This window comes from Drosophila elegans, unplaced genomic scaffold (genome assembly GCF_018152505.1).
Source record: "Drosophila elegans isolate 14027-0461.03 unplaced genomic scaffold, ASM1815250v1 contig_397, whole genome shotgun sequence".
Lineage (NCBI taxonomy): Eukaryota > Metazoa > Arthropoda > Insecta > Diptera > Drosophilidae > Drosophila > Drosophila elegans.
In genome coordinates this window covers 2,368,234-2,575,272 of record NW_024545782.1, presented here as the reverse complement: position 1 = coordinate 2,575,272, position 207,039 = coordinate 2,368,234, and the positions used below count along the sequence as shown (strand labels likewise).

The following is a 207,039-nucleotide window of genomic DNA, read 5'->3' as shown; positions in this document are numbered from 1 at the left end:
ACAAGTCTTCGCGCATTGTTAAATTTGTGAACAATCTTCAAAGTAGTACTTTGTTCGTGTTCCAGAATGTAAAAGTCGTATTCGACCCATTAAAGAAAACGGTTAATTAAGATTAAACCAACATAACTAACACATCTCAGAAACAATATGTTGCGTTAATAATCAACATTTCTTTCAACTCGCATTTGATTTAAATAAATAATGCATACATTTTCAGGGTAAAAACATTAAATTTACATTTTCGTTATACCGTTTAAACCAAAAATTAATGTTTTTAAATACTACAGAGTAGTACGGAACGGGTATTTCATCCGGCTTGATTAGTCTAATAAAATAGGTCAGTTGGAATGTTTTAAAAACCATTCTCAAAAAATATTTAAAAACTTAATTGAAATCCACATCTGCACAGTAGCCACAGAGGCAGATACGAGCACTTAGCTGCCGGAACTTCCGCTGTACTGCAGGCCACTTCCGCTTTAATAAAGTTTGTTGTTATGGCCAGCCGTATAGCGCACACAAACTCCTTTTGCAGTATGCTTTTCTCACTTAAAAAAATTTGGTGTTTGGTCGCAAGTTGCTTTCCTATCGGAATTAAATGCAAAAGTGAATCGGTAATTGGCTTTCTCTTTTTCACGCAATACATTTAACTTTCACCCAATTTAAAAAAAAAATCATCCTTATTATGTGTGAGCATCAGCATTATAATATACAAATTGAGTGGTAAAGAATTAAAGTAAACTTTTTTCTTTTTTGTTTAATCAAAATCTGTATTTTTAAGTAATATAATAAAAGTTAGTGCATAATCACTGTTTTTTGATAAAAAATAGTAAATGTCACTATTTCAAATCATTGAATCATCCTAACGATTTAGAACCACACATAAAAATAGTATACATAAATATGCCGCATAGTTATTTGTTATTTAATTATGCGCAAAAGTAAATTCAAACCATTTGTATTTGATTCAAATATGCCAAAATAGTTAAGAATATTGAATTTAAATATGCCTCGTAGTAAATCATAGTAACTTTTTTCATAATTGATTTGAACATTTCAAACTTCAATTCTATAAGAATCAATATTTATTTCAAATTTAGTTCATATTCACAATAAACAAAAGCCTATAATTATTTTCAACATTTTTGTGTTCAATCTAAATAGTAATATATATATATTAGTTTTAATATTGACCGTATTTCAAATAAATATGACATATTGTTAATTATTTTTTTTTATTTGGTCATAAGCTTGAACATATAAAAATACAACAAAAGAATACATTATTATTATATTAAATTATTTTTAACCTTACATAGTTCCCTTCAGAACTCGATAGCTGTATCCTTTATTTTGCATTGGCAGCTTTTTCTATTAAACAAATTTATAAACAGTCAACAAAAAATTACTTAACTAAAATGACTTTTGACCGCAACACCGCTTGTGCCTATTCTCGGAATAGCATCATGGATGTCCCCCGCTGATAAAACTAATTATTATTAATTAAATAAAATAATAAATTATTGAAAAGATTATACTTACGACATTGTTCATCATTAGGTTCCAACCTTGTCGTTTTTAGACCGCTCAACGTTATAACTAAAGCCTACAATAGCGTCAAGCAGCAATAAAAACCAAGGTCAACAGCGTGGAATACCCGCAGAACAGGATCAGCAGCAGAGAGGCCGCAGAATGTCTGCCCGAAATGCGAGTCGGATAGCAAACTACAATGAAGGAGGCTTCAACCAGCACTTTTGGTATTTCAACTGGTCAGGGAGACAATACCCGCTTACCATCCCAGCGGGCAAGTAACTTTCAGCGGCCGTCCCAGCGCAATAATAAAAATAATAATAACAATAATGGCAAAAGTGGACAAGGTGGCAGAAAAGCTCAAACTGCTCCCGAAATTAAACCATCCACAACGGTAACAGCTCAAAAGCTCCTAAGGATGAAACCCTTTGTATGAGAAATGGATGTGCAAGCAAACCCGTCAAGAAAACATAAGGCCAGAATTTTGAGGATCAAAAGATGACATGAAGCCTCCCTTTTCCAATTTTCCAGCACGCGATGACGGAATTTTTAGTTGCCTACCAATTGTATCAAGGAAATTACATCCTCAATATACCTGAGCTCCAGAGAATGATGGATTCACAGTAGCAATTAGTGCTAGTGAGTATAATATTCCACAGCCAATATATGACTACATCTGGGGAATTGGTGCTAATACTACTAAATTAATGTTGCCAGAAATGCCTGAAATGACAGAACATGATCAGACTCTCAGGTCCGGAAGTTTTGGACGAATCACTGCCGAAAACCATAACGCATACGAATGTTATGTTAGTTCTTTCATAACTTCTGAATATATACGGAAAATGCCAGTAGCCACGAGCACTCAACATGTCGTAGGGGGTCCGCTGCCCCCTGGTTAGCATCCACCAAATTGTGTTCCGAACGTGTGCAAACTACATCCCGATGCGGTTCGCAAGTTACTAGAATGTGACTACGAGAATAGTGATTCATCCACTGGCCTAGTCTGTCGTTATGAACCAGACTTCGGCTGTACTTGGGAAGCTTGACAAACTTAAGATCGTCAAAGCTGAACTTAAAGCTCGTAAAAATGGTGCCGCGTTTTTATTTAATGAGTCGACTGATGGTAATATTGATTCAATATTATTGAATGAGCCAGTAACGCTATATTCTCCATTTGCCTTTTCAGCGGCAGCTTCTAATTGTACAAACTACATGGTTTACAAGCGTAGGAGAAGTGAATATAAAATTAAAACGAAATAAAAAGATAAGAATAAACACAAAAGAAACGAAAAAACCTAGAAAAATTCCTACTCACCTTTTCATCACAACTCTAATCCACTCTCACATAAAACACTTCTATTATTTTAAAACAAGTCCGCGTCGCTCGACCGTAAACCTTAAAGTGATATTCCTCGCGACCACACGCCCTGTGTGAATATTCACATGTGTATGTGTGTGCAAAAGAATGGACAAATGTTAAAAAAAAGAGCACAACAAAATTTGGATTGCATTCAAAGGATGCCAGCTATGAATACATATTCGTATATCTTAATATTGTAAATACTTACGCATTGTAATAAAAATAGGAATTTGTTATCATTACAAACAAATTTTTTATTTTTAAGCTAGAAAACAAATGTTTTTAGTGTCAACTTTTAATATTTCCCATATTCATAATAAATATGTGTATTTTTCTAATAAATTGCTTAAATGTTTAAATCAAATAAGAAATAACATTCGTTAAACTATGTTAATTAGTAACTACTTTTCATTGTAAGAACTACGTTGCCAAACTTAATCTTAATTCCTCTTTGCACATTTTTTTATTCTTTAACAGTTTTTAACATTATTCATATTTAAAACAAATGGCTTGATGTTTTTGATAAACTTCTAAAAATTAAAATAAACTTTTTACTAGGCTAGAACTCAGATTGACGAACAGTTACGCCCGCGTAATAAGTTTATTCTTTCTAGTGTGATCGAAGTTTTGGTCTTACGGTCTTACTGTCAGTCTGCTGGGCTTGTTGACAAACGGGCTTACGGGGAAGCCCTGTGTACATAAATGTGCATTAGGCTAGTACGATTGAATGCGCCAATGGAATCCGACTATAAGATTATTATAGCTTATTTAGTGTAGGTGTTTTGATTATAACGGTTTAACAGCATATGTAGCGCAAATTGGTCACTGATTACCCGCTGAATTAATATATGTTCTCGACTTTTCGACCATCTCATTTAGGCGTTGTTTAATAGCCATAAACCAGATTATGTTTTTGCATTCTAATAATTCTCGTTCTCATTCGGTCATTTCGTTTACTTTCGGGTTTTATACCACTGAAAAATATGTGAGAAAACACACTCACTCATACCTGTCTAGCTTATCATTAAATTACTTTAACTTATTTTGAGTTCGAATGCAGGTTTTCGACATACATGCAGTCGTCTATTAAATATATTTTTTAGTAATTAATCGAAGATTTTTTTTCAACAATAAATATTTCCTTGGATTAATTACTAGATTCAACATTACTTTAAGAAATCTGTTTGTTTTTTTTTAATTTCGAAGGATCCCGTTTCGTTTAAGACTTTAAATACAGTTAAAAACTACCTTAGTATGTGAACAATTTTTAAGATCAATAAATTTATAAGTTTTCTCAGAAAAATATTCTGAAAACTATTTTCTTTCGGCCTTCTAACTGTATATAACCCCGTAAACATCAATCATTTGCAGTGAAGTCAGGGTAAGAATCGGAAAGGAGCAAACATAATGTATTTAAATGCAAGCCATGCCAAAACACACAAGGAATTTTTCGCAGCGGCTTTTTGTTTTGTTTTAATGCGTAGTCAACTTATCCTCAAAACTCAGTAGCTAACCTTTTTACTTTTATTATTATTCATATTTAGGGCACTAGAAACATAAGATAACATAAGATCCTCAACCGATCATATTTAACTCTACATTTAATTTCGGTATAGAAGACATTGCGCTTTTTGCCATCATGGGCTCCCTGAAAATCGCATTTATAATTAGTTTTACTTTATGCAAGTACAGGAACAGGAGCTATTTAATCTTTCTATAGCACCAGCCTGGCAAGAACTGCCCCAGCGGCAACACACCAAATGAAATCCTAAACCAAAAACTAAAAAATATGGTCTTCCCAGTTTAGAGCGCCTGCGTGGTGAGAAAAGCTGCCGAATGCCAGCGATAAACAGCCGGCGAAACGCGCGCCAATGTCAGAACAACAGGAAAATTGCAATAACAACCACAACGACAACAACTTCGCCTCTAGTTCAAGTTCAATGCAACAACAACAGCCAGCAGCACGTGACGCAAATGTATAAAACCTGCCACAACAATAAAGAGTGCTAACAGAGCTGTTAACTTGGCCAACAGCAGCTGCCGACTGCCGTTCATTCGGACGGTTTCGGTAGCCCGCTTTCAGGGGAACGAGCCGGAGACGTCAGAATGTCGCGGCATCTCAAACGAATCGGACGCGAAATGCAGAAATCGACGGAAAACTCGGACCCTCTGATCAGAGTGCTTTTTGGATAATATTTCATGCGCTTTCGTACTAAGTAATCGGAATAACCGCACGCGAATGTGTGAGTTCGTCTTGCCGAATGCTCGAACGCGACTGGAACGTGATTTCTGAAATATTGATGATCTGTCAGTGTATATGAATAATCTTTGATTTGAACTGCATCGATATGTCAGAACATAAATTTTTAAATGTTGAATTTGTTCGAAAAAAGTTGTACGAATAACGCTATTGAAAAAAGCATTTGTTTAAAAATTTAATATTCTGAAATCGTTTTCCTCTTAAACGTTATTCTAACAATTAACTCTGTTCGACTTAATTTTTTTGACAGGTCATAAGATACATTTTTTTTAGAGTTTTGACAATTCATATGAGGTGATTTATTAAAGCAAATTTATGAAATCGAAGAAATACCTGTTCAGGTGTAAAAAAATACCCAATTGCTTTGTCCTGAAATCTTCAGAAAGTTTTGATTAGATGTTCGTCAGCTTGCAAAAATGTGCCCCCTCACTAACAGAAAGCACAATTTAAAATTTCATTATTATTTCTATAATAAAAATATGAGGTATACATTTTCACAGCCGAATAGGCTTTTTGGGCAGTGTTTCAAATGATTTCAGAAATTAATGTTTTGTTTGTGATATTTATAGAACTGAAAAAGTTCGTTGAGAAAATAATTTAGGATACGCAAAATAATTATTAACTAATCGGTTTTGAAAAACGAAGGCCATTTTTACAACAAGTGAAATTCGCAAAAAGTCGCGGTACAACAAGTGCAACGCATCAGAGCATTGAGAACAACAATAATATTTTTAAACAAACCAAGCATTTTGTTACTTAAACTTGACGGCACCCAATAAAATGTAATATTTATCTACAGCATTACATTCAACTTATTCAAAACCAAAACGTAGTGTAACTGTGTTTGTAAAATAGTGTTTAAAATGTACGAATCCAATTGCTCAACAAAAACAACGCAAGGCAGAATACCCTGAATAAGGCGACAACTTTATTGCCGGTCCATTTTCAAGGGATAGAAGTTACTAATCTATCGGATAATAAGCACGAGACAAAAGGAGGGGTTATTTAAGTTCTGGAAAAACTAATATTTCCTAAAGGTAAGCATGTTTTAAGTTTAAGAATATATATTTTATCTTTAAATCTCTCAAAAGAGAATGAAGACTTCAAGATAATCAACACAAATTTGACTCTTCGCACGTGGAAGACAAAAATGGATAGCTTTTTCCCTTATTTCGAAGAGAACAAATAAATATGATGACAGCTTGTCGCAGGTGTGCCTGAGTCCATTTGATTCGGATTGCGTCTTTGTTTTTCGTGTTTATTTGTGATTTTGATTTGCGTGTTCGTGTCTCGATTAACAAATGGCAGATTTGTGTTTGTCCATGTCCTTGCCTATTTTGCCATCACCACCAGACCACAGCCTGCAATCAGATAGACAGCGGTTCATTAAGATTCCTTTTGAAAAATGTGTTGACACGTGCTTTGTGAATGTGCACATACATGTTACCTAAGACTTACTTCGGGTTTCCTTGCGGAAACATTAAATTTGGGTTTAATGTATTACCCAAGAACAACATTTTAATGCATCATGTTACGTATTGATAAAGAGTAAACCTATAAATTAGTTGTAATGCAGTTAAATATTACTATTTTCTTTTTATTGTTTTGCTCAAGCTCAAGTATCAATTTTATGGTGGCAAGTCTGAAGCTTTGTTCCACGAATACTTGCTTACTGAAGCCCCAATAAAGCTGGGAAATGGATTTTACATGTTGACTGTCTTCAAATTTATGGTCTTACACTCGACTGCAACTTAATTGCCTATCTGAGAATTACGACTTGATCTGCTTCATTTTGATTTGTTTTATACTTCAGCTATTCTATAAAAGTTCTATCGATTTTCTAAAACATGTTTCAAGCCTATGGCAGCCGACTTATATCAAATTAATACAGTTTGAGTATTCCCGATTTAGCAGAAATATACTAAAATTCGGTCACCTGTTCCATATAAATTAAAGTTGCTGAAATTTCAGCAGTTCAGCCTAGTACTCCACTTTTCGTCAGTCTCTTTTTTCACCCCGTTGCTCAAAACATACCAGAAAATTTGCAAAGCGTTGCCAGATTTCTCTGGGTGAACGGGTCAGGCCCCGGCGTAAAGAATAAAAAATTTAATCTTTTGAGGTTAAAAAATGGACGGTAAAACCCAAAAACTCAACAAAATGTACTTCATAATACAATGTTGACGACAAAATGTTCCCGATCCATTTATATGCCACTTTTGTTGAACGCGGTCCAAAAAATAGTTGAAAACATTAAACAGATTGTAATTCATAATTTTACATTGTTAAATAGTACGTACTTCAATGATAATGCTTAAATATAGTTGCAACAAGCCCAGCTGACTGACAGTAAGACCGTTAGGCCTAGAACTCAGATCGACGAAAACCGGTCACACTAGAATGAATAAAGTTCTTACGCTGGTGTAACTGTTTGTCGATCTGGCTTTCAGTGGCTGCTGAAAATGTTCAGTATGTTTCTGCCGTATTTTCAGCAAAATTACAGATTCAGACGTTTCGGAAATTTCCAGTCTGAATTGCTGAAAATTCAGCAGAAATATTTTACAAATTTTCAGCAGCCACTGGTTGCTGAACTGCTAAAATTTTAGCAAGTTCAACTTGTGCACATCGATGTTCACTTGGCAAACATCAATTATTTTCACTTTTCTGGAGAAACTCGAAGGAGGGTGAGTTTGTAACTTAAATTTTGTTTTATGTATGTAAGTATTAAGTGTTTATATGTACTTCTGCTTTAGAACATAACTGGTGGTGTTCGCTGCAGACGAGAGAGAAAGGTAGGAGAAAGTATCTGTAAGGGTTAAGTCTTTCAGAGCAGACTCAATTATCAGCCTTAGGCAGAACCTTGAAAGTCGGAATGCTTTGAGGATTGTGATTCTCTATTACCTTATAAGGTAAGTTCCATTAACAGTTTTAATAATAATTGACCAATAATGATTTTGTTTTAGATGAGTCCACAAAACATGGCAGAATTTAAGTCTACTGCAAAGCAAAGCAGTGGCCAAGTTACAATCGATCGCAGGAGCTGCCTGAAGTCGGTTACAGTCAACAAACTTGTTTTTCTAAACAAAAACCTTTTCTTGAATAATTTCAAATAAAGGTTAGGACTGAAAAACCCATTTATTAATTTTAAAAACATCGATTAATATGTTCTCAAATACATCTATGCAAGCAAACATCGATGTTTTTCCAGCTTTACAATTCAGAGATTCAGTCCTTTCGGGAAAGATATTTATTCGTTTCGGGTGCCGTTTATCGTTTGTATTATTGTGTTTGAGTAAGACGTTGTTAAGCTGAGAAACAAAAATGTGTGCAAGATAATTTTGGTGACGCTAAAATTTTGTTTCCGGTAGTACCATGTGAATCCCGATTGTGCAAGTATATGTAACTGTTATAAGCAGGGTAGCTCGGCTTTTAAAAGATTAAACATCATCGTCTGACTTAGACATGAACGAAATCGCCAACAACCACCCAGAACTGGCAAAAACCAAATGAAGCGCAAATGACAAACATTGTCATGTCGACTATAAAGGTAAGGGAATCCCTCCCACTCCCATGTTCTGCGGGTCCGTTTCCATCGCACTTTCTGCTGGCGACAGGCTATTCGAATATCCACAGGAGCATCAAATTAATTTTGGGATGTACACCTTTGTACGGTACATTAAAGCATTAATTAGAACTTGGAATTTTGGAATGCAAACATAATTAATTTGATTATTTCAAATGAATTTTTGAAAGACTAATCTATTAACTTTTTGCTACATAATTTGCAAACCTAAATCACCTTGGGAAAATAAGTTGGTACTTTCATTAAACTTGCCTTGCTATCTAGTCTGAAATGAAATTAATTTGGGGTGTATCTATACAAATGGACATTTCAGCAAAGCCTTGATTCTCATGATTTTGAAATATGACGTTGGTGCAATATTTTTACACCATTCAAAACTAAAAATACACGAGGATTTTGAATAAATAAAATAAAAGGCAAACAAAATTTAATATAAAGAACACATTTTCACATCATCGTTGCGCTTGAGATAGCGTTCATTTTTGTTTATCGTTTGATGCGAGATAATTTGTTTTAAATTTAGAAAATGTATTTTTATTCCCGAACGTTTTCTTTTATTGGCAATTTTCTAAAATAATAAAAAAAAGTTAACGATTGAACGTAAAGTTCTTGTGACATGGCTTATGAGTTATGGCTGCCTGCTTACGAATTTTTATTAGCTTTTTTTTACGACTTTCGGCGGTGATCCAAACTAAAATTCCCAGCTGACTTTCTACACCTTTATTTTGGCGAGTAAGGCTTCCTATTTTACAGCATGTTTTTGCCTCTTGTGGTGAAAAATGAAAAAAAAAAACCATAAATCAATTTCTTTGATTTTATTACATTTTAAGGTGCGGTTGTACATTTCAATTGTACACTTTCCGCACTCCTGGGAATTTCTCTCAGATAGACACATATCACAACATTTTTAAATTGTGAACTGGGCATAGTATGTATCTCACATCAGAACATTACCCCTCCACAGCTAAATCCTAATTTAATTGATTTTCGGAATCAACTGTTCTGCACCCATGTATGTCCTGATCCAGACACTAAGCCCCGACAAGTCCTGAATATGACTGACAAACTAAAAGTATTGTATATATCATTTGCGGATTAAGCACCTGCCATTTATCATATTTTGCAGGATGAGGCTATTTTTTCCTAGGCTTTTTAGACCCAAACTAACTTGTTCGTTGTATTTGAGTGCCTTTAATGTGGTACGATTTAAGAGTTCCATGTTCCAGGCTTTGTTATTTGCCTTGAGCTTACTAATGGGCGGGTCCTTTTTTATGGAGCTTTACCCTATCCGTTATAAACGTTTTCTTTCATTGGATATTCCTGTGTTTTAATGTGTAAAAGTTGAGAAGTTAGGCCAAAAATCAAGCTCATAATGTGGCACTAATTTTAAAAGAGTATTTTACTTTTCTTATGTCAAGGGCCTTAAAGTGTCCCATAACTGTCGGGTAGCCCTGTCTGCTTTAAGAAAAATTACTTAATTTTATTTATTAGTGCTCACATTGCGAGTATTGTTGCTCATTTTAAGCAAAAAACAATCTTCCTATGGCAGGTATTAACATTATTCGTCCGGTGTTTAAGACCATGTTTCTTAAATGGAAAAAAGGTTTTATATGATATTTTTGTGTATCTCTTGCTGGTCAAGAATAAATGTCAATATACATACATTATCACAGTATATACATTTTATTGTCCTTCACTGCGTTGTTCATGTCGAAATTTATAATGACATTAGGAATTCGGCGCTGAGTCGGTGTGATTTTAAGCCAACTGTCCCGAAAACTGTGGGAGATTTCTGTAATACCGTAGATGTTAAAAGTTGTTTTAAGTTTTCAGGTCAAACAATTATATCAAAAATGGGTAAAGTAATCAAAATCCTTACATTGCCACACTATTTTAGTAAATTGGATTGAATAAATTGAAACGAACCTTTAGTATATTATTGAGTTCTATAAGTATTAAGAAATATTATTACTTGTTTGTATGCATATTCATCTGTGACACTGAATTTTCTATACGATTTTTCAAAAACAAATTTTACGGTGCGGATTCTATCTCATCTCAAAAAAATTTAACATCGGAAAGGTTTCTGAAAATATTTAAACAACATAATTTTATTTTTCTTATCGTTTTTAACTAAATATTAACAAACGAGCGAAGCAGTATCAAAATCTATGTGGAGCTATTTTTTTGGATCTGAGCCTCTCCGAATTCCTATTCAATTTTCTCGGAAACGACGGGAGGTTAAGTGATTGGTGATTGGCTGGCAACCGGGTTTGTGTCAGGTTGCACTTTTGATTTTAAAATTTGCCTTAAACCAATTAAGTCTGCCCTTTTGGGCCGAAACGGCATGTAGGGAATGTAATTCATATAACAAAATCGATTGGCGAAAATGAAAGCCAGTAACGTGCTGACCAAATAATTATTTTTCTATTAATTATTTAGTCAGCAGGGTATCGGAGTCAACTTTAATTCAGGGTCAGGTTGTGCGCTTTGACCTTCGGCGTGAAAAGCGTAAAAATAAACAAGCTCACAGCCATTTGGAATTTCAACTTAGCCAGGAGACACCAGGAGACGTCACTCTTCCCTCAAGTTGGTCCCCGACGGTTGGTGGCAACGTCACGCAATCCTGTGGCTTCCACAATGTAATTTGCGCAATGCATTCATTAAGCATTTTGCTCCTGCTTGTGTTTTGCGCAATTTTAAACTCATTTGCATGGAATTTCGACTCCTTCCACGCTGCTGAGGATAATTAGCTTCTCAACTCTTAATGCAGGCAAAATGCGAGGGCGAATTTCTACATCTAGCGCAACACAAATTTATGCTAACGAACTGGAACAACAGTCAAGCTACGAAACCGCAATCTCATTTGCACACAAAGAAAAAACAAAACTCCGGTACATCTATGGTTACTATTAAAGGGTCAGATCGTCAGAAAGCGACAGTAAAGATGAGCGGGTGTTTTTTATACCCTTGCAGAGGGTATTATAATTTCAGACAGAAGTTTATAAGTCGGAACAAGCCGGATCGGACGACTAAAGCATATAGCTTCCATAGGAACAATCGGAAAACTAAATTTAAAAAAATTATAACTTTGCTGTTTTTTAATTTTTTTTAGTTCTTCGCCATTTAGTAATGATTAAATATTTCAGAATTACGATTTAAATTTCATCAAAATCGGTCGACTATAACATAACATAAAGCTCCCATAGGAACAATAAAAATAATTAAAAAATAATTTAAATAAATTTAACTTTATTATTTTGTAGTTTTTTTTTTTTTTAGAAATTTGACTAATTAATAATTTGACAGTTCATAATTACGCTTTAAATTTTATTAAAATCGGAAAAAGATTTCATATAGCTGCCATAGGAACTATGAAATAATTGAGCTGGAAATCATCATAACTTCAATGTTTTATAACATATACGCAAGTCAATCATAATTTTAATGTTTTCAAGAATATTTAGTTTTTGCAAAAGCTGCAAGGGTATATGAACTTCGGTTTGCCGAAGTTTGCTTCCTTTCTTATTTTTTTTTTGTTTTTTGTTGGCAGCGACGGGCGAGTGGGGAGCCATGCCAAATAAGCTGGGCTGTAAACCACAACAAACGTCAAAACAATTTCCGCCTGCACAACTGGAAGACATTGTGACGCAGTTCGTATACTGTACAAATTTGGCAGTGGCGGAAGGGAAAAGACTTTCCAAGCTGAGTGGTAAATAAGTTGTTGGCGTCTAGAGTTGTCTATGGTGAGCCAAAAGAACAATTTGTTCGCAGTGCTTAGCTTTGAAAGCTATAGTCTGTTATGAGGTTCTTCTAGATAATTAGCGGGTGCTGCTAGGAAGAAAACTCTGTGGATCCATTCAGAATTTAATAAAAAACGTATACCATTACTGAAGTTTATGGGGCTGGTGGCAAATTAACTTGTTGATAAATTAATCAAGTATCAAATTGTCATTTCTCTCCATGTACAAAAAACCTTTTGTTTTAAAAAAAACTTTGAAGCTAAATATCAACAATACAAACAAGAAAAAACTTCTTCAAAATTCAAATTACATTCAATTAATTTAAAAATAATAAATAATTTTGTCTAAAAATGTACGACTCCTACCATGTCCTCAGATTGCCGTGAGAAACTTTTTGCGATCTGTGGGCGCGGCAAATTTACACATCTACACTTCGAATCCCAAATCTCTAGCTTATATATTTCCCGAGATCTCCACGAAGGTCCTTCTACCTCTTTACCCCTTTACTAAATTAAAACCAATCTAAAAATTAAACCAAAATAGCACACAAAATAATACACATATTAATATTTTGTCAAATAATCAATAATACATACGATTATCCTAAAACACAAATGTTTGCATAATTCGTTTAAATTAGTTTGACATAACAATTTTAAATGAGCAAAATCATAACGTTGACATTTGGATTGACATTTATTTCAAAACACATCGACATCCAGTAGGACAATAAATCAATGAGTAGCACTCACTCTTTATCTATATTCTGCTCTTCATTTATATGCTTCTATTTCATTTGGCAACCCGACACAATAAATCCATGACTAACCTAGAAAACGATTGGACAGCAAATTAAGCGGTTTGAAATTGAACGGGGACAAAAAGCACTACGAGTTTGGGGAAAACAAAAAGCCCATTTTGTCAAGAGAGCAATGTTTTGTGAGTGGGCGGAAAAACAAGCAAAAAGATTTACCTGTACGATGGTGACATTGTTTTGGATTTTCTGTCAGGGTGCAATTGTTTCGATGATTTTATGATGATTTTATTCAAGGTAGTTTTCAATTCATCAAAACAAAAACAAACAAATAACCACAAACCAATAAAATTGTTCATTAGCCGATGTAGAGCTATACAATAAAATTATTCTTCTATGGAAAAAAGAACTACAAAAACGAGAATAAACAATATATTTTTCTTTAGCGAAAAATAAATTTTCAGAAATAGTTGAGTATTTTATTATTAAACATAATTATGCAAAGTTATTGGTTTTATAATACTTCTTTCTACATTTTCCGTACATCAAACAATCGTTAAATCACTTTTTAATTTCGGAATTTTTTTCTTCAGTCGGAATTCAGGGAATATGGGATTTGAACTAATTTTTTTTTCTCGTACCTATAACAACCAACCGTTTTGTATTTAAAAGCGAAGCACTTTATTTTTGATTTTGTGCATGTGTGTAAGTCAGAGCTGACCGTTTTTAATAAAACTATTTTATCCCTTAATGGAAAATAAAATTGTAAAGGGAACGCTGTAGGAATGAACTAAAACTAGTAAAAAGAGGTATTGTTATAAAATGATGGATTGCTTAGTGATTAACTAACATTTGTCTCGGAAACTAAACCGTTTTTACATGAACTGTTGGGTATGAAAAATTTCTCAATAAGATAAGAGAATTAAATTAATACCACGAAAGTTCAAAAATAGAACTTATCTGGTTTAAAAACAAGGCTTACAGTTTTAAACTCTTTGGTATAGTATTGTATTAATACTTATACTGTATGTAGTGTATTTTCAAGACACACCAATTCAGTTTTTTTTTGGTGTACAATAGCCAATTATGGCTCTGCGTTGAATGGTAAGGCGCTGATAACTTCACGCCTTAAATGGCAACGTAATAGCCCCAGTTAATAAATCAACTGAATCGGTAAAAAGATATATTTTTCTAATATCATTAATATGTCTAATTTGATGTATTCCGTCCAAGTCTGAGCATAAAATGTGAGTAGCTCAATAGGAAAGTATAATGGATATCTGCAGCACTTCGTCTTTCTCCACTTCCTAAGTGGGGCTAATGCCTGGCTATTATTTTGAACGCTCTTATGCACGCTCATAAACTGTTAGACGGCAAAGCAAACATAAAATAATTCATCACCGTGGACCACATAAACTCGGCAAGGAAATCACATTTTTCGTTTGTGTGCCTGCATTTCGATGGCGTAAATTAAATTTAACGTGCGCCAGCGATGGCACCCACTAAGTGATGGAGGGTGCTGAGGCAAAATCAATTTTCGGCTTCAAGTTTTACCTGCACTTTCAGCGAATTTCCAAGAAGATGGCGCCTAACTGATAAACTTACGAGCTCCCAACCCCAAGGTATATAGGCGGAAAAGCTAACAGGAGCTGGATAAAGGATCTTTGCCGCAAGGACAAATTATTACGAACGCCAGACAGCAGGCACATACACAATTTGACATTTGAAAGATACGACGGGCTGTCTTGGGGGTAATATCACCACTTTGGCAGAAGCAGCCACCCAAGAACGGGCATATTATGGTAATAGATTTTTGGGATGGGTGTGGACTTTTTGATACGCTTTCTGAGTCAAAATAGACCATGTCACAAAGATCATTTATCCAAAGCAGTTTAAATATGGTGACGTCTCCTCGAAAATAAAATTTTCAGTCTTCGGCAAACTTATGTTACATGAGTTCTATAGTTATTTCTATAGTTGTTTCAGTAACTCTTATGAAAACCTCCAAGCAATCCGACTTCCGGGCACACACTTCAAAATACTTTGAGTGTAATGCCGTTCTTGAATTTCAAATGAGTAAGCCACAAGTTGCGGAAATTTCCGGAAAGTTTCGTGTTTTGGGTCGGGGCAATCCCCTATTAATTGAATCAAATGCCAAAACTTAGCTTATCTAAGCTATGCACAGGCATCGTGTGAAAAACTTGTCAAATGCCGTCGACGTGACGATGTGACGTTGTTTTTCGGCAACTGCCAAAGGGTGAAGAGGTTGACTCGTTGCAAGTGCGACTGAGTGGTGTTTCTAAATGTATTCATTACATCGTTGTCTACGCGAACGTGTGATTTCATTGTGCTAAAAAAATGATTAGTCTAATTGTCGGCCTGCTGGTAATTTGATTAGTGGAACTTACAAGAAAGGCGAATGTATTCCAAGCTATGCAAACGTCTTTATTACATTCCGTCTTTATGTCTTTCGTCGCGACGAGTTTTGCACATGTTGCGTATTGTTTTTTTCTTCAATTAGATGCGGACAAAGTCTTATGGCCAACAGCGTTCTGAAGGCGCTCAAAATAATGAACGCCCAAGAGCAGTTTCAGTATTGGTCTTGTTTTTTCGAGTGCTTGATTAATTTCAGGCAAAAGTTTTCCACTCACCGCTCACCCCAGCAGTCTAGCCTTAATAATCATAATGTAATATTTATGTGGCTGCCTGCCGACCGACCAACCGACCAACGGACCGACACTTGAGGATGATGAATGTCCTGAGCATATTTTCAAGGTCCGCCAAGGCCATTGTTTCAATTCCTATCTTTAGTTGTGGTCTTGCCTAATTAATGAGCTCTAGGCTTCCCACAGCGCTCACTTTCAACGGGCCATTCTTGGTAAATCACAACACTCTTGAGCGTGTCTATCTTATTTGCTCGTGATGGTAACACACAAGTGTCGATGCCATGGAGAATTGGCCGGAAAGCCTGCCCTTTAGGTTGCTCGTGACATTAAGACTCATTTGGAATCGAGTCAGGCAGTGTTGTGGGAATAATTCCCCATAAAAAGAAAAGAGCCTCTTATACTTTAATACTTCCGAGTGGAATCGCTTTCAAACGTTTTATTATAGCTGGCATTGATTTATAATTTAAATATGGCATACCGTTGGGGAAATTGAATTAAAGTCGAGTCCAAACTACAAACTGATTTAGCAACGATTTCACCTTTTTGTAAATTATGTGGCTGTAACTCATGAAAAGTCCAAGTTTGTTTTATAATAACTTTTTGTCAAAAGGATTATGTGACGTACATGAATATTTGAATTAAAGTCGAGTCCAAACTCAAACTGATTTATGTTGCTGTAACTCATGAAAAGTCCGAATTTGTTATTAATAACTTTTTGTCAAAATGATTATGTGAAGTACATGTCAAGTTCAAAAGGAGTATGACAAAAGACTACCACAAAATGTGTTCATTTTTGACAATAAAACATAAAAGGCAACACAAAATTAGAAAGGAGACTTGTTCATAGCCAGCGAGAATGTTATTTTTAACTTGGGTATACATTTGGCTTACACAAGTCGTTCAATATTCAACTTTTGATATATCTTTTTTGGTATTTCATACCTGAACTTTACACGTGCTTAACAGTTGATTAATATTAGAATGGTTTAAATAATTTAAGCGGAATTGATTTTTATATTTTAAGCGTTGGCTCATTCGGCCCTCTGCCCCAACTCAGCTATTCAACTTCGAAACAAATGTTCCCAGAAATCAAAAAGGTTGCCTGTGGTTGGTTAAACTGGATTCAAGCGACACCCCGTACATTTTTGATAATCTAAAAGTTTACAACTAAAATCAAGGCAAGGAAATAAAAATTTGAATTTAAACCTTCTACAATCTGAGCACGCATGTTGCTGGCCCCATTGTTTGCGTTAAAAATAGGTACCAAAAGGTTTTGTGGTTTTGGAGTGTTGCCATTTGCATTTCAGCTCAAACAGAGTAACATCGACAAGGCTTTTTTTTGGCATTTAGTTTTCTTATTTTGTTTTTTTGTTGACCACTAAAGCGCAATGAGCTCGTTCTAAAAACCCACGGATTTGACCTTTTTAACGCATTTTAAAGTGTCCTTGAGTTCATTTTTTCACTGTAAAATCCGAGGGCTTAGACCTTCGCGCATATCGCTGTCATTTCCGGCCTTCGCTTTCCAATTTTCTCATGATTGTCTCACACCCACACCCACACCCACGCCTGCATGTGTTAGCCTCGAAATTGCCCACAGCCAAAAATTGCTTCAGTCTGAATCGAAATTTTCCAGCGGGTACTTTTCGGTTGGGAAGTTGGTGCTGAAAATGCTGAAAATGCCGCTAGCAGGCGGCGAAAACTTTGCATAATCTTCGACCACTCCGGCAGAATTCTCTACCTCCGATCCCCAGTACTTTGCGGCGTCTGTCATAAATTATTCGATGTCGGTGCGAACGCTGCTGGTGGGCGGGAAAGAAGGAGCCAATAATTGCAAATTTAAAGAAAATTGTCGCGAAAAGACGTTTACCAATTGACGTTTAAGCTGTTTCTCCTTCTGCAATCCGAGCCACATTAATTTCCGAGGCCCCCCATAAATATGCAACTGGAGCAGCCGGAGCCTGAGCCGGATCTCTTCGTACAGCACTGTTGTTGCACAAATTGGTTGGGTTGCCCCTCGCGATGCTGCCATTTGAGCCGATGGTTGCGAAGTTGTCTGCTAAATTGGCTTCCAATAACGTGGTCCACGCCAAAGTGTTGCTTCCCCCCGCCTTTCTCTACGTTCGAACGCGTTCTATGTAGCCCTGTAGACAAACAATAGTTCCCCTTGCATATTTTTGGCAAACAATGGCGCGGCGAGCCAAAGGACAAAAGGTGAGGTGACCAAGGTCGCGGTGTACACATCGACGGCAGCCAGAGCGTGACACCAAATCGTGAAAACGCATTTTTCCTGCACCACCTTGCAGCTGGTGTCGCCTAACGTATTGTTGGCCTCGGAAACTGCGGGTGAGGCTTTCACCGACGTTGCCCTGGCTGCAAACCAAATCAGAAACGGAAATGCATGTATGTTCATTGCTCAGCATAAAATTTTAGCGTTAAATTTATACCTCGTCTATACAGTAGCGGAGAAAGAAATTCGGACACCTAGGTATGCATACTTTGAACGTAATTATGTTAAAAGGTGTAATTGGCTTGGATCTTTTTTCGTGTTGTCTGTTAAGTATAAGTACTAAATAACCATCTTGTTTCCTGAGCTTTTATAAAATTGCGAAAAATACATAAGTTGATAAAGGTGCTATCGGAAAATGTAAGCCTCCGTGATACTAGCGCTAAAAATGGCTTTTCAAAATTTTTTGAAACTTGCTTTAAAAATAAAAAAAATTATTTTTGTTCTAGTTCTTAGTTTTTTGGAATTGAAAAAGGGTTGTTTTAGTTAGCAAATACATTAATTTAATTCGTTTTAATTTAATTTTTATACCCTTCCAGAGGGTATTATAATTTCAGTCAGAAGTTTGCAACGCAGTGAAAGAGACGTTTCCGACCCTATAAAATATATATATTCTTGATCAGCATCACTAGTAGAGTCGATCTAGCCATGTCCGTCTGTCTGTCTGTCCGTCTGTCCGTCCGTTTATATGCAAACTAGTCTCTCAGTTTTAAAGCTATCTGCATGAAACTTTCCCAAAAGTTGTCTTTCTATTGCAGGTAGTATATAAGTCGGAACGAGCCGGATCGGACGACTATAGCATATAGCTCCCATAGGAACAATCGGAAAAATAAATGAAAAAAAATTATAACTTTGCTGTTTTTTAATTTTTTGTTTAGCCCTTCGACATTTAGTAATGGTAAAATATTTCCGATTTACGGTTTAAATTTCATCAAAATCGGACGACTATAGCATATAGCTCCCATAGGAACAATCGGAAAAATAAATGAAAAAAAATTATAACTTTGCTGTTTTTTGATTTTTTGTTTAGTTCTTCGAGATATAGTAATGGTTAAATATTTCAGAATTATGTTTTAAATTTTATCAAAATCGGACGTCTATATCATATAGCTCCCATAGAACTAATAAAAATATATAAAATAACTATTAAATAATTGAGCTGCAAATCATCACAGCTTCACTGTTTTTCAGCATATACTCAAGTAAATCATAATTTAAATGTTTTCAAAAGTATTTAATTCATGCAATTGCTGCAAGGGTATATGAACTTCGGCTTGCCGAAGTTTGCTTTTTTTCTTGTTATTAATTATTTTAATTTTCTTGAAACAATAAACACAATTTAAGCAAATTCACGAAACGAACATTTTTCGACTGTCCGGATTTATTTGTCCGCTACTGTAGACGATATATATAATAATTAAAAAGAAATTTTAAAGCTGTAAAGTTCCATACATTTTCTGAGTTGCAATCTATTTAAAGCTAAACGTTAGAACCAAAAAAAAACTTTCCTAAAAACGTTTTCAAATTTCTTCTGAAACTAACACATATTTGTATTTATTGTTTTGAAAAAAGTTTAAATTAACAAAAAATATTTGTTGATTCAAAAAAATTAAAATTTTTGGGATTTGAAATGCGGATTTGAGTTATTCTTATCTATCGCATGTTTATGTCATGTTGCTCCGAAAAATGAATGACAAGTTATTGACGTGTGTTTTGGTCATATCTGGACTCAAACATTTTTTAAATCAGACGGTTAGTTTAGAAGTTATTACTCTGCCGCAAAACAATATATGATTATGTTGAGAGGGCTAGTAGTTTAGGTATATATTTCAATAACACACTTTCGTGGAGTGACCAAATCAATATAAAAACCGATCGAGCATATGGAGAGTTACACCCAGAAAAATAGTAGACTTATTTTTAGGCTGTGCATTACTTAAAAAAATCAATATGGACTAAAATTTCAGCTTTATGTACCGCATTACCTAAAACTCTTAAAATGTGGACGTTTTTTCCCTCTTTTTAATGTTAAGCTTGGATAATTTTTTTAGGCCAATATCCTTTTTAAAAGAAGTCCATTTTACCTAAAAATTTCTGGCTGTTTTCAAAACCATTTTTAGTGAAACATTTCGAAAAAATATTGGTGGTAAACAATACAATATATGAATTAGTTGCTTATTGTTATATAGTTAATAATATAATGAATTATTTTAATTTTAATTTCGCATAAATGTTGTACTTAAGGGTGTACGCTTGAAGTGGACGAAATGTCGATAGAGAAAACCAATTGATGGGAAATTTAATGCTATTGGTGAAATGCCATCAGTTACAGAAAGAACGCGCATTTCGTAAAGTTTCAGTGAAAGTGCAAGTGAAAAATTAAAATAACATAGTTTTAACATAAATGCATTTAATTGCGCAATGCTGGTTTCTAAATCTTAAGAAAATAGTTTATAAAAACGTATTTAAATGCGCAAGATGATATGTATGTATGTGTGCATGTATGTAACCGGTGAGGCATGCAGTTCAAATTGCGCAGTAAATTTAGTTCGTGGAAATAAGTAAAAGGAATTTCATTTAACTGTAGATATGGAAAATATTTTAAAAGAATGGCGGCGCGAGAAGCTTAAAGGTTGTTTTGAATGTACGATTAAAATGAATAAACAAAAGTTTTAACCAATTAAATTATAATATTTACAATAGAACATGGTATTGATGAGAAGTCCTTTTAATTATTGTGGGGGAAACACCTCAAAGAAAAAGTTCCCAAACAACTTTTGGTAGAGCGTGTGAGTTTTGAAGTCTTATTTATAAAAACTAAGTTAAGCCGAAACTATTTTAATTTGCTGTATTTAGTAATTAATAATTAGGATACTTAAAAAAAAAAAGAAAACAATAAAAAAATATAAAAATATAAAAATAAAACAAATTCAAATGTAAGCTTATGCCCTTAAATATAAGTCCTGATAATGGGGCTAAGGTCAAAACATTTGGTAAATTTTTACCTAAATTTATGGTCATCTTTGATCGATTTTTTAGGTCGTAACCTGGGACCTGGGAGTCTTCTCAGATTTATAGGTCGCCAATAACCTAAGATTCAGGTCAATATGTTATCCTAAATTTAAAAGTCTTGCGAAGCCTCTATTTTTTCGGAAACTTTAAGCTGTCAATAACCCAAAATTAAAGCATATTTTCTTTAACTTTAGGTCATATCTGGCCTGAATTGTTAAGGTCATGGATTTTTAGACTTTAGACCATAAATGGTCTAAGCGCACTTTTTATGTCATGTTTTATAAGCGCATTTTTGTGCAATCAACACAAATCCTTGTTCGGTTTACCGAAAATTTTATGATTTTTTAAATATGTATAGGAATATTGGAAAGACCTCCTATCCGTTTCGCTCTGTGCTAATAGTGTTTGTTGTTTTCGTGGCTCGTACATATGTATCTACAAATGTCTGGCATAGGAACAAGAGCTGACGCAGTGAAAGGCATTTTTCACTTCATTTTGTCGGCACACTCAATTACCACTTAATGTCCTTACTTGAGCACAATTTACGCAAACATAAGGATGCGGATTGGGAGGGACCCCCGAATTTCTACTGCACTCCGTGGCTGACTGCTTCCGGCAGCGCGCTTCCAACTGAATGCAACATGAATTCACATGCTGCATTTGGGGCTACTGCTGCTCGCCCTACAAAAACCGAAAAATAATTTGTTTGTTTTGCAATTTGTTCGCTGTATGAGCACGTTGTAGTGGTTTTCTTCTGATTCGTTTTCTGGCTGCAAATTAAACAATTTTTCATACCCTTGCAGAGGGCATACTAATTTTAGTTAGTTTGCAACGCAGTGAAGTAGATTCTCCGACCCTATAAGGTATATATATATTCATGATCAGAATCACCAGGAGAGCTTATCTTAACATGTCCGTCTAAAACTTCATAGGGTCGGAGATGTCTCCTTCACTGCGTTGCAAACTTCTGACTGATATTATATTACTCTCTGCAAGGGTATTAGAACACTAATTTATTAACTTTTAATTTTTTCGCCGTGGTAAACCGTTTTCTGGAAATGCCCATATACTTTATAGGATCGCGTTTCCCTTTTACCTGATACATATTTTTTTAACGATTACATTGTACTCTATTGCTCTCGGACAACCGGTTATAAAAATGTTGGTATACAAAATGTTAAGTTTTATTTTCTAAATCAGTGATCAACCATCTCAAACCACACTTTTCTGCCTATAAGTTAACTTATATGGTGTTTTAATATAATAGATAAATCCGGTGTTTCTCCTTTTCCTTCCGATAATTATTTCTGATTATACCCGTTACTCGCAGAAAAGAGTGTCCATCTCCACAAAAGTCTGTCATGTCACTCGGTAAAATGTTAGAAGTTAGTTATAGGTCTGGGTATGTGTATTTCAGTCGCATCTATCGGTAGACTTTTTTCAAATCGAGTTATTATTAGCAAAATGTCACAGTTCGACAAATGGCGCAACCTAAAATACAATTGTTTCGTTGGGGCATATCTGTTTTGAAATTAATTATGGTAGCATGTATCTTGTAGTCGGGACTCTCGATTTTGGGGTTCGTTCTTGTTTTCTATTTCATTTTTAGCATACATCACCTTTAGTAATATTTAAATTAAATTAATAAAATATCCTAACAAAATGTAGTGTTAATATGATTACCCTTTTCGTAATAATGGCTTGGTTTAAAGTATTGCGAAGCCATTGTTAGCTGTTATTTGCTAAGGTCTTTGGCTTATACAACCCTTCATGCGATAGAACTAAGTCGAAAGGAAGCCTTCATTGCACTTGCTGCTGGTTTTTAATTAAATCACTATCAGGATAATCAAATGCCAGCTTACATTTGTCTCAGGCTTAGAGCTCGTAGCGGCTGCAAGCACCAAGTCCAACTCAAAGCTACTTGGCTCATTAAAGCGCCAAACAATTTCCGTATTTCCGTTTCGGAAGCACTCTTCGGTGCGACAAAGTATTCTAACTTTCACATTTCCCCTGTTTTTCTGCTATTATTTTCTAGAAAAACGTTTAAAATGAAGCACTGGTGAATATAGGATTTGGTAGTGTGGGCTCGCCCACTTTTATCAGCCTTGCAGAGGGTATTATAGTTTTAGTGAGAAGATTGCATCGCATCGAAGGAGATATTTCCGATCCTCTTAAGTATTTGAATCACTTATATATATATATATATATATATATATATATATATATATATATATAATGGATGTATATGTATTATTATCAACTTTGGGTAATGAAAATTTAAGATAATAAACAAGATATATATTTATACCCTTGCAGATGGTATAATAATTTCAGTAGGAAGTTTGCAACGCAGTGAAGGAGACATCTCCGACCCTATAAAGTACATATATTCTTGATCAGCATCACTAGGAGAGTCGAACTAGCCATGTCCGTCTGTCCGTCCGTCTGTCCGTTTCTACGCAAATTCTCAGTTTTTAAACTATCTGCATTAAACTTTCGCAAAACTTGTCTTTCTATTGCAGGCAGTATATAAGTCGGAACGAGCCGGATCGGACGACTATATCATAAAGCTCCCATAGGAAAAATCGAAAAAATAAATTTAAAAAAATTATACCTTTGCTGTTTTTTAATTTTTTGTTTAGTTCTTCGACAAAGAGTAATGGTTAAACATTCAGAATGCCGGTTTAAATTTCATCAAAATTGGACGACTATATCATAGAGCACCCATAGAAACAATAAAAAAATATAAACAATTTTTTTTTAAATGTAACTTTTCTATTTTGTAATTTTCTTTAACAATTCTTTTTGACTTATTAACAATTTGACAGTTCAGAATTACGCTTTTAATTTTATTGAAATCGGAAAACGATATCATATAGTTGCCATAGGATCTATCGAATAATTAAGCTGCAAATCATCATAGCTTCAATGTTTTTAAACATATACGCAAGGAAATCATAATTTTAATGTGTTCAAGAATAATTAGTTTTGCATTAGCTGCAAGGGTATATGAACTTCGGCTTACCGAAGTTTGCTTCCGTTCTTGTGTTTTTATTTTTGCAGACCAATTAATATAAACTTTATAACATTTTCGATCGAAAATCTCTTTAAATGTGTTTTTCATTACGTTTCCATATACGTTGAATTTTTTTTAAATCCGTCAACTAAATGAGATAAACCTTTAGACCATAAAAAATCGCAACAAAATTTATATCTTTAAATTGAGCTGAAGGAGAAATAATGCTCTCCAACAAATAGGCAGTCACTTTGGTGTTTTTATTGCCTTGCCACATCCCAATCCCAAAAGTTGCTATTTGAAATGGCAACGGTTGTCATTTCATAAGTTTTATTGTAAAAGCTATGAATGTTTATTTTCCACGCATGATTTATCTTAAACATGGCGACGTTACGATTGAGCAGCGTTAATTACTTGTCAGTCATTGACATAGTGGTTTGCAGCGAGTGTGTATTAATTAGAGCACGTACGCAAACTCAAAGAGCAATAGTCAAAGCTTTAAGCAGAGGAGGAAATGGTGAAGGCAATGATATTGCCAACTGCACTCGCGTAATTAGCAACAAAACGTAGTGCATATTTAAAATAGCAGCCGACAGAGACTTTGATGTAAATATATATTATTGGGGAGAGCAGTGTTTGCGTGCGTGGCAAATGGGAAATCATAATTTCTTTTTTAAGCGAGTGTTCATGCCTGCATTGGCAGACAAATGTTTTTATTATGCTCATTATTAAAGGCGGCTTAATTAAAATGCCCACTCAAACTTACATAGGAAGAAATACCCCTGGACTTGTGTAGGTGACACAAGCAAATGTCACGCATTGCGATACGATTTGCAGACGGGTCGGGCCAAGTTTAATTGCTGAAAGATACGAGACGTGACTCTGTAGTTAATGAATTAAAGCTTTCCGCCCCTAGTGACACTAGATTCTTGATTATATCTGAGACAGGACATTACATTTGCCGAGAATATGTTTGTATACACTTGCAGTTACATTAAAAACTAATAATTGTTAAGTATTCCTGGAAATTTTTCATTTTTTAGGATCTCGGTAAATGACTTATACACTGAGCGAGTAGAGAGCACAGAACCAAAGTGATTTTGCAGCTGTTGGAAGGATGTATTAATTTCGTTGAGTTAGATCCGATGATGCAATATGTGTTAGTAATTTCTAAGTCAAGCATGTTCCATTGAAAATGTCCAGACATGTTAAGCATAGAGAATCAAATTTCCATGGATGATTATACATTTAAAACTATTTTTCTTTAAATTTATCAACAATTAAAGTAACGATAGCTTGCGTAAAATATTTCTTCTTTTGGAACTTAGCTAAACACACAAAGACATATGTATGATTGACTGTCTTTTTTAAGTCTGCCATGATTTTAAAAATCCTTTTCCCAACTTGTTTTACTTTTTACATTTCTTAATGGTAAAAATATTAAATTGATTAGTGGTTATCAAAATTGACTATACAATTAATTTGTTATGTGCGATTGATCTAATGGGAGGTACATACATATATGATATAGTCGTCCGGTTTTAATGTAACTTATTCTGAAAGCCATTACTACATTTGAAAAAATATGAACATAGAGTTACAATTTTTTTTTTAATAAAATCCATTTAAATCAAATAAGAACTTTTAATAAATCTAATATTTTCGACATCAATTAAAATTTTTAATATTAAATCATGTAATTTAATATGCATTGTATTTAAAAATATAATTTAATTTTTAGTTTCAATATTTAATATACAATTTTTAATTCAAAAGCCAGATATTTCTTTTTATTATTCCATTTTTTACCACTGCATCAAACTTTCAAAAAAGTTGTCTTCCTGTTGCTGGTAGTCGGACGACTTCTGCAATGCAACTGTAATTGCAATGTCAACGCTAATTAATACAAAAATATAATTTAAACATATCCACTCTTTTTTATTTGTAGTCATTTTAAAACTCAAATATTTCAAATCCATATCTGATCTAATCAAAGACATATTTTCCCCACTGGCTGGAATTTAATGGTTGTTTTTGATTCCTGATAAGTTGAAGACTTAACCCAAAAGAGTGGACGAATTGTCCCATGAAATTTGACCTTATAACTTTCCAGTGCATTAATATTTCTAAGAGACATTAGACAGGTTTCACTATTTCTGACGAATTAACATACCTCGTACACGAACTTTGTCCTTGCAGCTGCACCCAATACTAGCGACCTCACATGCGAGAAATGATGATGATGAAGCCGACGTCGAGGGTCTGGCAACAGGAATCGGAAGTAGAGCAACGAAAACAACATAAACAACTTAAACAACGCTGCCGAACTGACAGAGCAAACATATTAGTGGCTTACGCCGTTAACAGTGATAATAACGATGGCAACCACGGGGAGGCGCATAATCAAAACAACGACAGCCAAAACAGCTCTATGAATTTGAGCACATCCGCCTTCCGACGGAGAAAACCACAACAGAAACCCCGGGATGCCTCCACTGGACCGCACTTCTCCGCCTCCCAGGGGACAATGGCGCTCGTTCTCCTTTCAATTTCTGCCCTGACATCGTCCGCCAATGTCTCCAGCACTACAACCCATCTGTCCATCAACGGCAGCGGCAACGGCACCGATTACATACTGCTCCTTGGAGACTCCACCACTCCCCTGGCTCCTGCCCAAACTACCGGGCTCTCCGGGGTCGGAAGTGGGGGCGACATCGAGGACGAGGAGGATGCGGAAAAGGCCAGCGAATACATCTTCGACCGCACCGATGTGCGCATTGTATTTATCACCCTTTACACGTTGGTGTTTTGCTGCTGTTTCTTTGGTGAGTAACAGGAAGATAGTTCAAAGAATGTTAAGCGCTTACTTATCACTTTAAGTGGTAGTATTTTATCAGGCGTCCAATGTTTTAATAAATTTTAGCTTGACTCATTTATTTTTATTAAATGAAAACTATTTTTTCGATAACATTGCAATTGTTTTCAATCCGAAAAAAAATGAGAAAAAATTAATTTACTTATTAATTTTTTATTGATCCCGCCAAATGCGTTACCATTTTTTTTTGCACCAAGGGACGCGATTGCTTCAGACTTATTTATTCACTTTGATTCCAAATATGCAAAACTTACTTTCGACTACGAAATTGATCAACCTTCAGAACTTTGGTGGCTTGGAAATGGATCTTTTGCAAGCTGAATTCGTTTTTCCCTGTTGGTTTTTGAAATATAATTCTTCTTCCTGGCATTCTGCGTATTGGTGAATATTACACGGTTTTTGAGAGCCGACATTCCACCTCCAACTCGGAGCTTGGGAAGTATGAAAACGGTCCAAATTCGTGGTTTATGTATATTACTCTATGCGCTAAGGAGTGTGAGCGACCTACGATTCCACCAGTAGCACTGTAGCTATTATCTTCCAAATGCCACTATGGGTTAATTTTCTTTCGAATGATTGTACCTACTTATAATATTTATATCTTTTAATATTTGTTTAATTGAAGTCGGTAGGGAACACAGAGAAATTTAATCAAATATATTGCAGTTAATCGGAGAATATTCGTACTCAATTTACTCAGTTTGAGTACACAAGTGATTTTTTCAAGAATTTGGTTCTCAAAATGAGAGTCGGCCAAAATCAATCGGTTAAAAATGTATCTTTTTCTTTTACTTTTATTGTTTTTTTTACATATGTATAGAAATTTAATTTGAAAACGAGCGTCGGTTTTCTTTGTCCACTTGTAGAGCTATACTGGATTGTTTATAAACATAATAATTCATAATTAATTGTTATATTATTATTTTACGTGTTAAATTAAATCATTTTACCTCCGAATTGTAAGCCTTAACCACTCGCCCACGCACATTCCAACTTGGCAGTGAGCAAAAGACGTACAACTATTTTATTTGAAAAGGCGAATTCGTTTTTGAAGCAAAATATTTGTGGTAATTTTTAGAAATGATTAACAGCTACAACTACATATCCTCAAGTTGATAATTCAAATTCTCAATCTCTGAACGACAGAATTTTCTCTTTGTGGAATGTAGCCCATTTTCACTTAGAGGTTCTCGTTTTTTCTCACCACCTTCGCAACTTTCGCATAAATAAAGTGATTCTTGCAACTATGGCTGACGAATTTTTCATTGGATAACTTATCCTCGGTTCTGCCTGTGCCAATTGGTTGACACTACTCTGTTTGGATTGCAGGTATAAAAGTTGAATTGTTCACAAGCTTCTTGAAAACCTGAAAGAATTTCGAGGACTTTTGGTAACACTTCAATAAAGAGTACAGATATATTGCTCTTACTACAAAAACTTATATCCCATCACTTGCGTTAAAATAAATCTATTAAATTGCTATAAAAAAAAACAGCAGAATGTTTGTGCTAGACAACTTCGAAGGCTCGTTAGCACAGACTTCGTTTTTAAATGTTCTTTCTGAAAGGTAACTTTACTTCATTCGATAGGAATAAACCAACTTTGGGAAATAAAAACGTTTTGAAATGTTTTACCCTACATTTACTGCAGCTCACAGCTTACATTTTTTCATTGAATGTGCTTAAGTTACCAGTTGTCACATTCATTTTTCAGACCTGAGCTCGAAATTGTGTTTGATTGTGCTGCAAACCGAAACACGTATAAAAGCATTGAAAAGTGCCTTCCGCCGGACATTTTTGGTGACTTATAGAAAGCTTCAATTTTTCTTGTCAACCCTTGCGGTTCAATTCGCTGCCGTCAATTGCTCAATATTCTCGTTCGGTAAATGCTGATTTTGTTGTTCAGTCGGCAAATCCTCGTTTGTAAACTTTTTGAAACTTACTTTTTTCAACTCTGCTTAGCTATTCCGTGTCGGTGAAAGATTCTTTATAAATTTAAATCGGAACAGTGCAACGGATGAGTACTCCGGTCGGATTACCTTTATTGTTCCATTGAGTTGTTACACGACAGGAAAAAAATGGTGTAGTATAAACTTACTATAGAAAGTAATAAAACCTCTTTATATGTTTTGTTATTTTTAAGTAACTCCTCTTTTTATGGTTGTCTTACCGTTTTCGTGGTCAAAGCAATTAAAGAGTTACCTAGTTAATTTACCAGTATCCATGGATTGGGGTTTTTAAATTTGTTTTGTAGATTTTGATAAAATTTAAATCGTACACTCATAGAAAAAATCAAGAATTTCGATGTCAATTCAAGAACGAACGATGTCAAAAGTAGGGTAAATTCGAATTTTTTTGATTCAAGAACGAAAGACTATATTCAAGAACGAATTATTCAATCCCGAATTTCTACATTTAAGAACGAACGTCATCAGTCCAATTACTCAAAAGTGCTTGAAGATAGTGCGAAAGATATTGGTTTGAGAACGAAAAATTCTTTATTCAAGTATTAAAGTGTCTTAGTTTAAACTGTGCAAGTGAACAAATTAAGTATAAAAAACGTTCGTTTAAGCATGAACAGTTCTTAATTTAAGTACAAATAGTTTTAATTTAAGTCAGAAAAATTCGTAGTTAAAGAATGATACTCTTATATTCAAGAACGAAGTATTTTTCATGTAAGAAACAAATATTCTTATTTGGAGAGTAAACCATTCTTCTTTTAAGAACCAAACCCTCTTTAATAAAGAATGAATATTTTTAATTTAAGAACAAATCATGTTTTATTCAAGAAATAAATATTTATTTGAAGAATAAACAATTCTTTTCTTAAGTATTAAACGTTTTTAACTTAAGAATATATGTAATTTCATAATGAAAAGTATTTGAGTATCTGATTCACTTCTTAATATTTTAAAGTACAACTTTTGTATTGTATATTTTGACATATATAAGAACAATTTGTCTTAAGAAGCTTATACATATTTAATACGAACAAGAGTTTTATTATTATTTACAGGATATAAATGCAAAGGAGCAGTATCGAATTCACTTAACTTTCTAATACAATATTCTTTAGTTGAGCCAATTACGTATGCGCGAAAATGTTTATCAATGTTTGTAATTTTAGTTGGTTGGCATATAGAAATTAATTTTAAATAACTCAAAATCACTTAATATTACACCTAAGTAGTAATTGATTTTGTACCGAGTTCCTTTAAAAATTAATATATCATACAAATGGAATTCGTTGCAGTCCGAAAACTTTTCAAATTATTAAATTGTTGTTGATGGCTTCCTCAACTATTGCGCTGATCAGCCAGATTCTATCCACCTGAACAAGATTCCTTTTATTAATTAACGTTTTTCCATGCTCCTTCGCCTCTATAATCGAACGAATGCTCTGCAACAAAAATAAATTGTTCACTTTATATATAAAAAATTTAAAAAAAAAATTATAATTTATAAAAAATAATTACCTTGTGGAGCACAAAAGTGGTCTCGTTTTCGTTTTGGCCTGCGCTGACCTTGGTAATTTTCTAAATAAAATATTGCGTTAAAAACTACTCTAAAAAATGTCTATTATTAAACTTACATTTTTTTCTCTCCAAATTGTAAGCTTCCGCTTGAATAGCATACGCAGTCCCAATTGGAGAACTGCTTCCTTTAGCTCCTCCTCTGTCACACTTTCTAATAGTGACAAAGTCACTCCAGCTTCTGTATGAAATTAATATAAAAACAATTAAAATGATTTTTCTAAGAAGCAAATACCAATACACGAACTAAAAAAACAGCAACAAGCAGCAAACGTACATATGCATGTACATGTGTGCACGCGAATTTACTCCTTTTTTTACTAAGAAAAAAAAAAGCAACTGTACCGCACTGAGTTCTGAGTTCTGCCCTTGTAAAAAATTCCGTCAGCCTTTTTATTTATTTTTTATAAACTCTGATTTAACACCAATTCTTATATTTACTAGTTTTTATTGGAAAAAGTCGCGATAACTGGCACAAGAATGTTTTGCATTGTTATGTGTGCGTGCGAACGTTTTACCGTTGCTTTTTTCTTTCCATTTTACTTTGTCTTTTTCGGAATCAGGAAAGAGGCACATAAACACATTAACAAAAATGTAATTCGCGCGAAATTTAATTTTATTAACGACTACTCCGTTTTGTTATATTAAAGTATTAGTTTGTTTTACTTTAATTCGTAAGTTAACTTAATTCACGCGAATTTTAATTTTATTGACGACATCGCTTCTCTTTTATGTTACCACATTTGCTAATAGTTTACTGTTTCACATTAATGCACAATTACTTACCCTGCAGGTACGGCAGCACACCCTGCATTCCCATTTCTTCCAACGCGTCCTCTAGCTTTTTGGGCGATTCTCTTTCCATTTTTTTACGCTGCGACTCGGATCTCTTACTTGCGCACTTCTCGTTTTAAAGTAAGGCAGCTTTTCGATCGACTAGCCGAAAAGAAGATATCGATCGATACACATCGATATACACAAATGTGCTCGAATGTACAAAATTAACGTATAATCGTATGACTGCTAGTGAAAAAATGCTTAATTTATAGATTTAAATGCTTTTTTTATAATTCTGTTATTATTTATAGATATTATAATCAGAATTAAAGCTATAAAATATATTTTCTCTGTGTGTTAAAAAAAAAAAATTGTAAATACTATTATCAAGTATGACCCGTACTTATTCTGTACACGTTCGTCCTAAAAATTTTAAGAATTATTCGGCCGATTTTCAAGAACGTTCGTGCTAAAATTATTCGTTCTACTTTTTTCTGGGTGTACTTCTGAAATATTGAATGGAAAAGGATCGGTCGATGGCGTAAGCTATAATGGCTATAATTAAATGCGCTCAAGACAACATTAACGTAACTCAACCCATATACGTTGGCGCCAATGAAATCGAAACATTATCAATACTGTTGCAGGAAAAATTGAAAAATGTGGTCCAGGTCTCAGGAATACGAAAAATACACTACACATCTTGTAATAACTAATTTATATTTATGTAGGCCTTGCAGCACTCTAAATAAAACAAGAAAGAAAGCAAACTTCGGCAAGCCGAAGTTCATATACCCTTGCAGCTATTGCAAGAATTAAACATTTTTAAAAACATTAAAATTATGATTTACTTGCGTATAGGTTTAAAAACATTGAAGCTATGATGATTTGCAGCTCAATTATATATATATATATTTTTATTATTTCTATGGGAGCTATATGATATAGTCGTCCGATGTTGATGAAATTTAAACCGTAATTCTGAAATATTTAATCATTACTATATGTCGAAGAATTAAAAAAAAAATTAAAAAACAGTAAAGTTATAATTTTTTTTATTTATTTTTCCAATTGTATATATTTTATACGCTTTGCTGAGAGTATTATAATTTCAGTCAGAAGTTTGCAACGCAGTGAAGGAGACATCTCCGACCCTATAAAGTATATATATTCTTGATCAGCATCACTAGGCGAGTCGATCTAGCCATGTCCGTCTGTCCGTCTGTCCGTCCGTTTCTACGCAAACTAGTCTCTCAGTTTTAAAGCTATCTGCATGAAACTTTCCCAAAAGTTGATCTTCAACTTTTGATTAAAGGTTTTTTTGATAAAGTGTATATTATAGGATTTATAGAAAATAAAAACAACAAATAATGGTTTTTATTGATATTTTCCCAGAAATCGGTCTTGTCGCAAACTTTGACTTTTTTTTCGTATATAGGACCCCAAAATACACGGATCCTGAACATTTGAAACTGGTCTTGCGTGTTAAACACTGACTATCATTTAAGCCAAGTCGATCTTTTCTCAATTCTTACCAACTTTTTATGTGCAATAGTGACCTCATTCATTCGCCCCACGTGGCTCATTAAAATAAAATCATTTTATTGAAAACTCTTATCAAGGCATTAGTTATTTGTTTCTGCAATGCTTAATTGCAGACACCCATAAATATGTAATGACCTTTAACCTCGCGTCCTATCAAGCCCTGACGCTTACAATCAATTATGTCGTTCTATCGGTCGACTGTGGGTGTTGACCAATCTCTGGCGTCGTCAGTTGTAGGCTTTATTACCCGCAGTGACAACGGCATCCACAATAAAAGAGAGGAACATGTGTATTCGCCATTCCAAATGACGACAAATGGCCGCCCATTAGGCACAGGCAGGGGCGTGGTCGAGCTTTGTGCAGACAATTGCAAATTGTAAGCAACTTATTTTGTTTCACACGCGACCGGAATGTGAGGGGAAATATAAGGAGTTGGGTGAAATGTCGCACACTTCCCACACTCGCCCACCCAATTTACATGGTGCAGTGACATTTAAGGGCTCTGTACGGCTGCTGTTTGAATATTTGTTTCTTGCTGTCACTGGAACAAGTTGGTTTATTGCCATTTTAGCTGTTTTGCGCCAGCGGAAAGTGCAGATGCATGTACACACAAAAAAAACTGTGTAAAATCAACTATTTAATTGTTAAAACATAGGAAAAAAGTTAATTACACAAAAAAATAGTTGCTTTACTATTAAACAGTGGGACCATAAAAATTATACATAGAGTATCACTAACAGAGCAGCGATAAAGCATGTTAATAGTTTGTGAGTCGACCCATTTTTTTTGGAGGTGTCTCTGAAACGGTAGGCGGGAGGAAATGTTGATTATTTTATAAATTGCTGAAAATGAAAAACAATGTAGTTTTTATTGTTGCCGTGGGCGAGATTCGAACCTAGGACTTCCGCTTTCAATTACGTAAGGTATGTCCAAAAAAATGACTGTTTCATGACACAGCGTACACAATTAAAATATATGCCCCAACTTTCCGTGGATGTTTACCACGATTTCAGAAATCATTCTATCAGTTAATCAAATACAAACAAGAAAGCAAGCAAACTTCGGCAAGCCGAAGTTCATATACATATTCATATTCATATTTCAAAAACTAAAGACTCTTGAAAACGTTAAAATTATGATTTCACTTGCGTGAATGTTTAAAAAAATTGAAGCTATAATGATTTGCAGCTTAATTATTCGATAGTTCCTATGGCAGCTTTACGATTTTTCCTATGGGAGCTATATGCTATAGTCGTCAGATTTTGATGAAATTTAAACCATAATTCTGAAATATTTAACCATTACTATATCTCAAAGAACTAAAAAAAAATTAAAAAACACCAAAGTTATAATTTTTTTAAATTTATTTTTATGATTGTTCCTATGGGAGCTATATGCTATAGTCGTCCGATTTTGATGAAATTCAAACCATAATTTTGGTATGCTATAGTCATCAGATCCGGTTCGATCCGACTTATATACTACCTGCAATAGAAAGACAACTTTTGGGAAAGTTTCTTGCAGATAGCTTTAAAACCGAGAGACTAGTTTGCGTAGAAACGGACGGACAGACGGAGAGACGGACTTGGCTAGATTGACTCTCCTAGTGATGCTGATCAAGAATATATATACTTTATAGGGTCGGAGATGTCTCCTTCACTGCGTTGCAAACTTCTGACTGAAATCTCGTCTTGGGATTCCAACTTGCGTTGCTCAGATTTCTGGCCAAGCGCTGACGAACGAGCTAGCAAGCTGTGGCGATTGCCAGTTTTTATTTTTTAACAATTTTAAATGTAACTTTACTATAAAATTGGCACGGAGAAACAATAACAAAATACATAAGGAATATGAAAATATTTTTCTTTCTATTAATAGTAACGTTACTGTTAAATACGTCAGAAAAGCAACAACAAAATATTTAAATTGTCACATAGTCATGTAACAATTATTTAATGTTATTTATACGATTGATATATTATTGTTGTGTACACCCTTGGCCAAGAAATGAAAAACAAAATGCATAAATATTTTCCTATGTTAATTTTATTTGTACAACTTGTTCGTGTGTACGCACTTGGACTGAAAACCAACTACAAATACATGAAAACAAATATAATATTAAAGTAACTATTTTACTAAGTTGGCTTAACATATCAAATTTTTTTGTGTGTATTCCCAACCAACTGCTGTAAAACTAGAAACCGTTCACTGTTCAATTTGGTAGTAGTTTTTGTGAAACATTTAATAGGAACACAATGAATAACCTTTAATTTAATTAAATATAATTTTGTAATGTCAGTATCTACTGTTTTATTAATAGACTCCGGGTATCCGTTTAAAGCATAACATTTTTTATATTGTACAAAAACAAAGATTGCAAAAATGTACACCTCACAATCTACAACTTCCTCTGTTTGATTTTCAACTAAACAGTCATAAACAAAAGAAAAAAAGGTCATAAGGAGTAAACTTATTTTTTATATACAAGTTTTTCATACTTAAAAAGCCAAGCACGCAAATTACAATTTTTTGTTGTAAACTCCAGTCTTTGCGTTTTACTGCAGGAAAACAGCGTTTTTTTTATTTGTAAACAAGAAAGAAAAGTAACTTAGTATCCTTAATTATAGGACCGACAACCTCGGCAACGAAATTTTGTATAATTCTAAACGTTTATTTAGTCGAAAGAGGCTAAGTTGGTAAAGATTTAATCATATGTAAGCCATCTGTTACTTACCCAAAAGGTGTATTGACAATTTTGACAAGAGATTGCGCTTGGAATTGGAGCAATTGAAGTCCCTTTTTTTCCTCCTGCTTTTCACAGCAAAGTAAGTAAGTAGTCAAGTACCCAAATATATCAAAAGCCCAAATACTGAGACTGATTTTTCTACCTTTAAAAGAACTTGGAGGGTTTTGAGCGCATAGGCGTTTTATAGTTGTTTTAGTCGATTGGTAGTCAAGAGTCATTTTGAGAACTAAACAATATCATTTTATTAGTTACTAAGCAAATTATAAGAGTGACCCAACATATTAAATTCCATACAAAAATTGAGGATGTTAATGCATTTTATCCTTATAGTGTCGCAACGAGTTGCTACCTTTTTTTTTGTGAGCAACTTCTTCAATAAAATAAAAGAAAAAGTTTTTGCCAACATATTAATAGTTGAGCCGACTACAGCTTCTCTTGCAAATCCTGATGCAGTCCTTTTTTCTTTGTATCGAATTTCAGAGCACGCCTTGAAGTGTTGCACGTTTTCGGTATTTTTTGGCTGCGCTTTCTTGTTGTTTTTTGTTCTCCCATTTCCTGTCGCTCTGACCGGTGTAATTAAAAAAGTTTTTCTCGACATTTGTTTGCCATGTGAGACCGAAAAAAATGTTTCATTTTGGTGTACTCTACTGCAAAAATTTTAAAGTGAAATACGAATTACAGACCGTGCTATGCCTAATTGAATTTTGTAGTACATATGGGACTTTTCATTATATATACATTAATATATATATATACAGGCTTAAAACAGTAAATGTTCTAGTATTTTATCCTTTAAAGCCGATACACGCGTGAGCGTTCGTTTATATTCTTTCAATAAGCTTCTTCATTTACATATAAAATGACAAAATATATGGATTATTATTGGCCAAAATTTCTACAAAAAGGAATGCAAAATTAACTGAGATTTGAAGAAGTGTGTGCGTGTGGAGAAACTTATTCTGCACGAATAATTTGAATAAAGCTCGAAATTATTAGCAAAACAAGAAAGAAAGCAAACTTCGGCAAGCCGAAGTTCATATACCCTTGCAGCTATTGCATGAATTAAATACTTTTGAAAATATTTAAATTATGATTTACTTGAGTATATGCTGAAAAACATTGAAACTATGATGATTTGCAGCTCAATTATAAGATAGTTATTTTATATATTTTTATTATTTCTATGGGAGCTATATGATATAGACGTCCGATTTTGATAAAATTTAAACCATAATTCTGAAATAATTAAACATTGCTATATGTCGAAGAACTAAACAAAAAATTAAAAAACAGAAAAGTTATAATTTTTTTTCATTTATTTTTCCGATTGTTCCTATGGGAGCTATATGCTATAGTCGTCCGATTTTGATGAAAATTAAAACATAATTCTGAAATACTTAACCATTACTATATCTCGAAGAACTAAACAAAAAATTAAAAAACAGCAAAATTATAATTTTTTTTCATTTATTTTTCCGATTGTTCCTATGGGAGCTATATGCTATAGTCGTCCGATTTTGATGAAATTTAAACCGTAAATCGGAAATATTTAACCATTACTAAATGTCGAAGAACTAAACAAAAAATTAAAAAACAGCAAAGTTATAATTTTTTTCATTTATTTTTCCGATTGTTCCTATGGGAGCTATATGCTATAGTCGTCCGATCCGGCTCGTTCCGACTTATATACTACCTGCAATAGAAAGACAACTTTTGGGAAAGTTTCATGCAGATAGCTTTAAAACTGAGAGACTAGTTTGCATATAAACGGACGGACAGACGGACAGACGGACAGACGGACAGACGGACAGACGGACAGACGGACATGGCTAGATCGACTCGCCTAGTGATGCTGATCAAGAATATATATACTTTATAGGGTCGGAGATGTCTCCTTCACTGCGTTGCAAACTTCTGACTGAAATTATAATACCCTCTGCAAGGGTATAATTACACTTTATTTGGGTGAATTTTATTATGCAATCGAGGCCAAACTTCTGAGTCAGTTAAGCTTTAAAGTGTTACTATTTACTGTTAAACCCTTGAAGAGACTATAATTCACGGCGGAGGTTTGGTGATGACCACACCCACTACCATCGATATAGTTTTGCAGCTAGAATTGTCTACTTCATCGAGTCGATCTAGTCTGTATAAGCGAAGAGATCTCTAAAGCTATAAAAGCTACAGATTTGTGATTTGACATGCAGATTTTAGTAATTCTTACGCAGGTGCTCAGAACATTTGTAATCGGATGGTGGATGAGCTCTGTGGATATCGGCGTGCCACATTTTTCAAAGATCCCAACTGTTTTTTATGGGTAGTCTAGACTTGGGAATGAGAGTGATATTTTGATGAAGTTTTACCAAAAAGCTTTATTTATATTGCAGGTATTACATAAGTTTAAGGTAGCCGGATCGGCCAACTATATCATAAAGCTTCCATAGAAATAAACATTGAATAAAAACAAATTAAATTAATAATAATTTAAAAAATAATAAAAATAAAAAACTTCGAAGTTTTTCAATTTATGTTAACATACTTAAACAAGATTTAAAGTTGGATTACTATCCCAGAATTTCGGTTTTATTTTTAAAAAAATAATATCAAGTATAAACAGCAATATCAAAGAGCTGCCTTAGCAACGATCATTGTAATTAAGGATATACACTCAGAAAAAAAATATTTTAAATATCAAAACATCAATATATTTATGTAATATATAAATATAATATGTTTGTTATAACTGCAATTGTATATCAAGTTCAGCTAGCTAAAGTTTGATTTCTGCCTTGTTTTTTATATCTCTCAAAATATATCACCTGCTTATAATGGTATTTTTCTTCAACATTTTCAGGCAACCTGCTTGTTATTTTGGTGGTCACATTATCGAGACGACTGCGCTCAATCACCAACTTTTTTTTGGCAAACTTGGCGTTTGCGGACTTCTGTGTGGGTCTCTTCTGTGTGATGCAGAACCTGTCCATCTATCTCATAGAGAGGTGAGTGAAAATTGAGGTAAAACAAGGTTTCTTCTTATTTAATTGTCATGCTCGATTGGAGCTAAACAATGCCAAAAAAGATACAGAATATCTCGCCCACTCTTTTATAAAGTTTTTTCTGGTATTCAGTTCTTGGTTTCTGTTCTTTTAAATATTAAATAAATACATTTTAAATAAAGAAAATCAATAGGAATAACTTGAAATTAATTAATATATATAAATATTTTTCTAAAAATGCATTTATTGAAAAATTGTGTCGCAGTAAACTCATAGAAATATTTTTCTTCTTTTTATAAAATCGCGCTGAAGCTATTAAAATTTTATAACTTTTTTACCCTTCCAGAGGGTATTATAATTTCAGTCAGAAGTTTGCAACGCAGTGAAGGAGACACTATAAAGTATATATATTCTTGATAAGCATCACTAGGCGAGTCGATCTAGCCATGTCCGCCTGTCCGTCCGTCTGTCCGTCTGCCGGTCCGTTTCTACGCAAACTAATCTCTCAGTTTTAAAGCTATCTGCATGAAACTTTCCCAAAAGTTGCATGTAGTATATAAGTCGGAACGAGCCGGATCGGACGACTATAGCATAGAGCTCCCATAGGAACAATCGAAAAAATAAATAAAAAAAATTCTTACTTTGCTGTTTCTTAATTTTTTTTTTAGTTCTTTGATATATAGTAGGGTTTAAATATTTCAGAATTACGGTTTAAATTTCATCAAAATCGGACGACTATAGCATAAAGCTCCCATAGGAACAATCGAAAAAGTTCTTCGTATAGTAATGGTTAAATATTTTAGAATTACGATTTAAATTTCATTAAAATCGAACAAATATATCATATAGCTTCCATACAAATAATAAAAATATAAAAATAACTATCTAATAATTGAGCTGCAAATAATCATAGCTTCAATGTTTTTCAAAATATACGCAAGTAAATCATATTTTTAGCTGCAAGGGTATATGAACTTCGGCTTACCGAAGTTTGCTTTCTTTCTTGTTTTTCTAAAATCTAGCGTGATTTTTAAAGTGTACGTGTAATTTTATTCGTTGACACACTTCCTAAATTCCAGGGAAAATCGCACTTAATTTGTTAGTGAATTAAGTCAAATATAACAAGAAAGAAAGCAAACTTCGGCAAGCCGAAGTTCATATACCCTTGCAGCTATTTCATGAATTAAATACTTTTGAAATATTTAAATTATGATTTACTTGAGTATATGCTGAAAAACATTGAAACTATGATGATTTGCAGCTCAATTATTAGATAGTTATTTTATATATTTTTATTATTTCTATGGGAGCTATATGATATAGACGTCCGATTTTGATAAAATTTAAACCATAATTCTGAAATAAATAAATAAAATGTTGAAGAACTAAACAAAAAATTAAAAAACAGAAAAGTTATAATTTTTTTTCATTTATTTTTCCGATTGTTCCTATGGGAGCTATATGATATAGTCGACCGATTTTGATGAAATTTAAAACGTAACTCTGAAATATTTAACCATTACTATATCTCGAAGAACTAAACAAAAAATTAAAAAGAAGCAAAGTTATAATTTTTTTTCATTTATTTTTCCGATTGTTCCTATGGGAGCTATATGCTATAGTCGTCCGATTTTTATGAAATTTAAACCGTAAATCGGAAATATTTTACCATAACTAAATGTCGAAGAACTAAACAAAAAATTAAAAAACAGCAAAGTTATAATTTTTTTTCATTTATTTTTCCGATTGTTCCTATGGGAGCTATATGCTATAGTCGTCCGATCCGGCTCGTTCCGACTTATATACTACCTGCAATAGAAAGACAACTTTTGAAAAAGTTTCATGCAGATAGCTTTAAAACTGAGAGACTAGTTTGCATATAAACGGACGGACAGACGGACAGACTGACAGACGGACAGACGGACGGACAGACGGACAGACGGACATGGCTAGATCGACTCTACTAGTGATGCTGATCAAGAATATATATACTTTATAGGGTCGGAGATGTCTCCTTCACTGCGTTGCAAACTTCTGACTGAAATTATAATACCCTCTGCAAGGGTATAAAAATAGAATTATTTTCTCAACTGAAAGAAGAATCGCGCTGCGTGCATTTTTGTATTATATATGTATGTATATATGTATCATATGTATGTATAAATTTAAAAAAAAAACTCCGAGAAAATAGACCAAATCATCCGGATTTTTTTTTCTAAAATTGGGGACATGTCTTGCTAATTTATAACATTAAACATCTTTAGGTATTATCACAGTTTAAAATACTCAGTCCATGGCATCTTGCATTGCGCTTATGGCTTGAAAATAAAAAGTTGTTCCTGTCTGACACAGCTTAAAAATACTAGATACATCGAAAAGAATGCAACACAAAATTATTCACTTTCAACCGTTAAGCATTTACATCAGCCGTTATAAACTGGAATATAAAACTCCATGTCACTTTCTCGAGAACCTTTTCCTTGAATCCCCGTCTTCAACTGAGCACGCCCAGTCTAATCATGTATATTTTCATTGCGATTCTTAGCTTTCATAGGAACAAAAAAAAAAGTACAAAACACAATCGGGAGGAAAACACAAAATTAATGCTTTAAATGTCGAACAATAAAATTTTAACATTTTCCAGATTTCAACAAAAAAAAAAAAAATATATTAAGCGATTTATTTATTGCTGTTTTAACAATAATTTGGTTAAAAAAGTATGTTGTTACAGAAAAGAAACTCATACGAATACAAGAAAAAACAAGAAGGAACGATATAGTTTAATGTCCCGATTATAAGATACCAGTGTTTTTTTAGACGCAATTTATGGTGGCGGATTAAGGGCCAAAAAAACGGTTACTCTCGTGCTTTTTTATTATTGCGGATAATGTTGTGACATTTCTTTTTTGTACACGTTGTATATTGTCATTTTAAGTACCTTAAGTACCTTTTTCCCGTGAGAAGTTGGTTTTAATGCAAAAAGTTTTTAAGCTTAAGCGTGTCGAATTGAAGCATATGAGTAAAAATCTACCAACCTAAAACTAAGAGGTCAAATTTTCGTGGCTTTTTTGGCTTTTTGGGTTCACAACAAAAAAAAATTCATTTGGGCCGGTTTTGAGAATTTTAAAGTTTTTCGGAAGTTAGAGGTGCTCAAAAAGTTCACTTTTATCATTTTATGTTTAAAAATTGCACTTATCATTATTTTTATTTAACAACTTCTTCAGCAATTACTGCTTAGATATGTGTCGTTGTTATAAAAAAATTATAATTTAAAAAAAAAAAAAATAAAAAATAATCTTTTTTCTTTTAAACACTTTTTTTTCGAATTGCTTTTCTGAGAGTGTGTTCTTATTAATCAAAATATTATTCTAATTTTAATTCTAATATTTAATAAAGCAAGTATTAGAAAATTAAAATACAGATAGTTCAAATTTAAATCAAAATATTTCACATTTGTTTAAATTAAACGACAAAATGTGTTTAAAAAATTCAATCGACAAAGTCCACCACAGATAAAAGTTTGGCTTTCCGGTGCATTTGGACTATCTGGTTTAAAAAGGACTCCCTACATTTTTTGGATCATTTTTACATTTTTTTATTTATCTCCACTTCTGCTTAATCAATTTCTGGCAAAAATGGCTTAATTAACTTCTTTAACAAGAAAGCCTTGGTTCGATTCATTAAAATTTAAAAAAATTGATCAATATTGGTCATTATAAAATGCACTCAACTCAATTTTGCCGCTTTATCTATGCCTAGAATACCTTATTATCGGCCTCACTTTAACGAGTGAACGGCACAATAACAAAATACTATGATCCGCTGCTAGCTTTGCACAAATACGATTTACTTAAGTAATTTTAGCAGAAAAGATAATAAAAAAGAAGAAAAATGCTTTGCGGCTCATAAAATACTAAAGACACATTAATGAAGCATTAGTTTCGCGGGTGTGTCATAAAATTTTATGTGGCGGGTCCTAAATTTGGCTCCGACACTTAGAAGGAAAACTGAGACTCCTTAAGTGGCAAAACTTTCTCCCATAAATAATTATTAATTCTACATCGTTTCTTCTTAAAGCTGGGTGTTTGGCGAGTTTCTGTGTCGCATGTACCAGTTTGTACACTCGCTGAGCTATACGGCATCGATTTTCATCTTGGTTGTCATCTGCATGGAGCGTTATTTCGCCATCGTGCATCCCATAACCTGCAAACAGATCTTAACTGCGGCCCGTCTAAGGGTAAGTTAACAATAATTTGTTAAATCAAGGTTTTTGAAAATTCAACGACAAGAAAGAACTTGGCTGAAGTTCCTTCCTAATAAAATATAAACTTTTATATGTGTGGTCTTTAAAACAGTTCCTCATATTTACCAAGTTATTACGGCGTTTGTTTTTTTATCCGTCCGTTTTTTTTTAATGTTCTCTAGTTTATTGATCTAAATAATTTTGAATTCAATGTCCTATTTATTTGATAACGGTATAACATTTTTGATACTATAAACAGGCTTATAAATTTAAATCGACAAAATCCTCCAGAGATCAAAACTTGGTTTTCATGTGCAGAATTTCTTGAATGGTCTAAGGTTTTTCAAAGAGTTCATAATGGTTTTACCACAAAAAAATACCTATTTATTTTTTATCTCTAATTGTGACGATTAAACCAATTTTGGTTATCGATTTGCATTTTGTATTTCGCGGAAAGAAAATTCCGTATAAAATCAATTTTTATGCGTTTATTTTTTAGGAATTATTTTATGGTGATATTTACTCTTAAACAAAATTGTACCGTACAACTTGTTTTGAGTGTCATTTTCTGAATAGGGGCGTCATACTGTTCCGAATAATCAAAGATTTTGTCGATTTGAATTTATAAGCCATTGTTATTTATTTAAATTTATAAAAATTTACTATTGATCTGGTATGCCTTCAACGGACAGAATTTGTGTTGTATTTGTGAGACATTTTTACAACTTTGATACCTTAATTTAAATATAATTTGCAAGCTAATGATACTAATTAAACCGATCCCAAAAAGGTATGCAAATTGGGCGACAATTAAGCCTCGAAAGGCTTAATAAGCCGTGGGCATAACATTGCGCCTGCAAAAACTTTTTCGGACTTAGGGAACTAACCCATCGTGATTGGCTGGAACCACATGCCCCAGTAGCCCGATTTCGGAGTGCCCCGCACACTGTTTGACCAAATATTCGTTTTAGTAATGACGATTGTCCTAATTAAACTACAAGGAACGTAAAGACAACAAAATGGGACATCCATTAGCATGCAAATTTTGTGTGTTCATCCTCAATTCAACAAATTGTTTGCGTGTTTGCCAGCAGAGCAGACAAAACAAAACGTCAATGCGTGTTTCTTGCAGATGGTTATTGTCACCGTTTGGATTACCTCGGCAGTCTACTCAACTCCCAAGTTTGTTTTTAGCAAGACCATTAAAAACATTCACACGCAGGACGGTCAGGAGGAGGAAATTTGTGTGCTGGACCGCGAGATGTTTAATTCGAAATTGTTGGACATGATTAACTTTGTGCTTCTCTACGTTATGCCGCTATTGGTGATGACGGTAAGTAAATCGAATTCAAAAATTTAAATTTCCTTTACTTATGCTAATGTTTGTAATACAACAATGCGACCCAAAGAAAATAGGCTGTTTAGCCGCCATCAAATTTGTACCGTTTAAATTGGGAAAAACTCTTTTACTTCAAATAAATCAAGCCATCTTCTGTTTATATATCAACATACATTTTTTTATTAACTTACGTAGGCTTACGATTTTTAATCGTCAAAATCATCAAGAGATTAAATTAAATCAAGTTTCCGGCGAATTGTTAAGATTTATAGTTGATTGCATGTATGTGTTTCTAGTAAGTACGAAACTTTTGCTGATTTATGTTTTAAGTTTTTATATTAAATATACGGCTCTGTTCTTGTTTTCACTTCCGAAAGATTCACACGGATTCCAATTTCCCAGACCTGGCCAAGTTTTAAATTCCGAAGGATTCACATGGAATCTAAATTCCCCCTGAATCAAAATGACAAGAATAGATTGGATTTCAAAAATAAAACTGTCATGTTTTAATTTATTTCTGTTTTTTGTTTGCCATTCGATATAGATATTTCCAAGAAATAAGCTTACATTGTGTCAAGAAATAGAATAATCATTTCAATTGTTTTTGAGGAGAAAGCTAACATATTTTGTACTGAAGAAAGCTTGACTTTGTCCAGAAATGCTCGAACAAGATTTTCGAGACATCGAAGCGAGAATGCAACCTGTCCTAGGAGATCGCGTGAATAATGAACCTAACGACGAACACATTTTGCGTTGCAGGTGCTATACAGCAAAATCGCCATTGCATTGTGGCGCAGTTCGAGGGGCCTCGCGCCGCATGTGGTGCAGCATCAGCAGCCGCAGCAGGCATCTTGCCAGGACAGCGGCATGGGCATGCACAACAGCATGTACCACCACCAGCACCACCACCACCACCAGCACCACCAGCTCCCAACCGCCGCATCGGCAGGATCTGGACCTCTGGCCGGAGTGGGAATGGGTGGCGCCGGCTCGTCACTCGCTTCCGGCGGCAGCAGCACCACGTCCTTGTCCCGAAAACAGAGCAGCAAATATGAGAAGCGCGGCGTCAGCATCACGGAGAGTCAGGTGAGTTCCCACGAAGAGAATGCCTTCCAAAAAATACTCAGCAATTATGGCAGGTTCAATCAGTAAGGAAAATTCCCGCATGTAAAAGCATAGCCATTTTAACATGTATGGTGGTAGAGAAAGTGGGTTCAAAGGCTCACGGTCATTAGCCCCGAAAAATCAATTTCGAACAAAAAATTATAGTCGGCTAGTTTCCGCTTGAAATCAAAATTCAAAGTAGGTATGTTTTGCTATAAAAATGGAATAGACTTACCCACATCTAGGTCATCTATGAACCGCGGCTATACAAAATTCACAATCTCAGCAACAATTCTTTGAGAACATTTTGGTGACTGAAAGGAGCGAAGATATGCTTTTAAATGGCTATTGTTGCCGTTAATCTGATTAAGTTTATTTTTCTAAATTAACTTCTATATACACTCGAAGAAAATATCCAGTACTTCGGCGCCAAATCAAGTACAAACGGTGTCAAAAAAATATTTTTCAAGTACGAATTATTCAATCCCGAAATTCAGAACTTGAGAACGAATGTTATCGGTCCAAGTACCCAAAAATGCTAGATTAAAGTAAGAAAGACCTTGGTTAGAGTACGATTCTTTATTCTTTATTGCATGCTTTATGCAAGTATGAAAGTTTCTTAATTTAAGTTGTGCAAGTGAACAACTTAAGTACACAGAAATGAATATTGTTCTTAATCTGGGAACAATTTTTTGTAAGCACATACAAATTTTTTTTTTCTCTGTCTCTTAGAAAAGCAAACCCATTAGGGATTCGAATCGAGGTCTTTGGATTCGCCGACGCATTAGCCGGTTGCGCCACACTGACATCATAGCCCGTATAAGAATTCAAAGGAATATGTTTGCAATCAAATAGCTTTTATTAGCTATACTTTTGAGGTCAACTAGATAACAAATTTAAATAAAAGCAGAATGTTACCAAAAAAACACATAAAAATCAAAAAAAAATATAAATTGATTAATTTGTCAAAGATTTGAACCCGGGATCTAAATAGGTTACCCAGTGTTTGGTGTTCTTTTTAAAAACGGAATTTATAATTTCAGTCAGATGTTTGCAAAATTATACAAATTTTAAAATTGATTTTAATAACCGAAAAAAAAATTTTAACTTAGACCATATTTAAATTAATTGAAATGGTAAGTAGTTGTATTGTTCTGACGATTGTGAATTTTATACGTCTTTCAAAACTAAGAACAAAAGTGGTTTTGGGAGAAAAAATTTAAAGATAGTTTTCATTGAAATTTATTGAAAAGCCTACGTGATTCGCGTGGCTACAACACGCAATTTTGAAATTCGTTTACTAGAGACCATGACCAACTGAAATAAATTGCAAAGCAACGAGAATTTTTTAGCGTTTTTTGAGGGTATTGCTGTCACATTGGTGACCGACATCCACTAACTTATTAGAAACAAAGTGGCCGGGCTGACAAAGCTCTCAGTCGGGAAAGTTTTTTCCCATGGATTTTAGTCTCGCAGTTTCGCTGGGCCAAGTTGCCCGGTCCTCCGAGCAGGTGCCAATTGCCATTAAGGCTATCGCTGACCTCGCCACAAAACTCAGATACTGGTGTGACAGATGGTGGAGTGAAGAAATAAACCACCTACAAAACTGCAAGTGAGTTGCAAAAGTTGTGGCAGAAATGCTTTTCCCGTTATTGGCGGCCGGACAGCAGGTACAATTGGTCAGCTTCACCACGGTTTTTTTTCTTATTTTCGAGTTTGACAGGAGCTTTAACTAGCAACTGTCACCCAGCGGTAAGCTTGATTGTTTTTAATCAGCATCAGACATGAACTAGGAATAACGACAAATAATCGAAATTTGAAACATAAATATATTTTGTTTTTGTTTTAATTGGATGTGTCGGCTTACCCCATAAATGCTAAATAGCCACAGTTTGAAAACTAAAAATTTTAAGTTTTAAACTGTAGTCAAGTTTTAACTTCCATCCATCTGTCAAGTATCACCATTAGTGAGCTTTCTTTAATGCGTTTCTAAAAAAGGTCGTCAAAAAAAGTATGCAAGTTTTTTGGCTGACCGCATATTCATGAGAAGAACACTATGATAAACTTTATTTATAACTTTTTTTTTCGCTATCTTTTAACTTATGTCCTTTCTCGCCCTTGACCCACAGATAACAGTGTAACTATCTTTCCGTTGAACTATTTTCTCTCTCTACATTTCGTTTTATCAATAATACTGTTTGCTCCCAACTCTCTTCTAACCCTTCCAATTTTAACAACCACACACAACAACACCACAAATTAGCTTGATAATTGCAAGGTAGGTTATAATCGAATATCAAATCGATTAGATAATGCTCTGCCCGGCTGCTGAGCCCACAAAGCTAATGCCCTTACACCTGTTAATCTGCACAGGTGTCCCTGGAGGCCGATCGTCCCATTGTTAGCGCCTGCCGCAAGACGAGCTTCTACCACCACTCCCACGCCCATCACCAGCGGTCGGGCACAGCCGCGGGGGGCGGTGGGGTCGGCGGGGGCGGGGCCGGAGCCACCCACATGTCCCACTCGTCCAGCAACGTCCTTCGGGCCCGGCGCGGCGTCGTCCGTATGCTAATAATATTCGTGCTGACATTCGCCCTCTGCAATCTGCCGTATCACGCCCGCAAAATGTGGCAGTACTGGTAAGTAGCCGTCCCACCAACACACACAGAACAAAAAACAAGTGTTAAATCAACCAAATCAAGCCTATACAAAATGGGTATTTGAAAAAAAGATTGATCTTCAAGTCTAGGCATTGTTATACCAAATAAGGATTTTTAAGAGGAACTCTTTAGACCTTAAATCGACATTCAAATGAAAACAAAATAAAATGAACTGCAAAAGCGGAACTTGAATTCACGTCCCAAGGTCCTTTTAAATAAAATAGGTAATCTACAATTCAAAATAACACTCATTAGCCAAAACAATTTTTGAAAATGTTTCTACTATAGTTAGAAAACTTTTCAAGAGGACCAAAATATATGACCCTAGTTTTTGCGTCATTGCATCTGGGGAAAAAGTGCGACTGAGTTGCGTATGTACATAGCTGACATCGTGTTTTTTTTTCAATATTTACTTGTTATTTGCCTATCATCTCTAAGAAAAACTAACAGCTAGCAAACGTAGGCTGGAGAATATAGATTTTAATTTAGTCATGTGTAGAAGACCAATTCATAACCCTTTTAAAGTGTTCAAACTCTTCAAGGCAGCCCTTGGAAGTACACATGGCGTACTGCATACATTTCGGGTAAAGAAATGTTTTAAGTAATTTCATAAATCATATTTATTAGCTATACTGTTGCTTTTCTAGCATTGAAAGTTTTCTTTACAAAATCAAAATAAACAACCGCCATTTTGCCTTATGCAGACGCACATTCTTGCGTAAACTGTAATTCTCTTCAAACGTGTGTAACGATGCTTTAAAACAAAAAAAAAAACAAATAAACAAAAATTACCATTATACTATTTTAGTTTTTGTAAATGGTAAAGTATTAATTTTAATATGTTTATATAACATATTATTTCTTTTCTGTGTGCCCAGTCCCAATCTCGTCCACCACTTTCATCAGTCCATGGGACGCCAACAATATTTGATGGCATAGTGCACTGGGAATTGACGGCCATTTGCATATTCGGCCGATAGGCGGGAAATTAACATCTGCGAGTGGACAGATAAGTCCGAGATGGCTTCCTGATGAAATCAAGACTGGCAAACAATTAAGTAATCAATTGGAATCCCCAACCTGCTTCGGGTCGAGGGTTGCCAATGGGCTAAATCGATTTAAAAACACTTTCTCTTTCCGATCCAATTTCGTTCTAAAGACGGATAATCCGCTTTCTTTGCCACTTTCAATGCGGACACCAACAAAAGTCCGACTTAACTTGCCCTTTGGCTGGCAGTTCCGCTTCCGGTGTGGCAATTTCAATTGGGCGGTTCGCTTTACTAGAACTGAATTGGGGCGTTTTGGCTTTCTAGGTTGGGGTAATTCGTGGGCGGTGAAAACTAGCTGGGCGTTGAAAACGTTGTTTGCAGTCGAGCAAAGAGCTAAATCGACGAGGAGTTAATTGGCGAAAGGGTTAAGATAAAAACTTGCTACACACTTTCGAGGATGGCTGCCCACGTAGTGACTGTCCCGAAGGAGAACTATATATATTACCAAAGATTATTCAATACAACCTAAAAAAATTGTATGTTTTGTTTAAACTTTAAAGCTTGTTAATGAAGAAGAGAGAGGAACGCACACAATACAAACTAAAATAAGATTCGTGCGCATATGCGGTCGTGCGTTTCCAACTTTTTCGTCAATTATAAATTTCTGATTCGCATCCGCGTCAGCGTTTCAGAGTCGCTAACAGAACACAACAAAGGGGAACGATAAAATGTTCCCAAAGAAGACAATCGGACTATAGCTGGCGCTATCTTCCGAACTGCATTGACAACACCCCAAGGAAAGAGCAGGAGATTATGCAGAGCAGCGGCAGACCACACACGAACTATAAAAACCGCTCTGGGCACATACACATTGACAAGTTTCCCCGTGCAAATTAGCCACACAAATTAAGTGCGAGCATTTCATAGTATGTGAACTCTCCGCTACTCTTCATTGCAAATAACTTCTAAAACAATGGTAGGATTTTGGTTCTACTGATAGATTTGGCCGATATATAAAGCCTAACAACTAAGGCCTTACATGTCATAGAGTGTTTTCTCGATTTGTGGGCGCAGCTGCGTTGTCAAACTCTAAATCACTAGCTTTTAATGGTTTCCAAGATCTTGACGGTCATACGGACGGACCGACAGAAATAGCTTGATTAACTCGGCTATTGATCCTCCTATCTGTGTTTTTAACGAATGCAATATACCCTTTTGCTCTTCGAGTAACGGGTATAAAGAACATTTAAGAAATCCGTCCGTGGTTGTAAAAGTTATGGCGTTCTTAAAGCGAAAAAACAAATTGAAAAAAGTTACAGTTTGGTTGAGTTCATAAGAAAAATGTTTTTTAATTTCAGTCAGAAGTTTGCAACGTAGTGAAGGAGACATTTGCGACCCTATAAAGTACATATATTCTTGATCAGCATCACTAGGAGAGTCGATCTATCCATGTCCGTCTGTCCGTTCGTCCCTTTCTACGCAAACAAGGTCTCAGTTAAAGCAATCTGCATGTTTACGAATAGGAACTTGTCTGTTTTGATTGTACACTGATAAAAATGTTTCAAACCTAGGGACTATAGAGATTCGAAGTATTTAATTTTTTCTTCAAGGCTGTTTTGATTGCTTACCGAATGGCGAATGACTTTTCTGCTGTAAAAAGTCAGTTACTTATTTGTTCAGGGAGCCTTCAGAATTTTATAATGTAAAAAATGTATCCTTAACCTGTTGCATTACTTCCAAAATCTTTACGTGCCTAACGCCCAATGTTCTAGAACTACTTAACTCATTGTAGGATCTATAAAAGGTTTTAATATTTTGTTAACACTAAACGTAAATTCGCCCCTTTCCCAGCATCGCTACCAATTGAAAATTCATTCATTAGGCGATTGCCGATATTTTTAATCTTAATCTTTATTTTTTGTCCGAATTTAAATGGAAGCGTCCTTCACTTTAGTCTGCAAAGAGTTTGGCCACCGGGTCCTGACGAGGTTCTAGGCTATGTGCTTAGATACTGCGCAAAGACCCTGTGCAGACCACTACACAAATTGATTTCCCTATTCCTAGAAATTATTTGTAAGGGATCTTTTGTAATTCCCCTTTATAAAAAGAGAAATAAATCAAATGCAAGCAATTATATATGTATGTCCAAGTTGTCTGCTACCCCCTAGCTTTTTGGAACTAATCATTCGATTAAAAAGGCTTCAGAATCAAACCGTGAATAACTCTCTTCTTGTACGGAAGGTATACATATTTTGGTTTCCTCTTCTAATTTGAATTTTAAGTTTTCTGAGAGGTTGGATACAACGAGTCCGCTTTCAAAGCTCTGTCTCTGAAATGACCCAATCTACTTCAGGCGTTCAGGCTTCAAGGAAGCCACCATGGCCACGATCTTCCTCTAGTCTTGACAAAGTCGCGTGCACTCAGGTAAGAGTGTTGATGACTTGTCGTCCTTCTGGACCCAAAAATGAAAAATTACTTCCATGGCGAATAAAGCCAGAGGAGTGCTTGGATTTAGAAAAAGGTGGGAAAACGAATTCGATGATTCCTATGTCACAAAGACTATTCAATTAATCAGTTTAGAGTCCCCAAAATGATGTGGAGAGTCCCGAGTTACAATTCTCAGTGCCAAATAGAATTGCTAGGAACTATGTTTCTCTTATTTTGGGTAGGAGCTATCTTGATTTCTTCAGTAATTAGTGGTTAAACATATTTTCTTGTTATAAAAAAAACGTTATAGGTATTTTATTTAAATTTGAGTTTCTTAAATATAAAAACCATTTGTTTGTAGTTGTTCTGGCTTGGCAACAGATTTCTCACCTATCAAAAAATGTTTAACTCATTTTTTTTAAACTTGATAAAAAATATGTGAATAATATTTATTTATGTAAAAAGTTTTTCTCATACAAAAGTTGAAAAAGCCGCTCAAACAAGGCGGCGGACCGCAAGTCATCGCAAGTGCTGCCGTGCGCATCTTAGTGCACTACAGAGTCTTTGGCGCAACTACATATATAAGGTAATCTCAACGCAAGTGCTGCTCTCGTTCTCGGCAGAGCTGAGGAGGTCACCTTGTATATACTGTGTTTATACGACGGCCATTTCATGAAATCATTTCCTGAAATGGGTATATTCTTGTGTGTATAAAAACCATTTCATGTATTCGCTTACACACTAAATTGTATTATGAAATCAGACCAAATGTATGAAATGGGGAGGCGCAGCCAACTTAACTTAAATAAGGTGACAACGACGTACGTAAAAGTAAACAACTAAAATTAAATTCTTTTCCCCCTTTTAAAGTCGTTTATTCTTTTTGTGTTTACTCGGTTTTAAAGCTAATTAGTTTTCGTGCTCGCTTTGGCCATGGTTAACAAGACTAACAATCAGCTAAAATAATAATACCAGCAGAGGTTCCAAACATGTTAATTAAGGTGGGACTCTGCCAATATCTGGAATCTCTGCTAATATTGTTTCATGCATTCGTCTGTATCGCATAAAGAGGGGCTATTTTGATAGATGAACTATTTAAGAATTCAATAATGTCTTAGCATAAACGAAGAAATATACAGACAGTTGGGGTGCTTTTAGTGTTGGCAATGCAGTCCAATAGATGGCACCACACAAACCCTGATTGTTGAGTGGGGGAACGTTAAATTTTTTGTCTTGAAAATTTGATGTTGTTCTAGATCTAAAAATTCATTTTATGAGTGTAACAAATTTTAAAACAGTACAATATTTTAGGGCAGCCAATTCTTCAAATAAATGAAAACTGAAATTTCAGGCAAGTAAACAACTCTTGCCGCCCAGACAAGCTACACAAAAATCTAAATTATGGCACCGTAGGGGAAGTGGGACTGCGGGTTGAATTGCATTCTCTTTGTATCTGGCAAGAAATCATACTATATATTTGCCCGCTACAAATTTTACATTTGTGCAAATTTAGTGTTTCAACTGCGGTAGCAAAGAGACATGCGTTTCAGCTATTTTTTCCGGAGACCGGGGTACAATTCGAATAGATTTTGGTGGCGTCGGCCAAAAGTGAAGTCTAGCAAATCAGCAGCAAAGTACTTAAATACACTTGGTAACACGATTTCAGCTTTGAAAATATTCGGTGTTGAGAGTGTGTTCTCACCCACATACATATGTATGTTACATCATATACCTGAAATCTGCCTGAATTATATTCATATTTTCACATTAACATTAACATTAAAACATTTTTATAACATTTTTGTTTGTTTATTTTACTTTAAAACTATTATTACACTACAAACAATTAAAACGATGCTCCCTAATTTAATTTATTAACAAATCCTACTAATATTCCCGGTTTTTATTCAGAATTATTGTGTTAAAAGCAAACTTCGGCAAGTCGAATTAATATAATTAATTAATATAATTAAAAGCGTATTTCTGAACTGTCATATTATTAATTAATCAAGAAGAATTAAAAAAAAAAATTACAAAGGAACAATTGGAAAAATGAATAAAAAAATTATAACTTTGCTGTTTTTTAATTTTATTTAGTTCCCCGACATATAGTAATATTTTAATATTTTAAAATTTCGGTTTTAATTTCATCAAAATCGGAAGACTATAACATAAAGCTCCCATAGAAACATAAAAAAAAAATAAATAAATGTTACTTTTTTATTTTGTAATATTTTTGTTTAATTATTTTTGACTTATTAATAATTTGATAGTCCAGAATTACGCTTTTAATTTTATTAAAATCGGAAAACAATATCATATAGCTGCCATAGGAACTATCGAATAATTGAGCTGCAAATCATCATAGCCTCAATGTTTTTAAAACATATACGCAAGTAAATCATAATTTAAATGCTTTCAAGGATATTTAATTTTTGCAATAGCTGCAAGGGAATATAAACTTCGGCTTGCCTTTCTTATTTGTATATTGTTTTCATGAAAGCTGAATTTAATTTAAAACGTAATTCTAAAATATTATTATTTGTCGAGGAACTAAACAAAATTAAAAAAACAGCAAAGTTATAATTTTTTTTTTCCGCTTGTTCGTATGGGAGCTACATGCTATAGGCGTCCGATCCGGCTCGTTCCGACTTATATACTACCTGTAATAGAAAGACAACTTTTAAGAAAGTTTCATGCAGATAGCTTTAAAACTGAGGGACTAGTTTGCGTAGAAACGTAGGGACAGAGGGGCGGACAGACGGACGGACGGACATGGCTAGATCCATGCTGATCAAGAATATATATCCTTTATAGCGTCGGAAATGTCTCCTTCACTGCGTTGCAAACTTCTGACTAAAATTGTAATACCCTGAGCAAGGTTATAAAATCGCAACGACGCAGCCCAAGTGTAAATAGTGTCTCAATGGTGATTTAAGACACTATTTGCGTTTGATGGACGACAAACATGCTGAGCCATTACCAAAAAAAAAAAACAGTTTTCTCTCGTCTGACCAGAGTATTGATGATTTCAAACTTCAATATCGCGACCACGTACTTTCGCGTCAAGCGGTTTAGTTTCCTGGGACTACTCCCATTTTGGTTATGAATTATGAATCGACGTCGACCATCACAGATCGACGGTGATTATTTTTGATGATGCAAGCGGCTTGATCACGACCTCGATTCTCTTCCTTCGTCTCATAGTGTATAGCATTGAAAACCATAGTGGGACTACATCCAACTACTTTTTCAATCTCTTTATAAGTTTTTCCATAATTTCTAGGGCCTGCAAGCAGATTTTGATTTCGACGGAAACGGTTTAAAGTTTCCCACTAAAAATAAAATAAATAATAATTGTGTTACGGAATATAGTTAATATAAGTATAAAGGATACTTCCTGATTGTGTCTTAGTCTTTTAAATTTGAATTGCATTTTTATTTTCGTGGTGTCCTTCCTTCAAATAGTAATATTTCAACTAATAGCCTATTTTGTGTCAATACGCAGAAAACCATTCTATTATGAATTTCTGCAGCTCATACTCTAGATTTCTTTCGATTGATTAATGTGGACGACTGGAAGGGTATTTATTGAATGATTATATGATAATATCGTTTCCATAAGATATACCCAAGCTGTTATTGCTACTCAAGGCGAATACTTCCAAGTAATTGCCACGCGTTTGCATTTCCTTCCAAATGTAACGAATAAGCTCAACAAGGTTCGGTGTCATGGTGAGCCACGTTTTCATTATTAGCTCTCAACTGACAGCAGTTGGCAAATGCGGCTCATTAGTCGACTCAGAACTGACAAGCGACCACGCAGAGTTGCCCTTAATTTTGAGCCCCCGAATCGGATTGGCATTGCAGTTTTTCCGGGAGCTGGTGCAAACCGTTGGCAAATGGCCACTTTAGGACTCCAGCAGCAGCAAAAATAAAGCGAAGGCCATCCGAGTGGACCAAACTGTTGGCCAACTCTTCTAGTGAACTGAGCCAACTGGAAGTGCAAGCCGAATTTTCAACGAGCAGCAACTGCAGGACAGTTGACAGTTGGTGCAAAGGGGGAAACGAGAAAAACACCTCTCTTCCTGCTTTAAATATTGTTTTGCATGAAAAGTTTCGGTCAAAGTTTATGTTGCATACTTGCAGGCGGCGAAAAACTTTGCCCTGGCCGAAATCCCCGCTCCATTAAGCAAGTTTTTGAGAGCCTTTTGCTCCCAGACGGCTAGGAAACAATACTACGCACAGCAGCTTAATCACCCGGGAATATTGAAGTGGACAAAAGTCAGCACCTTTTTCGGTACACTCACCTGCGATTACACACAAAAAATACTGGGTGCCACGAATGTCACAACCCGCAGCGCACGTTTCTTTTTTAATTCATTCCAAACTTTTATTAATGTAAAATCTTAGTAGTCTGGGCCCGTTTAATACATTTATAGATTTTTTTAAATAGTTAAGGGTCTTATGAGTATAGAAACAATTCAGAAACACATTCTACACATTGCACACATGTCCAGTAAACCGAGTGTTTGCCAACATTTAATAAAATAAGGTTCCGTTTTAAATTTACATGTATCCTATTTTATGCAATATTAATAAAAAATTACATAATCTGTTAAAATTAAGATAAAGACTTTGCTGATTGAACTGTTGGTAAAACCCTCGGCATCGATCAACATAACTAGTTCGAATTATAATATAGCTTAGCTTATTACTTATTTCTTAAAAATCAAATTTAATTTTAAGGAATTAGGAACTTTTCCCTAATTGAGTTTCCTCGGAAAATAAAGTTATTCCTTTAAAAATTAAGGTATATTAACTACCGATTTCGCTGATTTGGCGCGATTTTGCTTTAGTCTTTATCACTGTTTAAAGTATGGATTTAGCTGGAAGTCAAACAGTTTTATGATCAACCTTTCTAGTGTCTAGATTGCACAATTGTTATACCCGTTACTCGTAGAGTAAAAGGGCATATTGTAGTCCTTGAAAAGTATATAAATGTGTTTGTGTTTCCAACTCTATAAGTATATATAATCTTGATCAGCATCAAAGGCCGAGTAGGCACTAGTTTACCCCCTCATAAGTTCCTTTAAAGAGAAAGAAATGCCAGAACATTTTTAAAATCATAATATTAATTAATAAAGCGGTGTAAGAAAAGCCTTCAGCCGTTAAACGTATTGCATCAACGTCAAAGAGTAAACATAAGTAATACACAAAAATTCCAAAGACTATACTAGCTTAAAAAAATAAATCGATAAGTTTCCTTAGAGTTTCTTCTTCTGGTGGACTTTAATCACAAGATCGTAACAAGAAGTACACTCTAAAGTTTTGGTAGTTTTTTTGTTGTATCTTTTTTTATAATGAAAATAATGTTTTTTTTTTTTTTGGTTTTTATCTCTTGATTTTGTTCACCAAGGTCATATTTTAGTAGTAATATTATGTTTTCGCTCTTGAATATAGCTGGTTGTACTGATAAACTTACATTTTAAATTGTTTTTTTTTTAATCCTTGGTAAATCCCAATGCAAAGACATCCGTTTGGAGTGTTGAAACGGCCGAATACGAAACTTTTTATAAGTTAAAATAAGAAAAAAGTGGTTTTATTCAAAGACATTTTTTTTTTTCTGTGTGCCAGCTGGATATGGGCTATTGAATTAAAAGAGTAGCAGTACTTGGAAGACATTGAATTTAAGTGGATTCTAATTAAATATATATCACACTTTGCGAACCTTTAATCCTTCAACAGTTAATGGCGTACTTTTGGTCATGAATTCTTTAGGGATAGAACAAACTTGGAGCACCGAAAAGTTTTTCTACATGAATATAGTGGGAGTGGGAGTGGGAGAATTGAATTGGAATTACAAAATACTTTGGCCAGCCAAGTTTTACATCCGAGAATTGGAATCTGCTTTGGGACAGGCCACAGAACTCAGTGCAGTGTTTGTCCAACAGATGCTCATTTGCATACACGCTAAAACACACATTGTGCTGAGCATTAGGTATACGTATAAAGGCAGATAGTTATTTTCATGTATATGCATTTGCAGGTCACGTTCGTATCGCGGTGATTCCAATTTTAATGCGCTACTAACGCCGCTCACCTTTCTGGTCACGTACTTCAATTCGGGCGTAAATCCCCTTCTCTACGCCTTCCTCAGCCGCAATTTTCGGAAGGGCATGAAGGAGCTGCTGCTCTGCTCCTGGAAGAAGGGCAAGGGCAAGTCGTCCTCCAACTCCTCAATGCACCACAAGCGCAAGGCGCTGCAGGTAAGTGCAGTCCCCCCCCCCGCCCCCGGGGACATCATCTGGCCAAAGCCGCGAAAACAGCCCGCGTAAACAGGCCCCTTGCCTTCCAGACCCACTCGCTGCCCACGGACACCACGCACATCGGCAACGAGCAGCTATGATGGCCCGGCGGCTGGAGGAGGCCCCTCATGCTCTTCGGGCGGCGCTCCTAGGACCCAGCCCCAAGCACAGCCCATCGAAGGATGCACCCACTGGTGGGTCGTTAGGCGCTAGCTAGCTATTGTTTTCGATTGATTGTGATTGCGGAACGCCTTTTGCTCTGGTCGAATCGGCATCGAAGCGGAAGTATCTCCAGTCGGTGACAAGTTTTATTGATAGAGTAAGCCAATTTTTAAGCGAAAACAAAATAAAACCAATTTGCATGCTTGCTTCCTGGGGAGCATGGACGTCAACTTCTTAGTGTATATATATATGACGAAGTGTGAACCACTATGAACAAATAAAGAGAACAGCAAACATCATTACTGCGTGCAAATATTTACTGTTTCAGCATTCTTGCCTTTTGGCAACTCCGTTTTTCAGCTCTGTAGCTCAAACTCGCAGTATTTAAACAGCAAAAATCAATGGCTTGCGGGGCTTAAATTGCAATTTGACTGCCACCGAGTGCGTTTGCAATTTATTTGCTATCTCTTCATAGACCCGACTTGCCATATCTGATGACAAGGGCTCTATGGTCAGTCGGAAAACACGGTTCGTTGCGGCTGCCAAAAACAAAAAATATGACACACACAGAGGACGCCTGCATTAAATTTGGTCGAATTTTTGCTAAGCGCAGCATTTTATACCCCACTTGGGTTGTCAGACTCGTAAGTCAACTGAGGAAACGCTGCAGTAAATTCACGAGAGAAAACTCAATTACCAGGACGGTCTGACGTTGGCGCAAATTAAAAACCAAAAATCTTCACCAAATCTCTTGAAGCTCGTTGGTTGTTTTCGCCCTTTGTTGTTCTTCCCTACGCTTCCTTTTATCCATCGACCCTCTTTACACAAGCCTTTGTGATGCAAAGAGTGTTCCATAAACTGTGTCAAATAATATCTGGAAAAGGCCCTCAAAGAGGATGAGACCCGCCGTCGAGTGGGTCGTTTGAGTAGAAGGCTGCAGGTTTGCAATCCACGTTACATTTTTTTAATTAAGGGGCGTTTCCGGCTCTCCGCTTCAAAATAATACATTTAAGGGGGAGAAGCGTGGCATTTTTAAATTGTAGCGTAAAAATACCGTTTCTTGACACATGATACATATCTGCAAGCCTATATCTATGGTATAAATATCGACAGAAACAAACAAAAAAAACCAGAATGTAAAAAAAAATTAAAAAACAAACAAAACAAGCAAAAATTAGTTAATTAATGCGTAATGTAATATAATGTTTACTGATCCATCAGTGATCTGTGATTATATAGTTCTGCTGAATACGCCCATTGAAGTAGTATCAATTTTTTTAACATTAAAAAAACATCGTTTTTTACAAAATTATTAAAATTTTTATGGTTTTTCCATTACTAACAAACATGCCAGGAAAGAGCTTCTAAGGTAAGTTTTAAGACTACAACACAAATTTTTGAATTTTTTCGTATTGGCTAGCCTAAGGGCAACGAACAGCATATACACGTTTAGTTCATGTGTTGAGAAAAACATCGAAACGTACATTTTTGTGAACATCGATGTTTCTCCAGCTTTAGTTTTCGACCCAATAAAGTGTAAGCAACCCTTATGAAGATAAATAGACGAGTTGATCTAGTCATCATCATCATGCCCAAGCTGTCAATAATAATCGTCCCAACGAAAATTTATTTATTTTTTAATTATTTAAAATGATTTGTGATTACGTCTTATGAATGCATTACTTAATGTTTTGTGAATGTATTTTTTTTAGAATAAGAAGATACAAGGGAAATCTACAGCAAAACCGAGCAAAATCGGCGGGTGATTTTGTTAGTTAATTGATCAAAGAATTTAACTTGAAAGATATCACTCCATTTTCAAAAGGTTTACAAAGGTAAATCTAAAGCAACGTACCCCATTGCAAAAAAAATCATGATTTTTTAAAGTTTTTGTCAATATTTTATAAATTAGTAAGAAATCCAGGTATATTACATTTTTTACTTGACATTATAGTCCATTTCAATGACTTAGCGTGAATTTCGATCAGCTATGTATTCAACTCTTTTCAATGCTTTTTTTATTCAATTTTAATGAAATTTTATCTTTATAAATGTGCCAAAATAAATCGATTAAAAAGTTTTTTTTGAGATGTTGGAACAAAATAGTTTTATGTATATAAAATTTATTATTTTATTAAGTTTCTTAAAAATAAAGAAAATGGCCTTTTGGCCAAAACTCGGGCCCACTGGACCAATGTGCAATGGTGAAAAATATAAAACAAAAATTATAGCATTGCTGTTTTTAAATATATATTGTAATAGATTAATACTTCAGAATTACGGATTAAGTTTTACTAAAATCTGCTGACTATGGCAACTATCATAAGAAATTTGATAAACTTGGTTGTGTTCAAAGAAATACTACATTGGTGCGACTATAAAGATCTAATAAATCTCGGTGTGCTGAACACGTCCTCATAACCCTTAGTTTAAAACAAGAAAGAAAGCAAACTTCGGCAAGCCGAAGTTCATATACCCTTGCAGCTATCGCAAGAATTAAATATTTTTGAAAACATTAAAATTATGATTTACTTGCGTATATGTTTAAAAACATTGAAGCTATGACGATTTGCAGCTTAATTATTTGATTGTTCTTTTATATATTTTTATTATTTGTATGGGAGCTATATGATATAGCCGTCCGATTTTGATGAAATTTAAACCATAATTCTGAAATATTTAACCATTGCTATATGTCGAAGAACTAAACAAAAAATTAAAAAACAGCAAAGTTATAATTTTTTTTCAATTATTTTTCCGATTGTTCCTATGGGAGCTATATGCTATAGTCGTCCGATTTTGATGAAATTTAAACCATAATTCTGAAATATTTAACCATTGCTATATGTCGAAGAACTAAACAAAAAATTAAAAAACTTATTATAAGTTTGTTGTTTTTTAAATTTTTGTTTAAATTTAAATAACGGCCGAACTGAATTTTACTGCCTGAACCCATGATACCATACCCAAAACAGTCGACAGAAATTTTACATTTGAAAAAGAATGCAAACAAATTAAAAAACCTAGAAGTGCTTTGTTTGGTGGTGCCTAAAAGTAGGCTGTACCAGTTTTGTGAAATGCCAACAATATTCATGTAAATGTTAAAGCTCTTTTGGGCGCCATCAAATAATGAAATATTAGGTCTTTTGATGTGCTTGCATTTTTTTCAAATTTAACATTTTCAAAAACTGTCAACTGTTTTGAATATGAGGGTCCTTAGCCAAATAGTTGCACTATAGCTAAATGATCATAATTTTAGGCAGTAAAATTCTGTTCAGCCGTCATTTAGAATCAAAGTACCCGTAAAATCGTCCTTCCTGGCTCTTTGAGATAATTTTTCTTGAAAACTAAGGGGGAAGGAGAAACTCCAATGATGAGGTCGTGTTTAGCACACCTACACTTATAAGAACTATATAGTCTCACCAATGTATTTTTTAGGGTGTTGCACAGTGCTACTAGTGTTGTTATATATACATAAATTTTAACGTTAAGAATACTAACTCAATCATATTTATTATTTTTCCCCCATTTACTCTTGCAGAGGGTATTATTATTTCGGTCAGTCAGTTTGCTACGCAGTGAATGAGACATTTCCAAACCGAAAAAAAATGATCAGCATCACTAGGAGATTCGATCTAAAGTATATACGGTCACGATAAGACATGTTAGACCGCAGGTGTTGGACTATGTCAGTGTGCATCGATTGTATCTGTCGGTAGACATAATCATTTTCGAAACATTTATATTATTTTAAAAATCGAGATAATATTTTAGAAGTTATATGCCTCTGCTCGGCCGCTGCTCTGCCGGTAATCGCTGCAGCAGAAGGACAGAACATGAAATAACATTCTAATGTTGGCTATACGGAGTGACAGATGGCGTCACTTAAACTTTGATTGTTTTGTAGATGAAATACTTAGTTTGAAGTTGGTTGGCTGAGTAACGCGTATCTAATAGTCGGGAAAATCGCCTGTAGGATGCTCTCTAGTTTTTTCATAAGCCAATGTCGAATTTCTCCTGTAGATAAGCAAATTTAAAGTAAGCGGTTATGAAAAAAACGCCTTACATCCCGAAATAAAATTATTTAACTTTAGAAAACAATTTCTTAAAAATCCTTTTTTAAATAAACTTTTCCTAGATTTAGAAAATGTTTTCAATATTTTAGAAATATTTTATATTATAATAGCGTTGAGCACAAAAAATTTGAAACATCAGGTACATCTTCGGAAATATTGACCAATTACTTTACCGCGTACGCACTGCTAGTCAATGTCAATGCCATCAATTTAAATGCTCATAATAATTAAAGTCCTTTTTAAAAAACGCAAAAACACATTAGTCAAGCTAGACAGACAGATTAAAAGTCGTTTTAAACTACCACATAAGCTACTGGGAACTTTTTATCGAACTCGGAGCATAATTGATCGGAATCCGACCGACCCACCAGAAACAGATGCCGAGTAATTTATGCAATGCCTTTTTAATTAAAACGCCAGGCAGCTTAACTCATTGACACTAAACTTGCTATTCGAATATGTCAGCATAGTGGAGTGGAGTGGAGTGCAGTGGAGGGTTGGGTCTGGTAATTCATAATTTTCCTGGGCCAGTGGAAATTAATTTGCTTTGTTTTAGCCATTGACACAAGCTTGGAGCTGAAGCTGAAGCGTGGGACGGATTACGAGTAGTTGGGGTGAAAAATTGCGCCAGTCACCGAAGTCAAGTGCAACAAGGCCCCGGGCGACGAGGACAACAAGAAGGAGGATCTGGGGTGAACATGTGCTTGGGTGCGCCTGTGGGCGGCATGTCCACTAATCCGATTAGTTGAGCAAAAATAACATTTTGACCAGGGGACGGTGAAAAGCGTGTACAAATTTACCTAACGGCTTATGGCAATTAGTCGAACGAGTTACGGGATGAAACTTTTATTCGGCTTTGTGCGAGTTTCCGTTGCGTGGGTGATTAGACAAGCGACTATGGTCGAAGCTAAGCTATTTTTATTCGGCCCGCTCATAGTTCGGGTTTCAATCTTGCACAAACAAAACTTTGCCCATATCCCGGCCATTTAGGGAAGTTTACACTCAGCCACGACCAGCGGTCCTGTTGAAAGTTAAGTGCCAAGTTTCCTCAACAAGTGGATTGAATTTGACAGAACAACTTGGGATTCGGTTTGGACAAGTGCCGACAGCAGAGCCAACTTCGGCCCGCCTCACACACAGTGTGTGCTCTTGAAATTAATTTGAATGAAATATATTGAGTGTAATGCGAAAGACAAATAAAACTCACACAAACTTTTCATTTCACTCTTGGCCAAGAGTGATTGCATCTTGGCCGGCAGGCTGGACCGAGAACAAAGTAAATTCGTTTTACCTGATGGATCCGATGGATCTGCCGGCTGTCCGGTTCTGTTTGCCTGGTAAGGGGTTTTTTTTTATTTCGATTTCTTTATTTTTGTAGGAGTGAAGTCCACACGGGGGTCTCCAGCCAACCGCCTGCTCTGCAGTCAAGCCGATGTGCCACCTATTCTGAAGAGTGAACAGGCTCTCAGGAAATCGACCAGAAATCAGAGGCTGCCTCGGCCACTCTGCGTGCATTTGCATACGCAAGTCCCCAACTGAATATCTAAGTACCCGGCCCCCAAATGACAGACAGTTATCTCGATTGCAACAGCCTTTGAAGTTTTGCTGATATTTAAGTGCAGGCACTGCATCCTGGCATAGACACACAGACATACAGACCTACAGACATACAGACATGGCCGAGGAAAAACAAATTTCACTCTGCAAATTTTAAATTCGACTTATAAAGTGCTTAAGTTATTACGCTGGCCAGCGGAGCAGAGCAGATTGTTTAGCATTTCCGCTTCCGTGTGCACAGCTGGGGCACTGGGCATTTCGACTGGACTCGGTTTGCATTTTTTATGAGCTCTGCAATTCTGTTTGGGTACGATTCCCGGACTTAATGTTTGGCCAAATGAGCAGACAACGACTAAACAAACTCTCGGTCCTCCAATCTGGGCAGCGAAACCCTTTTCCAGCTATTGTTTTAGGACGCAGCAAACGGGATTTGATTGGGAAATTTGTTGATTTTTAATTTGACCCAAAAGCGACCTTTGCTTAATAAATTAGTTCAAAGGACTCACAGCCGACCAGGGCTCCATGCCCCCTCGGCAGATGGCAGTTCTCGAACACTCTTGCGTTGTGTGAAAGTCCTCCGATCATTATGTAAAGTAAGCTCATTTAAAGAGAAAAGCTTATGGCTCGCAAAAATTACGCATACGCCGCATAAATCATTCACCGTAAGCCGGCACCGGAACGGAGGACGAGAATCCGGACCCGTCCGGCGCTGAAACACAAAATGCGTGGCTGGCCGCCTTAATTGCGGCCTATTTATATGGCCGTTTGGCCATATACGTGATTAACTTGCTTTTAATGCAATTAAAATGCACGGCAGAGCGCAGCCAAACTCAACTTAAGCCAGGTGAGTGCCAATTCGTAGCCCCAAAGGGTTCCCCATGCAAATGAATTCAACAAAATGCGTTTCGGCTTACGTAATTGGTGCTTATATTATCATTACAATATCTTTTGGTTTATACACGAAAGTTGGCCACAAGCCTCCAGGTTCTTACTCTTACTGAAGCTTTAGTTGCGGGACTAAAGCACTAAGCTATAGACTCCTTTGATTTGGGATTGTTAGCAGATGGTTTCTTTGCCCTACTCTAAGCATACGTGTTCATTGTTAGGGTTACAAAAACTAGACTAATCTTAACTAATCTTAGGATTCATTGTTATCAGGCCTAATTTCTATTTACACTCCCCCTCCCAACGCTTAAGCTACAAATGCATCTTTGGTCCTCGCCCTCGGAGCTTACAAAGTGACGATCTTGATTGTTTACTATAAGGGGTGTTTTTGTAAGTGTAGTTTCCTCTCTGTGACGGCGCTAAGATTGACTTTTTTCCATCGCTAATTCAAGTGTCATGCCACAAGGCTGTGTCGAGCTCCACAGGCTTCCTCCTCTGAAGCACACATCGCTACAGGTAGACAAAGTGTCCAAGTCCCTTGGCCGGGTTGTTGTTGACCGCCTCCGCCGCGAGCTTGACCTTGGGGGCCTTGCCGTTGGGGTCCTTCGCCTCGACCTCCGCCACGGGCACCAGTCTGCCGTAGACGCCGGCGGCGGCGAAGCGGGCGTTCATGTGGATGTCCAGGAGCTTCTTGTCCTTGCCCAGCGAGGAGAACGAGTGCGAGGCGGTGCGGATCTCGCGGATGTTGTACACGGGGCTGTAGGCGCGAGCGGGGGAGACGGACACGTTGACCAGCGACCGGCGCAGGGTGCACTCCGTGGAGGTGTCCGAGGAGCCGGAGCTGCTGGCCCACTCGTCCTCGTCCTCGGCGCCCTCGCTGCTGCTCCGGCTGCTGCAGCTGCGCAGATCCTCGGGCAGTGAGACATCCGACTCCAGGGAGAGTTCCAGCAGACTGCCGGCATCCTCCGCCTCCGCCTGCCTCGTGGTCATGGCCTCATTCATGCTGGCCAGCAGCTGGCGCCGGCGGGCGTAGTGGGGCGTCCGGCGCACCAGGAAGTGGCACTCCTCGCCCCGCTTCACCCGTTCGGCCTGGGTGCGCAGCGGCAGGTCGTCCGGGTGCAGCTTGCGCTGGCACTCCTGGCCGGGACACACCTCGTAGAGTGAGAAGGCCTCGACGGGATCGGGGGAGCCGTAGCAGCCGAGCAGCAGGTGGAGCAGCTCGTCGCTGGTGGTCTCCTCGCTGATGACCAGCGACTTGTACTGGGAGCTGGGCTGCAGCGCCGCCGTGTGGACGCGGATCAGGCCGCCCGGCCTCAGCTGCAGGCAGAAGCGGGACTCGCCTTTGGGGTGGCAGGCCTGCAGGATGGCCGGCCGGGTGTCCTCGTCCAGCACCAGGACGGTCTTCACGCCAGCCCGGCGCACAGCTACCTCCATGGAGAGGTAGAAGAGCCTCGGGTCGCGGTGTCGCATCTTGAGGCTGTTTTCAAATGTAAATGAAAGTTTAAATTAGAGCCGCATCGAAACACGTATGTGGATGCTATTCGCTTACCGTCTGAGCAGCTGGGCAATCACCTCCTTGCTGGTGGTGTCCCACTGAATCCCAAGCGTCTTGTACTCGATGTCGATCTTCAGGCAGTTGGTGTACACCTTGATTGTGGTCTGCGGGCGAGAAAGTTTGCATGAGTTCGGGCTCTCGAGGAGCGAAGGGCGTGGGGGACTCACCTGCGGCATTTGCTCGTTGAGGCTGGAGTAACTGGAGGCCCGGGAGGGCGTCCTCTGCAGGTCCGAGGGCGGCTCCGGACTGCCGCACATGGAGCTGGCGCACGAGGAGGCGTGGCTGGAGGAGCGGAGGGACACCGAGTCGGAGCGGTTCCGCAGCGGCGAGATCTGCACGTGCTTCAGCATCTGTGAAGTGGAGGAGGGAAAACCGAATGCGGGTAAGTCGTGTGGTTTACAGAGGCCCCAACTTCTGTCCCATTCATTATGAATGCTTCCCGGAACCCTCCACGAGCACTTGCTACTCCAAATGAAGCTGCCACATCCGTTCTGTTTGGCAAACGGGTACACAGAGAATAAATTATATAGTACTTCGATGGTTTCAGTGATTACTTCCCATTTCAACTTATAGAATGAGTCCCGGACTCTAAGAAATGTTAATGGATAACTACAAATGCCTTTCCCTTGTGCTCTGTGTAGTTTTAAATGTGGGCTTCCCCGTCCTGTAAGTACTTCCCCGATGAATGCAGCCACTTTCAGCCGCCGGCGCAAATTGAAGCATGTAAATGAAGGGGAAGATATTGAGGAGAAGGGTCCTCAGCCGAAGCATCTCTCGAAGCGAACAACAAGGGGGAGCAGTGGGGTGCGGGGATGATGTATTGAAATTAATAAAGGGTTCGCAGTGTCGCAGCCCCCATCGCTGCGGTTTCCAGTCTCCAGTCTTCAGTGTTCATGGCGGTGACAATGAGCCGTGAATGGGAGAAGTAGGGCGTGCATCGGGGAAATTGCCGCCTAACGTTTGATTGAAGGCCGTACCTAGCCGTACCCCACTAAACATCCACGATTTCCCCCATGTCCAGATGTCCCTATCCAACCAGGCATCGCAATTCATTGGGGGCGTGCCGCACAGTGAGTTGATGCAACCGGAAGTTGGTGGGATCTAGGCAGCTCTACATCCGGTTTTGCAACCCGCATAGAGCTCTCTCCATTTGAATGGTATTCATATGTAGACCTACAGTGGCTCACAGCTCATTTGATGCCGAGGTCATTTCATAGTTTAAGTGCTGTATCTTGGAAACTAAAGCTAAGAAAATGTGGGTCCTAAGTTTAAACAACAAATGGGGTAAGTTCTTTTTGAGAATAAACTACATAATTCCTTTTTTTTTGAGGTCTGAAGCGGGGTCTTTGCATCTTAATTTGTATTATACAAGAGTAAGATAACTTTAAATGTATTTAAGAAGTAGAGAAGCGAAATCAGTCACTTATCACAAGGAACTTATGCTCTAAAAGTCTTCGTTGCGCTTCACATTACAAATTCACGTTATCATGGAGATATAGGTGACATTCGTTTTCGAAAAGGTTGGAGATTTCATAGAACTCAGAGATACCTCTATAATTGTTTGGTTCCCTTTTTACGAAAAGTTTTAGCAAGTGTTTGCTTATTTGTTAGGAGCTAATGGTTGAATATAATACTTAATCAAAAAAGATTTAGCCTCAAAAGCGGAGTTCTATATTTAGATTAAATCAAATTTATTTTGGGCTTCTAACTTGCATTGCTGTAGTCAAATATATATTACAATACAATATAGAGTATATAAGTGAGTATAGCTAGTCCGTATATTTTTCTCTATCGCTTATGTGGGCGTCTCGTTTTTATTGCTGAGCAAGCTTGTGGCAAAGATGTTCTTCCAGCTCAATCACTTGGATTGGTCTGGAGCCAAGCAGCATTTAATTAAAATGTATAAAGTTCGGGAATATGGCTGCGATGATTTCGAGCTCCCACACTATTCATTATAACCGGAATCCAAATGGCAGTCTCTGGAGCAATTGAACCGCAGCGAACCAGCATTAAATTTCCACGGTCGCTGGAGCGATGCAGGCTGCGTCAGTTGTGACTGTGAATCGCGACTGAGAGTTGTGACTGTCGGGGAACAGTGACGAGGGGAGAACAGTGACGGGGGGCGAGTGACGAGGGGCGAGTGGCGAGGGGCGAGGGGCGAGTGGAGAGGGGACCACTCAAGTGCGGCAGACTGCTGTTCCCGCAATTAGCGGCTAATGTTGCATAGTTTCCCGCCAAAATGGCACTCGGGTCACTGCGAAATTGAACCATCATCTATGTTATATCGCAAATACTTGGAAAATCCCAAACTGAGAAACTAAATTTGATAAGAGTAATTTGTAATCATGATGAATTTATATTGCTTCTTGGGTCTTTTTATAACGGATCTTGTTTCAGCGATAACTCGAAAGGCGGGCAGAGTAATAAACGAATTTGGGGTCACCGGAGAACACTTCAGTACCTCCCCATTGCAAAGCAACTAAATTAATTCCCACTCGAAGGAACCAAAGACAAATCGAATCAAGTTTTAAGCCAAGGATGGGAAAAATGACAGAAGGAAGCCAAGAAAATATATTTAATGTGAAATTGAATGAGAGTTTCGCATAAAATTGTATAGCCCTCTGGGCTGCGCGCATAAGTTGAAAGTAAAAGATGCGAGGAAAATTGGTTGCCCGGCGGGAAAGCAAAAAATGTTAATGGGATCTCGTGTGAGGTGACAAAGGCAGGAGGAGCAGCTATTTGCCATTTGAGTGGATGTTAGTGTAGGATTTACAGCCTTGACCTCTCATTGAGTTGCTTAGCCCTAGTTTTGACAGAGACACTATGCCCCAAACTTTTCCAATTATGCCATCGATGCCGGCGGCCCTTAAAGTGCTGGAAAAGTCGCATAAATTCCGCAGGGCAATACAACGTGGCCAGAGACACTGACAGAGCGAAACGGGGCAGTAAGTAAGTGGCAGTCAGACATTACAGAACTTACAACTGCTGGCAAGCAACAAAAGAGGCAATAAAAAGCATCTGCAGACGGGAGTCGGATACTGAAAGATGCTCAGAACTTGCGAGGAATGTTTTAATTTCAACTTCTCGGCGAGGAAATCGTAAGCGTTTCCCTCCAAGGAGATGACAGCATCACTCACGGTTGAGTCGAGCTCTATGGTTTCTGCGCGAAGAATTGTTTTCAAGTACTAACAGATTCGTTTATAACAAGTTTTGCCTGCAACTAAAAAAGGGGGCGACACGACTCATACACCATGCTAGAAATAACACTTCTCCTTTAACGTGCGATGGCTCACGCATTCATATCTAACTGCCGCCCCCAGTATGGCACGAAACACTAAGGCTTTTCAGTTTCAAGAGTCATAAAACTGCACCCTGACATTCAACAGAAATACATGTCCTTGAACTTGTTGCTGAAAAGCGCAAACTTTTTAGTTACCGATACATATCAGCGACCTTATCGGCACGGAAGAGGGGCTGTGTCCTTTATCATTTTCACACATTCGGAAGGCAAAACAAACAAAAAAGGATTATTGATTGAACTACCCCAGCTGCGAATGGAGCCAGAAAATACTTTCATGGCCAGCCGACTAGAAAAAGGGACCCAAAACACAGTTCGGCGACTAAAGAATTTTTCCCCCCAAGAACAAGGAAGATACTTTAAGTGCGAAAAGGCACGCTCAGGGGTTTTCCGAATAACTGGGCTGACGTGTCTGATAAGATTTGAATGCCCTCTTACGTGGGCTTTATAAATCAAAGACAGGAGCCAGGAGGTGGGATGGATGGGGTCCTGACAAACGGCAACAACCTCAAAGCATTTGCCAAATGTTGCCATCATCATTTCCGACGCCTTCGTTGTCCTCTCCTTTCTCCTGGCGGAGACAACAAATTTGAAGAAGATGAAAAATTACTGATGAACAACGCAGAGGCAACGGGGCAGAAAATGTTTGGCTGCAACACATGAGTCAATGTGTGTAAACACACATGTTTTCCCTCAACATTTTGATTAAGCATCGTATTTTTAAATGTTAATTACGGCATGAGAAATATTTTCCAGCCTTAGTACCTCGTTTAAGTCGTGCTAACCATTTCCGTTGGTGAGTTTATGCAAATTTATAAGCTCAGGCTCATTTGCAAATAAATATGTTGAAAACGAAATCAAGCCAGTGAATAAATGTGACAGCTCATGTAAATTGGTTGGACTCTGACTGAAAAATGACAGAAAACAATATTTAAATAACCTTGCTACACACTCTTAAAAATAATAGACTTCGACTTCAATTTGGGCAGATTTTAGACTAAGAAAAAAAGCTGTTTCAAGAACAGTTTGCCCATGAATATAGAAAGTCATTTATGGCGGAAGTGGCAAAAGATCCAATTTAATATTTATCAAAGGTTGAAAACGAAGGTAGTTTATTTTGAGTGTAGTTTTGAATCACATGTCGCATTTACATATACCATGTGTGCTTACTTGCATATTTAATGCACTTGCCACACGACGGGAAATTTGATTGAAGAGGCCACTGCATTCGCTGTTAAAGCTCATTGGCGTTTTTTCTTCAATTTAATTGATGAGATTGACGTGCAAAAGTCAATTAAGCTAACCGTTTTAATGGCGAGTGGCTTACTGAGAAAGACCCTTGTGATTGGACCCTTTTTGGATACATTGTTTGGGCCTATTTGCCTCGATACCCACCGAAGCGTTGCCATCTATTTTCAACTCTCTGGCTTCTTGCCGCTTTTATTTTTTCATTTACTTAGCTTATTCTTAGTTGAGTGATTTTCGGTGTTTCGCTTTACGGTTAATTTATGCGCAGCCTCTTTGGATTTTTTATTAGCGACTTTGCTTATATTTTAAGCTTTCCAAGCGAGTGTGGGCTAATAGCTTTATGGGAAACCGCTAAGTACAAAAGTTAAATGCTGAAACTGGGAAATTCTGGCTAAGTTATTGATATAGTTTTTCGTAGCCCAGCTTGCGGTTCAAACTTTAAATTGCGTCAGTTAAAATAACAAACGAAACGAAACACCCGCAAAACCTCCACCAGCCGTGAAAATTAATACAAACAACAAGGAACAAAAAACGTGTGGTCTAATTTCGTAGTGCCGTCATAAAATAAAAGCCCCACTAAATGTTCGGAAAAAATTAGTTTCTGTCTCACTAACATTTATTGTGCAGTACTTAGTACCCTGATCCTCCTCCTTAACAATTTTTGTTGCCTTCTGCTGTTTTTGTAAGCCGCTTAGCCGCCCAGTTTATCATGCCATTAAAAAGTGTTGCACAGTAGTAAAAGGAGCTGGGGCCGCGGAAGCGTCCAAAGTCAAACAACAGCATCGAAATTAAATTTCGCTCTATCAACTTTTTGCCTCAACGCCCGGCAGGGGGTTAATTCAGAAGCGATTCTTTTAAGCTGTTAATTGGGGAACTGCTGGGTTCGGTTTTGTTCCGCTGATGCCGCAGAGTCTTTTGTTTCCGTTTGAGCATAAAAGCCTTTAAAGCGCATTACATTAAGCGTGGCGCTGCTCATTAAAATGTTAGCCGCGAAATTAAGACCTGGCTCGGACTTCAACAGATGCTAAATGTGGAAAAATGGAAAGCAAAATGCAGAGTGCAGAATGCAAAATACAGAATGCTGCCAACTACTGGATGGGGCTCTAACACCAAGGCTGCCGCTCAAAATAGAGTCAAAAGGGCAAAAAGTGCAGCAGTCGAGCTCGAAGCGAAATTAAGAGTAGCGCGTTCAACAAAGAGCAATTGTGGCTGCAAGTTATCGCAACGGAGCGAATTTAACATCTTTCACAGCTTCTCCCGCAGTGAAAGTGGAGCTCTACACTACTACAAATTATTTATATCTGCTTTTGACGTTTTTATTAGCTCAGTTTGTAGAAAAACAAAAAAAATAAAAATAAAACATAAAACAAAAAAAAGGAAAAAGGAAAAAGCAAAAAAAAACTTAACTAGTTAGATAAAAGCAGTAAGTTTAAGATGCAGATTTTATCATAGACGTGTAATATTTAGAAATAACTTCCTTTCATTTCGAGCTTTTTTCTGAATGAAAAATCTTGTTTATTATGTATTATTCCTCACGGGTTTTGTGCCATTTGTTTTATTACTATCCGTATTTTCCAGCATCAACATTCGCTGCTGGGGGCTAACGTTTTTAGCTTATTTAAGCAGCGCCCTTTCGAGAACACAGGTTACTTTACCACCCGTCCAGTTATTATGCAAAACAAGAGCGGGCAGATTAACATGCCAGCTAGCCCCTCCGTAAGCGTACTGGGAAATTATTTTTTGGGAACTATGTAAGCATAAAGTGAGAGGTGAACGCAGTGCCCAGCGGGGAAAGCATTTGTTCAAGGACCCAGGGATGCGTAGATGTTGTCGCCATGTCAAAACGGCACACGGAAGCCTGCACATGCAACAACGGATGCGGATGCGGATGCCGGAGTGCGAGTGCGAGTGCGGATGCTGATGCGGATGCGGATGCGAGTGGAAGGGAAAACGGCGGCTACACATGTCGGCAATGACAGCAGAGATAATTTCCAATTATTTAGAGCATACTTTTGGGCAACCAATTTTCCATTACCCCTTTCCAGTAATGGTGTTTGAAATGTGTGGTGTGGTCAACTAACAGCAATGACACGATGCTGTCGCTGTGGATGCAACATTTGCTGCGTTTTTGTCACCTCATCATTTGCATACATTGCTGCATTTCGAATGGAATTTATTCCCAGGTCGATAATATATGTATTCTCCGCTTTACTAAGTCTGAATTTCAATATTTGTGACATTTAATGCTCCCAATTTTAATTAAATGCCTATGATGATGATGGTTAATGATATTTATATTAAAAGTTATTATTAAAATGCTTCAAGTGGTACAAACTCTGTGGAGCGAACTCTACTACCAATCTTTGTTTTTCAGCTTAGCCTCTGAATTAATACGATAAATGCAGCTCATTGTTTGCTAGACAAACTTCGTTAGTAATGCCTTTGTAAATCATTTTAGAACAAAGCCGAAAGGCAACTTGTACAATGCACGAATTACCATTTCAGCACAGCAATTTTCCTCATAGGATAGGTGAGCCCACACACAGGCATCCTTTTGCTCATAAATTGCACATTTTAAAAGTGTCGTAAATTTTGCGTAGGTGAGAGAATCCACTACGAAATTGAATCGAATGCAGTGGAGCATTGGCATGCACACCCACCCTCAGAATTTTGTAGAGTTTTCCTTTGCTCATGCCAAAGTTACACATTCTGTGTTTATGCGATGACAATTTCTAGCAATCATTTCATGAAATGGGGGAATGACACTTCCTGTAGTTACTTACACACGAAAGTTTATGCGTAAAATGTTGATGCGCAACCAACTTAACTCTCTATAATTGGGGTGGCAACGCCAGACGCAAAAGCCCACAATTAAAGCCAAATATAAATTAAATTCTTCTTGGCTTTAATTCACTTATTGTTTTTGACTCCACTCAGCGGCATAGCTAATCAGTTTTCATGTTCGCTTTGGCGATGGTCAAAATAGTAACAATCAGCCAAAATAATAACATTGCCAGAGGTGCCAGACATGTAAATTAAGTTGGGACATTATGAGACACGTCTGGGGTCTCTGATAATGTTATTTCCATTCTTCTGTATCGCACAAGCAGTGGCAATCTTGATTTCACGTATTCAAAAATTCATGAAATTCATCGCATAAACATAGTAACAGATGCCCAGCACACACGTGTAAGGAGGCACGCCCAATTCGCCATTGCATACTTTAGAGCGAAAAGTTTTCGGTCTGTCATAAATTCAACTGGCACTCCTGCAGCATATGCATTGGAGGTGGTCGTAAGGCCAAAGAGTTAGGACTCCACTAATAATTGCACAGGATTTATGTTTAATTTTCCGTAAGTTATGCCCCTTCGAACATAATAAATTATAATACGAGCCATTACCGATAATGGTTGCGTATTTATTTTCCTGTTCTCCAAAAATTTGTCTTTGCTGTGACTAACTCCTTGCTATCTAATATTCCTCTGTCACTATGAAGTCTTTGCTGAGTGTATAAGTGGTGCGTTAAGATAAACCAGCGACTTGTTGGAGTGCATCCTAGACACATCGAACAGGAAGTGGAATCGTTTGGCATAACTTCCCAGTCATTAGCAGCGGCAATTTGGGGACAGAACAGAAGCGGACACTTCCGCTGGATGCTGGCAACCTGTTGGCTGCGGGGAAACGTGTTCCGAGCGAAGGAATGGCCTGCCCCATGCATTCTTTGCGATATGATTTATAGCTGCTGCGATGGTTTTGCATCGACCCATGCTGAAAACTGGTTCGAAATGCATTCGGCATCCGGTAGCTGGCAAAGAAAAACAGAAAATTCCAACGTTATGCTAAACTATGCTGGATATGTTTGAATTGTTGCCTTGCTACCTATATTTACTCGTTTTACTCGTGTGTGGAGTGAGCTTGGAGGAGGCAGATTCTGATTTGATTGTACATTTGGCACAGCAATCAGGGGCGGGATAATTGGACTCCTCGGAGCTGGCACTTCTGCAGCAGACATCCCTTGTTGTCGCTCATCCTTTGCCTTTCTACCGAATGTGGCAATCCCTCAAATTGACGTGGCTCTCTGCACGTGCCATCAATTGGTGGATGCCACACCCACACCCACACCCCCACCCACACGACCACTTCTTCCACACTAAGGAACGAGTATCACCAAAATAAAGTAAGCACACTGCCTTAATGGCCTTAAATTTTGGTTAGACTACCTGCCTTTTAAAAGTCAAAGAAAATATAAAATCCAAACATTTATATGTGGTTCCACGAGCCAGAGCCAAGTTGGTTAATAAGGTTTTTCAGCCAAGTCTCGCCACACGCTCCAATGAAGACAAACTAAGGTTCTGTCTGGTGTGTGTAGGGAAATGGAGACTTGCATTAATTTTCCCCGGCTTCCTACTCAAGGTTTTTGGTAGGTGTGGAGCGTGTGGAAAACAGGAAATGTACGCATTAATAGTGGCAAGTGCAGTCGGAAATTCAATTAGATGGCAGTAAGAACATACAGTTAACTGTAAGCCTTTCCTCCAGGGAACTGCAACGTAGGCTCTTAGAAAAGTAAATAATATAAATGTCTCTCCTAACTTGCAACCTCAATTTGGGTTTCGGGTTGAACTGCAATTCCCACACATTTGCCACTTTACTGTGCACATCCTTTCGAATTACCTGACAAAAATGTGAGGCATTTCATTTCATTCTGTTCCTTTAACAAGTGGTCCGAAAAAATTCGTATAATATAAAATACTTCAAATGCGCTTGTCCTCTCCGTCTCACTGTCACTTCGCTCCGCTTCCTTTGTTTCTGGCCATTGGCATCGGGCACTATTTGCTGTCAAATTATTTGCTCAGGAATTTAAGACTATTAAATGGAGAGCAACGCTTTCAACCGCTGTCGCATTACGCAAACGTACACTCTTATACCCATGTTTTCGCTATACATACAGATGTGCAGAGGTTTGCATACAATTTTTGGCCTGCCTCGCGAACAAAACCAACAAAGGCCCTAACACACAAGGGAAAAGCCTCGATCCAAAGGTAAACAAGCCGCCAAAGGAGCCAGCAAACCCAGGAGGGCGAAATCTGGGGCAAAAAATATGGAAAGGGCTTTGGGTCTCTGCCATCTCAGCTATTAATTTTTATTTGTCTTGTCACTTCAAGCATGCCGGCAAGTTGCCTGTTGCTGGGCGGAGCGCAGTTCGAATTACCCTATAATGGCATTTCAGCCCTATAAAACTATGTAGCTGTCAGCTGTGTTTATCTCGAACGAAAAGGAAATGAAGTTAGTCAAGTTTTTTATACCTTATAGGTACATCTTCTTTTATACAATATAAATATTATATTACAAACTACACTCTACTATATTGCTTTCATGTTGGGAACAGCTTTAAGTGCCCAATGAAAAGGTTTGTTTCCTAAAGACTATATATGGCCGATTGATACTTACTATACCTTAGATAATAAACTACAGTCAGTACAGTTAATAATATAACCCCTTTATTTGTAGTTTTGTTTCTATACCGAAGAGCCTAAAAGCATAGTCTTAAGCTCTTAATTTTAAACCACCTAAAAGGAAAGAAATATCTATTAAGATAGTGAAAAAAGTTTTTTAAAGTTTGTTTCTCTGCGTCTTAGTGGCAACTAAACCCAACACATTATTTTTTCAATGCAATAGAAAACTATTCATTTGAAAATATATAAATTGGAAATGGCCCGGAACTTGGTGTATATTTAAGCCGGACAAAAATGCCTCTGAATACTTGTGCATATACCGTCCTCGAGAACATTTCCCACAACATTAATCAATCAAGAGGATGACCGCCATGCAAAGTGCAACCTGCCACCGTTTCCCTGGCCAGTTTCCCAGGGCCACGCGACAGCTGCCACTGGGTGCGCATTATGGAAAAGCATATGGGAAAATCAGCAGCAAAAACCGGCGTGTAGGAAACGCAGTTCTGGGCATCTGAACATCGGCAAAACAATCTCGCCACGCACATATGCCGTGGCCTCGCCAACATCCATCCATCGCATCCATGAGATTCACTTGATACGGCGAGTGGAAGCTGAGCTGGCAGCTGACTTGCAGTCCTTCGCTGCATCCATATATCCACATCCACATCCATATCCATAGATAGCGATAGTGCAGTGTGGGAATTTCGCTATGAGAAAACGAGGCAGGTCCCAGCTGCCTTTGTTGAGCTGAGATCTCTTGAGGCAGCAGGTAGCAGTGCTGTGCGTGTGCATGTGCATGTGCACAACATGTGGAAAGAGCAGCATGGAAATGTGGAAATGTGGAAATGCCGATGATGTTTGGTGATGTTTTGGTTGCCTAGCACTGAGAAATCCGGTTCGTGTTTGAGGAAATCGGCGGCCACTTTGATTGTGGAGCCATTTAAATGAATCCCACACCCAAATGTGATCCAAATGTCGCTTCCGGTTCGGATGCGGCCGAGCCCCACTGTGCCTTCTGTGGGATCCTCGACAGGACAGAGTTCGGAGGTCAGATGCTGCCAACAAGATTCGTTTAGTGCGCATTGTACGCCCTTTGTCTCAGGCCAACGCCCACAATTTGGAGGGCAAACAGAGCCGAACGAAAGGTGTGAAAAGAGGTGTGCTTATCTTTCTGGGCAAAGGGCCCATGTTGTCAGAGCCTAAGGTTGATGCATAGCCCACGATAAGGACCAAGCTGACAGGGAGCTCTATGCCGTCTTAAAACTGCTGACTTCTTAACATGTTCATGGCATTACAACGCTGGAAGGTTACGTAGCACCAGCACATCGGCTTTGTATTATGAGAATAATGGTTTAGGTAGGATTTTGTAAATCATCGCCGTCTTTAGCACGAATTTCATTAAGTCTAGATTCAATTGTCATCACACAAGTTCCATAATCCCGTCTTCTTAGACATTCACTTCCTTGCATCGATATATGTCTGCTGGCATGGTTCTACGACCAATTAGATTTTTATTCCTTTCTTAGTTACCAATAACTCGCTCTCATTAAGGGCCCTTGCTTCCTGTCGTAGCCACAAAAAGAAGTTCACCGATAGTTTTCATTCCTCTTTTTGTAGTGGCAAGTCAAAGGAAATTTATGAACTGTTCACAGAATGTTTGGTAAGCGATATTTTGTCAACTGGACAATTTGTCGGCATGAGTGGACAGAATGCTTTGTATTCGAGTCTGTATCCAGACATTTCATTTATTGCGGGCAACGCCCGGCAGGAAGCTGATGTGTCTGGGCCCCAGAAAATATGTTTTGTGTAACTATTCTATTCATACGGCCATAAATTACTGGAAGCCGGGAACGACTCTAGGGCCAAACTGGCCCCTAGTACATTTTCCAGTATTTTAATGAGCTTTTCTCATACATTTTGGCGGAGGCATTTTGCCATTTCGCCTGTGGCCGTGTTTCTTGGAAGCTGCAAATTAAACTAAACTGGTTTTCGGTTTTCTGAATTCCAAAAATTGAAAACCAACAACGATATTAAATTTTGTTCGCTAAGTACTAATGGAATCACGCCGTATCAGAATCCCAGCTTAAGTTAACTATAGCTGCTAATGGATTTAGTGCGAATTGTTCTACTATGCCAACAATATTAACCATGACGAGCTTTGATCCCTCTGTCGTTAACCAGCAATTGTGTAAAATATGCACCCAGAGAAAAAACATGGTAAGTCAAAATATTTTCACTTTGTATTAAATAAATTACATTAAGTTGTTTCAAGTTTATTTTCAGTAAGTTTATATTTTGAAAATAAATTTAACATTCAAATACTTTAATGTTTAATTTTACTATGCAGTTTTTCTCTGGGTGTAGCAGCCAATGCTAGATATGTATCAGCCTAAGAACCACAACGAACTAAAAAACAGACTAAAAAACCAACTATTAAAACGAAATCGAAGAGCACACTAAGTAAACTTTGCGCTACGTAGTTAAATTGTATAATAAGAAGTGTAAATGTTTGTGAACAGCGGCAACCTTGAATGCAAAATGTTCAGGAGATATGAGACTAGGAGCGTAACTGAATGTCGTACCAAACATGGTCCACCAAGAAGACCGCTGACTAAGTTCACCTCTGACTAAGTACGGATTGCTGGGCGAGGGGCGAGGGGGGGGTGTAAGTAAACAGCTCCATTCAGCGCCATTTGTCACGCTTCGACGTGCTGGTGCAGCACACGTCGCAGACGACGACAGATCACAGATCACAGATCAGAGATCTTAGTCACATGCGCAGGTTGGTGCAGTTACTGGCGGTCTTTGACTCGCGCTTTGCCTGCGCTCTTCCGCGTCCACCAGCCAGGTGGGTACTCGAGGCGGCTTTGGAAGAAGGTGATTGGCCCCGCCAATTTTGTTGCCATTACGCGTGGAAAATGAGTTTGCAGCATCCGACTTGATGGGACTGGGTGCAAGGCAAAAAGTTGCCACGCCGGTATTTAGTGCAAGCAGGCTGGCTTTGAGCAATAACAGCATTAACCGTTCATGCTGCTTGCCCCTGACATCTTCCTGGCCATGTCGGAAGCTGGCCAATAGTCACTCTCAGGCAGGTTTACTTTAAGCCGCGTTCAAATCGGCGAAAAACCACAATGAAAGCGTAGCGGGTAATCTCAGTGTGGCAATCAATTGAGCTCAATTGCTGTTCAATTAATTAATCAATTATGCGTTTTTCATAATGCGCATTAATGTGATTTATTGTGGACGTAGAACAGAACTTTTTGCTACTTGAATGAATATTGCCAGGCAACAAAAACGGAAGTACATGTTCAACAGTTCATTATTACGAACATAAGGGGCACTTCGGGTGATGTTTAATCAATATTTGTTCATGGAATGGTCAAAATGTACCATTCGAGTGATTAATCTTTTTCGATGGACTTACGCTTAGTACTGGACCGAGTTTTTACAACCTTCGAAGAGCATTCAATGGCAGTTGAACGAATTTAAATTGCATTAAAATCTATCAGCTGGTCATCCCATATTGTTGAAATTAATTAAAATTTACAAAAGGGACGCAAAGGCGTAGTGCATTTACCCGATGCAGTTACTCCATGCACTGTTTTAAATATTTCATTCTGCGTTTTGTTTACGTGGATCCATATAAAACTCTCCATAAATCTGTTAAAATTCTGTAATATTTCATCGAGTTTCTCCCCCTTCAAACTGCTTGCAAACTGAAAACGCTGGCCGCCTCATAAATTTTGAATATACCAAAAAAAAACAAACAATAGAGCAGGCTCCGGCAAGCCGAAGTTTATACACCCTGGCAGAATATCAAAACAGAAGTAACGATTTGGTCGAGTGGCCCAACTGTAAAATACTCTATAAAATGTGAATCAATTTTAGGATAACGCCATTTTAATTTATAAGCCTAATTTCTCGAAGTGACAATGTTTTCCCGGAAATTACTACCCTCTGCAAGGGTATAGAAATGTATAAACTTAAAAAAGCTTGCGGCTCTGCGCGGAAATTATAAATTCAAAGAAAAAGCGTTCGGTTCTTTTTTATTCCGCTTTTGGCTGATTTACACAATTACCAAGAGCAAGCGATATTTCGATTTCGTTTTTCCATAGAAGCCGGCCAGGTATTGTACTTTACTGCAGTTTTTGCGGTTGTCGATAAATTATTCCAACATGGCTCTAGCGACAAAACGTTTTTGTGCCGTTTATTTTGGATAGTTTTAAACTGGCTCTTTAAAATGGCAAACCCATTTAGTTTTATACAAAGGCCTTTTTCCCAGTTGAAACGGCAAGGTCGATTATTGTCTTTGATGCGACCGGCACAAAAACGAATTATTTCCATACAAATTGCGCATTTGTTTCGGATAAATCAGCTAAAAATACTACACAATTTATTGTCCCACACTTGAAGCGTTTTCCCACTAATGCCTTCCCAGTCACAACAGCCTTAAACTAATAATTAAATGCGCTTGGCCCTAAAAAACCAACATGCCACTGCAACGTGCCTCGCCCTAATGAAGTTATGAGCTGCGGGAGGAATCGGGTGCTCAACCGGGGGCTGCCATATTTATTTTCGACGTCACTCTTTCAGGCAAACTCCATAAATATGCTGAAAGCTGAAAGAGGCTTCCACTTAAGCGCCGACAATTAATATTTTCCATATTTCTCATGTTCTTTGCTGAGCTGCATTCCCCCTTTGTTTTGTTCGTCGGAGTGTCGATTAAGTTGCTTTAATTTTAAGCAGCCCTCTATATTTAGAAGCCTCTGCGATACATGGTTTATCTTACGGGGGAGGCGGCTGCAAGATGGATCTGTGGCAGCCGATGCACGATAAGCATAATGAATATACATACAAGCACTTGTGTTCATGGGGGTGATTCACATCCATTTGTGGAGCAGCAGCTTGCTGAGGTTCAAGGCACTGTATCCGCGAGCTGAGAGCTGATACCGCCAAAGTGCTGGTGGATATCGTTGCCATTGGCCTGCCCAAAGTACTCCCAGTGCCGGCCACAATCTCGGAAAACGGGCCAACGTCGGTCCAAAGAAGATCCGAAAAAAGCAAAGGGTCAGAGAAGTTGCCAAAACGATTCACACACAAATTTGCAATCGCACAATTAAGTCGCCTGGGGCTTCCTGCAGCCCCACTTTCTGGAGCGTATATGGTGTGCCAACGAAGACGTCAACTTGTCATTCGGCAGCAGTGGACAAGTGCCCGGCTGGAGCGACAGTAACGGCCTTTAAGTTGGTTAATTTATCATGACTAGTGGCGGCAGAGGGGCAGTGGACAGTGGACAGTGTACAGTGGACAAAAAATGCAATTGCGACGAGAGTGTAGTTTTTTTTCGGCTCGGCATTTTTGTGCCAAGTGTTTTTCATTTGGCCGCCATGGCACTGACTGATGTACCCAAATTAATAACGCTCAAATAGAGCTTCAAAGTGGATAAGCGATTGGGCTTTTTATTCAGCTCAGTACAGAGTTGTTTTTTAATCCTTTCCCGGCGTTAAGCTGGTGAGTTTCCGGCCTTTAGCCCTCTTTTTGCCCCCGACCATTGGGCGCTACACGCATATTGATTACCAGGTAGTCGAAACCAGCTGGGAATCGGGGGGCTACGAGCGATTTAGGGGCGAGCAAAGTTGCATCTGCAGGGGCAGTTAATGAATCCCAGCTTGTCCAGGAGTGAGTCAATCAACTCGAAGTCCCAACATTCCGCGTTCCCACAGTGCATTAAGCCAGTGACCAAGCAAGCAGCAAATTCCTGTCCCAGGATAGGACCTGGGAAGCAGCCAGCAACTGCAAAATCAACGGCAACAAACTCACTTGCGGTTGCATTTTGCGGTTTGCGCCAGCTTGTTTAGTACATGTACATTAACAAAGGCGAGCCACAGAAGCAAACTTCTTTTTGGCGTGAGAATTTGTCGCATTCTGAGGTGGGCGACTGGAAGCACGTGTTTCCATCCGGCGGGGAAAGTAAGACTCGGGAACGATTTCCCACCCGATAGGCTGCCCACTGCGAGATACATTTCGCAGTTAGACTTACGGTCGAACGAAAGTTTTACGAGGCCTTAGCCCAAAATGAAAGGTTAACAGAAGCGACTTGCAACTGACCTTAATGGATCATCCGATCTGCTGTGAAAAGTGAGAAAAGCGAAGGGAGGAAACCACACTTCGAAAGTTCGAGATAAGCATATTTGGTCGTAAAACAAGGTAGATAACCTAATAAAGGAAAAGTTAAGATTGCAATCATAAAAAAATTCAAGGGGTTCTCTCAACTTCTGATCTTTGTATCACGAGAGGTTAGCTTTCTTCTTGAAGACTGATTTCCATTGCTCCGGCACATTCCTCACGCTGATTTCGCAGTTATTTATCTAAAATTCAAGTCCGCTACACTGATAAAAAAGACTTAGTTCCTCCAAATAGGAACTATTTAAAAATCTATTTCATGCAACTTAATATGCATTGTATTTAATTTAGGATTTAATATATTATTTAAATATGAATTATATAATTGGTAGTTAAACATTCAGATATTTGTTTTTACTTTTTCATTTTGTGTCAGTGTCCAAATGACTAATGCTAGTTTCACTGAAAGTCAAATCAATAGCGAATCACTTAGCACCAATTCGTCTATGTCTAATCGTTTCGAATTATACACTGTAGTTTCAGAGAAAACTAGTTGCCATGAGGCGCTTAAATTGTTTAACGGGTTGCCGAGCGCAAACAAACAGTAAGTTAACAGTGTTTGTGTACTTTAGTTTTTGTTAATTAATTGTTAACAAAACAAAATGTTTACAAAAAATATCAGTGGAGAGCAGCAGACAGAAAAACGGCAAGTAAAAGCGCCAATAACAGTTTTTGCTGACATTGTGCCATAATTTAAAATAAAGAAGTCGCAGGTAATTTTTTCATTTCGCTGCCTAACTTGTTTATTGAATTTTAAAGTCGCTGAATCAGTATGGTTTTCACTGTAATTCAGTCAAGTTAGCACGAAACGTTAAACGATCATGCAATCCATAATAAAAGAAACAGAAAAACCCCGATTCGGAATATTTCTCAGTATAAGCTCAATAATAAGGTGTTGAAAACTACTTAACCTATTGCAATTCATTTGGTTATGATAAAGCGAGATAATTCTTAAGTGTATAGTCGGGGTATTGTATTGCTTTAATTTCATATGTGAAAAAAATAATAAAATGTAATATAAATCTCAGTATGTGATAAATATCATAAATAATTAAATGTTTCTTTTTTTGTCGTAGTAAAAGTACCTCTCAGATACAGTAAGCTTAAGTTCGGGGGCACAATTTAATGTCGATTTCACAATTTGCTTGTCAATTGTCTTTTCACTGAGTGCGCGGGTGTGTCTTTGGTAAGATGGAGACACAATAGACTTTTAGTGTACCTAACTGTATATGGAAAAAAGCAACTTCCTCAATCCATAAAGCCAGTAATAAATTACCGAAAGGAATTATTCAAATAGTTGGTCGTCTATTCTTTGCGATGAGCACCATAAAACTAGAAATATGGAAAAAAACAACGTAACCACTCAAGTTTTCAGAAGAAATCTAAATAGAATCGCCTTCCTAACACAAAGTGCTTAGTACGAATTAATATGTACACATCTCAGTCAACTCCAAATGCCAAGATCTCCAGCGAAAGATATATGACCCTTTTGCCGGACCACACTCAATTTCCCCCCAACCTCTCCTTCATCTTTTAATCAATGGACCTCAGTGAGCTGCTTCCTTGTAAAACGGTCATGGTAAGTACGTGCAATATGAAGACTAAATGAGGCGAATATCCTCTCATGGCTCACGTATCTCCAACCCAACAGACCAAAAATCAGCAAAGCACGGATTTTAGAGTCCTACCTGTTACCAATAACGAAAAAGGCGCTACGCCGAAGGAAACCGCACTTGACAGTAGCACACGAGCAGGTAGTCCCTTAAGCCACTTTCTTTCTCACGTAGCCTCCAAAACTCGGGATCGGAGCGCAGCAGACTTAGCCCTCTAAGGGACATTGTTCTTGTGCATTTCCTCTTTAATTAGACAAATAGAAACTAACAATGACAAAGATACGTGCTTGGTATGTAAAGTCTTCTGCTCATCAATAACAAAACGAAACTATGCTTACATACGTTGAGAGGGCAGGAAAGCAATTCAAAATCAATAGTTGTGGTTACGATGAAAATGTCAGTAAAATTGCGAGAAAGTGAAGCTAAGACACCTCGTGTTGAATGTTTTATAACCAAGCCAAACCACATTGCACGAATTTCCCAGCTTATAAACATTGTCGTTGCTTCTGGTGGGAAATACAAATATTTTATTGTTTCTCAGGAACTCAGATTTACTCGTTAAATTCGCATTAATTAGCAGCCCTGGCTCAAAGGCCAAATCAAATGATAAACTTGTTTATCCGATTTTTGATTTTCAAATCGGAGCACACAAATGAGCGTCATTGTTAAACTGAGCGATAATATTCATTTGTGTTCAAAACAACAGAGACCGAATATCTCACACAAATCTGAGAGATATTCATCAAATTAAAGTTAAAGTCGAGACGCTATTTTTGTGTCATTTATAGTCGACCAACAAGCCAACTCAGACTAATTAAGGAAATCCCTCGACCGAGCAATATACATGAAATTTGTATGCATTTCAAAAAGCTGGGAAGTTTTTTGCCACATGTGTGGCCTCTAATGCAAATTTGAAATATTGCATAAAAATGCTGAGCAAATTGTTGAATTGCAGATTTACGGTTGTGCAGTTTTCTGAGTCCAAGAACCGGACAATGATGTTCAGAAAGTCCGTATTTGCATTATAATGGCCTAGATGACCTCGTGGAAGGAGGAAATGAGTTGACATTTTGGTTTCCGTTGCGGGGTTCAATCAACCCCAGATCAGAGATCTTATCGCAATTCAATAATTAAGTAACAGGCAAATTGGCTGAGAAAATTCTTGACTTTCACCAAAGTGCGAAGAAAGCCGATCGAACAAAACTAAATCTTGTTTCCCAATCAAACTTTCTAGAGGATTCGATTATTGGGCCGCAGCGAAAACTGGGCTACACTCAATGGACCATAGTGATCGAGATCCACAGATCTGGGGCTTACCTCAAAGCAAAAGAGATTTGTATCCAAATGAGTTTTATGTGTAATCCCAAGACTTTTCAGTCCGACTTTGATGGATGGCGGAAAACGAAGTCCGGCGAAGACAAGACAAGGTCGCACTGTTTTTGTTTCTGTTTCTGTTTCTGCCTCGTTTGTTTTTACGGCCCTTTGGCTGGTATTAAGTTATCAAGCACTCCGCTGTACTTTGCATGCACGGTGCATTCTTTCGCGTATCCACTGCCAAAGGTGCGTAAGTGTTCCCTGCGAAGGGCGGCGGCACTGGGGGAAACAGGTGCACTTGGAAGACAGGTGCAGTGATTTTTATTTAGCCATGCTCTTTCGATTTCTTCTGAATTTGTTCACATATGTATTGGCTTGCGGACCAACTTTATTTTTGACCCGGGCACACATTCACTTTCGTTCAGATGAGCTCGCTTCCGTAAGCTAGTTCACTAAGAATTTTTGTTTCGGAGCGGAGAAGCGGCGAAGACCGCATTCGACAGTGTTTACAGGCGCAATGACATACCCGCTTAAATAAACGCGTCAGATACTCAAACTCACAGATACAACATGTGCTGCTCCGCGGCCAACAACAGCAACATAACAGAAATGTTAAGACTAACAGACGCAATGAAGCCGCAACGCTAGCGTCTGCGAGGTCTAACCCGCTGAGAGTGCTATTCAGCCGAGAGAAAGAGCGCAGAGAGCAAGTGTCCATGGCTATGGCTAGTGAGCGTGAGAGCGAATCGAACTAAGCTGTATGTGTGTGGGTGCTCGCTCTCTCGCCCTCACCACACTGAGAGAAAAACCATCGTACTTTAAGCATGTTTACATTTTAAGTCATGAGTAATTTTTTCCTGTTCCAAATTTAAAACATTTTACTGTATAATTTCATTTTTACAAACAACTTGTGTGGATCGATAACATCCTATCGGCAAGCGAATTTTAATGCCCTAAATATATTCATTCATAAGAACTCCCAAATCCTTGTTGTGCTCCAATGAAATTCAGAGAATAGTAAAGTAAATAAAATAAATACGATACTTGTGACTTTGGGGAAAAGTTAATGGCTTATAAGTGAGCCAGTGTGGGTTGGTTCTCGAAGTGTCGTCCGTGGGCGAGCGAGCGGGCGAACTAGTTCAGTCTGCCGTTTGCTCACTTCTGAGAGAGGAAAACTGGTTTCCAATCAGACGTTGCCGACATGTGGGTTTCCTCGTGAAAATCTGCTTTGGGGATTGGTGACGAGGGGAAGGAGGGTCGCAGTCGCGGTCGAGCGACGCCGGATGGGCTTGGGCAGAGCTAAATGACCAAAGTTGAAGGGCGAGGCGCGGCAAAGAGTTTTCGGATTGCGAGGCCTGTGTTAAAACAATATGTTCTTTATGCATCAAGCTTTTACAAATAATAGGATTCTTGTACTGATTTTAAAGTACCCATTTTTGTAAGTTTTAAGGAAAATAAGACTAAAAGCCAGCCATTGCAGCTATTACAAAAATGAAATTTAATCAAAACGACTATTGATTTTTATCCAAATAAGTTTAAAAACAGTAAAGTTATAATGATTATCCCATGAATTATTTGATCTTTCATCTTCAAGAAAAAGTTATACAATTAATTTATGTTGTCGGACCTTCGGTTTTAGCAATTATCCAACACTAGCATCTATATAAGAAGATATTTTAAGAATGATCTATGTCTATTAATATAAGCTATCGAGATAAAATATAAACAGGGGAAAAACAGTATTTTTACTTTTGAAAAAATGGTACCATAGGAACAATTTTCAGTATAATATTTGAATTAGGATGTCCATTTGCGCCGGAAAATCAAGATTTGATCTCTGGAGAATTTCGTCGATTTAAATTTTTAAGCCAGTCTAACAAGCAGTTAAAATCTTTAAAGCGGCAAAAAATGAAAACATTGAATTTTATTTTTTTTTTTAATTAAAATTTGTTATTAGAACATCAGAAAAAAGGGATTTTGATGGAACAACTATTATTACAGAAGATTTATTTTTTCCGACTGGGTGACTTTTTTTTCTTACATGAGTGTCAATGCCAAATGTGCAATTATATTTACCACAAACTTATTTTACCTGTTTAAAATATAAAATAACAAAACTCAGCATAAAAAGCTGGGTATCACAGAAAACTGCTGATTCTTAAGAAGATTATGGAACATTTTTGCGAAGAATATGTAATTTGATTTTATTATTTTTAGTATAAAAAACTCGAGTTCTCTAGAAGAGGATAACCCCACCGTTATATATTTTTTACAATGGTCTTTTTTGATTATTGTAAATTAACTTAATTTATTCTTGACAACAAAAAAAGGATGCAAATTGATGACGTAATAAACTCGAATTTACCCCCAAGCCAATGATACAAATTTCTGGTGGGTTACTACTTCTAGATTACGTGTATACCACAGTACTCTACATTTTTAAGGTATTTTTATTACTTTTCCATTTAATAATGATTTTTATACGTACTTAGTAGCTACAGAACCATATGAATAAATTTTAGACGTTTTTTTTCTAGCTCCTCCAATAGCGAAATGATGTACCTTCAACTTTAAACACAATTAACATGAATGCCCCGAACTTTGGCCAAGTCCAAATGAATAAAAAGAAAGTTCAAGCGTCAAACGAAATATTCAATTCCGACAATGTCTTGGATTGTGTGGTTGGGTTTTCTGCCTCGATTTATTTGGTTCAAACATAACAGAAACAACGACGAAAAGCAAAAGTTGAAAAATTAATTATGGCAAAATAAAAAGTTCAAAAATTATTAATGAAAGTGAAATTATCATCAACGAACCGAACAGCGATATATATATGCTTGCTCGATAATTTACGAGAAAAGTTAAGTTCATTAGATTTTGATAGATGAAGATGATGAGTGCTGTCGGTGATGGATTTGCGGAGTTGTGAAAAATATGGACAAAAAATGCGGAACCAATTTTATTTGTTTGCCTTTTAAGAGTGATTTAATTAGCTTGAGCACGGAACCTTATGCAACTGACCCGGGGCAGTAATAAAGAATTCATGAATCAGACCCTAATTAGAGGACGTCGTTTAGCAAATTAAAACACACTGAAGCAGTTAGCAACTCGCATAAAAAGAGCTGTTGAAGGTGTGAAATCGTGGCAATAAACCTAAGTCAGTAAATCAATGACCTTTCAGTGATCTTGACTGACCCTGTTGTAATAAGCCATAAGGGTATCAAAGTTTGCCTCGACTGCAGGGTACAAAATTACATCTTGTTGCTAAATGGCATTTCTCAGCCCAACGGTTAAACACTTGTCGGGAACAATGTGGACATGAAAATGGTATCATAGCACGCTTTTCACACAACCGTGTGAAAAGTATACACTGGCCCAGTTGGGAGGTTCTTTGCTCCCCTCCAGATCAGCGGCAGAAAACTGGGAGTCGAGTATCGAGATGAAGACGGAGAAGCTATATGCTCCAGTTACAGAAGTCGGTGCGCGGTAACACACGGAATGTTTGCCCAGCTCAAATACAGTAAGACCTACAAAACTGCGATGGAACATGTATATAAGCAATTGCCATTGAATTTGTTCCCTATTTTTTAAACATGAAACTTTTGAGGTTCTCTCGAAGTCGATTCAGCCTGTAGCAGGCAGCTTTAATTGCAGACTCAGCGTAGCCGGCTGCAAGTTAATGGCCAATGGTCAGCAGCTGCCTCAGCCAAAACAGACGTGCTCCAATTGTAAACAAAAATGTTGGAGCCCGAACCGCCTCGAACACACTCGTCTGGAGGTGCACTTGTGGTGGTCAGTGCATCTGCATCTGCTCCGGCTGGCAGCGCAGTCTGTCAAGTGGGTTGCCATTGCCACTGCCCCTTCTCTACCAACTTTTTGCGTGCTAGGCACATTTCCTATAAATAGTAGCTGTAAATCACAAGAAAAAACGAAAAGAGCCGGAAAAACAAAGGCAGAAGCGTAAGACTAGACCAGAACTTTTATGCAATCTATCAATTTGCTGGCACCCAGAGACAGAATGCTTTGTGTGAATGGGTTGCCTGTTAAAGCCGCTTCAGAAATACCGAAATGATTGGACTTCGAATTGATTCGATCTCTCTGTTCTACTAATCAGACTAGTTTCGATTAACGTCCTGAACATACTCTATACTACCCCAATCGAGATCTCCGCAATTGGTGGCCATAAATCAACCTCCTGCAGCATGGCAGCTGATATCAGCTGGCCGAGGCCCCAGTATCCATATCATAAACAAGGACTTCCGATTGCGGCGTCTGCTCAAGTGGCAAGTGCCACGAGCGGCTTAAAAGCCAGCAACAACACAGACACCTTGTTAAAGCAAACCAAATAAAAAACGAAACTTTCGGCAGCTGAAGAAAGGCAGCTTGAAGAGCCAAACAGGTGGCCTCAGCAGTTGGCTCAGAGACAAAAACAGGAGCTTGGGCCGAGGGCCGGAGGGACGGGAGGACTTCCGTCGTCTTCCTGGTCGTATCGTCGCCAGGTGGCCTCTCCTTGGCCAGGTCAAGTGGAAAAAGGCGTCAAAGTATCTCACAAAATGATATATGTATGTCGCTTAGCCTTCATAACTTGCTGACCTCTGGTCTTAACGTCTTCGATTTCACTTTATAACATCCAGAATACCAAATAGAATAACATATACAATTATATCCACATTTTGGTGTAACACTTTATGGCTGCAAACAAAGTCTGTGTAGAGTAACCACAGTTTTTATACCAAAAACAACTATTATAGAAACAGTTCGAAAATAGCAATTGGCACAATCTGCTGGAGGCGTATTTATTTTGACATTGCTTTGCAGGTATCTGAAAGTGGGTCGCACTAGACTTTATTATTTTACAGAACACAAAAATGAAAAATTACAACTGAATCTAAAATCAAAGTAGACTTTAAACAGCCTTCAGGAAAATTCCTGCTTTAAAGGAGTTTAAGTTCGGACAGAATTTCTTATTTTAAGAACGTTTTACGCCAAAGTTCTAATTTGATAACGTTTTTGTACTACTTAAACCAAGTCTGAAACTATCTAGATTTAAATCAAACCAAGTATTTAAATAAAGTTTATTAAAAAGTACTGTTTATCGATTTATTCCAAAATTGTGAGTAAAACGTAAATGACGAACTAAATAGTTTGGCTGGTACACATAATTAATTTTTTATCTCTATATAAAGTTACAAACCATTTTCTTTAAGTTTAATGTGTTATATGTGTATAAAAATTACTTCATATATATATTTCGTATTTTTTTATTGACCTGTAAATAAAAACATAAATTAATATTTATAAGCTTTTTAAGCTCATAACCTTGGTTGGTTATTATAATATATATTTTTATATTTCGGTTTTTGTATTATTTATTTTGTTCTATAAAAATGCATACTGGCTTAAGAACAAACTAGACTTGATTTAATTTTGGGTCATTTTTTGATTTTGTTTTCCTCCTCGCAGTTTCATAGCTAAATAATATGTTAATGCCAACAAATTTTTGGATAATGCGCTTAAACTTTGCACTGGCAACCGATCGTTTTTTTTCAACTAATGTTAGTTTAATCTTAACTTAAAGCGGCTTATTAACTTTGGATTTCAATCTCGTTCGAATCTTTTGCACACGCACGGCAAGAAATTAGCTCTTTCAATTTAAATTCGACTTAAAAAAAAATTAACCTCTATTTAATATCAATTAATCAATGTAACAAATACAAGGAACATATAACTAGATATATTTGTAATTTGATTTTAGGCTTTTAAATGAACTCAACTGGAACTCATTCCGATGCTCAATAACTGTTTCTTTAACAAAGACTAATTTATTTACACTCCCATAAGATTTCTCAAGCATTTTCATTTAATACGTATAATTTTTACAAGTCAAACGGTATATTATTGCTTTCGAAGAATTAAGAAGTTCTGTCAAGAAAATGAGAAGGCGGTAGAGAAAATTGTGGGACTAGTTTTATGAATAAACTTGGAAACGAAATGCATAGCTCTCAGACAAAACTGCAGCTCCACCCGGCTCATGGAAAGCAGTAAAAGCTTTACAAATATTGGAAAAGTTATTTGTTTTGACGAAAGAGAGCAGCGTGGTGACCGGTATACATTTGCTTTTAAACTAATTTCATAAATGTTATATAACGTAAAGAGATTAAGCCCGAGAGATGAAGAATAACATTAACTTTTTATACCCTTGGAGGTTATACAAATTTCAGTCAGAAGTTTGCTACGCAGTAAAGGAGACATTTCCGACCCTATAAAGTATATATATACTAGATCGGACGACTATAACATAAAGCTTCCATGGAAACAATAAAAATATAAAAAAAATGTAACTTTTCTTATTTGTATATATTTTTTAAAATTCTTTTTGTCTTAGTAATTAGTTGACAGTTCTGAATTACGCTTTTAATTTTATTAAAATCGAAAAATGTTATCATATAGCTGCCATAGGAACTATCCAATAATTAAGCTGCAAATCATCATAGCTTTTTAGACATTACGCTAGTAAATGATAATTTTAATTTTTCAAGAATATTTAATTTTTGCAATAGCTGCAAGGGTATATGACCCTCGGCTTGCCGAAGTTTACTTCCTTTCTTGTTTATATTAATTTTCCCGATTCTTAAAAGTAATAAAATAGTCTTAAATGAACAAAATTCAAAGTGTTGTACCATACACTAAGTAATGAGTTATAATTATAGTTTTAAGATCATAAGTGTGGTAATATATGATAGATTAGTAGATACAACTTTATATTCGTGCTCTAGCTTTGAATTTCCTAGATTTTGCAGTCGTTCTTCATTCTTAACTGCAATAAATTTATTGCTTTCAGAACAAAATTCTTCATTTTTAAAAACTAAAAAATGCGTTTAAGATTATAAGTACTTTATAGAAAAAAAACCATAATTTTGCACCAACTTAGTACACATCATTAATCATCATTGATTGAAAAGAAGTATATTTTTAGCATGTATTATTGGAAAGCTTAATGGGCAACGACGGTTTTCCGCCTGGTGCCTAACAGGCATTTTGAAAAGGAGGGTTATTTGATTTTGTTTTCAGTGCTAAATAAAAAATCCGTTACACCTTGAACAAATTGCTTTACTTTTTATTTATAAATATATAGTGTACAAATAAATTTGGTAAAGAATGTATATATTAGCCTCCGAAAAGAAACAGATTAAAATGCAAAGCTTTAATGTAGTGAATATAATAAGCCGGAACGACCAACGGCATATTCATCTGATACACCTAGCGCCAAGATGAACGGATCGTATAAATGCACTGTATTGTGCCTTTTTGGTAAGCAAACCATTGACGTGAAGCATACACCCATAAAACAAAATGACCTACATTTTAAGAACGAGATTAGCCTATTTTTACACATTTTGGTGGTGTTTCTTTTTGGGAGTTTTATGAATATATTTTAACCTATTTGTCGGTGTCTTCAGTGAAGATTTGTGTGCAGTTGGTTTCCAGCGAAAAAATGCAAGCAAAAGACGAATTCCTTTCGGTGCTGAAGGACTTTAAAAGTCTCGCTGGTAACTAACCCATTAATATTCGCTCTGAAATTTCTAAAACCTTTATTGAATTAACTGCTCATTTTCAGATACTACTTTGCAGGTCAGAGAATCAAACTTCAGTTCAAAAGAATTTTGCATGAAAAGCTTCGAGAGAGCAAACCGCTACAAAAACATTATATATATGCAGAGAAAGGTCAACCTAAAATTGCAATCCGAGCTGCTAAAACAAATTCAGGATTGCAGCAACTTCAGGCAAAGAGTTCACAGGCTTATTGCGAAGTACAAAAAATTAAAGTCAGAACTGAAAGATCTTAGGACGTCAGTCTGCTCGCTAAAGAAATGTAATTAAAAAAAACAAAAGTCCAATGAATGTTCCTAAGGCTGCTTTAAAACTTATTTACTTTTATTTTTGTTTTTTAACCACAAAACAGAAAGTAGATAAAAACAGTTTTATCTATTGAGTTTTGATGTGGAGAAATTTGAGTTATTAAAGTTGGATCGACTTTTTTAAGTAATCAAATTACATGTTACGGACTTTTAAGTTAATAACAAGAATGAAAGCAGACTTCGACAAGTCATTCAGCAGCTAAATCGTTGTGGGGTTTTAATAAAATTAAAAACGTAATTCAGAAATAATAAACCATTCAGAATTACAAAAAAAAAGACATTTAGAGAAGTTTTTGTAGTATTCCGATTGTTTCTATTGATGCTATATGATATAGTCCTCCGATGTTGATAAAATGTAATTCGTAATTCTAAAATAAAAGACCATTACTGTATATCTATAGAGCAACAACAAAATTAAAAAGCGGCAAAGTTATAATTTGTAGGGTGGGAAATGTCTCCTTCACTGCGTTAAAAACCTCTGACTGAAATTGGTAACCCTCTGCAAGGGTATAAAAATAACGAAATGTACACTACGCACACTAAAAAATAAAATACGTAGTTAGTTATTTAAAAGCTTAATAAAGTATCTACAGAGTAACGTAGTTATTTAAATGTAATTCAAGGTTTGATGCACTTCGGTTTACCCTTTGGACATTTTCCTTTCTTAATTTGGGTAAATGCTGTAAAGATGAATAAATCTTAATTATTTTACAAACAAATAGCTTTAAGCCTCTTAGTTATTTTGTCTTACGTGGTAATTCTTTTTGCTCCCGAAGGCAAGAAACACGCTCAACTTGGCATCGGTTTAATGCAGTAAAGACACAAGTGCCATCAGCAACCGTTCCACAATGAAGTTCACTTTTCCAATCACAAGCTAGGCATTCATCTTCTGCAACGCTTATCCCAAATAAAATTGAGACTTGAAGAAAACGAAAAATAATTAACTTAATGCATGTATTTATGATGGCTAAAACCATACCAATTATGAACTGGATTTTCATAACGACGTTCAGTTTTCTAACTACTTTGAAACAAATCAAACGTATTGTGAGGGTAATGAAATGTGTAATGCGATTTAAAAAATGTAATACTGAAACATTTCAAATTTGTAACAGTTGACATTTTATTTGAACCAATTAAGCTGTCTTTTAATTTATTCTTTAGTAGGTTAAGTAAACAATAGACAATATTTTTCAAACATATATATTTAACAACTTTTTTTAATTTTTGTAACAGTTGCCAATTTATTTGAACAATTCAAGCTGTCTTTTATTTTATTCTTAAGTAGGTTTAGTTAACAACAAACAATTTTTATCCCATTAATATATTCATTATATAAAAATATATTTAAAAACTTTTTTTAATTTTTAAACTGTTACCATAAATGGAAACCAAAACGGTATAACGCTACTTTGAGCAACAACAAAAAATAAAGCTCAAGTCGAAATCCCCGACTATTAGATATTCGTTACTCAGCCAAAAAATTTCAAATTCCCCCTCAAAAGAATCGGGGCTTAGGTGTCGCCTTCTGTGAAGCTGCATTGGCAGCATTTGAACATTTAGTGCCAACCCATAAGTATGACCGAAACACGTTATGAAATAAACATGCGCGTAGAATCTGAATGTCGAATCCCAAACGTCTAGCTTTTATAGTTTCCGAGATCTATACGGACGGACAGACAACTCGTCATCAAAACGGCTGGTAATCCTGATCAACAAAATATATACTTTATATGACCGGAAACGCTTTCATCTCCTTGTTACCTACAAATACAAAATACCCTTTTACAATACGTTTAACGCGTCTAAATATAATATATTTCCCATTTAACAAAACAGAATCGACTATATAATAGAATGAATTTAAAACTGTTTACTTAAATCCGTTTGATTTTATAAAAAAGAAGTATAGCCTTTGTAAGAAAGCCTAAGTCAATAATACCTTCAAGGCGATTATGAGTGGTTTTGTATTACATTGCAGAGGATATTGTAATTTCAGTTAGAATGCAGGAGACATTTCCGATTCTATAAATTATATATATTCTTGATCAGCATCACAAGGAATCTGTCCGCCCGTTTCTACGCAAACTAGGTTCGCAGTTTTAAAGCTATCTGCATGAAATTTTCCCAAAAGTTGTCTTTCTATTGCAGGTAGTATAAGACGGAACGAGCCGGATTTTGATGAAATTTAAAACGTAATTCTGAAATATTTAATCATTCCTTTATTTTTCCGATTGCTCCTATGGGAGCTATATGTTATAGTTGTCCGATCCGGCTCGTTCCGACTTTTGGGGAAGTTTCATGCAGATAGCTTTAAAACTGAGAGACTAGTTTGCGTAGAAACGGACGAACAGACGGACGGACATGGCTAGATCGACTCGCCTTGTGATGCTGATCAAGAATATATATACTTTATAGGGTCGGAGATGTCTCCTTCACTGCGTTGCAAACTTCTGACTGAAATTATAATACCCTCTGCAAGGGTATAAAAATAAACTTAGAACAAATTTTAACTTCTCTTTTTTCAATTTTTTTAGTATTTCTTTTGGACATATGAATGGTTTTATAATTTTATTCTAATATATGATAATATATAGCTTCCATAGAAACGATTGAAGAATTGGGGTGAAAATCATCATAGCTTTAATGGGTTTTAACGGGTACTTATATAATTCGAAATTTAGATGTTTTAAAGGTGTGTTATTTTTACAATAGCTGCAACGGCATATACACTTTTACTTGCCGAAGTTTGCTTCCTTTCTTGTTATTTTTATGCAAAAAGAACAAAAATAAAAAAGTCACTTGTATGCTTTGTAACTTTAAGCTCATCGTATTTTCAAATTTTAAAAGCGCGTTAATTATATAGTTCGAAAAAACCCCTTCTTCCCAGAAAGGGAAATTATTATTCAAAAGCCAGAGTAGAAAACTGAGCACTTGTCAATCAAAGTCTTCCTCGCGAATCAAAGCAATTAATTTATATTTACGATCTGCGAAGTTTGTTGTGTTGTTAATTGATTCTATGCCTAAATGCCCATATTGGCGAGTTAAAAATGCGTTATAAACTGCCAACTATTCAAGTCATTCATTATTGCAAGGCAACTGCACAGTCACAATGCACTTAACGCAACTTCTTGCCGGAATGGGTAAGTGTACAGTGAAACCAACTAACAAACTTATTAGATGGCTTTTAAACTACATTTTGTACAACCCTTTAGTGTTTGTCATTGCCATTTTGAGCCTTGATGGAAATAGAATATATGGATCAGCTGAAGAAAAAAACAACGAATACCCATGGATAAAGAAGGATTCAACCCACAAAAAACCATATAAAATATCTGGGGACATATGAAAAAAACGAAATGCTTTAAAATATTATTGTAATGGTCAGTTGTTTTAATAAATAAATAAAGTCAGACGCTTACTTTGCAAGCAACAAAATAAAACCGTGTTATTATTTATATATGTGATATTTATATTGCAATAGTAAAGTTTAAGTTTTTATACTATGTTTATTTAATTATCTATGGTCCCAGGCTATTCCCGTGTTTTTGATGTAACGCTATCGAAATAAGGGACGACTCACCGTCAAAAGACAAAACCGAAAATTTAAAAAGTACACATTATAAAAGTGTTACATTAAGAAGTAAAACGAAAGAATTGAAATACATTAAAATGTAGAACATATAAGTAAGAAAATGACTTTTACATCAGCACATTTTGTGTTATTTATACCGAATCAATCAAACGATAGATTAAATAGCCCGATAAAATCAAAAAGCCGGCTGCTTGCAAAATTTTTTGCTTGTTTGTCACTACTAAAGCAAAATAATAAATCAGAAGATTAGCAGCACGAGGGTGTCAGTTTCTCTCAACCCCCCTGTTTTTGAGAAATGCGCTCCATAAGCAAATGGCAGTAAACAAAGTGACTTTTTAAAAGCAAAGTTGGGAAGCCATACCACAAGTAATCTACAAAAATGTTTATTATCTTTTAACTCAATTTCTGTTAAGCTCTAAAATGAACGAAGTACCGAGAAACGTTTAAAATCACAACAACTGAGAAGATAGTACAAACAATGAAAAACTTGTTATTATTTTATGAACTTCGTTTGATTTTAGTCTAAATTCTGTTAAGTCATGCATCAGAGGATAAAAGGGGGATGTCGATTTTGCCACACCTGTCTGTCTGGTCCCACCCTCCACTTCGGATACAAATCAATAAAAACAATATTTTATTTTTTATTAGCTGCAAGGGTATAAAAAGTACGTCTTGTTGCACCAAACTACAATATTTCAAATTGTTATACCCTTACCTGGTAATACAATTTCACCCAAATCTTTGTAACACCATATTAAGTATATATATTCTTGATCAGCATCACCTGACATTTCGTTTAAGCCATGTCCGTCCGTTTCAATGCAAACTAGTCTCTCAGCTTTGAAGCTATCTGCATGAAACTTTCCGAAAAGTTGTCTATTTCTTGCCGGTAGTATGTAAATCGGAACGAGCCGGATCGAACAACTATATTATATGTCTAGGCCCGAGTCGTTCCAGCCATAAAGTTATGCTTTATGCCTGTCAAAGCAGTGCAAAACAAACCATATCAGTGGGCCTGGCGAGCAATGGGTCTAATTGATTATCATTGCGGTTTGATTGCTGTACCTTGTGCCAGTGGCTGCCGACCTATAAAAGCTGGTCTGGTGCCAGCAGCCTTCAGTTCAGTTCGAGGACCATGAAACTTATAACCGTTTTCGCATTCGCCAGTGGTAAGTACTCCTCTCGATACCGCCAACACTTGACAAACTAAAAGTAGCCGCCGTAATTCTGTTAGTGGCAACGTTTGTGGTGCTGCACAGCGCCTACGGCTCTCCACTGCCAGAGCCAGTTCCAGACCCGAGTCCAGCTGCCGATCCCAGCCCAAAAGCGGATCCGGAGCCCGTGGCCAGTCCGGTAGCCGACCCAGGTCCGGGTCCCAGCCCGGGGCCAGTGGCCAATCCCAATCCCTTGCCGGCATCTTCTCCGCCCTTCGTGCCCCTCTCCGCGAACGCGGAACCCATGGGTCCGGCCCCAGGAGCTGTTCCCCCCAAGATGGATGACGTCCAGCCCGATACCCTTGCGGCTTAGTCAGAGGATGCGGATGTCCCATTTTTAAGGAGCAGCAGCATCAGCAGCAGCCAAATCTAACCAGAGCCTGCGCACCCACACACAAGGAAGACACACACACATATATTATAATATCTGGTATTTAACATATGTATGCACTTATGTATTCCAACTTTTAGCATGGGCATTAATAAAATTGCAAAAAAAAGATCTGTTTTCCAAATTTGCGTTAAAATATACAAGAGTACAAGCTAAATATGTGTAGGTACATATTTGTCTCATTTCGGCCAACACAAAAAGCTGGGTGCATGCAGCACCCCCACCCCTTCTAACAGTTCTTTCGTTCTGTCTCACTACTGAACCGATTCCCGGCAGAGCAGCGGCTGAAAATTGGCCGATCAGCGGCAGAGGGGCGGCAGAGCGGCGGCAGAGAACTTTATAACCATATAACTTCAAGAACAATAGCTGATTTTGAAAATGATTTTGTGTCAACCGATAGATATGACCCAAACACGGAGTCAACATGTCTCAGAGTGACTGTACATACTTTCAGATTTGTGGGCGTAAGAGTGGGCGTGGCTCCATAAACTTGCGCTACTTAGGAACTACAAGAATCTGCATGCCAAGTCCCATCTCTAGCTCTTATAGTTTCTGAGATCTCAACTTTCATACAGACGGACTGACGGTCAGACAAACGGAAATGGCTAGATCCGATCAAGAATATATATACTTTATATGGTCGGATATGCATTCTTCTACCTGATACCTACTTTTTAACGAATACAATATACACTTTAACTCTACGGGTAACGGGATAAACAGCTCCAAGGTAAAGCTTGATCTGTTTGTTTATGACTTCAGGATCATAAGTCATGGCATAATGGAACCATCGTCATTGAGTGACAGTTCCTGTCATGAGCTATGATTCTATTAACTCGTTTAAAACTGATCAGCTCGAGTAGCTCACAACACCGAAACAAACAATTCAATCAAGCTCACATTACTCGGACAAAATTAAAATAGGTCACGTCAAATGTTTCTTTATAAGCTATTTTAAAATAATTTAGAAATGTATTGCAAACTCTTCGGATTAAGACTACATTTTTGATTATCCGTGTGAATTGATTATACAAACGGGAGCCCAATTTCACAATTGAATATAAAAGATTATAATTATACTAATCTAAAGAATTTGCGATCATTCTTAAATTATTTTAAAGACGACAGTGTTGAACTCTATCACAGAAGTTAAATATATCACAAGTAGTAATGAAATTATATCCCTAATTTTTTTGAGCAGAATACTTTTTCAACACGTTATTTCAGAGCTCCGATCGAAAAATTAAGCAATTCCATCCCATAATTCCATGAACTTATGATTCCACTTCGATCGAATCGAATATCTCATCATAAAAAGCTGGATGCTGAGCTATTTGAATCGAGCATTTGTGAGGTAATTTACTCGAACCGTTTTTCTGAAGGGGGAGTCTCTAATAGATATAGACCGAATGAACATACACCGCCCCTCTCATAGACTCAAAATGATATGACAGAGTGTCGCCATTTATGGGCGTTAAAGTGGGCGTGGCCATATTTTGAAATATCTGAATCCCTGGCTTTAATAGTCCGACGTATCGACGTTGATACGGTGATGCTATTAATGCTATTGGTCCTGACCAAGAATAAATTTACCTTTTACTTCGCCTTCTGCATAATTTTCAACAAACACAATATACTTACGTCTTTTCGTTTAAAAAAAAGGTTATAAAAAAAGGATACAGCAAAGTGTACAATGTTTATCTTTAAGTCCTTTATTTAAATATTTTGTTCTATTAATATATAAAGCAGACCGTGAAAAGGTTGAGTACCATGTACTAAGTATTCTGAGTTCTACACTTTTGCTGCTTAAAGATATTGTAAAACCAAGATTAAGCAACGAATATGTATTAGGAAGCGACCAAGTACAACTTCGCAATGGTTAAAAATAAATACCACATCGTCAGCTAAAATCAACAATCTGGGCAACTGTGAGGGAAGTGCGTATGAAGTTTGTGATACTGAAATACATTTCCCATATCAACTTCCGCTAAAGAGTGTACTCGGCTTCTGCGGTCACATGACATCGAAACCTGGTGGGAGACCAACTGGCCAAAAGACCAGCCGACCAGATCCGGTCGACCAGATTTGCGTAAAAAAATGCCTCGAAAGTGCCACAGAGACTGGGAGAGAAAAAATCACTTACAAAGAGGAAGCGACAGCTCTAACAAGTTTTATCAATGAAGTCCGAGTAAGGTTGACGACAAGACGAGTGCCGACAGCCGCAGATACCATGGCTTGGGTGCGAGCCGGCATTGAACAGCATAAAAACAAAACCACGCGAGAGCTCCATTGATCGGGGCATCGGCGGTTAATCCATTTGTAGGGCATCATTACCGAGTTCATTCATCGTATTTATGTAAATAGGTTCATTTACATTTTCCTTTGCCTCTTCCGCCGATCGTAATTTTTGCCTCTGTTCGCGTTCGTTCTCAGTCGTTGGGGCATTGATCAATATTGAGATATCAACTTACATGCTAACACATCTTGAGTTTTTGAATGAGTAGATAACTGACAAATTGGCAATGCTGGCTATGAATGAACTTCGACTTCGACTTCAAATTAAAATAAAACGAAAATTGAGACTACAAAGTTTCGACAGACTTAAGTATCTGCCTCGTTGAACAATTCTTAGTAAGCCTTTTAAATATTAATGGATTTGAACAATAATTGGATTACTTGAGTTTTGCCTTAGAAAATATGGTTTTGTTAATGTTTCAACATGTTTTTCGAAAGTCATAAGTCTCTTCTAGAGTTAGGTTGATTGTCTCTTACCAGCTTTTGTGCACATTGCCTTCTTGCATTGTTATTTAAATTCAAAAGGCATTCTTTTGCTTAACGATATCCACGCGGTAATAACTCTACCAATCCTATGACGGCTTTTTTAAGATTCTGAACGAATTTCTCATAACTAAGAAACTTTATTGAAAGGTTTTAAATGGTCGGTCCTAGTATGGGGTAAGGTTGGCCTCTGTGTAAATCGAACCATTGTTGCTTTCGCTTAGCAACACAGAATAAAGAAATCCCAACAACAACTAGTAAATGGCAAAAGAAGTAAAATACGTATTATAAAGGAATAGTATTTGCATCATAAGATATGCGAGTACTTAGTATTAGTAGGACCTTCATCTCAGCCCTCCAGGATCAACGGAAATTGTCACACTAATAGGTTGCCTCATCTAAAAAACTAGTAATCAAATTGGACCCAAGTAATAAGGTTAACTGATTCGTTATTCTTTAAGGGTTACTTTTAAAATACTTAAGCAATCTACAAAGAACACTCTGAAAAATACCTAGTATGTAAAGGAACCTATTAGTTTAATAGGTCAGAACAATAGAGACGCTGCTGTCGCGTTTTCAAACTATAAAATTCCTACACAGAAAAAAATGGTTGAGCCAACAATTTTGCAGAAACTCAGAAAAGCTCCCCAAATATGGTCACTCTAAGAATCGAGTAATATAGTAATAGTTTTACGTGAAGAAAATTTAGTTAAACTTTTCAAAGCCTCGAATATTAAAAATAAACAAGAAAGAAAGCAAACTTCGGCAAGCCGAAGTTCATATACCCTTGCAGCTATTGCATGAATTAAATACTTTTGAAAACATTTAAATTATGATTTACTTGAGTATATGCTGAAAAACATTGAAACTATGATGATTTGCAGCTCAATTATTAGATAGTTATTTTATATATTTTTATTATTTCTATGGGAGCTATATGCTATAGACGTCCGACTTTGATGAAATTTAAACCGTAAATCGAAAATATTTAACCATTACCAAATGTCGAAGAGCTAAACAAAAAATTAAAAAACAGAAAAGTTATAATTTTTTTTCATTTATTTTTCCGATTGTTCCTATGGGAGCTATATGCTATAGTCGTCCGATTTTGATGAAATTTTTACCATAATTCTGAAATATTTAACCATTGCTTTATGTCGAAGAACAAAACAAAAAATTGAAAAACAGCAAAGTTATAATTTTTTTCAATTATTTTTCCGATTGTTCCTATGGGAGCTATATGCTATAGTCGTCCGATTTTGATGAAATTTAAACCATAATTCTGAAATATTTATCCATTGCTATATGTCGAAGAACTAAACAAAAAATTAAAAAACAGCAAAGTTATAATTTTTTCTCATTTATTTTTCCGATTGTTCCTACGGGAGCTATATGCTATAGTCGTCCGATCCGGCTCGTTCCGACTTATATACTACCTGCAATAGAAAGACAACTTTTGGGGAAGTTTCATGCAAATAGCTTTAAAACTGAGAGACTAGTTTGCATATAAACGGACGGACAGACGGACAGACGGACGGACAGACGGACATGGCTAGATCGACTCGCCTAGTGATGCTGATCAAGAATATATATACTTTATAGGGTCGGAGATGTCTCCTTCACTGCGTTGCAAACTTCTGACTGAAATTATAATACCCTCTGCAAGGGTATAAAAATAACAACATTTAAATAAATATGTTTATACCCTTGCAGAGGGTATTATAATTTCAGTCAGAAGTTTGCAACGCAGTGAAGGAGACGTTTCCGACCCTATAAAGTATATATATTCTTGATCAGCATCACTAGTAGAGTCGATCTAGCCATGTCCGTCTGTCCGTCCGTCTGTCCGTCCGTCTGTCCGTCTGTCCGTCCGTCTGTCCGTCCGTCTGTCCGTCTGTCCGTCCGTTTATATGCAAACTAGTCTCTCAGTTTTAAAGCTATCTGCATGAAACTTTCCCAAAAGTTGTCTTTCTATTGCAGGTAGTATATAAGTCGGAACGAGCCGGATCGGACGACTATAGCATATAGCTCCCATAGGAACAATCGGAAAAATAAATGAAAAAAATTATAACTTTGCCGTTTTTTAATTTTTTGTTTAGTTCTTCGACATATAGTAATGGTTAAATATTTCCGATTTACGGTTTAAATTTCATCAAAATCGGTCGACTATAGCATATAGCTCCCGTAGGAACAATCGGAAAAATAAATGAAAAAAAATTATAACTTTGCTGTTTTTTAATTTTTTGTTTCGTTCTTCGAGATATAGTAATGGTTAAATATTTCAGAATTATGTTTTAAATTTCATCAAAATCGGACGACTATAGCATATAGCTCCCATAGGAACAATCGGAAAAATAAATGAAAAAAAATTATAACTTTTCTGTTTTTTAATTTTTTGTTTAGTTCTTCGACATATAGCAATGTTTAATTATTTCAGAATTATGTTTTAAATTTTATCAAAATCGGACGTCTATAGCATATAGCTCCCATAGAAATAATAAAAATATATAAAATAACTATCTAATAATTGAGCTGCAAATCATCATAGTTTCAATGTTTTTCAGCATATACTCAAGTAAATCATAATTTAAATGTTTTCAAAAGTATTTAATTCATGCAATAGCTGCAAGGGTATATGAACTTCGGCTTGCCGAAGTTTGCTTTCTTTCTTGTTTTTCTTACTTTTAAATTTTTTTTAAAACAACTAAGCTAGCTTTGGCATACTGATCAAGAATTAATTTAATTTAAGAATCATTTTTAATTGTTATTAATTGTTTTTCAGCAATATTAATTTGATTTTTGTTTCTTAAATTGTTTAAGCTTAATCAGCAAAGAAAAGCACTGTAAATGTAAGAAAATGTATTTGGTCACTTTCAGGAAAAACTCAACCAAGTTTAAGAACAGCCCACATATGATTTCTTCCCGATTTGTTGTTTGTTATCCGCCTTTTATGGTTTTTAAAATTTGGTTTTAGTTTTTGCTCAATGTATTTTTGTCCCATATATATCACTTAAACAACTTGAATTTATGCACCCAAATATGGGTTGACCACAACATCAAAAGCAGCACAATTATAACCAATGCAAACAACATATAATTATTAAGAGAAGCAGGAAAGGGAAAAACAATGGAAATAAATGGGGAGAGAGCGACAGCTGGTTACACACAAATTTATAATTATTTGGGCTTTCATCTAGGGGTTAATCAGAACAAGTGATACTTGTTTTAATCGTAACAATCGAGAAAATAAAATGAATGGAAAGTGAATACGTAAACATATACAACCTATGCAGTGTGATGCTTTTAAGTTTATTGTCCAGTTCATTTCGAATAACGTAATTTTTAATAATTTATTTAATTATTATTCAAATAAATCACTAAAATATTGTATTTGGCATGCGTTTATACAAAAACAAAACGACCGCCCTTTTGGGGAAGTGTAATCCCCATCTCTCGGACTCATGTGGTGCACATCTGAGAAACAGAAGCAGAAGCCCACTTCATTTTGTGGTCTGGTGAATTTTTTGATAATAATTTTCGGGCAGAAACAAATTTGAAATTAATTTTCCTTCTGTGCGGGTGCCCGAATGGGAAAATGGGAAAATGGGAAAAATGACTGCGGGAGGAATGAGGCGGAGGCACACTCTTGGGATGAGAGTTGCATAAACAGACACAGCAATTACAGATATCGACAGACGCCCGCCTCATTAGACCTAATCAAAATGAATGCTCTATTCAAAGAGGTTTGATTGCAAATCATTTTCACTCACACTTTCAAGTTTTCACTTTCAATCTAATTGATTGAAACCAAAGAGGGGCGTGTGGGGCGACCCGATACTATGGAAAATGGCAAAACAACGAGACAAGAAAATGAATGCGGAGAAATTAGCCAAACGTGAATCAGAAACCGCACACAGCCATAAAAACACAGCTTGCAGGAGACAGTCGTGGGAGCCGAGTTGGGAAATCGCGAAGTTCCCAATCGATTGAGCATTTGCCCAATTTGCCCGGACGACTAAAACAGCCACACGCTAAGGCCTGCCAACGCTTTCCATTCACGTCTTATCGGAATTTACGGTCGCGTGATTTCTGTGATTTGTGATTGTTTACACAATTTAGGTTGACCCGGTCGAACTTTATCAGATATAAACGCACAATCCTAGTTGTCGACAGCCTCGAATCAGGCAATTAACTGATTAGCACCAATATTTGCCCTTTCTGTACTCCTGCCATTTACGAGGATAAAAGCTTTAATTTCATCAAAGAAAAGTAAGAGGACGGTTAATTAATTGGATCTGTCCAATCACTTCAGTAGCGGAATTGTATGCTCGGTATTGTCGACTTTTTGTGGTTTTGGAATATTGGAGGACTAGCTGCATATATAGCTGAAAATATCTGGTGGTTATTCGCACGTTCTCCTCTTTTTTAAATGATTTAAGAGAATTTCATTGGAAAATTGCTTTATCACAACGTAAAAAATTAATTATTTTATTCAAAATTGTCTTGCATTTAACCTTTCCACCCTCGAAACACCAGTTTAAACCAGTTTGTACAATGAAAGTTTATTACATTTTATACCTGTTTTCATGTGTTTTTAATCTTTTATATAAAGTTATTTTAAGCCGCTTGTCGATAACTCATTTTATTACTAATAGAACGTCCTTTAGCGTAGTAAAAAAATATTCAAATGTTTTTTAGGTTTGCAAAGATAATAATTTTTTGGCTGCTAAACGCTTTAGAGCCATTTGCATATTAACAGTAGACCCCTGCCGTTTCGTTGCTGAATTAAATATATTAAAGTGATGGAGACATTTCCGACCAAATAAACTATATTCTTCAGAAGAGGCACATCAGCCTGTCCGTCCGTTTCAACGCAAACTTGTCTCTCAGTTTAAAAGCTATTTTAAAAATACTTTCTCAAAAGGCTTTATACTCCACGTGGTATATATAATTTGGAATTCAATTCATTAAATAGCTGCCATTGGAACACTCTGAAAAATATAAAACAAAGCTGAAAGGGCAATTGAGTTTGCTTCCTTTCGTGTTTGAATGACAAAAATTACATTCATTCTTTTAAAACAATTGAGTTGTGATATTGCCGATGCTTAATCATCACAATAACTTTCAGATATTTCCTCTTATTTATGTTTACCACATCGAAATCACAAATCACAGCCTGCTTGTTCACATTATATGTTTAAGGGTTTCCCAATTTAATATTTGTACGTAATACTCAAATTGGTTTATAACGCTGAATTTCTTATTTTAAAATAACTAAAGCTTTCCAATTCATTTTTGACGTCCCATTTAGTTAACGTTTTTTGTTTTTAATGGTCAAGTTTTTGTACAAACCTTAGAACAAAAATGGACTCAAAACGCTATTATTTTATAAACTTTAGGCGCTGAATATTTTCCCTACTTTATTCAAAGCCGGCATTATTACTCATATTGAACCCCTTGTCAAGTTCTTGTTTCACAGGAAATGAAGTCTTATCTTATTGATACAAAAGGCAAATCACGCAAAATGAACGCCTTTGTGTTGGTTGCCTAATGTTGTTTATGATTTTAAGTATTTATTTGCAATTGGATCATGATAATTGTCTTTGCATGCGTTGTTGGAAAGGAAGAGAATGTCGGAGTCGCTGGGAGTCGACATGAATCAAATCTTATCACAATTTAATCTGACGGGCTTGCAGCTAAGTAAGCACATTGGGTTTGTTGAGTTGGTAAACATTTTATTTTCTCTATGATAAGTAATTTATATTAGAGCTTTTAAAGTAAGTTTTATTACTGCAGACAAAATTGTTTACATATAATGCATATCTCGTTCAATAGACCTTGGTCCAATTTTTTAAAAAGGGGTATTTTGATACATAAAATAACAAGAAAGAAAGCAAACTTCGGCAAGCCGAAGTTCATATACCCTTGCAGCTATTGCATGAATTAAATACTTTTGAAAACATTTAAATTATGATTTACTTGAGTATATACTGAAAAACAGTGAAGCTATGATGATTTGCAGCTCAATTATTAGATAGTTATTTTATATATTTTTATTAGTTCTATGGGAGCTATATGATATAGACGTCCGATTTTGATAAAATTTAAACCATAATTCTGAAATAATTAAACATTGTCATATGTCGAAGAACTAAACAAAAAATTAAAAAACAGAAAAGTTATAATTTTTTTTCATTTATTTCTCCGATTGTTCCTATGGGACCTATATGATATAGTCGTCCGACTTTGATGAAATTTAAACCGTAAATCGAAAATATTTAACCATTACTAAATGTCGAAGAACTAAACAAAAAATTAAAAAACAGAAAAGTAATAATTTTTTTTCATTTATTTTTCCGATTGTTCCTATGGGAGCTATATGATATAGTCGTCCGATTTTGATGAAATTTAAAACGTAAATCTGAAATATTTAACCATTACTAAATGTCGAAGAACTAAACGAAAAATTAAAAAACAGCAAAGTTATAATTTTTTTTCATTTATTTTTCCGATTGTTCCTATGGGAGCTATATGCTATAGTCGTCCGATTTTGATGAAATTTAAACCGTAAATCGGAAATATTTAACCATTACTAAATGTCGAAGAACTAAACAAAAAATTAAAAAACAGCAAAGTTATAATTTTTTTTCATTTATTTTTCCGATTGTTCCTATGGGAGCTATATGCTATAGTCGTCCGATCCGGCTCGTTCCGACTTATATACTAACTGCAATAGAAAGACAGCTTTTGGGAAAGTTTCATGCAGATAGCTTTAAAACTGAGAGACTAGTTTGCATATAAACGGACGGACAGACGGACGGACAGACGGACATGGCTAGATCGACTCGCCTAGTGATGCTGATCAAGAATATATATACTTTATAGGGTCGGAGATGTCTCCTTCACTGCGTTGCAAACTTCTGACTGAAATTATAATACCCTCTGCAAGGGTATAAAAACCTATTGGAAGAAATTATCTACTGCGATTTAAACAAAATTTAAAGCGTAGTTCTGAATTATTAAAGTTTAAACGAATTTAAATTTAAGTTTAATAAAATTTAGAAGTATTAATTCAAACTATATCTCGAAGAACCGATAATAAAATTAAGAAAAAAGAGCAAAGTTTTAGTTTTATTCCTTTTTTCGCCTATGGTTCCTATGGGAGCTATATGCTATAAGCGTACGATCCGGCACGTTCCGACTTATATACTACCTTCAACAGAAAGAGAACAGATGGTGTGTCTAGATCGTTGTGATGTTGGTCAAGAACATAGGTACTTTATAGGGTCGGAAATGTTTACTTCACTGCGTTGCAAACTTCTGACTTAAATAACAGTACCTTCTGCAAGAGTATATAAATTTAATTGCAAAATATAGTAAATCGCCATTGATTTTACTAAATCGCCTTTGATTTGGAAATAAGCGCGATTTTGCCTTTATTACAGACAGAAGATTTTACAGTCTAAGGCAAAATTTCTTTATCTTCTTATGTGCTTCCTGTCGAATTGAATAGGACAAACTTAAGTTTAATCATCATCGGAAACTTAGCTTTCAAAGGAACAATCTGGCCTTAAGCTGTAAACAATGTGCTATTTTCGTAGGCAGATTAAGGTAAAAGTCACTAAGTATCTTTTGGCTTCGTATTAGACTGAGGAATAGGAAGACCAAGCGGCTGGCAGTTGAAAGATATCCCAGCATGAGGTAAAACTTAGAATGAACAATGAGTGGAAATGTATTCTGGTGAAGGTAATTTTTCGGTTCATTCATGAGTCTGGATTCACTTCAAGCGGCACAAAGACACCGCAGGATGTCTCCACTGAATGCCACTTTGTTTTTTACACGTTTCCGTTTCCTGTCCTGCGCCGCAACGAATGCGATTTAATTTCCATTGTCCTTTGCCTATCGATACAAAAGTCATTTGTAAGTAACCAACTCAGTGTGAGAGCTGGCTAAGTAGTAAACACTCAGCAGTTAAGTGTTCGGACTGCAGTCTTGTCCAGGTGTTCACTTGTCTCGGCCTCAGGTAGGAATCAAACCACTGAAGCGGATGGGACTTGAAAATAATGAAGTAGGAGTCTGTAAGCTGTAATTGTTTTCAATATTTTAGACAATAAACTAATAGACAATAAACTTACAAACTTAATTAAAATACAAATTTAACTATGTTAGGTTGGCTGGGGTTGAAAAGTGCAGCAAGGGCTCTTGTGATGTCATGTGATTGTGAGATGATTTTCACTCAGCTACACAATATGGAATCAAAACCTAGAGCAGTCCTAAAATCCAATTAACTAACCAAAAATCTGAAAGTAGTCAGAACTACACCAATTTGAGTGCATAAACCCCGTACACTCATAGAAAAAATCAAGAGTTTCGATGTCAATTCAAGAACGAACGATGTCAAAAGTAGGGTAAATTCGAATTTTTTTGATTCAAGAACGAAAGGCTAAATTCAAGTACGAAATATTCAATCCCGAAGTTCTACACATTTGATAATGAACGTCATCAGTCCAAGTACTCAAAAGTGCTTGAAGAAAGTGCGAAAGATATTAATTTGAGTACGAAAAATTCTTAATGCAAGTATGAAAGTTTGTTAACTTAAGCTTTTTTAAAAAATGTTTTTTTGTCTCTTTCTCTTTTTTTTTCTTTTCTCTTTGACTCCATATGAAATTAGAATGAAAGGGAATATGATAAATCGATATGTAAAGGAAACAGAAAAGCAAACCTTATTTATTTTACTGCAAGTCGACCCAACCGTGATTCGAACCGAGGCCTTTGGATTCAAATCAAATAGCTTTTTTATGCTATACTTTTGAGGTCAACTAGATAACAATTTAAATAAAATTGAACGTTTGAAAAAAACAAGAAAGGAAGCAAACTTCGGCAAGCCGAAGTTTATATACCCTTGCAGCTATTGCAAAAATTAAATATTTTTTAAAACATTAAAATTATGATTTACTTGCGTATATGTCTAAAAACATTGAAGCTATGATGATTTGCAGCTCAATATTTTATATATTTTTATTATTTCTATGGGAGCTATATGATATAGTCGTCCGATTTTGATGAAATTTAAACCGTAATTCTGCAATATTTAACCATTATTATATGTCGAAGAACTAATAGAAAAATTTAAAAACCGCAAGGTTATAATTTTTTTTTGTATTTTTTTTTCCGATTGTTCCTATGGGAGTTATATGATATAATCGTCCGATTTTGATGAAATTTAAACCGTGATTCTGAAATATTTAACCATTACTATATGTCGAAGAACTAAAAGAAAAGGTTAAAAACAGCAAAGTTATAATTTTTTTGTATTTTTGTTGGGATTGTTCCTATGGGAGCTATATGATATAGTCGTCCGATCCGGCTCGTTCCGACTTATATACTACCTGCAATAGAAAGACAACTTTTCATGCAGATATCTTTAAAACTGAGAGACTAGTTTGCGTAGAAGCGGACGGACAGACGGACGGACGGACATGGCTAGATCAACTCGCCTAGTGATGCTGATCAAGAATATATATACTTTATAGGGTCGGAGATGTCTACTTCACTGCGTTGCAAACTTCTGACTAAAATTATTATACCTTCTGCAAGGGTATAAAAACATAAAAACCAAAAAAAAATTGATAACTTTGTCTGAGATTTGAGCTCGGGTTCTTATAGCTTAGCCAATGTTTGATGATCCAAGACGTTTACCCCCTAGGCCAATCATTTTAAGAACGAAACGTTCTTGTTTTTAATTAATAGTTCCTGTTTTTTTGTTAAATTAATAGTTTTAAATAGGGTTTACTGTTTTTAATAATTCTGATATTATTTACAAACACTATAAGCAGGTATAAAGCGAAAAATATCGTTTTCTCTATGTATTAAAAAAAACATTTTAAAATATTATTATCAAGTATGACCCGTTCTTATTCTGAACACGTTCGTCCTAAATATTTTAGGAATTATTCGGTCGATTTTCAAGATCGTTCGTGCTAAAATAATTCATTCTACTTTTTTCTGGGTGTAACATTTTCAAAAGTATGTGTTTCTAGGAATAACTGTCATTATTATGTTATTTGTTTAATTATGTGAATATTGTCCACAATTTCTCATGTCTTCAAAAATTAAGGAAATCTTTTATCTTTTTCTTTGTTTAAGCTGTCAGCAATATAAAAATGATAAATGTGTTGGCGTGTATGATTTTTTTGGCTCTTGGGCTTGCGATGGATTGTCGTGTGCCTTAAATATAAATATCACTCTTTAATTTAAGCATGTGTTTATACAAAATGTATTTTTGTACATTTTCATGTTTGATTACGTGACACATTTACTGATTGCGGCTCGTAAAAAATTTACCAGGCCAACATGTCTGAGCGAGACAGAAGACGGAGTTAGGCACACTGTAGGTTTGCAGTTGTTGGTTGATGGACTCTTAAAAGGATATGTTTATAAGATGGAACCACATGTGTACTCACGGGGCGGGAGGTAATGGAGAAACAAGAAACGAATAAACGGCACAGCCGAGTTCTAAAAATATTACTCAACCCCCATTGCGCTGCCCCCAGCAAAAGTTATTGGAAAATGTATGTACAGAATCCGCAGTAGATTTTCATAAATATGGTCACATATACACAATTTCAAACTTGACTATTGGAGTGAAAGACACTTCTATCCGATAAATATGGCCAAATTCGTCATAACAAAAATTAAATTTGAAAAAAACGCTCTAAAAATTCTTTGAATTAAAAATAATATAACCAGAATATAAAACAAAGGAGAGAAATTAAAAGAAATCAAGAAAGGAAGCAAACTTCGGCAAGCCGAAGTTCATATACCCTTGCAGCTATTTAATATTCTTGAAGACATTAAAATTATGATTTACTTGCGTGTATGTTTAAAAGCATTGAAGCTATGATGATTTGCAGCTCAATTATTTGAGTTCCTATGGCAGCTATATGATACCGTTTTCCGATTTTAATAAAATTAAAAGCGTAATTCTGAACTGTCAAAAAATTAAGTAATCAAAAAGAATTTATAAAAAAAAATACAAAATAAAAAAGTTAAATTTATTTTTCCAATTGATCCTATGGGAGCTATATGATATAGTCGTCCGATCCGGCTCGTTCCGACTTATATACTACCTGCAATAGAAAGATAGCTTTTGGGAAAGTTTCATGCAGATAGCTTTAAAACTGAGGGACTATTTTATGTAGAAACGGACGGACAGACGGACGCACAGACGGACATGGATAGATCGACTCTTCTAGTGATGCTGATCAAGAATATATATACTTTATAGGGTCGGAAACGTTTCCGTCACTGCGTAGCAAACTTCTGACTGAAATTATAATACCCTAACAAGGGTATAAAAAAGATTTATAAAGGCTACTGTCGTTTTAAAATAAAAAACATAATTTTTCATTTGCAAATGGGGAGGGTCAGAGGTGATTTAGATTTATTGAATTTGTGCAAATAGTTTGAATAAAATGATTGAGCACAGCCAGACTAATTTAAGAGGAAAGTGCAACTGCGAAAGCAAAATGTTTGACATTAGGCAATAAATAATAATAAAACGAATTTACCTAAGAAATACCATGTCATAGAATGTAGACAGGTCGAGTATTCAAGCTGTGAGGAATTGAAGGAAAAGGGACGAATTTCAACCCAAAAATAAGCATAAATCTGCCAAGCAAAATGCTTTCGAGCAGAGCAACGGCAGTTGTAGTTAATTTAAGAAAATGTAGCACAACACTTTCACACTCAACTGAGTTCCAGTTAAAGGAATGTTCTTCTTTATTTCCAAACAGTATCACCAAGGTACCACAGGTAGCAAAAAGAGCAGGTAAATGTCTCTGAAAAGTAGATTACTCGCCCGACCATCAGACAAATTATGTCATATGGCGCCATAGCTCTGTTCATTGCAGATCTCATTATTATGAAGGTAGATCTACAATTTTATTTATGATCTAGGGCTAGACAAATAAACACTCAAAACTATCACTTCAAGCCTTCAATTTTGAAATTGTTTGCTGGAAAAACAGTAAAAGCCGAAGTATATATGTAAGCCCTTGCAGCTATTTAAAAAATTAAATAACCTTTAATACAACTAAAACAAGAAAGAAAGTCGGCAAGCCAAAGTTCATATACCCTTGCAGCTATTGCAAGAATTAAACATTTTTGAAAACATTAAAGTTATGATTTACTTGCGTATATGTTTAAAGACATGAAAGCTATGATGATTTGCAGCTCAATTAATATACCCTTGCAGAGGGTATTATAATTTCAGTCAGAAGTTTGCAACGCAGTGAAGGAGACATCTCCGACCCTATAAAGTATATATATTCTTGATCAGCATCACTAGGCGAGTCGATCTAGACAGACGTCCGTTCGTTTCTACGCAATCTAGTCTCTCAGTTTTAAAGCTATTTGCATGAAACTTTCCCAAAAGTTGTCTTTCTATTGCAGGAAGAATTTTAGCTTTGCAGTTTTTCAATTAATTTAATTGAATTCAATTAATTTAATTAAATTTCAATTCGACATATAGTAATGGTGTATTGTTTCAGAAATACTATCATAGGAACAATCAAAAAATGATTCGAAAAATCATCATAGCTTAACTGCTTTATAGACATTAAGACCGGAATATAGTTTTTATAAAAAATATTTACATTTTGCAGTAACTGCAAGGGTATATAAATTTTTTCTTGAGAAGTTTGCTTCCTTTCTTGCTCATAAAATTAAGCATTAATTTCACTTAAAATAATAATATATAATATAAATAAAAAATTACAGCAATCCAAGTTAACTCAAATTAATAGTGAAATTGAGTTAGTTGAACTGAAGTTGGACATTTTTGGTTTTAGATTTTTTGTTAAGTAAAAAAATGGTCATATGAAGTGCAACGTACTTAACTTATTCTCTATGTGATGACTTATTTGACTCAGATTACCAGGGCAATGTGGAAACTAGAAGATACATATATCTTGTTCGAAAAACGTTAGATCCCAAGATTTCTCCTATAACCTATGTTCCATATTGGTCTGACTCAAGAGTCAAATAACACGGACTGCGACGGATTAATACAAATTTACACCTAAATTTTCCTCGAAGGGGGTCTTTCCATAAACTTTTATTGTCAAATATCTGGGTTATAGTTTTATTTAAATACTTTCCATGCTAATATGTTTTATTATATTTTATTATAAGGTAAACAAGCAAAAAGACTATGTTTTTAGAAGATGACCATCTGATCGCGAATATTCTGTTGTTCCTCCGGGCTCATAATATCCGATTTGAAATCGGCCATCCGGCTGTGAACCAATTGTCCATTGGCATCGTCCACATTGTCCCGTATGTTGTAGTCGTACAGAGTTCTCAATAAGCCGTTCATTATTTTCTGAGACCTTGTTCTTGAACTGGACTGAATGCTTATGAATGGAGCAGCTTCGGCGAATCGCCAGACGCAAATGTATGCTACGTGATAAATAAATAAATACCCATCTCGAAGAACCTTGCACTACCCTAAGAACTTACCAAAAATGCAGATCAACACGATGTAGTTCATAGTACGCAGTAAGTCTTCAGACTGTAAGGAAATTGACAAGCTGAGCTGTAAAATCTGATTTTTTCAGCCTAATTTGATTATGACGGCGCGCAATTTGAAGGTTTTACTATGACTCAATACTTATTAGTAGTTATAATTTGCTGTCTGTTTATTCACTACGACTTATGTGATCACACCGACTATGGCGAGGGTATTGATGGAAAGATTAGATGAGGAGGATCGCTTTTAAGTGGAGCACTCTGTTCCACATAATCCCTCCAGGGTGTAACGTTCGGAAGTGAATCGCTTTTCTGAATGTCCATGGGAGAGTCCCTTTGCAGCGAGTCACTCTTAGCTATAATATTCGGGGGGCTAGAGTCGCCGTTAGCCTGTTAGTCTGTTAGACTAAGCAGAAGAGTACTAACTAATAAATGCTGAGCATAGCAATAGGCCTCTCATCTCGATGAAACAGTTGTATTCAAATCAGTTGAGGATGTTTTTTTATTATATACCCAAATTCCTGGTTACATAAGGGCAGTTGTAACATGGTGTTTCGTTCAGCTTGACTTTTGTTAAGCTAATCAAAATGTTCCCTTCTGCAAAGTACCAACCTTACACGTCTCCGAGACATAGCTCTGTTCATTGCAGATCTCATAATTATGAAGGTATGAAGATTTACAATTTTATTTATGCACTCAAAACTATCACTTCAAGCCTTCAATTTTTAAATTGTTTTCTGGAAAAACAGTAAAAGCCGAAGTGTATAAGCCTTGGCAGCTATTTCAAAAATTAAATAATCTACAATACAACTTAAACAAGAAAGAAAGCAAACTTCGGCAAGCCGAAGTTCATATACCCTTCCAGCTTTTGCAAGAATTAAACATTTTTAAAATCATTAATATTATGATTTACTTGCGTATATGTTTAAAAACATTGAAGCTATGATGATTTTCAGCTCAATTATTTTATAGTTATTTTATATATTTTTATTATTTCTATGGGAGCTATATGAATATAGTCGTCCGATTTTGATAAAATTTAAAACATAATTCTGAAATATTTAACCATTGCTATATGTCGAAGAACTAAAAAAAAAATTAAACAAGAAAGCAAGCAAACTTCGGCAAGCCGAAGTTCATATACCATTGCAGCTATTTCAAAAACTAAATACTCTTGAAAACGTTAGAATTATGATTTACTTGCGTGTATGTTTAAAAACATTGAAGCTATAATGATTTGCAGTTTAATTATTCGATAGTTCCTATGGCAGCTATATGCTATAGTCGTCCGATTCTGATGAAATTTAAACCGTAATTCTGAAATATTTAACCATAACTATATCTCGAAGAACTAAAAAAAAATTAAAAAACACCAAAGTTATAATTATTTTTTCATTTATTTTTCCGATTGTTCCTATGGGAGCTATATGCTATAGTCGTCCGAATTTGATGAAATTTAAACCGTAAATCGCAAATATTTAACCATTACTAAAAGTCGAAGAACTAAACAAAAAATTAAAAAACAGACGGACATGGCTAGATCGTCTCGCCTAGTGATGCTGATCAAGAATATATATACTTTATAGGGTTGGAAATGTCTCCTTCACTGCGTTGCAAACTTCTGCAAACTGAAATTATAATACCCTCTGCAAGGGTATAGAAATTGTCATATTAAGTGCAACATACTTAAAAAAAAACTGTATTTCTACAAGATGACCATCTGATCGCGAATCTTCTGTTGTTCCTCCGGGCTCATAATATCCGATTTGAAATCGGCCATCCGGCTGTGAACCAATTGTCCATTGGCATCGTCCACATTGTCCCGTATGTTGTAGTCGTACAGAGTTCTCAATAAGCCGTTCATTATTTTCTGAGACCTTGTTCTTGAACTGGACTGAATGCTTATGAATGGAGCAGCTTCGGCGAATCGCCAGACGCAAATGTATGCTGCGTGATAAATAAATAAATACCCATCTCGAAGAACCTTGCACTACATTAGGAACTTACTAAAAATGCAGATCAACACGATGTAGTTCATAGTACGCAGTTAGTCTTCAGACTGTAAGGAAATCGACAAGCTGAGCTGTAAAATCTGATTTTTTCAGCCTAATTTGATTATGACGGCGCGTAATTTGAAGGTTTTACTATGACTCAATACTTATTAGTAGTTATTTTTTTGCTGGCTGTTTATTTACTACAAATTATGTGATCACTCCGATTATGGCCAGGGTAGGGTTGGAAAGATTCCGTCAGTAGGCCTCACTGTCGTGGTGCTATCAGCAACAAGTTCCGAGACTAGATTGATTTCGTCCTTGATCTTTCGACGCAGCTCCCTTAGGAGTTTGAGGAACCTGTTCCGGTTGTTATAGTTAACCACGGGCTCCCGCTCCTCCTTCAGCAACCTATTGGCCTCGATGTCGGCCAGCCGAAATATCTCCTTGCCGGAGAGCTTTCCCTGGCACTTCTTCACCTGCTTTCGCACATTTTCGAGCTGCACATGTATCTCCAGCAGATTGCGGTTCACATGATTCCTCTTATCGGCCATGTCAAGGCTTAACTCTTGAGCCCTGAGCACCTGGGACTTTCGTGCTTGTATTTCCTGCAATAAATACGCGGACTGGTTCCGAAGGAGCAGAGTTTTTGCCTGTTCCTCCAACAGCCTCTGTTGGAGTGCCTTGACTGTCTCAGTAGCAGACGGTGAAAAGTGGCCGGGAGAAGGCACATTTTTGCCCGAGTCCCCTTCTAAGTTGCCTTTATTTTGTATTAGAAGTAAGTCCTTCTTAGACGTTTCAGTCAGTGGAGAACTCTGTGTCACATAATAACCAAAGGGTATAGCACTCGGCAGTGAATCGTTTTTATCCGGTTTGGATGTTTCGTTCTGTGGAGGATCGCTTTTAAATGGAGCACTCTGTGCCACATAATCCCCCCAGGGTGTAACGTTCGGAAGGGAATCGCTTCTATGAAAGTTCATGGGAGAGTCACCAAGCGGAGATAAATCTGTCATTAGCGAAACACCTTTGGAAGAATCCCTTTGTACCGAGTCACTCTTGTTTAAAACATTCTGGGACACAGAGTCGCCATTAGCCAGCAGAACTAACCAAAAAATATTCACTTTAATATATGTCAGACTAAGCAAAAGCGTACTTGCTTAGAAATGCTGGGCATAGCAATAGGACTCTCATCTCGATGAAACAGCTGCACTCAAAGTATTCAAATCAGTTGAGTGGCCTCTTTTTTATAGACCCGAATTCCTGGTTACATAAGGGCAGCAGTAACGGGGTGTTTCGTTCTGCTTGACTTTTGTTAAGCCAATCCAAATGTTCCCTTCTTCAAAGTACCAACCTTACACGTCACGAGACATTTTTGTTTATTATTTCTGGTTAATTTTGGGCCTATGGACTTTCGGACGTTCCGATTCTCAACTGTCTTTTAGGTAACCCCATACCGGCACGGGTTTCTTGAACTACCTGCTCTTGGAGAACCTCCAAAAGTCTAAGATACTTTGATAGATAATGTTTCTTAGCTTTCGGCTGGACTTCCTCCGCCCTTCTGTCGGCCAGTCTGTCGGCAATTCGCCGAACCTTCTCATTCCGGTACTGGATATTTCGGCAGCGTTCCATTAAGAGCCAACTATAATCGACCTTAACTTTTTTTTGGGACAATAACTGACTGGCTTTCATCAAAGCATTCCTCGTCGCAGAAAATTTTTGCATGACTTTGATTGCGCCTCGGTTAATATTGTCTAAAACAGCACTACGCCTCACCACTTTTGACCTCAAATCTGAGTTAATGGCTAACTGCGCGTTCAATTCAGACTGGACTTGATTCAGTAGACTTTCGTTGAATGTAACCCCCTTTAGAGATTCCTTTGACTCGGTTTCATTAGTGGCGTCTTGAACCACATTATCTGGACTCGCGGGTAATCTCTGAAATTGGGCTTCTGTTTTTGTCACAAGGCAGCAAGAAACTAAATTGAAATATTTAAAGTTAGCTTTGAAAGAACTTAGTTCTTTTGGAATATCCTCAAACGAGACTTACGAACTGCAATCAACCATGCGAAGAAACCTCCCATATTCGAGTATTTAACGTAGCCTAATGTTATGTATCATTATATATGGGCTTCAAGGAAAATCATTTCGACATGGCTTTTATCAGGTTGTAGAACCTTTCTTTTATTTAAATCACAAAAAAGGTAGTCGGCCTCGTTTTTTTAGTAAGAAGACTTTGTATATATCTTATAATAGCGACAAAATTAGTAATAGGTTTGGTAAAACAATCGAACATTTTAGCAAACATCGCAAACTGTCGCTTTAAAAAAAAATATTTTAATTTATATATGTTTTAATAATACTTAATGTATATAAAGGTATATTTCTGCGAACTTGCTTAAATCGTTCGAGATCGATTAAGTTAAGCTAAGAAGTTACAAAAAAACGTGGTGGCGAATTCCATTTTTAATGGTGATGTAAAAATGAATTTCTGATAATTTGCTATGTCAATCATCGTCAAATAAAATATATTATGGGTTTGGATATCAATTAATTGATATTTCGTTATTTTTGAGGTTAAACAATTGTCGATACTATCGATAGTGAACACCATCGATAGCCAAAACTACCGAAAGTGCACACCATCCATATTTTCTCAACCCTACTCTGTAGTACAAGCTTTACAAAATCTGACATGTGCAGTCACGGCAAACAATTTCACAGGCAAGAATTAATATAAAAATGCAAGCATATGTGTATATATGTACATCTCAAAAGGGCACCATTGTCTTTGCTCAAAAGTGAAACTGCCACTTTGCAATTCAAAATTTTTCCAACATCCGTACTGTGAGTAGAATGAGAAAATATCAAACTAAAAACATTGCCGACTTGAATATGTAAATTGAATCTTGCGCCTGCGCACCAGTCAAATTGAAAGCATGATTGAACGTGGGACTTATAAAACTAAGGCATGGCCAACTCGTGGGCGAGCGGTCACTCCGTGGATCGGATCCCCACTTGGGTGGGTGTCCCCTGCTAATTGTTGAAAACATAGCGATTTATGCGCGAGTTGCTCTCATTTTGCGTGGTGTCTGCGGCACGCTGCTTAAATTGCCTCGGCTCCTCATATGGTCAAAAGTCGTTACTGCCTTGTGATCTACGCCAACTGTGGCGTACTATTACAGTATGTTGGAATTCACCTTAAGCCGAAATCGGAACACCATTTATTAATATAATGCGCATTTAATTTTCAATTAAGGGTCACAACGAGCCAGCTTAAAATTAATGAGTATTTTATACATGCATTTATGTGCCTTGATTGATTACAGTCTTAGGAAAATAGTTTATAGTTGCCCTAGATCAGGTTATCTTATCCTATTGTTCCATAGGTGCAAAGTAGAGATCTCCGGAATTTGGATATTCTAATCTGGATCTTCGAAGTAGGCAGTTTGCTTAAATTTCTTTTTTTTTTAAGCTAACAACTTTTAAAATAAGGCGCCATTAATTCATTTTGAATGCCATTTTTTTCAATTGGCTTTTAAATGCAAGCTCTTATAAACTGTTTCATAGCATCCTCAGAAGGACGTTTTCAAGACGGCAATTCCATCCGGCTAATATATATTTGTTAGAGCCGCAATTCAAAATGGTCAAAGTTCGTTTAAGAGCAGAAGAATATATTGATCAAAGCATCATGAGCAATGCTTTAATGTTCGTTACCGCTTCACTTTAACTTTTTTCATAAGCTGGAAACTTCATTTGTCTTTTCGCTATTCCCCATGCGCCATTCCCACACAAAGATATTGTCTTGTTCCTCATTTCGATTGCCATGCTGTGATGAGAATCAGTCTGTGACTTTCATTTGGAGATGACTTTTCACTAAAGTTTAGGTCTCAATTTCCCATGCTGCAGCGTATCCCACTCGCAGCAGACATATGCATTGTTATGACTGTCGACGCTTTTCGACTTGACTCCGGCTCCAGCTCACGCTTTCATTTGCCTTTGGAAAACGACCTACTTCCGGATTAGCATGCCAGGCCACTTTTACTGTCGTTCCATCGGAAAAAGGGCGCCGCAGAGAACCACTGATGGGCAGTGACCAGGGACAGGGGCTAATGATGTTGTCGCTACGTATCCACTTGATAATAAACATCCGCCGCGATGCGCAGCGAATAATTGTATTGCATGTTTGTTGCATTTAATTGTAATTTATTTTCCATTCCCCAGAACGGACAGAGCGGAGAACGGAAACAAATATTTTCCGGTGGAAGCTGGCCATCCAAAGGGGAAGTTCCTTTCCTACGCCGTTCTGCTTTCCATCTCTCTATGATGCATTAATTAATTGCACGTAAAGTCAAATGAGCTGTGTACCCGATTTAACCCTCCAAGTCAATAAATCTCTTCCCTATTTATAACAGCTATTTAACAGCTTCATCCCTAGAATTAACCATATTTATTATATATACATTTTTCTAGAAACAAACATCACAATGAAGAAAGATAGCTACAATAGTGTCTTAGATATCAACAATTCGGTTTTTTTTAGCCTAACGCGCTACAGTTAAAAGTAAAAGACAACAGAACTCATAAGTCAATTGTTTTAAGCTAACAATGCGTGCGCATGGGTACGTAAAGGGTTAATCGAATCGAATGCCAGCGATGCCTTCCAACGACATCGATTTGCAGTATGCCATTTGTCGGCTTTCATCTGAAGGAGATAAATACCAGGTTGCAGTTCGAGTGGACCGAACATTAAGTCAACAATCAATGAGCTAAAGGGAATCGCTGGCTAATTCATCGAAACAAACGCGAAAAATGCGACGGCTTCGAAGAACGCGGTGGAACTGCGGCCGACAAAATGAAGCTGCGACTTCCGATCGAAAAGCCGACAAAAACACCTGAGCCTGGCGCATCAATCAGCCCCACCGATAAAAGTATTCGCCAGCAGCGGGCATCTCTTCACACTTTGGCTGGCATAATTGTCCCGCATCAGAAACAGTCAGGTTAATTAGCTCCGATTCGAGGGGAATCCTTAAACTCATGCGGCCAGAAATCAAAACGGAAATTGTTTATTAAACAAATCCACAGGCAGTTCTGATTGGGCAGCATCCATGGTGTGGATAATGGGCTTTTAATTGACTTCTAGCATTTTCGGTAGCATGCGTGCCAAGGTCTATTAAATGTGGAATTGGGAATTGGGGATTTCATGACATAATTACCGTGTTGTCATAGCCTAACAAGCCACCAGGCCACATTTAAACAAAGGCATAAACATATGCAATGTGGAGCGACGGGTCTCAATAAAGACTTCAATGAACTATGTCGTAAGAAAAGTTTAAAAGATAGTGCCAGGTAACGACAGGCTTACTTTGAAAGTTGATCATTTGCATTTGTCAATATAGTTGACACACTTTATGACAATCCGCATCACAATTAAGCAGCAATGCTCATGTCAGCATTCCATTATAAGCGAAGTCGATACCATTCACTTCATTTAACAAAAATCACTGTGCATTACGTTCGAGAAACAAATTTTAAGGTGCCATTCATTCAAATGGTGCAAGCCTATATTTATAAAAAACTGAAAAATACTATCTTTAAATATATATGAAAAATAATTGCATATATCCATTTGATATTCAAAAGTAATAAGTGCCATTTTTGCCATCGATTAATGTCAAATTGATATTAAAGCAGGAAAGGAAGTAATCTTCGGCAAGCCGAAGCTTTTGCAAAAATTAATTATATTTAAAACATCCATATGTCCAATTACATTTAAGCGTTCATTCGTATGAAAGCTATATAATATCGTTTTTTAAAAATTAAGAGCGTAATTCTGGATTAATAAACCATTACCATTTTAATAAAAATGTAAAAGAAATGATAAACAGAAAAATAGAATAGACAATGAAATTATTATTAATATAATATTATAAAACACGCGTCGTCACCCAATTTGATTTAAAGCCAATGCTCTGTTCAAAAGTTATTAAAAAGTTATCATCATATTAAAATATCAAGTTTTAAATATAATTTGTTAGCATTGAACAATTCTATGGTATCGCTGCAATAAAAAATAGGCAAAATGATTAAAATCATTGTTAAAGCGGTAGGAAGGAAAACATTTTTAAAAGGGTATTTATTTAGTCGAATGCTTTCATTTTTGTCACTAAATTGCATATTAGAAATTTTGTACGTATAAAGTGCGGTCGTCACGACTTTTTACCCCGTTAAGAGGTGTTTTTAGAATTATTAGAGAAATTGAATTTAACTATCAGAGCTATCATCGCTCGGGCTATTCACAATTTAATATGATTTTCGCTGTCCCATCTAGTAAAACTTTCCTTTTCACATGCAGCACTAATTCGGCTAATCACCATCAGCAGCACCCACTATCATTACATCACCTTGCACAGATCAAGCCATGAAACCAACTTCCGCTCGAAACGCAACTGGAAATAATCGCGAGGAGGGAAAGTTATCAACATCACATTACCATTGGCCTCGCCAACAACAATAAGCCATCTTCTCAATGAGAGTGAGTCTGGGTAATTCCAAACGCCAAAACAATGACACATAAATCGTTGAAAAAATCAAGCATAACATCAACATTTTCACATCCCGCTAGGCGAGTACACCCTCCGCCATTCTCGGATCACTACTGGAATCTGTGAGATAAAGTGCGCTCGGTGGCATGTGAAAAGTTGCAAATTAGCCGATAGAAAGTAGTGCCACAAGTCGCTCGAATTATTCAGTTACTCAGACTCGCGCTGGTAACGTGAGAAAAAAGCGAAAAGTGCAGCGTTGACACAATTGCATCCATGAGATAGTTGAGCAGTTGCCAAGCGATTGTCTAGCTCGGCAGTTGCATTGCCACAATGGGCCCAGATGATGCCCATGCCCACTTGACGACGAGCAGTCAAACTTGCCTGGGCCCCACTCGATATTGCTCTGAAATTCAATTCGTTTTGGCTGGCATATGCCTTCGCTTACACGCTCAGGTTATATGTGCAAATACGTACATATATTGAGGCAGCTGCTAAAGCTTTTAAGGGACACGTAAAGGACCCTCTCCTTTTTATTTGGTTTTTTCTTTCTCCTTTGCCTACAGCGGATTTGTCATTGCAGCTACTGATAGAGTAAAAAAGTAAATTTAGAGTTTAATCTTAAAATGCTACTATTACACCAGAATAGCTAAGCAATTATTGTATTATTATTATTATTAATAAATAAATAATAAGGTTGCCCTAATGAGTGCTATCTTTTAAATTGTCATCGCTTGAGTCAAATAGATGTTAAATGAAGGATTATAAAAAACTAGTTGGTTATATTCATAACAAAGACTCTTGCGATCTAAATCATAATTTCTCGCCAAAAATTCAAACCGGAAAGGGATTTTTAGACAATCTTGTGGGCGAACCACGTTTGTTAACTTCTTTAAAACTACTATATGTTGTAGGTCATTCACTTTCGTTGAGGCGTCATCCATATGGTGCCATTTATGGCATATGGCACAAAAGTTGAGGCGTATAAAAATCATATCTGGTCTTTATGGTCTCAGCCAGAGGCATCCGCCCGCGCATGAGATGGTGACATAAGCTTCTGTTTTTTTATTGAATTGAATGTAGGTAAAACACATGCAGTTTTGGCGGACGGTCTCGATTCCAAGTATATATTTCGGCTAATTAATGGAAGGCTCGACAGGTTGGCGCGTGGCAACTCTTACTATGTCGCCTACGCCTTTCCGTAGAAAACGCGTTGATTTGTTTTTTCATGGCCTACGTTGTGGTTGAGGCTTACGACACTTTCTGCGTGGGTCTGTTGGTCTGGTCTGGAAAATGAGCGTTGGCTGGTGAACAACTTAAGACCTCGTCAGCCAAACAACACCAAAATTCATTCACTAAACTACGCTTGAGCCTTTTAGCTTTCATTGACAAAATTGTTTGTGAATGGAGACTGTGGTTTTTATAGTTTTGGATACATCTAAACAAATTTTAAAAACCTGTAAATAAAAGAAATATTTGTAATTCTTGTCAACGCCACTTGAAAATTATTTCTTACATAAACATAATTATTTACCATGTTTTAAATACAAGATATCACTCTGTATCTGAATTAATAATGGTAACATTAGTGTTGGGAAAGGTAATACTTTTATGAATCCAGGTAAGGTGTTTGCGAAAATATGTACTTAGGTAAGGTAAAATATATAAAATTTGTCAAGTATCTAGTTAAGGTAATATACACATTTTGAAACTAATTTTTTGTTAATTAGTTATTTTTAGGTCAATAGGTTCTTTATGATATACGCTCTGGCAATTAACACTGGTTGTATAAATATTTAAAAAGTAACATCGACAATTCTTTTATATGCAGAGGAATTAACTTATCTTCAAGTTGCAGTAAAATTATGCTATTTTGTATAAGCATGTCAGCGAAAATTATATAAAATTAATTTTAATGGTAACAACCTGATTTGAAAACAAAACTAAATCAATATATTTAAGTACCTTAATTCCAAATATGAGATAAATGTTCGTATTTGTCTAACTAATTAAGGTAAAAGGTACCAAAAAATGTTACCAAGGCACTAACCTATGTAAAATTATCTATTCTCACCCCGAAACCGAGTGACATACATTATCTTTCAAGGCGCTCCCGAGTACGTGGTTATTCAAATAAAAATCCCAACTTGTTTCCCTTTCAGCTTCATCAATCATGAAAGATACAACTGCGTTCTACCCAACAAACTTGATAACTGACCCCAGCGAGGTCCAAATATAGTCACCAAACAAAGCTGAATGCTTTCAACCAAAAACTAATCACCAATGGGCCAGAATCGGTGTGCCGTCTGAGGGGAAATATGGCCCGCTTTTGAGTCAACAAGCCGTAAAGCTCACTTAACCCACTGAGTACACCAGCAGCCACGGGCAAACAATAAAATCGGCAGTCGCTACTGGGCACCCTGAGCAGAACCGAACCGAGCTGACCAAACAAATGGAACGCCCCAACAACATGCCCCCCTGTTGCGCTCTTTGTGCCCAATTGAAAACTCAGCAAGTTTTCAAAACAATTTTTGTGTGCCGGCAAAGAAGTAAGAGAGTCGAGTAATCGGGAAACCAGAGGTTTAAAGAGGGCCCCTTCGTGGTCATATTGTGCCGGCCGGCAATTGTTTTTCCCAGATCAAAAAGCGCTGATTATAGCAAGTTGTGAGGCTTGAAAGCGCCAATGCACTTTCAATTCTGGGTACTGTTGTCGTCGAAGTGGGTTGCTGTGGGCAAATAGAGTGTCGGTGTTAGTATTTTACAAGTGAGGTGGGCGGTAATTGAGTTTTAAACCTACCCACCCATACGATATAGAGGCGTAAATCGATCTACTTTTTTAAATAAAAACCATTACACAGTGTATAACGATTTACTGCAATTTTTTTTATCAGAAAGTACTCATCGAAGCTAATCAAACTCCGTTTCGAAATCATCTGGCTTAGCTCAACTTTGAAACCATTACCTTAAAAATGAACCGGAACCGATCCAGAACTATTTTTTTTCTAAATCGTGTTCGGTTCACAATGCAACTACTTTTGTATTTATACCCGTTACTCGTAGAGTAAAAGGGTATATTGTATTCGTTGAAAAGAATTTAACTAATAGAAAAACGCGTTTTCGACCATTAAAAGTATATATATTCTTGATAGGGATCAATGTGTATAGTGTAGTGTATTTATATAGTCAAATATTTAACCATTTTCGTAACCAAATTTGATATCAGAAATGTTGTGTATTGAAAGTGCGATTGTCACGACATTTTATCTCGTTAAAAGGTGTTTTTGTTTTGTATAAATATTGTCTACTTAAACTAAAAGAAATAGTGTAAAAAAATAGCAATAACTAAACAAAATTCATTGACTAATTTGAATTAGGCAAGTTTTTTTTAACGTTTTTAACGTTGTGTCATACAATATAATTAATTTTTGTAATGCTGTAGACGATTTTGCATACTGAATGCTAAAGAAAACCTATTTTTCATCATCTCCAAGTGTCCATGTGAACGTAACATAAAAAAACGAGTGCAAAACTCGAATTATCTTATAATACTTAATGCAAAGGTAAACATACCTCCGATAAATAATTAAAATAAAATGCCATTATATTTAATTTAAAAACAACTTTTTTGTTTAGCATAACCAGAACCTTAACAAGCCAAATTTAAATGGTATAAGCTGGTTTTTTTCAAAACAGTGCTTACAAAATGAACATTAAAATAACATCAATGGTATTAACATATGATAAATATCATTTGATAAAATTCCGACATTTTAAACCCAATTTTAGCATAGTTGCTTATGTCCTCACATAAAGACAGAAAAACTATAAAGCCAATTTGAGCTTTGACTTTTGAATCCATAAATCTTTTAATAAATAAGTGAAAGACAAAAAATTTGAAACTAAAACCAAAATGGACCAAGCCTTAACAAGCCGAAGTCTACATACCCTTACAGCTATAGCAAAATTTAAGTAATCTTTAAGTCATTAAAATTTGGAATTATATGCGTATATACTTGGAACTAATGAAGCTGTGGTGATTTTCAGCTCAATTCTATTATTCCTATGCAACATCGTTTTCTGATTTAAAAAAAATTAAAAGCGTAGTTCTAAATTATTTAATTATTACTATGTTCAAAAGAATAAAAAAAAAATTTTTAATTCATATTTCATATATTTTTTTTTATTTTCCGTTTGTTCCTGTGGGAGCTATATGTAACTATTTTGCTTAGAATTGATTTAAGTTTTTTTTTTCCGTTTTTACTCTTTATTGAGTTGAGAGAGCTTCAAATACTAAATACGCCAAAAATTGTTTTTGATTTAAAAGTTGAAACATTTTTTGTATTGCATTATAACATTACTTTTTTCTTAGAGAAACAAGGAATTTCAATATTTGTTAGTACTGAAAGCGTATTCAAACTTCACATTGTAACTCCTGTTCGATACAAAAATTTGGTTTGGACTTGGGTTATCGCCAAGTCATGCGTGGCAGCAAAAGTGTATGTTTTGTTTGGTTTCTACGGCGAAGTGATTGCTGAGTGATCAACTTAGTTGCAGTTCTTGCCTGAATTTGAGTAGAGCTTTTACCGGCCCGATGAAAACAATGACTTTGAGCTGGGAAACACGTTCGGCATATGTGGCATTTTTGGAATTTTAATTTGATTTGTGGTTTGATTTCGGTTTTGGTTTCTGGTTCAAAATCGACTTGCCTTTGATGAGCTTCTATGGTGCCTATTAAAAGGGCGTGAATTGTCGAAATGCGCAACGCCCAGAAAGCTAGACGAGAAGGCATTCATCTTGTATTAAATAATTTAAGTGCCCAAAGGGCTGACCCCAGGAATGTGCTGCTAGGGACGGTGAATATCTTCACCTGGCATTAGTAAGATGGTTACTGAAGTTTTGAAAAAAGCCCATCAGATATTTATTTTTTTTGGACTCAACTCGTCAGAGTTCAATCGAACACCATATTCGTAAAAAAAATAAATTGTATATTTAAAATACAATTAAATAACTTAAACTAAAACTTACCTTAAATTACAAATGAAATTGAAAGTGGTGACGACCAGAGCAATGCTTTCACACGATGTTTGTTAAAGTTTTAATTCTTTTGAAGACACAATACTCTTAAATAGAATAATACTATAAAGAGTATTAGTATTAAATAGATTTCTTCATCCTTTTGGCTGAGATCTGAGGCCTCACACCTTCGGCTTAAGTCAGTGTGACTCCAAATTAGCTACAGAGACATGTCCGAAGAAGGCAAACAGCAACAACTTATACCAAGTTCTTGAGAAATATAATCTTGAGTTTGAACCACACCCCTTCCATTTCCCTGTGCCATCTGCGAAATAGAGTCGTAGCGCAACACGAACGAGAAAAAAGCTTCCAAGTTGCTTTTTGTTTGAGGCAGCGGAAATTATTATTAATTGCTTGGAATGCCTGCTGCCTCCTCCCAGAAAACGCCGCTCCATGGCCCATGGTCCGTGTTCTTGGCTCGCCTCTAATGGCTTCCGTTGGCGTGGCTATAGTTTTTCTGCCGCATGCCTTGCTACGCTTTCAGCCAAACATTTCGATGACGTAAAAAGCCGCTCTCGATGGCCAATAACTGGCCCGAGTTCTTGGCCCCAAAAACCGATCTGAGCGATGTCAGTTGTGTGGAGTAAATGCGTTGGATTGCCGCGGATTATTTGGAGTACAGGGGGTTATTGGCCTTGGCTGGTCAGACCGACAGTCAGTTGGCGTAAACAGTTGCGAGATTAGCGCTGTTCAACCAAGCGTGTTCAGATAGTCGCCTTCTGGCAGCAACTTCAATTGCATTTCCAGCAATTTTGCAGTTCAGAAGGGGGAAATTCGCCAGCGAATACGACAACTCGCAGTGCTTTCGGTGGGCGGAAGCACGAAGCGTAAAGTTGAAAGTGGAGTGGAGCGCACTACTGCACTGGAAATAAATATCACAGCAATATGGCCTCCTATATTTTAGGCCAAATGCATACTTCTCAGGCGTCCAGTGGTCCAGTGCTGACAGTAACCTAAATTAAATGACATGTTATTATGCTTTTTTCAAATTAATATCTGATCTCTTATAGAAAACACATGTTTCTAAATTTGTAAAACTGATTATTTTGAGATTTCAAATTCCTACAGATTAAAGTTAAAAAAAATTTTAAAATACAAAATTCTTTTAGAATTGTTGAAAATGTCACCTTGATAGAAACTATACATTTTTGAAGCCGCGAAGTTGACCAAAAAAGTTTATTTTTGAAAAAAGTTCAAATTTCTTGGTAAAATGTCTTTGTTATGTTTTACGATATTTTCCAAATGTTCAAATCAATCTGGAAAAGGTCAAAGTGGCAACAGTGGAAGGGACCCAAGTGTTAGCCATTTAGAATTGTCGCGAACCACGTTATATGGGTGCAAAGTGACCTCAATTGTCAGAGGAGGGACGTTAAGAGAAGATCATTACAATAAATTGAAAATATACGGCCTATATGTTAAAAAGTTGTATTTTTTTTATAATCAGTCGAGGGATCACGACACAGATTTTACTTGGACATTTTAATACCCCCTGTTTTTTTAGAGTTTATGCAAGACCGTACTCAAGGTGTGGGTGTATCGTGGCTCCTGACTATTGTACGCTCCATAGGGACGGGCCCTAAGCAACAAAAGCCAGACAACAACAGACTGGCAAAAAGGTGAACGACTCTCCCTAATTGAGTTTGAATGGCGGAACGAAAATGTTGCAACAAAGGTTAAAGAAAAACGTAGCCGTTGCAGTGATTTCGCACAGCAATTGTCGGAATTTTGAGGAACGCTTTTCCATGCAGACTGACCCATGGAAGAAACTGGCAACTCATCTAGCTGGCTGAAACAGAGAAAAAGTCTTATAAGACGGTTTCCCTAGTGGTATAAAGAATATTTTCATAAATAATGTAGTTCTTCCTATTATACATACTTCGGCAAAAAGACATGGATACCGTTTAAGCTTCTGCATCAATCTTTAAAAGCGTTTACAACTTCTAAAAATGATCCGTTTACTACGCTGACTGGCTTAAATTCAATTAAATAAAATCTAGGTGCCCTAAAGCTTTTTAAACACTTTTCATTCGTTTTTTTTTGCGTAGTGAGAATCCCCCTTTTTTGGAAACCCCAAGACAAATCATAAATTAAATTGAATCTTGACAATTTTTCGAAGACCTTATTTAAATCTTTCTTTCAGAAAGAACATAAATTTAGTCCAGAATTAATGGTGTTTAATGACGAATTCACCTTGGACATACCATCTTACAAAATAATCAGAGATCAAAGTTTCGTTCCTCCGTGCAGTTGGACCCTCTGAATAAGAAAACTACAATTTAAATTTTGTTTATACCCTTGCAGAGGGTATTTTAGTTTTAGTCAGAAGCTTGCAGGCAGTGAAGGAGACATAATCAATAGCTGCCAAAGCCTTTACTGCGTTATAAACATAGAAATCGGATTTTAATAGTTATCAAGTTATAATCAAGAAAGAATAGTCCGATTTTAATAAGTGATATATCAATCGAAAGGTAGCGGCTTCACAATAGTATTAGTAGTAGTTTTAGAGAGTCATTTGGTTCCGGAGAAATGGGGGTAAAAGTTCGAAAAAATTATTTCCTAATATAGTGGAGCTGTTTGGTTGATGAAGCAAAAAAAATGAATTTTCTGGCACTGTTGTATTCTGGCTTTAAGTACTCGTATATTGACACCTCGGTCATCTTAATCCGATAATCCGTTCACAATAATTATTTAACAAATAAGATTTTTTGAAGCATTTTTGAAATTGCGACGTTAGTCCTCTTGTTTGTTTGCACGGTTACATTTTTAATTTAACGTATTAAACAGCTCGCACTGAGGAACGTTTGTACTACCACTTTTTGAAAAACCCGCTACTTTAGCGGGAAAACGCCTAAAAAGCTAAATTTTACCCGGCCACAACTTCCAAACAACTAAAGCGGGTACGTACTACATATCGTTGAACGGCTATTTCGGTTTCCTTGGCATAATTTATTCAAGTTAAATAATTACAATTATAGCCAAAAATAGGGTTTTTTTATTCACATTTGATAGATTTTTTTTTTAAAACGACACTAACGATTTCTTTTTATTTTTGCGTCCCTATAGCTATTGAGAGTACGCTACATTTGATATGTAAGGTCAAGTAAAAAGTAAAGTAATGTGATGGAATTGTTTTCCATCAGGACAACGTTAGACCAAACACGTCAATAGCGACTCGCCAGAAGCTCCGAGAACTTGGATGGGAAGTTCTTTTGCAACCACCTTATAGTCCGGACATCAAAGGACGAAGGATTTTAAGAGGGGTATCATGAAATTATCATCAAAATGGCAATTGATTAGCAATGAATGGTGCTTGTTTCAAATAACTCGGTTAATTCTAACCATAAAAAATTTTGAATTTCATAATAATGGATTACTTTTTACTTGGTCTTATTAACACACATATATGTACGACCGTCCACAGTGATATATATATATATATACATTTTAATGCAATTTAAAACCATAAATGCTAGATGATATGCTCGATTTTAATAAAATGTAATTCTCCAATATTAAACTTTTACATATATATATAAAATTTAACTTACTTCCTAAGATTTTAAAAAAGTGTTGAATTCTTCCAATCAGTCAAACGGCCGAATCAAAAACAAATTCAAAATTTAATCAATCTCCATTTTTTTACAAAATTGCAGTTTTTTTGTTTTAGCTCTACTTTTACTTTTTCTACTTTGTTAAAGCAATATTAAAAAAATCAATTCAATTTATAACGAATTCTAGCTTTAAACGGGTTAAAATTTCTTTTTTTCTCATTAAATTACATTAAACTGTAATGCTTTGTTTGGTTTTTATTTCAAAACTTTTGCGTCTTTAGAAACAAAGTTTTGATGGATTAAAACAACTATTCAGTTTGTCACGGTTCGTTTCTAACTTGTAATATTCCCCCGCGGTAAATTTCTGCAGCTGAACTGCTCGCTCTCATTGTTAAGGGATGGTGCGAGAAGTGCAGTTGAAAATCCTCCGCGGGACCGAATTGCAAGTTCGAACCCAAAGTTGAAAGTGGGGTGGGAAATCAAATTAAACTTCGAACATAGAGTAAGAAATATTTATGTAGAGGCACCATTTGCTGTGCCCAAGCTCTGCTGATAGCACGCTGCAACAAAAACATGCCTGTGTAAAAAACTGTTATATGAGTAATTATAAAGTTGAATGTTTAATAATTTTTCGTGTACCGCAGATTTTGTTTTGTGAATTCAAGCAGGTTTTAAATACCTAGCACCTGATTCAAAAAATGAGACTAACACTTTTTGTGGTATCTTTTTTCTCTTCTTTTTTTTTGAAATGAACGTTCTTACCTGTTTGAATGCCTATTTTATTTTTTATCTACAGCTTTTGTAATCAATTAAAATCATTTTTTATAATTTGTAAATAATATAAAGCTGGCACACAGAAGATCGAACAATTAAAAGATAATTTAACATAATTAGATTTTTGATATTTAACCGCGCACATAAAAAAGATTTTCTACAAAAATTTGCAAATTGTTCATTCTCATGTTCTACTAATGTACTACTTTCACCTAAAATAAAATCCCATACAAATTTTGTAAAATGACCTAAGTTGTTGGCCTCCTAAAAAATTCGACATTTTAGGCAATAAGACTCTACTTCCTTAAATTTTAGGGAAATCTTTTTTTGGTTAATGTACCCTCAAAGCAGCAGCTTTATTGATTTATTGGGGTTGCTTCATAAACTTATCTTATTTTTTCTCAAAGTTTCCTAATAACACACTTAGTAGTGAAATTATCTGAGTGCATTGCTCAAGACTGACCCTATTGTGGCTCCATATACCGCTTTCATCATTAAGTTATCATTGGCAATTTGCCATCTGTCGAAATAGTTTCAGTTTCTGCGCGATGAATTACATAGCCACCCAGTGTCACAGTCACAATCCGATTCACCATCTGAGCTCTATCAAAGTCCAGACCCAGCTTTATCGATCTTTGCTGTGTTCTGCTTTGTAGTTTCAAAAACTGTTTATTTATTTCGACACGTTCGGCTGCGTCTCAGATTGTTGCCGCTGGTCTGGTGGAGTAAACCAAATAAAGAATGGGTTTCGTATTTCCGTAAACGTCGCTGGGACTTGCCCTTTTAGAGTCTTATTTTTATCCACTACCGTTGGCTGATGTCTGTCCGATGTGTCAGTAATTTTATTTATGGCAACTGTTGCCTCGATTAGAAGTCGGCGACGACAGCACCACGGATGATTAAGTCTTGGAAGACGACGACATGTGTGGCAGCAGTTTCAGAGGTTGTTTGTTTATCCGCCGCGGTGCTACTGGTGGCATCATGCGGCGACAGCGGCCCAGAACATATCCTAACACACAATGCCCTACACACATATCACCCATAATGACTCTGACCCTGAACGAATTTGAAGTGCTTTTGGTCGCCTGCCTCTGGAAGACGTAAACACATCGATGTGGTAGCCTTCCCGAACTGATTCATGTAATTGCAGGGAACAAGTTGTACATATCTCCTAAGTTCTTGATGCAGATGCCTTGAGGGAGACATAGCCCTAACACTGCTTCTCCCGCAGGGAAGCGATTTTTGTGAAGCAAATTGAAATTGGGTGAACGCCGACTGTTCGGAAGAATCACAATGTAAAACAAGAAAGAACGCTGTAGTTATTAATTGGAAAATTTGTAATATAAATAAAGGCATATTATTATTGGATTGCTTATTTAAGTGAAGGAATTACATCCGAAATAGTTGTGGACATTTCCAGGGTTTCAAATGCGACATCCTGACAACTTTAACATTCAAAGTAAGTATAAAAAAAGGAGTTTTTTTTATTTTTGTTCAGAATAGCTCCTAATCATCTCTACCAAGTGTAAATATATCAAGTAACTTCTTGGAATTAAAAAAAATACATGAATTTCAGACGCCACAAAAATGGACCAGCAATTTACAAAACATGATAAAAACACAAAAGTCTGCGAATCTGGACGTTTCTTCAATAAATAAGTCCTATATTGTACTATGTTGCTCATTACGAAAATACTTAATAATTACTTACTTAATAACATCAGACTTGTCACTATTATTATAGATTCAACGCCATCTACGTAGCAAAATAGCATGAGACGTAAAAAAATAGTTCCATACAAAACTTTCGCAGCCAAAGTAGTACAAGAAATCTATTAAGCTACGGACAAATACTTTATTTTTAAATTGCGAGTTGTTGAAAATGGGAATTAAATATATTATTATTTAAGTTATTCAAAATTTTATCTGCAAACCTCTGGCTAAAACTTAGATACGTGATATTTTGTTTGATAAAAAGCATCCACAGAAGCAATAACAATTTAACGAAAAATTTAATAAAATCACTATTCGGTTAAATTAAATATTATAAATCGAATAGGTGTATAAGTATAAAGAGATTACGTTTATTGAAATATTTAAATAATAAGAAAGACATATTTATGGTGAAATATACATATATCTGAGCATAGTAAGTTTTTGAAAAAATTATAATTTTATTAGGAAATAATACAAATGGTTTCCCTTTGAAAATATGAAATATTGATAGCGGATAAACTAAAGACAAACAATGTTCTTGACTCGTGAAAGATGGAAATTTTCAAAAAAGTTATATGACCTGGAAGCAGCAAAGCAGTCTGCACCACCTAAACGCTCCAAATGACAGTCTCTGCACCCATGTCCACGGTGGTCCAGCCCAGGGCATTGATCACCAGCTGCTGAAGCTGACGTAGAGGTACTCCCGCCTTCTCCATCTCGTCGCTCAGGGAGCGGTACTCCTTCAGGGAGCGAAGATCGCGAAGCATCCGCCGGAACTCGGAGCTGCGGATGAGGCGCACGGCGCTCGAGAGCTCGGAGTCTGAGGCGTAGAGTCGCCGATACATATCTCTCAGGGTGGCGCGCGGCAGAGCATCCCGGAGGTCCTGGAGGAGGCCTCGGACTCCTGGGCGGCGGTTGGGAAGCTTAGAGGTCGGCGGGTCGGAGATGTGGACATCGAGGAACACCCTGACGAACTCCACGTAATAGGTGGGATCCAGTTTCAGCCGCCGGCAGATATAGTCGTGCAGCACCTGGTGCTGTTTCGTTGCTCTCAACCGCTGGACTTGTGTCTTGAAGCCATCGCTCCGAAGCAATGCGACCAGGTTCCGAACCTGGGGATCCTCGACAGCGTTCGCCAAGATGTTCCTCAGTCGAGGAGCGGGCAGCAGTGGGCGAGCCACCCGAATGAGATTGGTTAGGCCACGCTCGGCATTGTTGGGGCACTCCTTGTTTTCCTTGGGCAGCAGTGCATCCTCCACTGTGGCTTGGGGCGACGAAGGCTCTGGGGTGAGGAAAGTGTCAGCTGGCTGCTCTACCACTTCGCGGGCAGACCTTGACAGCTCATGCTCCTCCCACACGGGCAGCCAGTTGATCTTGTTGACATCCATCGGACTCGATGCAAGGGGCTCGGGCAGCTCGGTGAGTTCGTCAGATCCATTGGGAAATCCCTCGTCAACCGAGGGGGTAGTGCTGTCCAGCAACTCCTGTGGTTATGTTATGGATGAGATAAAAAACAAGAAAGGAAGCAAACTTCGGCAAGCCGAAGTTCGTATACCCTGGCAGCTATTGCAGAAATTAAATATTTAAAAGCGCATGTGTTTAAAAACATTAACATTGAAGCTTTGATGACTTTCAGCTCAATTATTCGATCGTTCCCAATTTAAGGAAAATGCTTTAATCGGAACAATTAAATTATTACTATGTCCAAAAGAATTTAAAAAAAAAATTAAAAAATAAAGAATTTAAATTTTTGTTTTTATTTCTTTGAATATTCCGATTGTCCTATCGGAGCTATATGATATAGTGTGATTTTAATTTTTTTTTTTTGTCTGTACATTAATATATATATTTTTTGATGGTTTTAAAGTAATTTTTAGATCATTTAAAAATGCCGTAAAACAAAAACTTAATATAGACTTAACAAGAAATAAAGCAAACTTCGGCAAGCCGAAGTTCATATACCCTTGCAGCTATCGCAAAACATTAAAATTATGATTTACTTGCGTATATGTTTAAAAACATTGAAGCTATGACGATTTGCAGCTTAATTATTGGATTGTTCTTTTATATATTTTTATTATTTGTATGGGAGCTATATGATATAGTCGTCCGATTTTGACGAAATTTAAACCATAATTCTGAAATATTTAACCATTGCTATATGTCGAAGAACTAAAAAAAAATTAAAAAACAGCAAAGTTATAATTTTTTTCAATTATTTTTCCGATTGTTCCTATGGGAGCTATATGCTATAGTCGTTCGATTTTGATGAAATTTTAACCATAATTCTGAAATATTTAACCATTGCTATATGTCGAAGAACTAAACAAAAAATTAAAAAACAGCAAAGCTATAATTTTTTTCAAATATTTTTCCGATTGTTCCTATGGGAGCAATATGCTATAGTCGTCCGATTTTGATGAAATTTTAACCATAATTCTGAAATATTTAACCATTGCTTTATGTCGAAGGACAAAACAAAAAATTAAAAAACAGCAAAGTTATAATTTTTTTCAATTGTTTTTCCGATTGTTCCTATGGGAGCTATATGCTATAGTCGTCCGATTTTGATGAAATTTAAACCATAATTCTGAAATATTTAACCATTGCTATATGTCGAAGAACTAAACAAAAAATTAAAAAACAGCAAAGTTATAATTTTTTTTCAATTATTTTTCCGATTGTTCCTATGGGAGCTATATGCTATAGTCGTCCGATCCGGCTCGTTCCGACTTATATACTACCTGCAATAGAAAGACAACTTTTGGGAAAGTTTCATGCAGATAGCTTTAAAACTGAGAGACTAGTTTGCATATAAACGGACGGACAGACGGACAGACGGATGGACAGACGGACGGACAGACGGACATGGCTAGATCGACTCTACTAGTGATGCTGATCAAGAATATATATACTTTATAGGGTCGGAAACGTCTCCTTCACTGCGTTGCAAACTTCTGACTGAAATTATAATACCCTCTGCAAGGGTATAAAAATAAACACTTGTTAACTATTATTATAATGAAAAGTTAAGTACCTCTAAACTTGAGTTTAATAACCCTAAGCAGCTTATGAATTGAATTGCTAAAACCGGAATAGGAATCGAATCGAGTTTGGTGATGCTGATTAAAAAATTATATTTTTATACCCTTGCAGAGGGTATTATAATTTCAGTCAGAAGTTTGCAACGCAGTGAAGGAGACGTTTCCGACCCTATGAAGTATATATATTCTTGATCAGCATCACTAGTAGAGTCGATCTAGCCATGTCCGTCTGTCCGTCCGTCTGTCCATCCGTCTGTCCGTCTGTCCGTCCGTTTATATGCAAACTAGTCTCTCAGTTTTAAAGCTATCTGCATGAAACTTTCCCAAAAACTGTCTTTCTATTGCAGGTAGTATATAAGTCGGAACGAGCCGGATCGGACGACTATAGCATATAGCTCCCATAGGAACAATCGGAAAAATAAATGAAAAAAAATTATAACTTTGCTGTTTTTTAATTTTTTGTTTAGTTCTTCGACATATAGTAATGGTTAAATATTTCCGATTTACGTTTTAAATTTCATCAAAATCGGTCGACTATAGCATATAGCTCCCAATGGAACAATCGGAAAAATAAATGAAAAAAAATTATAACTTTGCTGTTTTTTAATTTTTTGTTTCGTTCTTCGAGATATATTAATGGTTAAATATTTCAGAATTATGTTTTAAATTTCATCAAAATCGGACGACTATAGCATATAGCTCCCATAGGAACAATCGGAAAAATAAATGAAAAAAAATTATAACATTTCTGTTTTTTAATTTTTTGTTTAGTTCTTCGACATATAGCAATGTTTAATTATTTCAGAATTATGTTTTAAATTTTATCAAAATCGGACGTCTATAGCATATAGCTCCCATAGAAATAATAAAAATATATAAAATAACTATCTAATAATTGAGCTGCAAATCATCATAGTTTCAATGTTTTTCAGCATATACTCAAGTAAATCATAATTTAAATGTTTTCAAAAGTATTTAATTCATGCAATAGCTGCAAGGGTATATGAACTTCGGCTTGCCGAAGTTTGCTTTCTTTCTTGTTTGTAAATAATTATAAATTTTACCTTTGTGTCCTGTGCATCCTCCACCGAGTGTCCTGCGACCAGAAGAAGACAGAAACTGAATACGGCCACTAATCGATTCATGATAAAATCAATGCTGGAACTGTGTCTCTTTCCGTCGCGAATTTCTGCTTTTATAGCCGAAGCACTTTATCTGCCGTTTACCCAACTCATATTTGCTTGAAAATTTCGCAGACAAATACTCACATTCAGAGCAAAGAATCAACAAGAACGGGGCACTGTAACCGAGAAAAAGTGGAACGACCTTGACGGGGGCTCATCAAGAAAGCTCATCAATCTTTCATATTGTACCACCATCGCGAATTGCATCGTAAAACACAATTCGCAGTTTGCAGTCAAATAATCGCCTTTTCTTTTACTGTTGGGATTTGTGCAGAGCTCTGTTCTTCGCCACAGTTTGTTTGTGATAAATTCATGGATATCTGCAATTGTACCCTTAATTATTGGCACGGCAAGAATGCTAAACTTTTAGACTATTTTTTTCCCAATCTAATATAATGAAATTTTAATGAATCAAAGCTATTTGAAATGATGTGGATAGAATTAAGGTTGAATATTTATGTAAATAATTCTAATATACATATGTAATAACACTGTTTCAGCAGAGTCAAAGGAACTCCGAAAATTTAAATCCCATTTCCAATTCCAAAAAATGTAAGCTTCTGCGCAAAAAAGTAAAATTAAAATTCAACACCTACCTAATCATCAGCTTTTACTCAAGCACAAACGCGATGAAGTCCGCTTACCCGTAACATAAACAGTTCCCATCAATCTTGTGGCCCGATGAGATTTCACTAGGCATCTTGTATCAGATCCCCAAAAAGTTAGTGGCCGTATAAAATCCCTTATATGCCATAAAAATCTTCACCGAAACACAATCAAATGAAATTTTATGTTAATCCCAAAAGCCCCCAACCTGAAGCATCTCCTTTTCTCAATTGGGACTCGCTCCGCAAAGAATGAATATTCATGTCTTTCGGGAATGGAAGCCTGTACATCCTTAGCCCCTCCTGCGGTTTGCCAATTTCGATACGCAAATGTTTCGCTCATTGTCAACAACAGCACAGCGATGAAGGCGAGAGGCGCTAAAACGTGAAATAAAAGTTTTTCCTTACAAAAAAGGGGGAAACACCGCCTAATGAGTCCCACGTGAACGCTGTGAAAATGATTTTTGGGGTTGCAATTTAAAATTTCCAAATGTAGTAGGATAAGTGGCCACAGAATATTATAATAGCAAGGGGGGGCCAAATAAAAGGATACATTTCTTTTGTTAATACACTCAAAACCTTCCCACACACAAAAAAATCCATTGGTCAAATGATATTTAACTATCAAATTAAATAATTACCCTATGGGTATGGTAAAGCTATGAAAAGTTTTCAGTCAATTATTTTTAAATTATTAGATTGTATTATATGTTCTTGTTTGCGATCTAGCTAGGTAAGCATGTCCCTCCGCCTGTTCTCCTTTTCTTGTTTGTAGTCAATTTGGCCAAGCAAACATTTTTGAGTGTAGATAGTCATTCGTTTTTATGGCTGAATTTATAATACGCACTGCAAGGGTATAAAAAACCGCTATAGTCAACCCGCTAAAAAGAACACCTTCTATAAATAACTTTTTTTGGAATCTTTGTATTTGCGCCTTAGATTTTATTTGCAAATCACCATAATATATATTGCCAAATCCTCTTTCAGTTCATTATCCGCTTAAATTGATACTATTGAGCATGATACAAAATCAATAGTTTTAGAAACATTGAAACTGGTATTCTCAATTGAAATGAGTTTTCATAATCTGCTTAAAATATTGTCTAATTTTTATACCCTTGCAGAGGGCATTATAATTTCAGTCACTTTCTTGTTGTTTGTCCTGACCCCCATAATCGTAAATGTTATGCTCGGTGTACCTCGATTTCTTAAGAATTTAAATAAGTCCTTCGCCGAGTGGCTATAAAAATACATACAGGCTTTTTATTCCTTGCCAAAAAGGTGTCAATTCTAAAATTTTAGAAACCTTATAATAATTTCAAGGAGGAGTTCAAGGAGGATCATTTTTTAGTGTGTATATAGGCAATAACGAGCTAAGTTTTTCTCAACGTTCTAGTTTTACTAATGCTGACAATCGCGCGAGAATAATTGTTTTCGATTATTGAGGGTGAGGATAGTAAACTAGAGGATTCTTTTTGAAATACCCCTTCTAGGAGTCTGAAATATTGTTTCCAGTCTTGTCAGTTGTTGGACTTCTATTTATAGGTGGAAACGAAAAATCCATTAGAATATTGCCGCAGTCGCAGTTCTCACCTCAACCCCTATTTTTTCCGGTGGTCGCAGACAGGAAAGTGCGCAAAGTACCTGTCTAGATGGTAGGCAAGGAGTGCCAATCCCAAATGCTCTCCCGTGTAAATAAGCATTAGGGAACTTGCGCTGAGCTTGTGCGTATCGCATAGCTGGCAAAATGAGGAATGTGGGAGCGGTGTATGCGAACAGTCACGCAACGGGTCAGTGGGGTCAGTGGGGTCATGGAAAGGCGTGGCGGGGCCAACGCCCAAAGGCAAACTATGTTTGGGGTGCGAGTCAATCGGACATCAGGATAATTCTCCCCCGAGACCAAACAGCTGGGTAAATATTTAACGCAGCGCAACACGCCTTTTCTTTTTGCACCCCTAATTGATTCAAAAATGGAATTTAATCTGCATTTAAATTCGGAGGCAGGCGGAATTTGATTTGGCTCCTCTCGAATTAGGACACACGAACGTGCGTTGCATTTGATTGCCTTGTCAATCCAATCCATTAATGCCTCAGCAGGCTCTTCCATAAATGAATCAACAAATTGCATCATTATCAACACATCGAGTGCTCAATCAATATGCAAATAATCTGTTGATGCTGACAATTATAGCAAGTGGAATTGCGAACACAAATATTAACGACCCCTATCGAAATACAACAAAGCTTGTCACAAATACATGTATGCACATATCAGCCAAGTCAATTTCCAAAATCAATTGCCAGTGTCTTAATGGAACTATTTACTTGGAAAGCCCTCATTAAATTCATTAATATTCGGTTCGTTGCAGAAAAATATTTTACTGGTTCACCATAATTTGTACTTTCTAATTCAGCGAGCCTATTTCTAACAAGACGGACTTTATAGTCGAGTGCCCAGACTATTACAGGGTGGCCCCCAAAAAAGGTGCGTTTTCAAATGACTATAAAGAAAAAAAATACAACTGAAAGGAACAATTTTTGGGAAAGTTTCATGCAGATAGTTTTAACACTAGTTTGCGTGAAACGGACAGACGGAAAGACAGTCGCACAGACAGACGGACATGCATAGGTCGAGTATCCTAGTGATCCTGATCAAGAATATTTACACTTTACAGGGTCGGATATGATGCTTTCACAAATTCACAATTTCTGACTGAAATTATAATACCCTTTGCAAGGGAATGAAAAAGATGGATATACATATATAAAAAATTTATACTCGTCACTCGTGGAGTAAAAGGTAAAGGGAAACGTTTTCGAACTTAAAAAGTATATATATTCTTGATCAGGATCAATAGTCGACTCGATCTAGCCATCTCCGTCCCTATGAACGTCGTGATCACGGAATTTGGGATTCAGATACTACTACATCAAATTCCAATGTTTTTAAACTTTAAATGTAATTAAAATTTTAAAATAAAAAATCAATTCCAAAAATATTCAAATAAAAATTTTTAAAAATTGTAGAATCTTAATATTATAAAAATCTAAAACCGCAATGAAATGAAATCAAAGTGAAAAGTATTCAAGTTGAGTAAAAATTTTTCTACTTACTACCATTTAAATTAATCCCGTTTTTATTTTTTTTAAAACAACATCGGCACATACAAAAATCGATTTGGAAAGTTTCAAAATATAGAAACAGACGGACATCGTTTAGTTGTGCTGATCATGAATGTCGGCATATATATTTAGGCAGGACGATGGCCTCAGTTTCGTTTTGAATTTTTATTCTTTTTAAATATTGTAAAAAAGTATTAAATTATAAATAAACCAATTTTTTATTTTTAGCATCGATTTAAATTTTGTATTTAATTAAAACTAAAAACTAAGTACTTTCATAGGCATAAGTATTTTGACAAAAATTTTTTTATATCTTGATTCACTATTTTATTTTATAAATCTATTTTAAACTAGAAATGTCGTGGAGCGTTGTGCTGTTGAAGAATAAATTCTTATTCTATTAATCTGTCGCCGGTGGGAAACGTTTCTGGTTCATGGATCCGTCTATGGAAACCAAGTCTCCCACACCATTATAAGAAACTGCACCCCAGAACATTACGCTTCCACCCCCATGACTTGCTCTTTGTTAATTCGTACAAAAACTTTCTTTTGGGATGCGTGAAATTCAAAACTGTTCTCATCCGTCCACAGGACATTACGCCAAAATAAAGCGGACTTGGTCGTGTACCTTTTCGCGAACTCCAAACGCCTTAGTTTATTTTTTGGGGTGATACAAGGTATTGGCTTTGCAATATATGTTTTTATATCAGCTTCAATCAAACACCTGCGTATTGTTCTCTCACTTATGGAAGTGGATGCAGTCTCGTTCCCCTCCAAGGATACAGCCATTGGTGTTTTTAGAGGGTCCTTCTTAAAAGCACGAATGATAAGACGGCCGGCATCAGCTCCTGTCTTTCGATTTCGGCCTTTACGGCGAACATTGATCACAACGTTACATTTTTTATATTTATTGATTTGATAATAAATGGAGCGACAAATTATATTCCTTAGCAATGTTTATTACGGGAAAACCCAAGTTATATTTGATCACCATTTCTGATTTAATTTTGGTGCTCATCTCAGATTTTTTAAACATTTTAAATACTAAGAAATATTATGCACTAGTAACGACAACTTGTAATAATATTCTTGAACAACACTTTCAGCTTGCCTAGAGACAACTAAATCACGCAATGACAAAATATATATGCCGCTGCAAAATTCGTTGCTTGCTGGCATTCTTATCAGCAGAACGAAAGAACAAAAGACTATTGACGAAATATTTTGCATACTTACAGTTATTAAATTGCACTTCTCTTTCATCATAATTTTCGGTTCTAATAATGCACCGGTACTTAGTTGAAGAGTCTTATAGTCAAATGGATACTATGACAAAATATATATGCCGACCAGTGTACATTCTTTATAGGGTCGGAATGTTTGATTCACTGCGTTACAAACATCTGACCAAATTTATAATATCCTCTGCAAGGGTATTAAAAGCCTACATTGGAAAACTACGAAACAAGATTTAGAATGAAAATGTAGGTAGTTTTGATTTTATATTTTTTGAAGTTTTAGATGTTAAAAACGTAGTGTTTCTTCAAAAATGCCACAACATTTTTTCAAGTGCGTAAAAACGCAATATAATAGAGATCATAAAATAAAATTCAAAACCTTTATTAATTTGCATTTTGAAAAGGTCTAACCTTCCTGTTATCAATTTCGTTGATTTTCGAATTTGTGAGCTAGGCGCCGATTACATTTCCAAGTGCAATCCTGGTGGCAGTCGTTAGCCAGCACTGGCGGCGGTGGTAGCGAATTGTGCACAGCTGATCCGCCAGCGACGCTTAACAACACTTTTCCGAAGAACGAAAAGAGAGTACAGAAGAAAAAGTCGTTTCACTTTTTCATTCAAAAAACAAGATGTAAAACGACTGCTTTAAAAGTCCAAATTAGTGAGAACTCACACAAGAAACACAATGCTGGCGATGAACAGTAATAGTAAGTGGTGAATCCGTGAAATAAGCAACAAAACTGTCTGTGAAAATTTTCAACTTCGACCTGCTGCTTGTGTGTGAAAGGGGCGGGTGGCAGAAAGAGGAAGAGAGCGAGCTACGAGAGAGAGGAAGAAAAATCAATAAAATTGTCGTGGAAGCGCGATTGAATCGAGCAAAACAAAGACCGACTACGAAAGAGTGGACCAAACGGAACCCGAAAAGCAACAACAGAGCAGCCGGGCCGTTAGCTGCCCCAAATGCGTTGGTCGAAAATGACGGTAAACGCCAGAGAACCACTCCAAATGGGAGTTAAGTTGAAGTAAACAAACAAGTGCGCAATAAGTAAACGTCGAACAGCTGTCTCCCCTCAAATATTTGCTGACAATGTTGCTGAATCCCCAGTGGCAAACACTCGCACACGACGGCAATGTTCGCACGTTCATTCACTCCCGAAAAGTAAATAATCGCATGGAGTACAATGGTGGCACTTTTTGCGTGACTCACCTCCAGTGGGCCGCTAATTAAGGTGGCGGCAACAGAAATAGAATAGCTGCGAAAACAAGCAATAACGCTAACTGCAATGTGCGATGATGTGATTTAAGAACCAATTAAGCAGCTGAATTGAAAGTGTTTTGTGCTGTTGTCAGTGTTGTGCAAATAAATCGCTAAAATTTTATACCTTGCAACGATATGCATACATACATATATGAACATACAATGTTCAGTACGGTCACATACATATATGCACTTACATTTTGAATAAGTGCGATTCCACTGTAGATATACCAACATTCTAAACCACCTGCTGGATTGTTTTGAACTGCAGATGCACAGTGGTGGCCACGAGAATAGCACATTCACCAGTGAATTCATTTTGTTTTTAATTGAAGACTATGATTTCTTGTTTGCTGTCAGATTATAAATGATTAAGAAAATAACGAACTTAGCACCCTTTAATGCATTGTGTTTCATCAGTATAAGAATAAATAATACAATTTTTGACGACATTTTGATTTGTTTAGCCCTTATAATACCTACATTTTTTCTTTGCTGACAAACACCTTTAATACAACAAAGCACTATAAAAAGACCCCGGTTTGAATTTCCATGTCTTTGGAACATGACAACAAAGTTAAAATCTCTGATTTTACACAACTTCTTGCCTCTAAAAAATATATCTTCAATGTAATCTATTTAAATTTTTCTTGGAAAAATACTGGGTGTTGTAATTTCGCTCTAAGCTGTAGTTATAAGTATTTTGAGTTGTATTTTTGGGTATTGCCTGCTACTATTTTTTCTCCAATTTTAAAAAATCCTTAACATGTATTGAAAACTGTATGTTCTGAGTAGGGAAGGGAAGGGAAGGGCTCTGTTTTTATGGCTCCAATCAATGGTATAATGGCTCGCAAAATAGGTATAAGAATCTGGGCCTTAACGGAATAACCAATAAGAAAACTTCGAGTGCGTAATTGTCGCTCCTCGTATCCATGGAAAATCAAGATTTTTTATCCAAGTTGTAAGCATCCTCTTTCAATAGTCTACAGCAATTCATTGTGTAATCAAGCCTTTTAATTTCGTGAAGCATGAATGAATGAGTTACATTCAAGTACAACTACAAAATAGTTACTACTGAATATTTCGATATTTTTGCAGTTGATAAATATTTCTCTACCCTACCCCTTAGAAATGTGAAATTATCCGAATATTTGCAGAGTTTTTGTAACCGAGACGTCATTTTGAATCGATCTCAGGGTAATATCTTCTTGATTCTTGCTTTTACAGACTGATCACACCTCTAATAAATCAACACAAAGATGAACGTAATGCGAAAGCTGCGCGGAGCGGCTGGCGCAGGCAGCGTCAGTGGCAGCAGCGGCAGCTCCTCGACGGCCAACAGTTCTCCCGGTGGCAACAGGTCCGCCCCGGATCTCGGCGCCACGCCCGCCGCAAACGGCCGATCGGGGGAGGAGGCGCTGATGGACGCTCGCGTCCTAGTGAGCCTTAGCACGCTAAAGAAGCTCTTCAACGATTACACCCACCCGAGGGAACCGCTAAGCGAGCAGGAGCGCGACGGCAAGCTCTATGAGATGCTGCCCCTCTTCTGCAAGGTAAGACAGTTCGTCCGTGCGGATAGAATCGTCAGTAAATCTCCATTTTTGCAGGTCTTCAGCAGCTGCCCGGCAAACGACATGAGCGAGAAGTTCTGGGACGTGGTCGCCTTTTGCCAGCAAGTGTCCCGTCTGATGGTCAGTGAAATCCGCAAGCGAGCCTCCAACCAGAGCACGGAAGCGGCGTCCATTGCCATCGTGAAGTTTCTTGAGGTGGAGACCACGGAGGAAACCAGTAGCGGCTGGATGCTGCTGGCAACCCTCAATCTGCTGGCCAATGGAGACGTTTCTCTTATCCAGGTCAGTTGAATCCAACAGCCAAACATGGAAATGTTCAAGTGGGGAATTTCTCAAATTTTATGTTGTCAATTTAAATCGTATAGTTTTCAATTTTGTTTTTGCTGCTTATTAGTGTCTCGACTTTATTGACAAAAAACTTCTTAAAGTTCCTTAGCTCGATTAAGAGTGCCTTTTTGTTGATAATAATAATTCTGGTTCGACTTGAATAGCTACAAGTCGTATCCGTTACCGTCGGCACCAATTGATTTTCGACATAATGGTGCTATCATACATTCACGTTTTTGGTCCCATGCTTTTACACATAAAGGAGGATCAATAATTTCTGCAATCATTCTTTTCTGGGATTGCACTCTTTAATGCTAAATTGGATTGAATCCTATTTAGATTGCCAATTATACAGAAAGAAAATTCAATTAAATTTTCCTCTAATCGAAATGTGGCAACGTTTGGCCTACCTCAAGGTGGTGCTTTAGGTCAGCTTCCTTTTATTTTCTTTACAAATGATATAAGCCATTGATTAAAGATTCTGAATTTTAGTTATATGCTGACAACTACAAAATATTCAAGTCTGTGAATTAAATTTCGGATAGGGATTTGCTCCAAAAATGACTTAAAAAGAGTGGGAACTTGTTGTTCCAAATTTGTGCTGTCATCAAACTTCTCAAAATGTTTAATTTTTTAGGTAAAAATAAATGCAAAACAATGTCCTTTTCCTAGGATTATATTTTTGCCTCATGTTTGATACCAACTTTCTTTTTTTAGAAACATTAATTATATAGTTCCAAAGGCTTTTGCTATGTATGTTTTGTAGACCTCAAATCTCAACTCATTTTGATCATCTCTTCAGTAACCGTCTTGAACGTGTTCAGATCCAAACTACATTTCCATTTAATGATTAGTTTGGTAATAGTTGAGTGGTTAGTAAAAGAGTTATTTGTTGGCTATAATAATAACTAAATGAATGATAACTTGATATTCGTTTCTAACGCTTAGGTTGGTTATCTTATTATTGATGAGAGTTCCTGAGATTCCTCGTGTTTCGTAATTACTTCTGGTCTGCATTATTTCTTTTTGTTTCATCGCGTGCATCCTCAAAATTTTGTTCCCTGTCTTCTTCTGACTTGGTTGACATGTTACGGAATTTTTCACCTGTGTCCCTAACTTGGCTTTCATCTCGTGTTGATTTTGTCGACTCCCTGTGTGGTTCTTTATCCGTCTCCTTAACTGATGCATCATGTCTTGGCTTTTGGAGCGTCTCAGCACTGCTCAACGTTCTGCGGCGAGAGTAACTCGAACCCTGCTCCACCAGCAGGATCTCAGACTTCTCCCTTGGCTCGGAGTCGGACCAGGCGTTTGACCGCCGGTTCAACCTGCGATCCATTCCACTCGGTCTCATTGTGACTTCGCTGCTCTGACTCGACCTGGCTGAAGGTGGGCTGAGATTGAGACTGCTTCTGTCCTCGATCTGGGCCCACAGGCTAGAGGAGTCGCTGGTGCCACGCCAGGTGAAAACGGATCTGTGGCGTTTGCCGGCCTGCTCCTCCATGGAAACCAAATACTCGGTGACCACCGACATGATGTCCGAGTCACTGCTGGTTATAGTCGGCGTGGACAGGAAACTCTCGTCGCTGCCGACGTGATGTAAGGAAAAGAACTTCCTACGCACCTCCCCCAAAAAATGCCACAAGCGGGCCACAAAGTGCGACTCCTCCGTCTCCGCGTTCAGCCGGAAGCGCAGGGGCTGCGAGTAGGCCAGCTTTAGGTAGCAGCGACAGCAGCTGCACAGAAAGTCGTCCACCGGCTTGGAGAGCACGAACAGGCCGGCAACGCGACCCGCTTCAACCTCCGAACTGTCGGAAAACTTGCCTCCTGTCGCCTGGCGCCGCCAGTCGCCCGGCTCCAAGCGCATCAGCAGGTCGACGACGTGGAACATGTGCATCAAGTACATGGTGCCCGTGATCAGCGCAGCGATGCTCTGCTGCTTGCAGTACGCGAAGTGCGGGTGGCTCAAGTACTCGATGCTGGAGTTGATGGCGGGCAGGTGCGGGTCCTGCAGGGCGGTCCGCATTATCAGCACGCCGCAGATGTAGTGCGCGATCACGGCGCTCAGAGTGAGCAGGAGCTGCGAGGAGAGCACCGAACTCCGGGTCAGCATCAACCGGAATGCCCCCAGGGCGGCGAGCACTGAGAAGGACAGAAAGGTGGCGCAGTAGAGGATCACGTGCGGAGTACGCTCGGGCCAGTACGTCGAGCCGCGAATGTGGAAGAACATGCACACACTGCCCAGCAGCACCTCAATGAGCTTGAAGAAGACCCAAACCTGATTCATCTCACGGCAAGCAGCAAATAGTTAGGATTTTGTGTTGGCCTGTGTTCCAAAATGTTGTGACTCAAAAGAAGCACGTCAAAAATCGGATGTTGACTTAGCCTTTCTTGGGGAAACTAAAGTTCCTAAAATGTTTGAAAGAACCTGAGAAAATTGTAAACACAATTTTTTGTGGGATTAAAAACAAAATAAAATGTTGACACTTTCTTTTTCGGATAAAGACTGCACGGGGCGTCTAGCAAATTTTGTCGAGCCCTCGATTTTTTTTCAGGCTTATGGGTCTGAATAAGCCAGCACTCTAACAAGACATTTTGAATTCATTTTGGCAAACACAACAATATTTGCAAACTCATATCAACGCATTGTGATGTCTAAATCGTCTAAAAAACGGCTAGTCATCATAAAGTCGAAAAAAGACTGAATGAAGAACTTGAGGTTTCCCACCACATTTGGTTAGCATATTAGTTAGAGAAAATGTAATACTTTCTCTTATTAAAGGAAACACTATTCTATCACTATCAAGTGGATGTGGATTATATACCGACTTTGCCAAAGCATTTGACAAAGTCTGCCACATTGTTAATTGGGATTGCACTCTTTAATGCTAAATTGGATTGAATCCTATTCTATTTTTTTTTTTTTTTTTGGATCAACAACATGTGGAGAATATTCTGTACAAATTTCAAGTCAATCCGAGTAAAACAATCGGAGTTACAGTGCTTCAAGCAACCGTTCGTGCTGCCAGACTGTATAAAAAACGTTAAATCGATTTTCCCGAAAACGTCTTTTTTGAAGTTCGTGAACATCAGAACTCAAAATCTACCGAACCGATCCTTTTGAAAATTTGAACATTACTTATTCACATAGGTCACAAAGAGTTTTATTAGTTTTGTTGTATCTATTTTTTAATAACAAATTTCTGTGATTTTTTTTAGCTAAGAATCGCGTTGTTCTTTTCAAAACATTACCTGGAAAAAGTAAACAAATTTAAAATTCATATAAATTTTATTTGTTCTCATAATGCGGTCACGAGTTATGATGTTCACCGCAAACCAACTTTTTTCCATGGGGCCCCGAAGATTCATGGTCACCGGCTTATTTTTCATTATTTTTCTTTGAAAATTTTTTCTTACATTCTTTAAAAGTTGTATAATAATATGTAATTAAAATTAAGAATATGCGTTTTTTCGCCTTTAAAACCCTATTCCCCTTAAGTAGATTCATATTAGATTAATGAATACATCACATTTGATCAGTTGCTTTGACCTCCATAAAGTATATATATTCGTGTTCAGGATCAACAGCCGAGTCGATCTAGCCATGTCGAATCTCGCAAACTATAAAAGCCACAGACTTTGGATTTAAAATCTAGATTCTAGTTATGTCCACGCTGTGCAGTTTATTTCTAGGGCCCACAAATCAAAAATTGTTTAATTTTTTAAACTGTTATTTAAGAAGTTATGAGCATTAGATTAAATTCTTCCGCAGATGGCGCGGGTATTTAACCCCCATTATACGGGGGGCATTTTGAAAACCTAAACAGGGCTGAAATACGTTTTTCCCTTGTAAATAAGTGCCCAGTAAACTTAGCTTACCGTCATTTTAGGTGATGACTGCCGCAGCGGTTCCCTCGACTCTGGTGAAATGCTTGTATCTGTTCTTCGACCTGCCAGTGGTTGAGGACGATGAGCCAGCAGCAGAAGGAGGGGCAGCGAGTGAGTTTAACGCCCACGAAAGGCGCACCCTCCTGCAGAAGGTGTTCGTGCAGCTGCTGGTGAAGCTCTGTTCGTACCCCTATCCCGCCGAGGAACTGGCCCGCATGGACGACTTGACGCTACTGTTCTCGGCCATCACGTCGCCATGTCCCATCCACAACATTGTGTGGCGCAAGAATGCCGCTGAGATCCTGACCACAATATCAAGGAACGGCCTTACCGATGCCGTCGTTAGCTACATACATTGTAAGTGTGGTGTTGAAAAACTTAACTAGATGGTAGGGAGGCCCAAATGGCTCATATTTTAATAGCTTTGCAAGGGTAAAAATTGATTGTAGATAATGATTTCTTTCAGCCAAGGGCTGCATGGCACTGTGCGTGGACAATATGCAACGCCTGACATTTGGAAATCCGCTGGAAATCGTGGAGATGTTTGTCACCGTGTTCTGCTTTCTCAAGGACTCTAGCCAGGTGTCGCAGATACTAATGGATGACTTTCGAGCCTCCCAGGGTTACGTGTTCCTCAGCGATTTTCTGCTGAAGTAAGCCTGTTTAACTGCTAGCCCAAGCAAATACTCACTCAACCGATTCCAGATTTGACAACAACCGCAGCCAGTCGCTGGAGATCCAAGCGGCCATTAGGAACCTTGTGCTGATGATTTCCTCGTTGTGCATGTGTGGTTTCTACGAGCTCCGACCGCCAGCGTCCCAGTTCAACACGGCTTTCAAGCTGCAGAACTTCCAGCTCCCGCAGGCCACCTCTCGAGAGACGTGCGTGCGAAACGTGTACGCCTTCCAGGTGCTGCAGAATGTGTTTCTCAAGTCAACGACGCCTGCCCTCTGCTGCACCATCCTGGACGCCATTTCGCGGGTGTACCACTCGGAGAACGCCAACTACTTCATACTGGAGTCGGAGCACACGCTTAGCACGTTCGCGGAGCGCATCCACCAGAAGAGCCCGCAGATCCAGGAAAAGTTCTACGACCTGCTGGAGTTCATCGTCTTTCAGCTGAACTTCGTGCCGTGCAAGGAACTGATCAGCCTGTCGCTCCTACTCAAGCACAACCAGTCGACCCCGTGCAGCATTCTGTGCCTGAAGACACTGCTGAACATTCTGCGGCACAACGCCGTCTTCAAGGATGTCTACCGCGAAGTGGGTATTCTGGAGATCTTCGTCGGCTGTCTAACGCGCTACGCAGCCCATGTGCTGCAGATCACCAAGGGCGACGAGTCGGCGGTGGTGCAGCTGGAGAGCGACACGGAGGAAGGTCTGCTGGACTCGCTCGGCAAATATGTGCTGGAGGCTCTCACCATGCTGCTGGGCGGGGGTGCCAGTAACAATGCCCAACTCTTTCGTGAGTACAGCGGCGCCAAGTGCGTCCATGAGCTGGTGAAGTTCAAGCATTGCCGGCCACAGGCTCTGGGAATCGTTAGGGAGCTGATTCTGTCCGTCGGCGGAGACGACGACATGCTGCACATCCTCTCACTGATGCACAGTGTCAGCCCGCTGCAGGTGGAGTTCAAGATCCAGATACTGAACATGCTGCTCGGATGCCTAAAGGACTCTCACCGCACGCGAACCGTTTTCCGCAAGGTGGGCGGCTTCGTTTACGTCACCAGCGTATTCGTGTCCTTGGACGGCAGCATGGCCCAGCCACAACCGGACATTCCGCAACAGGATCTCATTCTGCTACTGCAAATAGTCTTCCAGACCCTGGCCACCGCCATGAGGTTTGAGCCGGCCAACGCCAAGTTCTTTCACCAGGAGATCAGCAGCAGCTCCTTGTGCGACACTCTTCGTCTGTTGGGCTGCTTTGGAGGCTCCTCCGCCTTGCAGGACTTTGCGGGTGTCTACGAGCCGCAGCAGTCGTTACTCAAGTATTACCATGAGATCTTCAGCGGGGACATTCTAAGCGTCAGGTAAGTCCAGTCGGTTGTAAGCCCTTGCAGTCATCCTTGATCGGCATAACTAAACGAGTCGATATAGCCATGTGCGTTGGTTTCCTTGTAGTTTAGAAGCTCATTTTGCTGTTTTGATATTTTTATGCCCTTGTAGTAGGTATAACAGTTTCAGTCAGAAGTGAAGGAGAAGTTCCGATATAGCTGATATTCTTGATCAGCATCACTAGGAGAGTCGATCTAGCCATGTGCGTTTGTTTCCATGCAAATTAAGTTAATTTTGCTGTTTTGATACTTTCATACCCTTGTAGTAGGTATAACAATTTCTGATACTTTTATACCCTTGTAGTAGATATTTATTTATTTATTGATACAATGCTAACTTATAGTTAAAACTAGGAGCTAACAAAAATAGTGGTTAGAGCTAAAGCTGCAAGAGGGCTTCAGCTCTGAGGGTGATTTAGTATTATATACTATCATTTTTTTATTTATTTATTTTTTATTTTTATTCTACTTATAGTTTCATAAATATATACATTTTCTGGTGAACTAATATACCTTATGAATAGTTTACATTTTGAGGATTATATTTGATTTTTCTAGGAACGTGAGGATCATTTGTGAATTTACTTTGGTGGGATTGGCTAAAGCCTGGGTGGGGTTTAGATTGGGAAAAGATGAGGATCGTTGTGCAGAGAGAGAAGGGCAGAGGGAAAGGATATGGTGAACGTCTAGAGGAGCGTTGTTGCACAGTGGGCATTTAATGTTCCAATTAAATAAGCGATTTATGTGTGTATTATGGCAAATGTCTAACGATTTATCGACACATTCTCTATTCCTGTAGTTTCTCCGAAGACGTTCCATACCCATTGTCCTACGTGTGCGTGGTATTTCGGCTGCTCTACAGCATTGCGCTGGACAATTTCGAGGCGCCCAGCCTGAGCGGCATCATCACGCTGGTCAGCGATCCACCAGCGCTCCTGCGATCGCCGAGCAAAGAGCTGGCGGTGCCGGCTCACCCCAGCCAGCTGAACCTCACGCAGCCCAGTCCCGAGCCGCGGATAGTGCACCCGGGAGTGGTGCTGTGCATGCTCCAGCTCCTGCCCGCCGTAGAGTGCGATTCGGCACCCCTGGCGGCGGTGCAGCTGCAGGTGTACCTCAGCGAGGTCATCAAGTCGTTGGTGCGCAGCGAGCGCAACCAGCAGATCATGTGCGACCACGGACTGGCTGAGAAGCTGCTCAAGCTGACCACGAGAGCACTGGCGGAGGAGGCGCATCCGCTGCACGTGCCCATGCAGTACATCCTGGAGCGTCTGGCCGCCCAGGCGCTGCAGCCCACCGAGCTGCGCCAGTTCCTGCGCTTGGGCAAGCCGCTCTCGTGTGCGGACATAGATCTCCAGCAGCCGTACAGGCTGGGCGGACCCGTTCCGCTGACCCGCATCAAGACGCTGGTATCCATGACCACGCCGCGCGACTTCCGCGCCCACGGATCCAGCACGCTGCCGCCCTTCGTCGAGCTGGACATGTCGGCCGAGGGCTTCGGCTGCCTGTACCTGCCCTCGCTGGCGCCCCAGGCGACGGCCACCGCCGGCGGCACCATCGACGCAAACACAATCGGAGGCATTGGGGCCGGCGATCGCATCTTTCCGCCCCAGACTGGTCTCACCTACTCCACGTGGTTCTGCGTGGAAAAGTTCTCAGATCCGAAGACCGACCCGCACTGCGTACGGCTTCTCACCTTGGTTAGGACCATTCACAATCCCCGCGAGGAAAACCTGGCGTGCTTGTCCATTCTGCTCTCGGCGCGGGACAAGGCGATCGTCGTGTCCACCCAGGAGACTCTGGTTACACCCAGAAAAAGTAAGTAAACAGTTGCTTTGATTAATGCATATTGACTTGGACGATGTACTCGTAAACTTACTCGTACGCATTAGCAAACGTATCAAGTGAAATAAACTTATACCTGGGCATCGAATTAAATACTCATTTGGTAGAATCAAGTTTCGATAGTATTCAAATATATAAGGGTTTTTTAAAATATGATTAAAGCTTTGTAATGTTTAGATATCCGATGTTATCGAGCTCACCTTTTATCCTGACATTATACACGTAACTGCTTGTACTTGAAACTTTTAAAATGAAAGCGGTGATCGTGACTTTTTTTTGAGAAACCGAGACCCATTAAGAATAGTTAATAGGACGCGGTACGTGACAATTACCGAAAAATTCAAAGAGCAAAGTCTTTTGAGTAGGAACTTGCTTCCAAATCGAAATTTGAAAATAAAAATTCCGAATTTCACATGATATAAATAATGTGTTGCATCAACTAGAAAGGCTTCTGCAAAAATTGTACCAAAAACTTAGTAGTTAACCAGCATAAAACGTACATTTGTCCAGCATATTTGCATAAATACTCGATAAACATGTGCAAACATTGACGTTTCCCACTCCGCAGGTATTGGTGACTGGGAACCCGAAGGATCGGACGACGGCATCGCACGCATATGGTGTCCCGATCTTCTGCACGAGGGCCAGTGGCACAACCTGGTCGTTGTGCTCAACCGAGCGGTGCTGAAGAACTCCAGTCTGATGCTGTACCTGGACGGGGTGCCCATGCACACCCAGAAGCTGCACTACATTGCCCAGCATCCGGCGGCGGGGAATGCCAGTCTGACGTCGGCCACACAGATTTTCGGATACATCGGTACGCCGCCGATTTGGAGGCGCTACTCGCGCCTGTGCTGGAAGCAAGGCGTCTGCCATTTGATCGAGGATGTTCTCGCCCAGCAGACGGTTCAGACCATCTACCAACTGGGACCGCACTACATGGGCTCGCTGCAGGCGCCGCAGGTGGGGAAGCAGTCCGAGTCGTTGGCGCCGCTGGTGCCCGAGGATCGCGTCCTGTTGGGTCTCAACGCGAAGGCGGTGTCCAAGCTGACGCTGGTCAAAATCCGCAAGGTGTACAGCCGGGCGGACAACAAGAGCATTGCCAAGCAGCTGAATATGAACTCGCACGAGAATGCCACGCCCATCAAGTAAGTAGAAGCTGAGGAGGGAGGATGATATAGTAGAAGAGTTCATTTTGCTGTTTTGATACTTTTATACCCTTGTAGTAGGTATAACAGTTTCAGTCAGAAGTGAAGCAGACATTTGCGACAATATAAAGAATATATATTCTTGATCAACATCAGTCGATCTAGCCATGTCCGCTGTCCGTCCATTTGTTCGTCTGTCCGTTTCTACGCAAACTAGTCTCCCAGTCTTAAAGCTATCTTTAACAATCGGGAAATCGGAAAAAAAGGAATCGAATTAAACCTTGGCTGTTTTTTAATTCTCTCTGAAAAACATATCATATAGCTGCCATATACCCCTGGTTCTATTACAAAGACCTTTACTAAAAGGCCTTTGTTCTAGTCTCATAATCGCCAGAGCATACCAACAACTTAAGAAGCGATTTATAAGTGGACTTTTTATGTAATTTCTTTTCCGCTCTCTAAGACAGATAGTAAGTAAGTAAGTAGAAGCTGCGGAGGGAGGATGATATAGTAGAAGAGTTCATTTTTTTCAGAGCAGGGGTGTCTCACAGAGTCTCTCATCCCTCAACTTGCTCTTTCAGAATACTGCACAACTCGGCTGGGCACCTGGCTGGAGCAGGTCGCTCCCTGGGCGGCGTGGTCGTCGGCTACCTGGGAGTTCGGGTGTTCAGTCCGCACCCCGTGTCGGCCATGATCGACACTGTGGGCGGCTGCAACGTGCTGCTCGGCATCATTGCGATGGCCCAGGACGTGGAGTCCTTGTACGCGGGCGTCAAGGCGCTGACCTGCGTGGTGAGGAGCAACCGGGCGGCACAGGCAGAGATGGACAGGAAACGCTGCTACCAGACCCTGGGCATGTTCTTTAAGAAGAAAAGACATCTGCTGAACTCGCACATTCTGCACCTGACCTTCGGTCTGGTCGGCACGGTGAGCAGCGGACAGGACATGTCGGCCATTCCGAACGTGACGGCTTTCCAGGACCTCTTGTGTGACCTGGAGATCTGGCACAACGCGCCGAACGGACTGCTGCGCTCCCTGCTGGAGCATCTGCTGGAGCTGGTGGTGGAGTCCAGCGACAAGAAGCAGAACGTGAAGATTATGCGGGACCTGCAGCTGCTGGTCAAACTGCTGCACATTATAACTCAGATCCAGGACCATTCCACGCGGGAGATCCTCTTCAGTCTGCTGGAAACCCTGCTGGGTGGGCAGCCGAGGCACACCGATCTGCTGCTCTTCGGTCAGTATGTGGCCGCCAAGCTACCGCTGGCCCACAACGGAGGCGCCGTGGAACGCGCCGTGCTCCTGCCCAGCATGAAGAATCCGGGCGAGGACCAGGATGGGAGCGTGGCCCAGAACATATACCTGCGCAATCGATGCCTCTCGCTGCTCCACGGGCTCCTCTTCACGCCCCGCAACACCGTGAACTATGTGATCTGCGACGACATCTCCAAGACCCTGGGCATGGACTGGCTGCTCCTCTTCATGCAGCCGCACGTCCACTTCACCACCGTCATCATTGCAGTGCGCATCCTTGTCGTCGTCTGTGCCAACGAAAGCTTTCTGGTGCGCTTCCGGGATGCAACCCACAACGGCGGCTACCTGCGCTTCACGGAGATGGTCTCTCAGCGCAAGATGATGGGCCTCGGTGCCCAGCAGCTCAACCAGCGTCCCACGAACGGCACTGGCACAGTGATTGTGGCCACCCCGCAGAACACCATACAGCATCTCCCCACGCAGATTGCAGGCGAGGTGCGAACAGCGGCATTGAATATTCCAGGTGAGCGCATAACTTACAAGTTACAAGTAGAGTGTTGTATTCACTAAAAAGCATTTAGTATTTAGTGGGTAGAAGGAAACGACTCTGTTAATTAGGATCACTAGCCAAATCGATTTATCGATGTCTGTCTGTCTGTCGAGCTATGTTCACATTTGGGCTTTAACTATCAGGATCTAGTTTACGATGCGACTACGCAGCACACTTTTTCAAATTTGATTTACTTTAAGACTTGGCCACGCCCACCGTAACGCCAGTAATTGCTCTTTGTCATGACTCTGAACATATTAGTTGTACCTTTATTCGGTTAATCTCTATCGACACACCGAAAACGTTCCAATTCGAACCTATATTCTATAGGTTATTGGCATATTACGTTATAGATTTACTGCATATTTGAAAAACGGAGTTCATATATTTGCATTATATTTCATATAATCTTAACCCTGCATTTAGGCAGTTGACGCCAATTGCAAAGGTTTTTAAGTTGGTTAGCTGAGTAACGGTTACCTTGTAGTCAAGCGATCGTTTTCTTTATATAACAAAAATGACGTCAGAATCGCATGATTTCCATTTTAAGCAGGGAAATGCTTAAATTAATTTGTTTTTTCTTTGCTAAGCCTTTGTTTACGTTTTTAAAGTCTACCAATGTTTTGTCCTACTTCCCAAAGTGGACCTCTGCATTGCCGATGGTTACCTCGTCATCCACCAAGCTATTTCTGCATGTCGAGAAGTAAAGACGTTCGAAATTGCTATTGATTTTCCATTTTCTATATTAAGTGATCTTGTTAAAGTTAAACAACCATTTTTGATAGTAGGGCTTTCTGAAACCAATAGTGCAACTCATTCATAGTTAAAGAACCATCATCAAGGGTTTTGGGATTTGTTATTAAACATTTTGGATGATTGAGTCAAATGGTTCTTTCGGTGTTTTGTTGATTGTTACTTTAAGTAGTCCCGTCCGATCACTTAGTGATACTGCCGCAGTACCTCGTAGTCAAAAGAGGATCCACCCCAAGTTAAACGTTATGCTTACTCATCCATATCATCCGTATTCCAGGTTTCCAGCTGCTTGAATGGCTGATGAACCATCACCTGGACGTTCCGGAGTTGTATTTCCTGATAACCGCGCTGATCATGGGACAGCCCGTGAAGGTGCTGGCCACCGAGCACACCAAGTTCGACCTCGACCGCGTCTGGTCGTTCCTCTGGGGTGCTCCCGTCTCCGCCAACACGCAGCTGCCGAAGCTGAGCATTTGTCCCGAGGGAGTCTGCGTGCTCCTGTCCATGGTGCGTGGGATCGTTCATGGCGGCGAGTGCGCCTCCTGGCTGCACAGCCACCCGGAGACGATCATCCAGCTGCTCTTCAGCCTGTACCAAAACCTCAGCGACTTTGCGCCGGTGATGATGGCCGGCGATGTGGTCACCTCGCTGGTGGCCGTTTTGTTCCCGCTGACCTCTCGTCCGGCGGACTCCGAGCCGAACAGTGGAGCCTCCACGCCCACGGACAACACTGGGAGCAGTTTTGCCCTGCCATTGCCGGAAAGCCTCCACACGGCAACGCAGCCCAAGCTGACCGCTCATCCCGTGTGCAGCTGCATCATCGACTTCCTGCGCGTCATAGTCGTGGACTCTTTGGGGCTGAACATGCAGGGCAAGCCGACGCCGGTGATCGACCTCGTGCTGGACGCTGCCCCCGACTCGGCGGAACTTCCGCTGCAGGTGCAATACCAGACACAGATTATCATCGCCCTGATGGACCACCTGCTGGCCGCCGACGTGCTGGTGGGCGAGCAGGCGGCCCTGCCGCTGGTGCCGCTGCTGCAGAGCCAGATGCAGCACATCGCACCGAACGTGTTCTACCTGACGGCCCGCATCGTGGACAAGCTGTGGCAGGGCTGCCTGGCCCGCAATCCGCACGACATCTTCGACTTCGTGATCAAGCTGATCGTGCAGGCCAAGCGTCGGTCCTCCTCGCTGTCGCTGGAGCACCTGCACCACTCGCTGAACCGCAGCATTCTCTTCCTGCTCTCCCGCCCCACCGACGACTCGCGGGCCGAGCAGATGAGTGTGTTGGAGGCACTGCACAAGATCATTCAGCACCGCCTGCTCATCTTCGGGGCGGGCAACCACGAGCTGGAGTTCATCGGTTGCCTCACCTACTGCCTGCTGCAGCTGACCGCCGACATGAAGATCATCTTGGAGCCGGCCACCAGCCGCAACACCACGTGGCACGTGAACCCGCAGACGGACACCGCTGAGCCCAAGGACGAAGATCTCAACCAGTTGCAGGGCAGGAACCTGATCGTCGGCGCTGCCTTTCGCGTGTGGGAGGAGCTGTACGTCTGCAAGAAGCCCGCCATCGAGGAGGTGTTCAAGGTCTCGCTCACATCGCCACCGCCCAGCTCGAAGGCGCCCGATCTGCAGACCACGCGCGAACAGGTAATGGAGCTGGCCTCCAAGCTGTGGTTCAACTACGTGGAGGCGGAGCGCAAGGCCTCCTACCGCGCCCCCTGGGAGCTGCACACCCAGATCCAGTCGAAGATCCAGAAGGTGACCGGAGGCCTGTCGCGCCTGACCAGTCGCACCAAGGCCAAAAAGGAGGAGCTGGTGCGCACCAAGTCGACCCTAAGTCGCGAGGCCGCCTACGAGTCCACCGCCATCCATGTGCAGCTCGTGAAGGACCTGCTCGACTTGCGGGCCAAGCAGTACCAGCAGATGCTGCAGCACACCCAGCGCTACGTCTACCAGGACTGGGTGCAGTCGGAGACGGAGCTCACCCGCGAGCGGGGACTGTGGGGTCCGACCGGCAGCTGCTCGCTGGACAAGTGGATACTGGACACCACCGAGGGACCGCACCGCATGCGCAAGAAGACGATGCGCAACGATCTCTTCTACCTGCACTATCCGTACCGACCCGAGCTCGAGATCGCCGACAACCGTCAGCTGAAGTACAAGGTGGCCTCCAGTCTGGACAGCAAGACGTACGCGCTGCACGGTCCGCAGCAGCCCCGCATCCTGGCCGAGGCGGCGGAGCAGCATGCGATGCAGCAGCAGAGTTCGCTGGAGGCGGTGCACTCGCATCGTTTGGAGGCCAGCAGTTCCACATCCACGCCTCCGCCGCTTGCTCTGCCTAAGCTAGTGGGCCACGGGTCGACACCGTGTCCCCAGGAGTCGGTGGATGGGAATGCCCCCGAGGACGACGAGGAGGAGGAGGACACCTCGATGACCAGCGACAACGAGACCTTTTTGCGCCTGCTCGAGGAGCAGGAGAAGATCAGCTTTATGTTCCGGTGTGCCAGGGTCCAGGGACTGGACACCTTCGAGGGGCTCTTGCTGTTCGGCAAGGAGCACTGCTACATTGTGGACGGGTTCACGCTGTTGAAGAACCGCGAGATCCGCGACATCGACACCCTGCCACCGGGGGCCTATGAGCCGATCATTCCCAACTCCGGGGGCACCTCGTCGACCACCTCGCGGGCCGTGGGCCACAAGCTGAGGCAGTGCTCCAAGTTCGCCTACGAGGAGATCCGCGAGGTGCACAAGCGTCGCTATCTGCTGCAGCCCATCGCCCTGGAGGTGTTCTCCGAGGACGGACGCAACTACCTGCTGAGCTTTCCGCGCAAGGTGCGCAACAAGGTCAATCAGCGGTTTCTGGCCCTGGCCACGGCGCTGAACGACAACGCGCAGCAGTCGGTGGCGGGACAGAAGCGGACGGCCAGTGTCGAGCAGACGGCGGGCATTTTCAGCGGCCTGATCGGCGAGACGTCGGTGACGCAGCGCTGGGTGCGCGGCGAGATCTCCAACTTCCAGTACCTCATGCACCTGAACACGCTGGCCGGGCGCAGCTACAACGACCTGATGCAGTACCCCGTCTTCCCCTGGATCCTGGCCGACTACGACTCCGAGGAGCTCGACCTGACCAACCCCAAGACCTTCCGTGACTTCTCGCGCCCCATGGGCGCCCAGGCCGAGGAGCGACTGGAGCAGTTCCAGAAGCGCTTCAAGGAGTGGGACGATCCGCACGGCGAGACGCCGCCGTACCACTACGGCACCCATTACAGCTCCGCGATGATCGTTTGCTCGTACCTGGTGCGGCTGGAGCCCTTCTCGCAGCCGTTCCTCAAGCTGCAGGGTGGCCACTTTGACCTGGCCGACCGCATGTTCCACAGCATCAAGGAGGCCTGGCTGTCGGCCTCTAAGCTCAACATGGCCGACGTCAAGGAGCTCATCCCGGAGTTCTTCTACCTGCCCGAGTTCCTCAGCAACTTCAACAACTTCGACCTGGGCACCAAGCAGAACGGGGAGACCCTCAACCACGTCATCCTGCCGCCGTGGGCGAAGCACGATCCCAGGGAGTTCATCCGGCTGCACAGGAGCGCTCTGGAGTGTGACTATGTCAGCCAGCATTTGCATTTGGTGAGTGTGTGGTAGCGTAGTGTAGACTGTAGACATCCTTTGACATCCATTGTTTTCAGTGGATTGACTTGATCTTTGGCTGCAAGCAACAGGGACCAGCCGCAGTTGAGACCGTCAATGTGTTCCACCATCTCTTTTATGAAGGCAATGTGGACATATACAAGTGAGTATAAGCTTCTTCTTCCCCCTCTCTCAGTGTACGATGGCATTGCAAACTATTTGATCTTGTGCCTTGCAGCATTGATGATCCACTGAAGAAGAACGCCACCATTGGCTTCATCAACAACTTTGGCCAGATACCCAAGCAGCTGTTCAAAAAGGCACATCCTGCCAAGAAGATGGGCAGCTCGCGTCACTCGGCACTGATCGATCCCACTTCGCTGATCCAGGGCAACAGCACGGTGCTGCAGACCGACCGGCTGTTCTTCCACAATCTGGACAACCTGAAGCCCAGCCTGCAGCCCATCAAGGAGCTGAAGGGTCCGGTGGGCCAAATCCTGCAGCCCGACAAGACGGTGTTTGCCGTGGAGCAGAACAAGGTGATGATGCCGCCCTCCTACACGAAGTACATTGCCTGGGGCTTTGCCGACCACTCCCTTCGCGTGGGACTCTACGACACGGACCGCGCGTCCTTCGTGTCCGAGGCCTCGGCCCAGAACTCGGGCGAGATCCTGACCTGCGCCTGCCCCAATGCCAAGATGATCGTCACGGCCGGCACCAGTTCGGTTGTGACCATCTGGAAGTTCGATGCGAACCGAAAGAGCCTCACCGTCAAGCACTCGCTGCACGGCCACACCGATGCCGTGACCTGTCTGGCGGCCAGCGCTGCCTACAACGTGATCGTGTCCGGATCGCGGGACGGCACTGCCATCGTCTGGGACATGACGCGGTTCACCTTCGTGCGGCAGCTGCGCGGACATGCCGGTGTGGTGGCCGCCGTGGCCATCAACGAGCTGACCGGCGACATTGCCACCTGCTCGGCCACGTGGCTCCACGTGTGGTCCATCAATGGCGATGCCCTGGCCATGGTCAACACATGTGTGGGCAGTGCGGACCGCATGCAGCAAATCCTGTGCGTTGCTTTCTCTCAGATCCGCGAGTGGGACCAGCAGAATGTGGTCATTACTGGCTCAACCGACGGTGTGGTGAGGGTGAGTATCCAAAGAGTTTTTATAAATTGCAAATTACGATTTACATCCCTGCGCAGATGTGGTCCTTGGAGCACATACAGGTGCCCATCGATCGCAAGTTAAAGCGAGGCATGGAGGTGTCTTCACAGGACAAACCCGACACGGCGTCTCTGGAAGGCGAGGATCACAAAGAAGACAAAATGAACCTGATCAAGCAAATGAAAAGCCTTTCCCAGTCGGAGGAAGAACTGGGTTAGTTGGCACCATTTATTGACCTTAGATGTTGATGTAATTGCAGCGCAGTAAACACATTACCCTTAGAACACACGTTTGTAATCAGCATCAGCGGAAGAGTCGGTATAGGCATGTCCGCCTTCTTGTTTTAATGGAAATCTTATAGTGCGGCATGGAGTCACATAGTTCCTATAGAAAACATTTACCCACATGAAGTTCCATGTTTCCCAACGTTTTTGTTCCTTTTGATTAGACTACTCAAATAGCATTTTGACTCCTCTTTTAGCACAATAGACCTAGCTCAAAAGAATGACCGATCCAAATATCTCAACTCCTAGCTTAAAACGATTTCGATTCGATCGGAATAAAAGACTTATAGGAATCATAAGCTAATGGAATAATGTGCCAAAGTAACTCAACCTTTTGATTATGGTGAAAAAGCAAACTTGTGATATAAATGAAGAATACATTTGCATTGGCTTTACCTTTCATTTCTATGATAGACTTTGAAATGATCATGTTTTATATAATTAAAAAATTTATAGCAAATATTTATTATTTCTAAGACCCCTCAAAATTGTATCATAGGGAAGACCCATATACCCTTAAAAATTTAACGCGGATATAAAAAAAAAAGATTAGTTTAATCATAACATATATTAAATTCTAACGAAATTAAACGAGAATTCGCAGAAAATATTCGCCTATTAGAGTAATGTGGGCTTGAATAATTTGTTTGTTTTGTTGTTTTGAGTTTCTTAAGCTGAGCTCTTTGAACGCGTTAATGGAATTATGTCTCATGCCTATTTGATTGCATCACCCATGATTTCGAAGTCAAAGACAAACAGTTCAAGCTCTACCGCTGATTCTACAAGCTGATTTTTAACCGTGGTTATCCGTTTTTGTCTTGTTTTTTGTTTTAATCTTTTTATTTAACTATCTCATCCTCAGAGATTGTCAAATCCGCTTCGGAAAGTAGCATTTCAGAGGCCTCACAGCACAGCCATGAATCAGGTGCCAGAGCGGAGCTGCAAGAAGAGGTCAGGAAAAGCTCAATTTCGGGAGCAAAGTCCCTGCATGAAATGAAATCAGCTACTGTAGAAGCGAAGGAAAGCAGCTCTGAACCTAAATCCAATGACGGTAAGAACGATCCAAATTATTTGTCTGCATGAGCTAACATATAACTTGTTACTTTAGATGAACATTCTATAAGGCCGAGCAAATCAGATACAAGCTTGACTGACGGATTCGTTGTAATAGATCACGACAGACAGAGGGGCGATCAGGTTCTGAGAAAAGGTACGACTCTTTCCAAACATAATTCATTCAGTTCTCTCTTTCTCCAAACTTTTAAGTTTGGATCAGTTATAATTGCAGCATGGGTAAAGAAAACTAGGAGCTAACTAGCTAAAAAAAAAACCCTAAAGAAAGCCAACTTAAGATTTATAAAGCATGTTTCTATACATTTTAGGCTTCAGATGGCAACGTCAATTAATGTTCCGCTCAAAGCTGACCATGCATACAGCATATGATCGCAAGGATAATGCCGAACCAGCTAGCATAACAGCGTTAACGGTATCCAAAGATCACAAAATTCTATATGTCGGTAAGTGTAACATTAGATTGATGCAATAAAGAAACAGTTTCATTTGCATTTCCATTTGCAATAAATTAAAGGTGATGCACGCGGTCGCATATTTTCGTGGAGCGTTACAGAGCAACCAGGTCGTGGAGTGGCCGATCATTGGCTGAAAGATGAGGGTGCCGATCAGTGTGTCAAATGTCATGTCAAGTGAGTTGCTCAAAATATCAAATTATTATTATAGAATATGGTTTGTTTATTATAATTTTGGCAAAAAGATAACTTAACATAAGCTTGGCATGCATTTAAAAACTTGTGATTAAAATTCATCAACTTTGTTTCATACGTGGTATTATTATTTTTAATTAAAACTAATTTGGCATGAATGCAAATTCATATAAATTTTCAATTTTTTCACTTGTATTGTAGCTTACGTAAGTCTAGCTGAATTACAAAAACATAGAAAAGTTCTAAGACTTTCTGGGCAGATGTTTTAACATTAGTTTTCATATTGCAATCAAAGATACTATAAATATGTCGCATATGCTCTTTTAGATGTTAAGGCTATATATATACATACTCAGTTTATTTAAACTTTAACCATCTGTTCATTTTAGGTTTACACTTTATGAGAGGAAACACCATTGTCGCAATTGTGGTCAAGTTTTCTGCAACAAGTGCAGTCGGTTCGAGTCGGAAATATCACGCCTTCGAATACTAAAGCCAGTTAGGGTGTGTCAAGCGTGTTACAGTCAACTGCGATCGAATTCGGTGGACAACTAGATAAATCTAATGGAATGTCGAATACCCATTCGAAAACTAATCATATAACTGTTTTTATTTGTAACTGTGGAACGTAGTTAGGTTTAAAACATTTATTTAGTTTTTCGATCCAATAATTATTCAAACTAGTTAAGCTAATTTCAACCAAAGGCTGTTAAATGATTTTATACTTTATTTTGTATAGTTTAACTCGAATTTTTTATGTACACCGACAAAGTTTGCAATATAATTTATATATTTATTTAAAACTATTTATTAAACACCAAGCTATAAATAATAAATTTTAATTATGTATGGGAAGCATTGACAATTTATAGTTATGTAAAAGATATGTAAAATTCTATAGATATTGATCAAAGTATGTATTGGCCAGGGCACAAAAATGGAAATCAAAACCTAATGTTTCCGGTATTGATGTGCAGGCAGCAGTCAACCCACAACAGCTAAATCAATAATTATCAAACCAAGCACCGCCAGTAATATCAATTAAATAAATAACTTGAACACTTTATTAGTAAATAAAACCAAACACATCACGAAGGATGTCTCCGCACCTTTTGCGGGGACTAAACACGTCTTAGAACACAACACTACAACCTCACATTAAACTAAAGGCAAGTAGATTTTCTCAAGATTACTTTTAAATACTAAGAGCAATGCAAATAATGTAATTAATGGATCATAAATTGTAAAAGCAATAATTTAAATTGCAATTAAATATATACTTCAACTTTCTAAAAAATACTTTCCCAACTTGTAACAGTTTCAGTTTCGAGCTTTAAACCATTCAATTCCTTCCATGAATTACGACAAGAACACCTAAATGTTTCAATATTGTAAATAAAAAAGTAAAAAACAACAATGAGAATCTATAATAATAAGACAAAAGAAATTAGATAAATATATCGGTAGCCAAGGTAGAAAAACATTCCGTATTTTGTAGAGAATCTACATGTTGCATTGATAATAATTTACAAAAATTACATATGTACGGGTGACAGGTGACAGTGCAATTGCAATTTCAATCTGTCCGGTCTGTTAAAAAAACTCCCGGTCTTTATTATGGAATAATCACCGAAGCCAGAGCATAAGTTACTTTATATTCCCTACAAACGTTTCACTGAACTATACAGCTCAAAGTCTTCAATTATGTTACATTTCAGTGCAGTGAGAAGTGTTATAAAGAAAGTCATTTAAATGCAGCACGAGAGAACAACAAAAAAAATACAAGAGCAAGCTATATTAGAACCCGATTCCAGTATTAAAGCGTTAGAAACTGCGTTCAGCCCCTTACAAAATCGAGTTAGTTTATGTTTTGGAACAAATGTGTTTATATTCTGACTCATACTTACTGTTTCCTTTTACCAAATAATGCTGGGCAACTGTGTTTTTGGAGCAGAAGACTTATTTTGTTGTGAGTTATAATTCATTCAAACTGAAAACACTATACTTAAAATATTTTTTTTTTGGTTTTGCATACATTTACTGCACAATAAAATCTAGCATGTTAACCGAAGAGAACTACCAACGATATTGAACGCAGGTTCTAACAACGCTGAAAACGGGCCAAACTTAACTACCTACATAAATTACTAAAAAAAAAAACAAATAAAAATATATATTTATTGTTAGTGTGTGAGATAGAAAGCATAAATATAACGGCATGCAAAGTTTAAAAAATACAATTTAATAAATGAGCTATGTTAACAACCAACAGCATTTTTATTGATTAGCCGAAATCCATTCATGAACTATGAAATCAGCCAAGGTTGATATAAATGCACAATCATAGTTTTGTCATATCAAAGTAAAGCCTTTTCTCATGTGCGCATGAGTTATAGTCTTATTCTATTACGTCATTCTTAATGTGATGGATTTTTTAAAGGTCATAAATTTAAATTTACATTTTAATAAGAAAAATCATTGTGATGATTGCTTTTGAATCTTAACTTGATAAAATCGAATAGCAATTTGCTAATTTGGTTAAGTTGCACACTTAAGGAACGTTAATGGTAAAGCTAAAATTCTTTCGAATTACTAAAAAATTAGAACGAATTATCTGTGCGACAAAGGTCAATGGCTCTTCAATAAATGAGAAAGTACATTAAGGCAAATTTATTTTTAAATTGGTTAGCCAAGTAACAGGTATCTTATAGTCGAGACCCTCGACTAATTGTGTGAATTTATATCAGCCGTCTTTTGTGAGTCTTCGGGCTTGCCTATTCGGGTAACGGTAAATCTTTCTTGATATTCCGCGCAATGTTGGCTTTTTAAATCATCAACCAAATTTAATATTGTCAATTAATGTTCCGCTCAAAGCTGACCATGCATACAGCATATGATCGCAAGGATAATGCCGAACCAGCTAGCATAACAGCGTTAACGGTATCCAAAGATCACAAAATTCTATATGTCGGTAAGTGTAACATTAGATTGATGCAATAAAGAAACAGTTTCATTTGCATTTCCATTTGCAATAAATTAAAGGTGATGCACGCGGTCGCATATTTTCGTGGAGCGTTACAGAGCAACCAGGTCGTGGAGTGGCCGATCATTGGCTGAAAGATGAGGGTGCCGATCAGTGTGTCAAATGTCATGTCAAGTGAGTTGCTCAAAATATCAAATTATTATTATAGAATATGGTTTGTTTATTATAATTTTGGCAAAAAGATAACTTAACATAAGCTTGGCATGCATTTAAAAACTTGTGATTAAAATTCATCAACTTTGTTTCATACGTGGTATTATTATTTTTAATTAAAACTAATTTGGCATGAATGCAAATTCATATAAATTTTCAATTTTTTCACTTGTATTGTAGCTTACGTAAGTCTAGCTGAATTACAAAAACATAGAAAAGTTCTAAGACTTTCTGGGCAGATGTTTTAACATTAGTTTTCATATTGCAATCAAAGATACTATAAATATGTCGCATATGCTCTTTTAGATGTTAAGGCTATATATATACATACTCAGTTTATTTAAACTTTAACCATCTGTTCATTTTAGGTTTACACTTTATGAGAGGAAACACCATTGTCGCAATTGTGGTCAAGTTTTCTGCAACAAGTGCAGTCGGTTCGAGTCGGAAATATCACGCCTTCGAATACTAAAGCCAGTTAGGGTGTGTCAAGCGTGTTACAGTCAACTGCGATCGAATTCGGTGGACAACTAGATAAATCTAATGGAATGTCGAATACCCATTCGAAAACTAATCATATAACTGTTTTTATTTGTAACTGTGGAACGTAGTTAGGTTTAAAACATTTATTTAGTTTTTCGATCCAATAATTATTCAAACTAGTTAAGCTAATTTCAACCAAAGGCTGTTAAATGATTTTATACTTTATTTTGTATAGTTTAACTCGAATTTTTTATGTACACCGACAAAGTTTGCAATATAATTTATATATTTATTTAAAACTATTTATTAAACACCAAGCTATAAATAATAAATTTTAATTATGTATGGGAAGCATTGACAATTTATAGTTATGTAAAAGATATGTAAAATTCTATAGATATTGATCAAAGTATGTATTGGCCAGGGCACAAAAATGGAAATCAAAACCTAATGTTTCCGGTATTGATGTGCAGGCAGCAGTCAACCCACAACAGCTAAATCAATAATTATCAAACCAAGCACCGCCAGTAATATCAATTAAATAAATAACTTGAACACTTTATTAGTAAATAAAACCAAACACATCACGAAGGATGTCTCCGCACCTTTTGCGGGGACTAAACACGTCTTAGAACACAACACTACAACCTCACATTAAACTAAAGGCAAGTAGATTTTCTCAAGATTACTTTTAAATACTAAGAGCAATGCAAATAATGTAATTAATGGATCATAAATTGTAAAAGCAATAATTTAAATTGCAATTAAATATATACTTCAACTTTCTAAAAAATACTTTCCCAACTTGTAACAGTTTCAGTTTCGAGCTTTAAACCATTCAATTCCTTCCATGAATTACGACAAGAACACCTAAATGTTTCAATATTGTAAATAAAAAAGTAAAAAACAACAATGAGAATCTATAATAATAAGACAAAAGAAATTAGATAAATATATCGGTAGCCAAGGTAGAAAAACATTCCGTATTTTGTAGAGAATCTACATGTTGCATTGATAATAATTTACAAAAATTACATATGTACGGGTGACAGGTGACAGTGCAATTGCAATTTCAATCTGTCCGGTCTGTTAAAAAAACTCCCGGTCTTTATTATGGAATAATCACCGAAGCCAGAGCATAAGTTACTTTATATTCCCTACAAACGTTTCACTGAACTATACAGCTCAAAGTCTTCAATTATGTTACATTTCAGTGCAGTGAGAAGTGTTATAAAGAAAGTCATTTAAATGCAGCACGAGAGAACAACAAAAAAAATACAAGAGCAAGCTATATTAGAACCCGATTCCAGTATTAAAGCGTTAGAAACTGCGTTCAGCCCCTTACAAAATCGAGTTAGTTTATGTTTTGGAACAAATGTGTTTATATTCTGACTCATACTTACTGTTTCCTTTTACCAAATAATGCTGGGCAACTGTGTTTTTGGAGCAGAAGACTTATTTTGTTGTGAGTTATAATTCATTCAAACTGAAAACACTATACTTAAAATATTTTTTTTTTGGTTTTGCATACATTTACTGCACAATAAAATCTAGCATGTTAACCGAAGAGAACTACCAACGATATTGAACGCAGGTTCTAACAACGCTGAAAACGGGCCAAACTTAACTACCTACATAAATTACTAAAAAAAAAAAAAATAAAAATATATATTTATTGTTAGTGTGTGAGATAGAAAGCATAAATATAACGGCATGCAAAGTTTAAAAAATACAATTTAATAAATGAGCTATGTTAACAACCAACAGCATTTTTATTGATTAGCCGAAATCCATTCATGAACTATGAAATCAGCCAAGGTTGATATAAATGCACAATCATAGTTTTGTCATATCAAAGTAAAGCCTTTTCTCATGTGCGCATGAGTTATAGTCTTATTCTATTACGTCATTCTTAATGTGATGGATTTTTTAAAGGTCATAAATTTAAATTTACATTTTAATAAGAAAAATCATTGTGATGATTGCTTTTGAATCTTAACTTGATAAAATCGAATAGCAATTTGCTAATTTGGTTAAGTTGCACACTTAAGGAACGTTAATGGTAAAGCTAAAATTCTTTCGAATTACTAAAAAATTAGAACGAATTATCTGTGCGACAAAGGTCAATGGCTCTTCAATAAATGAGAAAGTACATTAAGGCAAATTTATTTTTAAATTGGTTAGCCAAGTAACAGGTATCTTATAGTCGAGACCCTCGACTAATTGTGTGAATTTATATCAGCCGTCTTTTGTGAGTCTTCGGGCTTGCCTATTCGGGTAACGGTAAATCTTTCTTGATATTCCGCGCAATGTTGGCTTTTTAAATCATCAACCAAATTTAATATTGACTCCGATGAGTTGTCACAGTGCAAATCAAATATAAAAGGGTCAAAAAAGAACGCTATACTCGTTAAATCGACTATAAGTTACTCGTTACTCTGCTAGCAAAGTTCAATCTAAATATTCCCCCACAAAACAATCGGAGTTTAGGTGGCGCCATCTGTCGAGCTGCATTGCCAATACTAAAAACTAAGTGCGTGCAGCAGGTGGGGCTGCTCCTTGTTAACAGTCCTTTCGTTCTGTTTCTCTACATCAGCGATTACTGGCAAAGCAGCGGCCGAGCAACGGCAGAGGACTTTATAACTCTAAAACTTCTAAAATAATGCCTCGATTTTTTGTGTACCGATTGATATAACCGAAACACACAGGCAGAGTCCAATAGCTAAGGCCTAACATGTCGCGAAGTGACGTGACAGACTTTCGCGGTTTGTGGGCGTTAGAGTGGGCGTGGCTCCGTTTTGAAATAAATTTGAATCTGCATTTTAAATCTCTAGTTTTAATAGTTTCCGAAATCTCGACGTTCATACGGACGGACAGACGGACATGGCTAGATCAGTAGCCGGATCCTGATCGAAAACACTTTCTTCTACCTGTTACGTAGGAGTAAGTCTGTTAGGGTCCACACATTTTTTTTCTCAGCTGATATCTCGACAACGCGCTAACCTTTTGAAATAAAAATTTAAAAAATAAAACAGAGAAAACTATCGAAACAGAAGTTGCGTGTTTTTCCCAGGTACCACAAAAGTTTACGAGCAATTTATTTTCGATTGTTGAAATAGCCCCGATTCACATTTTTATGAAGTTCCTGTTCTTTTATACAGTACAAATAATACTAGGAGTAATACTTGGAGTCCTTACTCAATCGATTAACATCCTCAATAATTTAAGACATTGCTTGTAAACACGATGATGTTAAAGGGAAATTCGAAAATGTTATCAGTTTCACATCCGAGTGAAAACTGGAACAGGCTTGTGTAATTCGGTCTGTCTTTCATATCATATCTGTCCGTCCGTCTGTCCGTCTGTCCGTCCGTCTGTCCGTCTGTCCGTCTGTCCGTCCGTTTATATGCAAACTAGTCTCTCAGTTTTAAAGCTATCTGCATGAAACTTTCCCAAAAGTTGTCTTTCTATTGCAGGTAGTATATAAGTCGGAACGAGCCGGATCGGACGACTATAGCATATAGCTCCCATAGGAACAATCGGAAAAATAAATGAAAAAAATTATAACTTTGCTGTTTTTTAATTTTTTGTTTAGTTCTTGGACATATAGCAATGGTTAAATAATTCAGAATTATGGTTTAAATTTCATCAAAATCGGACGACTATAGCATATAGCTCCCATAGGAACAATCGGAAAAATAAATGAAAATAAATTATAACTTTGCTGTTTTTTAATTTTTTGTTTAGTTCTTCGACATTTAGTAATGGTTAAATATTTGCGATTTACGGTTTAAATTTTATCAAAATCGGACGACTATAGCATATAGCTCCCATAGGAACAATCGGAAAAATAAATGAAAAAAAATTATAACTTTTCTGTTTTTTAGTTTTTTGTTTAGTTCTTCGACATTTAGTAATAGTTAAATATTTTCGATTAACGGTTTAAATTTCATCAAAGTCGGACGACTATATCATATAGCTTCAATAGGAACAATCGGAGAAATAAATGAAAAAAAATTATAATTTTTCTGTTTTTTAATTTTTTGTTTAGTTCTTCGACATTTAGTAATGGTTAAATATTTCCAATTTACGGTTTAAGTTTCATCAAAGTCGGACGACTATAGCATATAGCTCCCATAGGAACAATAAAAATATATAAAAGACCTATCAAATAATTGAGCTGCAAATCATCATAGCTTCAATGTTTTTAAACATATACGCAAGTAAATTATAATTTTAATGTTTTCAAAAATGTTTAATTCTTGCAATAGCTGCAAGGGTATATGAACTTCGGCTTGCCGAAGTTTGCTTTCTTTCTTGTTTCAAGTAAGCTTAAATAGAAATGAAAACATTTTTAAACATATAATTTTTTATATGGTTTTTATTGATATTTTAAGAAAACAAAAAAAAATATTAGTATTTATGCATCTTGGACGGAAAAAGAAATAAAACAAATTCTTCATTAGTAATATGTCATTATCGGCTTAAAAACTTAAGAAAATTATTTAAAATAACAAATCGGCGCTGTCTTGAACATTTTAAAAATACTTATAAGTACAATTTTCTTTTAAGTCAAAGTGCAAACGCCTTGAAAGTAATATAAACAAGATATATACCAAATTTCAGTTCAGTAGAACTTGAAATATCATGTCAACCAACTCAAAAAAAGTAGTTTCGAGAAAATCGCGTTTAAAGTTTAGGAAACATTAATAATGACTCGGGCGCCAAACATTCAAAATATGCAAAAAAAATCTAGACCAGAATCCCCCCTTAAGTTGGTAAGCATGGTCTCCGAGGTACAGTTCTTATATAGATTCCGAGATTCTTTACAAAAAAATTTCACAATCACTGACACACAGCAGTGTGTAAGTTTTTAACATTAATTTGTATGCGTTTTTTTTATTTTTGTACAAATTTAAACATTTCTTCTTTATTCTTCTTTATTTAGTAAAATGCTTAACCATTTCTGTAAAAAATTTGCTATCAGAAATGTTGCAACGTCACGACATTTCATCTCGTTAAGAGGTGTTTTTGTTTGGTTAAAATACAGACTAATTCTTCTAAAAGATATAATGTACAAAATACAGTGCAATAGACTTAACGACATTCATTTGACCCATTTCAATTATGTAATTGAACTTATATTGAGATATTTCCAGTAATGGTATGGACGATTTTGCATACGGAAAGCAAAAGAAGTTCAAATTTTTAACATCTTTAAGTGCCCATGAGAAGGTAACGTAAAAAAACGATTTTAAAAATCTATTAATTTTTGAAAACTTAATACACGAACTTACGAAAAACAATAAAGATATAATTGGTTTTGTTGTCTTTTAAAAAATATATATTATTTGTGTAACCCCGGTTCGGACCTGATCCCGGTCCAGCATATCGACCAGTCGAATCGTAAACCGGAACCGTATCTATCGTTAAGTTCGAACTCCGAACCTTAGCCTAAGCCAAATTAAAATGAGTTCACAGTTTTGACACTAACTTCGCTGTTATATTTGAATGCACTTCGGGATAAAGTGTTAAGACTAACTATTTACCCTAGGAGAGACGGACAGACCGACATGGCTAGATCGAGTCTCATAGTGCTGCTTATCAAGAATATATATGCTTTATAGGGCTGTAATGTCTCCTGCACTGCGTAGAGACTTTAGGCTGAAATTACAAAACCCTCTGCAAATGTATAAATGTAACTTCACTGGTTTTCAATTTATCACTATGGACGGCAGTACATGTAGTGACGTTCCGGACCAAGTGCGTATGCATAGGAGACTACTATATATATTTGATTTGATTTATTGATTTATAGTTAACAATGAACTGCTAACTTACACATATATGCTAAAAATATATATAACTTAAAACTAACTAACTATTATATGATTCAAGAAAAGCATAAATGTTAGCTGATATCCGATCAATAGAATTTTCGAAAGATATTGCAGGGTATACTGCATTATAATTGGAACAAAGCACCCGAAAGAGCTCATGAAGGGCAAAGTTGGATCTACAAATTGGCAAGTGAATAGGGCGAAAAGTACGAGTAAATCTTGAGGGAACAGCGATGTTAATATAGCTTAGGAGGAGGCCAGAATTCACCTCATCTATGAGAAGCTTATGCAAAAAAACTACTCCGCTGCACATTCTACGATGTTTTAAAGACTTTGGATCAATTAACATTAACCTTGAAGAGTAAGGTAACAAACGCCTCACTGGGTGAGGCGTAGAATTGAAAATCTGCTGTGTGCTGTGGCCCGATCGTAATTGGTGTTGCATCAATCGAAAGGTATCGCTAAGTGAATAAGTATTGCATACCAAGACTTAAGGAAAGTTAATTGGGTTGGGAAAAAGGGCGTTGATAGTGACATAATAAAATTTTTTTAAGTGGAGTTTTTGGGTTGATAAAATATTACACTTATCTTAACTCTGTTTAAATTTTGTTCAAAGTTTTAGTCGAATGACACCAAACTTGCTTGGATATAATGCTCCGTTCAAAAGTTTTTAAAAAAAAAACTTGATTTTGGTATATTTAAAATAACAAAAGTTTTCCTCATCGTATGTCAGTTTCAAAAAATTTTAAGGTCCTGTTTTAAAATTCTGGAATTTTTTTGTGTTGGACAGGACGTTACAAAAAATTTGTGTTCTACGACTTTTTGAAAAACTAGCTTGTTTGGCGGCAAATCGATAAATATATCTAAACTTTGCACGGCTTTAACTTCTCAACTAGAGATGCTACAGTGATAATTGTCATTTAAAAGTAATTGTCAAATGCTAGACACAAAGCCTTGACATAATTGGTCTCAATAAAGTAGTTTTAAAGTTTATTTTTGTTTTTTATACTTTTGTGAGGACGCTCAAGGCGCCGACGTGGCACAGCGATCCACTGAGATCGGTCTCTTTCTTTTGCGGCAGCCGAACAGAACGGACCACCAGTAAAACTCAGCGGAAGGAACCAGCAGACGGCGACATCAGATCAAGCTCAGGAGTAAGATAAGCAACAGAGATCAGAGGCAGGCAGTACTGAGTGCGAAGGTTAGGGGAGAATACGAGAATAATTAAAAGGAAGATAAATTGTGAAACTAGAAACCCCAAGTGCTGGTAGTAAAATTTAGTGAACTTGGCGGAGTGCTTTTGCGGGTTGGCCAGGTTGCCGCATTGCGTTTCCGAGGTCTGTTTTCTCTACGCAACACGGACGACGAGGCCGACCACGTGATCCCGATAACAAAATCCCGGTGGCAACTTCCAGTCCCTTTTCGTCTCCTGTGTTTCTACAAATTTAGCTGTAGACTCTGGCCGGACTGAAGCCTATCCCAGCCTATGAAAAAGTCCTTACAGTTTGGCGCCCGAGCAGGGACGACTCAGGGACGACCTAGGTATCCTGCAGGAGTTGGGGCTTTTTTTGGTATCAACCGCATGGCTTAAAGACCCATGTTCAGCCGTGAGATTTTGTTTTGATTACCCAAGAGCACCCAAGATTTAAAAGCCTAGACAATGAGTAAATAGGGAAAACGGTACTGCCACATACGACAACGCCAATCGACTCCGCAACTGTGCCGCCCACCACGAGCATCCCACGAGCGCCGCCCCCGAGCGCTTACCCAGCCCGCTCACACCAGGGGCACCCCGGAAGCCAGCTCCGCCGCCGACTTGAGCAGGTCCAAAGACGTCCCGAGAAATTCCGGACTACTCCCTGGATAATGGACAGCTCTATAGACACATAGGGCAGCGTCAACGCGTACTAGGAGAATGCCGCGACCATCCCTCCGCCGGGCACCTGGGCAGCCGGAAGGCACTCAGGAGGATCGCCCGTTACTTCTGGCCTGGACTTCATCGGGACGTGGTACGGTATGTCACTAGCTGTCTGAGCTGCCAACAGTACAAGATCAGCCAGCGTAAACCAGCTGGCAAGATGCTCACTCGGCAACCTACGAAGCCGTTCGCGCTCGTTTGAGCCGACTCCGTTGGACCCCTTCCCCGGACCCGACGTGGAAACACCATGCTCCTGGTTTTCATCGATATATTCTTCAAGTGGGTAGAGCTCATCCCATTGAAGAAGGCCACTGCCGCCCAACTGGAGTTCGAATTCCGAGAAAGGATCCTCTCTCGCTTTCGAGCCCCCAGGAGGTTGATTTGCGACAACGGCACGCAGTTCACCAGTCGAAGCTTCCGGGCGCTCTGCCGGAACAGCGGTATTCAACTGGAATACACCGCTCCGTACTCCCCCCAGCAAAATCCGACGGAGCGCGCCAACCGTACTATTAAGACAATGATAGCACAATATGTGAATCAGGATCATCGGACATGGGACCAACTATTGCCCGAGATCTCCCTCGCCATAAACACCAGCATCTCAGATAGCACGGGGTTTAGTCCGGCTTATCTAGTACAAGGTCGGTAGCCTAGGTTGCCAGGTGCCCTCTTCGATGCGGTCGCACCCGACTTACATGCCTCGCCTTTGGACCCAACGGAACGAGCCAAAAGGCTTCAGGAAGCGTTCCGCACCGCCCTGGAAACCAATCACATAGCTTCTCAGGAACAAAGTCGACACTACAACCGAGTGGCGACCCCAAATAGATTCACAGGTGCTAGTCAGTCTTCACCATCTGTCCAAGGCCAGCGAGGGCTTTAGCGCAAAACTTGCACCGAAGTACGCGGGTCCATTTAAGGTGATGAAATTTCTATCATCCAATGTCGTGCGCCTACAGCAGATAGACGGCCGGAAGAGGCGTACAGCTGGCATAGGCGATCTGAAGGAATATCGCCCGCGCGAAGAACAACACGACGACTCTACAGAAGACCCCAGGAGGAGCGATTCTCAACCCACACTTGATGACGTACCCGATACAACTCTACCAGGGTAGACGTAAGCGACGAAGCTAGTAACGAGTTATCTTAAAGTGGGAAAATTATATCGAATAGACTAGTTAAAGATAGTTTGATCTTCGCACTCAGGCTAGGCAAGTTAGGTAACGTAGTACTAGGCTAACTATTTGGACACCTTTCAGAAACAACCACATTCAACAACGGACATGGAACCCGAGGATCCCTATCAAGTGGAGGGAGGATACCGACCCGCTGACGACCGAGAAGGCTCCGAAACCGACAGTAGTGGAGAGTCCCAAGGCCACGACTCGGTCTTGTCCACCCACAGCCCGACTACACCCGGCCTATCCATCCCCTCCGCGGTTTTGGACCGATTCCTGGGAACCCCAGCGCCGGCGGCATTCCAAAGCGGGGATGAAAGTCTGGACCTCCAGCTATGCATAACCGGCGGAGAGCAGCTCGAAGTACGCCAGGCTCTCCAGGAGGACCGAGCGGAGGACTCAGCTCGGGATACACCAGACTGGATCGAGGCCCCAGAAGACTGGAGGGTGGACACCCCGGACCGCCGTCTGCCCCCCGCTCTCGTCGCATCCGTCCAGGCTCAGGATCGCCGGCGCGTGCGATATCTCCGCAAAATCGATGGCGCTAAATTTCGCATCAACGTGACCGCTCGGGGAGAAGTCATCGTGGCCCTCCGCCCACTTCTTTAAACACCCCAAAGTAAAGGGGGGGTGTGAGGACGCTCAAGGCGCCTCACATTTTCCCACTCAAACAAACCCAAGCGTACAAAAACAAGCGTGCCGATGTGGGACAGCGATCCACTGAGATCGGTCTCTTTCTTTTGCGGCAGCCGAACAGGACGGACCACCAGCAAAACTCAGCGGAAGGAACCAGCAGACGGCGACATCAGATCAAGCTCAGGAGTAAGATAAGCAACAGAGATCAGAGGCAGGCAGTGCCTCTGATTCGCAATGAGTGCGAAGTTCAGGGAAAATACGAGAATAAATTAAAGGAAGATAAATTGTGCAACTAAAAACCCCAAGTGCTGGTAGTAAAATTTGGTGAACTTCACGGAGTGCTTTTTCGGGTTGGCCAGGTTGCCGCATTGCGTTTCCGAGCTCTGTTTTCTCTACGTAATACGAACGCTTACCAGACCGGGGGAAAGTGCGGGAAACTACCGCCGGTCTTTTCTACTCACGTCCAGGTTAGGGACAGGCTAGTAAAATTTAGTGAATTTCACCGAGTGGCTTTTTCGGGCCAGTGAGGCGTCTCTGAGTTGCGTCTCCGAGGTTTGTTTTCTCTACACAACGCGAAAGCCCATATTTTCTTTTTCCGAGGTTTACTCTGCGCAATCTGAACTCTTGCCGGACGGGCAAATCTCCGCCGATTTCCCCGCGCCCTCCCCCTTCGCTCCGCGCAGAACCCAGTCGAAATCCCCGCCAGTTAAATCTACGCCGGTCCCGTTTTCGTGTGGCGTTTCCGAGGTCTGTTTTCTCTATGCAACACGGACGACGAGGCCGATCACGTGATCCCGGTAACAAAATCCCGGCGGCAACTTCCAGTCCCTTTTCGTCTCCTGTGTTTCTACAAATTTAACTGTAGACTCTGGCCGGACTGAAGCCTATCCAAGCCTATGAAAAAGTCCTTACAATTTTTTGAAAATTTTTAAAAATTGTTAGATTCGATTTTTGTTTAACCTTTTACGTTTATGACCCTTGAAATTCCTTAACTTTTGGTATAGAACAAATTTAAATTTAACACTAATCTTAGTTAAAGCAAACTTATTTGAAATCAGAGACTTTGCATAAATGTATAAATGTTCTCGTTAATTTGTATATCCTTTACAAATAGCATTTTAATTTCAGTCAGAAGAACACATTCCCAACAACACAGCATCATTAGAAGAGTCTATCTAGCTTTTATTTGTCCACTTGTTTCTACGCAAACTAGTCCATCAGTTTTCAAACTATTAGTACAAGCTGAAACGAGCCGGAACGGACGACTATATCATACAGCTGCCAGGGTAAAAATCGGGAAAATATAAGATACAAATTATAATTTGGCTGTTTTCCAATTGATTTGATCATACTTCGATTCAATGTAATTGTTTATTGTTTCAAAATAACGGTTATAATTGTATTAAAATCAGACTACGGTATCAAATAGCTGCTTGTAAAACATAAAATATCTGGTATCTGATTTTGTGACAAAAATGATTCAGCATTCGACTAAATAAATAAAATTTTTAACTGTTCCCATTCATCACGCTGAGATAAAACTGCCTCTGTACTACAGAGTCTGTAGGTAAAATACCTTTAAGTGGACTTAATGAAAACATTTAAAACGTGTATTTATTTAGTCGAATGCTCGTCACAAAATTTGATATCAGATATTTTATATGTTGAAGGTGCGATCGTCACGACTTTTTTACCCCGTTAAGAGGTGTTTTTGTTTGGAAAATATTTCAAAATATAGAAATAGTTGATTATTTAAGAATCACTGTTTTAAATTTATTAAAATCGGACAACGATCGATTTTTAACATTATATGCATTCAAATCGAAGTATAGTTGTTATAAAGCATATTTAATTTTTGGAATGGTTACAAGGGCTGTATGTTACTTTTGTTTGTTTTTGTGTCCTGCTTATTTTCGCCAATAAAAAACTCTTTTTTCTTTGTGCGTTGAAAAGCTCAGCTTAAAAGATATATCTCTAAAACATTCGCGATTGTCAAAAATTAAAGTTTAATTGTTCGCTTCATTTGAACTCCCTGATTAAAATAAATGACACCTAAAATATATTTTTTTGGTACTTCAATTTTTTTAAAGATTTAATACTGCCCGTCACTAAAAATGTATTGTATTCGCGAAAAAGTATGTAAAAGGTACTAACGACCACTTTAAAGCCCAAAAATCGCGAGAGTCCGTCACGGCCCTTTGTTGTATGGTACAGGTCAGTTAAAAAGCTCTATATGTTTATCCGGTCAATACCTATCGATTCATACGATGTCGGACCATTATTTTAGAAGTTAACGATCATTATTTTAAATTTTCTGGCTGATGGCGCCATTAAAACCGTATTATTTTTAGGGAGTATATTCATTGTTCTGATTTTGGTTAGCTGAATAACCAACCGATTTTCGTCATCAAGAATTCAATTTGTTATTAGAACGTTTTTTAAATTCCGATTTGTTTGCATAAATTGCTTAATCCTTATAATCGCAACCCATTAAACTAATAGATAGCAATCCGCCGATAAATTAATAACTTTTTTTCAAATTAAATTAAATACTGAAACCAATTTGACAACTAAGTAATCGGCATCGACCAGGTCTCTTTATGAGCAATATATGTATGTTCGTTTACATGGAATTTGGTCGGATCCCTTGGGCTGAGAAACTGTACAATATGATATTATGCAGGTGAAACCGTGTCTGGATTGCCAGATTTGAATGAAAGCACCATTTCATCCTGGGTTATGGTCCACTCCGACTTATCAAATCATTGTACAAGAAGGTGTTTTTTCTAAGTGGGCCAAGCGATGCATCTGGTTTGTCGGGCAGGGAAGCGCAAGCTCTTTTGTGCTAGCATCCACCGTTCCGCATGTAAGGATTGAAGCGCGACTTTCCGGCCGGACAGCGACCGCCGGGACAACAGTTGCCGCCAGGACAACCCTGCTGGCTCCTGCCGTGACTATCGTTGCCACCCGCCTCCATTCGGGGGCAGTTGCCACCGGGGCAATTGCAACAGGACCCGCTTTTCGGGCACTGCGAGTAGCCGCTGTTATTGAAGCCGCAGCCGTTGTTGTTATAGAAGCCGTCCATGCTCACTGGAAATAAATATATAAACATTTAATCGGTAATTAAACATTTAAAGGAAAACCAAAAACAAATTAACTCAGGCGAGCGAGCTGTTCGTTTAAACAGACTTCGGTTACAAAACGTACCTGAAACTTTTCAATTAGCCCGACAAATCAAATAATTGTGAATGTTTTTGGCTCGACCGACTTCCGATTTGTTTCAGATGCCCGAGTAGAATGAACTACGTACACTCCCGGCCTCGACAGGCAGGAAAATGAAAGCCCTAAGCCTCCTTGTTTTGTCGAAAATGGCATTTCGAATTCTAGTTCGAACTTGGGCGAGAGCGCATGCGCAGGATTTCCGGAAAGTGGTGAGTTTTCTTTGCCTGGGGGGCGTGGCTAGCCGCACACGCACACTGGGAAACTAATCGGGGTTGTGAGAGCAAAAGAGAGCGCTAGTGTGAGCGAGAGGGGAGCGGGCATAGAAAAATGCGACTTCTTGATGCCGCAAATTTGCCATGTGTGTGGAGAGCGGGGTGGGGGGAGTGTGGGTGGTGGCAGGGTCGATTGGGTGGTGGGGGGTGGTTGGGTGAGTTACGACCGACGGCGACGTTGACGTCGTTGCTGCAAATGACTTTGCGTTCTGACTGGTTAATATAACCGCAGGATTGTGCGCCTTATATACGAGCAGTGGGCCGCCCATGTAACCACAGTCAGCCAAATGGGCTGTGTAATGGACACGGGCTTATCCTGAGCCCCTCGCCGAATCGACTTACAAGACTCCACCCTCTAAGCCGAGTGCCAGTGCCAGTGCCATTGCCATTGCCATGTGCAAGACGTTCTGCTGCGAGGTTGTGTGTGTGTGAGCACCCCGCTCACACTGTCGCAAAAGTCACTTCAATTTGGATGAGAGTCAGTAAATCAACCCCTATCAACATACCAACAACTCCGTGCCTCAGACCCAAAACACCGACCGACCGACCGACCGACCGACCGAGCTCCGATTGCGATTGCGATTGCGATTTCGATAGCCAGTGCCAGCTGGGGAAACGCCATTGCGGAGTGGCCCACAACCACTGCCACTCGCACAGGCAGGGCTCATCCCAAAACATAGGCATCAATAGATATGAGAAAGGTATATGTTCTTCCCACATATGTCTTGCTAAATGTCGTGCAGTGACATCGGATGATACTTAATTCCAATTGCCCGTAAGTTTATACATTTAGCTCTTCTTCAATCCATCAAAAGTATAACTCTTCATGCTAAAAATAAAAAAAAGGGTTCACAAAAAATTTCAAAATTATATTTTCTTTAAATACTTTCAAATCGAACGACATTGTTGTGTATCCCAAAAACAATTGCACAAAATCAATATATATCTCAGCAGTTCATACTTCATGCTCTAGCTTCTTATCGACGGAGTAATAAAATAATTCACTGGCTTATTTTATTGTTTATTTGACTATCTCAGAATTAAGAGTGTTGCTAGAACCGAAATTATATGCTTGCTTTAAACTTGCCCTAGACGCACAATTTTAATACAAGTAATTCAGAGAAACAAGTGAACTCAACTGACTCTCAACCAGTCAAATGTACCCCAACTGTAGCGCCCTTTCGGCAGAAGAGATCCTGACTTTAGAACTAATAATCCGACAGCCTACAAGCGCCGGATTCCACCAGACAAAGAGCAAAAAACCTAGAAAAAAGGAGAGAAGCCAGGAGATCTCAACATCTCTGCCGATGAAGGATATTTGCCTAGCACAGGAGCAGTACAGCGGAAGGGAAGCGAGCGAAAAGGCAGCTGTGCGAGCGGGACAGCAGCAGCACATGCACATACCAATACATCCTCGGCTAGCTTTTCGTCATTCTTGACATTTTGTGGTGAATTGTCGAAAGCCACAGGACGTGTGCGCTAGTGTGCGTGCGGAGTCTCACTGCGCTGGTGTGTGTGTGTGTGTGTGTGTGTGTGTGCGCTGAGGGGAGAAAAACAAAAATGGTGGACGGTAGGAAGTCCCCTCATTTGCTGTAATCGCATCAGTACGAGGACACTGAAAAAAGGGCGTTTTCCGGTTGGTTACCCGCCACTCCTCGCTCTCCTCCCGCGACTCTCTTTCTCTCTCTCTTTTGGGACTCCTTGCTGGTGTGTGTCCACCACGCTGTCGATTGTGGAATGGGTGGGTGGTGGACGGGTGGGTGGCTGGTCGCCTGCTTTTGGTCCACCATCGAGGGATGAAATGTAACATTTGGTAGCTTTTCGTAAATTTTCGACTTTCGTTTGGTTTCCTTTTTTTTTTTGTTTGTTTTTGTTCGTTTTGCTTTGCCCGGTTCTCGGTTCTCAGTTCTCGATTCTCGATGCTGGATTCTGCATTCTCGGCGCTCGCTGCTTTTCATTTTCCCGTCTCAACTGTGTTTTTCGCTTTTCCGTTTGTGGCTTTCGGCGGGTGGTGGGACGTGGGATGTGGGATGTGGGTGGGGGTGGTTACTGCCTTTGGCTTGGCTCGCCCTCCTGTCAAATTGACTGCAAAAAAGGACCTCTCCTTGGCAGCTTCACTTTCGTAATTGGCGGTCTGTTCGCTGCTGGCTCTGCCAGCCTTAGCTTCCCGTTTCATTCGCAGTTGGTCCGTCAGCCCAGGCGATCCGTTTTAGATTCCAGCGGCAGCGAATCGCGTCGGCATCTGGAAAAATTGCAAAATAGCTGAATAGCAAGTGAAATTGTGCTACGGTGGTGCGAGGAGTTCTCAATAAGTCGTCTTAAAGTCAAACACTATTGCCAATTTAAAGTGTGCAGTGTGGAACGTAAATCTAAGCAAACTGGATACATTAGGGTTCAAATATTTCCATCAACGGAAAATGGGCACAGGTAAAGCGATGCGTCGGAATTTACGAATAACTTTTACCGGCGGCTTGTGCTAAGTAGTTTAACAAGACAAAACAGCACCCTTTGTTGGAGCATTATGCAATTTAAAGATTGAGGGAACCGGTAGTACAAATAAGGTTGTGCTATTAATTCTATTACACAAAACTTCTAAAGGTTAATGGTTCATAGTTTCTAGTAAATATATTCAAATAAATATACTACAGGAAGGTGGTAATATTAAATTTGCATGACAGTTAGGCCCCGTAGGGCAAATTTCAAAACTTTTTTTGAACACTATAATTGGCACTTTCAATTGGCAAACAGTATTCCAATACTCGACGGACTAACGAAATGAATAAAGTCCTTGTAACATTATGATAGTCTAATTCCTATGACCATCTTTAAATGTTTCAAACATTATCCATCATTAAAAAAGTTAAGTTTACTCAACGCGGAAATCAGGATATGGGAATTTATTTTGATTTATAGTGCTTTTTCTGTCAATGGAAAGGTAAAAATCGTGTTAATGTTATTATTTAAAAAGCTTAAAGCAATTATTATGCAAGGCCCTAATCACACGAAAAATGATAAAGCATTCGACTAAATAAATAAACTTTTTAAATGTTTCCATTCGGACCGCTTCATCCAGGTATTTTGCCCACACAAGCATTTTTATTTTAGCGTGAGGAAATATTTAGCTATTTTTAGCGATTTCCTGCCCACCACATCGGATCCAAGCAGTTTTGGTGTCATTCGACGCGTATTTTGAATAAAATTTGAACTGCGTTAAAATAGGGTAATATTTTACAAACCCAAGCTCAAAAACTGCACTTTAAAAAATTTTGTGTATGTCACTTGAATCGCCCTTTCTCCCGAACCAATTATTTTGCACACAATGTTTTGTTCTGATTTAGTAGTCTCCTAGGCACACGCTCTCAATGCACATCGTCACTACATGTACTGTCGTCCATAGTGATGTTACATTTTTATTTCAGCTGCAAGTGTATATAAACTGTGGCTTCCTGATTTCCTGAGTGCCATTCTTTCTTGTTTCATTAAAAAAGATCCTTTTTTTGGAATGTTATGCAATAAAATGATAAAAACGAAACCTCTAGTTTATACAGCTAGCATGCGATCATACTGAAATTTTTAGGAGACCATGTTGGTCTATGAGGTGTACAAAGTCTGGTAGATTTTACAACTAAATCAAACGCTTATCTTTTGCTTTCTTTAATGTTACGGAAACAAACCAAAAAAAAATAACTTTGCAGTTTATCAATTTTTTTTGTTAGTTCTTCCACATATAGTATTGGTTTATTATTCTAGAATTACTATTTCATATAGCTTCCATTGGAATGTATGAAAAATAATTAACAAAAAAGAAATTGATCTCTTTTCTAATTTTTTTTTTCGTTTTTACATAGTAATGGATTATAAGTCACAATTTCGCTTATAATTTAATTAATCTCGGTAAATTGATATCACATAGCTGTCATAGAAACGATCAAATAACCCTGGTTTACAAATTCAAATTGATGAAATCCTCCAGTGATCAATCCTTGATTTTCCGGTGCAGATGGACTCCCTGATTCAAAATATGGCACTCAAATTTTTGCATAATACCACTTTTTTTTTAAATAAATAAATTTTAAAATAACGCCATTTACATGTTTCCATGTCATTTTTTTTTAATATCCAGTTCTGCATATCCGATTTTGGTCATCGGTAGCTTTTCCAGTGAAATAGATAATTCTTTAACTTTTCCATACATGTGATAAGGATAGGTTCTTAATATAGATGGTCGACAAAGTTTGAATAAATAGCTAAAACTGAAGTTCCGACTATATAAATTAATTCTTAAACGAGGACGGAAGCTAGCTTCGGCAAGCCGAATTTTTATTACCTGAAATATCCTGAAAAACATCAAATTTGAACCGATTTCACCCCCTTTATTCCTATGGGAGCTTTAGGATATAGACGTCTGATCGATTTTACCCTGATCAAGGTATGATTTTACCCTGCACGAAATATCTTCCAATCGTGCAAGTTATGTCCGATTGTTCCTATGGGAGCTATAGGATGTAGACGTCCGATCGAGGCGCTTTTCAAACTTGATGTGCGTACACATGTTTTAGGATGACTGTGAAAGTTTCAGATCGCTAACTTTTAAACTGTGCTCGCAAATACTTATAATACCCCCTGCAAGGGTATAAAAACACACGCCTGAAGGCCGAAAATAATTTTATTACTTTATCTTGAAGAAGTTTGAAGTTTCCTTCTTTTCCTGTTTTTCTTTTTACTTCAAGGGTATATAAACTTATACATTTATAAATTACCCTAGTTTTAGTTTTGTTTTCCTTTAAGTTTTGTATATTTTAAAATTCTGGAAATTTGAAATACACAAATTGTAATGTTCGACAAGGATTTTATATTTGCAGGGCACAACATAGTGTAAGAAATTAGATTTATACAAATTTGTATTGTGTGACTAGGATTTTATAACTGTACGGACAAACTGTCTATAGACAACACTTAAAGCACAAACACACAAAACAGTGTAAGAAGCGTAGTGCTTGTTATACTTTGACGTGCAATTAATTGTTCAGAATCTGTGTACTTAATTTCTAGTGGCTTAGTTAAGTTCAGCCAAGTCAGGCTCCCGCTTTAAACTCTCCCTTATATCGTATTTGTGTATTTCCGCTTATTCCACTAGTTGTTCCTTTTTTTTGTCTTCCTCCCAGGTAATCCCAAATTTTAAAATAAACTATTCTATAGCTCTGACGACGATATTGAAAAACTCTCACGTTTTGTCCACACCCTGTAAGCTTTTTGCCTATCTAAACATGTCCGAGATTTCCATAAAAATTCAGAAAGCATATTGTATATGGGTAATACCAAGAAAAAAGGGGTGCCAAAGTAGCAAGTGATGGCATAAATCAACAAAAATATGTAAAATCAACAATACCAAATTTTAAAAAAGAAAACAACGGACTGGAAAAGGTCTTCGGCCAAAGGTGTCAATGGGCCTTCAGATTCCGATTCCGATTCCGATGCAACCCCGAAAAAGCGGGCACGCCCGGCCACTCGAGAGGTGTTAACACGCTGCGGACAATTGGCGATGCGCAGGGTGTGAAAATTGGCAACACGCGCAGACCAAACTCCGACCCAAAGCCCAAAACCAAAACCGCCTGAACTCCACCAGCGACAATATGTCAAATGTCACAGGACAAAGGACCACAACAAAGGGCGAGCGTTTTATTTTGACAAGTGCCGAGTGTTGAACTTAATTTGCGAAGCGTGCCAGTCAAAGGGCTGCCCTTCCCCTCTCCCCCTGCCAATCATGTGGGGTGAGAAAGTGTGCGGGCCATTTTCACAAGCTAATCCGCGGCAAACACACTCGAAGCAGCGCCACAAAGTAGGCAACTTTTCGAAGGCATGACTCACTGTTTTTACTTAGGGCGAAAGACTCTAAGGACGAGGGCTTAGTGCTTAATAAAAGTTAAATATAGTTGCATGCGTTTATTTGTAAATGTCCTACATAAGCCTACAAGCTTGATCATTCTCTGTATGACAGTATGTAGAATTGGGTTTTATTTGGAATTAAATTTTAGATACATATAAATATAACTGACAAAAAATTATGGATTTTTAAGTATCTTTAAACAAATATTCCATTGATTATGTACGTTTTTTAACAGAATAAAAACCGACTATTCTTGAGTAAATTGTAATGCAATACACTCTTAAATGTGGATGTGATGACAATTTTAGAGTGTACCAACAAATATAAAAACGATTTTTTTTAATTCTCAAGGTGTAATAAAGTTAAATATAAAAAATGATTATACTCCATGTTCAAGCTGTGCAGACGTGTAAATAGGTAATTTGCCCTGAAATTGATCGGAATGAATAAATTAAAACCATGCGTTTAATTTTCATAACTATTCCCTGATCTCGAGCCGGTAAAGAAAAACTCTAAAGAACTGGAAAGGAGGCAAAAAAGAAAATCATCTTTAAATAAATTATTTTCTTGTTAATGAAAATGCAAATTTAGTTGTTGGTAATTTTTGCGCTGCCGTACTGTTCATTCCATTGGAATAAAGTATTGGCTGTTTAATGTCTTAAATGAAATTTTAAAAATGTAGCGGACTTGAAAATTAAACGTGTTGACTTGAAAATCAAACGCGTAGCCATAAAAAGCTTATTTATTGGAATACACTTTTGAAGAATCGACTTTCTAAAAAGTAGTCCATTTACCTAAAAATTCGATGTGTCTACAAATTCCAGCGGCCAAATGACTTGCACATTACTTTTTGGGTAATCTTCTCGGATAATCATGTTATTTCTTTGTTCTTAATGGTTTAAAAAGTAATTTAATAATAATGAGGAACGTAGGTTCAACTATTCGGAAAGCCATGTCCTTTTTTTTAGTGGTCTAAAAGTAATTTAATAATGTAATTATTTAAAAATTGAATGTTATAAGCTACATTATGTTGTAGCGATTTGTTACCTCACTGCAAATAGTCAATAGTTTAAGACCCCAACTAGTTAGTTTTTAACAATTATTTTGTATTATGTTTCATTAAATTTGTAGTCATAGTTAGTTGCAAATGTTTATAACACAACTTTTGATAAATTTCATCACACGAGCACTCCCTAGGGAGTAAACCCCGGACTCAGATATTGAAATATTTATTTTTTTCGCAGTCTAAACTTAAAAATTTTTGTCTTTCTTGCAAATAGGCAAAATAGATATACGTTATGTACAGTTTTTGATCGTCGGCTTTTGCGATAATTTATAATTTATATTTAATAATACAGTTTAATTATCATTTTCTGTTTTCTATTCCAAACAACGTTGTCTTTAAGTTTAAACTAAGCTACTTAGCACTATTTTAAGTCCTTTTTTAAGTCAACATTGCCTAAAATTTGAGTATTGTTTTGGACATATTTTTAGGCCTTCATAGCCTTGACCATAGTCCACCTTAATGAAAATGATTTAAGGGTTTCATTACATTGAGCCAAATTTTAGACAGTATTACCTTTTTTTAAGACAATTTTTTTGCGTTTCAAGACCATCTTTCTTCTGGGTGTATATATGTCTGAGAGAATCATGATTATAAATCTGAAATAATAATTTTTTGGAATTTGTTTTATTATTATATATCTTAATTAAAACTCAATTCTACTTACTGCAATGCGTAAGATATAGTAATGGTTTAATAATTCAGATTTACACTTGTAATTTTATTCGAATCGGAAAACGACATCATATAGCTGCCATAAAATTGATTGATAAATGGAAATTTGGATATTTTAAAAAATATTTAATTTTTTTGCAATATATAAGCTACGGCTTGCCGAAGTTTGCTTCCTTTTTTGATTTATAACATTTTCCTCCCCTAATTGGTGATGCACTCTTGCCCAGGCGGCGTGAACTGCTCTCAATTGAGAAAAGTGCCCATATTCGTTGCTTAAGAACTTTCGAAAACGATTTATTTCATGTGTTAAATACCAAAAGTTGAAGAATCTCAAAGGCTAGAATTCAAAAATCGTTAAAGCCATTTTTTAATTATTCGTATAATAAAAAAAAGTGTTAAATGTAAAATATAAAATAAGATAATTTTAAAACTAATGTATTAAGACCAATTATATAGCACTTTTCAGTAGCTTTACTAGTTTAGAAGTTATGGGCGTGCAGAATTTAGCTATTTCTAAACAAGCTAGAAAATTTGTAGAACAAACTTATATTGTAACGACCTGCCCAACATAAGAAAAATTATTCCATGATTCTATAACAAGTGCTTCAAATTCTATGAAACCGACAAACAGCCTAAAAAAATATTTTGTTGAACAACTTTTTAAGTGAGCACCGGATCCAAACAAATTGGGTGTCATGTTCAAACAATTTCAAATTTTAAATTTTTAAATTTTTTTTAAATTAAATTTTTAATTTCTCCTGAACCAATTCATTTTCCTAAAGTTTTTCTATGTAATTCTTTTTATTTTGGGTAAAAATGCTAGTGTTGGTACTGAATAAGGAAATTCCTCGAAAATTCTTATGTGCATTGGAAAGTGATAAAATTATAAAATTCTATTTTAGATTATATAACCCTTGTAACTTTTGTAAGCCTAAAAATTTCTTAAAACCGTTATTATTTTAACATATTCGGCGAATCCGCCCAATTCCATGTAAAATGTATTTTTTAATAGAATCCTGTAGGATATATTTACAGAAAGACGTATCGGTTTTTCGTAGGGCACATTTCTTAGGTAATATCATTAATCCCAAGCAAATATGGTTAGATTATAATCGAATCTCAAAGTCTCATAATCTTAAAGTTTTGAAAAGATAATTGAAAATTTGATCCATTTATTTTAAAATAACTATATTTCTCCTTTTATTTTTTTAGCGGGTGACCGGCTGTTGGATATTCCTTGCAAGGTGTGTGGCGATCGGAGCTCCGGCAAGCACTATGGAATCTACAGTTGCGATGGTGAGTCCTAGAGACGGTTACAATCACTTCAGTGTAAGCTCAGCTAATCCCTTCCTTCAGGCTGCTCGGGTTTTTTCAAGCGGAGCATCCATCGAAATCGCATTTACACCTGTAAGGCAACCGGCGATCTCAAAGGCCGGTGTCCTGTGGACAAGACCCATCGCAATCAGTGCCGTGCGTGTCGCCTGGCCAAATGCTTTCAGTCGGCTATGAACAAGGATGGTAAGTAACGACCTGGCATCACCCCACGTTTTGCAGCCCCACTCAGCTCCGCCGTTGTTTTTGCTTGCCCACAAGTATTGTTTTGCTTTCCAAACGTATTTAATTATGCAGCTAATTAGCTGAAGAAGCCTGTCTTCGCAAAGGTTTTTGGGCATAAATTACATCAAACTCGGTAACCGAAATGCCGCCGGCTCCTTCCTTCTTTCCTGCCTCTTCTGCAATTGTGGCCAGACTCGGTAAAATACCATTTGAGTTTGGCAGAATTTGTCATTAAGCTGATTATAAATTATGCGAGCCTCAATCCTGTGGCCTTGCATCGGGGGCAAAGGGCTTAATGGGGCAAAGTGTTAAATCTGATTTTGGCAAGCTACACCAAGACTTTTTACATTTCTTAAGAGAAAAGTGGCAAAGTGAATGTCTTGCGCAATTGTTTTTCAACTTTCGTTAAATTTGAACAGTTTAAAGAAGTAAATTGAAAAACAAACAGAAAGAACAAGAAAAGGAAGGACAGTGGCACTTAAAAAAACTATACAACACGAACGTGTTTTTATTTTTATTTGTCAACCTAAGCATCGAATTTCATAATTCATGGGAAAGTTAAAAAATCCTTTTAATAGTAAATCATGGACTCATGATGATAGAAATCGTTTTTCCAGAACTCGAGATAAAGGCAAGAAAGTCCTAAAAAAATGGTTGCGTAAAAAAACTGTATGTGTCTTTTTTAAATCACGAAGGCCAATTGTTCCTGAAAAACCAGGTTTTATCTCTAGATTAAATTGTAGATTTCCTTCCATACATGAGCCCCATTTAAAAATATAATTTTTCGAATATAATTATCACCGATAGGAATGGCTCGGAGTCAATGTTTTTTTCTTAATAAATCCACTTGTTTTTTATATCCATTTAAAACGAAACTTTTTTGGTAGTCACCGTGTACAATATTCAAACTATTTTCAAAGTTATTGCATTATTTAATTTTTATACCCTTGCAGAGGGTATTATAATTTCAGTCAGTAGTTTGCAACGCAGTGAAGGAGACATCTCCGACCCTATAAAGTATATATATTCTTGATCAGCATCACTAGGCGAGTCGATCTAGCCATGTCCGTCTGTCCGTCCGTCTGTCCGTCCGTCTGTCCGTCCGTCTGTCCGTCTGTCCGTCCGTTTATATGCAAACTAGTCTCTCAGTTTTAAAGCTATCTGCATGAAACTTTCCCAAAAGCTGTCTTTCTATTGCAGGTAGTATATAAGTCGGAACGAGCCGGATCGGACGACTATAGCATATAGCTCCCATAGGAACAATCGGAAAAATAAATGAAAAAAAATTATAACTTTGCTGTTTTTTAATTTTTTGTTTAGTTCTTCGACATTTAGTAATGGTTAAATATTTCCGATTTACGGTTTAAATTTCATCAAAATCGGACGACTATAGCATATAGCTCCCATAGGAACAATCGGAAAAATAAATGAAAAAAAATTATAACTTTGCTGTTTTTTAATTTTTTGTTTAGTTCTTCGACATTTAGTAATGGTTAAATATTTCCGATTTACGTTTTAAATTTCATCAAAATCGGACGACTATAGCATATAGCTCCAATAGGAACAATCGGAAAAATAAATGAAAAAAAATTATTACTTTTCTGTTTTTTAATTTTTTGTTTAGTTCTTCGACATTTAGTAATGGTTAAATATTTTCGATTTACGGTTTAAATTTCATCAAAGTCGGACGACTATATCATATAGGTCCCATAGGAACAATCGGAGAAATAAATGAAAAAAAATTATAACTTTTCTGTTTTTTAATTTTTTGTTTAGTTCTTCGACATATGGCAATGTTTAATTATTTCAGAATTATGGTTTAAATTTTATCAAAATCGGACGTCTATATCATATAGCTCCCATAGAACTAATAAAAATATATAAAATAACTATCTAATAATTGAGCTGCAAATCATCATAGCTTCACTGTTTTTCAGTATATACACAAGTAAATCATAATTTAAATGTTTTCAAAAGTATTTAATTCATGCAATAGCTGCAAGGGTATATGAACTTCGGCTTGCCGAAGTTTGCTTTCTTTCTTGTTTTAAGTTGTGTTTAGAATGATCTAAAGTCGCTCATAGTTTTTGACTTAATGTCTCGTTCGGAAGGAATGCGTTTTAATAGTCAGCAATTTTATTTCTGAATTTTGTTTTCCTCAAAGGCTTACAGTAAACAAAAAACAAATTTTGCATCCAGCTCAGTCTACAGAATACAGCTAATTCCCCATCCAGTCCGTAATCGGCAGTCGGATAGCCATAACCAAACCGAGTACACAGCTCTATGCAACAATGCCAGCTTTAAAGCTCTTAAGCCAACATTAAATGTAGCATAAAAACACATAATAGCGACAAACGTTCTTGGTATCTACTGTTGGGTGGGGTGCGGACTTTAGCCGACTACATCCAGGAGCCAAACTCATCTCATGGATGTCGGTTTCGAATTCAGTATTCAGTAGTCAGTATTCAGAAGCTACCATTGATGGGTTCGCTGCACAGAAGAGCCTGGACAGGAGCAAAGGACAAGAGCAGCGTGAGAATCGTTGCAGATTTTGCCACACGCAGGCCACCTTTTTGGGGTGGAGTGCTGGGGCGTGAGGGTCGATTGACAATGTGCACTTAATAGCGGATTACACGCATTATCCTCTCGCTGAAAATGCGACTAAAATGTATTGACAATCAAGTGATGAAGCCCAAAGCTCGAACTTAGACGTCAGTCAAACCAAGGGTTTCCCCGCGATGATGGCTTGTGGACCGAAATGATGCGACTAGGCAGGAAGGGTCCTTTGACAGCTAGCCACCACCCAATGGAAAACAATAGCGACGGACTACAGCACCCCACAAGAAAAAAAGCACAATTGGAAAATAAAGAAAAGCAATGGTAGCCGACGATGAAATTCTCAAAATAGGAGTACAAACTTGGTTCAGACTTCATAGAGACTCCGGTGCAGAGAGTTCCGACTAGGAAAATTAATGATTCGATTTAAATAAATACAGTATTTTTACATTCCTTAAAATTGTAATATGGACCAAATTTTAATTGCAATGATAAAAAGGCTTCACAGAAATCTGTTACAACCAGACTTCAACACCAAATCAGAAACCTCTTAGTTTATCGCTATTTCTATTTCAAACTATCTTAAAAACTAATGTTTAACCAAAATTAATCTGAAAAACATACAAAAATTCTCCGATTCTGTGAAACCACAGAATTTTTGGACTGTCCCGCCCCACAAAATCATTCCATTCTCAGATCTTTTGACTACAAATAACATAATAAGTCTTTGTTCTTAAAGAGCGAGCTAGGCAAATGGGGCTTGCCTCATTTTGTACATTAAGTACATTACGAACCCAAAGTCAAAAATGAACGTTTATTCTCGTCCCACCTCCGCCTTTGGCCTGCTTTCCAAATGATCATCGCTTTGATAAAAGACTAAGTTTTCGTATGTTTAAACCTTCCCAGTCCAAGTCGCTGGGAAAATGCCGGGAACCTGAAAAACATCACAACAATAGCAGGAATGAAAGCGTGCTACGAGATGTACATGTTTCCCACATTCCATGCGATATTTTCTTAGTTTGCCGCTACAAAGCCTCATGTTAGGCTGCCTTTTTGGGGTTTTTCTTGGCTGGTTGCCGTAAATAAACAACAAACACACATGGACGCCAAGCAATTCACACATCCTTCACAAACCTCACACTACGCCACACCACCCTATTCGAACCCCCAGAAAAATGGTCCGCCCTAACGCCATTGTAGTATCCCCAGACAAAATGGTTTTGTTGTTTAGAGCAGAAAGCAAAAAAGCCACAAAAACCGTTCAGGGCACGTTTGTGTTCCATTTTTGTGGGTCTGGGTTCGATGGGGCTATGCAAGTAGTAAAGTTAGTTGTTGGGCCCGCTGAAATTGATGACAGTGGTGGGGATTTCGGGGACCGAAATGAGTTCGGGCTGTGGCTAGCCATTCTCAGCTTGTCTTCTCTTCAATTTTCGCCTACTTCGAGTGATTTTTGTATTGCGAATCCCAGCGGCGAATAAAGTTAATTGAAGAGGTGTAGAGCTCTCGCAGCTTCTCAAAAGGTTACTTAAACGATATGAGAAATAAATATAATAAAATAAATTTATGTTTCAGAATTACGCTTTCAATCGGACAACTATAGCATGTAGCTGCCATAGGAACAAGAGAACAACAAAATGAAAAATATAATAAATTTGCGGTTTTTGAATTGAACAATCGGAATATTACAAAAAAAACCAATTAAAAAAAAAATCTTGTCTTCTCTATTTAAAACCTTTTTCTTAATATCTTTTGGATATAGTAATGGTTTACTATATCGGTCCACCTATATAGAAAAAAAATCAGAGATTGTAAGATTACACGTTCGTGGTTTTGCCTTTAAAAATTTTGTATATTTGAAATTATTTTCATGGTGGAAGTATAATCCAATAACGATTTTTTGACTGGTAGTAAGCGTATTCAAAACATAATAAGAACAAGGCTATGGTCGACATCCCTGACTATTATATACTAGCTTAACTCTGGGCATAATAAGGTTACTTTAAGTAAAACAGCTAGATATAATCAACTTTCTGTACCAGCATATGCATATACCTAAAGATAGTACTTAGAAGTGCGCGGACAAACAAATGACCTTTTTGATCAAATTCACGGGACGTAAATGCAGCGAGATATTGTATATATATAAATATTGTGTACTGTCTGTCCCTAAAAAAGTCACGTAGTAGTATTAATACAAAAAGGACCTTTTACAAAACCATGTAGTGTGGTAGTCTAGGCGTCTTGAATGAGTCTCGCTCTGGCGGATCGTCCTAGTATTCAATTATCAAATGGGATCAATTTCTTTAGTGTAACGGGTTGCAGTGTTAGTGTCAGGATAAATTTCACGTTTACAAAAAAAAAAGTGTTTCGTGTATGGTATATAAAAAAGTTTCTTTCAAATTCCTTATTCTTATAAAATTTTCTAGCAATCAATTATGGACGTCCCATCTACGGGGTTTTAATACTTTGACCTGACCTTGTATATTTATAGAGGGTGTGTCTTTTCAACGCAAGATCTAACCAAGAGTTGTCCAAGGTGTGCACCCTGGATATTTAGTGCAGAATTGAAAATTTGTAAAGGCGACAGGCTGCACATGCATCGTTTACAACCAACTCGGGGTTAGCTTTTTCTTTGTCCCAATGACAGAATGTTTAAGATGTTAAAGACTCAAAGCACAAGCAAAACCAAAATGGTTGATATGCTGTAAAACCAAAAAAGATTGATTATCTCATCCCTCTGCAACAATGTGGCAATATGACGGTTTTCAGCTGACCAATCAGCTTGCCCCCGCACTTTAGAACTGACAAATAAGTTATTATGGGAAAATATGACAGGCGTCGCACATTTCGCTGGCAAAGCTTTTTGAACTCACTCCGCCGTGCGGCTGACAGAATTACAAATGTTGGCTACTTTGTATGCTAATATCCTGGGGAGGGTACGAATCGGAGAATGGAGAAAAAACGACAAGAGCCCTCCTTACAAATTATGTTGCCACTTGTCACATTTAATGGTATTTGCATTTGTATACACCAAAGTGTCAGCATCATCAACACGCATACTGCACGTAGCGGGTGCCCCATCAACTCAACTCTCCCTTTTCAAGCCAGCAGACACTTCTTTACTTTCTTTTTCTTTCCCCAATATTTACGCAGCGGTTTAAGCGGATTTCTCATTTTGAGTGATTTGTGTCGCTTTGCGAGTCCTATTCTCAAGAAACGCTTTTCAGTAGAGGACTGTGAAATGGGGCTGTGGTAATGATAGGGTCATTTTTCCCCCGAAAAGTGATATGTAATGATGCTAATAATGGCCAAGACGAATTTTGTAAATATTCCTAATTGAAACATTTTATAATGACAAATTAGAATGGATTAAAGTTCCCCTTAGAACATTAACTATAACATAATTTTAATTTATATTAGGGATCCTCCATTTGTTTATATACTTTGTTTATTCTAAAACGAGAATGGAAGATAGCACATGAGCACAACGAATCGGTCGACTTTATCATATAGAAGCTAGCATATAAGAAGGAAGCTTTGATCTTTTTAAATTTATAAAGATATATATAGTGCTGATTTGCAATTTTAGAATGACCGTTGTATTTTATTTTATAAAAATCGGACAACAAAGTCCGACAAATTCACGGCAAAATCGACAACGCTATATTGTTTAGGGGGCTGAAACTTTAAAACCTTTTTCTTAAAATGACATTTTTTCAAATCGCTGACATCATAATTCTACAATAAACTGACCGATCGGTTTCATATTAAAACTGAGTAATTTTTAATAGTGTTTGAAAATTGTCAACTTGGCACTGAAATAAAGATAATTTTTTGACTCAAGAGATCGATTTTTTCTTACAAACTATTCATTTTTGTTAGTTTTTGATTTCAGCAGTTTTCAAAAATTAAGTTTCGAGATAAGCGGGGTTAAAGTTTCATGTGCAGCTGAGTATCTGACAGTTCAAATCAATTTTAGATACGACCTTGCCGCTTTCAAAGGATATATTTGAAATTGTAAACTATCGACACGGCCAAAAAAAATCGATTAAAAAAAAAGGTTACACTGGTATAGCCCCTTAACGATATGCATGAAACGGACAATCAGACGGGTAGACAAACTGACCAGTGATGATTATTAAAACAAACATTTCAATCGTTACATAATGATAGGAAGCATGGGTTAAATTTCTAATGCTCGTTTCCTGTAAGTTTAATCAATATTGGAAATAGGTTTGATTTTGTCCTTTGATTTATATTATGATGAATCCATTCACCTCATCTAGAGTCGAAGTGTAACTTTAGCGCTTAAGAAAGGCAACTTTCTCCTCCTATATACGCCTCAGTTTCCGACGAGGATTAGACAAGGCAAGACATCAAGACAAACATCAGTAATAATCCCAAGCGGACGAGCAGAAACCTTTTCCGAGATCCAGCCAAGCATAAACTTATTGGAAAGGACTGCAAATTGGAAATGCTGTTAGTTTGTGTTGATGTTGTGACTCGCACCTAGGAATGTACATTGTACAAGTATTCTTGCTTACTTCTGGGCTCTTAAGCTCGTTTGTCAACAGACTGTGGTTCCCCAGCCTGGCTTCGTTTTCGGGCCAAGTCTGTGGGACTGGCTCGTGACGGTGTCAATGTAAATTCCGGTTGTTGTTGATGTCTATTCCAGAGTCGACTTTTTGGCGCTGGCGCAAAAGGCAGACTCGGCTAATTTCATGACCACATTTTAACGTATTGATTTTTGCCGACATGCATATAAATATAGGCATACGACAGGCCTACATAGATACCCATATACAGTATGTATATATTGGAATGTATATATATGTATATGCACCCTTGTATATTTGTTGTTCAGCTTTTAAGCCGCCAGGTTCGGTGGAGTTATCGTTGGACTCCCCCAACATATTACGTATACGCAATTTCATTTACACATGGCTGCAGGGCACAGAAAGCCATGGCTGAGAGACACGCCCACACATGCAAATTCACACGCACAGACACACACGCGCTGCGTGTTTTACTTAATTGACATTATAGCCTACTACGATATGTGCATACACTTTCGCCAGAGACTGTGCGACATGTAAATGCGCCTGGCTTGCACATGTCATAGGCAGGGACCAACCAACACCCACACACACGCCTGCACTGCAGTGGGCGTGGGTGAGTCAAAAGTGTCAGTGTCAACATTAAAAGCGGATTTAAAATCACTTACCCACTGGGCGAGCACAACTCGAATGAGAGTCAGAGGCGGAAAAGCCGTTGGCCTCATCATGCACCGAGCCACTTTCTGCATGGAAAGGGTTGTTAAAGAAAGGGCCTTTGGGGATGCAAAATGTTGCATAACACAACGAATTTACTCGTATAAGCAATCTATTGATAATCGGTCGATTTACCAATAATTAAGAAAGTGCTAAACATAAAAAAGAGATAAATGAAAGTTAGCAATGAGTGCCTTGCGTTGATTTAAGTTTGATATAACAAATTTTTATTTATTATTTATATTTATTATTATATTATATATAACCACAGTCCACCTATAGAACTCAGAACAGCAACTACACTCAATCTCTTTTGGTTGAATGCGAATATCGTGTACTTCGCAAAAGGTTTTTTTGAGATAAAACTACCTGGAAATTTGGGGGACCATAAAAGTTTATTCAGAACAGCACAAATTTATTGAATTCATGTATAATCTGCAAAAGGTTTGGTTTTTTGGTTTTTTTAATTTTATCGAGCATATATGTTTATTCCTCGATATTTGTTAACGAGCCATTAACTATAATGCGAATATTGAAGAAGGTTATGTTTATGGCTGAAATTGGTTAACCAGAACTTGCGGTATATAACACAAAATGCCCGGCCTTAACATATGTATATTGAAAACTAAAATACCACAAAAAATAGTCGGGATTTAGGTGGCGCCATCTACCTTTAAATGTACATTAATGATCATTACTTCTAAAATAATGAAAATTAGGTAAATTTGTGCATGAGTCGATAGATTTTGACCGAATAAACATATATAGCTTTATAACTGACCTCTATCATGACTCAGATTGCCGTGACGGACTTTCGCGATTTGTGGGCATTAGAGTGGGCTTGGCCACGTTTTAAAATTAATTTGCGCTGAATGGTCATAACTAGAATCACTAACCATACAACATATTGACTGGTCATTTCATACAACGCATTTGGACACAAAAAAACGGATCGCGGTAGGCCCCCGTGCTCACAGCAGCATGCCCCTGCACTTCGTGTGCGTTGTGTTGTTGTTGTGTTGTATGGTTAGTGCTAGAATCTACAGGTTAGATCCCAAATCTGTAGCTTTTTTTGTTTCGGAGATCTGGACGTTTTAAGAACGTTTATAGACAGACCATCACGACTTGTGATTCTGATATTGATTATAGAGTCGGAAAGGTCGGAAATTTTTAAAACTTTCATCTTTGTACTTTCACTGCATTTCCTCCTGGACCGATTATTAATTCTAATGCTCTAGGCATATAATGATCATAAAAATAAGCACCATAATTTAATAACTTATTCCTTTACGTATTTGTCTTTATTTGCTAGCAAAGTCCTTTTTCCTCATGAATATGAAATCTAATTAACACTTGACTTATAAACTCTTACCAAAATCAAGGAGTTTTCCTTACACCCTTCAACCCACGTACCTCTTCCTGCTCCGTAGGTAAACACCTGGCAAGTCTCTCAGGCTTTTCTAAATTGTGGAACAAAAAGTTACGCCCGCTGGCGAAAAGAGAGAGCAAAAAATTACAACCTACAAATCTAATTAGCAACTCATTACGAGGATCACATCCGCCCGCCCCTGCAGGAAGGCGAAACAAATCGACAAAGAGAAACAGAGAAACAGAGCAAACATATTGACCGATTTGCTGAAGTTAATCAATTAATTAGGGTAGCGGAGAGGGAAGCGGACCAGAAGTTCCGCCAGAGCAAAAGCAATTATGTCAAAATACAAGCATTCATGGGGTGCTAAGGTGCTGGGGGGAAAAGCTGAGGAGGGGCAGGCCCAGACAAAGGCAGGAATGTCCGGATGCCAGAATGGGCAAGGGAAAACGCGACGGAAAAATTAATGATAAGTGGCGGTGGAAAAGCGAGCTGCCGGGCAGCTGTTTCGTTCCCACAGCATGACACGACCACGCCGACTTCACGACGATACCGCACGCAAAATCCCAAATGATGGTCATCATCGTCGAAGGAAACCCTGCCGCCCATAAGCTGAAAAGCGCAACGCGTGCCCCAGAAATCGAAATCGAAATAAATAAATCTGCAAACGGTAATGAGCGGAGCCCTCGCTTCACATGCGGGGCCCTCCACTCAGGACGCCAGAACAGATAATGTCGTAACCAAAAATCAGCAAAGAGGAACATATCAGAATGCGATTGTTTGGCAGGCAAATTAAAAGTAAATAAGGCAACGTTTGCAAATTGTGAGGGGCGAGCAACACCGCATCACTCAAAGCGAAACCGAAACAGAAACCGAAAATAAAATAAAATAAAAAGATATATAAACCGTGAAATTAGGAAAACACTTGAAGTGATTCGATGTGCTCCGGAATCGCGTAAGCAGGGGTGTTTGTGTAGACCCAGCCTTCTGATCCGGTCGGGGTTGCACGGACTAGTAACGGAGTGCTTAATAGTCCATAATGGAAACATTATGTCGGCTCAGGGGCTGCTCGAGTACCCAGTCACCCAGGGTATTGTCGGCCAAACAATGGAATATGAATTGAGCACTTGACGAGTAGTTATCTGTGGCCTGGGTGATCCATCCAACCTGGAATTTGTGTGAGACAAGACTATAATTGTATAATTACATGTTGTTAAGTAAAATAAAAACTCGAGCTCAAACTCGGAAATCGTTAAATAACCAACACACTTTGGTGTGTTAAAGTATTTTACAATTCTCATGGACGGAAGGGGTTTTAAAAAGAGTGTAAAGTTCACTTTGGTTTCTTCCGGAGTTTGAATGTTTATGACCGTATCATATCTACATATAATAAAAAAAAGGAAGCTAAATTCGGCAAGTTTATATTTGATATTGAAAACAATGAAGTTTAGCCGATTTTCCCATAAATTTTCCAATCGTTTAAGAGCAGAGTAAAACGTGGATCACGATGTCTACTACACAAATATTAAATAACATGTTACGCTTTGTGGAAAAATTACAAGCTGAAATTGATTTAAAAAGCTTACTTCGTACTAAATCCTATTCGAGGATAACGGACTGTTTATTAGCAGACTAAGCATTTTCTACTTAAATCAAGAGGACTCATTCAAAATGCCTGCAGCTATTTTCCTGTATTGTGTATAAAGCAGACACGACTTGTGCATTTACCATCTTCATAACTTTTCAGTAAGTAAATCAGTCGTTACTTTTTTACTCATCAACTTAGTTTGCTGCTTTTGCTTTTGGTCGTCCTTCAGGGAAAGTTTTTTTTTCAAGAATAAATGGCATCGTCTCAAAGAAAAGTGGGATGCTTAAATCAAGAGAATGGAAAAAATACAAATATTATAAGTTTTCCTGCCATGACAGCTAATTTTGTTGCCTTTTTCACGCGTTTCTATGTTTAAAGAATAAAGAGACGCTCGGAGTCACGGGCAAAGGGTTAACTTGAAGTTTGAGTTCCGCAGGGGGGAATTTTCAACTTTTCTTTCGTATTTTGCTGAACCACAATTTTTAAGTCCCGCTAGAAAGTGGGACCTGAAGTTTGTTAAACCCGCAGCATAAAAATTTGATGAGTTTGGCGTTTTCTTTAATTGAAATTTGTGATCTTTTGAAAGCTTTGGGGACTTTTTTGCGCTGCAGATGGAAACTTTTTCTAGTTTTATTAAACGTGGAGCGGGAAGCAGCCAGAGTTGGGCGTCAAGGCCTTCAAGTGACTGTAGTCATTTTCCAGAGAGACGCACTCACATATGCGATTAGCTGGGGATTAAAATGTCACCCCTTTTGCGCCGCGTCATGCAATCTACAAGATAGGCAGCGCAGCTACAGATACATTTAATTACAAACAAATAAAAGTCATGACAGCCACACACACATGCTGAGCCCCTCAACCCCCATTTTCCCATTCAGGTTTAGCTGGAGGCATATGCAACAGTTCACACGCCCGAGGACAGTTCATCTATCCGCTACTCTGTATCTTTACAGCTCGTATCTTTGCATCTCTAGCATTCTAATAATCGGTTTATTGTTTCTTCCCTCCTGCCAAGTCCCTCACCTCTGCCCCAAATTGAGGAAAGACCAACCTTTGGGACCGTACCACAAAACCTTTTCCAAAAAGTTTTGAAAGGGAAACACAAAGAATGAGAGAAGAAAGCCAGGCGAGAGTATCTTTGAAATTAACTTTATTTATTTAAGTACTTAGAGGCAGATTATCGCAATTACACACTTGAACTGATTTTATGCAAACTAGATTGGCCTCTTGGATGCAATGATATTAAAACACGGAGAAGGCTGTTAAAAATAAGTATGAACCTCTTGGAGTTTTAAGATTGAATACGCTTTTTCTTAAATTTTGTATTTTTCAATAGTTTTTATTTATATTGTATACCCAGATGTTCGCAATTGATTAGGGTGCGCATATGTCCAGGCAAAATTTTGATGGTTCATCATAGGGGAAGGGTTGCCGACCCTATAAAGTCTTAATAAAATTAATTAACCATTAATAAACCATTACTTAACTTTATCGAGGTAACTGGGAGCTATTTGAAATGGGCGTCCGATTTAAGTACAATTAAAACCGTGATTCTGAAATATTGAGCTATCTAAAGAATATATAATGTATAGCAGAAATTAAAACCGAAACAAATATCGGTGTCGGTTACTGTTACGATTGAAACCAATATAACTACGTATTTCGATTACGCTTTCGGTTTTGATTAAATAAATTGTATTTAAGTTTAGGTTACGTTACCAACCAATAAAACCGTACAATAGCGGTTAAAAAAATAATATTTGTAACATAATTAAATGCTATTGCTGATAATTAATTATTAGAGCGAATATGATTTTTGCACGTAGATGTGCTAAGTTTCTAGAAGCTTTGAATTTTTTTTACTTGTACTTATTAACTTATGAACGTGTAAAATTTTCGGTAGGGATTTGATTTTGGTCGCGTAATTTTTGTATGATTTTTTCTTTTCTTTTCTTTTTTTCTTTTCAATGATAAAAGAAAAGCATTTGCAGGATCTCACGTACTAAAATGTTGGGGCGTTCTACGACTTATGTATTTTTAGAGAACACATTTTTACAGAACTGGTAACGGTAATTCTGGTTGCTATATATTTCGATTTCGTTTCCGGTTAAACAAAAACATATAAAATCGGTTCCGGTTTCGGTTACGGTTACTGTTTTGATTCGGTTTTAACAGTTAAGGATATCGGTTACAAAACCGGTTAGTTACCCTAATTTTTAGGGTTTGAAATGTCTCTTTGATGCTTTGCAAACTTTTGACTAAAATTATAATGCCGTCTGCCGTCTGTATAAAAATAAATAAAGTCGAGGTTTTTTGCGATGGGGCGTTTTACATGAAATTTTAATTTAAGATCTTAAAATGCCAATACATAACGTGTATTAAAAACTGGCCATTACAACCTTATGCCCCTTAAAACAATAAATAAAATAAAATAAATAAAACGAAATTTAAGAATGTGTTAGACCTAACTTCATTGCATTTTCCGAAATTTTCTAAATTTCCCAAGACGATAGGTCTTGAACAAGACTTCTAAATGTTTTCAATAGTCGATTCCTCCTCTTTCCTCCCCAGCTGTTCAGCACGAGCGCGGTCCAAGGAAACCAAAGCTGCACCCGCAACTGCACCACCACCACCACCATGCCGCGGCCGCGGCGGCGGCTGCCCACCATGCAGCAGCCGCCCACCACCACCACCACCATCACCACCATGCCCACGCCCACGCGGCGGCCGCCCACCACGCTGCAGCAGCCGCGGCGGCCGCCGCTGGCCTGCACCACCACCACCATGCCGCCGGCCACCTGCCCGTCTCCCTGGTGACGAACGTCTCGGCCTCGTTCAACTACACCCAGCACATCTCCACCCATCCGCCCGCGGCCGCTGCTCCGCCAGGTGGCTTCCAGGGGCCAGTCCCCCCAGTGGCCACCTGCACCATGGACACCAGGCCGCATCGTTCCAGCATCCTGGACACTCCGGACACCCCGGACACTCGCTGCCGGCCCCGCACGGAACCGCCAGCTCGATAACCAGCGGCGGATCCGGTGGGGGTGGTGGCGGCGGTCCCTCGCTGCCCTTCTCCTCGCACTTGCTGCACCACAACCTGATAGCCGAGGCTGCCAGCAAGCTGCCGGGGATCACGGCCACAGCCGTGGCGGCCGTGGTCTCCTCCACCACAACGCCTTACTCCCCGGCGGCTCAGGCCTCGCCGCCCAGCAGCATCAACAACAACAACAATAACAACAGCAACAACCACAACCACTACTCGCCCTCGCCCAGCAACTCCATCCAGTCGATCTCGAGCATTGGATCGCGGAGTGTGGGCGTTCAGGAGGAGGGACTCAGCCTGGGCAGCGAGAGTCCGCGGGTGAACGTGGAGACGGAGACGCCTTCGCCCTCGGCCTCGCCGGCCTTGAGTGCCGGCAGCATTTCGCCGGCTCCCACGCTGACCACCTCCTCGGGATCACCGCAGCCCCGCCAGATGTCCCGGCGCAGTCTGAGCGAGGCCACCACGCCGCCCAGCCACGCCTCCCTGCTGATCCGCGCCAGCAACAACAACAATGGAGAGCTGAAGCAGGCGAGCTACACATCCGGATCGCCGACGCCCACCACGCCCACGCCCCCGCCCCCGCCCCTGCGACCGGGAGGAGGCACCGCCTGCCCCACCTCGGCAGCGACCTCCAGCGGGTTCCTGGAGCTGCTGCTCAGCCCGGACAAGTGCCAGGAGCTCATCCAGTACCAGGTGCAGCACAACACGCTGCTCTTCCCGCAGCAGCTGCTGGACTCACGCCTGCTCTCGTGGGAGATGCTGCAGGAGACGACGGCGCGCCTGCTCTTCATGGCGGTGCGCTGGGTCAAGTGCCTCATGCCCTTCCAGACGCTGTCCAAGAACGACCAGCACTTGCTGCTTCAGGTGAGTCCGGGTGCCAACCCATTGGGCCACCCTTCGAATATTGTAAAATTGATATTAAGAACGAGGAAAACCGCTATAGTCGAGTTGCCCGACTATAAGACACCCGTTACGCAGCCAACAAATAATCCCCCACAAAACAATCAAAGCTTAAATGGCGCCATCTGTCGAACTGTATAGACATCAATCCAAGCTAAGAACCTGTAGTTCCCCCACCCATCGGCACACAGAGTCCAGAGTGACGTGACAGTCTTTTCCATTTGTAGGCGGGAGAGTGGGCGTGGCTCCGTTTTAAAATTTGAATTTGCATTCCAAATTTTAGATCTTTAGCTTCTAAAGTTTCTGAGGTCTCGACGTTTATATAGACGGACAGACAGACATGCGGTCAAACAGACGAACATGTCTAGATCGATTCGGCTATTGATCCTGATTAATAATATACATACTTTATAGGGTCCGAAACAAATGGGTAAACAAATATTACTCTATTGGCGGCATCAGGAATGAACTTATCTTCTAAAACCAACGTCATTGACTATGTTAAAATAAATAAATTCTGAAAAGATTAGATGTGTACCCACAAAGCAACAGAATTAGTTAATCCTAGTACGGTTATGGTTATGGTTATGGTTAGTCAACTGAACCAGTTTAATATTAAACTCTTGTTTTGTAGAACTGACTATTCCCTTAAAATAAAAAAATTTAGCTAAAACTAATTCGTGTTTTCTGTAATGAACGTATTTTTAGGAGTCTTGGAAGGAGCTCTTCCTGCTCAACCTGGCACAGTGGACTATTCCCCTGGACCTAACGCCCATCCTGGAGTCGCCACTCATCCGGGAGCGGGTGCTGCAGGACGAGGCCACGCAGACGGAGATGAAGACGATCCAGGAGATCCTGTGCCGCTTCCGACAGATCACGCCCGACGGCAGCGAGGTGGGCTGCATGAAGGCGATCGCTCTGTTCGCCCCGGAGACCGCCGGCCTGTGCGACGTGCAGCCGGTGGAGATGCTGCAGGACCAGGCGCAGTGCATCCTGTCCGATCACGTGCGTCTGCGGTACCCCCGTCAGGCGACCCGCTTCGGAAGGCTGCTGCTCCTGCTGCCGTCGCTGCGAACCATCCGAGCCGCCACCATCGAGGCGCTCTTCTTCAAGGAGACCATCGGCAACGTGCCCATTGCGCGGCTGCTGCGGGACATGTACACCATGGAGCCGGCCCAGGTGGACAAGTAATCCACCCGAATAGCAATCAAAATCGATTCCCAATTCACAGCACCTAAGCGGCACCGGTCGCTGCCACCTGCGAAAATATTTGTATTCCAATGCGACCCAAAAAGTATTCAGATTCACTGCGGGGGAAAGTGGGCGAAAGGGAGGCAGTTCGCCAGTTTTCCGGGCAGCACCTGCAGATGCGGCCGTTCGCAGGGAGCCATGTAATATATATATATATATATATATATATGTACAATCCGCGCTCCTTCATTGGCGCTCCGCGGCTTCCGTACTCCCAGCTTGATTTATCGCCAGCAATGCGTCGCGCTCGCTTTACTTTCGTTTCGTTTTCTAACATTTTTATACTCCCTTCTTTTTCATCTTTTTTCCACGGATTTTTCTTTTTGACTGC

At 38.1% G+C, this 207,039-nt stretch overlaps 16 protein-coding genes and 1 long non-coding RNA gene across 23 annotated transcripts; 7 read left to right on the top strand and 10 right to left on the bottom strand.

Annotated features, from left to right (window-relative positions):
• Nucleotides 1-1,328: 1,328 nt before the first annotated feature.
• Nucleotides 1,329-2,227, bottom strand: LOC121467366. 2 transcript variants are annotated; one of them, XR_005977481.1, is made up of 3 exons: nucleotides 2,123-2,227; nucleotides 1,540-1,939; nucleotides 1,329-1,486 (listed from the first exon to the last, which is right to left on the bottom strand). It is a non-coding gene; the product is annotated as an uncharacterized LOC121467366 (long non-coding RNA). The 2 variants fall into 2 exon arrangements; XR_005977482.1 differs by having other exon boundaries at nucleotides 1,329-1,477.
• Nucleotides 2,228-4,454: 2,227 nt separating this feature from the next.
• LOC108137810 (trissin receptor) lies at nucleotides 4,455-58,207 on the top strand. Of its 6 annotated transcripts, none has more exons than XM_041708758.1 (10): nucleotides 4,459-6,187; nucleotides 26,405-27,030; nucleotides 38,535-38,679; nucleotides 42,754-42,913; nucleotides 44,052-44,252; nucleotides 44,329-44,553; nucleotides 45,018-45,344; nucleotides 47,736-48,001; nucleotides 57,488-57,707; nucleotides 57,797-58,207. In XM_041708758.1, the coding sequence occupies exons 2-10, from the start codon at nucleotides 26,430-26,432 to the stop codon at nucleotides 57,845-57,847; spliced, it is 2,196 nt and encodes a 731-aa protein (XP_041564692.1). In that variant the 5' UTR covers nucleotides 4,459-6,187; nucleotides 26,405-26,429; the 3' UTR covers nucleotides 57,848-58,207. The 6 variants fall into 6 exon arrangements, with proteins under 6 accessions (XP_041564694.1, XP_041564693.1, XP_041564695.1 ...); XM_017259719.2 differs by lacking the exon at nucleotides 44,329-44,553 and adding an exon at nucleotides 47,626-47,640 and having other exon boundaries at nucleotides 4,461-6,187; XM_017259724.2 differs by lacking the exon at nucleotides 44,329-44,553 and having other exon boundaries at nucleotides 4,462-6,187.
• A 6,237-nt stretch (nucleotides 58,208-64,444) lies between these two features.
• LOC108137812 lies at nucleotides 64,445-85,619 on the bottom strand. The gene is made up of 4 exons (XM_017259727.2): nucleotides 85,094-85,619; nucleotides 66,149-66,331; nucleotides 65,976-66,085; nucleotides 64,445-65,903 (listed from the first exon to the last, which is right to left on the bottom strand). Exons 2-4 carry the CDS (start codon nucleotides 66,329-66,331, stop codon nucleotides 64,937-64,939), a joined length of 1,260 nt encoding a protein of 419 aa, XP_017115216.1. The 5' UTR covers nucleotides 85,094-85,619; the 3' UTR covers nucleotides 64,445-64,936.
• Nucleotides 85,620-92,322: 6,703 nt separating this feature from the next.
• On the top strand, nucleotides 92,323-93,011 carry LOC108137790. Its single transcript, XM_017259695.2, has 3 exons — nucleotides 92,323-92,401; nucleotides 92,551-92,640; nucleotides 92,709-93,011. Exons 1-3 carry the CDS (start codon nucleotides 92,362-92,364, stop codon nucleotides 92,969-92,971), a joined length of 393 nt encoding a protein of 130 aa, XP_017115184.1. The 5' UTR covers nucleotides 92,323-92,361; the 3' UTR covers nucleotides 92,972-93,011.
• Nucleotides 93,012-93,299: 288 nt separating this feature from the next.
• Nucleotides 93,300-94,068, bottom strand: LOC108137791 (accessory gland protein Acp63F). The gene is made up of 3 exons (XM_017259697.1): nucleotides 93,989-94,068; nucleotides 93,761-93,928; nucleotides 93,300-93,689 (listed from the first exon to the last, which is right to left on the bottom strand). The coding sequence occupies exons 1-3, from the start codon at nucleotides 94,008-94,010 to the stop codon at nucleotides 93,628-93,630; spliced, it is 252 nt and encodes an 83-aa protein (XP_017115186.1). The 5' UTR covers nucleotides 94,011-94,068; the 3' UTR covers nucleotides 93,300-93,627.
• A 3,644-nt stretch (nucleotides 94,069-97,712) lies between these two features.
• On the top strand, nucleotides 97,713-98,327 carry LOC108137789 (tetra-peptide repeat homeobox protein 1). The gene is made up of 2 exons (XM_017259694.2): nucleotides 97,713-97,773; nucleotides 97,839-98,327. The coding sequence occupies exons 1-2, from the start codon at nucleotides 97,740-97,742 to the stop codon at nucleotides 98,129-98,131; spliced, it is 327 nt and encodes a 108-aa protein (XP_017115183.1). The 5' UTR covers nucleotides 97,713-97,739; the 3' UTR covers nucleotides 98,132-98,327.
• A 15,813-nt stretch (nucleotides 98,328-114,140) lies between these two features.
• Nucleotides 114,141-114,639, bottom strand: LOC108137783 (accessory gland-specific peptide 26Ab-like). Its single transcript, XM_017259689.2, has 2 exons — nucleotides 114,509-114,639; nucleotides 114,141-114,448 (listed from the first exon to the last, which is right to left on the bottom strand). Exons 1-2 carry the CDS (start codon nucleotides 114,537-114,539, stop codon nucleotides 114,207-114,209), a joined length of 273 nt encoding a protein of 90 aa, XP_017115178.1. The 5' UTR covers nucleotides 114,540-114,639; the 3' UTR covers nucleotides 114,141-114,206.
• A 1,561-nt stretch (nucleotides 114,640-116,200) lies between these two features.
• On the bottom strand, nucleotides 116,201-116,658 carry LOC108137778 (accessory gland-specific peptide 26Ab-like). Its single transcript, XM_017259682.1, has 2 exons — nucleotides 116,525-116,658; nucleotides 116,201-116,464 (listed from the first exon to the last, which is right to left on the bottom strand). The coding sequence occupies exons 1-2, from the start codon at nucleotides 116,553-116,555 to the stop codon at nucleotides 116,223-116,225; spliced, it is 273 nt and encodes a 90-aa protein (XP_017115171.1). The 5' UTR covers nucleotides 116,556-116,658; the 3' UTR covers nucleotides 116,201-116,222.
• LOC108137777 (accessory gland-specific peptide 26Aa) lies at nucleotides 116,611-117,710 on the bottom strand. Its single transcript, XM_017259681.1, has 2 exons — nucleotides 117,666-117,710; nucleotides 116,611-117,610 (listed from the first exon to the last, which is right to left on the bottom strand). The coding sequence occupies exons 1-2, from the start codon at nucleotides 117,697-117,699 to the stop codon at nucleotides 116,736-116,738; spliced, it is 909 nt and encodes a 302-aa protein (XP_017115170.1). The 5' UTR covers nucleotides 117,700-117,710; the 3' UTR covers nucleotides 116,611-116,735.
• Nucleotides 117,711-117,867: 157 nt separating this feature from the next.
• On the bottom strand, nucleotides 117,868-118,590 carry LOC108137792. The gene is made up of 2 exons (XM_017259698.2): nucleotides 118,556-118,590; nucleotides 117,868-118,484 (listed from the first exon to the last, which is right to left on the bottom strand). The coding sequence occupies exons 1-2, from the start codon at nucleotides 118,587-118,589 to the stop codon at nucleotides 117,910-117,912; spliced, it is 609 nt and encodes a 202-aa protein (XP_017115187.1). The 5' UTR covers nucleotide 118,590; the 3' UTR covers nucleotides 117,868-117,909.
• A 15,991-nt stretch (nucleotides 118,591-134,581) lies between these two features.
• LOC108137820 lies at nucleotides 134,582-138,380 on the bottom strand. Its single transcript, XM_017259745.2, has 2 exons — nucleotides 138,270-138,380; nucleotides 134,582-135,645 (listed from the first exon to the last, which is right to left on the bottom strand). Exons 1-2 carry the CDS (start codon nucleotides 138,348-138,350, stop codon nucleotides 134,770-134,772), a joined length of 957 nt encoding a protein of 318 aa, XP_017115234.1. The 5' UTR covers nucleotides 138,351-138,380; the 3' UTR covers nucleotides 134,582-134,769.
• A 5,525-nt stretch (nucleotides 138,381-143,905) lies between these two features.
• Nucleotides 143,906-167,072, top strand: LOC108137807 (WD repeat and FYVE domain-containing protein 3). Its single transcript, XM_041708834.1, has 18 exons — nucleotides 143,906-144,061; nucleotides 145,840-146,165; nucleotides 146,220-146,465; nucleotides 150,398-150,752; nucleotides 150,862-151,048; nucleotides 151,101-152,426; nucleotides 153,250-154,265; nucleotides 154,861-155,440; nucleotides 156,022-157,217; nucleotides 158,275-161,633; nucleotides 161,693-161,796; nucleotides 161,872-162,784; nucleotides 162,841-163,015; nucleotides 163,949-164,137; nucleotides 164,195-164,296; nucleotides 164,469-164,603; nucleotides 164,675-164,789; nucleotides 165,197-167,072. Exons 2-18 carry the CDS (start codon nucleotides 145,872-145,874, stop codon nucleotides 165,360-165,362), a joined length of 10,458 nt encoding a protein of 3,485 aa, XP_041564768.1. The 5' UTR covers nucleotides 143,906-144,061; nucleotides 145,840-145,871; the 3' UTR covers nucleotides 165,363-167,072.
• LOC108137808 lies at nucleotides 147,441-148,975 on the bottom strand. Its single transcript, XM_017259716.2, has one exon. It carries the CDS (start codon nucleotides 148,792-148,794, stop codon nucleotides 147,511-147,513), a length of 1,284 nt encoding a protein of 427 aa, XP_017115205.1. The 5' UTR covers nucleotides 148,795-148,975; the 3' UTR covers nucleotides 147,441-147,510.
• A 596-nt stretch (nucleotides 167,073-167,668) lies between the features above and the next one.
• LOC108137772 (WD repeat and FYVE domain-containing protein 3-like) lies at nucleotides 167,669-170,246 on the top strand. Its single transcript, XM_041708835.1, has 3 exons — nucleotides 167,669-167,778; nucleotides 167,850-167,964; nucleotides 168,372-170,246. The coding sequence occupies exons 1-3, from the start codon at nucleotides 167,688-167,690 to the stop codon at nucleotides 168,535-168,537; spliced, it is 372 nt and encodes a 123-aa protein (XP_041564769.1). The 5' UTR covers nucleotides 167,669-167,687; the 3' UTR covers nucleotides 168,538-170,246.
• Nucleotides 170,247-175,279: 5,033 nt separating this feature from the next.
• Nucleotides 175,280-178,342, top strand: LOC108137786. The gene is made up of 2 exons (XM_017259692.2): nucleotides 175,280-175,480; nucleotides 177,501-178,342. Exon 2 carries the CDS (start codon nucleotides 177,525-177,527, stop codon nucleotides 178,026-178,028), a length of 504 nt encoding a protein of 167 aa, XP_017115181.1. The 5' UTR covers nucleotides 175,280-175,480; nucleotides 177,501-177,524; the 3' UTR covers nucleotides 178,029-178,342.
• A 2,288-nt stretch (nucleotides 178,343-180,630) lies between these two features.
• Nucleotides 180,631-181,373, bottom strand: LOC108137782. Its single transcript, XM_017259688.2, has 2 exons — nucleotides 181,263-181,373; nucleotides 180,631-181,145 (listed from the first exon to the last, which is right to left on the bottom strand). Exon 2 carries the CDS (start codon nucleotides 181,138-181,140, stop codon nucleotides 180,901-180,903), a length of 240 nt encoding a protein of 79 aa, XP_017115177.1. The 5' UTR covers nucleotides 181,141-181,145; nucleotides 181,263-181,373; the 3' UTR covers nucleotides 180,631-180,900.
• Nucleotides 181,374-183,844: 2,471 nt separating this feature from the next.
• Nucleotides 183,845-206,787, top strand: LOC108137780 (photoreceptor-specific nuclear receptor). The gene is given in 6 exon segments (XM_017259685.2): nucleotides 183,845-183,976; nucleotides 190,387-190,470; nucleotides 190,531-190,692; nucleotides 204,086-204,418; nucleotides 204,421-205,421; nucleotides 206,166-206,787. Coding segments are annotated over 6 exon segments (2,073 nt in total). The 5' UTR covers nucleotides 183,845-183,966; the 3' UTR covers nucleotides 206,649-206,787.
• The last annotated feature ends 252 nt before the right edge of the window (nucleotides 206,788-207,039 follow it).

Bases quoted from the DNA above. Each gene is read 5' to 3' on its own strand.
- LOC108137810 (XM_041708758.1), top strand. From the start codon at position 26,430: ATGCGAGAAATGATGATGATGAAGCCGACGTCGAGGGTCTGGCAACAG. The intron at 38,680-42,753 runs GTGAGTGAAAAT...TTCTTCTTAAAG, and splicing joins TCCATCTATCTCATAGAGAG to CTGGGTGTTTGGCGAGTTTC. The intron at 42,914-44,051 runs GTAAGTTAACAA...TGTTTCTTGCAG, and splicing joins TAACTGCGGCCCGTCTAAGG to ATGGTTATTGTCACCGTTTG.
- LOC108137812 (XM_017259727.2), bottom strand. From the start codon at position 66,331: ATGCTGAAGCACGTGCAGATCTCGCCGCTGCGGAACCGCTCCGACTCG. The intron at 66,086-66,148 runs GTGAGTCCCCCA...TCTCGCCCGCAG, and splicing joins TCAACGAGCAAATGCCGCAG to ACCACAATCAAGGTGTACAC. The intron at 65,904-65,975 runs GTAAGCGAATAG...ATTTGAAAACAG, and splicing joins ATTGCCCAGCTGCTCAGACG to CCTCAAGATGCGACACCGCG.
- LOC108137790 (XM_017259695.2), top strand. From the start codon at position 92,362: ATGAACGGATCGTATAAATGCACTGTATTGTGCCTTTTTG. The intron at 92,402-92,550 runs GTAAGCAAACCA...CGGTGTCTTCAG, and splicing joins CACTGTATTGTGCCTTTTTG to TGAAGATTTGTGTGCAGTTG. The intron at 92,641-92,708 runs GTAACTAACCCA...GCTCATTTTCAG, and splicing joins GGACTTTAAAAGTCTCGCTG to ATACTACTTTGCAGGTCAGA.
- LOC108137791 (XM_017259697.1), bottom strand. From the start codon at position 94,010: ATGAAAATCCAGTTCATAATTG. The intron at 93,929-93,988 runs GTATGGTTTTAG...GTTTTCTTCAAG, and splicing joins GAAAATCCAGTTCATAATTG to TCTCAATTTTATTTGGGATA. The intron at 93,690-93,760 runs GTAAGACAAAAT...TCATCTTTACAG, and splicing joins GGAGCAAAAAGAATTACCAC to CATTTACCCAAATTAAGAAA.
- LOC108137789 (XM_017259694.2), top strand. From the start codon at position 97,740: ATGAAACTTATAACCGTTTTCGCATTCGCCAGTG. The intron at 97,774-97,838 runs GTAAGTACTCCT...TAATTCTGTTAG, and splicing joins CGTTTTCGCATTCGCCAGTG to TGGCAACGTTTGTGGTGCTG.
- LOC108137783 (XM_017259689.2), bottom strand. From the start codon at position 114,539: ATGAACTACATCGTGTTGATCTGCATTTTTG. The intron at 114,449-114,508 runs GTAAGTTCTTAG...TTTATCACGTAG, and splicing joins CGTGTTGATCTGCATTTTTG to CATACATTTGCGTCTGGCGA.
- LOC108137778 (XM_017259682.1), bottom strand. From the start codon at position 116,555: ATGAACTACATCGTGTTGATCTGCATTTTTA. The intron at 116,465-116,524 runs GTAAGTTCCTAA...TTTATCACGCAG, and splicing joins CGTGTTGATCTGCATTTTTA to CATACATTTGCGTCTGGCGA.
- LOC108137777 (XM_017259681.1), bottom strand. From the start codon at position 117,699: ATGAGAGTCCTATTGCTATGCCCAGCATTTCTAA. The intron at 117,611-117,665 runs GCAAGTACGCTT...TTTTTTGGTTAG, and splicing joins GCTATGCCCAGCATTTCTAA to TTCTGCTGGCTAATGGCGAC.
- LOC108137792 (XM_017259698.2), bottom strand. From the start codon at position 118,589: ATGGGAGGTTTCTTCGCATGGTTGATTGCAGTTC. The intron at 118,485-118,555 runs GTAAGTCTCGTT...ATTTCAATTTAG, and splicing joins CGCATGGTTGATTGCAGTTC to TTTCTTGCTGCCTTGTGACA.
- LOC108137820 (XM_017259745.2), bottom strand. From the start codon at position 138,350: ATGAATCGATTAGTGGCCGTATTCAGTTTCTGTCTTCTTCTGGTCGCA. The intron at 135,646-138,269 runs GTAAAATTTATA...ACATAACCACAG, and splicing joins AGGATGCACAGGACACAAAG to GAGTTGCTGGACAGCACTAC.
- LOC108137807 (XM_041708834.1), top strand. From the start codon at position 145,872: ATGAACGTAATGCGAAAGCTGCGCGGAGCGGCTGGCGCAGGCAGCGTC. The intron at 161,634-161,692 runs GTGAGTGTGTGG...CATTGTTTTCAG, and splicing joins TCAGCCAGCATTTGCATTTG to TGGATTGACTTGATCTTTGG. The intron at 163,016-163,948 runs GTTAGTTGGCAC...TCTCATCCTCAG, and splicing joins CCAGTCGGAGGAAGAACTGG to AGATTGTCAAATCCGCTTCG.
- LOC108137808 (XM_017259716.2), bottom strand. From the start codon at position 148,794: ATGAATCAGGTTTGGGTCTTCTTCAAGCTCATTGAGGTGCTGCTGGGC.
- LOC108137772 (XM_041708835.1), top strand. From the start codon at position 167,688: ATGCATACAGCATATGATCGCAAGGATAATGCCGAACCAGCTAGCATA. The intron at 167,779-167,849 runs GTAAGTGTAACA...AATAAATTAAAG, and splicing joins TCACAAAATTCTATATGTCG to GTGATGCACGCGGTCGCATA. The intron at 167,965-168,371 runs GTGAGTTGCTCA...TGTTCATTTTAG, and splicing joins TGTGTCAAATGTCATGTCAA to GTTTACACTTTATGAGAGGA.
- LOC108137786 (XM_017259692.2), top strand. From the start codon at position 177,525: ATGGAACCCGAGGATCCCTATCAAGTGGAGGGAGGATACCGACCCGCT.
- LOC108137782 (XM_017259688.2), bottom strand. From the start codon at position 181,140: ATGGACGGCTTCTATAACAACAACGGCTGCGGCTTCAATAACAGCGGC.